General features: G+C 42.0%; 11 protein-coding genes across 13 annotated transcripts in view; 7 read left to right on the top strand and 4 right to left on the bottom strand.

The window, feature by feature from the left end:
- Nucleotides 1-10,571, top strand: part of mmp15a (matrix metallopeptidase 15a) — a 17,739-nt gene extending 7,168 nt beyond the window's left edge. The window contains exons 5-10 of the mRNA XM_080028111.1: nucleotides 1-104; nucleotides 2,957-3,387; nucleotides 4,349-4,487; nucleotides 6,244-6,394; nucleotides 6,518-6,633; nucleotides 7,695-10,571. The exon at nucleotides 1-104 is cut by the window's left edge and continues 58 nt beyond it. Coding sequence (XP_079884237.1) covers nucleotides 1-104; nucleotides 2,957-3,387; nucleotides 4,349-4,487; nucleotides 6,244-6,394; nucleotides 6,518-6,633; nucleotides 7,695-8,152 — 1,399 coding nt within the window. The 3' untranslated portion in view covers nucleotides 8,153-10,571. The remainder of the gene's footprint in view (nucleotides 105-2,956; nucleotides 3,388-4,348; nucleotides 4,488-6,243; nucleotides 6,395-6,517; nucleotides 6,634-7,694) is intronic.
- A 4,888-nt stretch (nucleotides 10,572-15,459) lies between these two features.
- On the top strand, nucleotides 15,460-38,124 carry LOC307250613 (cyclic nucleotide-gated channel beta-1; the record flags this gene model as incomplete). The annotated part of the gene is made up of 36 exons (XM_080027729.1): nucleotides 15,460-15,525; nucleotides 15,649-15,670; nucleotides 15,812-15,854; nucleotides 15,947-16,052; nucleotides 17,506-17,522; nucleotides 17,612-17,723; nucleotides 18,988-19,012; nucleotides 19,131-19,218; nucleotides 19,379-19,485; nucleotides 19,596-19,659; nucleotides 20,069-20,144; nucleotides 20,293-20,317; nucleotides 22,707-23,046; nucleotides 23,623-23,769; nucleotides 23,903-23,956; nucleotides 25,707-25,777; nucleotides 25,875-26,101; nucleotides 26,819-26,846; nucleotides 29,935-30,124; nucleotides 30,284-30,298; nucleotides 32,477-32,572; nucleotides 32,779-32,933; nucleotides 33,220-33,441; nucleotides 34,260-34,468; nucleotides 34,662-34,712; nucleotides 34,840-34,926; nucleotides 35,264-35,328; nucleotides 35,494-35,616; nucleotides 35,792-35,933; nucleotides 36,048-36,207; nucleotides 36,306-36,403; nucleotides 36,552-36,635; nucleotides 36,748-36,866; nucleotides 37,011-37,157; nucleotides 37,637-37,811; nucleotides 37,915-38,124. The coding sequence occupies 36 exons, from the start codon at nucleotides 15,460-15,462 to the stop codon at nucleotides 38,122-38,124; spliced, it is 3,966 nt and encodes a 1,321-aa protein (XP_079883855.1).
- A 2,611-nt stretch (nucleotides 38,125-40,735) lies between these two features.
- fbxl9 (F-box and leucine rich repeat protein) lies at nucleotides 40,736-51,501 on the top strand. The gene is made up of 11 exons (XM_080027404.1): nucleotides 40,736-41,035; nucleotides 41,634-41,735; nucleotides 41,856-41,990; nucleotides 43,322-43,501; nucleotides 44,783-45,088; nucleotides 45,430-45,646; nucleotides 45,841-45,998; nucleotides 46,099-46,314; nucleotides 47,095-47,307; nucleotides 47,868-48,085; nucleotides 48,524-51,501. The coding sequence occupies exons 1-11, from the start codon at nucleotides 40,982-40,984 to the stop codon at nucleotides 48,690-48,692; spliced, it is 1,968 nt and encodes a 655-aa protein (XP_079883530.1). The 5' UTR covers nucleotides 40,736-40,981; the 3' UTR covers nucleotides 48,693-51,501.
- Nucleotides 51,502-51,631: 130 nt separating this feature from the next.
- elmo3 (engulfment and cell motility 3) lies at nucleotides 51,632-81,164 on the bottom strand. Its single transcript, XM_080027403.1, has 21 exons — nucleotides 80,925-81,164; nucleotides 72,959-73,067; nucleotides 70,375-70,415; nucleotides 69,717-69,789; nucleotides 68,492-68,542; nucleotides 67,712-67,881; nucleotides 67,417-67,516; nucleotides 67,018-67,169; nucleotides 66,263-66,341; nucleotides 64,962-65,012; nucleotides 64,727-64,849; nucleotides 64,124-64,246; nucleotides 63,900-64,004; nucleotides 63,660-63,768; nucleotides 63,404-63,540; nucleotides 54,528-54,691; nucleotides 53,404-53,516; nucleotides 53,179-53,283; nucleotides 52,992-53,071; nucleotides 52,797-52,877; nucleotides 51,632-52,248 (listed from the first exon to the last, which is right to left on the bottom strand). The coding sequence occupies exons 2-21, from the start codon at nucleotides 73,034-73,036 to the stop codon at nucleotides 52,036-52,038; spliced, it is 2,148 nt and encodes a 715-aa protein (XP_079883529.1). The 5' UTR covers nucleotides 73,037-73,067; nucleotides 80,925-81,164; the 3' UTR covers nucleotides 51,632-52,035.
- Nucleotides 81,165-82,282: 1,118 nt separating this feature from the next.
- On the bottom strand, nucleotides 82,283-91,983 carry e2f4 (E2F transcription factor 4). 2 transcript variants are annotated; one of them, XM_080027547.1, is made up of 11 exons: nucleotides 91,590-91,983; nucleotides 89,843-89,952; nucleotides 88,932-89,092; nucleotides 87,281-87,325; nucleotides 87,110-87,174; nucleotides 86,810-86,998; nucleotides 86,238-86,319; nucleotides 86,005-86,145; nucleotides 85,065-85,112; nucleotides 84,348-84,392; nucleotides 82,283-84,192 (listed from the first exon to the last, which is right to left on the bottom strand). In XM_080027547.1, exons 1-11 carry the CDS (start codon nucleotides 91,752-91,754, stop codon nucleotides 84,077-84,079), a joined length of 1,167 nt encoding a protein of 388 aa, XP_079883673.1. In that variant the 5' UTR covers nucleotides 91,755-91,983; the 3' UTR covers nucleotides 82,283-84,076. The 2 variants fall into 2 exon arrangements, with proteins under 2 accessions (XP_079883673.1, XP_079883674.1); XM_080027548.1 differs by having other exon boundaries at nucleotides 86,244-86,319.
- A 1,552-nt stretch (nucleotides 91,984-93,535) lies between these two features.
- ferry3 (FERRY endosomal RAB5 effector complex subunit 3) lies at nucleotides 93,536-118,909 on the top strand. Its single transcript, XM_080027188.1, has 14 exons — nucleotides 93,536-93,577; nucleotides 99,341-99,532; nucleotides 100,119-100,264; nucleotides 102,960-103,141; nucleotides 105,205-105,304; nucleotides 105,462-105,586; nucleotides 106,889-106,995; nucleotides 108,022-108,219; nucleotides 108,950-109,078; nucleotides 109,853-109,921; nucleotides 110,380-110,582; nucleotides 115,504-115,561; nucleotides 116,039-116,106; nucleotides 117,517-118,909. The coding sequence occupies exons 2-14, from the start codon at nucleotides 99,349-99,351 to the stop codon at nucleotides 117,607-117,609; spliced, it is 1,662 nt and encodes a 553-aa protein (XP_079883314.1). The 5' UTR covers nucleotides 93,536-93,577; nucleotides 99,341-99,348; the 3' UTR covers nucleotides 117,610-118,909.
- A 2,761-nt stretch (nucleotides 118,910-121,670) lies between these two features.
- On the top strand, nucleotides 121,671-163,995 carry LOC307250376 (solute carrier family 45 member 3). 2 transcript variants are annotated; one of them, XM_080027441.1, is made up of 6 exons: nucleotides 121,671-121,788; nucleotides 150,682-151,035; nucleotides 156,259-156,449; nucleotides 158,074-158,737; nucleotides 160,882-161,147; nucleotides 161,388-163,995. In XM_080027441.1, exons 2-6 carry the CDS (start codon nucleotides 150,885-150,887, stop codon nucleotides 161,796-161,798), a joined length of 1,683 nt encoding a protein of 560 aa, XP_079883567.1. In that variant the 5' UTR covers nucleotides 121,671-121,788; nucleotides 150,682-150,884; the 3' UTR covers nucleotides 161,799-163,995. The 2 variants fall into 2 exon arrangements, with proteins under 2 accessions (XP_079883567.1, XP_079883568.1); XM_080027442.1 differs by lacking the exon at nucleotides 121,671-121,788 and adding an exon at nucleotides 142,109-142,239.
- A 1,553-nt stretch (nucleotides 163,996-165,548) lies between these two features.
- LOC307251031 (fibroblast growth factor 6-like) lies at nucleotides 165,549-169,948 on the top strand (the record flags this gene model as incomplete). Its single annotated transcript, XM_080028334.1, has 3 exons — nucleotides 165,549-165,909; nucleotides 166,592-166,695; nucleotides 169,772-169,948. 3 exons carry the CDS (start codon nucleotides 165,549-165,551, stop codon nucleotides 169,946-169,948), a joined length of 642 nt encoding a protein of 213 aa, XP_079884460.1.
- Nucleotides 169,949-175,749: 5,801 nt separating this feature from the next.
- LOC307250612 (fibroblast growth factor 23-like) lies at nucleotides 175,750-177,070 on the top strand (the record flags this gene model as incomplete). The annotated part of the gene is made up of 3 exons (XM_080027728.1): nucleotides 175,750-175,963; nucleotides 176,363-176,466; nucleotides 176,562-177,070. 3 exons carry the CDS (start codon nucleotides 175,750-175,752, stop codon nucleotides 176,976-176,978), a joined length of 735 nt encoding a protein of 244 aa, XP_079883854.1. The 3' UTR covers nucleotides 176,979-177,070.
- A 1,980-nt stretch (nucleotides 177,071-179,050) lies between these two features.
- On the bottom strand, nucleotides 179,051-183,793 carry tigara (TP53 induced glycolysis regulatory phosphatase a; the record flags this gene model as incomplete). Its single annotated transcript, XM_080027492.1, has 6 exons — nucleotides 179,051-179,566; nucleotides 181,779-181,889; nucleotides 181,996-182,073; nucleotides 182,234-182,355; nucleotides 182,468-182,505; nucleotides 183,723-183,793. The coding sequence occupies 6 exons, from the start codon at nucleotides 183,791-183,793 to the stop codon at nucleotides 179,177-179,179; spliced, it is 810 nt and encodes a 269-aa protein (XP_079883618.1). The 3' UTR covers nucleotides 179,051-179,176.
- A 1,304-nt stretch (nucleotides 183,794-185,097) lies between these two features.
- ccnd2a (cyclin D2, a) lies at nucleotides 185,098-209,352 on the bottom strand. Its single transcript, XM_080027779.1, has 5 exons — nucleotides 208,987-209,352; nucleotides 207,378-207,593; nucleotides 203,991-204,150; nucleotides 195,740-195,888; nucleotides 185,098-189,542 (listed from the first exon to the last, which is right to left on the bottom strand). The coding sequence occupies exons 1-5, from the start codon at nucleotides 209,179-209,181 to the stop codon at nucleotides 189,369-189,371; spliced, it is 894 nt and encodes a 297-aa protein (XP_079883905.1). The 5' UTR covers nucleotides 209,182-209,352; the 3' UTR covers nucleotides 185,098-189,368.
- Between the last annotated feature and the right edge of the window lie 79,006 nt (nucleotides 209,353-288,358).

Below are 288,358 nucleotides of genomic sequence, written 5' to 3'. Positions count from 1 at the left end.
CTCAGATAACCCCAGTGCCATAATGGCTCCATTCTACCAGTGGATTCACACACACAACTTCACCCTGCATGAGGACGACATCAAGGGAATACAGTACGTGTACGGTAAGCGAAGCACACACACACACTGCACCGACACACCTGTTCTTGTCTGTTTGGCTACGGCTAACGGTTTGGCTACGGCTAACGGTTAGGCTACGGCTAACTATCCCTAACCCTGAAGATGGTGTAGTGATGATGTCTGTATTTTCCACACAGATGATATGAAGCTCATGTCAATCACTCAGCTTTGTCTTCAATGATTAAGAATGTATCCCCAACCTAAGCCACAGTGTGATGTTGAAGTGTGCAGAATGTCTACTGTGTTTTGCGGTTATAACACACTCTCGTGTCACATCTGGAGCCTTGTCAAAGGAAGATGGAAAGCCTTGTGAAGGAGCTTTGTGCACTTTGGGCAACGCTCATTGCTGTTGTGAAACACGCGTCGCCATTGAGACCTAGCTCCAAACAGATTATCATGAATGCCGTTAGGATGTTCTCATGCTTTCCCCGTGTGAATGGATGGCATTGTTAATAGACAGATGACATCTGTGAGTGTGTGTGTGTGTGTGTGTGTGTGTGTGTGTGTGTGTGTGTGTGTGTGTGTGTGTGTGTGTGTGTGTGTGTGTGTGTGTGTGTGTGTGTGTGTGTGTGTGTGTGTGTGTGTGTTGGTTAAAGATAGAGCTCATGTGTATAGTAAAGTGAAATGTATATATATTTATATGGTAGTGTGCTTCTGCTGGGACCCTGTCATAAGAGCAGTAATTACAGGCTCAAACATTCATTCATCTTGGTGGTTATAAAACTGCAGACATAGATTCAAAGTGCAAAAGAAAGAAAGGCTGTCCCACACGGTTCCTATTTCTCATCCCTGGTGTCACAGATCAACAGATACAAAATCTGCTTCAGATTTGGAGAATGTCTTTGGTTTTAGTTTGCAGAGTAAACCCAATAGCTAAGCTATCTGTCCATACCCAAATGAGCCTGGCCAATTAATACACCTAATATCAGAACCAAGTTGAGTGTTGGCCAACTAGATGTGAAAAATCTTTAGGGGGTTCTATGCTGCAAATACTGTAATGTAAATGTGTTTAGTCTGAAATGATACTGTACTTTACTTTATTGAACAGATCTAATTATCTAATGATTGTGCAAAAAAAAAGATTGGAAAAGAAAGCAGAGTTTAAATAATTCTTACTGTGTATGTTATATTATATGCATCAAAAACTTAAAAACAATACATTTAAATAGGATACAAAGATTAAACCAAAATGATTTTATAAAGATAAAGATTGAACCAAAATGTATTAGTTTACTTTAAAGTCAAGTAAAGATCAATGTTTTTAGGCCTATATTAACGATGGACCAAATGACACTGTGTAATTATGTGACGTGTGAGCACTTATTGTCAACTCTGCAGTGCCCCATGCCCCCGTTCTTTCCCATTTCTCATATTCCTTCCTCAAACATTTTTTTTTTGCAGCCATGATAGCGGCCACCTGTTTGCAGCTAAAAAGCTCTAAAACCCCATCTGTTCAGCCCCCAAAAACAGACAGACAGACAAAGCTAGCTGGTGGAAATAGAGGAGCAGTTAGCAGCTTGAGAGACAGATATTTCCCTCGAGAGACAATGGAGACCAAAGCAGAGCTTTAAAGAGAGGGGTCATTGGACATGAACGATAAGACTGCTTTTTCAGCCACAAACTGCCTGCCAATGTACAGGGGCTTTATGTTTGCAAGGTGGTCCCCTTAATAAACACAGTCCTACTCTGGGCAGCTGGACTGCAGCTGTGATGGAAATAACAAACTAATGGGTCTTTCGTCAGTGTGTGAGCTTTTCAAGGCTGTAAAATACAGTATACTGTAAGAGTCCAGTATGTGTGACATAACGTCATGGTGCCTGTAATACTGGAAAGACGACTTGGTTACCATCAATGTTTATATCGCAGGTTCAAGTGCTGCAGATGCTGAATCTCAGAGTCACTGGCCAACATCAGCCTTCATATATTCCTAGCAATATTTTTGTCTCAGTGTGAATCAATCTTCCATCATCTGTCAGTACTTATTACTTAACTGGCTGTATATATCTGTGTGTTTTCTCCACCTAGCAACCAGCGGGGCTGATTTTTTTTTTCCTAAAGAGCAGCAGCGCAGCCAGAGTCAATCAGGAGAGCGTATAGCTGCTGCACAGAATGGAAAATTACATTACCTTTGTGTGAGGGAGAGATGGAGAGGATATTGTTAGGCCAAGGGAGGAGGGTATACAATAACTGATGTCTAATGCCACACACACAGGCTGGAGGAATACATTTAAAGGTAGAGTCAGCGATTCTGGAGAATGCTTGTTGTCAAAATCACTCTTTGTCCAATTCAGTGAATAATATATCTCCTCATGATCCGCTACCTGTCTGGACTGTGTGTGCGCTGAACAATCTTGAAAAAAGTGTTAGTACACAGACTAGGCTCTGTAAACGGTCATGTTGCTAGCTACGCTGGGCCCTCTTTGTTTACATACTCTTTGTTTAAATCCAGTTTAAAGAAGCCTGGGCTGTGCATTAACACTGGACTTTTTTTTCAGCACACACACAGTACAGACAAGAAGCGGATTGTGAGGAGATGTACACTGATTTTGGTGATTTTGTCAACAAGCAAAAATCACTATTTCCACCTTTAATTGCAGATGGAATTAGTTTTTTGGAACTTTAGATCTGACTGTTGGTGGCGTTTTCTTTCACAGCACTAATGAAATAATTTTTTTCTTAACCAACAGTGACGTTTTCTTTTCTTGGTTGTATTGTGTCAGGTTGTTTTGTCCTTTTTTATGTTGTGTTTGTGTTTGTACCACTGCTGTGCTGTTAATCAAATTTCCCCCTGCGGCAAAACAAAGTACTGAACCGGACTGATCATTTTTTCTCCCAGGACGTCCTCTGGCCTCTGACGCTCCACCCACCTCTCCCCCTGACCAGGAACCCAAAGACGAGCCCCCCTCCTCCCCTTCTTCTCCACCGGAACATGATCCCCCCTCTGCGTCTCCCACCGACCCTCAGCCCGGAGCCCCCGACCCCACAGACGACAGCGGCCCACAGGGCCCTCCAGCCAGGCCTGACCCCCGGCCCACCCTGGCCTCACCCCCGGTTCAACCCACCCTGGCCCCCACACAGCCGCAGCCTGATCCAGAGCCTGTCACACCACGCATCAGAGAGGAACCCCTTCCTCCTCCCCCTCCTCCTCCTCCCAGGCCCCCCACACCTCCACGAACCCCCAAGCTCCCAGGTGACCAGCCCCCTGATATCTGCGACGGAGACTTTGACACGGTGACCATGCTGAGGGGGGAGATGTTTGTATTCAAGGTGAGACACAGTGTGCAGCTCAGGAGCGGATTGGACCACTGTAACCTCTAAAGGCATTGGCAATGTTGTTTTTACAGCCCCCTGACCTTATTTTAATTTGCTCCGTTTTCTTACTGGTATATACTGTAGATAATATCATAGCAATCGCTGAATGCAATGCAGTTATAGTTATAGTTAACACAACCCCCCCACACTTTTGCTACAACAGAACCCCATCCCTCCAACAGTAACACGGCACTATTCAACAAACACTAGTTTTTCAGGAATCACAAGTGAAATGCGATTAAATAAAAGTATAAAAGAAATGACACCTACACAAATAGTCTCCAAATTAGTAATATGGAGTTAATTTGAACTTTTTAACAAAAATTATTATGTTTTCGACAGGACCTAAACATATTTGAGGGGTTAGCTGGTGCTTGCTTGCATTGGTCAATGGTCACATATGGGATCGACACTAGGTCTGAAATTCGCCAGCTTCACTTAAGATCGGTTAAGGTCCCTTCCGATTGTGGGTCAGAATCGCCCAAACAGCATGCTGTTTTCAACACTAAAATCTCTGCCGGATGTAGGAGACATCCGGGTATTTTTAAGCATACTTAATCTGACCACAAGAATTGGGACATCCTAAATCTTTTTTCTAACATACTAAATTGCAGAACGTATGGGTATTGGAACGTTGTCTCCAAAAACGTCCTCCCAATGCCTTCCAGATTGTGTGAGTTTAATAAGAAGTAAACTCTCCTAAGTGTCCCTTTGGAACATGGATTCTAAATAGATTTCTAAAAGAGTGTTAGGTGGTTGTGATGGACAAAAAGTGTATGATGCTGCTATAAAACTTCAGTGTTGCAGAAATCTGAAAAGAATTTGAGCGGGCCGGGGAATATTAAATTGAAAAGCTCTGTCTATGATTCCCTGACCTAATTTTGATGAAACGTCATTATTTTGTTGGCTTGTCTAGGGTCGCTGGTTCTGGCGCGTGCGGAGGAACCGGGTCTTGGATAACTATCCCATGCCGATATCTGTCTTCTGGATCGGCCTGCCCAGTGACATCGACGCAGCCTACGAGCGCCACGATGGCAAATTTGTCTTCTTCAAAGGTACGTGGAAGTAAATCAAAGCTGTCTTCGCTAACACAGAAAGAGCCCAGCACATCCTGAATAGACTCTGTTTTAGCGCCTCGCCTTGAGGGGCACAACAACTGGCCGCTCAGTTTCCAAAACAATTTTTGAACCAGCCTTTCCCCAGGCAAAGCTGAAGACAACGTGGAGCTGTTTAAGAGCTTGTTCTATGAATAAAGACAATATGGAGGCTGACCCGGGCTTTGATTTGAATTGGTCAGATTGAAAGCAAACCGTGCAAACTCAGCATGCTTTTTTTCCCCCCACACCGGGATTTATGAGGATATGGTAATAATTCAACACGGCTATAACTCTGTGTATCTGGCCGGCACACTCGCACACAAATATTTAAAACAGTTGAAGCCAAAAAAAGAAAGAAAGTAAAAGGTCCTCAAGCTAAACTTTTTACTGTTCGAACTTTCTAACAATATATGGCTACAGATATAGACTATACCGTTGTGATTGTCTGTGCATGTGTGTAAAGCTGCATCACAGATTGTGTGTGTGTGTCTGTGTGTGTGTCGTTGAGTTTATTGGGGGAGGCCTGCGTTGAGTTGGCGAGTGAAACCGGCCCAGTTATGACTGGGCTTCAGCTGAGCGCCAGAATGCCTCATGAGAGAGGTGGAGGATTGCATCAGCCTTCTCTGCAGTGCACTGGCTCCAGATGTCAACAGCTGCAGAGCTTTCATTTTTACTGTCAGGCTGTGTGGTGATTTGTCATGCATTTTCAGGATTTTCTGAGCTTTGGATCACATATTTACTTTGATTACCATCCACATAGGATTCCTAAATGTTGATGTCAATGGTTTTTCCTCTTAGGTCCCAACACAAGGCTGCACAAGTTGTGTGATAGTTCAGAATATGAATCCAAACCTGCAGAAATGTTGGCCATATAAATCCAAAATTCTTTAACTACTGCAGTATTAAACACTTATTTGCAGAAGTTCTTATGCACAAGATCAGCTAATACAGTTTGGCCCCTGGTAGCAACACAGCCGTGGCAGTGGAGGTGGAAAGTGGCTGAAGTGTGCCCAAAGGTTAGGGTTGGAGAAGAAATGGGCACCCACGTTAGGAAATATCGGAAAATAAGTGTCATGCCAGCCCTTCCTACCTCGCCTGTCCTTTCTATTTCTTTCTCCTGGAGCGAGTAATACCCGATGACATACTGTACGCCCATGTGTTCTGGCAATCACTTTTTTATTTGTCTCCGTTACCCTTTCCCTCGTTTTGTTTTTCTCTTCCAACTGTTTTTATTGGTGGGAAGCATGAATAAACATAGCGCTTGATTTACAGGTCACCGTCTTTCACATTTTTCCATCCTACGCACTCCTAAAAATAACAGAAAAACAAAAACAAAACAAAAAGCTGATTCTTTTTTAGCAAAGGGCCAACTACATGCTGATACAATCTTGTAGAAAAACACCAGCGATCAGTCAGGAGGAAGAACAGTTAAACTATGAAAATAAGAGAAAAAAGGGATGCCACTTCTTTAGAAATCGCTCGCTAGATCCTCTGAGTGCAAATGTTATCTTTTTCTAATTGCAAAAATGACATCAGTCAGGCTGAGAATGTGTGTGGGTGGGACAGGGGGGGTGATAGGCAATTTCCAAGATAAGAATATTCTTTTTCTTTTCCCCCTCTCTTTGCCGGGGTGTACCAGGCATTACCTGAAGGAAGTGTGGAGCGCAGGTGTTGCTATCTCTTTAGATGAACACATTTCCCTTTGTCTCTGCAGACGATAGATACTGGGTGTTCCGGGAGGCCGACGTGGTGCCCGGATACCCGCAGCCCTTGCACGACTACGGACAAGGAGTTCCTGCGCACAAGATTGACACGGCAATCTGGTGGGAGCCCAACGGATACACATACTTCTTCTCGGGAGACAGGTAGGGAAGATTGCAGACACGCACAGATATGCATGATGAGATTTGAACACATCTAAATAAATATATTTTTTTCTCTATATCTGCGCTGTATGTGAATGTCCTCGCCTTTGTGTGTGTGTTTAGATACTGGCGCTACAGTGAGGAGACGCGGACTACGGACCGCGACTTCCCCAAGCCAATCAGCCGATGGGGCAGGATCCCTGACTCACCCAAAGGAGCCTTCCTCAGTGACGACGGGGGTAAAACGCTGCCTTTAAACTAAGCTAAATAAAAGCCTACAGTGGGATGGCAAGTTCAGAGAAGCTTGTGTTTGCGTTAGAATCACAACAGACACCCAAAAGCTGCACATACAGTGTTGAAAGTGGCAGAACAGCATGAGTGAGGAGAGTAAGAATGGAAAGGTCAGGGGGGATGAAATGGGGTGTGTAAGAGAAGGAGGGGGGAGAAAAATAACATTTTGAGGCGTGAGCAAGCAGAGAGAAGGAGGGTGAGGGGATGAGAGAGAGAGAGAGAGAGAGAGAGAGAGAAGGGAGGAATGAGAGTTCTGGTTTGAGGGTTGGCCCGTCCTTCCTTTTGGAAATTAGATTTGCGGCAATAGCTGCTCTAAATGTATTCTGTAGCCGTTCGATCTCTTCCCCACCCACACCCTGCTAATGTCCCTGCGAGCTCGGTTTCCACTATATAGAACGTTAACACCCAGGAACCAAGAAGATTGTATGTGTATGCGGTTCATTTTCTTTCTTTTTTTGCGTTAAAGTCTTTGCACATGTCAGCAACACATTTAATCGATTGACTGCTTTCCTGTAGTTTGGAATGAAATCATTCTATGTATAGTCTGGTTTCATACTTATCAGCCCCAGCCCTGCAAAAGGCAATTTGTGCAAAAAGTTGAACTGTTGGGGGAGAGTGGCTAAGGCTAAACAGGTCCCTTAAGAAGCATTCCTCAGTTGTTTGCATAAGAATTGAACTTGGATTTACCTTTTTAAGACGATAGTGCAAGGGAGTTAGTATTTATAAATCAAAGTTGCACAATCATATGGACCAACTGCATGGGCCAATGAATGTCCTACTGACTGCTGTGCTGAGCTTGATGTTTCTTTTTGGGGAGGGAGATGCTATTGATGATTGATTGATGATGATGATGATGATGATGATGATAGAATTATTCAATACCAAGAATTACTTGTAGAGTAAATATGTTTTGTAAACATCTCCCCTTTTCTCTGAAACTGCACAGTGCACCTTTAAACTAAATCTCTCTTTATCTCTCTCTCTCTCTCTCTCTCTCTCTCTCATGCAGCTTACACCTATTTCTACAAAGGCAGCAACTACTGGAGGTTTAACAACCACAAGACGGAAGCGGACAAAGGCTACCCTCGCTCCATTCTGAAGGATTTCATGGGCTGCGCGCGAGCCCCCGAGCCAAAGCCCGACCCGGACACCCCCACAGAGAAGGGCCCCGTCGAGCCGTCAGACCGGGCCAGGGACGGGCACACGGAGCCGGACGCGGGAGCAGGAGAAGACGCAGAGCCAGAGGAGGACCAGACCTCCAAGGATGGGGAGGACAAAGAGGTGAACGTGGTGGTGACGGTGGCCGACAACGACTCCAAAGTCATGACGCTGATCATGGTGATCGTGCCCCTGGTTCTCATCCTGTGCATCCTGGTCCTCATCTACGCCATCCTCAGGACTCTGCAGAACAAAGAGCCGCCGAGGGCCCTGGTGCACTGCAAGCGCTCGCTGCAGGACTGGGTTTGAGGGCCTCAGAGTTAGAAGAGACAGAATGGGTGTTTCGTCATCAGTCCGATACAGTCGTCGGGCGTCCACATGTTCAATTTCTTTTTTAAAGTGGTGCCCGGCTTCGACTCAGTAGTAACATCTGAGAAAAAGCAAGAGGATGAGGCACTCAGTTTCTCTGCCCCCACCCCCCCCCCACCAAACCCCCCCCCCAGTTCGTCCTGAGAACTTTTTCTTTTTATTGTTGGTGTGAAATAATGCAAAAGTGGAATAAGTGGGTCCCTGTGGAGCTATACAGTGTGCGTTTCCCCCTCTGCTGGCCTTAATGTTTTTTTCCTCCTGTGCCTTCAAAATGTCTGAATTTCTTTTTCTTTTATTTCTTTACATTTATCCCATCACAACATAAAGGAAATAATGTGTCAGCCACTAAATGTGTACTGCAGGAGAAACACCACATACTATGAATGTCCATTTCTATTCATTCTAGTTGCACAGAGGAGGGATTTATTATGTAGTATAAATGCAGACAAAGTCGATAATGCACATACATTCTACAGTAGCAAACATACTGTACATGCACACACACACACACACACACACACACACACACACACACACACACACACACACACACACACACACACACACACACACACACTTACAAATAACATGCATTTATATGAGCAAGTCTTCCATTTGTTTGACTGTGGTGCCTCAACCAATCTTGACAACTTTTCTTTGTTTAAAACAGTTAGTTTGCACTTTTGATTCCGATGATTGGTGGGTTTTTTTAATGACGTTGCGTCACTGCCGATATGTTCGTGTACGCAAAAGCAGATCCCTACCATGCCCACTAATACACACAGACACTAGCATCCGACCAGCACAGGAATGTCATGACGGCCGTGTGATTGCCGTCTTCCACTGAGCCCATTATGTCACACACACACACACACACACACACACACACACACACACACACACACACACACACACACACACACACACACACACACACACACACACACACACACACACACACACACACACACACACACACCACACAAGACATGGAGACCACTTTCCCAAACAAAGGCACATAGAGTTTTTTGCACACAGACACACGGGCTCCAGCCTCCCCCTCCCACCACAGCCATGATAACTGTTCAGCCTGCACCACTAAAAAACACAATCCCAGCAGAGAGACGTATTTGATGTACGACCGGTGCCAAGGGTTGAGATGAAATACAGGAGTTGGCAGGGGAATTTATTCACGTTTAACGAGAAGAACTAAAGCTTTTGTCCTTTTTCTACAAATTCCATACGTCACAACTCGACACTCAAAGAGTAAAAACCCCCAGCAGCAGGATCTGTACCTCTCTCTGTATCTCTTCTTCCTTTTTCATTTGTTTTTTCATGCTAAGCTAAATAGAGTCAAAGCTAATGAAGTGTACAAGGGAGAAGAAGCCTGCAGGCTAGAGAGAGGACCGGCTCAGGGTCTGGTTTCCATTAAGCCCACATGCTGTGGGTTTAGTAGTGTCAGGCTCGAGGAGGGAGGGGGGAGTTGGGTAGAAATGCAGAAAAAAGAGGTATTAAAAATGCTAGTGGGGAGTTAGGAGAAAAGGGGGAATGAGAGAGAGAGAGAGAGAGAGAGAGAGAGAGAGCTTGGTGGTGGTGGGGAGGACGGTGGGCTCTGCTCTCAGCGTTTCCTCTCCAGTATTTCTCTGGAAAGGGAGGAGCGAGGTGGGGGGGGGGGGGGGGGGGTAGAAGGGAGGGGCAGCGCTGGCGTTGCACCTCTTGACCTAGATTGGGACCCAGAAGTCCACTCCTCCTTTTCAAGTCTTCCTGTTCTCTGCTCTGCTCGGTGGGATGAGCCAGAGTAGACTTCCTCTCTGACCCCCCCCATTCTCTTCCTGCTATCTTTCTCATCACTTTTTCTCTTTTCCCTTTTCCCACTCCTGCGCTCCCAGATGAATTCATTATCTTCTCCGCTCTTCTGGAAAGTTAGCTCGAGCGTTTACGAGACATCTGTCTCTGTCTCATTGTGTTACGTTGAGCCTCCACACAATCTATCCGTGTGTGTTTGAAGCCACTAGTTTAGTGCTGCAATCGTTAACCTTTACTTTAGGTTTGTAGCCTAAATTGTGCCTATAGTCTCACGCCTTTCATTGTGCCTTCTTTCTGTGACTATTTGGGGAGACTTTTTTTTTCTACCAATAGCATGAGGGAAAGTCTTTTAAAAATGTGTGTTTTTTTCCTTTTTTTACCCTACTTTTTTATTTGTAGTTTTGTACATTTTGTTTCTGTCCAGGTTTTTCTGTAACAACAGCAGTAGATTATTATTACGACCATGTTGATGCATGCAGGGCATGTTCTGTTAAGCCTGTGCACTCCTGTGTAGAGTACGTTAAAGATTTCACAATAAAAATCAACACAAGTATTTTTTTTTGTATTTCTTATTTTTGGCTTTGTGTTCTCGTAGCTATACTCCTGTTAACCTTCTGTGAACATCAAGCTCAAGGAGTGGATTGCTCTTGTGGCCACAAGAGGGAATCGTTGCCTAGAATGAGAAAAACTAAATCTTTATAACAGTTCACCATTTTCAGTATGATAAACACACAATGATGATACACTAAAGACAATTAGGAGGTAAAAATAAAAGGACATGTCTGTGTAAGTGTGCGTATACACAGATGGAGAAATGAAGTACACTTACAATCCCCTATGCAAAGATACAATTTGGAGGTTATTGTACTTGTTAGTGTTTCCGTTGAATGCCTCTCATTACCGTTAACATAATATATTAAAGAAATAAATATTGTTCCTACCTTTACACATTTACCACTGAAGTTACTTTCTGCCCTTGCAGATTGATCATTTATTAAAAAGATATCATTACACTTGATGCATGTCCATACAATACAAAATAGCAGTTGAAGTCATTCAAGCTAGACACCTCAACCAGACAACAACTGGTCGAAGCGTCACCCAGTAATACAAGTTATGAAATATTAAGTCTCAAAGTGACCAATTTTGGACAAAGACAGTTTTTACTTTAAGGCTTCTGTACTTCTTTTATGCAGGACTCGTAATGGAGTATTATTACACTATCCTATTACTGCTATGTAAATAAAGTCCCCTTTACACCAATAAACACAGTTAATGTAAAGTATGAAAGAATGTGTGTGTGTGTGTGTGTGTGTGTGTGTGTGTGTGTGTGTGTGTGTGTGTGTGTGTGTGTGTGTGTGTGTGTGTGTGTGTGTGTGTGTGTGTGTGTGTGTGTGTTTGAAAGCTAATGTCTGCACATGATGTCAATGCAGGAGTGAGAGTGAGTTAGTTACATCAGCTGACTGCATGTCTTCATGTCACAGGTAATCAGGATAAGCTCCCATCACAGGTCATCCGAGACGCATTTAAATCTGCACCCGATTTCTTTTTCATCAATTCTCTCGGGACATTGTTCTTTTCAATCTCTTTTACAACAATTGTATACCCTGAACACACTGAACCAAAACATGTATAGTGTCAGAAGCGATGTTTTCCCCATCATGAGAGACGGTTGTTCAGTTTGCATCCCCTGTTCTTCACTCTCCTTCTCTCCCCAGGGTCTTTGGCTGGACTGCCCCCGTCCCGTGTCTTATCCAGATGTTCAATTAGGATTGAGGCCACTATGTTGCTGCCGTATTCCGGCCCAGGGTCTGTGTCACTAACCTGTTTTTCCCAGCTTATCCCCTGCTGAGCTTATAATGGGATCTGCCCGCTGCCTCCTGAGCACCATAAATTGTTCTGAAGTTCCGCAGCAACAGGCCTCACTGCATGCGTTGACTGTTTTAATAACCTTCTGTGGCTTTCTGATTACCTGCCTGTCTGCACATACAATTTACTATGACTGATGACTCATACTGTACAGGTTGCTTGTTAGGATCCCCATTAACTTGTTCATTAAAGCAAACATCTTTTATATATGTACAGTATATGACACAACAAATATGCCATGTCTTGTTTACCGGTACCTCAGTTAACGGGGGCAGTCATGGGTCCTGGCTAATCACTTGTGGGCATCATGCCATGTTTCCTGTCCTCCTTCTCCTCATCCAATCCTTTTTTCCATATTTAACTCAATTTCTCCCCCTCCACCAGGTCTACTGTTTACTTGCTCTTTAAAAATAAATTCCTTACAAATTCACATTCCTACTAGCCTGGAAATCCAGACCCACATCTAGATCTAGTACATAGGGCTCTGGCCCGCCCATATCAGATAGAACGATTTGATTGGTAGGTACGAATTTTCGGACATAGTTAATGAGCTCCAATGGATCGTGTCCAGACCAACAGGCTGAGCAAATCTATATTTGCCAGCGGCAGGTCTGGATTTCCAGGCTATGTTCCTACAGCATTAAAGGAATAGTTCAGCATTTACAATCAACCTGGGTTTCAAGACAGGGCGACAGAAACTATTCATTTCACTTTTTGAAGGAGATGTGCAAAGGTCCCTCATTGCTAGTTAGCTTAGCTAAAATACTGGTAGTCAATGGGAAGTATTAGCCTGCCTCCGCTGACAGTCAGAAGATAAACTGTACAAAATCACTTAACGCTCCTGAGTGCTTGCTGGGGCTTTTTTATTTACCATGTTATGTTGCGATCTATATTTTTTGGACCTTATGTCATTTTTCAAATACATACTTGGGAGGAAGGAAACTGCTTGCATCTACTCATAATCAGAGAAGTTCTGTTTTGTTGACCTATTGCAAAAAAAAAATGCAAATGTAAATGAGCAAGTCCCAGCAAGCACACAGAACTGTTTAGTGACGTTGAAAAATATTTATTCTGACAGTCTAATACTTTGCATTGTCTACCAGTATTTGAGCTAAGCTAACAAGTGAATATCGTCCTTTGCACATCCTGCTGACTGTTATTGAGTTCAAAAGGTTGACTTCTTATAGCACATTGCGGGCTAGTCTGCAAGTGGTCCTGCGTCACCTGCTGGGGTTAAAACTGTAACGAGGCTGGGATAGGAGATAATAGGGAACAAATCTATGACAAGGTTGCCACCAGTAAACCAGGCATATTGTGCATGGGCTGTCGTACAGTAAAGGGACATGTTTTGAAAAAGAAAAAGCATCTCTTAATTCTCAGTAAAAAGGAAATTGAAAACAAATAGACATCCTTCCTTTTTGAGACGGTGCATAAACGATGTGGCCAAATCTCTACCTGTAGATAGCCTACATGTCTACCATCGCAAGGTATATACCGTCATCCCACCCAGCCCTAGTTACAGGTTTGATGACCTGACGTGTACGTATCTCAGCTGATAATCTCAGTAGCTCACACTCCAGGAGCTGTGTCTTGACCTTCAGGTCGGGCCTGGTAATCCAGTTAGCCCCAGGCTGCCGCTGTAGCCATCTCAGCAGACCTGTGCAGGCCGTGCCGCACTCTGGATCTCTACAACACCGGCATGCAGAACCACCTGTAGGCACGCAGGTAAGGAAAAGACCTCCTAGTTATTTGCTTGACAGAGGTAGGGACATGTGCAAGTTAACATATAGATCATTTGGGTGGTAAAATGAAAACCTGAGTGAGTGTTGTGATGACCCACATCTTGGTAAGGAGATAATAGGTAAGGTTGATGCAGTGTTCACTTGGGCAGATATGTTGATGTTGTTTTGGTTAGATGTTTCTTTATTGCTTCTGGGCTCAAATGCATTGATCCTGGCTAAATGATGAACACAGTCAGTGGACAAAGAAATCTATCCTCAAGATGTCTTCCTCTGATTTCTGCTCTTTTGATGGCTGATTGGGGACATGCGTCAGGAGCTGATCCAGGCCTTAAGCAGCGAGAAAGGCTGTAGATTAGTCGGGGAGGCAGAGCTGCCCCATTTAATCTGATGCTTCAAACTGGACATCAGGCCAGAGAAGAAGCCCCTCTGATCTCTATCGCTTTGGATGAATATGTCAGGAATCTTACGCTTGCATCGCAACTACAAACAGCTTTGTTAAAAATTCCATATATGTGGGTTCTTATGTGAACAGAATTCTTCTTGGACAACCAATCCCTCAAATATATGAGAACTCTGAGAACTGTGAAACCCCTTCATCTGCACTGTGTCGACAGTAGATAATGCGCTGACAGGCATGCACAATTCTACTTTAGATCCAGAGAAAGAATCTGTGGATTGTTGAAGTGAACTAAAAAAATTTAAATTTTGGTTTGTTTGGTTAATTCATTGCATATGGAATAGAGGGAATCACGGGCAGGCAAAAGCGTGGATTTTTGGTCACATCATTAATACAACTGATATCCTTTTTGCTCAGGATATGGACCTGACATGTTGCCCACAGGAAGTCTATGGGGAAGATGTGTTGAACGTATTTAGAAGTTTCTATGCCCAAATAGCATGGTTTCATATCATTCCAACAAGAAATGCAAATAAATACCGTACCTTTAAATTGTACCACTAACTATAGGCCTAGGAGACTTTGACATTTTGAAATCATTGTATCTGTCTCGACAGCTAATATAAGACAGCTGTCCTGGTTGCCCCCCACCAGTCCACAGTGGTCATTTAGGAGGACATCTTGCAGGTTCAGAAGTCCCCCCCCCTCCCCCGTCGTCCCTCCCGTTGTCAGAAGTGGATTATCTCTAAAGGCTGATAAACTGTCACAGGGGATAATGCCTGCATTTGAGGTTAAGCCAGTCAAGTGGGACTCCTGCTGGTCTCTAAATCTCTCTGTTAACCAGTGTCCTCGATCAGTTTACATGACCTCTACTTGCACATTTGTGATTGATTTCCCCCTATGTCTGACCAATTGAACAGTCACCTGTGTGTGGAGGCTGTTGGTAAAGCTGCTTCCAGCTCACTGCTGCTGCTTGTGTGAGGACTACCTCTGCCCCCAATGCCTTTTGACTCCTGTGTGGTGTTTCTGTGAAAGACACGATCCTGATGTTTGTTTATCTGGTCTTGAATTAATTGTTGGATTGAAAGAAAGCCAACTCTACATGACGCAGTGCCAACAAGTTTAGTTATCCTTAGTCATCTTCCGCTGACTAAGGATTTTTCTAGATCATATTCCAGACACAGCATGCCACAGCCACTGTAAACATTTAGAAGTGTGTACCGATCAGACCTCATCAGCTCCAGTTAAGGGCTCTCTGTCTGACAGATGAAATGGTTGCATCAGGAGAGAGTTATCGTGATTGTCATAAACATTATCAACAGCGTATGATGACGGGCTTTTGAAGGGCTGACTGTGTGTTTGTGTGTGTGTGTGTGTGTGTTTGTGTGTGTGTGTGTGTGTGTTTGTGTGTATGTGTGTGTGTGCTCAACAGGATGTTTAACTGGGTGGTGAAAGTGGTCCCCCAACTCCCTGAAGCTCCCGGGACGGAAGAAGCTGCTGTAAGACAACACACGCGCGCACGCACACACAACACACACACACACACACACACAAAACAGAAAATCATTTCTAGTAGAAGTATTTCTTCTCAATTCTTTCTCATTGTCTCTCTGACCTTACAGCCCTCCCTAAAAAGCAAAGAGGGTAAGGATGGTTTTATACTCTGGTTTTTTCTGCACGTTTGGACATTTATTTATGATCCATTACTGTGTCATGAGTTGTCTGCTCAGGAGTAAGAATGCACCTAAAATATGATTCATTTTTTGTTTTATACTTGCCCAACAGCGAAAGGTTCTTCTCTGAACAAAGATGAGGTTTCAGAGGACAGGTAAATCTGCTTGTCCACTAATTTTCTGTATGACTCAGACAGTGTGTGTGTGTGTGTGTGTCACACTGACAGCTTTCTTTCACTCTCTACAGCCTGGCCCAGAGTGGAGTAATAGGCTGGCTGTCTAATGGGTTTGCCAGCACCCTACCTCAACCTGCACACTCCCCTCTACTTAGCAGGGCCAACTCTGAAACCAGGGTGAGCCGATACTGCATATGTTTGAGCGAACTTGCTGTACACTTGGATCAACATCAAGTCTTTGTATATTATCCTATGAGAAATAAATCTATTTGTGCTAGTGAAGGATCCGAAAATAGAGAGTGGGGTGAGATGTGCCACTTTTTATTCAAAGTGACTTTGACAGTAAAGTCTCCAACTCAAATATGTACATATATTTCTGGGTGTTGTGCATCCCTGGCAATAAAAAAACTGTTGAAGAAATATAGCTTTCGGAAAAAAAGTTGTCTTGTGGCACAACTTGCCCCCGGTGTGGTTTAAGTTGTGCCGTTGGAGAGAATACCATGGGGTAAATTGTGCCATTGATATATATTTCATAAACTGTAATGCAAGACAAATCCATTAGACAATCACTTATTTAAGGTTTATTTAAAGTAAATAAAGTAAATATTTTACAAAGATTGAAGGACAATTTTCTTAAACAAGGCCTAGCAGAGCTAATGGTTTTACCTGCAAAGCTCACAAGGATAAAGTCACCATCATCATTTTTCTGGCCATCTGAACTCTCATCAGTGGTGTCGTTAAGTGGAATGGAGATGTCACTCTCTTCTGAGCTACTGTAGACAATCACTTTCTTTTGGTGACCAGCGTATACAGCCATGCCAATGGCACAACTCTCAGAAATTTACTTTGCACTAGCTGCTCCGCCCTTAGTACCAACTGCCACCTGGCATATGCGATTCCCCCTCCATTTATGCCTTTAAATCAAGGCTCAAAACCCATCTGTACACCCTGTTTTTTCCTCCCCATTAACTATCTTACCTCTGCACTACTATCTTTGTTTACATGTGGATGTCTGGGCTTTATGTCTTTTATTTAGTTTATTGTTATTTTACCTTAATTTTTTACCTACTGAATGCACTATGTTCCAGGTGCGCCGAAAACGATCTCGGCGCCTCTCCTATGTTCAGCACTTTGGACAGTGCAAACTGTTATAAATGTGCTTTTATAAATACATTTTACTTACTTACTTACTTATAACTCACCCCAGGCCCTCTGGCACAAATCACCCCAACCCCAGAATTTTGGATAATAAGCAGCAGTTTAGGGCTGACATCGTACTAACTAGACACAAAGTGTCACACTTATAATCAAACACAAACACAATAATCAAAAAACCTTGATCATGGAAATTTTACTTTGAAAGGGAAAAAACTGTTTTTTTGAGCTTAAATGTGCTTATATCTTATTCCATGTTTCTCCCTTCTTTACAGGTTGAGTTAAATGGATGGCTCTTCTTAAATATGTGGTCACATTTCCAATTTCTTCTATGGTTTTCTAGAAACAAGGGGTGGCACAACTTCCCCACCGGCACAACTCAGGCCACTCTCCCCAATATATATATTGTTATACTTGCCAAAACAGTTGACTTTTTTGACCTCTAAATGTTTTGCTTTCTTTCTTTGCCATCCAGGGAGAGGATGGAGAAAGGTACAGTACAATTAGAGAAGCGTCAATATTTGTATCTGAATACAATTTTCAAAGGTCAAGTCACTTCTGTTTTTTCTTCCTCTCCTCAGGTCTGGAGTGATAGGCTGGGTCAAGGATGGTCTCACCAAGGTGTTGCCTCAGCCCGATGAAAAGTACAGAGAGTCTGAACAACCCAAAACTAACCCAGACGAGCACACTGAGGTCAGAATCAAAACCTTAACCAAAACTCCTTAACCACATTTATTAAATTACACAAGTGCCTCAACCCAAACATATAAATAATCCTATTCTATCTAAACATTAAGGAATAACAACTCCAATATAACCGGATGCAGGGAGTTCAACAAGAGCAAGATGATTTTAAATATTTCAACTGTTTGACACCCGACTCAAGCAATTTAATCCTGTCCCACAGGCTTGTCATGTAGTACACCAAGCCACTCATCAGTGTAGGGATAAAGTTAACAGAGGAATCCAGCCAGGTTAAACCCCTCAGCTGACTACTATTTAAACAAGTGTCTTCACAGCCCTCTTAAATGGAGGCCTCGGGCTGCAGTGATAAACATCCAGACAACTGACTACTCACAACAATTTAGAGAAAAGACTTGTAGTATTCTGTGATTTCTGCAAGCAACACAGGATCTACTTATTTCATATCACTGTCAGCTAATATTTATATTAAGGATGATCCAGTTTATGAAGGATATATACATTATATATATTTTTTAAATTCATGATGGGGTTAGCTTAATTTATTGTATTAAATGTACTTTTGTGACTAAAGGCACCACTTGTAGCGCCCTGCTACCAAACTATTAGCACACACACCCTGTTCTGTCGGTATGGACATAAACAATGTGGGACGTGAGATTTATTTCCCTAATTAGCCCCATTTATGGCCCACCCTGAGCCCAGTAGTTGCTGGCATGGGGAGACACACATGTTGCTTTTACTGTGTAGAGTTGATGGACAAACCAATAAAAGACCATCATTAACCTATGTGGGGCTCACATTGACATAATAAATAAATCATAAGTAGAAGAGATCATGTATTCATTAATAGGAGTCAGCGATTCTAGAGAATGCTTGTTGTCAAAATCGCTTTTTGTCAAAATCAGTGCAATATCTTCTTATGATTGGCTACCTTTACGTACTCTGTGTATTCTGAATAAAAATACAATGTTGATAGGCAGCCTAGGCTCTGTAAACAGGCATGGTGCTAGCTACGGTGGTCCCCCTTTGTTAACATACCAGTTTAGAGAGCCTGCGCTGTGTACTAACATTTTTCTTTCAGTGCACACACATTACAGACAGGTAGTACGAGGAGATATTCACTGGTTTTGGCAAATACATTTTTACAACAAGCATTCTCCAACAAACATTCTGGAGCCAGCCCCTTCAAGAATAACCTGTAACCTTACTCTGTCCGCTTGACTTTAAATGCATTTCATCTCTTTTTTCCTAGATATATGAAGTGGAAACAATGGCAGGTATGTGTCTCGATCATTTGTATCCCTTTTTACTAGAAACGATGTTAGAATGTGTGATTAACTATGAGCAATGAATACCATCCAGACTGCTATTTGACTGGTCTGTGTGTCTGTCCAGACTATGATCCGCTCCCACACATCCCGGTGGTGGAGATTGAGTCAGAGGATGAGGAGTCAGTAGTAGAGTCCAACCAATTCTCTTCCAGGTGAGTCTAAACCACCCATTACTACATATTGACTGAGATTCACCTGACATTCACCAACGCACAGTGGCAGGATCAGATTGACTTTGCTGGACAAAGTAGTCCAAGTTGAAAGTACTATAAGCATGTGAACGGCTGACCTTTTGTTCTTTGTCAGCAACAGCATGATGAACTGGATAAAGCAGATGGTCCCTCAGCCTACTATACTGCCCCCTGGTGCCGTGCCCACAGAACCATCAAACAAATCGGCCCGCTCTTCAGTGGACAAAAGTAACTTAGACACAACATATATGAAGTGTATCTGGACTTTATTGAATCGAGACTGGTTTCTGCACACTATTTCTATAATGCTGAACTTCATGTCTTTCACTCCTCTCCAGTTTTGTCTCCACCACCTGAATCTCTCAGTGGAATCTCACTGGAGAGTAACAGCAAGACGTCGGGGTACGTTTCGATCCCTCTCTGTCCTAAGACAAGATGACATATAAAATAGTTCTTCATTAGGGGAAACTTACTGAAATTGTAATGTTGTGTGAATAAAGGCTTCTTTGCATAGAAAGTCAAGGACATCACTTTTCACACAGAGAACAGATATTTTGACCTTTTGAAGTAGGAAAAACCCAAGTGCTATTTATACTGGACAAAGCATCAGAACATACTGCGACATAATATTAATGCCACAACAGAGGTGTCATCTATCCAGACCATCTTACAGTCAGCACGTTGACTAATTTACCTTATGGTTAACCTTGAAATGACCTCATCATTTAATGGGGTGTTGCTCAACAGTAAAACCTATCACTTGTTGTTAGCAGCATGAGTGCACACAGTGAATGAGTTTGTCTGTTGACAGGATGGTCGGCTGGTTCGTGACTGGACTGGGCCTGAAGATGCCTCAGCCTGTGACTCAACCCAAAGATGATGCTACGGTATATAACTTTTGGGAATAAATAAATGCTCCTTTCTACTACTTCCTGGTTTTTACTTTACAATCTATCTTTTTTGTACTGTAACTGTAATTTTACTAGTACCACATTGATAGCGATTTTAAACTGTTGTTGTTTTTCTTTCTCTCAGGGTGCGGCTGAGATTCTACAGAAAGGTGAGTTTAGGTTTTCTTCTCACTTAATTATACTTTCCTGTAGTTGTAGAGAAATACAATCCTCTGCTCCTGCTCGCCACTTGCTTTACACCTTTCCTGAGTGCCACAATTCACAGTTCAATCAAGTGGATCTATATCACATAAGTCACAAGAGATTAATGCTTATACAGCTAACAGGAAACCTCTCTCGGATAACAAGGGGTGCGGTTTTTTATTCAAGCTATTATCTTACTGGTTAAATATGTTGTTTCCCCCCCCCTATGAGAAACTCCTGTGTATATCTTTGAGTATTTGGAAAGTACTGTTTGTGTGTGTTTTCTGTTGAGGCACCCTCTTGTTTTTCCCCCCATAGTTTTTTTAAGGTGGTGTTTTGGTGGGACGGTCGGAGCCTAACTCAGTTCCTCTTCTCCTTCTGTTTCAGGGGGGAAGGCGCTGCGAGCCCCTTAAACAGCAGGAGGAGACGACTGGGGGACGCTCTGATCCACACACACAGGCAGACAGACAGACAGGCAGACAGACAGACAGACAGACAGACAGACAGACAGACAGACAGACAGACAGACAGACAGACAGACAGACAGACAGACAGACAGACAGACAGACAGACAGACAGGCAGACAGGCAGACAGGCAGACAGACAGACAGACAGACAGACAGACAGACAGACAGACAGACAGACAGACAAATACCAATAGACATATTGTACTGTTGGCAAAGCTACAGGTGCTGTGGAGTGTGCAGCTCAGAACAGAAAACCAGGCAGCTGATATATTCAACTCACCTTACTGTACTAAATACAGTTTCAAATGAATGTATTACTTAAAAAGTGTTCACTGATATGTAACTAAACAGTGCACTATAAAATGCTAGATGATTAGATGTTTGCTTTGCGTACACGTGCACATTTTCTGTTTGACAACGAAAGATTTAGTTATTTCCATTTGTTTGACATTCCTGTAGGTCTCATACACAGCTTTAACTTAATTGTGCTTTTTTTAAATTTATGATGCCATTTTCACATTCAGAAAAGGAGCTTTAGGAGATAAAAAAAAAAGATTCCAATAACGGTCACTTCTTTCAACATAACTGTGTTTCTGATTAGAAGAAATTGCGCATAAGATGTCAGATCTTCTTTACCAATCCACCAAAATGGAAATAACAAATTAAATGGCAGCTATGTTGACTTATCATTGTGTTGCTTGTGGACAAAGTATATGCTACATCCGGGTTTATACTTGATATGTATTGGAAATTGCAATTTTCATTATTTTTTATGTGTAAGTTCTTCTGCTTAAGAATCTGTTCAGTATTATCATGTTTGGAGAAAGTCTAGTTGAGTTTGGGGTCTTGATCATGTTACAGTTGGGGTGAGATTTCAAACAGGTGAAAACGTGAGGGTATATGTATGGCCTATTTTTGATCCACTTGATCTTGAGCCTTGAACTGTGAACTGTGGCCTAGGGGGTGTGGTGTGCTGTTGTGTTCTTTCAGAGGGTTTGACTTCATTTGAAAGAGCGATACTTGCTCACATTTGGAAACCTGTTGGCTGGCATGCAGACAGGGGTGGGTAGAGCATTGCATATAAGTACATACTGTAATGTGACTGTAATAAAGATTCAGTGTGAAATGCTTTATGTGGTGGTCTCATCAATAACCTGCCTTATAGATATTTACAACAATTTAAAAGGGGAGTCAGCGATTCCGGATAATGCTTTTTGTCGAATCTGAGAACATCTCTGCACGATCTGCTTCCTGAACGTACTGTGTACTGTGTGCGCTGAAAAAATATCCCAGTGTGAATACACAGGCTAGGCTCTGTAAACGGGCACAGTCATGCCTGAAAACCTTGTATAATACTGGATTAATTCATTGGCATTAGATCAAATCCAGTATGCAATGTGTTACAGCTATAGTGCATAACTTCTGTTGCCCACATGAGGAATTGTGAGGTATTAGAACAACACTGTCGGTGCATCTACATGAGGTAAGCCTTTGGTGATTGCGCATGAATTTTATACGTTCTGCTGTACGTCCAGGTTTTTTCTTAGTAGAATCATCATCTGAAACATTTCTAGGGCTCTTCTTGGGATTTTTTCTGAGCCCCTTCGCCAATGTGAGGGGCTGACACCAGTTTGCAAATGCTGCCATACTGAGAAATACAGTGCAGAGAGAGTTTTATGGAGCTGATAGGCCTAATCAACTTTGTGTCAACTCGTTTGGCGACGACTTGAATGTAACCGACATATGAAAAAGTTACGCACCCTAGCTTTAATACCATAAGAACAACTTCCTATATCTTCCCAAAACCATCACCACCACCATGTCCAATGTCACCACGTCTATTGCTTCTTTCTTACACACAAATCACTCCTTGTCCCTCCCCTCGTAGCCTCCTCCAAACTCAAGCCTGAGATGATACTAGAAGATGTGGACTCGGACAACGAAGGCCAACACAAATGTGACGATCGAGCCAAAGCCGCGGCACCGTCCACATCGTTGACTCCAGCATCAACTATGGCAAACGGAGAGCAGGAAGTCACGCAGCAGACACAGACTAATTCACTGCAGACTCAGGAGCGCTGTGACGACAGCCTCAAACCGCTGTCGTCAGAGAGTGGGGATAAAATGTCTCTAGAGGATGCTGGGACCCAGACCGGCCGCTGGACGCCGCTCATGGCAGACATCAAGAAGGAGGCCGAAGACGTGGCTATGGCTACCATGGAGGAACGGTAAGAGAGGTGGAGAACAAGCAGGTGGAGGTGGTCAGAAATGCAACCCTTAGCCAATTTCAAGTCACTTCCAATGAATGTAAATACCCCCATATCTGATGAAATACTAATCGAAAATGAATTGCACATTAGGTTATTGAATGAATTGGAATAACTAAAGAGTAGTTCCAATATCAGAACTAAATCTACCTATATCAAAATCATCATACTTAAGAGCTCCGTCTCATAGTAACATCACTTATATTCATCCTGAATGACTGAAATAATATACCAAGGATCAAAGTCTTAAAAATCAAAGTCTTTTTGAAAACATCCACAATAACACTAGCTGTATTTAAGTCTCTGTAATGGATTGCCTTGCTTCATGCCCTTGTAGACTTACGTTTCTACACAGTGATGGAAACATACTCATAATAAAGCTAGGTTAACCTGGTCTGGTGTTGGGCCCGAGGGGTTTGCTCTTGTGACCTGAAGTCTCCACAATAAGGAGGAAGACTCCTGTCACAGCCACATTTTTCATTGGCAACATTAACTGCACGGCGCTTGATCATATCAGTGTGTCATGTCCCTCTTCAGACTGCTGCAGGAGCGTGGGGAGATGGTGCGTATGGCTGAGGAGGTGGCCAGGCATACAGCCGAGACGGCTATCAGGCAGATGGTAGAGGGACAGTCCATCAAACTCTCACTGGGGAGTGGAGACCTGCTGGATGAGCCTGAAGCCGAGTAAGACCCCGTGCCGTGCTCAATCATAGACAGAGAGAAAGTGTGTCAAGTGTGCATGTTAGGGTTTTTTAATATCTTTGCAATTGGAGCATCCTCATGAAGTGTTGTGACACTGTGTGTTCACTATGACCAGGGGGCCAGTGAAACAAGAAGAGGAGAGTGAAGTGGACATCGTTCAAGTCAGAGAGTAAGAATGCAAATATGGAAACTCCAACATGTTCAAGTTTCACATTTGTATTATAAAACTGCATTATTTTTTAAAACTATTGTTCCTTAGTCATCCCTTCCAGAAAAATCACATGAGTTTCCCAGGTTAACAAGTGGTTTCACATGTAGGCATAATCACTTATGGTAAATGCTTCACACAGTAGCCTACACTCTGAAAATGTTTCAAAACTACGTTTACCATGTGGAAGCAAGTGTGTTCCGCGTCTATCATATATGACCACATACATTTCACATAGGCCTAAGCCATGTTTTGCACGGCACAGTGTTTTTTTTATGTATGGCTAATGTAAGGCTTGTCCTAACATAAAGGCTGCTGCTAAGCCATGCATCATGGGGAGGGGTGGAACTGGTTTAAATCAGGCTACTGTAGAATTAGGTTTTCTATGTTAGGCATAGTAGGTAGCCTATGTAAAAAACTAAGTAGGCCTAGGCCCCCTAGGCCGAAATCTCAGACAAATTTAGTAGGCCTTGAGTAAAATTGTAGGCCTATGATACACTACAAACAATGACATGTATTGGAATAGAAGTAGCCTACTCACGTAAATAGAAAGTAACTTTACACCAGTGAAGATACCCCAAGGGCCCGTCGTGTGAACTCAGTCCCCTAATCTCATGCTGATCGGCGCTGTCAGGTCCCAAATCCCGTGGGTTCTCGTTATGTGATCCCTGCCGTGCGCGCTGCATCAGCATCAAACCGTTCCATAGCAACCACAGCTTCGCTTGGCAACCGCCGACCTCGTGTCCCGCCCCCCTCCCAGCCCTTTCAGCGGTTCCCCTGGTAACTATGCACCTGCTGCCGCTGCTTCTTACCGGAGACGCAGTGAAAATGATGGACCGCGGCGTCATGGAATATTTTCCATGTTGTTTTTTTAGAACATTCTAAAAAATTAAAACAACTTACAACTCCTGATTTGGTTACACGTCCAGTACGCGTGACTTGTCGTCTTTAGATGCTCGTGGACATTTTCTTGCCGGGACTATTAACGATTAACGCACGTGATCATTGACAGAGAAAGTGAGTAGGCTATGTTGTGATAACATCAAAGTTATGTTATGAATGAAATTATGTTTGACCTTATATGTTCCCTGAACTTATAGGCCTGTTATTACTGCCCTGATGCAAACATCATTATGAGCGTTATAGGCTAAGCTTAGCCTACTACAGACGGTTTTGCAACAGCCTATTACTGACAGATGAAACACACTACTACAAACGTTAACAACACATTTGTTAAGTAGGCTAGGTCTATTGATGAACGTCAAGACTTAACACTTGATTCACAAAAATTCATTTGTCAGTTACATGTGAGGAAAACCCACATTTAAATAAAATCTATAAAATAATGTAGCCTATGCACATGTTGGTAGCTACATCATTTTAAGGCATCATATGTTATTCAAATGTGTGCTGCATAGCCTACAACAGAGAGCCTACAGCCCAATTTAACATTCCCCCTATTGTAATGTGTATCTGACTGTTTACAATTACTGGTAAAAGTAAGCCACATCCAATGTTTATGTTTTGCCCTCAAACAAACTCAGACTTGAACATCTTTTTAACCTGCGGTAGGATACAAATACAGCCACACCACCACTTTCACAGGGTACAAATAGACACTGGTCAGTCGAGTCCAAGTTTTTCAGAAAATGTCTGCAGTGATAGCCTACATGAATTGTCTAACTGTTCTGTGTCCCGTCCTGTCCCTCAGAGAGGATCAGAGCGCTGCTGAGGAGGAAGAGGAGGAAGAAGAGACTGAGGAACCTACCATCAGTAAACCAGGTTAAACCCTTACATCTTAATCATCATAGTATATATCATCAACATCAGTCAGATGTAAGTTTATGACTGTTGGGTATTCTAAAAAAAACACATTTAGAGCCAAAGGAGGAAGCAGAGCCACAGCCGACATCGCCCTCTCCACCTCCAAGTCCTGAACCAGTCAAGACTCCTGAGCCTGAGCCTAAACCGGAACCAGAACCACAACCAAAAGCAAGCCCACAACCAGAGACTCAGACAGCCAAACAAGCCGAGCCTGTGACCCAGCAGCCGCAGAAAGCAGAGGGAGACGGTCAAAGCACCAACGCTGACAAAACTGCTGAAAAAGTAATGTCCCTGTACAGTGATGAATGCTTTTCATCATGACTCATGTGATTTTAGAACACATGTCTTGGTTTATTTACTTTCCTGCATTGCCTCACCCTAATAAGCAATATTATTGTCATATTTAAAATTGTATATTTAAGCTGAAAAAATATACTTGCTTTTATCTACGAGCCTGAGTGTGCATGATGACATTCACGCATATCGTGCTGCCGTTTGAGGCATTGGTTGTGCACATCCTCAATTATTAATACTACGGGCCCGCAAGTCCAGCAACTATGAGTTTACATGTGTTGGACGCACCATACATAGTCGAGCATGTGAACAAATACGTTAACGACGACCTACGCAAACGCGTGGTTCAACAGCGACTTTACTTTAGGCTTAAGAGGGATTTTTCTCCCTACTTGCACATTTAGTTTGTTTTTGTCAAGTTTGGTTGCCATGTCATGTCCTTTCTTGTCTTACTTAGGGAACAACCTTAAATCAAAACAGTATTTCCAACATTACAGATTAGTTGTAGCCAGAAATCAGCCATATTTCGCTCCTTTCTTTCTTTTAGCCCAACACATTTCTGTTATAAATATATAAATAAATATTTAGCTTCATGCTCATCAAAATGGTTAATGTTGCCTTGTGGGGACCAGCCATTTAAACAGACGTGTGGTTCTTTTTCACCAATCCCCGGCCTTTCTTTCACATGCTTTGTGATTTTTGCAGGAGGAGGAAGCTGCTGGAGACATTGGTGGTACGTTCTATTGTATTTTGCTATATTTCTTTTGCTTTTCTTCCTGATTACTTGTGACTGTGTTTGAGGTGTTGTATTACGGCTCTATTAAGCAGTTTCCCTCCTGTATGCCTGACTGGACGCTTGTATTGTGTTTAACTTATAAGCTGCTGTTGTTTTGAATGCTTGTCTACATCCAGACAACCACAACTATGTCTGTCAACCGCACACTGTCACTATACGTAAATGTCGGCCACATTAAATTTGACTACTGAAGTCGATCACTTTGCTTATATTCTACCTGACTGTAACATTTCCTATCCACTTGTCTCCTCTATAGTTCCAGCCAACTGCGATGCATTGAAGAGCTGCCTGATGCTCATTCCTCACTCCTCCGAGTGCTTAGGCAACCTCAACGCGTTCTTCAAAGAGAACGGCATCAGCGCTCCTAAAATACCTCCCATGCCTAAACTACCCACGCAGTTCTCTGACCTTACCACCTACTTACCCTCCCTACCTCCTGAACTGCTCCAAGAGTTCTCCAGTATCCGACTCACACAGGTCCCCCGGGACATCGCGCAGACTCTGACTGAGTTGTTGCCCAAAAGCTCTGAGGGTTCACTGGGCTCCACTATTTCCCAGAGCCTCTCCACTATCCCGGAGAAGCTCCAGCAGGTCCCCAGCCAAGCGCAGCAGTACTTCCTCAACATCCGCAACCGCCTCAACAGCCTCATGCCACAAGATGCCTAAGCAACAACCACTACAACAACAGCAAAAACAAAAACAACAACTACAGCAAAAACAGAAGCAAGACAAGAATCAGCAAGATGTTGAACTGAACCGACTGGTCCGACACTCCCCTCTCCCTCCCCCCCACCACCACCCTCCTCTCTGGTCCCGCTCCCCGTCTCCGTCCTCCGCCAACGGTAGCGGCCTGGAACTGCCCAATGTGCCCTCCTACCCACGCCTGCCCCCAATAGTCAGCCCCCCATCCAAGCAGCTCAACTCGCTCTCCCGCCAGCTGTCAGGCCTCTCCAACCCGGCGTTCTTCATTGAAGATGACTCAGACCTTTCAGCAATAAGACCCACAGGTGAATTCCTGGAAAAATTCCATTGTGAGATTTCTTGTCGATACCTGAACTCAGTCATACAGAGTTAACAGTTTTTCTCATAACACGCGTTAACACGCTCCTAAATGAAAAGAACAGCCACTTTAGATAATCATACATGAAGGATGTTTGCAAGCAGAATATGAACTGAGTTCAGATATCATGGCGAATGCACTGTTTGGAAATAACTGTTTTTGGTTTTGTGTTGTGTCAGTGGATTTTATATTTCTATGTGTTGTCTTGTTCTGTTTTTTTACCCTGGTGAGACCAGAGGGGTATACTACGAAACAAACTCAACAGAGCCCGGCTCTCTTTTTTTGATCCGGTTCAACATAACACAAACCCTCGCTCAGAACTAACCGGTATCACGAAGGAAGTTATCAAGCTCTTATGTTGAACGAGGGTTTCGGCTTCAGGCTCTGTGCGCGTCCCCATGCACACAGAGTCATTTGATTCTGCTTCCGCACAGACTGGACTGATCTTGTGCCGCTAACTTTACACAAATGGACTGATTGCGAGCAGCTGAGTAAAAAAAAAAAAAAGAAGTGCGTCGCTAACTTCACTCAAGAGGAAGAGTTTGTCAGTCTGAATGATCACAGAACAGCAGAAAACAGAGAGCCGAAAAAACTCTTACTGCAAATAAGGAGAGAGTGGAATGTTGTCAGAAAATTGGGCTACTGAATTGATTAATTTATTTTACAGATCGTTCTCGCAGTGCGTAACGTGACATTATAAAGCAATTAAAGTTTGAACTCGGATTTAAACAGTACACCATTTAGCCTACACTTAAGAATCTGATTTAAGTCTGACAATGTCCCCTAATGAATAGCCTATGTGGAAAATCACTTTAGTTTTGGGCCACTGTCCACATCAAAATTAATAAAATTTTGATTTTGATTTAGGCTAATAGCCCTTTATTTGCATCTTATAAATACCATTAAAATAAATAGCCTAGATACAAAACCTGTAGTCTGTATTTTCCGGACAAATATGAATCTACTGTGTAAAGCTTAACCTGCGAGTCTGCAGCGATGTCCGAACTGTGACAGCTGTCACGTCCAAACTGTAATCGCTACTGATGAAAAGAAAGAAGCCCACAGTGAAATAATGTTGCAACCTGTGATTTTATAGAACGCTTCATTAAGAGCCAGTGTGTGTAGATCGCCAGGTAAAATCATTTGAGGTGAGAGCATAGAGTGGCGCTGCATACAGTAGGTCTAGGCTATTTTACATTTTCTGCATCAATAACTATGCATGTGGCAAAAAGCCGCAGTGCGATGTTACAGTTAATGTAAGCCTTATGTCACGGCTTCGTTTCGTTCATTAACTTGCTGATCAATAAGTTTACTGATTTAACTAGTTTACTCAGTGAAAAGTATCGCTCAGACATTATAGTCAGGTCCGCGGGATTTCAAAATGTGTAGTTTCCTTAAAGGGCAGCGCTCTAAGAGCCGAATTTAAGCTCAAACTCTGAAACAAAAACTGGTCTGGGCAGGTTAGCCGTGCAGCCTCTGTTACCACGGTGATCTAGCCAGGTAGAAAGAGAGCCACCTTTCGTGATACTGAAAACTCTGGCTTTAGACCGCTTCAGACTCAACAGACCTCGCTCAGCCCTTAATCTCGCTTCGTAGTATACCCCTCAGCCTGATCTCACAAAGTCTTTAACAAACTATAAACAATGTACAAGTTGAGGCACCATACTTACTTTTAGCACTTAGTGTTAAATGAAGAAGACAGGAGTGTGCCATGACACCATGAGCCAGACTAGCCAGACTGAATTGTCCTGTCATTTATCAGGCCACTGTCACACATGGCCTAGTTCACAGGTGGATCCTATTGCATTAGCCTGATTCAGCTCCTGGTAAATCTGCTGCCTTCTGACATGGCCCTGCCTCTGTTTGGAGTTGTGACCTGCTTTGCTCTTTGCAGTGAGACATTCACGTGACCTGTGATTCTATTCATTGACCTACAAACATGTTTCTGCCTCTGCACCTCTCCAGAGAGCTCTAGCCTCAGCCTTCGCCCGGCCGTCAACGTAGAGGATGTGGACTCAGACCAGGAGAGAGGAGGGGCAGCAGGGGGAGGAGGGGAGGGGAAGGTTCAGAGCAATGTCCCCCAAATCCTTATCCCCCAGGACCCCAAGATCACAACCCTCACTGTCCCCGTGACCCCTTCAGGAGGACGACAAAGGTGGGAAACACCGGTTGACACATATGCCACACTCAAATTTCACCTTTTCTTTTCATTTAATGTTTTAATGAGATGTTTATGCTGGGGGAAAGGTAAACGCTGGGTGTTCATTATAATATCTGATATCTTTTGATCTCCTCTCGTGCTTTTCATATACAGTAAAGGAGACAAAGAGTAAGGGAGCTGCATGGATCATTTATATTGTAGTGCTATTCATTTCCTCTCAACAGTTATATACTCAACAAAGCATTTCACAAGAGAAAAAAGAAACGCAATCAGCTCACTAGGATATATGTTTTGGATTATATCAAGGACACAAGCTTGTTCGACAAGGGGAGTGTTTTCATCCAAAATGATATCATATTAAATATTGATTAAAGAATAATTTCACATATTGAATACTGTATAACCACATGGTCACTTGCTGCTGGCACACCACTTAAACCAATACAATCCCTTTTTAAAAAGGCCATAACAATCTTTGACAAAAAGCCATTTTCGTTTCACCATTGCATTGTTTTAGATAAACATCATTTATTACATTTTCATAACTTAGTTTATTCTAAAAATGCATGTTTTATATATAACATGTTGCACAGACTTGCTCCTCCACCTTTGAAAGACTTTATTAAGCTGAAGTCTGCGAGTGGGACTGGCACCAGGGCCACAGCCCGAGGAGACTGGGACGTCCCATACAGACGTAATACATTTGGACAAACTGTTCTGTCAGTCAAAGGAACTAAATATTGGAATACTCTCCCACTCACAATAAGAGACTCACAAAATGATTCAACCTTCAAAACACACCTCAAACAGTGGATAAAAGAAAACCAAGTCTGTGACCACCTTTAAACTCTTTTATTTTCTTGTCTTATTTGTGCCTTTGTATATGTATTCTTTTTTTAACCTGTATTTCTTTACATGCCAGGGACAACAGATGAAATCTAGCATTTTTGAGTACAAGAGTACAAAATATAGTTTGTAAACTGAATTTTGTTATTTCAACATTCATGGTTTTAATCAATCATCCAATTTATAATTTTGGAGTGAAGCTCTTCACAGTTGTCCTTCTGTGTCTGAAATGGATCTGCTGCCCTCTAGTGTCCGCTGTACAGTCACAGTCGGTAAAAGCATCATGGTGGTCATGTCTGTGTCTTGCGGAAAACCACATGTGCTGCTTATAGAATCTGAAATGTTCTTTAGTTTTGCGCTTATACAAAATGATAAGAGCTACCAAACAAGCTACCTCCTACAAGCACACCAGCACATTGTTGTTCTGCAGAACCCACACAGTTTGTAATGTGAATCTTTGTGGAGCGAAAGTTGATCTGAACGGTTGAGTGTTTCTTATTCTGTGTTAATACGTCATGTTGTGAGGTGAGATGGTTCTGTTCACTTTTCCTTGGCTTCCGCAGATTGATGTGCTTTTGGCTACTTTATGGATTTTGGCCATACAGTAGTAACTTAGCAAAATCCGACAACAGGTGCATTACTATCTTGCACATCAAAACTGTGTCACCTACCTGGAGAATATAGGTGATCATTTTCCTTTGTTTCTTGGAATAAAGGTGGAGTCAGTGACACTGGAAAACACTTGTTCCGAAATCAATTTGCGTCAAAATCTGTGAATATTTCCTCACAATCCGCTTCCTGTCCATACTGTTTGTGCGCTCAAATAAATATGGTGTTAATACGCAGCCTAGGCTCTGTAAACTGGTATGTAAACAAAGGGTATGTTAACAAAAGGTGGTCCACCATAGCTAGCAACATTCCCCTTTACAGAGCCTAGACTGTGTATTAACACTCTCTTTTCAGTGTGCACACAGTACGGACAAGTAGCGGATCATGAGGACATATTCACTGATTTTGACAAAAAAGTGATTGATTCCAACTTTGATATCATGCTTTTCCTGGCACACACACCACACACAAACCCTCTCTCTCTCTCTCTCTCTCTCTCTCTCTCTCTCTCTCTCTCTCTCTCTCTCTCTCCCGTCGCCCTCACTTCAAACCCTGCTCCTTATAGTAGTGGAAGGCATCTTAGGACTATCTGGACAAAGATGTAAGATATGCAAACCTTAATAAATACTGTACTGACTCATCCAGTACCCATCAATCCATCTCTTTATCCACTCATAGTGCTGCCCAGCCAACATTGTTTCCATCAGCCTTCGTTAGTCCACTTAAATTGACCAGTATATGCTCAATCACTCATCATATCATTATTTTTAGTGCTCATTCATTTGCATTCTTCATGATTTTGAGAAAAAGGGAAACAGTGATCTTACTTATGCAGCACTGTCTAAAAGTGAAACTAATGGTTCTGCTGTTTCTACTTAACATCAACAATAGGAGGCTGCACTCTCAGAGTGAAGATGATGATGATGAAGGAAGCACCCCTGTCAGAGCCTGGCCCAGCCAGTCCAGCCTGCACAGCACAGAGGACATGTGAGCACTGTACAGACACACACACACACACACACACACACACACACACACACACACACACACACACACACACACACACACACACACACACACACACAGATATAGATATTAGTACCTTATTTTTTAGACAGGTGCTGCCATATAGTTAGTTACAGTTATTAAAATTATAATAAAATTCAGCACCATGTATTGACTTTTTTTTCAAGGCTGAGAGAACGTCCAGCATCTTCAGCCAGTCAGACCAGTACGGTGGTGAACGAGCGTCTTCAGGAGCTGGTCCGGATGTTCAAAGATAGAACGGAGAAGGCTAAGGAGAAACTCATTGAACCCGACAGCTCAGATGAAGACAGCACCATCCCCTGTGAGTAAGAGTCTGGAATCTGTCACACACACACACACACACACACACACACACACACACACACACACACACACACACACACACACACACACACACACACACACACACACACACACACACGAACATATTTCTATGGTGTTGCAAAATGTTGTGTCCGCCCCATTCAACGCATTATGATGTAGTGTAGAAGGTTTCTTACTAGTTTACATGGGCCTGGGCCTGTGTGTCTTCAAACTCTCTCATATATCTCTCTCTCTTGTCTTCTTCTAACCCCTTGTCCTTTCAGCTCCTCCCCAGGCCTCGGTTCCTTATCCTCCCACAGGAGCCCAGCCAGTGGATGGGGCAGAGAAGGAGGCTCCAGCAGGTCCATCAGGAGGAGGAGGAGGAGGAGGAGTGGAGAGTGGGGCAGGGGAGGAACAGTCTAGTCGCTGCTGCAAGGTGAAAGCTCCTCGCTGGATACGAGCCTGTATGCACTACCGCTTCCCTGCCAGCATCGACCCTTTCACCAGTGAGAAACCCTGCCGAAAAAACCCTTACTCTACAGTAGATTCCTCTATACTTCAACTACTCAGAAACACTTTTATTGTGTTTAAATGGGAACAAAATTAGACAATTAATGATTGTGATTTTTGGGTAAAGATGAATCTACTGAACTATCCTGTAACAATACAGACACCTGTCTGCTTGTCATCTGTCATTTTCTCATCCCTGTGTTTCACATTCATAAGGAGTTTGTGATCCCATCTGTTTTCTACTGTTACCATTGTTTCTCCTTTAGCACAAAACCAATCCACATTTCCCTGCTCATTTATCATGCTCTTGTTTGATCAATCAATCTCTGGTTAACCTTGTGTACTGGGTGTTGGTGTTTGCGTAAAGGTGGAGTAGCGATTCTATTTGTTGGCAAAATCTGTAAATATCTCCTCACGATCCGCTATCCTGTCCGCACTGTGTGTATTCTGAAGAAAAGAAAATCCAGTGTTGATGCACAGCCTAGGCTCTGTAAACGGTCAAGTTGCTAGCTATGGTGGGCCAAACTTTGTTATATTCCTTTTGTTCACATGCCCATTTCGAGAGCCCAGGCTGTGTATTTACACCAATTTTTTTTTCAGTTCACACACAGTATGGAGAGGTAGCCGATCTTGAGGAGATATTCACTGATTTTGACAACAAGCGTTCTCCAGTATCACTGACACTACCTCTAATGGCTATATCTTGTTTTGCGTACTTTCTACGGCTCTGATAATTATCTTATTGTCTAATTTCATCACTCGCTCAATCTTTCTCTCTCCCTTCTCCGGCTCATCTCTTGTCCTCTCCACTCAGACCTGATGTACGTGCTGTGGATGTTACTGGTGTGTCTGGCGTGGAACTGGAACGTATGGTTCATCCCAGTGCGCTGGGCCTTCCCCTACCAGACTCCAGACAATATCTACTACTGGCTGCTGACCGACTACCTGTGTGACCTCATCTACATCCTGGACATCACCATCTTCCAGCCTCGCCTGCAGTTTGTCCATGGAGGAGACATAGTGGTGAGTGAGACACTGCAAGCCATTATTACAGTAATCTGAGCGCCTTCTTGTGGCGGGAAAAAATTCAGTTATTTCGAAAGGTAACGTAGGCTGCTGAAATCACAAGAATGACTGTTTTTATAGCCAAAAGTGTCATCAATTTAACCTGCCATGGTCACTCTTTATATCTGCAGTTGTTTGGTTTTTATTACAGAGTGACAAAAAAGAGATGAGAAAGAATTACATGAAAACCAAACGCTTCAAAGTAAGTGACCAGCAGAATTTAAAGTCAATGTTTGAGTATATTCTGTTTTTATGGGCTTCACATATTCAGTGTTGAATCAATCATCCAAGCAATTGATTTAATGAAATGGTACCTTCCTGTTTTTCAGTTTGACGTAGCCAGCCTTGTTCCCCTGGAGCTCTTCTATTTCAAAGTTGGCATTAACCCACTGCTTCGTCTACCCAGGCTGCTGAAGGTGAGGTTTGTTACCATATATCCAACAGTTTCCCCTTTACAAGTCATTACAACTTTTTACAGTATCATTGTTATGGTAATCAACACACTAAGAATCTGTCTGCATTTTTTTGCATCAATACAGTATGTGTCACAATTACTGAGCCAGTTGCAACAACGTTATAGGCCTACTGAAAACATTGAATACAGTATCAGTAATATGGCTCCAATACAAAGGAAACGTTTATCTCTTCTTGGGAGATTAGATGTCAATGTCAGATGTCATTTAAAAAATGAAAGTGTTTGATAGCCATTTTCTCTTGACATATTTGTATGTTCTCCATCGATCGCCTCCCTAGATAAACTCCTTCTTTGAGTTCAACGAGCGTCTAGAGGCCATCTTGACCAAAGCCTACATCTACAGGTCAGCTGCAAAACAATGGTGTCTTACTGTACTGCACCAAACTCTTCCTCTTCTCTCTCTATCCATCTTTTCACTTTATTTCACACTGTGAAACAGATCAACAAATAACTGAGTTCAAATGCTGTTTGGTTTGTGCCAAAACATGTTACTCTCTCCGTTTGTCAGGGTGATCCGCACCACCTCCTATCTGCTTTACTGTCTCCACTGCAATGCCTGTCTATACTACTGGGGCTCTGCCTACACTGGACTCGGATCAACCAAGTGGGTGTACAATGGCGTAGGCAACAGGTGAGTTGGATAAGTACACAAGCACACAAGCACACACACACACACACACACACACACACACACACACACACACACACACACACACACACACACACACACACACACACACACACACACACACACCATATCCCCGTTCTGTCTCTTTCTAATGCCTCCTGTTTTTGTCTTTGCTCAGTTACATTCGTTGTTACTACTTTGCGGTGAAGACCCTGATCACCATTGGTGGCCTGCCAGACCCCACCACCCTGTTTGAGATTGTCTTCCAACTTATCAATTACTTTGTTGGAGTCTTTGCCTTCTCTATCATGATTGGACAGGTATATCTATCAAAACTCAATTTGAGTCTCTTTGTGCAAAATTGGAGTTAGATTAACATTAATTATATTAACTTTTATTTTCTGATCTCCTAATTTTCTTCATGGGTCTCACAGATGCGTGACGTGGTTGGTGCAGCCACAGCAAGTCAGACCTACTACCGCACATGTGTGGACAACACTATTAAATACATGTCCTCCTATCGCATCCCCAAAGACGTCCAGAACCGCGTCAAAACCTGGTACAACTACACCTGGCAGTCACAAGGAATGCTGGGTAAGGAGATCGCTGTGTGTGCTCATGTGTTCATATGTGCAGCAGTATCTCACAGGTCTGACCTTTCAGTCATACTTTACTTATATTCTGTCTTACAGATGAGCAGGAGCTGCTGACTCAGTTGCCTGATAAAATGCGTCTGGATATTGCCATAGACGTCAACTACTCCATCGTCAGCAAAGTCCCTCTTTTTCAGGTAGGCAATCCAAAAATCACATGGAAAGAATAACATTGTACACTAGATAGAGACTATCATACAATGGTGGAAATGCAGTGTATACTCACTGAATATACATCCCGTCTGAATTCAACAGTCTTTCCTTTTTTGTCCCATATCTTAACAGGGTTGTGACCAACAGATGATCTTTGACATGCTGAAAAGCCTACGTTCAGTTGTCTACCTGCCCGGGGATTATGTCTGCAAAAAGGTACATACTTTATGCAAACCAGCCTGATTACTATTATTAATTTTTTGGCCATTTGTATTGCTCTCTGTCCCGCTCATCATTTGCCTCCATTTTCTTCTTCTGTGTCACTCAGGGCGAGGTGGGTCGGGAGATGTACATCATAAAGGCAGGAGAGGTGCAGGTGGTTGGAGGACCAGACGGGAGGACAGTGTTTGTCACTCTCCGAGCTGGATCCGTTTTCGGGGAGATCAGGTGTGAAATGAAAGAATGGTTAAACATTACTACACAGGAAAAATGATATTGCCTAAAAATGTCTTGCGGAATCTGTTTTCCATAAAGTAAATTGACAAATCGGAGGAAAATGTAGTATTCAACCGTAACTTCTGTGATTGGCAGTTTGCTCGCTGTTGGCGGGGGTAACAGGCGAACGGCAAATGTAATTGCCCATGGCTTTGCCAACCTCTTCATCCTGGACAAGAAAGACCTGAATGAGATCCTGGTTCACTACCCTGAGTCTAAGAAACTGCTCCGCAAGAAGGCCAGGTTAAACATTAATGGCACTACACATAAATGTTGTCATCTCAAAGGTCATCTATTATGCAAAATGCACTTTTCCATGTTTTTTAACAACCTTAATATGGGTCCCTTATGTGACTATAGACTCCATACGTATGACCTGTGATAAACACGCCCCCAGACTTTTAACTGGCTGTTAGAGTTCAACTTTAACACACAACTCAAGGCTTTTTGAAAGACGGGGCTTAAAGAGACAGGCTCTGAAAACAGAAGATGAAAAGAGGAGATTCAGAAATGGCAATATACTTTTTTTTTGGCACAACACTACACCATTAAAACCCCATTTTACCAAATCACAATATATGACCTTTAAAACCACAACAGCAATCACTCAAACCCATCATGTTACACTCTGCTTTGCACCTGTCCTGTATTTGTCTGCATGCATAAAATGATTACTTAAGTCTGTTGATAAGTCTGATAAAAGTTACTGTCTCCAACCACAGGAAGATGCTTACTAAGGGAAAGAAACCTGAGTCCAAAGAAGAGGCAAAGGATCCCCCTCCGGTCCCAACAGCCCCTGTCAAACAGGAGACCCCCAAACTGCTGAGAGCGGCCCTGGAGATGGCAGCCCTGGCTAAAGTCAAAGGGAAGACCAACAAGTCCAGCATCTCACTGCAGGTAAACAAACACAAAACACAACAAAATAAATCACAGAATAAACAAGTGCACGTGTGTCAAGAAAGAACATTTGTCCCTTTAAATATTATATATTCTCTTCCAGCCCTCCATGTCCTCCTCCCTGCCTCCTCCGTCTCCCACCTCCAGCTCGGGACACGACAGAGACGTGTACTCTCCCTCTCCCGTGACGCCTCCTCGCTCTGCGTCGCAGTGCCACAGCAACACAGACCAAATGCCTGTCGCCACGCACCGACCAGAGGAAGGTTTCAGTGAGGAGGAAGGGAACGAGGGCGGGAAGGAAAAGAAGTCCTGATTGCTCTTTAAAAGGACAAGGGAAGGAGGAAGACATGTTGAGAAAAGAAATGGAGGTTAGGGAGGGGGTGGGGGGGTCAAGAAATACTCTAACCTATAACTTTAAAGGTGCTCTATGCGGTTTCAAGGGAGGGTGGATTTGTTGACATTTGCAGAGCCTGCAGTTAGTTTACAAAACATATTTTCTCTAACTTTAATTCTTAGTATTGAAATATTCTCTCAAAATAAATGAAAAACTAAATTATTTTGAGGCAGAATATGAACTAGAATATGGTTGTAAACAAAACGTTGGGCCCTGTGCTGTAATGTGTATTCTCAGTTATGAGAATATACATTAGAAAATGCTCACTTCTCTGAAACACCAAAAGTTGCATAGTGCACCTTTAAAGGGGAGTGAGAGGAATACACAGGGCCATGTCTGCTGTTATACACAACGGTGAATGAAGAGAGAGGAGCTGTTATAAATGAACGTGTAACAGCCATGTCTTGACGGCAGCCGGATCTGCTAGAGTTGTGTGGGAGAGCTTCATCGCAAAAATATCAAGGTTAAATTGTGTTTCAACCGTAACACACTATTATGCAGTGTAGTTGTCATCTTCCAGAAAACAAAAACGGAATCATTTGTCACTTTTGTGTCAACTAGCTTCAACATCACATTAGCGGTCTTTTACATTAGAACTGTTCTGTCCCTGGTTTCCTCAAGCTGGACCAATGTAAAGTCCAACTCCAGACCCTCTGTCCCTCTATCAACCTTCCCTCACTTTGTTCAAGCTTACTAAATGTCCTTATAGTAGCAACAAGCCATTCCTCTCCTGTTTCCACCCTCAGAATTCTAGCTCATCAGCCACACTAAGTTAACACTAGTAAACTTAAACACTAGTAACTTATTCAAATACATTTGATTAGATTTACATTAGCGCATTCACTGTAGCTACCATGAGCCAAAACTCTCTTCTTTTCAAAACACATTTTAAAAAATCATGTTTTTGCTGTTGTTGTCTGTTAACTGTTTACAGATTATTTTGTAAACCCTAAAAGTGCACTTGGCTTTATACGTTTTTTGTCTTTTACCTTTGTGTTGTGATGGTGTGAGTAGCTTGCACTGTAGATGTTTTTTTAGAAGTTGTTTTAAAAAAAGAAACAGAACAGACTTAGTACAGCTGCCTGTCTCAAAGACTTACAATCTGTAAGTCCATCACAAGATGGATGAGTCACGGACAAGGCAATGTAAGGTCATCTCAGATTGTGTTGAATAGATTCTCGGTCTATTTTTAACCATCCTAACGTTAAGCATAGCAAGCTCAAACATCATTTATACTCTTATTACCTCAAAACTGTATTTTACATGCTACTACACACTGTATATGTAATCTCAAAGTGATCAATATCTCTCTAATCACTTACATAAAACTGTAGCCATCAGTACATGTAATAACATTGCTTTACATCTTTTACATTAATTAACATTTTATGGTAATATTTTGTACAATAATGTAAATATATTTGTTTTCTTGAAATGAAGATGAATCACATTGTTTTTTTGTTAATGTAAAATCCCTTCATGATATGTACATACAATATTTCTAAATGGTTCATTTTTTGTTGTAAATGTGTTTAGGACTCGATAATAATGAAAGAATGATTCTTTTTGTATACAGTAGATGGTTTTGATGATTGATTCAAGCCTCTGAAGGTGAGCCCATAAACCAGCTAACCATTACTGCCAGAACATTTGTAGAAAGGATTATCAATGTGGTGTTGTTGTTGTTCTTTTATGATTATTTGTGCGTGTGTGTGTGTGTGTGTGTGTGTGTGTGTGTGTGTGTGTGTGTGTGTGTGTGTGTGTGTGTGTGTGTGTGTGTGTGTGTGTAGGTGTGTGTGTGTGTGTGTGTGTGTGAGAAAGGGCAGAGACTCTAAATAAATGTATATAACAATGTTCGTAATCTGGATTTGGTCACACATTTAGCCATTTTTTAGCTTTGTTTGAATAAATGACTTGTAGAGTTTCAGCATATTTTGTCCTGAGTTTTGTATCTGGCCTACAGGGAGTGGTCATTTAGGTTCCAGAAGCCTCACAAACATCATGACAAAACCACAAACCAACAGAGGTGGGACTACACAGCGTTGTTAAACATGCTTCAAATCAGTTGTTCTGAATAATGGCGTGGTTAGTGGCTTAAACAGATAACCCACAATGCTGTTTTCTACATTGACCTGTATAAAGCCCTATATTATTATTTTTCAGTCAGTGTAGCTTGAACTGTAGGCCCATTGATTTGCAATAAACTAATTTAAATTATGCATAGGCAACTTGTAACTGTAAGCAAACAACTTGCTCATTCCTGTTACAAAGATTAAGGTAACTTTCCAGTTTTCCGCCGTTGTGGAAAATAAAATAAGGTTAAGCATAACAGATGTAGGCTAGGTCAACTCATACTAACTGACTTTTGTATTGAGTGTCAGAAAAGCGCTAAACAACAAGTGGGACGGGACCACATTTCCCACAATGCGCCGCCCGCTGACGTCATTGTTTTCTCTGCGGTCAGCTGATCCAACTGAAAGCAGGCTGTCAGTGCCGATGAAAACGTCCAGCCTGCGGTACGAACAACGTAAATGAGCTTAATGAGATGACAGCGGCGTCCATTGGGATGTAAACTCTGTCCGTTGAATTGATCCGTTAACGGAGAGGGTATGGCACGAGTCTGCGGCCTCTCATCGCTCACAAAGCTGCTGTCTTAAATGCTAATAGCTGCTTAACTTGTGTGCTGCTAGCTGGTGAGTGGGGCTATCGTCTGTTGAATTGACCCAACTGTCTGTGATGCTCCGGGGTCCTTCATAGTCACTAAGGGGAGAGTGAGATGGAGGAGTTCGATGGAGAGGACTATGCCGAAGCACCAGAGCTGCCTATAGAGGTGAGTTAGTGTGGGAGATTAGTCCAGAAACGCCCTGCTTAACATTTAATGCAATCACCAACACAATTGAGCTAGATCAACAGTGACAGTCCTCTCATGACATGCTGCTCCTGTCAAAAGACAATGTTTCATTCAGAAGAGTGTGCTGTCATTTGAGTTAATAAGATGCTGTCATTTAAAGGTAGGCCTATAGTCAGTCAGTGATTCTGGAGAATGCTTGTTGTCAAAATCAGTGAATATCTCCTCACGTTCCAATGTAGGCCTATGTGTCTCCACTGAAATTAAATCCAGTGTTAATATGCAGCCTATAAACGGCATGTTTCTAACTATGGTGGGCCCCTTCGTTTAGATACCATTCGTTTACATACCAGTCTACAGAGCCTAAGATTTTTTTTCAGTGTACACACAGTACAGACAGGTAGTAGATCACGAGGAGATATTCACTGATTTTGACGAAAAAAGGTGATTTCGACAACAAGCGTTCTACAGAATCGCTGACTCCACCTTTAACCCTGGGGTGGATATGCTGTTTCCCTTTCCAAGATCCATCCTCTTCAACATGACCTAACACTGTGTTTCTGTGATCTCCTGCTTGTAGATCATCGTTTACCTCCTGAGCTTTCTACACGCTTCAGACAGGAAGGAGGCCTCGCTGGTGTGTCGCAGCTGGTACCATGCCAGCCAGGACCTGCGCTTTCAGGTCATTTGCTCTGTGCAGAGTCTTGTGTTTTATTACGCTTAATAACGTGTCATAATAAACTATTTTTTTGTGGCAGGCAGGTTTTAAACTTGTGCTCTCTGTTCCTCTCTGTGTCTTCAGAAGAAAGTCACCTTTCGCTTCCCGGCTTCTGCCTCGTCCCTGGAGCTGATCCGGGGTCTGGGCCAGAGGTCTCACTGCAGACTGGTCATCAGCCAGCTGGATGGCTTCAGCATCTCCAGGTCACTGCTTCTGGAGGTGCAGTACGCCATGTGAACCATTTTAAAAACACCACCACCAACACCACCACTGTCCAGGGCATTTTAAGGGTCTCTGGGGGTCTATTATTCCAAGCCGGAGGTGAAAGCTAAGAAGATTAGTATTGGTGGTGATATTATCACCCTGATAATGTGGGGGGGGGGGGGGGGGGGGGTGAACAGCTTTAATCATGATACATACACCTTTTAAATGTTCTACCATAACAAACATTTATCTTAAGAATGAAACTGAGCTATTAGTCATTTTACTGAAGTATAGGGCATTAAAGGGATAGTTCAGTATTTTTGAAATGAGGTTGTATGAGGTACTGGTGCATAGTTAGTGGGTGACCTTATAGACATGGCGATCAGTGCAGTCATTTGAAGGAGTTAGGGGGAGACGTCGCTCTAGCAGAGGTCAGCATTGTACTGTTGCTGAACTATCCCTTTGAGGCAAAGCGGGACAAACCGGATGCAGAAGTGGACGGATGTAATATGTAATGAGAGAGGATGGCTTATCGTCAGTGCTTTTACATATGTTTTGCCTCTTTGCTTAAACAGTTGTCGTGTTGTGTTTTCACTTCCAGCTGTCACACGCTCCTGTGTGTGTGTGTGTGTGTGTGTGTGTGTGTGTGTGTGTGTGTGTGTGTGTTCAGAGAAAGTCCCCAACCCAAGGCTCTGAAAGTCTCTCCTCCATAAAAGACTTACATTGTGGTAGAGATTTCAGACCAGGCTTTTTTTTTTTTTTTTTTTTTAACGTTCACTGTTATCGTCTTATCGTCTGAGTGTTTGCACGGCATGACTCTTAGCGTTAGAAATGTAGCGTGATACTGAACAGGATGTTGGACAGTCATAATGGTCCAAAGTTCAGAGCAGCTCCAGGAGCGACTCGAGAGACCGTTTACATGACCCTTAGCACAAGAAGGTGTTCAAGGTTCTTTCTTATCCCAGACGGGGCATTTGATTGACAGCCTGTAGAAAAAAGAAACAGCAGACAAACAAATAAATAGGACAACAAATACCGAACCACAAAAACTTATCACATTTAAGGTTGTGTGTGTGTGTGTGTGTGTGTGTGTGTGTGTGTGTGGAAATTATCTTTTTTTTTTAACCAAGGGCTTTTGTTGCCACTGTGTAATATGTTTCAGAGGCCTTTTTGAGCATTTCTAGTACAATTTTATCAAATGTTGGGAAATGCCTAGTTTCCTCTTTCAAGACGCATGAACTCTATTTTACAGGTGTGTATAACTATGTCTTACTTGTTACGTGTTTGTGTGTGTGTTTGTGTGTGTGTGTTTGTGTTTGTACTCCCCTTTCTCTGTTCCCCCTCAGGTGGGCCTGTGTTTGGGCTCTAAGGTAGAGAGCTTGGCCCTGCCTGGCAGCAGTATAACAGAGGCCTCTCTGCTGGCTCTCCTCCCTCGCCTCACGTCCCTGCGCCGGCTGGACCTCAGTGGGCTGGACAGCCTCTTCATGTCCGGGGCCTTCCTCTCCAGGGAGGAGCACAGGCAGCAGGTAGGACGTGTTATGGGACAGTGGGAGGGCGGGCTGAGGTTTGCCAGTGTTTCAATGAGACCTGAGCTGCCCTGACCGTGCCGCCAACAGAAACTGGATTTTTACTTTGGGTTAAAAAGGTGCAGTGTGTAAAGGGAATTGGCCTTTTTCAGAACAGACCTGGTAGAAATGGAATATAATTAACATAAGCATGTTTTAATTAGTGCATAATTGCTTGAAATAAAAGTTTTTATTTACTTTTAGAATGAGCTTTTATAACTACTGTACATAGGCGTGGAGGCCTCCACCATGTTGCGCCGCCATGTTTCAACAGTAGCATAGAATGGACAAGCTTAACAACCTTGCGTGTTTTTATGTACTGTATAGGGGGTGTCCGAGAGATTAGGATATGTGACGCTCGGAGCGAGTGCTCCAACCGTCCAGGCTGTAGGCATCAGATTTGTGACATCTTATGTCTATCATTTTGGCATTGATAATACATGTAATCATGAGGGTGACTGACTGGTAGTCCTCCTTAGTTTTACAGCTGGTATACTGTAAATGTAGCCTGGCACCGCCCTCCTACCTACTTCCGCTCAATTTTCGTTTCACTTCAGTAGTCAGTCTGGGGCTGGGGTATATTCATGGGTTCCTTCTCCAGCCAGACTTTTGGCGGTCCAATCAGAACAGAGCGAGTGGCTGAGAACGATGACGTCGAAGTCGCGTTCCAGTTTCAGTTGAATGCTGCGTTCCTTTATACTCGGAACTCGGAGATTTCCGACTTGGTAGTTCCGAGTTCCGACCTGTCTGTGTTCCAGTGCATCTGCTCGGGAAAGTATGGACACATACAACCTTTCTCATCCAAATAACTAAACGTTAGGCTCTAGCAAGTTACCGTTGCCAGGTACCAGTAGATCCATAGACTACAATATGTAGTGAAGTCGGAAATTTCCGAGTTCCCAGTACAACTGGAACGCACCGTCAGAAGCCGGCTCATACGTCACGACCAAACGTTATGCCATAGGTTGGCAGATCCAGAGTGGCACTGGGCAGATCCAATAGTTTTAAACTTCAACAGACACCCGCCTCCAAGTGAGTGAGCATTTGCCAATTACAGCAGTTCCAGACCTTCTATACAAATGAAATGAAGTACGATGGTCTGGTTGGACCAGGCTACTGTAAATGTAATCTTTCATCTAAATTCCCCACGTAAAGTTGTATCGCCATGTGCCCAACTCTTTTGTTCATCCATGCATAGTCACGGTCTAACTTCCTGCCTCCCTCTCCATCATGTTGTTCCAGGTGCGCTTTGCTCTGTCCGGTCTAGAGGAGCTGGACCTCTCAGACCTGCGCTACCTCTCAGACCTGACCTTCAACCGTCTGACAGGCTGCACCCCGCGCCTCCAACGCCTCTCTCTGGCCGGCTGCCACATCGCCTTTGAGTTTGACCCGTACCTGGGGGTCCCTGTGGGGGCCGTGACCGACTCCTCTGCACTGCTGTCACTCAGGAACCTGAGGAAGCTGTTAACGGCGCAGAGATCAACCATCGTAGCTCTGGACATCAGCAGAACCTCCATCACCCCTGAGTCACTACGCACTATTGGACAGGTCGGGATTACCACTTTTCATACACAGTACGAAGAATTATGTCAATACTTTTGGCTTGTCCTTTAAAGGGTGGAGTCAGCGATTCTGGAGATATCACTCAAAATCAATGTATATCTTCTCACGATCCACTACCTGTACTTACTGTGTGTGCTCCGGAATTTTTACATGCCAGTATACAGAGCCTAAGCTGTGTATTAACAACCGATTTTGTTTCAGCATTCTCCAGAATTGCTGACTCCACCTTTTAACTTCTTTGAAGAAAAAGCGTTTCAATCGTCCTAATAGAAGGTACATATTGTAGCTTGTTTTTATTTTTATTCTTGATGTTCTCTGGATTCCAGGTTCAGGATTTGGCTTTGGAGGAGCTGCGGCTGCACGGCTGTAAGGAGCTGACAGACTACTCAGTGGAGGTTCTGGTGAAGCAGCAGCCCAGTCTCCAGAGGCTGGACATCAGTGCCTGCACTGAGCTGACCAACAGGTCAGTAGAGGCTGTAGCCCGGGGTCTCAAGTCATTGACACATCTCTACTTGTCCCGCGACTGGAGGATCACTGAAAAAGGTGCCCATAGTGTATTGCTGTTATTGTGTGTGTGTCATAAACTCCAAGATTAACAGGATTGAATGCTAGTAGCCATTAGCACGCCTTACAACCCCACAACACTTAAAAGTCCAATTCAAAGGCACCCTTAAGGGGGGTTAAGCAGTGGGGCTACAATGTTGTGTTTGCTAGTGATGGCTTCTTGTCTCCTGCAGGCCTGGCTGATCTTCTGTCCGTGTCGACCCTGAGGAGTCTGGATCTGTCAGAGTGTCTGCATGTGAGCGGGACAGAGATCGTAAAAGGCTTGGCCGGACCCAGTGCTGCCAGAGCACAGCTGGAGACACTCAGCCTCAAGAGCTGCACCTACATACGGGTCGGTAGTAGTTCAGAGTGTTTGCAAAGTGTGTGACTCTTGTGTCTGTGTGGAGAACGCCTGTAGGGAATAACTTGACGTCTTCCACCCCTCCCTTCAGGATCTTGCAGTGTTCTCTCTCACCCAGCTACTCGGGGACACTCTCCGTGAGCTAGACCTGACGTCGTGTGTCAACGTGACAGACCTGTCCGTGCGCGCTATCGCCACCTACCTGCAGGGCCTGGTGGTGCTGCGGCTGCCCTGGTGTAAGGAAGTCACAGACTGGGGGCTGCTGGGGATGGTGCACACCGCCGACTGTGAGCCCGACCCAGATACGGTGAGAACTCCACACACATGGGAAGAAGGAAAATCTAATCAAGTCAAATAGTACTGAAGGAGGTGAGGTGGTGCCCCTGCCATCAATGGGTTCTTCATTATATGTCCCCCTCATAATGTTTTTCACTTGTTTTGTCCTGTACCTCATCGCTTAATAAAAATAAAAATACTTCTAATACAGGAGAAAAAAAGCAATTTTCATACACAAAAAATGTAGTACAAAGTGCTTTACATAAGAACATAATAGCCATGATCCCACACCCTATCACAATTCAATGAACAGATAAGCACTTATTTATAACAAAGAATCAGCAAACAGGAACTTGAGGAAACGCTATCATGGAAAACTTTGAGAAAACAACAGAGACTGAATTCTCAGTGTTGATGTAAAATAAATGTTAAAAGTGGAAGATGAAAATAAATACTAGAGTAAATGAATAAATAATAATAAAACACATTAATACTTGGAGTAAGTAGATTCATTAATCAACAAATGAGATACAAAATAAAAATATAAACTACGAGTAAGGAGAAAAATAGATATGTTATTAAATAAAGTTAAATAAATTAAATTAAATTATAAACCTAGATATACTTAGAAGTAATAAGTGAATTAATCAATTAATTCAAGTTAAATAAATTAAATCAGATTCTATCAAAAGCTGAAGAAAAAATAAAATATAAATTACATTGGATGAAAAGAATTAAAGAAAGGGAATGGATTTCTTCATATCTACAGTCAATGTTACTAGAAGTTGTTGTACTGTATTCATCTCAACAGGGAGACAAGGGTCCGAGGTTCACCCGGACCTTTGGCAACATGGGTTTCTTTAAGCCTCCTCGTCAGCCGTTTGACGAGCGGCCCAAGCTGGTGACCCAGATGGACCTGGAGCAGTTCAAACAGCAGGCTGGAGCCTCTCTGTTAGCCCTGAGCAGACTGCAGGAGCTCGACCTCTCTGCCTGCCCCAAGCTCACTGACAGCAGCATCACACAGGTGGGAGCCTGAGTATTCGCAAAAAAAATTAAACTCAGGATTTCATACCGTTTCTCCTAGCGGGTGGGGGGAAAATAAACAATTCATGTAGCAATTCCTCTCTTAAATATTTCCAAAAATCTATTCAATCTTCTTATCTTTAATCTTAACATATATTTAACCAAGTGTGACTAGTAACTACATTTCTTGTTTTAAAGTTGCACATTCCAGAAAAGGCAGCTAGCCTAAACCTACCAATTTTATTTATGTAACAGAATTTTATTTTTTGTATGACTTTAATTAATTCTCTCACTGATTAAGCAAAACATCTGTATCAGTACAAGTTTACTAGCATGGATAAATGTTACCATTTGTCTTAGTGTGTTTAACATTATTGCAATCAGTTGACAAATCTTTTCAAATAATATTAATAAATATAAAAAACGATCGACTGGAGTTGATCCTGATATCCTCCAATGTTCTGAATTGAGAAATGGATTTTGAATGGGAAATCTAAATTGAATTGTGGGATTCCAAAATCCAAAATTCCACCCCCCTACTTTCTCTCCTCTCCTCCTTAGGTGATGCGTTTCCCGGACCTCCAGCGTCTGTCTCTCTCCATGCTCCCGGAGATCACTGATGCCAGCCTGGCTGCGGTGGCCTGGCACTGCCGCAGCCTCACCAGCCTGGCCCTCAGCCACTGCCCAGGCATTACTGACCGCGGTCTGGCCCAGGCTGCTCCATACCTCCACAGACTGCAGCACCTCTACCTCTCCTGTTGTAATAACATCACAGACAGGTGAGTGGTGGCACACGCACTCCCACCTCTATGTCTATCTGTAGCCCTGTTTGAGCCTGAAATGTAATACATTTGTTTGTTTTTATATTACTGGTCGATAATGTAACAAAATGGCCAAAGCATAATACATTTTTACCCATAATGTAACAACTTATTACATCATGGAGCGATCAAAATATCTTTCTCCTGATAGTGTTATAATTGTTTTACATTATAAAGTGAGTCAATAGTTTATGGATTAAAGGGCTAATTGATTCAATGTTGAGTGTAGTATCAATAAAACAATGTTGTTCAATAGTTTTAATCTAAAGGCATACCACACTCTACATTGCTTTTGTAGAGTAGTCGTTGTTGCATTGCGGGCTCTTACAAGCCACATTAAAATAATGGAGTATTAATTCATTCATCTTTTGACATTTGAATCCCTCCCCTCCCCAGATCCTTGTTCGTCCTGGTACAGCACTGTAAGCGTCTGCAGACTCTCGACATCTCAAGGTGCAAAAACATCTCCGTTACAACTGTGGATCACCTCCAATCACAGCTGCCCTTCTTGGAGAATGTCCACTACAAATTCATAGGCGGGACAGACCTCATCCTCACCCTCTGACATGAATGACTCGATGTCCCGGGTGACAACTGGACTGGACCTTTTTCATTCTGAAAACCTTCCGACCAAAGCCTGCTCCCTGAGTCGAGCTATTGAACATTTTAGCGGTTTGCAGAAGAACTAAAGGAATTTTTTTTTTTAAGTTGTTTGTTTACAGTGGGAGTTGATCGTCGCTTACTTTTATCCTGTAAGTGATTTTAAAAACAGGACCGGTACCATTGCTTTGAAACTGAATTGGAAATCTTTTTCCTGCATTTGATCGTTCTTGCATTCTCACCATCAGACAGGGCAGACCAATCTGTATCTGACCACCGTATTCAAAGATCATTACTGGTTTAAGCACAAGGGGGAAAAGGTTTGGGGTGTTACGTTTATGTGATGCATCATCACTGAGAGCGCTGATTTCATAGTGAGGCATCTCTTAAGGTGCCATGTTTTTATTTCATTACATTCTTTATTTGTATCAGGGACCGTGTACAAAATACATTAAACTCAAACAATGAGAAGATATGCTTAGTACCAGACCTTTAGCTTCCATGTAGTCCCCAGGGAGGTGAACAGAAACAACAATAAACAGACAAACCTGTCATCTCTACTACAAGTGGACCAACAATTTTTAGACACCACACAGACGTATGTACACACACACACACACTTGGTCCTCAAATCTTTTCTTCAACTTTAACTTTAATAGCAATATAAAAAGACAAATAAGGTTAAATATAATTTATTTAGCATGGTCTCCATAAGATGGAGATGGCCTTTTTCTGAAACATTGGAGCATGCCAGCAGCGTGCCTGCCTCCATTAGCTGCACTAATGGTTTTAGTAAGTAAGTAAGTAAAATGTATTTATAAAAGCACATTTATAACAGTTTTCACTGACCAAAGTGCTGTACATAGTGCATTCAGTAGGCCAACATGAAGGTAAAATTACAACAACAACAATAGAAAAAATAAAGATAAAAATACAAAATACATATAACCCGGACTTCCACACACAAACATATATAGTAGTGTAGAAGTCAGATAGCTAATGGGGAGGGAAAGCCAGGGTGTACAGATGGGTTTTGAGCCTTGATTTAAAGGCAGTAATGGAGGGGGCATCACGTATGTCAGGTGGCAGTTGGTTCCACAAGCGTGGGGCAGCTACTGCGAAGGCCCGGTCACCTTTTTGTTTTAGTCTGGATCGGGGGATGTGGAGAAGACCCTTATTGGAGGATCTTAGGGCCCTAGGGGCTGAGTGGGGGTGTACAAGATCCGCTATATAAGATGGGGCCTGACCATTGAGGGCTTTGAAAACCATGAGAACTGTCTTGAAAATGATCCTATGTTGTACAGGCAGCCAGTGAAGGGAAGCAAGAACGGGTGTGATGTGTTCCCACTTTTTTGATCCAGTCAACAGTCTTGCTGCTGCATTCTGGACTATTTGGAGGCGTGATATGAGGGACTGAGGGAGACCAAGGTAGAGGGAGTTACAGTAATCCAGCCGTGATGTAATGAAAGCATGGATAATTATTTCAAGGTTGTGATATGATAGGGAGTGCTTTATTTTAAAAATGGTTCTGAGCTGGTAGAAGCTGTTCTTCACTACGGATTTTAATTATATAAGAGTTCTTTCAAAAGTTATCAGCAGCAGTTATCAAATTCAGAGTCTCAATTTTAAGTTTAAAATTTAATTAAAGAAATTCCCCACAAAAAAACAGACAAATCATTTCACAATTTCTATACGTACCATAATAATATACACACTGGAGTGTCGGACTCATTTTAATTGTTTTGAAGGCCGACCTCTCTATTTGCTGCAACCACTGTAGCCTGATTAAATAAATAATATTCCTTTATACTATATTGTTGAATCATATTGTACTGTTGTAACACTGTGTGCTGCACTGACAAAATGAGCATTATAGAATGCAATGGTGAAAAGTCAAGTAAAGGCGTTCGTTTTATAAATAAACCAAAATGTGGCTACTATGCCATGGGCAAAAGAAACACACACATGCTTGTTTTTTCTCAGAATAAATCAAAACATTTATTCACCCAAAGCACATGATGCAAAGTGAACGTTGTCACAGAGGCGTATGTGTCAGAAGGGCACTGCAGAGGACAGTTGTGACTGTGCTGTAATGAAATAACCCAATGCCACAAAGAGGGCAGAGATCATTTAAACACACTGTGATAAAACTGTAGAACTGTCAGTTCTTGAGTAGCTGCTTCAAGTGCCACCACATGTGCCAAGTATTCCACTGTAGTAGAGTAAACCAGTACCATGCATACAATTGATAAGTTTGGAATTCATTCAGGATTTGATCCAAGGTCACTGATTGCATACTGTATTGTACAGGTGTGCAGTGCTTGCTGATTGCTGGATGGATAAAAAAAAACTTGTTACAAGTTTCTCATTATCAAACAGTTGATTATGTTAAAAACTAAAATTAAAACAAGTCAGCTTGGTACCTAATGAATCAGCAAACCCTATATATACAGTATATATTTAAACAAATAACTGTGTTGAGTTTTCAGAGCATCTCTGCTCATAACAAATCATATTGAGGAGAGTACCTGTAAGTATACTAAAGCAAAGTGTGTTGGACTGGGTTTAACATGTGCCACATGTTGTAGTTGATGCCTATTACAAAACAAATAAACTTTCAAAAGACATTAACATCCCCACACAATCACACATATAGTTTAAGATATATTTAGAAATATAATATGATTACAAAACAAACTTAGAGTACCGCGACATGAGTGGCTGCATTGTGTCAGAACAATCTCATTTCATCTAAGTGTCGTTTTGGGAGCTGAGGAGGAATATCATGTATGGAGAGAAAGCATCGGTCTCTCGGATGACGACCGATACCATTTGGTAGCAGTTCCACACACACACACACACACACACACACACACACACACACACACACACACACACACACACACACACACACACACACACACACACACACACACACACACACACACACACACACACACACACACACACACACACACACACACACACACACACACACACACACACGCTATTATTTAGTTTCAAGACAAAGTCACTTTGCACAGGTTCACTCCTATACATTGTTCACTTGGATGTAGAAGAGCAGAGGATGAATCTAATCAATGTCTCTAAGGTTATAAGTCTGTGTTATGGGAATAGATGCACAAGTCACATCTCACCACACGCTCGCACACATTTCAGACAAACACACACACACACACACACACACACACACACACACACACACACACACACACAAATACAGAAACACACACACACACAATTATATGTACACATTCACACGTCCTAGTTGCCCTCCAGCGGATGCTCTACTGCTCCGTCTGGCTGAAGTCGTAGCAGAAGTTGTAGTTGCTGGGTGGTTTGGGGATGAGCGGGGCGCTGTCGGGGATGGGCACGTTCTCTAGGTCCAGCAGGCGCAGCTTGATCTCCATGGAGAGGAGGATCTCCAGCTCGCTGCGCATGGACTCACTGCTCATGTCCCGGCCCAGCAGAACACTGAGCCCATCTGTCCACAGGCAGAACTGACACACAACAGGGAGCCAGTGAGTATCAACCCAGCTCATGTTCCATTCATTCATACAACCTTTAGTTATAATTCAGAGATCGTAGAGGGTGAGCCTCATTTCCAATGGCGTTGAGTCAACAATGCGGATTTAAAAGCAACAACAAAGATTACTATATTAACAAAGTGAAGTCCCACAACAACCTGATACAAAGAGCCAAAACCATTGAATGATAGATACATGTACAAATGCATTTTGTTAAATGACATTCACATTACTAAATGGCTGCAATTTAAATGGCGTGGGTGAAAAGCACAATATAGTTATTTGAAGCAGTTGCAGGTAGAGTTTGGCAGATTTAAGATAACGTGTACAAATGTGTTAAAGGACATTAAAAGGTATTGATTTTAATTCGTTGCTGTCGTTTGTTATGCTAAACCCCTTATAGTCCTACTCTACATTGGAATGTGCACTTGACAGAAGAGGACTGTCAGGAAAGAAGAGGATACTGTGATAGAGAGGAAACTGTTGTGGACATTTGGGGATGTAGGTGAATCCAGACTCACATCAGTTCTGGAGGGGGCGATGAAGTTCAGGCTGTCCTCTTCCACATCATATGTGATGCTAAAAGCCAGGTCCAGCACCTCCTGCAGCAGACACATGCACAACACAGGGTCAGATGGGACATTTGGTATTAGGTTTTGACGGGAGGTGAGCATTAGTAGAATGTAGAATAAGAAGATAAGTGAGTGCTTGCTGACCTTGTTCTGTTTGCCTTTGTGTTCCTTCATGTGGGGACAGTCTTTTCCCGTCAGCAGGCCTTTGATATCTGCTACTGGGACTGAGGGAGGGAGCAACACAGAGAACAGGAGTGATGAAAAGACAAAGATCCTTTATTAGATCCAGATTTCCTCATATTTGTGAATCCCCAGCCCGGCTTGAACTCACTCTTCTTTTGCAGCGTTTCAATGGCTGGATTGTCTATGTCTTCCTCCAAGTCGCCGTAGTGAAGCATTTTGTGATTGGGGGACAGGCGGCAGTACCACAGTTTATCTACAAAAGAACAGACAATCTCAGAGGTAAGCACAACAAGACAGGGTGTGTGAGGTGTGTGTGTGTGTGTGTGTGTGTGTGTGTGTGTGTGTGTGTGTGTGTGTGTGCGCGTTGTCTCACCCTGTCTGCGCCGGCTGCTGATCTTCCTGAACATTGTTCCTTGACACAGCCTGTTGAGTCTCTGCTGGCGGATCAACTCCAGCAGCTCTGGCTTCAGACGCTCTTTGAGCTCACTGAAGAGGAAAACATTTACATTTTTGTATTATTATATATATACTGTATATGTTCTCAACATGATGCTTTGTCACACAGTATCACATCCCCTATGTTGGAAAGGAAGTCTAGTAGTTTTGCGGACAACATGGCGGCAATCTCACAACTACACCCAAGTAAAGACAAACAAAAACAGAACACTAGACATAAAAAGGCTATATCAAATAATGTTGAGGTTGCTGGAACAATAATCCACATTCATACAATACTTATTCAATCATTGTTAATTTGATGGGAAATCAGAAGAGTATTCACAGCATAGACGGCATCTTCGCTGACAATAAACCGAACCTGCAGGGAGGACCCCTTAATGTGCCAGCAACACACTGTTAGTCTCAGTGTTTAATGACAAACTATAGCATAACAACCAACAGTTTGGCTACTGGTGGCTAGTTTCATAGAGGTGGAAACTATCTGGAGTCGTCAGCAGAGCAGCTGATACAGGTTATGTCATAGACACTTTTTTGCATAAATTTAAAAAAAAAGTTAAATAGTCGATGGCGCATGCATTTGTTAGGACGTGAGTGAATACCATACAGTCTATGGTGAATACGTCCACGCAAGACAGAGCGCCGATGCATTGCTTTGAGGTAATGTATTTATATGGGACTTTGTGAGATTAATAATGGTAATATGACGGTGGTGAAGCAGATTACGGTCTGCCTGCCGTAAATCGAATGGTCTAAATTCCCGGGAAAAGATTTCATCTGACCCATGCAAAGGCATTAATAACAATTACGTATATAAAAATAGCACTATTTTCGCTGATGGTCTCGTTAGCTGTTACAGGTCATTTATATAGGAAGACTTCGACAGTTTCATAAACATTCAAAAGTTTCTCGAAGGAGGTTTAAATTACAATCATCTCAACCTTTTAATCCCTATTTTCTCAAACAGCATGGAGCTTAAAAAGCGCTAGTTGTCAATCATCAAAGAAATGGCCCCTCCCCTGTGAACATCCTGCTACTCACAGAACGGGGGGAGCAAGGGTCTCCTCTTGGTGCAGCCTCTCTGTCTGCCTCAGTTTGAGGATCTCACTGTAGTTTAGAGCATTGACTTTGTTCTTGAAGAGCTCCAGGGAGGTGGGCTTACTGGACAAGGTCCTGGTGATCTGCTCCCTCACCACCTGCATCACCTTGGGATGGACAAAGACTTTAGATACAGTACAGTTTGACTCTGTGCTGCCTCTTGTGTTAGCTGGGAGGGATGAGCAAAGAGGACAGGTGTCAGGAAGCAATCTTTAGTTTAGTTTTGTTGGCTTGCATTCAAGTGTCCCACGCACGTCTCGTTTTTTTATGTGGTTGGCTCGCTTGTGTTCCACATCATACACTAGTTTCATTTATCGATGTAGCATGATCCGATATCATTTAAGTTGAGAATATAAATCCCCTAGCTTTTGCCTTTGGTTACTCACATTTTTTCCCGCCTACTTCTATTAACAGTTTAAAGATAATGTGATTCTGGAGAATGCTTTTTGTCAAAATCAATGAATGTCTCCTCACGATCCACTACCTGTCCCTTTGTCTGTCCGCGGGCCGTACAATGAGTCTAGTGTTAATACACAGCATAGGCTCTGTAAACAGGCATGTTGATAGCTACAGCGGACAGGGCCCCCCATGTTTACATACCCTTTGTTTAAATACCAGCTATGCTAAGCCGTGTATAAACACCTGCTTTACACTTTACACACAGGACTGTGGGGAGATATTCACTGATTTTGATTAAAACAGTGATTAGACAACCATTGTTCTCCAGAATCATCGACTCCACCTTTAAAGTGCCATTTAGTGTTGTTTTTGGCGGCCTGTTTTAAGTTTAGTTTTAGTCCAGTCTTTGTGTCAAACTGTCATTTTAGTTTTTATTAGTCTTAGTCACGTTTAAACTCTTTTTAGTCTAGTCAAGTTTCAGTTGACTAAAAGTCTTGAGCTTTTTAGTCTTCTCTTAGTCAGAATTTTCTGGGACTATTTTTGTCTAGTCTTAGTCAACAAAAACTGATGACATTTAAGTCTAGTCTTAGTCAATGACATTTGTATTTTAGTCTTTTTAGTAATGCAATTATATTTAACCCAGTTAATATAGTACAAGTACCTAGTATAGTACAGCCAAAATCAAAATGTTCTTTAAGTCCCCCATTTCACAAGTCAAACAAGGTTATCTTATCTTATTATATTATTTTTACCTTATAGACTCAAGAATACATGCAATTCCAGACACGGAAGACTAGTGTTGTTTTTGGCGGCCTGTTTTAATTTTAGTTTTAGTCTAGTCTTTTTGTCAAACTTTAATTTTAGTTTTTATTAGTCTTAGTCACGTTTAAACTCTTTAAGTCTAGTCAAGTTTCTGTCGACTAAATGTCTTGAGCATTTTTGTCTTCTCTTAGTCAATATTATCTGTGACTATTTTCGTCTAGTCTCGTCACTGTCACGTGAAAAAGGTTAGTTGACGACGATATTTAGTCATACATTTTGTTGACAAAAACAACACTAGTGCCATTACCCTCCTGGTTCACACGGCCCATTCACATTCACATATTAACATATACCCTCCTCCCTTTCCCTAACAGGGACCAGTCATTTATCAGGCTGCTCTTTATCAACCCTATTATCTGCAACATCCTCCCAACCATAAACATAATAAAGGATAGGCGCCGCGTTGGCCGCTACTGCCTATTGGCGCTGACGAGCCGTGGGGCCGCCATCTTGAAGAGTACAGGCATTTTGTGAGAAAATATGGGTGGACCTCTCAAATTGCAACAGAAACCATTTCAACTGTTTTTGACTCATGAATATGTAATTAATAACATACTAAAAGTCTTAAGGAATCCAAGTGGTGGAAAGTTATTTTCTAAGGGGTTTCTTAACCATACCTTTATGTCAATTTTCGGCTTCCTAAAGTACTGTTTTATGGTAGAGGGGATATGTGCAAAATTGTTAACCTTTTCAGAAAAGCTTGAAACTTGGTACACTTATACAGTTTGGGGCTCTGAACATGTTCAGATATTAAGCCATTGCAAAATTGAATCATGGTTGCCATGGAGACCATTTTACTTTCCGCCATAGCCTAATTATGCATTTTTCATCATAACTCCTGAACCAAACATAATACCACATAACTAGTGATGTCTAACCCTATGTTTTCATGGTCAGGGATTACTATGATACAACATCAGAAACAGTTAAGGTCAATAGTTAAGGGTGAATCCAATGTTCATTTTTTTTTATTTATACATACATTCTTTTCTGATATCCACACAAATCGTTCATTACTGTCCATATCAACCGACAACTTTGTTTAACAAGAGATATGGTACAATGCATGTGCAAATAAATGATTAACTATGAAGTCATGATATTAATTTGATTTAATTTTCTTGCCATAAATGTATTAAACGTTTTCAAGATAACAATGTCAAGTTATTTTTGGGTAATTTTTGCCTTTATTAGTTAGAGAGAGAGATCAGAACCACATGACCCGACAGCAGACCATATGGAAAACTGCCATCCTGTTTGTCTCACAAAGGCCAGCATGGTCTAGTATGATGCAATTTGCACAGCATGGCAATCACCCGGGGTAAACATCCTTTGTGTTTACCCCATTGGTTGATATGAGACGTAGTGACCCTACATGCATCTACTCCACATGTAAGTTCCTATGTGAACATGCCCAGCACCACAATTCCACCCCAATCATCAAATTTTATCAACCACTGGTGGAAGGCATTTTCTTATGAAAGCAGCTGAGCCAGAGGTTAGTGACTTGGGGGCTTCCACACTGATATTAGTTGTTGGGGTCCATTGGGCATGTTATGGTTGATGCTGGGAAGAGGAAGTGATAATGATTTTCTATGCAGCCGTTGTGCACATTATGACAGGGAAGATGTGTGGATGGGATTTGCATTGAAAGAGTCCTTAATTGCCTGATTCTGCCTGATGCACTTGTTGTAACTCCCCATTAGCTGCAAGGAGATCCAAAATACTATGATGAAGAGATGTCATCAGCAGATGATACCTGCTGGAGATCGTTTATAAAACTCTGGTGTCAATTAAGTTGCTGCAATCTATGCAAAGCTGATAGACGATGTCTGCAGAGAAGGCTTGCCATTCTGATATGATTCTCAGAATAAGATGACTTCTCAAATGCAAAACTGAATCCTTAAAATCCATTGGTAGACATATTTTGCAAGTTTCTGGGAATTGGGAACTTCACCTTGAAACAATATCAGAAATGCTTCCTTTCATGGCAGTATCAGGGCATAATCTCTACACAAAATCAGCTCACATCTACAGTATGTGCAGACAGGGCCGCCCATAAGGGGTAGAAAGTGTGAAAGCTTTCTAGGGCTCAGCCACTTGGGGGGCCCATGGTCTTTGGAAGCCAAGAACCTACCTAGATAACCTTTATTTTTAGATTTTTAGATATTTATGTCAATATCTATTCAAAGTTGGGTCTTTACACAGAGCTGCGGCTCCGCTTAAAGGCCAGGACACACCAGCCCGATAATCGCCGTCGTCAAAAAAAATGGAGTCGGCCGTTTCAGGAAGCGCCAGCTTCCCGTCGCTGCTAAAGAACACACCGAGACGACTGTTTATTTTCCGTACGCTCGCGGGACGTAATGTCTCCACAACAGCAGGCGGCGCTAATCTGTATTGTGGCCCGAAAAAATACGAAAGCCGGAAATGATTGGACATCTCTCTAGAGCATAAACATAGATAGAAATACGTATTTATATTTATGGACCATAAGAGCACAATTTTTAGCAGAGAGTGTCGAGCATGGTGTCGAGCAGTCAACAAGGGTTGATGCATGTGAGTACTCTTAAAACGAAACGAACAAACACATTAAAACGATGGCTAGCTGTTGTTAGCTGTTTGTGCTACCCGCCTCACTTCCGGGCTTCACTGATTCGCTAGCCCTCCACCAATCAAATTGCTCCAAATGAAAGACGGTCGGCCGCCGATTGAACATGTTCAATCGGCGGCCGACAGGCTCAAAACAAGCCCGACGACCTCTACGTCGGCCGACGTCACGGCACACACCAAACAGATTCGTCTTTTTTTTTGACGACGGCGATTATCGGGCTGGTGTGTCCTGGCCTTTAGGCCATTTAAAAAGCAGTAGAAAAGCTACTTGTGTCCGGGTGTGGTTGTGAAAAGTATTTGGACCCCATGAGAAAACAGGTTGGGTACCTTTTGTAGTTCTTCTACATTCTTATAAACAGGACAGGCTAGTTACTCTGTCATTGTCCTGAGTCTACAAACAGGTTTAAATGATCTCTTCCCATAAAAGTAAATTTTTGTGAAAAAGAATTTCCCTTTGGGGACTATAACTTCTAAAGGCTTTGACATAAGTCTTCAGGTTGACACGGCCAGCCAGGTCTGACCAGTTTTTCAGAAACCTGGCCAATTGACCAACCAGTCGAGTGATACCACAATGAAGCTGACGAGCAGCATCATCCTGTTTTAATCATTGTAACCACCAAAATCCTGCTTTCTGTATTGTTTCTAAAAATAAAAAATGAAAATAGACCTTAAAAAGTTCTTAATGCAAAGAAAGATACAAGGCACAAAGAAGTTGGAAATAACTGAAGGAACAGATTTGTGTTCAAAGATTAAGAACTTTTTTGTAATGATTTCAGTAATGTTTTCAGTAATTTTGCAGTGATGAGAGCAGAATGAACTAAGCCTAAATGTTGCAACCAATATTGACTGGAGGTCTTCAGGGGCCCAGCCCAGATACCAATCCTCAAGTATGAAGAACTCTTTGAATTAACTTGAAAAACGTCATGAGATCCAACGCTTAAAGGAAATTAGAAAGAAAAAAAACATGTCCACGTGCGTTGCTAGTGCCGATATCTAAAGCAACACAAACAGCTTTCATAGCCTCGCCACATTGCAAACTATTCAATATCTATTCAAAGTTAGGTGTTTACACAGAGCTGCGGCTCCGCTTAAGGCCATTTAAAAAGCAGTAGAAAAGCAGAAATGTTCAAAATGTTTCAGATTGAGCACAGCGGAGTGTAACTGTTTCAAACATAATCCATCCTATAAACCCTTTGTGTGCCAAATGGTGACAAGATTGGGTTTTGATATTAAACAGTTTTGTCTGGATTATATTTCCTGAGTCGTTCCTGCTCACGGAAAACACATCTAGGCCTACCTGCTACTTGTGTCTGGGTGTGGTTGTGAAAAGTATTTGGACCCCATGAAAAAACAGATTGGGTACCTTTTGTAGTTCTTCTACATTCTTATAAACAGGACAGGCTAGTTACTCTGTAATTTTCCTGAGTCTACAAACAGGTTTTCAGGGGCCCAGCCAATTGTGTGGGCAGGCCTGTGTGCAGAGGATGTGCAAGGTCCATTAGCACCATCCAGATATTAACCAGAGATCTGTAGGGGGATTCCATGTGGAGTGATCGCCTATGGGCTGGCATGTCCATGGATCTTGAGCAGGTTCTAATGACAGTATGAAAACCAGTGGTGGCATCACAAGATTGCAAGGTATGACATGGCTGCAACACCAGTTTGTGCTGAAGTTAACAACGCACACAGTTCCGAACTATCTCCAAGAAAGACACTTTTATTTAAAAGCAAAGTCTTCTTGGTTGTCCAATGTTCTATACTAGGGGGGGGAATACCAAGTTCAGTCTAGTCTCGAGTTGGTTCCTCAGACACAGACAGGAAATCAATGCGTGCCTTGCAGCGTGGTACATTTAAAAACACATTCAATACAAAACCAGAGCAATCAAAAGTATTAAATTAAGGGGAAATCAAACAACAGCAAACAATAATACTCAAATGCATAAAATAAAGTTAACCATCCTTACAATCGATTCGAGCAGCAAAACGCAGCAGTGCTCTGGCATCTTGTTTACTATCACCGAGTGGGGACATTTGTTTTCATCAGTTTTGACCGGTCCAAGATAGCGCCCGCATTTCTCGCGCTCAACGCCCAACGCGGCGTCTATCCTTTATTATGTCTATGCTCCCAACACCCCAATACCAACCATGCTGCATTACTGCAATCAGTGATGGCCCAACTAGGCTGCTCCTTTAATCTTAAAGCTCATTTGTAAACAAGTCCCTCCAGATTGAATGGCTGTAGGACTGACTCCTTTGTATTCTGCATGACTTGTTAGTGTGAAGCTCACACAGAGGGACAGGGGGTGACCCTGCTACCCTGAAACAAGAGCTCAGGGCAGTTGGTCAAACAGCACGCTCCCTTCACTATAAGTGCCTTGGTTGTAAATTGTGGAAAATCTATTGAAAAATCTATAGTGCTACGTATATAGAATGAGCCAACTCCATCACCATTTCCCCAGCTCTTGCTTCCCTCACACACACTCTGCTGACCTACATCATTCCTGTTCACACCCAATTTCAATGATTGTGAACAAACAGCCACTAATGTGTCATTTGACCCAATCAGTCCAGACCTTTCCTTCCACGTTTATGTGCCATTATACAAATGTTCCCTACAGCAAAGAATCTGCCAACAAGCAATTCACATACTTTAAATTCGAATGAAAAACGCAGGCTGATAACACTAGTTACCAACCGAAGGTGTTTTCCAATGTTACCGAACTGTTTAGGATCACAGAGGATAGGCCAGCCTTCCCGCTGGCAGCAGTGGCCGGGCAGACGGTTATAACCAGACAGTCATTGTAGATTGAGTGTGAAAATGCCGGAGCACAAAGCAAGCGACTACAGTTTCACACTGGGAGTTCCTTGCTCAAGCCCCCTGAGCCAGAATAACCTCACTGTCCCGCAACTCTCACATGACACAAGCCCTGGCACAGCAATGTCACACTATATTATATTATAATATAATATATATTATATATTATGTTATGTCATCTTAACTCTAATGCTAAACAATCCTTCCTGTTGTTAAGGTTGAACTTTTTAAAGGTATGGTTAAGAATTTCTCTTTCACTTCCAGACCAGGAAGCAATACAAAAACAACCTTACCTCCATCTTTTTTTCCCGTCAGTGCTGAATTTTTGACAAATAATTTCAATCCACACGACAATCAGAGAACAGTGACGAGGATGAGGAGCAGTGAAAGTGAGAGCGAGAGAGACACAGGGATCACCTGCATGACAGTAGAGGTGGAGGACTGTGGGTGTTTTGTAAACAGACACCCTGATACTCTCACTCTCACACACACCCACACCCCCCTCTGTCCAGCCCTTCTGTCATTTAGCTGAACTGGCCAATAGGAGTGATGACTGGCAGCTGTCTCTGTTCCCTGAAACCCTGCAGCATGTGCATGTATGCTTTAATGTGTGTGTGTGCTTGTTGAGGATGACTGTTATCATGGGGGATGCACAGAGATACACACATATACATTCACGTGACAAAACCTAAATGTGTGATATCACACATACCACATCTTCTTTTTCTTAAGAGCTCTCCACTGCGCTCCATGCGCTCCGAGCCTCTCATTCTCTCCCTCTTATATTGTTTCCAGAGGTTTTTACCATTCCCTCTGTTGTTGAGTAATTACTGCTCATGCCCTGGGTGCTTTGTTTTCCTCATTTCCTTCTCCCTCTGTTTCTGCCGCCCACCACGCTTCTCTTTGTCCACCTAATGCCCCTTTGTCCTTGGCCCAAAGCACACTGGTTAGGGGGCCGTGGACACAACAAAAGGCCGGTCTGCTAGCCTGCCGCTCGGGGACACAGGCCCTGTCCTGAAAAGGTTGAAAGGTCACTGAGTTTTATGACTATCCAGAGAGCACTTTGTTGATGGCGGACGGTTGTGTGTGATGTTAAATTGCCGCTCAGGACAAAAGCTCTACCGCTCTCCTATTCAGAGTGGCTGGATTCACAATATTTTTTCCCAGACAGGACCCCGCTGCTGCAGGCTTGGCTAAAGCCATTACCATGGTACTAATACTACATTGCCGTTGTAAGGTCACCGTGTGTTCCTAAATGAAGGGTCAACTCTTATCTGTGGGGGCAGGTTTTGGAGATGGTTTGCATAAGAATTAACCTATTACTGAGTCACAAAAGTACAAACAAATCCACCATAAGAACTATTTAACTAGGATCTCATTTGAGCCCAACTCTCTCATATCTGGAGGAGTTTGCCCTTTTCTTAGATCTTAATTAGTTTGAAGACCTTCAATTCAGGGTGGAATTGCAAGATGAGAGATTTTTTTCCACAGAACTGCTGAGGCTCCGGTAACGTTTATACAAGATGTATGATGTCTCTGTGAAAGATTAGAATACATTCATTTAATCTCAGAATGAGATAACCACTACTGTTCCTAACAGACAAACACAAGATAAGATATTCCTTCATTTGTCCCACAGAGGGGAAATGTATAACATCCAGACATCCTGCATATTATTTAATTACTTGTGTAAGTTTAGTTTTGGTTGGGCCTGTCTCTCTGTCCAATATATTGGCAGGATACCACAAATCAGTTTTCAATGGGAAGCCCAGCATTGCTATGTCACGTGATGTGTTTGCAACAGGCCTGTTTTTCGGGCCATGGAAGGGTTGGATCTGAAATACCATGTGTCATCTTTTTACACCCACAGCGACAGTCAATGTGCCATTATCAATGCTGGATCAGCGAGTCACCTGTTTGTCAGTGTGGACTGTGGAGCATAAAAACGATCCTTGGTTAAATGAGAACCTTTAACCTTATCACTGTGTGAAGACCTTGATTCATTTGTCATCCTGGCACAAGAAAAACTCAACTGGGTGATTGACCATGTCAAATTGTGCATCCATTGAAAGTGAAAAGAAAGGGGGAATAGTTTGAAGGTAGCCAGCCAATTAAAAATCCCCTTGAATGGGACACTAGTTCTTGCCAGCCATGCCATGTCATGCCATTGTACCTTGTCAAAGTCTTCCTGGGTGGCTCTCATCTCCTTCCAGGTCTTGTTTAGCAGCTGAATGCAGACACAGAAAAGCTCCTCCATCAGCCGATCCTGACTGAAGAAGATGGGATGGTAGTCGGATCCCGTCTCGGAGGCTGTTTATGGAAGAGAAAGAGGACAAACGCAAATCAATGCAAGATTATCATTGTTAGAGAGGGTTTGGATAGAATTCACCCCCAACGTTATGACATTAATAGGTTGGAGGACAACTTACGCGGCTCTCCGATACGAAGGATTTCACACAGGATGAGTGTGAGCTGGATGCTGCTCCTGGCAAATGGACACTCATGTTTGTCTTCCCTACTGCTGTTCTCCAGGACAAACTTGGGAGAGGGAAATCATTTAACATTGCACTGTTGTGTTAATATAATCAAATGTTTTGTTGTGCAATAAATATCATTTTAAATGGAGAACTATTCAAAGAATCAATTGACAGTAGATGAATCCTGCTCACCCTGCTGTAGGCGTCAGGATAGCGTGAGGCAAAATAAGACATGGTGTCCAAAGCTAGGAGACCAGGAGGCGTTCGCACCAAGTCCTGACCAGGGTTACTATTGTTCTGAAAGAGAATGACCAAAGACAACATTAAATCATAGTAATCTGAGGATGACAAGAGCTACAGCTAGGCATATTGATACTAATGAACAGGAGCTTAATGGAGCAACAGTAGTCACTCACAGAGAAGCCTAACTTCTTGAACTCTTTGGCGCAGAGTGAGCGTCGTCTCTCGTTGTTCAGACTGTTCTCGCTCTCTGTCTCAAAGGCCGCCTGCCGCAAACCGTGAAGGATGTCCCTCTGGTCCTGGAAGGACAGGGGAAAGAGACAGGTAAAAACAAATGGGGATGTTTATTACATAGAAGGATGTGAGGTGGACATCTTTCAAATGACATTTTAGATGAACAGAACATACTATACATTTAAATCAAGGTTATAATGAAACAAGCATTGGTATTTCAGTGCTTAAGTCACTGCCATGCACATATTCTTCATCTGGTGTATCGGGTCGTTTCTAGTAAGAAGATTATAGATGTATATTTAACTTAAAATAAAATAAAAAGCATTAGAGGATTGCCCGGGGGGAAAAAAATAAACAAGCTTTGGGCCAAGGAACCAGTTTTGGTGCAGATCAATATCTGTGTTCATGGGGAAACAATGTATTTATGTCATCAACTATTAGGAAATAAAATGATCTAATGTCTAAAAGTGTGTGGCCTTAAAAGCAAATCAGACAAATGTTGGGCAGCGGCAGCCGATGTTTTGATCGGTCATCTGGGGGCTCACCTGGTTGTAACCGTCCAGGGGCGTCCTCATGCGAGGCTCCAGGTGATTCAAGGTGACCGACTGCAGGACGTACAGGTAGTGGGCCATCTCGTCCTGGACCGCTCCAGAACTGTGGATGATGTTCTGCAAATTTTTAAAAAAAAAAACGCAAAATTTGTCTTGGTTCATTTCCATTTCTCTTCTGTCATCATATTATCACTGAGATGACGTAATCATAGATAAGGAGATCATTTACTTTATAGATGTACTGACGGAGATTCTTCTTATTCAGGAACGCAAACATATCCTGGAAGGAACAAGAGAACAACGTGAGGATGTAGTCAAAGGTGTGCTTACCAGGCTGCAATAACAGGTTTCTAACATGGGGTGGCGACACAGTGTCAGTAACCAATGAGTGGGCGGGGACTGGGTTAGCCAGTGGGACTTTGACCTCTATGACGTAATCCTCGCTTGTTGGTACATGCATCTCTAACCTAGCCTGGTTTTGTTCAGCACTGACTAGCTGATGGGAAAGGGTGGTTTTGTTGACCTACTGTAAGAGTGAGGAAGTGAGTGAGCGTGTGTGTGTGTGTGTGTGTGTGTGTGTGTGTGTGTGTGTGTGTGTGTGTATGTGTGTGTATGTAGTGTGAGTAACAAAGAGAGTCTGAGAGAAAGGAGATTGTGGGCTGAATGACAGAGCTGTTTCCATACAATGAGAGCGGAGCAGGAACAGAGCCCAGGGAGAGAAAGCCTGGACTGTCTGCACACTAGCTGAGATGAGCAGACAGAGTGAGATAGATGGGTCATGTCCAGCTGTCTTTAATAAGTGGTGCCGGCACCATTCTTACTCGTATGTACAATAACGGCCTGTTGGTGAAAAACTAGTAAACGACCAGCCCTCAACCCAATTCACATGCATGCCACTCTCAGCCAGGGATACATATAAGCCGTCAGATAAGTCTTTGAATGCTCATTGAAAATAAATGTTCATAAATATCATAAAACTTAATTTAAAAAACAGCTTTTATTTTTTTTTAATTTACTGTTTTTACTGTGTGGGCGTGGCCATAACAGTCACCATGGCAACAATCATTTGGCAACATCATTGTTTTAAAAAAATGTTCAGGCAGAGAAATGCTGTGATTGGTTCAAAATACTTAATGTGTCATAAGAACCAAAGCGTGGCCTGCCTTATCTAAACCGAATTTCTGTAAAGATGATCAAACTTAAATGACAGTATCTGTAACTTGGATTGATACATATGCCTTACTCTTTTCAGATGCTTACTATGCAACTAACTCACTAGTAACTAACTAATAGAAGGATTTTGTGAATTTGGGTTAACAGGGGCTTTAAGTTGACTGTAAATAGAAAAAGTTAAGAATGTGAAAGGGTAGACAGACTTACTGCTGCATGCACCATTGTCTGGAAGTAACAGACCTTCAGTAAGGCCCTGAAACATACTCAATTCTTACTTTGTCTGCATGTTTGGGTGTCTGAATAGCTGTGAGAAGAGGAAGCTGGTTAAAATGTGCATTAGAAAGTAAGAAGCCGCACCTGTCTGTCTGAGTCGCCGGCGGTTTGTAGCAGTGCCATCAGCAGGGCCATGGCTTTGGTCTGGATCTGTTGGTTGGTCCTGAAAGAGTTCACAGAGGAGAAAGGAGAAAGATAAATATCCCTCAACTACATGAAAAGGTGTGTTTAGAAAAGGAAAAAACAGGATGAGATCACATGACAGTTGTATTGCCAGACCCTATTGCCAGTGTTTCACATATTTAAAACGTCCTGTTACAGAGACAATGCTGCCACAGACCTGACTCTCTTTCAGACTTGGTTCAGTTCAAAGTTTTATTTGTCACATGATTGCAAAAATAACATTTTACATACAGTGAAATTAAAAAGGGTTATCACTCTGTTGTTCGTTGTGCAAATTACTGTAACCTGAATAAATAATAGGTAATAGTAATTTAAAAACATCCCTTATATGTTATGCTATAAAAACAGTCATTTCAAAAAATTAAAATGTTATATAAATATAAAAGTGCCTAGAAAGTGGTGCAGAAAGTGCAAGAGTGCCAGCAGTCTAACTGCTTAACTACTGGTTTTGCCTTTGTTTAATCATATCTGGTTAGCGGTATCAATTCTGACCATGATTATACTAATGTCTAATAATCAGTGTTATGACTTGGCAAAATCCACATTAGAAGACACAGCACATTGGGATATAATTAGTTTTCATATATCAAGCAGATTTGGCTGCACCAGTCAAGGGTTGTAGGAATGTATTCAATGGGCTTGTGCGCGTGACTTACACCTGGAGGTGAGCTATGAGCCTCTCCATGGTCACCTCCTGCTTGACCTGCTGGAAGAGGCTGTAGCTGCTCAGCACCATGCTCTCCAGGATATCCAGGGACACCTGCTGGATCGACGCATCAGTCGGCTTGGCGTTGACGAAGCTGGCGATCTGAGAGAGAGAGAGAGAGAGAAAAAGCGGAAATAGTAAGAGAGAGAGAGAGAGAGAGAGAGAGAGAGAGAGAGAGAGAGAGAGAGAGAGAGAGAGAGAGGGAGAGAGAGAGAGAGAGAGAGAGAGAGGGAGAGAGAGAGAGAGAGAGGGAGAGAGAGAGAGAGAGAGAGAGAGAGAGAGAGAGAGAGAGAGAGCAGTTACAGGCAACGAAAGGTAAGGAACAACAAGACGGGGAGAGAGAGAGCACCTTCTTGATGAAGACAGTGGAGAGGTTCTCCCAGGAAACTATCCCATGATCCATCAGTTCCATGAAGCCTGTCAGTGTGTGGGTCATGATCACATTACTCCTGAAAGACAGACACGGAAAGATATATTCAGCACAATCACACATTCATTACAATACTTTCACCGTGTGAAGCAGCGCTCAGCACAGCTACATGCTTTATAGTGTAATCTATGATCAGCTAAAAACGTCTCAAACTAAATAAATGAATGTGCTATGATTGCTATTTTGCAGTATGCATTGAGCAGAGAGTACTGACTCGTTACAGTCCTCCACGATCTTGACCAATAAGAGGTGTCCATCCCGGCTGATGAACTCCTGAGCAAAGGTCACGTCTGTGGAAACGCTTGCCAGTTCCTTCAGCGAATCACAGCGCACGCCCGAGTCAGCGCTATGGATGCCCTTGAACAAGTCTTCTGCACAGCGGCCCTGCATTTACCAGAACACACACACAATAGAAACACACACTTTTACAATACAAGTAAACATTCCAGTCTGACTGAAATCTTACTAAATCGAATTTTCTCAAACTCTAGCTAACACACCCAGATAATGCGATTGGGGAGCCGAACTACTCCTGCATGTATACAGTCAATCGGACCATAACTGGCCTAGGCGCTCTGTGCATACACCAGTGTCCCACCCGGGGCTTTGACCGGGAAGTTGAATAGCATTCAATGCTAATAGAACATAGCGTGCATGCATCTCATTTGAACAAAAAATTAAAGCGCACAGCACATACGAAACATACCGTGCTGTAAAGTTATCTCATGTCACGTTCAACATGGAACCAGTTTGCCACTCTCAAACTGTAGCAAACTTGATTGCTAAATGTTTTGTCTGTGACATAATAGGTCAACCGGGAAAAAGGTCCACTGCTAACAACCTGAAAGCAGCTGATTCATTCAATCTGCTGCATGGAGAGTGTAAAGCGAAAGAGCCATCATCCAGCCACACCTCCAGAAAGGCTGGAAGGAATGTGAGAAGTGGGATGTGAAAGCGTAGCCGGGCTGAGAGCCTGGGGTTGGTGCAGACTCACCGGTGCCTTGGTCAGACGCAGAATGCAGCCGTTCTTAATGTCCAGGCGATTCTGCAGCACACAAACAAACAGTCAACACACACATCATACATGCAGATGAAAAAGTATTTAAATACTGGTTAAAACTAAAACACGCGTCGCCGATGTATGTAGTGACACTATAGAGAGGTAGAGGAAGTAAGATGTACAAATCAGTTTAGCCCCACGCACGCACACACACACACACCGCAGAAACGGTTGTTGACAATTACTGATGCTCCACTTACTGTCAGTAAACGAAAAAGACAGCAGGGTTTGCTGACATAAATATTTAGTGGTTGACTCCACGCTAGAACATTTATAGGAAATTGCTGTGTTGGATCGCACGAGATCTGCATAAGACTTCTAGTAGATTTTAGGTAAAGCAATGTTCTCCCCCATACCTTGTTATGCTTTTAAATAACATAAAAACAGTTCAAACTAAGACAAAACATAAAAACAACAGAACAAACAAAGCAGACATAGTGAATACTATCTATGGTCTCAGATATGTTTAGAAGCATTCACAAAGCAAAGTAGACAGACGACAGTACCGGTAGGAAAATGCACTTTTGGTGAGGAATTGGAATCAGGAGAGAAATATTAAGACAACACTGCATATCCTCCTATCCTTTAACCTGACGGCAACCTCAGCGTCTCACACGTTGAAATAAAGGTCATTGAATGCAATCGAATAGGGTTTCTTTACATGGACCTCCACAGGGATGAGAAAAGGAAATAATCATATCATCACACTACATGCAATCAAGTCAAGTGTTTCTCAGACTCATCTTCAAAGTCACTTATTTATTACACTACATAAAGCATCATACAGCTGGCATTGCAATGGCTCTAGCCCTGTGCTAAGCCCAGAGAGAGAAGAGTCACCTGACAGCAAGAAGACGAGTGTAGCTTCAGCTGCTTTTCCTCTTAAACTCTCTCTATCCCTGTCCTTTGATTCTTCCATCTTTTTCACACTTTTAAAACTCCATTGACATTGTAACATGGGCTTCATCTGATGTCATTTCATGTACTTTAAGTCTCGAGGGAGATTTACATCATGCTCTGCCTAACTATAGAAACATCTGAAAAGCTCACTCAGGTCTGTTGCTCAATGTCTTCTAGATGTGCTCAGACATGTAGCAGACCAATTCTCTGGAGTACAAACATTTATATTCATATTGATTTGCACATAGATGTGACTCACCGATTCGGTGATGTAAGTTTGCACTCCGTCAGCATACTGCAGGGCGTAGTTGTCAGGACCTGGGAGATTCCAGCTACACACACACACACACACAGTCACACACACACACACACACACACACACACACACACACACTTGTGATGGAAGTTCTGTTTCAGGTGGAAGAATATTTCAGGAGACTTGGATGAATTATGAAGCAATATTTATTACAGACTTGGCCAAGGAGACCCGGACTGCAACTCTCGTGACTTGCACTTCAATTCTGACAAACTCATGCTTAGAGCTGTGTTTTAACCTTGCGCTATCTCTATCACCTCCCCGGCTCGGGCACCAAGCGTACCAATGTTTTGGTTCAGAGCTGAACACAGTGAACCATAACATTCTGGAGTCTAAGGAGATGAGACTTTATCTATACAACTGACCTAAGTGTCTCCTAACAGGCTCCAAGGCTGACCTAGAGTCTGTGAGACAGACACACAAGATAGGCATATATGACCTCTCAATCTTTCCCATTAATATTACAACTAAAGACCCAAAATTCCCTCACAACACTGATATTAAGTATCATAGTACTATACTGTATATGGTTGAATGGTAATAATGTCAACCACTACTACAGAGGCAGCTAAACCAATTTGATACATCATCATCAACTTACCCATCACAGACTTCCTTTATTACTGCAGACAGGGGCTTTTTCTGCACAGAGACACCACAACACAACATGTAGTCAGATACAAACAAATGCAAATATGTTTACAACACCATAAAAAAACACACACCTGCTGCATACATAGAGGAACTTAGCAGATTCTACTATCAAAGTGTTTCCTCTGTCAGGGAGTTGTACACATGCTTGAGTAATGCCATGCTGTTATGGCTTCACAGTACCACAGCTATTCTCGCTGGCTGCAACTATTGTTCACTTAGAAGAAGGAACTCCTAGAGCTCTCCAACACTTTCTGTGCAATGTTACCCTCAGTAGCCAGATCCCACTCTGGACGTAAATAAAAGCCAGACAACTTCCATGTCTGACTCTCAGCTATCCTGCTATTAGTGGTCAGCCCAGCGGTCAACCAATCAAAATGTCTTTGGGTTCTGTGGTAGACCCAGTGGCTGCTCTGTTATTAGTGGTAAGCGAGAAGGGAGACCAATCAGATGTGTTAAGTGGAGAAAACTGGGCCAGGATTGGTTGTGTGAGCTAAAATAAAAGTAGGGAATGGACATTCACATCCAAACACCATCATCCAACACTCCTGAATGCTACATCGTAGTTTTGCTTTGAGAAAAAAATCGTGAAACCTTGGTTAAGAGATGAGGGATATAAAAGCATTTGAAACATGGATCCTTTTTCATCCCCGAGTTGTAGTTGTGCTGCATGTTCCAACTGTCCAGACAGACTGTTTATCTGTTAAATCCATTCTCTCAGTTCAAAGCTTCTCTTGGGATGTACAGGATGTGCCCCGCTCTCTGAGATACAGTTTGAACTACAACTCATGCAAAGTGTCTAGAAGTATAAGTTCCCCAAATTTACTGGAATACATGTGGGAAACTTCCCCGCAATCAAATTTTGAAAAAGCTGACAACACAAAGTCAATGGGTCTGTATAAAACCCCAAGCAATCGATATTACATTGATAAAAATTGTACATCATGGAATGAATAATCGTAACCATATTAATACATTTTGTAAAATATATACTGTAAATTAATACCATTAGGCTACATAGCCAGGTAGGTGTAGGCATGTGCAGTCTTGCTAAAATAAAGTAAATAAAATATTAAATGTTAGTTTCAATTTCTGTTTTCTTTAAAGCTCCCATATTATACACTTTTCGGTTCTATTATACACCATATTATATGGTCTTAGTGGTCACTAATACGTTTTTCTTTAATTGTTTGCTGAAAAAAACTTTCAGATAATTTATTGTACTATGCTGAAGTTCAGCTAATCTCACAATGGCCTATTTTTTAAAAAGAGCTGCAGCTCCCCTCGTAAATATACAATCTTTGCGCTGCCCCCGCCCCCTGTCCGGAAGCGAAGCCAGATACGCCTCGCCCTCTGTCTGTCAGGGCCGTGGACCAATAAGAAATAGGGGTGTGGGCTGCACAGTGGAAGCTTCTGGCTTTCCAGTTTGTGAGGTCAGAAAAGGGGAAAATTCTGACTGGAGTATATTGGGTGGGGGAGGGGTGGTGGTTTCAGAAAGGGGGATTGTGAGAAAAGGAGAGTGTTATTTTTTTAAATATTTTGGCAGTCTCTAGACACACTTTGGACCCATGGATATGTTAGAACACATTTAAAAAGTGCATTTAGCATAATATGTGACCTTTAATATGGCGTTGTTGCTCTGGTTGACAGAAGCTCATTTTAAATATGCCGTGCTGCAGCAGCAGTGTCAAACCACACTGGTGGGGAAGTGGGGATAGTTAACGTTGGTAGCCACTCCACCCAAATGTTTTATAGCCACAATCCTCTTCTTCATCTTTCAGTTTACAGTGTAACAACAATTATCTGTACATTTGAGTTGACACAATAGTGTTGATCTTCTGCTAATCACAGAACAATAAAGACTTAAAAAAAAAACTAAAAAAAAACACTCACATAAACCTCTCAGGGGGAAGCAAAAATATATAAATAAATAAAACATAATTGCCAAAATATGTCTGTGACAGAATGCAGTGCAGCATGTGCATGACTCAAAGACCCAATATCTACAAGATCATGTTATTCAAGTTTATAGGTGATATGACAGTGGATAGGGCTCTCTTGTGTACTAATACACTGATGATCTCAGTTTAGTAAAACAAACTAAAATAGCTTTTTACGATACAGATACATGTTGTATTCTGTTGTTGGTCGGTAAAACATGTTTTATTGTTGTGGGCGACACTGCTGCTTCAGATGTTGGTCTGACCAGCCTGGTGAGCTGATGATCTACACCACTCTTTAGTTAGGGTTATGGTTTCTGTTGTGGTCTTTGGTTTGATCAAAATAAGCGAATGAAGCTGCTTGAGAGAAAGTGCGGCTTGAAAAAGGCTAGACTAAAGGCACGACATTCCCATAGTGGTTCAGTGTCAGAACAGACAGCTAGAGAAAAGTGTGAGAACAGAGTACATACAGAATTGTTTCCAAAAATATACCAATTACACTTTCACATGGCTTAATTCATTCACCTTTAGCCAGCTTTTTGAGTTTAAAAAAGGAGGATATTTATTTGGGACTGTGTAATGTGTGTGCAATACCTGGTCCAGTTGTATGAGCTGGGGATAGGCCCCAGGCATCTGGATGGCTATCTTCACTATGTCCTTCTGTTGAGGCATGTTGGCACTTCTTCACTCCACCACTTTGTAGCTGTTGATAATTAAAAGGATAAATGGGTCAAATTAAACTTGACAGTTTATATCCTTTAAAAGGTCACCTTTTATGCAAAATGCATTTTTTAATGGTTTTTCAACATTAATATGGGTCCCAATGTTTCTAGAGACTCCCAACCTTCTTTCCCTTTCCCCACCTCCAGCTTTCTCAAATATGACGACATAAGGGGAGTTCCCACGCCCCCTAATTGCCAACCTAATTTAGCACCACCACCACCACCAGAATTTAATTGACAGTTAGAATCAAACCAGCAGTTCAATTCAGAGCCAATCAGAGCAGTCTGGGCTTTTTAGAAGGCTCTGACAGAGGCTGAAAAGAGGAGATTCAGCAATGTGACAATGTAAAGGGTTTTTTTGGACACTTTACCATAAGAAAAAAGTTTCTAGTAGAAACCCAAAGGACAATTTTAAACCTGAAAATTAGCAAAACAAGTGACCTTTAATAAAAAAAAAAAAATGTTTTGTCGTACCAGTGGATGAGCAAAAAAAAAGAACAAAACTCAGTAAACAAGCCAAATAAACGGCCTGTTTCTACTTAGATTACTTCAGGTAGTTAGATTGACCTTGTATGGTACTTCAAATCCCAAGATTGAATTTCACATTAAATACCAGACTAAACTTAAATGGCTGGGCTAAAATGTGAGCTCTAACCAAGTAACAGAAAACAGAATATTGACCATTTAATAAATCTGAAAACATGTGGGAATAGTCCGGACAGACTAGGAAAAATTTAATATAAGCTTTGATGCTGTGTCAAGTCATAACTCAGTGATTTACGACCGGTTTCACAGACAAGGCTTAAGCCTAGTCCGAGACTAAAATGCCTGTTTGAGCTGGATTAATTCAAAGATACTTGCACAGACTCAGTTTAAAATAGTCCTAGATTAAAGATATTCTGGATTAAACAAAGCCAATTGCAAAATGGACGACTAGAGCTACTCTAGGTTTAAATTTGATCTTAAATTAATCCTCCAAAGTGGAATATCTAAATGAAGACCAACTCCCACTGCAGAGGCCAGCCAGAAGAGTACTTGTGGATAGGTCTTATCCAAAACATTTATTTGATGAACTTACATTTCGAGACCGCTTTCAATATGGAAAATGCACTGGAAATAACAACTTTGCTTGAGCCTATTAGATGGATATATTTAAATTGAAGATGTATTCAGCATAATAAAATGAGAGTCTAAAACAATTCTGTTTTCAAATGTGGTTGTTGTGATTTAAAATACTGACACACATGAATGACAAAATGACAAAACACAACATGAACACCTTTTATTTTCTACTTATATCTTCACTGTGATTAGTAATCACAATTGTCTCAGTACTGTATCTTGTTTGAATCATAGCTCTCTTCCAACTTCATGTCCAATTCCACCTGTAGAATTTTCATTTTCATGTCATACTTCCTTCAGATATTGCATTTTCTGTTCATGGAAAACTCGGGCTAACTTTCATGCAACGTAATTTTTTTGTCCTTTGTTGAAAAGTTGTGGCAAGCTCTTCTTTAAAGCGAGTCGGGTTTTTCCAGAGTCTATCAGTGCAGTTATCATTGTGAGGGAATTTTGGGTCTTTAGTTGTAATATTAATGGTAAAGATTAATAGTTCATATATGCCTATCTTGTGTGTCTGTCTCACAGACTCTAGGTCAGCCTTGGAGCCTGTTAGGAGACACTTAGGTCAGTTGTATAGATAAAGTCTCATCTTCTTCTACTCCAGAATGTTATGGTTCACTGTGTTCAGCTCTGAACCAAAACATTGGTACACTTGGTGCCCGAGCCGGGGAGGTGATAGAGATAGCGCAAGGTTAATACACAGCTCTAAGCATGAGTCTGGCAGAATTGAAGTGCAAGTCACGAGAGTTGCAGTCCGGTTCTCCTTGGCCAAGTCTGTAATAAATATTGCTTCATAATTCATCAAAGTCTCCTGAAATATTCTTCCACCTGAGTTGACCTCCAAACTTAAAGCAGCTCCGAGTAACATTTAAATATCTTTTAAACAGCCTCATGTTTCCTCTCATAATCATAAATTACCTTTAACAGCAAACGAGACCATCAGTACAAAGAAAGATGTTTTTATATAGTTTTTATTACTGCGTTTGGTCTGGTCGCACACCCAGTCCGATTTTCTGTTCACGCGTGCATGCTCTATCTATGGTCACATATCCGCATTGGTCGCAGATTTCAGTGTGGCACAGCAAAGCGATTTGAGAAGCCTATCCCTCCAGGTGAGGGAAGGGGAGCGGAAGCCTTGTTTGAGACAGTTATTTGTCGTCATAATGACTGATAACGGGGCTGAACCATCAAAGAAAAAAAAGAGAATTCAATGAAGAAAAGCTAAAAGGGAGAGTGATAGGCGGGCAGGAGGGCGTTGCCAAGCAACGTATACACAATTTCACGGGAGCGAACAAGACTGCAGTGTTTACTCCTAAATGAATGAGCAGTAGCCTACTAAAACAAAGTTTACTTTGCCTCACCATCATCAGATGACCATTATTCATCTGAAATAGTCATTATTTACAACAACATAAACACATTACCTCATCGTGATCCATTCTAACTGCCGTCTCTCGTTCATTCGCTTTGTGTGAGGACACGGAGTCTTTCAGCTCCGTGAGAGATGACACTGCATTGCAATCAGGTGTGTGTAGCACTGACTGGCATTAGTTGATGCTGTGTCACTAACCACTCTCACAGAGCCGAAAAGAGTCCGGTGCCCTCACACTTTCAACACGCGGACATGCACTATATTGCTTCCTGATCATTTGAATCTCGCATGCCCGGCACGAGCTAGAAAACAGCTTCACGACAGCTGGCGTCGTAAAAATACTACCGCTTTTGCCCAAAGGGGCCGCCAACGTGCAATGTTACTCGTAGTGGCTTTAACAGAACTTCCTTCACAATCATTAAATATAATGTCAAAATTATAAATGAGAAAGATGTGAAATACCGTTAATAATGAAGATAACCTGAAGTTGGTGTATTGTTCTCTTAGTAACATTTTCATTAGAATTGAATTTGTTGATTTTTTTAGCCTCTGCCATTGTTTTTTCTCACAAGCAATGATGTTTCAGCTCCACTCCGGGTTTTTATGATCACCGTTGGACCAGCAGCATGTGCTCATGGGCAGGTGTTTACAATCAGGCTTACTTACCTTACTCCAGGACTTCATAGTCTCAGACTAACTAAGCCAAATCTAAGCCATATCCATGAAAGTGACTTAAACGTCCCAGTTTAACTAGTCCACATTCAGGCCTACTCTTGGCTTAATCTAGGCCCTGTGTGAAACCGGCCCATAGTTACAAAGCAAAAGCAGTCAGTAAGGGTGAACAGACAACTTGTCTGATGAATGACTCACGGTGGTCAACTATCATTTTCGATATGAACCTTTAGAACACGGTGTTCCTCTTTCACTGTATATTTATGGTGCACTGAGTAAAGCTGAGTGGGCTGAACACTGTCTGTACATGCACCATAGGATTGTTCACTTCTTCCCTTCCAGACTCACACACACATCATCATACACTCCTCGACCTTCAGAGCCAGAGGATACAGAAGAAGCTGTTGTGTTGCTTCCCACCCTCCCCCCCCTCCCCCGACTCTTTCCTTGTCCTTCTCCGTTCCTCCATTGCTCTCAGCACATGGAAATGATACAGTCGGAACTTAATTCCACTGTACATTTATGAGCTCACAGTGAAACAGGGCTGAGCTTGTGTGTGCTTGTGTTCGGCTTGATTAATAGCCCCCACCCTCTTGCTCAGTCTCTTGGATAGTTGACATACCTTCACTCCAGTCTGTAAGAGAAAAAGCTCTCACAGTTTATTGCAGGTTTCAAAGCAAAGCTCCTGTCAAAACAACCACACGCTTCACTGGCCCCCGAGGCGGTATCTTCCCTTTCCTGGCAGAACGGGGGATGATCATCTTTTTTTTCTTCTCGACTGTAGGCTGCCGATTTGTACGACAATAATGCAAACACAATACAAATCGGGTTTGTCTTGGGATAATTCACACGGACTAAAAAGGCCAGGCAAATCCCCCAGTCATTACATTGGTGCTGGCGTCGTAGGTTGACTTCCTTCCAAACGAATAACAGCAAGAGTTTGCAACCGTAATCTAAAATACAAGAGATTTGGGAGAATGTAGTGTTTTCTTTCTTTCCAAAGCAGCTTATGAGTCAGCAGATTGAAGGGCAAACTCAGGGCCTGTCATGTCTTTGCTTCATAACAAAGACCGCCTGTGGGTTTTTGAGCTGCTTGTCTGTCGGAGCAAAAAACTCGAGTCCACGTGTTTTTCAGATTTGGTTGCACAATGTAAACTGTAGATTATCTGGGAATCTACAACAGCTGCATCTCTGGATGGTGTATTTAGATGCCAACTGGGTATGACAGGATCCGGCTGGATGAGAGGCTAAACAGTATCAGTCCGGCTCTAACAGTTATTAAGACTCATAGTCGAGAGGCCGGTAATTCAAACAATTGAAGATAATTCTATTGGTCGGTCCATAATTTATGTCCCGACTGATACATCTCAAAACATATGCATAGAGAAAAACAGTGTACTGACATTTAACTTTTTAAAGATAATGAATTCTTATGGTTTTTTCTGTAGCGCCACGATGAGGACATTTTCATTTGTCCAATACTAAATGTATTATGCCAACACACTAAACTGAGATGGAGATATGGTAAAAAATGAGCCCAAACATACGTAACTGTCCATGTCAGCATACTAACGTTAGCATTTAGTTTTCCTAAACGTTACCTTCTATTGTTTTATTTAGTCGTAAATATGTAATGTAGAGAAATCATTTTTTTAGTGTTTTTTATCTAAATGAGGATATTTTGCATATTTTTGTGCAAAACTATTGGTGCACGAACACACAAGAAGCTATCATTATTAAAGCTATAGTGCGTAACTTCTGTAGCCCCCATGAGGAATTCTGAGTAATTACAAGAACCCTGTCGGCGTAACTACATGAGGTAAGCCTTCCTGAATTGTGCACAGCTTGTATACCATCTGCTGTACGTTCAGGTTATTCTTAGCAGTAGAGTCAACTATTGGAACATTTCTAGGGCACTTAATGGGATTTTTCTGAGCTCCGGCACCAGTTTCAGTGGGTGACACCAGTTTGTAAATGCTGCCATACTGAGAAATACAGAGATACTTTTGTGGAGCTGATAGGGCTTAATTACCTGTGTGTCAACTCGTTTGACGATGGCTTGAATGTAACGGACATTCATTAAAAAGTTACACAATATATATAGCTTTAATGTGGCCACACAGGTAGAAGCATTCACATTTTCAAATGTACATGGCACTTCTGTCATGTCTACTTATTAGAGAAAACTGTCTTCAAGCAACAGCAACTTTTTGTAATTATTGCCATCAATATTAATTAGTATTTTATAGATTTTCTTCTGTTGTACCGATTGGAAGATACTCATAATCATTCGTTTCATTTACAAGTGAAAAAATATAAATATTTTTGGGTTTCCAGCAGACTAAACTATGAGTCTATCTAGATCAGACATCATCCCTACAGTGTTTTAGGTCAGAAAACAGAAAGGAGTTGATAAACAAATCTAACAAATGAAGTTACACCTGTTAAAAGAGAGATGTCAGTGAATGTCAATTGTGCAAAAGCTATGTTTACAAAGTTAGATCACTACGTCTACGGCCTAGATTAAGTCCAGAAGACTTCCAGCACTCTGTATTAACCCTTGCCAGCATTGACAGAGCGCCATTAGTTAACAACATTCATCATGACCCGTCCATACATGCTTTGGGCCTCATGCAACACTGGATAGAGCTCAGGATTCACCAACATTCTCCATTTACAACAAGACGAAGCATGTTTCCTCCACCAGAGCACATTCAAACAGCCTTAGTTAGTATTGTAACCTGTGTTCTGACTCATCACACATACAGTATCTACATACTATAAATACCTAAACTATTACTGGCTGGCCTGACAACTGTCTAAAGTAGTATAAATGATAGGACAAGTAAGAATGTTATTCAAAATCTCCTTCTGAGATCATTTAACTGGTTATGTGTTCCCTTGTCCCAAGGTTAACAAGCTGGATGATGCTTACAGAAAAAGAGGCCACAACAACTGTGTATTGGACCAGATCAACCATATGTTCTATTGTTAAATACTGTCAAACTAGCCCTTAATTTGTTGGAAACCTGTGACAATCAGTCTGGAAAAAACGAGGCTGATCAGTTCAAGAGTTGAAACGTTTTTGTGTTTTACTTCCTTAACTCAGCAGAAGAGAGAGAGGGGAGTTTCTCGTCTCGGGCTCCATAGAGGTTAACCACAAAAGCCAGTGTGTCTGTCTGTCAGTGTGTGTGCCTGTCTGTGCCTGTCTGTGATGGCCCCCAGACAAAATAAGTAAGTAAGTTGAACCTGCAGTGCACCTTCTGTACCTGTGTGTGGGCTTTTAGACAAAAGTGAATTAAAGGTGCAATATGCTCAACCCAAGGGTGATGATAATAACTCATTATCAAAATGATTTATACCGTGTAATTAAGGTGTTGTTAATGTGTAAATGTGACAATTGGGTTGTAGAGCTGAAACAGAATTAGTTCATCAACTAATCTAAATACACTTGGGAATGTGACAAAAATGTACTTGTTCCAATTAATCAAAAGTGAATCATTTTGTTTTTTGGTTCTGGAGTTGGATAAAGGAAAGTTCTAGTTTAACTTTATATGTATGATTAAATTATTGAAAAGGGAAATACTTTTTTTTTCTTTCTCCAGGGCACATAGCAGAATATTGTTATAAATAATTGAATAAATACGCCATTACATTACAGTACTGGGAAGTTAATACAGTTGACTACAGTGTCATAGCTGTCACGCTGTACTGTAAACAAAACAAATCGTTTCCCCTCCATGTCTTTTTTAACAGTTATTTGTAAATCACACACTGGTGTTGTTGGCAGATTTTCAAAAATAAATGTTCTTTTTAATTAAAAAATTGTAAAGGTTTCAAATGTCCATCTTGTCAAGCAGTTGTCATCGCCTGTTTTCTTCTAGAACTTGTCAAGCTTAAAACCAATAGCACACCCAGACCTCTTGTTAACCCACTGGTGTCTCAGACCCCCTGGACTGACAAACCTCCCATCCTCTGTGTGTGTGTGTGTGTGTGTGTGTGTGTGTGTGTGTGTGTGTGTGTGTGTGTGTGTGTGTGTGTGTGTGTGTGTGTGTGTGTGTGTGTGTGTGTGTGTGTGTGTGTGTGTGTGTGTGTGTGTGTGTGTGTGTGTGTGTGTGTGTGTGTGTGTGTGTGCGCGTGTGTGCGTGTGTGAAGGGGGAAGCTCTCAGCTGCCTGAAATTCCTAACCTGACACACACACACACACACACACACACACACACACACACACACACACAATGATAGAGGAATAATACAAGAGAAAGACTTGAGTATAACCACATACCAAACTCAACATACAGTAGGCTACATGGTTTGACACTGGTATAACCTACCTAGCCTATGTATTACAATAGAAGAGTAGCTTCGGTTTTAATTCGGTTGTGGTTGACCCGAATAAATATAAGTGCAGCTGAACAGTGTAAGCTAGTTTAGTAAAGGCATGTGGTGCAATAGCCTATTTAACCCCCAAAACTAAAATGTCCAAGCTAACTCTATAGTGAGTGAGAAGCAAACTCATGAATGCAAAGTAAAGGTGAAAACAGCAGGTTAACTGTTAGTAGGCCTATTCATTCAAAACTCATGAGCCTATTGTCAAAGCGCTGTGAAAAGATGACAGTGAAAGAAGTGTGAGAGTCAGCTGTAGAGCTTTTTTCCTGATTTCGTCCTCCTACCTGATTTTGAAAAGACTTGTCGAGGGGCTACTGTCCTGCAGGAACCGCCGCAGTCGGAGCGAGACACATTTGAAAATGTCTTTTTTTTCCCCCTCAGAGGGAACTAACTCACTCCACCAAAAGGGACTTGTCTTAGAGAAACATTTGGTCTACCGGGAAAAGCAGGATGGAAACTCCTCGCAATACGTTTTCAGGACTTATTAGTTGGCGTAAAAGTTCCGGGTTGGTTTGAGTCCTTGGGACCAGGCGAGGGTTTGAGTCAAGCAGCCAGATTCACACAGCTGGGATCCGGTATAGATTTTCAAAGTAAAGCATTTCCTGTCCAGAACGCTTAAACGCAACCAGTAGTTTGAAAATAATATCTAACGGAACCATTCCATCAGGAAAAAGTTTTCACTCTTAATTATGTTGTGGCAATTAATTCCATTGATGTGCATTAATGTACGGTTTTACTTTAAACCCTTTCAGTTTGTTTATTTTTATTTGGCTAATAATAGGCCTATTTATATGAATTTATGAAAATCCCTTTTATGTTTCATTAAAGAGAAACAGAGCTTTTATTTTGGTAAAAATAATAATAATATACATTCAGGAAAAGGTGTTACTTATGCTGACGTAGATTTTCTTTTACATTTCCAAGAAGTGGATTTAGGAGTAGAAGAACTAATTGAAAGTTCCGGGTCGAAAGCGGGTGGTTACAGCTGCCCCCTGCTGTCTCAGAGTTGTCCAACTGTTCACACACGACCTTTCACAATTCAATACACAGTATCACTACCTGATGTAACCAGCTATGAGGCTGAGTGCCAGTTGTTGACTACATTAATGTAGTTTTATTTATAATAAATATTTATTCTAAAGATATTTCTGCACTTACATCCTCACTTCTGTATAGAGCTCTACAGCTATATTTTCAGTTGAGGCTTTGTCTTTGATAGAGGAAAGCCGACAGGAAATGAGCGGAGGATGAGAGAGTGAATTCAACTAAAGTCCACAGTTTGAATCAAACTAGAGAAGATGCAATTGCATGGCTATATCAAATGGCATGTTGACCAACAGAGTTTAAGGGATAACAAGCCCTAATACTATAATCTTGTAGAAGCTTACATTAGCCCAATTAAGTATCCATGGAGACCAAATAAATGTAATTAAAACCTGTTAAAAATGCTTACCCATTATAACTCTAACAACGTGGTTCCATTCATCTTTGTAGAACATCACGACTCAAGGCACTGATATGAATCAACATCATATGCTTCATTTCACAATGCCCTCAGCTGAACCTAGCATGACAGAAAACCCTCTCCAACACACACACAAACAATGTGACACATTACTTCAATTGGAAACCAAACACTAGAGAAAGAATACCAAAGTGTTTTATTCTTGGTCATTTGATGCAAGTACAGCTTAGCAATACTGTGCCTGTTAAAAGCAGTCTGTAGAAATCAAGTCTCACACCCCAACACACACAGACGTAACTCATTCAACCCTTTCCAAACACAGTGGCTGGCTATGGATCAAGAAGTGGATGAGTGGCAACCGAATCAGTCCACAGTGATGTGAAATGCAACCATGAGACCGGATGTGTTGATAAAGCGGAACGTTTTGTGAGTAAATTCCATAAACTATGACATGTTGCCCCAAATTAGTAGCAGTAACAATATATCTATTGGGTATAAAAAATAAATGCTATTCTATACAAGCGGCAGAGAGGGATATACACAGTACATATTGTACATTCATACATACATGTCTTCCAGGGCAAAAGAGGACATTACACAAATAGTACTGTAGAAATATGAATGATGTCGACATTGTACTTGGGACTAGTATCAAACCACCCTGAACTGCTACTCAGCTGTCCCCTGCACAGAGTTGAACATTAATTATTTTTATTTATTTAGAGTGATAGGCAGCATTTAATTTACCAGAAACAGCAAGGACATTTAAAAAACAAACATCATGGGGACTATATTCACTGCATCAGTAAAAATACAATACAAGAGTACAATGAATGGTATTCATATACCAATGAAAGACAATAGCCAATTTGGAGAGAAAAGAGAAGGGGAAAAAAAAGCCAATGCACACCGCTTGAGTTACATATAAATCAGAGCCAATAAAAATTTGCAATGTCCAAGAGTCCAGAGGCAAAATGAAAATGAAAGCCAGCTTATGTGTTACAGTTACAAACCTTTCAGTGTAGAAGAGCCGATACTGAACCAGTTAAAGAACAACGTAGGCATAATGTGGAGCTCAGACGAGATACTTTGTATAAATTCAGCATCTTGTTGACCTTAAGAAAAAAAAGTTAAATTGTAGAATTCTACATTTTTCTTCTAGCCCCTGTATTGTTTTGGTAGTTGGCTCTTTATGACAACATTTATTGGTTTGGGTTACTCTACATTCATTTCCTCTTTGTCTAACTGGTACACAAAAAGCATTTCCCTCCCTGAAAAGTTTGATTAAGACAAATTACCATTGAAAAAAAAAGAAAAGAAAAAAAGACAAAGGTTTGATTGAGTCTGGTAGCTTGTTAATTTGCAAACTCTTGCTCTGCCTGTGTTACACATGTAGTTTATTATTAAACAACAGTTTTGTGGGCTGATAATACAAAATATATATTCTCTATGTACATGAGGACAGTGCATATTTAACCAGCTGTGTGGACTCAGTCAAGCCATGCGTGAGCAGCTTCCGGGTGATGAAACTGTGTTAGTCTGCCATGACTCTTTACCTGATAGGAAACAGTTCTCTTTTTGTTGTTGTCTTCTTGGAGATGTCTGACTCAAGTTAAGAGAGCGTTCAGTACAAAACTCAAGCACACACACATGCACACCAGCACACTCAAGTATGCCCACACATATTCCCTCACAAGCATTCGGGAAAGCTCATACACAAACATAGCACTTAATTGTACACGACAATCCAAAAATAGAATCATTTGTCTGTACTTCTTCTGGATGCTGTACATGGAGCCACAGTCTGATCTCAGCTAGTGCGGAGGTGTCTTTGAACGCTCATCAGATCATATTGGCTCTTCTGCACATCTTCTCACCTTCACCGGCAGTGCGGGGCGAAAAACATGGGAGAAAATGAAGGTAGATAAACATGTTTTGGAAACTGCTTCCCACCCAGACAACACTAAGGGGTCAGAGGTTGAGAATGGGGACGTCGAAGAGGTCACACAGGCCTTCTGTCTCATCCAGGTTGTATATGTAGTCGTGGTCGCTGGGCGGAGGGGACAGGCGCAGGAGAGGCGAGAACACTGGAGGTGGAAACAGACATGCGGGATGCATAAAAGGGGGCCCATCAATCAAGGTGTTACAAACATTACACACACAATCCTTCAGAAACTTCTTCAAACTCTTTTTCCATATTTGTCATTCACGTCTCCGTCCATGCGTCTGTAAATGAGCTTACCTTCTGATGACATCAAGTCCTCTAACAGGTCTGCACTCATGATCTCTGTCAGGGAGAGAGAGAAGAAAGGAAGTTAGTAGAGATGGACCCAGTCATTGGTCGGCCAATTACATACCTGTGCTTAAGGCCTTTTCAACATATAATCAAATAATGTCTGCAGACATGGCAGGCAGCCTCTGTAGCCGCTATGGAGCAATGTAAGCACCTTTTAAATTAAAGTAACCCAAATATTTGCCTTGTGTTTTTTTGCTATTTAATAAATACATAAGAAGGCTGGACAGAAATCAAGTAGTCACTGCAATATTTTACAGAGCCAACACCAGGAAGAGCCAAAGTGCAATAGACAATGCAACATTTTCCATTTTCTAATATTTTTCTGTGTCTTAATTTATGAAATGATAATTGTTGTTAAATTGTTTTTCCATTATTAAATTGCTGTATTTTATCAAATGCCAAAAAAAGAAAAAAAAGAAAGTGATATCGGCATTGTACACTCCTGAACAAACCCTTAAATTCAGGAGTGTATATCAGCCTTTGGCAGACCTGCTCTCTAAATATTTACATCGACCATTGAAAAACCAATATCGGTCGACTAGAAGTGAGGGACATTTTTTCGAACCGTCAGCCTTCAAGACAGACCAGAAAGTGGTATGAAGATGACTACGGCATCGTCAATGGAGAAATATCAGATTTGTTGAAAACTCAAGAGAACTTTACCTTTTGTTGGATCAAACATGTCAGAGAGTTCTTTGGGAAAGTCCAGCACTACAGGGGAGACCATAATATATATTTCAGCTCAACAGACACTACAATACACATTTCTGATATGAATACAGAATATTTCCTTAGAGCACATCTCGTCGAGTCTTAATCCAGCATGGAATGTAGCCATGTAAATAAAAACCTGTTTGCAATGTTAACATAATCTCTGGAAAATTAGACATCCGACCTGCTACTGTCAGTGCGGTAACATGGGACAACTAGATTGGATTAAGACATATACCGAATTTGCCACTAGAGCGGACCGCGTCACTTGTCTGAGTATACGTGGCCTTTCAAATATTCGATAAATTGCCGGAGCATGGCTGACTCCGCTACGCTAGGTGGCGCTGTAGCCCTTTCAACAAGTGGTTATAGAGCCACGTCCTGTTCCTTTCCAGCAAACACACTACTATTTATTATGTCGTCTCCTTCCACTTCCTTGTGAAATCCCTGACGGGGAACTCTCGAGCAAGCGCAGAACGCAAACTCCAATATGCGATCCTGTATACATGCAGGTAGAATGCAGACTATGAACAAGTTATCTAGGTGTTCTTATCCGAATTCGCTTGTGCGTTAATGTGCCGATTTGTGTGCGAAGTAGATCGGATAAAGGTGTTTACATGCATTTTACAAGACCTGTTGAGGTCTTATTCGTTTATTTACCCGATTATGAGTCTGCATGTAACCGCACTGACTGTGGGTTGAATGTGATCCCAATAACATACAAGTTAACAAACCACCAAAATGTGCCCTAATGACAATATATCAAAAGACACTATGAACGCAAAAGGAAAATATTAGTAAGCATTATCCCCGTCTCAAAAATGTTATCTTGCAAAAGCAGTTTTTCTGAAAGGGAGGGCTTCACAAGAGTTCAGCAGCAGGCAACACTCACAGTCAGAAGACTTAATTGGATCAAATAGACCAGAGGCAGAAGAAGACACAGATCCATCCAACGAGGCAGATGACTGCAGTTGCTGAGTAACTGCAGCAGGTGTGTCTATTGTTGGTGTGAGTGGTGTGGTGTGAGTCACTCCTGCCATAAAACAAGTGCAAGATAAATTCATGTTGGTTCTTGGCATTACATTACTGTGCATCCTAAATGGCTCAGTGTAAAATAAAACTCACCCCTACCTGTCTGGTTGGCTGCTGAAGCCGGCGCTGTGATAAAACCAGGTTTTGTAGAAGTTGCTGGAGCTGCTTTGGGTACCTGGAGGGCCAAAAGAAAAAGCATTGCATGATTTAAAAATAATAAAAAAATAAACATTGTGCAATGGAAAAAAAAGGAAAATAAATTCCAGTGTTTTGAAGTGTTATTCCGTGGTGATTAATGGGGTATTTAAAAAAAAAATCAAAACCAGTGAACATCTGCTCCCGATCTGCTACCCGTCTATTCTCCGTGCAGTGAAAAAATAAATCCAGTGTTAATACACAGCCTATGATCTTTAAACGGGCTAGTTAGGGTGGACCTCCTTTGTTTACATGCCAGTTTACAGAGATTAGGCTGTGTATTGTTTTCCCAGCGCACACACACAGTACCGACACGTAGCGGATCATGAGGAGATATTCACTGATTTTGACATAAAGATATTTAGACAATAAGAATTCTCCATTATCACTGACTCCACCTTTAACAGATCAATACATAAATAGAACTAGTTGCATGGAGAAAAAGCTGATATGTGTGTGTGTGTGTGTACCTGGGAGGCAGCAGTGGGTGGCTGAGAGGTAGGCGTTGGTGCTGGGAGGCTTTGAAGGATGTCGTCTGGAGGAGGGACGGGCAAGACAACAGGGTAGGCACTGGACGGGTCCTTATTGACCAGCAACACCTCGATGGGACCGGAAGAACTCTTCAGACGAATCTGGTATTTCCTCTGTCCGTTGTGGACCTGGATAAGAACACATACGCCCAGTTTGACACACCAGACAAAACCGTAAGAGGTGTCCAATACACACAAACCCCCCCCCCCCCCCCACACACACACACACACACAACTCACAGCTTCCGGTATAGGGACCTCTAGTTGGGTGCCGATGGGAGCACGGATTGCTAGGAGTGTGTCCCCTGATGGAAGAAGACAAGACGGGTGATGATGAGTGATGCAAACAGTGTCTGATGCTGTTAATGCGTCACAGAATAAGAATGTCTACAAAGAGAAAGAAACAATTACCTTTGAAAGCTCCACAGAGGTCATCATGTTTTATATAGGCCATAGTATTGATGTGTTAAGGGTTCACCTCCAGAAACAAGAATGCCAGAACAATTAACACACACTAAAAAAAAAGCTGTTGAGTTGTTAGCAAAAAGCTATTTCATCATCAGGATGGTTGGTTAACCAAGGATATGATTGTTTACTGAATACTAAAAAGGTGCACTATGCAGTTTCAGGTGTGCCTGTTTATTGAGTTATATATACACACACACCTTAGAAAATCTTCACTTCTCTGACACACTCAAAGTTACATAGTGCACCTTTAATATTCATTAATGGGTTATAACTACTGACATACTGAAAGTAAATGGCACCTTTCATTAGACCCTTCCTGCCTGTAAAATGCCCTCATGCCCATGCTTACATCATCAGGTTTTTCTCAGAAAAAGAATACACCCCAGAAGACATTTTAGATATTTTTTCAGGCTGGGTAATGCTCTGTGTGGGAGATAGATCTATGGGGCACTTCACCGTGAGCGGGGACGGACCGTGTCAATATGAGCTGGCAGAGGGAAGTATGCCCACTGCCCAGGATTATCCCCAATAAGAGGCCAGATGGTGGCGAGATTGGATATGCTTCAGTGTTCTATCGTTGTGTCTACAGTTGCGCTGTGCCACGGAGGGCACACACATCGAAATACTGACCAGGACTGGGTTTCACAAAGCATTTAACAATGATTAATATATCCCAATAATTCATCACAGCATGTTTCCAAAAAAAAAACCCTTGGTACCCTTGCTCTTTAGGAGAACTTCCTTCCTATGATAAAAGTGGAAGTATTTCCTAAACTGGAAAGGCCAAGGCTGTAGTCTTTGGTTTTCTGTACAGCTCTATAATTATCAAAACTATAATGTGGAATATACTGAAAGAATGCATCAGGTTTTTTGATTTTCCCTTAATGTCCCAGTGTTTCCCCTAGGTTTACTGCTTTGGGGGATGGGCTCAGCTTTCTTTCCCCTTCTTTTTTGTACAACAGCAATGCTGTACAACCGTTTTGTTTAAGAACTTAAAATTACTTTACAAAGATCTGTCTTTGATTTTTTTTCTTCAAAACAAAGTCATCATGTCCATTCAAAATGTATTTAATCAAATAGCACCTGATATATATGAAAAGAGATCGTAGATAGATGTCTTCTGTTGTTAATTCGCACAAAATTCTGCAATAACAATGTTTATTTTTTTTATTTCAAGGATGGCCCGACTCCCCAAGACAATGATGGAGGAACACTGTGGCCTTACACGTGATTAGACTCCGCTGCTCTGTCGTTGCACGGTGCAGACACTTTCAGTTGAATTGTTTTCTATACGAGTGTAACTAGTATTTTACACATTTGTATTTAATAAACTTGGTCCCTACCGCTGGTGGGCAATTATGTAAAAAGTGCGTGCCCAAAACAAGGGTAACACCGATTGTGTGATGACCCTACTACTGACCATGTCTGAGAAAATGACCCTGATGTCATCACTATTGATTTGAAAATGCAACAGAATAAAAACAGGGCTGAAGAAAAGCTGTTCCATCAAATCAGCAGTGAGGATGGGACAAAAAGCTATAGGAATCAATATAGGAGTAAACCTTCACAGACACAGTGTGCAGTAAAGGATATGGGCTGTTGTTTGAATCGTCTGTGACGTTCTTGATGCTCTGTTGGACCCAGACTCTCTGCTGGTCCAGCTCGTGTTCCCTGACAGCCAGGTCATCTAGCTCGGCCTTCAGATCAATCAGTTTATCTGCGATCTCTCTGGTGTTACAGCCTGGACCTACACCCCTGAAACACACAAAGACATGCTCAAGTACAGACAGCATGCAACGTCAGCGTGTACTTAGGTGTCAGGTGTCCTGGTGTGTTGACAGGAAAGGTTTATTTTTTATGACAGATCTAATGATTAACACCCATTTTAAAATACAATAATTTGAAGTAAAGCTTAAAATGATAATGATGGCTGAATTCTATTGAGCTGCTTCTGTTTCATGGTCATGTTGGCTCACTGTCACAAACCTACTAGGACACTTGAGTAGAACAGAGCCACTCTTACGTTATTAGTAACACATCTGTACTTATATGAAGTGTAAATGTCCATGTGAGAAATATGGCTGCTCAACAGTCATGGAGTCATGATCATGTTTTGTTATTCAGATGAACAAACAACAATAATAATAATTGTGTGCTCAGATGAATCAGTGTCCCCGTCATGTCTCTGTAGCTAGAATACATGTTATATGACAAAGGGGAGGTTGAGGGGATTGATGCCGTGTCAGCTTGACATATGTATAGTACTATGGTTTCAGATTGTTCAGGCATTTCAGCAATGTCAGGACAAGTGACAATATATACATTGAATCAGCTCATGACAAGTGTAAGGGGATTTGAATTTTATTTATTCAAATATATATTCGCTTCTCTCAGAGTCAAGATGGCAAAATGCATAGGATCTCATTAAACAGCGAGTTTTATTATTATTATTAAGGGAGGGAGTCTTTCCATGTTTGGGGAATAACAAAATAACAATGAACTTACTTCCATTGGATACTGTTCTTGGACTTCTTCTCTATCAGTCCAATTCCCTCCAATACATTTGTGATATCGTAGATACGTCTCTTCTGCCGCACTGCCAGGGTGTCTGCCGCCTGGACGACAGGACAAGAGCAAGAAGCAATATATCAAGAGATGACTGGCATCTCTTTTAGTCGGATGGCCATGGCTTAACACACAGACCAAGAGAGGCTTGCGAACAAAAAACACAAGGTTTCACCACCCATCATAGGGTTTGACACTGTTAAACTTCTGTCCCAGCCCAATCTCATGGTGCTTTACAATCTAGGGATTACCATCTGGCTCATGCTGATAAATTGTCAACAGCCACTGTGGGTGCAATGGACTCGCAGGCCTGTTGAATGACAGCTCAGAAGGCAGCTTTTTATTGAAAAGTTGAATGTCAGGACTCAAGAGCTGCATTTGACTCTTTCTAGTAGTGCTAGACTGATGGATTGCAGTTGTAGTTTTCACATCAATCCAAAAACATTTGAGCCAACATCTGATCCTTAGATAACAAGCCACAAAGTTATTATGCTTCTGTCTGGGACATAATGTTTCCTTGAGGAAAAAAGTGATTCATTTCTCCAACTTGTAAAGTTGCATTTACTCAAACATGCAGTATGTTTATGTGAGGATGAAAGAGAATTAATGTATGTCTGACTTCCGGGGACTTTCATTTAATTATCTGTCGAAAGCAAAGCAAAAGTACCAACATCAGTGTCAGTGGCTATGGAGTTACTTACTCTGTTTATCATTGAGGTCACTGTGAAAAAGAAACTGTTTTATTATACAAGGAATAGCTTGGCTGGTCAAGCTACCGTCTGCTTCACTGGCTTTCTTTGAGAAAAACACATGGATAGCATCGTTTATTAAACGTTTGAGCTAATATTCCAATTTCACAAGTGTATTGACTTGTTTAGATAAGGATGGGCTTTCAGGACACCACATTTAGGTATGAGAGTTCCAGGCACTGGCTGAAAAGTGTGCAAAGATCATGTGTTGTCCACACCACCACCTTTGTTAAATAAAAGTAAACATCAACTAGTCGTTTAGGAAACTTCATTGAATCAATTGCTGTTTACACAGTTTATGTTTTCTAACTAACAGGGAGCTCCAGAAGCAGGATCATAGTAGGGGAAATGTTACTATATGTGAACCGGTCATTAAGATGATGAGGACTGTGGTGGAGAACACAGTTTACGTTAGTTATGGTGCATGTATTTGAAATGCTATGGAACTGTGAAATGCTAGGGCACTGTGTAGTTCAGATGTTTTTCTTTTTATAAGCGATTGGGAAACCTACTGTGTGTCAATGCACTTCGTCCGGTAACAAAGACAGAAAAAAACTGTTCATGTGTGAAGATGCAGCCGCGTTAGCTCAGAAGGGAACGACAAAAGCTGACCCACTTTTTAATGACTTTGAATCTGCAGGGGGCAGAGTCTGGGAAGTTGACCAGTGTTCTCAAAGAACACTTTCAAGCCTCACTTTACTCCCGTTTGAGAAGCGCCAAAATAACATGACATGGCGTGTGTGCTAATGTTTGGAACATGGGTGTATAAATGCTATATTTAAAGCCCTGCGGCATCACCCATTCAAATTAGCCTGTCACACGGCTAGGCTAAGCTAACAGGCAGGCTAGCGAAAATGCATGTAACCTTACGACAGCAGGCAGGCTCAAAAAATGACATGTGCTAGCTAACAACAAAAGACTCTGGGCTGCATGCTCACCGCTTTCAGATCCAGCACCCCGTCTTGTGCCTCCTGTAGTAAAGTCACAAACTTGGTGGTGAGCAGTCCCAGACTCTTCTCGTGCCTGCTGGGAGTCTGTGGCTGCAGCGAGTCGCCTACAGCTCCCAGTTCGCCCCTGTTACTGGCCGACTCCAGCTCCATCATCGCTCGGGACCAGCTCCGTACTTCCCCCTGCCTCCCCGACCAAACCTATCCAGCGAGCCCAGGAAAAGCACGCCCCACCGCCGCAGCCCCAAACACAGAAGGCCGGGGAAGTGTGTGGCAGCTAACAGGTGTTAAACGAGCTAGTCGACCTGTTTTGCTCGGTTTTGCTCCTAATAATTTCTCAAAATCGAACTGCACAAGCTGAATACGACAATTCAATGAGCGAGCTTTCGTTGGTGGTGGAGAGAGCCGTTGGCCACGCGAGGTATGACGGGACGGTTCAATCGTCACAGGGAGCGTCTGCAAATACTCCGCTCGATTCAAACGCGTGATACACAACAATGGCGTGTTTATGGAAACTTGGGAAGTCAATAAATATGTCATGATCCACCGACTAAGTACATCGTTCTGAGGGCTCAACAAACTGCAGCAATACGGCGTTCGTATTATTTTGGGGTTGTACAAAGAAGGGTAATCCGGATGGATGTAGAAGTGATACTTTGTGACGTTCCCTTACCTACTCAAACTTGAAGAAAACGTTTTTTGAGCGTGCACGCACGCCACACAAACGCGCATGCATCTTTCTGTATGTCCATGGCATGCACACACGGCAAATAACATACTCCAGTCCAGACACATCCAATAGAAAGCCAATTGAAAACCCCTGTCTTTGAGTATGAGGACCTGACACTAGACTGTTTATTCTTAATAGCCCACTACTCACATATTTTCAAATCTGACCGGCCTCATAACTTAGTCATTGTAGGCCTATATATGGCCCATAGTAGACCAATACATTTCTTTTCAATGGTTTGTTTTTCCTGTGTAGTAACTGTTTCTTATTCAATGTTTGTCTTAGTATATAGCCTAGATTAGACACCATGTCAAGTTAGGCAAACACACAGTACACTAAAGTAACACTAAAATATTCGATCAACGTAAACTAAGTAGATACAAACATTAGAAGTTTGAATATAAACATAACCTAAAAGATGAGAAGAAATACACCAAGGGTTAGAATAACCTAAAGGAGCCATATGCAATTTCACGAAAATGTAACCCTCAAAGATTCAGTTCAATTGATATGTCAAACTTAGAACCAGTGAACTATGATACCGCCCCCCCCCCCTCTCTATTTATTTTGAGTGGGCTCCATGATAGAAGTGGAGGATCTAAATGAGCTGATCAAGAATCTCCTTGAGATTATATGCACAAAAGCAATCTCCAAACACTTCTACAGAGATGGTGACGTAAAGCTAACATCATCATTGCAATGCCACAAGATAGGCCTATAACATTGATTTGATATTCCTATTGCTCAGGATTCAATAGTAGCCTATAATTAATTATTGTTAAACAGTATTTGTCATTGTTAGTAGGTTTTTGTTTAAAAAAAATCATGTTTGACAACAACACTTTGTTCATTAGTGTTTCCTAACCTAATGTTTTGCTTCTAGATAGTACGTCAGTCTAATTCATAAACCACGATTCCTCTTTGGCCAGCAGAGGGAGGCAGTGCACAAGGGAAGAACGCTATCGCAAATTTATATTAATTAGGGCCAATACATTCGTGGCTCTGTAAATCTGTTTTCGACGTGAAAGACAAAGCCCAAAAAAATAATATGATAATTCCAAAGTATAATTATTAAACTTGTAGACACATGACATGGTAGTTCTGGTGCTTAATTGAAAACCAGACAGTTCACAACCGAGCTTTATGTGTCGAAAGTGCTGTTCCTGTCACGCTGCTTTACCGCGAGGAAGTCAGCTGACTGAACCAACCAGCAGCAGGAAACAACCCAAACACATCCACTCACACACAGGTAAACTTGCCTCTTATAACATTTATATGTCCACCAAATAAAGCGAGACGTGTGCACGGCATTGTGCCTCTCTTGTATACATAAATACAATTATTTTCTTTTAACCTAAACGTATAGGTTAGGCTATACTACTGCTATTTCACGCTGAGCTAATACTTAATGTACAATTACGAATCATAGCTCACATTTGACGGTGATATCAATCAGATTGTATGCTATAAATGTTTATTTGAACAATTTCCAAACACTTGTCTTATGATTAACCATTAACATGGTAAGAATGAAGACGTGTTGTTGTCATTGTTTTGCTTGTGAGATAGGCCTAGCTGTTTTCTCGTCAGTGTCGGTGTCAGTTGGTAATTTGACAGCCTATTTTCCCACTTCTTAACTTACAAACCGTGAACCATTAGATTTATTTTTTTTAAATGCGCATTTTTTTTTAACCTGTCATTAGTTAATGGCATGTTTAACCTCGAGGAACTTGTATTTTTGGAGCTCACGCATGTTTATTATCATATTTATGGATGGATTATTGAGACATAAACTGTGTGAGAGTTCCACCCTGTTACGGACAAATACATAAGCATTGCAAGTGTTAATAATGTAAATATTCAAAATAATTTAGCTATCCTTACACCTTATCTGTCCCTTATTTCATACCATATGTATTTTTAATTTGAATTATAATGATAAAGGAATTATTGAGAACATTTATTTTTTTGTTTCAGAAGTTTAAATGTTTGCACCCGATTTATCCAAAATGGTAAATAATGGCATAACATTTGCACAAAAAAACTCATGTATGCTGATTGTCTCTTTAAAGCGTGCCAATTAACATAAGAATATGCAAAGTATTTAACATAGTTTTTCTATTATTTGAAAAGAAAAGGTGAGTAACAGGGTGGAAACAAGCTCAACAGGGTGGAAAGGACCGGGGTGGAATTATGTGTGAAATTCAAGAAAGTATCACTTTTTAAAGATAACTTTATTTATTTAATTTGCATCCACATACAATACAAATAGTGCATCAGTATAGTAGATTTTATAATAATAAAAATAAGACAGTTTAACATTTATTTTATAACTGTAGAGTTGGCTAAGAACTTACAGAGACATTACTTTTGGTTAAGAACATACTGAAGAACATAACTGGGTCAATAGATGAAATGGTATCTTTCCTGTCCCTGCCATATGTAAGAACATAACAACTGCCTCTGTGTTTATCACAACAAGAACATTCTGAAAAACATAACTGTCTGTCTGTCTGTCTGTCTGTCTGTCTGTCACAACACTGGCTCCATCCTCTCTCCTCTGTCTGTCTATACTGCCCACATCGATTTCTCCACATATCTCCATGTTTCTGCGTCCAATTGCACAGACCTTTTGTTCAGTGCCTGAGGCTCATCAATCAGGCACAGTACCTGACTGTCAAGATACCAGCTCAGGTCTCTCCGAGGCCAGAAGAATTTGTTTGTTCCATTTCTGTGCATGCAGTTGACTTGAATATTGTTCTCTTCAACTGCCATGATGACGCCAGGGTATGGGTCATCATCATACTGGACCACACACCACCTCCCAACTAGGTCACTTGTAATGACCTCTGGACGCCACCTCTGGGGCACAGGGACTTCAGGAAGCACATTGTGAAGTGTTGCTTCTTTCAGATCAAAGCATGGGCAAGCCAGCACCCCATTCTCCCTTTAACTTTGCCTGGTGAGGTGCTGAGGATGTGGTGAATCTTCATTGTCCCTTTTACTGCGGTCAAAGGAGGCAGCAGCGGCATTTCCTCCACACTGCTTTCAGAGACAAAGAATAGCTGAATGGTGGAGTCTTGCATGTTCAGCTTGTTGAACAGCACTTCAGCATTAGGGATGTCTTCTCCCAGGCGCACAAGTTTGTCGGCTGAACGTTTCAGGGATCCACCAATGCCATCTGGGGCCCCCTTGCCATGACTGGCTTCGAAAAAGTTCCAATTGATGGAGTCAAACCCCCTTTTAAATGGCTCAGTGCAAAGATAGAAAAAGTTTTGCTTTTGTTTGTACTGAGTTGCTGGCCCGTCGCTGAAAAAGTGCAGCCGTCGCACTTGGGGGAACTTTTCCTTCACCATCTCCAGCACAGGGTCCAGATGGGCCCAGATGGCTGGTGGGTCATGTCTCCGAGAAGGGGAGATAGTGCAAAAGCTCTGAGGGGACTGCTGTGACGTATAAAGGACACCGGTGTGGAGGGTAGCTTGTTGATGGGATCCCCCAAAGTGGACTGCCTGAACCTCATTAGTGTATTTGCACCCATAGTTCTCACTGAAGTCCACATGAATTAAACATTCATTTTCTGCGAGGTTTTCCCTCAGCTCTCTGTATGCCTTGTACTGCCACCGGATGTTAAAAATATGTACTCAAAATGTGGCCATCCGGTTTTGAAACTGGTCCACCGCTTCATCTTCAGGCAGCATTAACTCTTTTTTTATGGTCACAACAGACGGTTTTTCATCTTTGCTGACCTCAGTTGACCACTGAATGAGAGACACTGGATTTCTTGTTGCGGGCCTAACCAATGGAACGGCAGTAAGTTGGCACTCTCCACAAACACCATAGGCACAATCCTTCACATTTGAATCACAGACAATTGTATCCACCATTTTTTCTAAATCTTTAGAGGACAGAAGTCCACAGCTGAATAGGCTGTTGGACATAAACTGAAGGTTCTCGTGTGTCTTGCACTGACAAGTTTCCCTGTCCGCATCAGTGGGTGCTACAACCCAAAATGGCCTCTGACTGCAGAAAAAAAAAGAGTATGGCACCTGGTGTGTACTTTCAGAGATGAATTTCCTGAATATGTTTTGGATGGTGTCTGTCAGCAACCTCTTCTGCATCTTCTTTTTCTGAAGAGTGATTGTCTGCTTTTTGCCAGTTGTCATTCTGCTGACATCATCTCGCAAGTAAAACGGTAGGCCTACTACTGCCTGTCTTTTATCCTGTCTCTGACGTGTTCCTCTCTGGTAGCTGCAGAGGTTTCCATGTAATTGTGCCCGTTTCTTTGAGAAGCCCAGGGTTTTCTGACTTAATCTCTGAAGCCTGTATTTTTTGATTACACTCCCCATGGTGGCTCTAGCAAGCACCTGTTTATCCTTTTGTTTTTTTTGTGTTGAGGTACTTTTTTCGTAGTTCATCAACCACACAGACATGCAACAACAGTTGTCTGCGTGAGCTGGGAAGCCGAGGATGCTGTAGCAATTGATTAAGTTGTTTGCGAGGGGATGGGCTTTGTTTGTTTTTTTGGCGTTGCCACTTTTTTTTTTGCCTGAACACATAATAAAGACAGTTAACACACACACATTAGTGGTAGGCAGGGCCGGCTTTATGCACGGGCTTACCTGGGCTGAAGCCCCAGGGCCTACGAAGATTAGGGGCCTCTCAAAAAAAAAGAAAAAACATTTTTTAATTTTTTAATTTTTTTACTGTCTCAATATAGGTACCTGATCTAAGAAGGCCCCGAATATTGTCATTTAAAACAATACATTATTGACTGGCTCATGATAGGCCCCTAATCTTCGTAGGGGGGGCGGGCGTACGGAGAACAGGGGCCTATCATGAACCAGTAAAGAAAAAGGAAAAAAAAATCACATTATTTTTTGGCCTATGAAGATCAAGGAGCCTATCATTCACCAGTACATTTTTGTTATTTTTGTTTAAATAACATTGTTCGGGGCAACGCAGATCAAGGGCCTATATTGAGTTGAGCCATTAAAAGCAAAACTAATAATTCAAAGAGAGAAGTAGCTTTGGGATAAGGGATTATTTAAAAAAAAATGGAATGCTGAATGACTGGATTTTTTAAACCTTTATATTTTGGTTTTCTGGTTTTTGGTATTTCTGTGTCTCCAAATTATTCCAGAAAATAGCTCACATAGGACACAGTTGATTTAGCCTTAGTTTTCTTCTCAAAGTGCACCAGATTGATGCATTTTACTTTAAAAAGGTTCAAATTTTTCTTCTGGGGGGGCATGCCCCCGGACCCCCCTAAAAGGTCCTGGGACCCCACCGCTGTCTCCTCAATAACTTGTGTGTTTGGTTATTAAAAGTCATTAGACCAGGAGGGGGTTATTTACATGTTACCTTAAGTGATTTTGTATTTCATCAATAGAGATATTGTGGTGTAGACAAATATGGCGTTAACGCATCTGTATTGTAAGACCGCCGCCCGGGGGGGCCTACGAAACCTAGTGGCCTTTACCTGCCACTAGGCCCTAGTGGCAGGTAAAGGCAGCCCTGGTGGTAGGGAAAGGTAGTGTAGAGTGAAGGGGGAGATAGAGGGGTAAAAATTAATTATGTCCTGTTGCAAGTCTGTATTGTGTTGTTGTGCAAGAGTTTTTACATTTCTAACGTGGAGGGACATGCCACTGGTTGCGCCCCTAAAGGTGTTACAGGTGGAGATGGTGTTAAAGGGAGAGGGCCTGCAGCTACCTCTCTGGTAGCTGCAGAGGTTTCCATGCAATTGTGCCCGTTTCTTTGAGAAGCCCAGGGTTTTCTGACTTAATCTCTGAAGCCTGTATTTTTTGATTACACTCCCCATGGTGGCTCTAGCAAGCACCTGTTTATCCTTTTGTTTTTTTGTGTTGAGGTAATTTTTTCGTAGTTCATCAACCACACAGACATGCAACAACAGTTGTCTGGGATGGGCTTTGTTTTTTTTTTTGGCGTTGCCACTTTTTCTTGTACTTCTCCTTTTTCCTTTTTTCCTCAGACAAGGCAGCTTGGAGTTTTGGGATTTCTCTTTCTAATATCTTCTTCTTCTTAACGTGGATGCTCTGGCCTTTTTTTTTTGCCTGAACCCATAATAAAGACAGTTAACACACACACAATAGTGGTAGGGAAAGGTAGTGTAGAGTGAAGGGGGAGATAGAGGGGTAAAATATAATTATGTCCTGTTACAAGTCTGTATTGTGTTGTTGTGCAAGAGTTTTTACATTTCTAACGTGGAGGGACATGCCACTGGTTGCACCCCTAAAGGTGTTACAGGTGGAGATGGTGTTAAAGGGAGAGGGCCTACAGCTGCTTCTGGCCTGCGTTTTGCCTCCCTCTTCCTTTCTCTCCATTTCTTCCTCTGAGCTCGATGCTCACGCTCACTGAGGTCCTTAGCTTTCTTCTTTTAACAGGGTGGAAATTTAAGAGTAGGACATTTAAATTAAAACCATAAAACATGCATGAAAAGTAAGGGAGGTTGTTTCTTACCTCAGTTTTTCGCCTCAGATGTTCCCGCCAAATCAGATTTCAATTCCTGAATGTTGCATCATGGGAATCGTAGTTTTATTTTGTAAATAACGCAACCCTGGGGACACACACTAAATCCAATAAAATAACTAAATAACATGGATATATCGACTTATATATAATTACAATAAGAGAGATTCCATCTTGAACTACACAATAATAAAGATACATTTGTATTTATTTATCATTTTTATGAAAATATATCTCATTGAAACTGAAAAATGTGCCTTGGGGACATGGTAAAAATGCATGTATGTCCATAAAAAGGTTAATAAAAATATATATATAAATGATTTTTCATACACTATTCTGTTTTAATACTACATAGAAGACCTCAGCCTATAATAAAAAAGCTTTCCATTTTAAAATTGGGTTTTATTTAAGTCAGAAAAAAGGAGCTCTGTACCATGGACAGAAAAGTCACCAATAGCCAGGAATGACCCTTTACATGATATTTACGGTTATTAACGTTAAACTGCTGCTTGCTACTTTTCAGCTGCAACCATGAAGAAGAACAAAGGCAAAGCGAGCAGCACTGCTGCTGAGAAGGAGTTTGTGTTTGAGTTCAAGGCAGGAAAGGATAACTGTGTCCTGAAGGTGCCTCTGCAGTTTCCTGTTCAAGAGAACCTCAGTGACCTGCATGGACGCCTGATGCTGCTGCATAAAATACCCTGCTACATTGAGAATGGTGAGATTGCTGCTCTTGGTAAAATAAAATCCATTTAAGGACAAGTTACAGGAGTTCTGCACTTGTTGTGTCGCACTGCTTGCAAGGTGGAGCAGATCTTTGTCAAAGTAAATTCCTATGTTTCTTATACACCTGCCCCACTTTCATGATGTAGGTATTTGCAGTCCTTTTCTACAAGCATCACCCCAATCCCAACATCAGCCACATACTATATCAAGACACTGTTGATAACAACAGCCTCTTGAACTCAATACTCCATATGTTTTTTGAAGGAAAGCCAACGGATCAATGTCTGCATTTTAGTTACAATGTTACACAATGTACTCCAATGTAATTGAAATGAACATAAATGCCCTTCTGCATATTTAAAGTCGTAAATACACAGTTTAAACCAAATCTACACAGCGCAGACAAGAAACATCAGGTTCTGTTTATTTGAGATGAATCTATTGTAATAATATCGTTGTAACTTAAACCGATGGAATGGATCATCCCATTGATTTTGCAGTGCTACTTGGCTTGTGCAGCAATTGAAAAGTCTTTTAAATGACAGGTTTCTTCTGTGTGTGTGCATCTCTTGCCATAGAGCTAAAGACCTCACTGTCCGACTTCATGGAGAAGGAGACCATCCTGGATTATGACAGAGAGGCAGAGCTGGCTCTGCAGAGACTCTCCATGGGAGATGTTGATGTAAACCAGCTCACCAACGCATGGACCAGGTCTTATGTAGAGGTGATAACACATTTCAGAATGTTATTGTGCCTAAAAAAAACTCTTCTTTTTTAGCGTCTAATTTTTTGGATTCATCCTTTACATTATTTTTATTGGCATTGCTCTTTGTAAGCAGTCACTTTGAAATGTTTTGCTGTTTGGATTAAAGTAGGCCTATATATACACTCACCGGCCACTTTATTAGGTACGTTTTTATGGCTTATAAAAACAAAAAGCTAATAAGCCAATCACATGGCAGCAATTTCATGCATTTAGGCATTTAGACGTGGTCAAGACAACGTGCTGAAGTCAAACCGAGCCTCAGAATGGGGAAGAAAGGGGGTTTAGGTCACTTTGAACGTGGCATGGTTGATGGTGCACGGCAGGATGGATCCATACTTTCATGTTGTTAACGCCAAACTCTGAACCTGCCATCTGAATGTCGCAACTGAAATCGAGACTCATCAGACCAGGCATGATTTTTCAATCTTCTATTGTCCAATATTGGTGATCCTGTGAGAATTGTAGCCTCATTTTCCTGTTGTTAGCTGACAGGAGTGGCACCTGGTGGGGTCTTCAGTTGCTGTAGCCCATCTGCTTCAGGGTTAGTCGTGTTTTGCGTTCAGAGATGGTATTCTACCCTGGTTGTAACGAGTGGTTGTTTGAGTTAAAACCCCTTTCTTCCCCATTCTGTTGCTCGGTTTCAACCTCAATAAGTTGTCCCGTCCAGGTCTACATGCCTAAATGCATTGAGTTGCTGACATCTGTTTGGGTGATTAGTTATATGTGTGAACAAGAAAATGAACCGCTGTACCTAATAAAGTGGCCGGTGAGTGTATATGTATATACTGTATATTTATGGATATACAGTTTATATGGGATGGGAATTATTGCCATAGAGGGCACTGTTGTTATTTAAATATATCAACCCAGTCTCAGTCTCACAGCATGTAAATGTAAATGTTTAAAAAAAATGTTTACGTTCATTGAAGGTGAAAAACCCTCACAGTGAAACGTCTAGGCTTATAACATTGGTTCACAGGGCAAACATTTGAATTGTGAAAAGTAATGTAACACTTCTCACAATTTCTGGTCAGTTTATGTGAAACTACTATATTTTGCGCTGTGGACCAACAAAGTTATTACATAGTTCACTGTGAGTCTGGGTTTATGTTTATATAAATAGCAACAGCGTCCTCCACGGTCACACATTCTGATGGGTAACAACATTTTGGTATAACACCGGAAAAGAACCCGCCGACGTCTGCCGTCATGACACTTTCATACCACTGCTAGTGTTCGTCGCTGGTTTATTCAAAATATGCTGATTAACATGAAAACTTTGAGAATATTACAGTTGCTGCCACACATGTCAACACCTTATTTGGATTATTGTCTCAACCATAATATGGACATTAATCAGAATATGCTGTGCATATCAACACATTGAGTTAAAATGCTGTTTTGCTATTAAAATTGTCTTGCTCATCATGATTTGATTCTAAAAGTTGCTAAATAAAGACACATAATTGAAAGGATGTGGACACTCAGCACAGTTTTATTCTGGGCAGTTGTTTATTCCGATTCCAGACTGCTCAACACAACCTGATCACATATCCACTATTCCAAGTCTTTTGTAGTAGCACAGCAGTGACCTGAAATCGCCCCGTTTATCTCCGGGGGGACGACGACGACGACTCATGGATCATTAAAGTAATTAGAACTGAAGTAGCACATACAGTGCTTCTGATAATTGGTTATTCATGAGTTCTTGAGGGAAGAAAATCCCATTACATAAACATGCGTGCTGTGTTTGATGTGTCTTCATAACGTTGGTTACACTTTGATGCGTCTCCTCCTACAGGCCCAATATGTGGCGGCGCCTGCACTTATGAAAAGAGTCATCACTTAAGTTATGATGGATTTCTTTGTCACGCAGTTTAGTGACACACAGATGTGATCTTTATGGTTCTCTAATTACAGTTTAGGACTTGTCACGACACATTTCTTTGAGAGCCAACACCTCTTATTGCATGTTGATGTCAATAGGATCCTTGGGTTTTAGTAGTCTAAACTCGGCTGTCACTTTCCCAGGCATTTATAAAAAGACAAGGGCTGCCTCAGCTCCGGTTGTGAAGGACTGGCTACCTGCCCGTTTAGCAGTTTACTGCACTCGCCCATAAATACACATGGAAGCTTTCCAGTGTGCGTCGTCTTTGATGCCTGTAGATTCCTGTGCCTGTATAAATAGAGGAGTTTCAGATTCTGAATACGGTTCTGTTGCTTTTCTAATTATGGGTGGGGGTTCATCAACTGCCCTGGTTTTATTGAGCAGAGCAAGACATCCAGAATGTGTTGATAATGCATTCTGCCTTGTGCCTTTTGTTTTCCTCTGATCTTTTGTGCTTTCTCGCAGCGGACCCCGGTTCGACTCCGGCCCGGGCCGTTTACTGCATGTCTTCCCCTCTCTCTCCCTGTTTCAAACTCTGTGCTTAAAAAACAACAACTATCAAATAAAGGTGGAAACACCATTACAAATTAAAAAAAATTATAATTTGCTTTCACTCTTTCTACTGAAAGTCAGCTTCTCGTTGGTCAATCTTACTCACAGCAGGTGCTATAGTGAACATCACCCTCAAGTGCTTAGTTTCAAACAGTCAATTACCCCCGCTTTTTGAAACTATTCTTTTCTCTATTTCTTCCGTCCCTGTCTCAGACTACCCTGGAGCATGCTCGGCCCGAAGAGCCCAGCTGGGATGAGGACTTTGCCGATGTTTACCATGAGCTGATCCACTCCCCTGCCTCCGACACCCTTCTCAACCTGGAGCACAACTACTTTGTTAGCATCTCAGAGCTCATCAGTGAGAGAGACATGGAGATCAAGAAGCTGCTGGAGAGGTTGGTATTAGCAGGATTGTTGCCCGGGACAGAGATCCTTGGATTTCCTGCACATACTGTATCTTCCCCCCATCTTTCTGTCTCGTTTCCACTGAGTAGAGCGGGTCGGGTCGGAGCGGCTCAGAGCGGGACATCTCGCTTTTAAGAATCTTGGTGGTGTTTCTGGTAGGGCGGGGTTTAGGCTGGACTGTGATAGCTGGCGCCAGAATATGGGTCAAACTATCGGGCTGTGGAACAACTGTGGAAATGATTCTTTCGACTAATCAACGGACGGCAGTGTGCAGCTCCACCTTTTCGGCACCCTTTCAGGCGGCTGGTACCCTAACAGAGGAGTACCGAAAATTGGAGCAGCTAAGAGCAGTTAGGGCGCACTCACACTAGTGCCGTTTGCCTGTTCCGTGCTCAGCACGATTCAGCACGATTCCCCCCCCTCCCCACTCCCCCCGCAGGCCCGTGCTCACACTGCTCGTGGCCTGGGCACACTTGCACCTTGCCTACGTCACCGTGCGCGTTTAGGATTTGGAGCTTAGTCTACTTGTAGGCTATACGACTGTTTGTGAATATTTTCATCCGGCCAAATTTGCATCAAATATTCCACTTCCACATTAGAGCAACGAGAATCCTTAAGCTATTGTTTTTTTTTAAATGTAGCCTTGACGTAATAGGTCGCGGTGGACAGTCTCATATTTGTGCAGCACGCTGTTTATTATTAATATAACGGCCCGTCATCAGACCATATGTATCCGGATGGTTTTGTACACATCGATCGCTCCATCAAATCCAAGTCAGAACTTTTTGTATGGGCAGAGATCGTTTTTTTAAGTGTCTTTATAAAGTTTCTTGTTAAACCTTAGTGTAGGCTATACTGTTTCCTTATCACCGGGCCGCGGTGTGTTGTTTTGGGTGCGTCTCCACCGCCATGCGTAAATGCAGTTATGACAGCTGACTGGAGGAAAAAGAAAAAAAATCATCTGACGAACGTGAGTAAACACGAAAACCTTTTTGCTGTGCTTTCTGAGCCGACCTAATTAGCTCTCTCCCTCTTTTATTAGCCCACACCTAGGCTTACACACACGTTAATTCTCACACATTATAGCTACAAGTCCAAGTGTTGGGCAATTCTGGTGCCGACTAGTAAGGCAGCGGACGTTAACGGACAATGCATCCTTAATAAATTCACGTCAGGAACGCCGCCTGTGCGCTTGCTTGTGCGCGTGTCATCTCATTAGCATCTGTACTTTGGCCACGGCACACCTCTCCCAGGTGGCCGTGGCCAAGGGGCTGTTCCGTGCTGGAATACGGTTGGCGTGGTCACACTAGGTCAAACGTTCTAGACTTTAGTATGTTAATAAGCTTTGGCACGGGGCCGCGGCCCTAGTGTGAGTGGCCCCTTAGGCTCGCTTATATCCGTACCCTACCCAACTTTTGGCAAATGGAAAGCCGACCCAACCCGCTCTACTCGGTGGAAACGAGGCATAAATCCCCTCTTTTTGGGTGCTTCACTTCCTAACAAGTTTCCGATCATGTTGTCCAAAGATAACAAACAATACAGCGCTGCACTATTGTTCACTTTCATTTGTTTTATCCGTAAAATAGAAAAAAAGTAGGACATAAGCTCAGTGCACCTTTGTTGTGTTTCTTTATAAATCCCTGCACCAACACGTTGCGTATACGTTTGCATATGATATGCGTGCATATGCAACCATGTTTTGCCAAATGATTTTTTGCGGAAATATAGGGAATACACATCGGAATACGAATCTGTTTACTATCAGTAGACAGGTTTAATGGCAGTTCAGCTTCACACTACTAATGATGAGTATTCACTAGTTTTCAGTTTACACTAAAGCTAACAATCCTTTTGCCTTTATTATCCTAGTTACAATAAATCACCAGGCCTAACGTTTTCTAAATTTGTTTTGCAAGAAACACATTTCAGCCTCCTATCATGAATATAGGTGACTGAAATAACTCATGCCTCTGTTATTCATGAATTGTGTAGGCTAACATGATGTTGTACTTCCCCCTCGGCCGAAACAGATCAATGTTTTTCTGTCTGGTAGGCAAGCAGCTGAAATGGACAAAGTGATGCACGAGCTGGGCAACACGTTGAGCGACCACGATGTGAATGCAGTTGCCTCTCAACACTTTGATGCACAGCAGGTAAAAAAAAACGTATTTCACCAGAGACATTTCAGGCAATTCAGTCTGTGAATTGTTCCCGTTCACCTGTTCCTAATGGCACTGGACTGCCCATTCCAAAAAAAAATGTCTGTCATAGTACAGTTCCTCCTTTTCTGACTTATTTTCCTTTGAGCAGGTGTTGGAGAACAAGTGGGCCAGTGAGCTGAAGCATGTTTCTGGCATTCAAAAGCAGGAGTATCAGGAGTGGGTCATCAAACTGCACCAGGACCTGCAGAAATCTCACAACAGCAGCAAGATTAAGTGAGTCTGTCAATACGTGGCTGTGTATACGCTAGGACAAAAAGTCCGCTCACACGTGATTGTTTATATATTGAAGCGTACTCTTTGTCATCTGACACCATGTAGGCTTACATTACACCCGGGTGCACCTGCGTTAAATGAAAAATCTCTGGCACTTCATGATATTTATAAATGTATGGTGCAGAGGCTTTGTCTTTTTGCAGGGTATGGGATTTAAATTCAGCTCATTTGAACAGTGATTAAAGAGGGAAGTAGGGTTAATATTAAACCTTGAAATGTACATTTATATAGTAGAGTAATAAACAGCTACATTTAAATGGTGTATTACATTTTAATCATTTAAATGATATTGAACTGATCAAATAAAATATATGAAATATCACAGATGTGAATGTATATCAAAGGGTAAAAGTCCCACTGAATCTTTACTGGAGGTAAAAACAGAACCTTAACGAACAGGATCTCAACCGCTGCACAGCAGTTCTAATCCAAAATGCGACAGGTGTGCTGGTAAGTGGTTACAAGGGGTGAAAAATTCATCTCAGTGAGACTGGTGCTTAGCTCTGCAGTCTCAGTTATTACTGGCATTATGGGATAAGAAGTGGGAAAAAAAATTCTATAAGTGGTTAAGAGTAATGTGGCCCTGCAGAGTGCAGGTTTAAATTCACATTGTCCACTTTTCTGCATATATTGGATATTCCATCAGAACCTAGATACCACCTGGACCTGTATGCTGAGAGCTTTGCAGATAAATGTGGTGACCCCTCATCCACTTTTCTTAATGCTGCTGACTATCATTATCTTGCTTGCTATGTGTGGGTGGAACTTAATACCTCATCAGCACCTATGCAGTTTCATAGCTGTAGCACCTGAAGGAAAATAATATTAATTTCATTTGCTATATTGTGTAAATGAAGTGTTAAAAATAAAGAATGCTTACAACTGAGATTAATATAATTTAATTGTGCTTTACATTATTGCCTGCTTCACACACACACACACACACGTCACACACACACACACACACACACACACACACACACACACACACACACACACACACACACACACACACACACACACACAAAATGGCTACTGAATGACTGGTTTTTCCCATTTCAAAATTCTCATTTGTGCCACATTCAATTTTAGTCCTATTTTGAAATATTGTATATATTATATCGTTTGGAACATTTCAGGTTTTGTCAGTTATTTCCTGAAACATATGAAAACATCATCAGTTGTGCTATGTATCTGATTGATATCTTTACCGGTTGATTTGTGTGTGTGATTGGTTTCCAGTGAGGAGATTAAGGTGCAGCCCAGCCAGCTGTCGGAGCTTGAAGATTCTGGGGCCAGGATGTTTGAGGAGCAGCCTCAGCTGGAGGAGAGCTTCACCATACACTTAGGTGCTTGATGTCTTGTATGTTTTCCAAGTATTTGTGTATTTGTTGCCTGTCAAAATACGTTTCAGTGACTATATTCATAACACTCTTCCGTTGCATTCTAATTTTGGTGGTATTTTTGTTTTGTTAAACAGAACCATTTATTAAAGGTGGAGTCAGCGATCCAACGCTTGTTGGCAAAATCACTTTTTGGCAAAATCAGTGAACATCTCCTCACGATCTGCTACTGTGTTTCTGTACTGAAAAAAATCTGGTTTTAATACACTGCCTAGGCTTTGTAAACTGGCATGTAAACAAAGGGTATGTTAACACAGGGGGCCCACCGTAGCTAGGAACATGCATGTTTACAGAGCCCCGGATGTGTATTTAAAAAAAAAAATTCAGTGCACATACGGTAGCGGATTGCGGGGAGATATTCACAGATTTTGACAAAGTGGTTTTTACAACAAGTGTTCTTCAAAATCACTTACTCCACTTTTAATGGAAGTATTTTTGTGTATGTATTATTATATAGAGAGCATATTTTTAAAGGTTCAGTAAGCGAAATGGTTCTTTTAGCTAACTTCCTGTCAGTGACTGCAGTTAGCGGTCCCGTCCCATGTCCCTACGTCACCACGTTAATGCACTGCGGTCTTCAAGCAGCGAGTCATCTAGCATCATCTCAGATCCATAAGTGCGATAAAACATGATTAAAAACCATCAAAACAGACATTGGGAAGGATTTTTACCTGCTCTGCCATTGTAGGCGCATAAACATTCACCCCTCTGTCGCTCTCTGCACGTGCACTGGCAGAGAGATGTGCCCGTTTGTAGCGTTCTCTCTTCTGATTGGATATCAGGTTGTGGGATACCAGAAAAGTTTATCTTCTGATAACATGCATGGCGGGTGACTGAGAGACCTGTGTTATGAAGCGTGCACACTATATAAGTGATCACTATATGAATATAGAGCGATTTAACGCGTATATTAACGTAAATATATCGATCACTGTCTTCACCTTTCATATTTATATATTTTCTTTGGATCAGGAGCCCAACTGAAGACAATGCATAATTTGCGGCTGGTGCGGGCAGACGTGCTGGACTTCTGTAAACACCGGCGGCACGGCAGCAGTGGAGCAAAGCTAAGTCGGCTACAGACGGCCCTGTCTCTCTACTCCTCCTCACTCTGTGGGCTGGTGTTGCTGGTTGACAACAGGGTCAACTCCTACAGTGGCATCAAGAGAGGTCAGGACACATTCTGGTGACCATCATCATGTTGTAACTTGGACAACCTGCAGTGTTGTATTGTAGAAACATTATGATTAGTATTTGACAGCTAACATTTATCACAGTCAGCATTAATGCTAAACTTTCAACAGTACACTAGATACACTAGCAGTGCTTTGTTATATGTTTTATATTTTTTTATTTTGGTCCTTCTCATGATTCACTCTGGTTATCTCTCACCTTTACTGTAAAAACCACACCTCTCTCTCTCACTCTCTCTCCATTCAATTCAATTCAAAAAGCTTTAGTGGCATGACTATTGTGGAACACAATATTGCCAAAGCATTATATTACTATATGTATATAGTAATACAAATAATAACAAATGAGAACAATCAGAACAATTCCCACCCGTCCCTCATATCTTAGGATTTTAAACAATGTGTACATAATAAAAAATAATACAAGCAATATCGTACATAAAAAAGTAAACTTGAATTATTACTATTCTGAAGTATTGGTAACACATTTATAAAACAATTAAATAATGGTAAACCATCTCTCTCTCTCTCCCTCAATACATCTAAAAACAAAAACCTCTGACACCTTTTAAATGATTTGTTAAAAGTCTAGTAGGGGTAGTTCAGTATGGAGACTTCATTCCAGAGATAAGCCATGGCTTAGATATTAACTCAAGCTTTTCATGTGTGTCATTTAATACCTGGCCTGTTCTGTGTTGAATCGGCAGAGTTTGCAACCGTGGCCAAGGAGTGCACCGACTTCCACTTCCTCCGTATGGAGGAGCAGCTGGAGGAGGTGCAGCAGGTGGAGCTGTATGCCAGGGCCCAGCGGAGCAGCAAGCACAAAGGACAACCTGGTTAGACATTGGCTAACCGCTCATTGGGTCTCCCTGCCAACACAGCTGTAACGTAGGCAGATCGTTCAGAGAGGATTAGAAAGGAGGGACCAGACTTGTAAGACTGAGGCTTCCACAAATATGCAGATACATGGAAGTATACACTGGAAGTATATTAGCTGCTGGTGGCCTGGACACAGACAATACTCAAGGAAATGGATTATTCTAGACAGCTGCAATGGCTTTTTTTTTTTGGCCAGTAGATACGCATTATATAATGCTTAACTAACATTGTTATTCATGGCTTGTTGTCGGTTCTAAGTTCCTCTACCTCTCAACAAACAGAATGAGGTTGATCTTGAATTTCTTCAGATTTTACTGTGTAGACTGTGTCAGAGCATCTATTGGAAACAGTAAACCTGTTATATAACTATATATATATGACTGTACCAGTGTTGCGGTACGAAAGCATCCCATTGCAATCATTCACAGAGCTGGAGAATGTCAGTGACATGCCAGCAGCATGAGAGGGGGATTAAGTAGTCAGGAAGTTGAAGACAATGTATATCACGGCCACAGCGTTGACGGGGAAACTGTGTCCAGATCTTTATCACATATCTCGTAGGTTGAGTGGTTTGTAGAGTAGAGCTGTATATAGAAACATTCCTTCTAGCTTTACAAGTCTTTCAAGGGAAGTCCAGCTGCCTTTGCCATCAAGTGTCCCAAAGAGAGATTTTGATCAATCTTGTGTGCATTCAGATTTTTGTTGTATTTTTCAATTCTATATCCTTACAGAGATCCCAAGGAATGGCGGTGATGATAAGGGCAAAAATGTTGAGAGAAATCCATCTAACATCCTACCAGGTAATGGTTATCAGTCTATCCGTTATGTTTGGACTGCTTCTCAGATTACAGGTGGAGTCTGCGATTCTGGAGAATTCTTGTTATCAATTTTTTTTGGGTCAAAATCAGTGAATATCTCCTCATGATCCACTGCCTGTCTGTACTGTGCGTGCTCTGAAATAAAATCCAGTGTTAAAACACTCAGCCTAGGCTCTGTAAACGGGCATGTTGCCAGCTAAGGTTGTTTACATACCCTTTTTTTTTACACACCTGTTTGTAGAGCCTAGGCTGTGTATAAACACTGGATTACAGCACAGTACGTACAGGTAGCGGATTGTGAAGAGAAATTCACAGATTTTGACAAACAAGCATTGTCAAGAATTGCTCTTTAACAGTGCAAAAAGTCACTGATTTATTGAGCCCACACTATTCAGCATTCTGTGACCTGTACTTTACCTGCTTGGTTCCTCCTCCTCAAGGTGAGTTTTACATCTCGCGGCACTCCAACCTGTCTGAGGTACATGTAGTCTTCCACCTGTGTGTGGACGACAACGTGCGTTCAGGGAACATCACAGCCCGGGACCCGGCCATCATGGGCCTGAGGAACATCCTGAAGGTGTGCTGCACCCATGACGTCACCACCGTCACCGTGCCTCTGCTGCTGGTCCACGACATGTCAGAGGTAGTAGCTGAGAGCTCTGTAAATGCCTGTACATGTGGATGATGTTTTTTGCAGTTCACGCACGCACACACACACACACACACACACACACACACACACACACACACACACACACACACACACACACACACACACACACACACACACACACAAACACACACACTTTAAAGGGATTATAATAATGTACTAACGTGATACCTCAAGGGAATACTTAATCCCAAATAGAAAATTCCGTTCTCCTCTTACTGCGGTGTTTGTACAAACATTTGAGTTAACAAGACGCATTTGTAAAACTCCCAAGCACTGTATATCAGATTTCTCTGGCACACAGTCAAGGAGTAATCACAGTACATAAGAGGGTAAATATTTGAGTTGGACAGTGCAGGTGTTTCGCTACCAAACACTAGACTTGAACGGGTAAGGAAAGGCTTGAATTGGAACGATGATAACTGTTACCTCAAATGATGTATAATTATGGATTATTGGTTTGAATAATTTAAACAGCCACAAACAGTTCAAGTAGTTAGCTAAAGCTTAAAGGTGCTGTAAGCGGAATGGTTCTTTTAGCTAACTTCCTGTCAGTGACTGCAGTTAGCAGTCCCCTCGCTCGTCCCTATGTCACCACATTAATGCACTGCGGTCATCAAGCAGCAAGTTATCTAGCATCATCTCAGATCCATAAGTGTGATTAAAACATGATAAAAACCATCAAAACAGACATTGGGAAGGATTTTTACCTGCTCGGCCATTGTAGGCGCATAAACATTCACCCATGTGTTGCTCTGGCGTGCACCGGCAGTGAGACCATGAGTGAGACGGGTGCGGACGGGTGTGGGTTTGTAGCGTTCTCTCTTGTGATTGGATAACATTTTGGGATACTACATAAAGTTTAATTGCTTATTACATGCAGAGCAGCTGACTAAGAGATTGGCTTTATGAAACGCGCACATCGTGTAAGTGATTACTGTATGAATAAAGAGCGATTCAACACTTAATATAAATAAACCGCTTACTTCACCTTTAATGTAAGATAAATGTTTGAAATAGTGAGTTAAAGGTAAGTTAGCTAAAAGTAAGATGAATGGTTAAAAGTCAGCTGAAGGTAAGAAATTGTTGAAATGGTCAGCTAAAATACAGTCATATGAAAAAGTTTGGGAACCCCTCTCAGCCGGCATTATAATTTACTCTGCTTTCACAAAAAAAATATAAAAGTGGTATGTCTTTAATTTACCAGGAACAGTTAAGTACTGGGATGTTTTCCAAACAAAGATTTTTTGAAAAGCAGTATTTGGTTGTATGAAATAAAATAAAATGTGAAAAACTGGCTGTGCAAAAATATGGGTACCCTTGTGGTTTTGTTGATTTTAATGCCTGTAACAGCATGTAAAACTGATGATTTTAAACACAAAGTTGGTTGGATTATGTTGTTAAGCCTTGAACCTCATATAATTGTCTGTTTAATCATGAGAAAATGTATTTTAGGTGCCTAAATGCAAGTTGCACTTCTCTTTGACTCTCTGCTGAAGTGAGACAGAATGGGATCATCAAAACAGCTCCCAAAAGATCTGAAAAACAAAGATTGTTCATTGTCATGGTTTAGGGGAAGGCTACAAGAAGCTTTCCCAAAGGTTTCAATTGTCAATTTCGACTGTAGGGAACGTTGTCAGGAAATGGAAGGACACAGGCATAGTGGCAGTTAAACCCAGGCATGGCAGACCAAGAAAAAAACAGGAGCGGCATAGGTGGAGGATTGTGAGAATGGTTGCACACAACCCACAGATCACCTCCAAAGGCCTGCAAGAACATCTGGCTGCAGATGGTGCATCTGTACATCGTTCAACAATTCAGCGCAATTTGCACCAAAACATCTGCTTTTTATAAAGACCAAATAACTTAATTTTTGTCTCATCAGTCCAAAGCATTTTCTTCCAATATGAAGCTGGCTTGTCTAAATGAGCTTTTGCATACTCCATGCAACTGTATCTGTGGCGTGGGCGCAGAAAGGCCTTCCTTCTCATCACCCGGCCATACAGATGTTTTGGTGCAAATTGCACTGAATTGTAGAACCATGTACAGATACACAATCTACAGCCAGATGTTCTTGCAGGTCTTTGGAGGTGATCTTTGGGTTGTGTGCAACCATTCTCACAATCCGCCGCATATGGCGCTCTTGTACTTTTCTTGGTCTGCTAGACCTGGGTTTAACTGCAACTGTGCCTGGGTCCTTCCATTCCCTGACAACGTTCCTTACAGTAGAAATTGACAATTGAAACCTTTGGGAAAGCTTCTTGTAGCCTTCCCCTAAACCATGACAATGAATAATCTTTGTTTTAAGATCTTTTGGGAGCTGTTTTGATGATCCCATTCTGTCTCACTTCAGCAGAGAGTCAAAGAGAAGTGCAACTTGCATTTAGGCACCTAAAATACATTTTCTCATGATTAAACAGGCAATTCTATGAGGTTCAAGGCTTAACAACATAATCCAACCAACTTTGTGTTTAAAATCATCAGTTTTACATGCTGTTACAGGCATTAAAATCAACAAAACCACAAGGGTTCCCATATTTTTGCACAGCCAGTTTTTCACATTTTATTTTATTTCATACAACCAAATACTGCTTTTCAAAAAATCTTTGTTTGGAAAACATCCCAGTACTTAGCTGTTCCTGGTAAATTAAAGACATACCACTTTTATATTTTTTTTGTGAAAGCAGAGTCAATTATAATGCCGGCTGAGAGGGGTTCCCAAACTTTTTCATATGACTGTAAGTATGCTCAATGTAAGATAAATTGTTGAAATAGTTAGCTAAGTGTTAGTTAGCTTAAAAAAATAAGCAAAATGGATTAAATGCTTCCTGAAATACTAGCTAAAATGAATGGGTAACTGTTGGAACAGCTAAAGGTTCTGAATAAAATGCTGAAACATCCAATTTGTGAAAGTGGTGGTGGTAGTAGTACGAAAAACTTGACCACACAAGTTTTAACTGTATCAAAAAAGAGTATACAACCCACCGTTAGCTTACTCTCTTTAGAGTTCTGCCTCTCTCCTTGATTATGCACTAAATCCTCAGCTGTGTTCGGGCTAGGAGGCGCTCGCTGTGAATTAAGCCTACAACTTAACATTTCCCAGGTTTAAAACCAGGCAGACAAAGTAAAGAGTCGTGAACGTTGCTATTTACTTAGCTACATCAGCACTCTGCAGTCACTCAGTAGGAGAGAGCAACATGGAAAGCTTTCAGGGACTGATGGACTGAGCCCGAATCAGGTAGAGAAGGCAAATATCCGCTCACAATGAGCGGGATTTTTTCTTTTATATCTTGAAATTGGAAAATCTTTTTTTATTTGGTCTACTGAAAACTGTACTGGAATGAGGATTTTCTTTTGACCCAAAGCTCCTTAGAAGCCCCTTCTTAAAAGCCCCCTTCTTAGTTAAAATGAAAACATAATAAACCGAAAATCCCGTAAAATTATGGTAAATTAATTCTCAACAGGCCTCTGTCTGGGAGTGCACTCATGCCACAACATGCCCGGGCCTAATCAAGAGTCTTTGTTTACATAACCAAAGACTTCTAACTTTTGAAGCTCCAGGAACTAGGGGAACTTCAAATTAATAGCTTCTGGTTCCACATCAACTCTTTCCATCTGTCATCTTCTTTTCAATCTTGTTTGCCATTTTGCAGAGATGCTTGCCTGTATGTACACGCCTATTCTCAACGTTAAAAACATCTGACATAGTGTGTCAAATGAACTGCGGGCTAAGATTGAACACTGACGAGCCTGTTTTTCTTATTTTGACACGTTTCCTCTTTTAATTTCCTCTAAGCATGTAGAGTTTGAGGGAAAAGGAACAGACACAGTTCTTATACCACTAAGATACATGTTTAAAAGCTTGCTTTCAACCACTTTGGAGAGCCTGATTACAGACAATGACTCTTATGCAATATGTTCAATTTTCTAGTTGTAATAAATGCTTTTCTTTGCCACCGCCGCCTTTTAGTGCCCTGTGAAAAGCACTTGCCAACCGTTGTACCCATTTCGGTTTGTTTACTAGCAATGGGTGTTACACATTTACAAGTGGGTGAAAGGCTGTGGGTGTATGAGGGAGGGAGGGATTAGGGGGAACAATATCTGACACTCCTCGTTTGAGCAAAAGTTGACAAAGAAGATCATTGAGTCAGGTAACTGACCTAGAGCCTGGGGACAAACACATTGAAAACTGAAGAAGAGTGAGAGGTGACATGCTGTACGTGGTGAGCGTTTGCTAGTTGCACTTGAATTTGTAAGAAATGCCCGTTTGTCAGTCAAAGATTTGTGTGTAAATGTAGTCACTTGACAGGACACTCAGCAGCACTTGACCTAGTTAATATGAAAGGCATACAGTAATACAGTATCTCATTTCCATGCCAGCCTACTAATGTATGTATGTTATGTATCACAATTCCAACTGCAACCTATCACGCAGAAGACACAGCTCAAAATGGGGAGGGGGGGGGGGGGGTCGCAAATGAACAAATCTGGAACATGAGATGTATGTGTAATACCATTATACACAGCATAGGAAAAGGTTGAGCCCATAAAAACACATTTATTAAGATATATAAATGAGTGAACAAATAAGTGAATAGGAAAGGAAGGTGAAATGATATATCTAATATATATCTATATATGATGTGATAATAACGATGCCATATTCCTTGTTTCATTTAAAGCGAAGCGTGTTTTATCAAATCTGCCATCCCTGTCCTTTTTAATACAAATGTTTTTTCCCTAAATCTAAGTGCATCCTTACATCTCTTCCAATTGAGAATATGTGTGGTGGCCATCTCCCCTTCCTAGTTAAGCAGAATCAATCTTTGTGTCAACAAACTAACAAGTATTATCATGTTACACTCTGAACCAAAACAATATCATCTCTTTGCAGGAGATGACCATACCCTGGTGTCTTAAGAGAGCTGAGCTGGTTTTCAAATGTGTCAAAGGTGAGATGGGAAATTTGAAATATTCAATGCTGGGGGGTTATTTTATCCAGCTATTTTGCCACCACACATGGACACTAGTTAAACATTGCACTTTGCTTTGAGCCCATGTTGCTGTTTATTGGTGTATTCTCTATATTACCCAAATATAAACAACATGACTGGATGAGGTGCAGTATTCCCAGCTCAAGTTTGTTGGCAGAGATCTGTCAAAAGAGTCAAAGTATACAGCTTTTAAATCATGTATTTTGAAACATCAGATCTTGTTTTCAATTCCTTAAGGTCAAAGAGCAAGGAATTCCTCTTATACCAACAGTGTATGGCAGTATTAGAAATCTTCCATAATACCAATCTGATCAAAATATTGAACATTTTGTAACCAAGAGGCCCTACCCTTACATCCCCTTGCTGGGTACAACAGCAGAATATGATATGTGTTTGTTTGATGTAGAATGACTTCCTCACTGTTTCTATGTGCAGGCTTCATGATGGAGATGGCCTCATGGGATGGAGGTATATCACGCACAGTCCAGTTTCTAGTGCCAAAGGTAGGAGCCAAATGTACCACATTGTTGTTTTCCCCAATGTTTAGCTAAAGCCAACACAGATCATCTTTTGAGTAATGGCTTGCCAGCAAAGCTCTGTGCTGATTAAGCAAAAAGTGTATACAGCACTTGAGGCCTCACATGGCAGCATCAGAAAAGGCACACCTGGCCTTGCAGCACACACCTTTGAAGGGAGGAGGAAAGCATGGGATAAATCATAGATTACAGAGCTTTAGCTAACTTTTGACCAGCGTAAAAACGTTCTTTGCTATTTAGGTCAAAAGTCATGTCTTTATAAGTAACAGTTACAAGTCCCCCAATTTTCCCACGTTGCTTAAAGTGGCTATATGGACCTTTCAGTTTGTGTTATTTCTAGCGGCCCCTTTGGACAAAAGCGTGATGTTTTTATGACGCCAGCTGTTGTTCCTGCCTGAGCGGGCTGGCTTGACCGCAGTAGCACACAAAGGACAAAGGCATTAAGAAAAACTTTATAAAACTAGCATTCTTTGCATTGATGCTCTCCTTTGCTGTTACATGTCATTTATGATCTTCAGCTGAAAAAGTAGACCGTTTCAAAAATATTTAAAAGTTCCTGGTTGTCACTTAAACAATTAAAAGAGGCGAAACAATTTCATGTTTCATGTCATTGTGACCTCAGTGCAGGATGGTGGGGCATAGCTGGATCTTGTATACCATTAACAGTTATGGCTTGTCAGGAAGGCAGCAGGGCCTATATAGCATGATCTCCTGTTGACAGAACATAGATGACGTACCATCAAAGGACCGCTACTGCATTGGCCTCCCGTCAGCAGCATGCTCAGACTCACACACCCATTTAATGATGCAGTTCTGAGACGCCATTGTTTTCCACACCGCTAAAGGGACGCGGCGGCTAAATATATATGCTCGCTTTGTTTGAATGGAGGTGCGGGTGTCACTGTGTGTCTTGGCTTTAAGATTAATACTTAACATTCTCATTTGACAGTCGGCGATGCTTAGAACGAAGCGGTATGGTCCCTCAGTTATAGTCGCAGCTGCCGGGGCTTGCGTCACTTAAGCATCTTCACTACAATTTCCACAAATAAGACAGTTTTAGCTGGGTTTTTTTGTATTTACAAAATGGGTTCATTTAGTTCCCTTCCATTGTCCCAGTGTGTGAACTGAGCATGTTTTTAGTTATATTTCAATCTGTGCAACAGAAATCCCAGTCCTTTGGTGCTCACTAATCACCTGTGTGTGTGTGTGTGTGTGTGTGTGTGTGTGTGTGTGTGTGTGTGTGTGTGTGTGTGTGTGTGTGTGTGTGTGTGTGTGTGTGTGTGTGTGTGTGTGTGTGTGTGTGTGTGTGTGTGTGTGTGTGTGTGTGTGTGTGTGTGTGTGTGTGTGTGTGTGTGTGTCTCTCTTTTGTATTGACAGAGTATCTCAGAGGAGATGTTCTACCAGTTGAGCAACATGCTGCCCCAGATCTTCCGCGTCTCCTCCACGCTAACACTCACATCAAAGCACTGATGGATACAGATGAGCCACGTTGCATCCTCACGTTTCTTTTAATAGCTGTGACAAATTCTATTTCTTCTTTTTTTTTTTCCAGGAACTGTGGAATAGTTTGGTAGTGGTGTGACAAAGAGGCACAGCAGCCTCATTAAGAATACATTGTGGCATTAAAGCACTTGGACTAGATGTGCAAAAAGGATTCTAAAATGAGAAAAGGCATTTGAATGCATTTGGTGAGCCTAGTTATTAAAGTTCCACGAGCTGTAAATACTTGTAACTGAAAAAAGGACCGGATTCAGCGGCTCACCAAAGCAGTTGCTGCAATGATCATTTCAAGCCCCCAGGGTGCGGTTCTGGTGATAGAGTTTTATGACATAAAGACATCAGCCATCCGGGCTAGTATGCAACTACTCCGGTTTTTCAAGCTTTGCGATCTGCAAAGGTTAATCTGGTGTCGCGTTGGAGGAGTTGTTTTCACCCCGCTGGTACGGAGTGAAAATGCGTTCGAAGTAAATGTGAAAACACAGTATTGTTTACTCTAGTGATGAAGCTTCATGGACAAATGGAGGCCCTGCGTGACCGTTCCAAACCTTATTAACATTTCTCTCAATAGCAGAGTTAGCAACAATGCCTAATGTGACTTCTGTAGTGTTCCCCTCGCAATGTTACCACACAGATGGATAAAATAACAGTGTGTTGATTGTAAGATAAACATCAAAGATCTCGGCTTCAGACCTCAGTCCCTGTCAACGTCACATTTCATCTGTTGCATGTTCACAAATTACTCCCGATGTGTAATCATGATGACACAGTTCAGCCATCATGTGAGATGTAGCAGTCCGAGGCAATGAATGGGCCATTGGCTTCATATTGAGGGTGTGATTCGCCCAGAGAGAAGTGACTTAAAGTTGGCTCTTCTCTTCCTAACAATGAATGGCGCTGCTGCTGAGATGAGCTATGTGCAGGTGCTTTTGTGCTGCATTGCAGTGAGTTGTATTGAGGATCGCCCCTCGTGTGGGGCACGCGTGTCGTCCCTCCCTCCATCTACCTCTTTAACAGCAGATGGCACTGTTCTTAAAGACAAGGGGCACTTCACAGACACTCTCACTCACTTCTCTTATTAGAGGAGATAAAGTTTAAATCCGTCTGCCACCCGTTGAGATTCTTCTGAATGAATTTGCATCATGAGAAAAGGGGTGAGCATCTCTGCCTCAGTTGTCTTGTGTCTTCAGTGGTAAATGTTTGTGAAATGTCGTGAACCTACTCAGATGTGTATTCCCTATGTTTACATTTTTATGTTTTAATAAATACATTTAAAAAGTAACACACCACACTGACTGGATGGGAATTCTTCATAAAGGCGTTCCAAAGCTCATGACAGACTTTTAACATTTTTGATGGTTGTGTTTTCTCTCTCCCCCTCTGCCTACAGTTTGACGAACTTCTTCTGGAATTCGGTTCAGCTTTTTATTTAGCGTTGATGGGTTATCCACAGGCACATAATCTCTCTGAAGTTAATAATCCATGTCAGTCATTGCAATTACATTCCTGCACATCAAATGGCGGCCTGCAAGCTATTTCAGACGGACTGGAATCAATTCAGCTTCTCAGGAGGTTTGACACAGCCACGTTCACTGGTGGCATTAGGATGATTCACAGAGATGGGCGCGGAGCAATCAAAGCAAGTTGCCTTCTCGTCTTTCAAGATAAACAAGATGGCCAGTGGGCCCTGGGGAGAGTTATATATTTCCTAATAGCTTCACGTTTGAACCTGCAACTGCTTACATCACACTGCCATGCCGAGAACCCACCAAACTGTAAAAATATGTATCGCTGAATGTTTGTCATTCTTGGGATTGGTCTCAGTGGCTTGTAGTGTTGGGTTTCCTTGGGCAGACTGATACAGAATGGCAGGCCACCTCACCCTCCTGTCAGATCTGTACACATGCTTGAAAATGATCACCAAAACATTCTCAAACTGGATATAAAAAAAGTATTCAGTCATATAGACGTGTTTCCTTGAAGAATGACAGCAAGTAACGTGTGGAGAACAAGTACAAGAAGACACCTGTTAGAAGTATTTTTGACAGTATTGAGACTTAAGGCCCTCCTCAGTCATACCAGCGAGGACTCAAGTACTCGTTGGACAAGTCCAGTCACTCACAGAGGCACGGAAACATGGCCAGGGAACAGTAATCTGCAGCATGTGATAGTCCATTAATTAAACTGCTGTTTAGGGAACCTTGGTTCAAGTCATGTCAACAGTAAACTCCTCAGTACTGAATCAGAATTAAAGGTGGAATCAGCAATTCTGGGGAATGCTTGTCAAATTTTCTTTAGTCAAAATCAGTGGATATCTCCTCACGTTCCGCTAACTGTCCGTACAGTGTGTGTGATCTGAAACAAAAATCTGTGTAAATACACAGCCTTGGCACTGTAAATGGGCATGTTGCTAGCTATGTGGTGGGCCCCCATTTGTTTCCACACCCGTTTATAGGAGATATTGACTGATTTTGATGAAAAAGTGTTTATGTAAACACGTGTTCTCCAAAATCGCTGACTCCACCTTTAAAAGAAACATTTGTTGATATTCCTCTGATTGAACTGTAAGGGTAAACAAAAGAGATTGGTAGATTTAGGCTATATTTATATTTACATAATTACCGTGGAATGTTTCATTACATCCTCAGGAGAAATGCTATTCTTCCTCCCACATGAAAACAGACGGTCGTGAGCGGAAATGTTATTCTCCCCTTGTTAAGAAGTCAAGTTTTCTATGCCAAGTTTCACCCTTCCAGAACGGAATTATTCAGTAATAATTGATTTCCTCATCTATTTAACTTGTCTGGGAATTACAAGTCTGAGGAATGGCAAGCCGGCACTGGCTGGACAACAGTGTGGTTACGCAATAATTAAATTAGGTTGAGGAACTAGATAGATTTAAGGGGAATGGAAAACATTGTGATGAAGAATAACTTGGCTGGAAGATAGGGAAACAAACTTGCAGTCATAATCCTAACGCTTAAGAAAAACATTATGAATTCACAACACGATGCTTTGAAAAGCAAAGCATCCTGAACCAAAAACGAATCTCCAAAGGTTTTGGTCTCCAGTCCTTACTAAGCTATTACACACACATTTAATAACTGATGTCCCAATGGATAGTAGAGAGAGAAACAGTAAGGAAAAAGCAGTAAAAATTTAACTAAGAAATGTTAATTTAAAAAGTATAGTCAACAAATAACAAAGAAGGCGTGAAAAACTGTATGCACACGAGCCAATATGCTGGCACACAAATTTCCTATGTGCACAGATGATGTTAAAATAGCCCATTTCTAGGCTACCCGCTTGTGGTGCAACTATAGTAAGGTAAAAATGAATGCTTCATAATCATAATAATGCTTCATAATCTTTCTCGAACTTCAAAGTGCAAGTGACTTTTCCCACCTTACATGCTGTGTTGAGACTTTCTATTTACAAATGTAGGCTATATGTATCGATATATTGATTTTAAAAAAAATGTATAATGACCCTACACAATATGAAACCAGGTAGCCTACTCTGATAAATGTTTTAAACTTTTGAATATGTTTTAATCACTTTGAATGTATGCACTACAATGAAACTAACCTCTTTGTCTTGTTGTTTGGTTTTTAAATATGTGATACTGGTAAGACCTTTGTGTCTGAAAAAAAGTTGAAATGATTATATTTCTATTTATTGTTTTTTTAGTTGCTTACAGCAGTTTTCTTTTCACGTCACCGGTACCCGGAACTTAAAAGAATAAAAGCCCGTGTGTCACTTGCATAGACATTATTATGTCTATGGTCACTTGACCCCTATGAATAATTTGGAACCTTATATCGGTTACGTTTAGTATGCATGCTTCAATAATGAATTATTTTTGTAACATATAAGTCATAATATAGTTATAAATAAATAAACAGCTTCCGTTTCGAGATCTATCGGACCCTTCATTGTGAAAGTTTGAGCGGAAATGGCGGAGCTGTGATTGCGGCTAGCTTGACAGCAGTTGTCACAGCTGGGTGTCTGGCTCTCCACCACAAGTTGAGCAACAGCGGTACCTCGGCAGCGAGCAAGTTGCTGCACGGATTTCCCCGAGCTGCACTCAACTTCAGGTGAAGTTCGCACCTAAAGAGAGTCGTTCAACGGAATAATATTTTGATTTGACAGGTAAGCTCTTGTTAATTAGCCTCGCTTATCTGAAATCTAACGTGTGGCTTTCTAACTTAACGGTGGCCGTGTGGGTTAAAACTTATTCATTGTGCGTGCCTGCTTTACAACGGTGGACGACCACGTCGAAAACAACGGGATTTCAATTTTGATCCAAACGCTGTTCTGCGTATGCTATTGGTTTGGTGCAAGTATTGCTACGACGTGAGAAACATAGATTTAGCTAAGCTGGGGGGGATAACATGGAATAGTGTGTGGTTGTGTTGGCTGAGCCTGCGCCCGGAAAGGTGTATCGTCAGCTAGGGTCCAGCAGCATGGTCCTTTCTGGAAGTTTTTCCACTCTGCGTCGCTGGCTGTAGCTCTGCCGGGCCAGTCTCTGCACACACTGACTCGGTGCCAAGTGCCATGGTGGCATTGATTTAACTGGTTTGACGACCGACCGATAACCTGTTAGGTCCGCGCGAGAGCCTTCGTCTCGCCGCAAGCGTTTGGCGAGCCCCGCTGTTTTGACACATGGATTTATTGGGTTTCGGGACACCCTGTGTGGAAAGTTGCTCTCAAACTCTTCCAAACTGGCTCGTGGCAATGAGACTGCGACGTCGCTTTGATTCATTTTCTGGTATTTTCCTTGTATATAGGCCTACAGTCTACGGTCGTTTTCAATGGATGCCAACTGAGCTCATATGAGCTGATGACAGCTGTGGATGCAATTCCTGGCACACAAGCAGCATCATGTATTTTTATTGTACTCAGTTTAGGAAAGCTTAATGATGTTTTTGTTTTGGGCCTAAACATGTCTACATTTGGCTGGTGGTGTAAGCCTACCTCTCCTACTAGATCACATGTAATACAAATAGTCACCCAATTGTTTTGTTACTGCCTATGAATGATTCAACATATTATTGTTGTTATGCCTCGTTTTCGCTGTGTAATGCAGGAATGTGAACTAGGGCCTACATTCTCTACTAAGTAAACTCACTTCTCTAGCCAGCTGCAGATAAGAGCTAAACGATTCCATGCTTCTTTCTTTATTTGTGTGTGAATCTGGTTCTTTGGCTTGAACTAGAACCTTCAGGATTGAAAAACCACATTAAGGAGAAAGAGGATCAAAAGGTTAAACGGCTCTAACCCATGACCGAGGGACTTTTATTGTCACCGTGACCATGACTCTACCGCCGCACAAAGACCTCTCTCCCTTCTCCATGGACCACTCAAGTGTGTTATTCATTCTGTCCTGGTACAAATGGACTGTTTTCCTTAGCCCTGCTGGCCCAGACCTCTTCTCTTCTCTCAGCTACTCTTGAAAGTATGTACTTCACTTGTTACAACCCTGAAACTCACTTGAAATGAGCACTATGTAACTTTGGGTGTGTCAGAGAAGTGACATTTTTTTAAGGTATATTCTCAAACTTTCATCACAGGAAAATGAGATCCCTGGGACAGGGACACTGTATGAAGTTAGAAAGTGTGCTCCCATATTATACACTTCTCGGTTCTATTATACAACATATTATATGGTCTTAGTGGTCCCTAATACGTTTTTCTTTAATTGTTTGCTGAAAAAAACTTTCAGATAATTTATTGTACTATGCAGATGTTCAGCTAATCTCACAATGGCCTATTTTTTAAAAAGAGCTGCAGCTCCCCTCGTAAATATACAATCTTTGAGCTGCCCCCGCCCCCTGTCCGGAAGCGAAGCCAGATACGCCTCGCCCTCTGTCTGTCAGGGCCGTGGACCAATAAGAAATAGGGGTGTGGGCTGCACAGTGGAAGCTTCTGGCTTTCCAGTTTGTGAGGTCAGAAAAGGGGAAAATTCTGACTAGAGTATATTGGAGGGGAGGGGTGGGGGTTTCAGAAAGGGGGAGAGTGAGAACAGGAGATATTGTTATTTTTTAAAATATTTTGGCAGTCTCTAGGCACACCGTGGACCCATGGATATGTTAGAACACATTTAAAAAGTGCATTTAGCATAATATGTGACCTTTTAAAGTTTCACTTTTGTAATAGTTTACAACAGCAGTACTAGGGGTGGGAATCTCTTGGCACCTCACGATTCGATTCCGATTCAGAGGTCAACGATTCGATTCAAAATCGATTCTCAATGCAATTTTTTTTTACGTACCCGTGTGTGATTTTCAAAAATATATTTATATACACATCTGAGTTTGCTACTCAGAGTTTGCTAATCACTTCCTACTTTTGTGATGATAATTAAAGACAATCAACAGATGGATTGCCTTCTCTAATATTGTATTAAGAGAAAAGCTTTTCTGTCACAAATATGACTTTCTATGAACAGTGCAATAATCAATGCAGCTTTCAACACAATATGGAAGTATGTAAAAACTAAACCGATTCAGTTTAATTTTCGTTGTACTCTTGTGAATCATGTTTCTATAGGATTTCTCTTCTATTATTTTCTGTCATTTCAACACATTGTGCAACAAGTATTGCTTGGAATTCAGCTCTCATACAAAAACGTAAACAGAAACCAAGCCGGTGCAGGTTATATGGGTTTGCTGCTCTCAGCCCTTTTGTCGCCACTTTTAACAACTTGCACTTGTGTGGTGTGCATGCGCAGGAAATACTAGTATTTACAAATGGAATAAAAAATGCATCGGAGAATCTATAATTTTTCCCACCCCTAAGCAGTACCCACAATTTTGTTTACAAACATGTTCTAGTCTTTTAATTCCAGGTGCCTCAAAATAATTTAGTTTTGATTTATGATGATCAAAACTTAGCATTACACTTAGGTTTTGAGAAAATATGTTTTTAAACTAGCTGCAGGCTCTGCAATTGTAAACAAATCCCCCTCCCCTGGTACTGCATAGTGCAGTCTTAATGACATAAAAAAATCCAATTGTGTCCCCACTGGCTCGGGTGTGTAAAACTCTTGTTTTGCCATGTGGGATCCCTGGGGTGTACTACTGCAATAACAACATTACCCGAAAAAGTATGACAATCAGTGGCCTGCAGTCATTAGGTTGGCTGTTCTTTGCGGAGCTGGCCTGCTCCACAGTGATAGAAACGCTTCTTTTTCACCCAGGGACACCGTGGCTAGACCAGCTGGCTAGTTGCTCTAACTGCTTTTCTGACAAGTCTTATATACCGCCAAGCCAAGCGTAGGATAATCACCCACTGTCGAGAACACCAAGCTACTTAGGCAGACTGAAGGCTTTGCAGTTTTAATCACTCGTAGTCGTATGGCTGTTTATCCCCAGCTCCGAGTGCTCCCTGTGCTTCCCATGTTTACCTGTGATTCTCCTCCCCGAATTCCACATTTTGGACAGGTTGTGAATTATGTAGGTGTAGGGCGGCACGATTCTCTCTTAGGAATCACAATTTTTCTCAAGAATTGATATCACTTCTCTCATCCAATAGGAATACTGGCAAGTTACAACATCTAAACTATTGAGTAGTTTATGTGACTGATACATTGATAGTTTGTTTTGTGTCACATTGTGTAGCGGCTGGATTTGTCCCCAAGCAAAGAAGTGAACATTCAGCGTGACTTTAATGCGTCATCAATTAGAAATGAGATCGTATAGATCAAGATAAAACATTTTTTTACGATTAATGGTGCAGCCCTCATGTGGTGTGTGATTCCCCCCCCCCCCCCCCCCCAGCTATTTCTTTCTAATGGTGAAGTGACTGTGGGGTTGTGTCGTGTATGTGTGTCTCTTAAGCTCTATGTTCTCTTCAAAGCATTGTGTGCTGCTGTCGCTCTGGTATCAGGTGTAGCCATGAACAATCACAGGTATGCAATCGGCACAGCGGTTGTCCCTCACTCCAGTGGGAGAGCGCTGCATAATGGCTCTCATGACAGTCCCGTTTCTTTACATTGCTTCTAGGTTTGAAGTTGTGGTGGGACACTAAGCTGTTTTTTTTCTTTTGTTGTGTAAACTCCCCCCAGAAGATTTATCCTTGTTGTCACTTTGCCTCAATGTGATGCATTATAAAAAAAAGTAATATTTACTTATCTTTCCTCTTTTTTTCTGTCTGCTCTGGAAATTTAGATGAAACCTTGCCTCAACCTAAGTTGGAGCAATTGCCTTGGGGCTTTTATGTCATTTGAGCAGTTGGCTTCACATTGACTGAATGCCCTGTTTTCTTTTTTGTCTCTGTGCGTACTCCAATTTAGCAGGACTTGGTGTTTTAGACCTGCGTGGCCGTGTGTATTTTGTTGTTATCTTTGGGCAAACATGCAAACAAACCACTTGGGCCTTGTACATGTATTGCTGAAGTGAATGTGTCCCTCAAGCGCTAATCATTGTAAAAAAAATAGAGCCCATTTGTTGAAACATGAGGGTGGGTGGGGGGTTGTTAATGTTAATGGTGAAAGAAAGTTAATGCGGAAAAGGTGTTCAGGTTTTTTCTTCTTTCTTTTCTGTATGTTTTTCCCTGGAGGACGGCAATCAAAAACAGCAACAGCACACCTGCTCCAAGACTGGAAAAATTTTGCAAGTGCTGGAAAGGAACACTGTGTTGGACCACCATAAGTCACTAAAGAGGGGCTGTATATTGAAACCTGCCTGGTTTGTGTTTCTCTCCCATTGACGGGAAGCGGAGGAGAAGCAGCAATGTTTTTCCCAGCTCTCTCTGCAGGGCTGCAGGGTCAAAGTCCAAACAGTTTGCCTCTAACAGGGTGTCCACAACCAGCTGGGCTGGAGAGAAAGACCGCTCACAGGCTCTCCTAATGGGCCAGGCTTAAAAGAAAAGATGACGGCCACCCTACCACCATGGAATGTCACCTCTGCGACATTGTTATCATTCAGCTTTCTCTTTTGTTTTTGACATTATGGCTGCTTTCTCACACTTGTTGATGGGAATTTTTTTTACCAGCCAGCTGCCCTTCCTGTTATGCAAAGAAGGATTTTTGATAGGAGACGGATATGATTGAAACTTCACCAACATCATTTGTTCCACCTAGAGTTCCTTAAGCGTTTGTGGAAAAATTACATTTTTAAATATGGAACTAAATTCCTTTGACAGTGTGATGTGCACGACTGAGCCTGTGTCAGGATCAGAATCCTCTTGGGAGATTGGAGAGCCCCTGGGATCATGGCTGAATATAATTGGTGCAAGAGGGCGAAGTCACATCCAATTCAGGCATCTTGGTTGGTTGTGTGTATGCTCACTTAATGTCTGGTCTGATTAAAGCCAGCAGTATTCCATATCTTGGGTTCAGTTTGGCATTAAATGGCTCGTGCTGAAGTGTGTGGGTGCGTTGGCACTGGCTCAGTTCTCTAGTGGCGTGCTTGGCCAACTGCTTTTCTCTTTAATCCTAATTTGTAGGGATGCACCGATCCACTATTTTTAGTTCCGATCCAATTCCGATATCTGGGTTTTGGATCATAATTATTATAAATTTTTTGTTGGTGGTAATGTTTTGTGTAAGGCTAGGAATGCTTAAGCAATTCTAATTTAAAAGAGCAAGATATATACACAAATGCATATAGGTTTATCTTAAAGGCAGACTATGCAATATTTTAATGAAAATATCAATTATAGAGTCACACAAAAATAATCCTTCTCAATGATCACTTCTGCCCCACTAGAATATGTGGTGGTGTGTTTGTCTGCACAGTCTTTCTCTCTCTGGCTGTATTTTACATAGTATTTGCACTCTCTCCACTTCCTTGACTTGGGTTAGCTTTGGTTAGCTCACTGGCTAACAAACTGATATGTACTGTATGTCTAACGAGAAAGTGGTGTCCTCTCTCCCTCCACGGCACGTCGGCGCATGCATCCTTTTTTTTTTTTTTTTTTTAATATCGGAGCTGACAGTCCGATATCAGATACGCAGATTTCGCCATATCGGACCCGATACTGGATCGGATCGGCTCCATCCCTACTAATTTGCTGCCCTGTACTTTTGTCATTCAATCTTAAATGCGCTGTAACACAATGGGCAGGGTTCAACACAACTTTTTTTGATCCGAGTTTTACTGGCCCCTTGTATATTTTCACTGGCCCTACACACACTTTTTTTTTCTTCATAATTTAGTGTCAATAATTATAATACCTGTATTAGAAAAATAACCAAATCAAAAGGGAATATCTACACTGTAACAGTATAGATATTCCCTTTAGATTTGGTTATTTTTCTTTTAGTTAATTATATGAAATGTTGAGATTGCTCATACACATAATATAAAACCAGGCAAACATTGAATTTGAAGTCTACGACTGAAAGTATGTGGAAGGGGTGGGCCAGTATTTTAAAGTCCAGTAGTTTGATTATTGTTTTTATTCTTGAATTTGGGCAGTTTAATGAATAGTTCACCTGCAGAAGTCATGATCAAACATAGGGAAAAATAAGAGATGAAGGTCTGATCAGTCTTTGTGGTGTGGTAGGCTGTTTTTATTACTTTTTTTTATATGCATTAGGGATGTGAATGTGTCGACCGAATGACCGGTTTTCCACTTGCGCTCAAGTTGACTTTAAAAATAGAATAGAAATCCGAAAATCAGGGGCCGTTTTTTTAATGGGAGATTTCACCATGTATGCGAGTTCACGTCTGCTCGTGAGCGCGCTGCAGAAGCGTCACTTCAGCATGAAGTGTCAGCTTCACATAAGAGTCCGGTGTGGGACCATTTTTTCAAACTATTGATACAAAACAATGCAGTGCAAAATATGCAGCATAAGTTAAACGCTCGTCTAAGACTATGACGTTAAATCACCTTAGAAACACACAATGCCTTCGTCCGAGCATAGCAGCGTTTCATCGTGAGATCTCGCCAGTGAGTGAGTGAGTGAGCGAGTGAGCCGCTGCGCAGAAGAACTGTGGTTTGTGGCTAAAATAATAACCGGGGATATTCCCCCCGTTAGCGATTTCAATGGGAAAGACTTCCGCGATCTAATTGTATGTCTCGAGCCTGAAAACACAAAGCCATGTCGGCAGACAAACTGCGCGACTAAGGAACTGTCCGTGATCCGAGTCCCTCCGTTAGTTTCTGTCTACAACCGACACAATCACCGGAGACGCATTCACAGCGGTTAAAAAAAAGCCTCTCATTTGTATTACCATTACGGCTTTAATGCAAATACTGCAACATTACGGCGGCAGCTAAATGAAAAGCACAGTTTTCACTTAATTTTCTGCACCTCAACCTCTGCTGTGGGAAGAAAGAAAGGGGGCAAAGCAAGTCGATTGATTTGTCGACTCGCAGGCGGACGGTAGGCAGCTCTGCCAACGGAGCGAGAGTGCGCCCGCTTGTTGCTCCGCCTGTCAAAACGCCCACGCATCGTTTGTCCACTGGCCTTTCATTAAAACATATATTTTATATTAGATTTATTATATTGAGTCTTAAATAAACACTGCTTTCATTACGACTCAACGCTCATTTCAATGAACCATGATGTAGTCTACAAAAAGATAGCCTACTGAACTGTGATTGGCCGTAACTGGCCAAGCAACTTGCCCTGCATATGATTTTATTGGCCCCCGGCCAGCGGGCCATTGGTTATGTCGAACCCTGCAATGGGTGAAGTATGCCAGTGGCACAGCAGTTCCTAAAAACAGAAACTTTTAGTAAAAGACATCCGTGGTTTTCATTCTGTACGGCTGGCACAAGTAACTGTCTGTCTGTCTGATGTTGATCTTTCTCCTGCTGTTGTAAAACACAAGAATGATGGTAGGTTACTGTGTGTTTGTCCACTCAGACCATTCCATTATAACCAGAGCTACTACAACACCAATCACTGCAACTATATCATCATGGAAAAATTACATTTTTGTTCAAATCTTTGATGGTATTTGATATCTGAAGCGATTTTTGTCTCGAAATTTGAACGCTTTGAAAGTTTTCAAAGTCCCGTGTTTATTCGCCCCAAAGAGCCCCAGACTGACCTCAGAACTCGGGGAAACCGCAGCTCTCTCTCTCTCTCTCTCTCTCTCTCTCTCTCTCTCACTCACTCACTTTACTCCACTCTAGTTTCCTTTCCCTCCTCTGCACATTCATGAGTTGGTCTATCTCAATACATAAGAGTAGCCTGGCTCCGCCCGCCCGCCTACTTCCGGACAAATTTTATTTTCCCTTCAGTAGTCAGTCTGGGTGTACAGCCCATTTCCCAGTTTTGCCGGAGATTCGACAGCCGGTCCAATCAGCGAACAGAGCGAGTGGCTGAGAACGATGACGTCGAAGTCGCGCTCCAGTTTCAGTTGCCAGAAGCCGGCTCATGACACACGTGACGACCAAACGTTATGCGATTGGTTGGCTAATCCAGAGTGGCACTGGGCAGATCCAATAGTTTTAAACTTTAACAGACACCCGCCTCCACGAGTGAGCGTTTGCCAATTACAGCACTGCCAGACCTTCTGTACAAATTAAATGAAGTACGATGGTCTGGTAGCACCAGGCTAACATAAGAGTGAGGCCCTCCTGAAGCTTTTTGCTTATTTTAACCCTCACATCAACAATTTGTTTGGGCTACCTCCCTCGAAATCAAGCTAGCAACATAGAGCCTAGGCTGTGTTTTAACACCAGATTTTTTTCCTATATATAGGAAAAAAATCTGGATATATATATATATATATATATATATATATATATATATATATATATATATATATATATATATATATATATATATATATCCATATATATCCATATATATATATATATAATCTGTATATATACACACACAGACAGACAGACAGACAGACAGACAGACAGACAGACAGACAGACAGACAGACAGAGTGTACGTACAGGTAGCCGATTGTGAGGAGATTTTGACAGTAATTGATAACAAGCATTCTTCAGAATCGTTGACTCCACCTTTTAAGTGATGGTACTTTAGCTAGAAAATGGGAGACATTTGGCGGTGTGGAGTTAGAAAGAAGTGAGATTACCAGCCCTCTGTAGCACTGTCCTCATCTCTGGTGGCCTGAGGCCACAAAACAACAGACTCAGCAGTCTGGCTCTATTTGCATTGTTTCACTCTCACACTCCCTCTGCCAGCCTAATTCAATTTACTGACTTTACTTAGTTCTGCCTACATGGTCCAAGTGTGGCATTGGAGGAACAACAGCCTCGGGTCCAGCTCTTTGGAAGAGGCTGAGAACAGATGGCAATCAAGCCTAGTGCTTTACCATGAACGTGTGGCACAGCTTTGAGAGTTTGACATACATGCTAAACCACAGTGGAAGTCCAGATGAGACCAGTCCTAGGCCTGGAGCAGGGAGAACATAGACATTTTCCCATGGTGATAAGGACTTGGCCAGATGTTTGCAATGTATATTCACACTGTGTGTGAAGTGGCAGATCTAGAACCAGCAAATCTGGTAAGGCGTTTACTCCGCCAAATTATATATGACCCTTCCACCTCCTGATCATTTCTTACTGAAACACCAAGCAAAGGGGACAGTGAATGGTTCCCAACTTGATTTTTCCCTCTTTTGAAGTTTGGCTGTGTGAATGGGAGAACAGCATAAGACACCACAGTGTTCTCTTTCATGTAGCAAGCTGAAAGGGATGCTATTGAGTGTTCGAGGGAGTCCTTTGATATGTGAGATGCGCTGTGCCTTGTGAAAAGGATCAAGCTTATGATTTGAGTCTGTGTGTGTGTGTGTATGTGTATATGTGTGCTTTGATGCCTGCTCCTGCCATTTCAGTGTTTTGTCAGAAATGTTTGGTACAGCAGGCTTAGGGGATCAGCCATGATGGGTGTCCCTACAGATCTCATATGTGTGAAAAAGGTACCTACACACACACACACACACACACACACGTTTTGGATAGCGTGATTGAAATACAGGGCAGGCCGGTTTGTCTTGATTATGTGTTTTTGTTAGCAGGCTTTTTGTATTGTGGAGCCGATGATTGACATTTCTTATTTTCCCCCGACGCTCCAGAGTAGCCTTCCGCCTTTTTAGTTGGCGTTTATGGGTTGGGCAAATAAAGAGAGTAATGTTGTTAAACCCTTCCTATTGTTAAATTGTGTTTTCATGCCGCTGTTTTCAAACGTTTGAAGAAAAAGCTTCATTTAACAAGATTACAAATGCACTACAGAGCACTTCATGACAAAAATGATTTAAATGTGTGTGCGGCTGTGCACGCACACACAAGATTAAGCATATGTGGAGCATCATGGTGTGTGTGTGGTGGTGGTGGGGGTTTATGCCTTCCTGTGTATGCTACTAGTTGGAGAAGGAGGGAGAGCCTTTGCCCTTCTCCTCTATCTTTACCATCTGGTTTGAATAGCATTTGACTGAGGCGTTAATCATTGTGCCTTGGGGCCACTGCTCTGCTCTGGCAACAGCTGGAAAAGAGAGATGGACCTGTTGATGTGTGTGTGTCTGTCCGTCCTCTATATATACTGCTGTATTAACTGTACCCATGTAGCTGCTAGGTTCATGACCTTGGTCTTTCTATGTTTTTTTAACAGCTGGAAGGGCCTCCTAGCAAACACTTTCTTTGTCCTCAATGTCTCTCAGCCCTCAACTTTCTATGCTTCTATTTCTTCCAAGTATTCAAGCTTGCCGACTTACCTTTTATTTGAAGGATTCATCCCAACACTGTGAAGGCCAATGCATGCTTGCCTCATCTGCATGGCATATTTGATCTGCTTGAACCCTAACCTGATGTTCCATGCATGCTTGTTTCGTATACTGAATGCATGTTTGTAAGTGTACTGCATGCCCTGTCCCCGGTGCACACATCTTCTCTTTCTCTTTTTTTTGTATTCATTATAAATATGTCTTGTTGTAACCACTGGTGTCTTTTTTCTTTGGCCCAGACTTAACCTAGTGGTGTATATGAGACCATGATGTTGTGTCACTATTGTTCCTGAATATATAATAGCCAATAGGTCAAAACAAGGTAATGTCTTTCACTATCAAAATTGTAATTTTCACAATGCAAAGGATGTCACACACTAAGGCAAGTAAAGTCTGTCATGGCACACTGAATAGAACATTAAACTGTTTTTTTTATATTTTCTACGTTGCTTATCCTAAAGACAGGATCTAGACGGCTTGATAAATACTGTTTCCTGGACAGCGCCTCACAATTTTTTTTTAAAGATATTTTTTGGGCATTTTTATGCTTTATTGATAGTGCAGAGAGACAGAGGTGAACCCGGGTCTGCTGCTGGGCCCGGCCCAGGGGGGGACGCCCTACCAACTGAGCTAAGGGCGCCCCTGCTACAGCTCATTCTTGACACACTATCCCAATACTTTAGTTCACAGCCATAATATGTTGAGTTAAAAGCCAGAGCAACATGTCATCTTACAGGGCAAACATATCTTTAGATATTTTGGTTCCAGAAAGATTGTCCCTCTGAAAACATCACAAATGTATATTGTTCTCAGGTTGCCAGCACATAACTTACCAGTATGCCAGTTGAAAGTCAAAACAACAGTATCACATTTACCTTGACTTTCATAAATGGCCAGTGTCCCTGGACAAAATAAAAACCACAAGAAAACACACAATACTGGTAAGTGTTGGAGATGTAGCAGCCCCAACCTAACTGCTCAAATAACTAACATGTTCTCCTGCAACCTTTCTTTTCCTGTTAGCTGCTGTGAAGAACTTCAGATTGAAAGTTCCTCCAAAAGACAAATAATGTGTTTCTGACAGTATCTTAAGTAATAGTTCCTCAATGGACGTTTTGAAGGCAAATCTTTCCTAGATGTTTTACAATAGCCCATACTGTGGGGACACTGTGCCTGTAAGGACACTACTTTTTCTCAGTAGTTCAACACGTCCTACAGAAAGACTCCCTCTCAGGAAAGATCCTTCCAGCTCTCATTGTCCTGATACAGCGGGTGAAATAAGTAGTAGTAGTAGTAGTACTTTATTGGCAGACTCATGGTCCATATACAACACACATAATAAATATAGACATAAACACAAGAATATATTTAAAAAAAGGGACATCACAACAGAGATTTGTACCAGAGCTTCCATAAGGAAGACTGGTATCGCACACAACTACATGCAGGATTCACCAGCATCTGCACAAGACTGTTCTTGCAATCATTTAGGCGGAGAATAAATCTGTACCTTATGTGTCTCAAGAGAGCTTCAAAGGTGTACACATTAATACTGCAGAACAATTGACTGGCACTAGTAGATCTGGGCTTTTTCAACAGGATCCTCATGGCATCGTTATAGGCCACTCGAAGTTTCTGTAAGTATTGAACACGTCACCATTTTCCTCAGTACATATATTTCCCAAGGTTCTATTGACTTGAAATGTTCACCTGAGGGGTATACTACGAAGCAAACTCAACAGAGCCCGGCTCTCTTTTTTTGATCTGGTTCAACATAACACATACCCTCGCTCAGAGCTAACCGGTATCACGAAGGCAGTTATCAACCTCTTATGTTGAACGAGGGTTTCAGCTTCAGGCTCTGTGCGCGTCCCCATGAGAGGGGGCGTTTGACCGTCATTTGACTCTGCTTCCGCACAGACTGGACTGATCTTGTGCCGCTAACTTTACACAAACGGACTGATTGTGAGCAGCTGAGTAAAACAAAAGTGTGTCGCCAACTTCATTCAAGAGGAAGAGTTTGTCAGTCTGAATTATTACAGCAGAAAACAGAGAGCCGAAAAAAACTCTTACTGCAAATAGGCTAAGGAGAGTGGAATGCTGCCAGCATGGAAATTATCTATTTATCTTGCCGATCGTTCTCGCAGTGCGTAACGTGACATTATAAAACAATGAAACGTTGAACTCGGATTTAAACACTATACCATTTAGCCTAATAGGCTATATATAGGCTACTTTGCTATATTTATAGCACTACGCCTATAGTCCCATACTTAAGAATGTAATTTAAGTCTGACACTGTCCCCAAATGAATAGCCTATGGAAAATCATTTAATTTTGGGCCACATCATAATGAATACAATTTTGATTTAGACTATTAGCCTTTTATTTGAATCTTACAAATACCAATAGGCATACATTAAAAAACCTGTAGTCTGGAGGACAAATATGAACTGTGAGAAGCTTAACCTGCGAGTCTGCAACGATGTCCGAACTGTAACAGCTGTCACCTGTCACGTCCCAACTGTAATCGCTACTTATGAAAAGAAAGAAGCCTACAGTGAAATAATGTTGCAAACTGTGATTTTATAGAACGCTTTATTAAGAGCCAGTGTGTGTAGATCGCCAGGTAAAATCATTTGAGGTGAGAGCATAGAGTGGCGCTGCATACAGTAGGCTATAGGTGTGGGCTATTTTACATTTTCAATAACTGTATGCATGTGGCAAAAAGCCCCAGCGCGATGTTACAGTTCACTCTGCTGTAAGCCTAATGTCACGGCTTCGTTTCGTTCATTAACTTGCTGATCAATAAATTTAGATGTAACAGTTTCCTCAGTAAGAATGTAGCGCTCAGACAATATTGTCAGGTCCGCGCTCTAAGAGCCGAATTTAAGCTCAAACTCTGGAACAAAAACTGCTCTGAGCAGGTTAGCCGTGCAGCCTCTGTTACCACGGTGATCTAGCCAGGTAGAAAGAGAGCCACCTTTCGTGATACTGAAAATTCTGGCTTTAGACCGCTTTAGACTCAACAGAGCTCGCTCAGCCCTTAATCTCGCTTCGTAGTATACCCCTCAGGTGTTGGTAACAACCCAAACAATCCATACATACAAATAAACCACAACAAATACGTTCACAAATTAAGTTATATGTAATAATGTGAAACAAATGACACAGGGAAAAAGTATTGAACACATTAAGAAAGGGAGGTGCAAAAAGGCATGGAAAGCCAAGACAACAATTGAAGTGTATCAGTAATTAAAAAGCAATCCAGCCCCTTGTCAGTGCAAATAATATCAGCTGGTTCAGTCCCAACTGATGGCCTACAAAAAGGTATCATTTCCAAGGTGTCACACAAGACACATCTCATGATGGTTCAAAGCAAAGAGCTGTCTCAAGACCTTTGCAACCTAATTGTTGTAAGACATAACGATGGCATTGGTTACAGGCGCATTTCTAAGCATCTGAATGTTCCAGTGATGACTGCTGGGGCCATAATACGGAAGTGGAAAGACTATCATTTCACCATAAATGTGCCTCGATCAGGTGCTTCTCACAAGATTTCTGACAGAGGAGTGAGACAAATGATCAGAAAAGTTGTCCAAGAGCCAAGGACCACTTGTGGAGAGCTTCAAAAAGACCTGGAATTAGCAGGTACTGTTGTCTCAAAGAAAACAGTAAGTAATGCACTCCACCGCCATGGCCTGTATGCACGCTCACCACGCAAGACTCCATTGCTGAAAAAAAAGCATGTTGAAGCTTGTTTAAAGTTTGCTGCACAACATTTTGAAAAGCCAGTGAAATACTGGGAGAATATAGTGTGGTCAGATGAGAGCAACATTTAAGAGTTTAGATGCCATAATATACACCATGTTTGGAGGAGAAATACATAGCACTACACATCACTCTAAAAACACTATACCAACAGTGAAGTTTTGAGGTTCGGAACATAATGTTGTGGGGCTGCGTTTCAGCAAATGGTACAGGCAATCTTATCGAGACATTCTTGACCAAAATCTGATGCCATCTACCAGGGTGATGAAGATGAAACGAGGGTGGACATTTCACCAAGACAATGATCCCAAACACACAGCCAAGGAAACTCTCAAAAAAAGAAAATAAAGCTGCTAGAATGGCCCAGCCAATCACCTGACTTAAATCCCACTAAAATCTATGGAAAGAACTGAAGATCAAGATTCATAAAAGAGGCCCACGGAACCTTCTAGATTTGAAGACTGTTTGTGTGGAAGAATGGGCCAAAATCACACCAGAGCAATGCATTCGACTAGTTTCTCCATACCGGAGGCGTCTTGAATCTGTCCTTACCAAAAAAGGCTTTTGTACAAAGTATAAAATAAATATCTGAGTGTTTTCAATACTTTTTCCCTGGTGAAAATATCATGTCAATAGCACCTTGGGAAATATATGTACGGAGGAAAATGGTGACGTGTTCAATACTTATTTCATCCGCTGTATTAGTCCAGCTAATGTATATTTTATGAACGTCATTTCTAGGAAAAGAAAGGATGCATGCATACTTTTTCCACTTGGTGTGTTTTATTTGCTCCAAATCTGGTGTTTCTATGTCTCGGTTCGGTGGCAGACTTATTACATTAAAAGCAGCTAAAGAGGAAAACTAAATGTGTTCCCAGAAGAGGCCTTTCAGACAGTCTATATAAGGTTTCCTTTATTGACGTTGCCGTTGGTCAAGACATTTTAATAAATGTATACATTAGAGGTGGAACTGAATGTGGCAGTAATTATTTGAAAGAGCAGATGTGTTGCGGACTGGGGTAAATCTGAGTTTTTTTCTTCCTTAAATCCAAAGCATGTGATTATACTTGATGGTGGTGCACTCCGAGCACAGCGGAAACTACATTCATTGGGGAAAACCCTGCATTTTCGCCGAATGCAGGGTTTCATTTCCTAATTTGGTATGTCTGGGGTGAAAACCATATTTAAGTTAACTTGCTGCTTTGAGTTCATCTCCTCTTCTCACAATGCAGTATTGTACTACAAGGTAGGATTGATCCTAGAGGGGGATGTAACTTCATAGGTGCCTTTGCTGCAGTTTTATGGATTGATTCATAATTGAATTTTCATTATTTATGACACCATGGCAGCTGTGGGAGTTCTGTGGCTGTGTGCAACAGATGGCCCTGAGTAAGTCTGATAGGATTCTTGAGCCATAGGGGACTGTATAGAGGCGTCTTGGACTATCTATGTTATTTCATAGTATAGATGGCTCCTGGAGAATGTTAACTGTCTGAGATTGTCATTGGAGTACATGTGCTAATCCTGGAGGCGTTACATGCTATTAGGGATGTATAGAAGCACTGTGTTTAAGCCTCAGCATCACGTATTTACTTAAAGGTTAATTTGCTGTGGAGGCACACAATGAGTGATTGATCCTTCCCATCCCAACCTCTGTGCTATGTATAATGTGGGTGACATAAGGCTTTATGGGTCCCTGCTGATATGCCAAGAGAGTAGTGGCTCTTGAGTGCTATTTCTTAGACACTGTTTTGGTCCTCTTGGTTTTATCAAATCAGAGAGCAGTGTGTTAGCTTATCATGGCCATGTTGGGTTTGGCCAGCACAGGAGAAGCCGGTTTTTGTGGAAAAGGCCTACCATGCAATTAAAACCTTTAGCCAAGGCTGTAGTCAAGCACACACCCCATGTAAACAATAGAAGCGCCATTGCCGCATAACAAAAAGAGTAAAGATGTAGAGTAATGTCATTTTATGTTTTAACAAACAGAGCTGTTTGTAGGAGGGCTGTCATTTGGTTGGGAAAGAAAGGGTCTGGTATGTTTGGAACTAGGGTTGTAAAGGGGTGGAAAGTTTCCGGTAAATTTCCGGCAACTTTGCGGAAACTTTCCGGAAACTTTCCACGGGAACTTTCGCTCGGGAATTTTGGGAATATTCAAAATTAGGAATTATAGGAATTAACTAAATGGCGGTCATTTAAAAAAAAAAATTCATATCCAAAAATTAATCTAAACATATAAACATTATGTTTTGGCATAGGCAGACATCCATGCAAAATAATATAATAAAAAAAACATCACATTTGAACAGATTTATTTGTAAGTAGAACTTTATCAAGTTTTGATTATTTTGTGAACAATCAATAATTTCACTGAAAGGAAAAGGATGAAGGTTGAGTAAAATATAACTCATCTGTCTGACCCCACCCATTCAATAAATGAAGTAAAGTGCCTCCCCCCCATGTGATGGAGGAATGCACAGTGCATGTAGGGGGCGTGGCCTCAGTACCCCTGCAGTAAGCAGTGTGCTATGTGCAGCTTGCCAAGTGTACTTGCATGAAATCTGGTTGTTTTAGTCAAGATTATACTAAAATATATTTTCCCAACTATATTTAAAATCACTGTTTAAGTCCCTGTAAACCTGGTCTAGTAAAAAGCAATATATGATATCAAGTTGGGTGTCTCAATAAGCTTTAAAAAAAATCTGATTTGAAGTTAAATGTTCATAAATATTATAAAACATAGTTGAAAAAACTGATTTTTACAGAACATTTGCCAGGACTGAAATAACAGTTGGAAGGATTTAGTGCATTTGGGTTGCTTTAAATTTAGTAAATTCCCAATTATTCCCGTTAATTCCCAAAATTCCCGTTAATTCCCATAAATTCCCATGGGAAGTTTCCAAATTTGAAAATTCCTGCAACCCTATTTGGAACTTGAGTTTTTTTTTTAGCAAATGTGTTGGGGGGGGGGGGGGGGGGGGGGGGGGTTGTCTACAGCCTCTGTTTTGTTTTACTATACCTCACCATTCTTGCTTCCATACAGTTCTGCTGGACTGACACAATGAAACTGGCTCAACAGATCATGTCTCATCTTAAATGCAAAGAAAACTGTGTGTTTATACCTGTCTAAGCAACAGTCTACTATGCGTTCTCATTCTGGGGTGTTCCTGGGCACAGAAGAGTTGGAAGTTGTCAATGAGTTTAAATACTTAAGCGTGATTATAGACTCCAGACTTACTTTCAAAAAACATGTTAAAATGATATCCCAAAAAATTAAATTCAATCTTTGTAATTTCAAGCAAATCAGAGGATGTCTGTCAGATGCAGCTGCTATGATGTTTCTGCATTCCATGATACTTTCTCACCAGAACTACTGCATCACCAGCTGGTCCATGTCGGGTTCTACTATCTTAAAACCAGTTCAGCTTCTGTACAAAAAGGCACTTAAAACTCTAGATAAAAAACCTTTCTCTTACCATCATTGTAACATCTTAGAGAAATATAATTTACTGAGTTTCGATAATTTCTGTAAATTCTCCTGTGTATGCTTAATTTACAAAGTACTACATGGCCTGGCGCCACCACCACTGCTAGAGTTTATTAGGTACAAACAGACTCGGATCACCAGAGCTGTTGCAAACAGGGACTGTGAGATTCCTTTCAGGAAAACTGCTTTTAGCCATAACACCCTTTCCGTTACCGGTACTGCATTATGGAACACACTACCTCCAACTATAAGGGCATGTCCCACACTGGCCTCTTTTAAGCGCAAAATTAAGACATGGCTTACTGATAACCAAACATGTAACCACATATAACACTGCACTGTATCGGCCCACTTTCTATTGAATTGTATTTCCTTTTTAACCAATACTTATGTTTGTCTTTGCTTTTTATAGAACCTTTTCATGTTATGTATTTATTGTATATCTTTTGTATTGCTTTTACTGTAACATCCACCTGCCTATGGACAACAGATGGAAATTAGCCCCTGGGCTACAATCTGGCACATTTACATGTTGGAATGACTATGTTTATCAATGTGCATTGTCCTGAAATAATTAAATAAATAAATAAATAAAACATTTAAGGTGTTTTCAATCCCTAGTTAATCATTAGGTCATTAGGAGGGTGTGCATTCTAGACATGTTTGTATTTGGGTTGCACAACAATGAGAAAATGCTTCTTTTATCTAACGAAGGGCGTTGTTGGGTTTTCCTTTTGCTTATTGTGTTCCAAGTTAATCAGAACAAAAGATTTATTTAGGGATAGGGCATATTTGGGAGGGACACAGAGGTGCAAGCTTATGCGAGTCAGGCCCGGCCTTTCTCCAGAATGGGTTTTCATAATTATTCTTAATTCCTGTTGCAGAGGGGAAGTGCTGCCAGCAGCCATTCTCCGCACTCTGTCTTCATATTGATCTGCCCCCAGAAATGGAGATTCCTTAAAGCCAGCCGTAGTCTAATGACATTACTCAACACCCACCCACCACTAACAGCCCTTCCACATTTTAGATCTCCCACTGCTCCACTTTTAGTTTTTTCTTCCTCTCACTGTTATCTAATTAAATGCCTTTCAATAGAGGGTTGGTCTTGGCCTCCAGGCGCGGGGTACAGACATGGCAGCCAGCCGGGGCCGGAGTGATTTTCTCTGTGTGTGTGTGTGTGTGTGTGTGTGTGTGTGTGTGTGTGTGTGTGTGTGTGTGTGTGTGTGTGTGTGTGTGTGTGTGTGTGTGTGTGTGTGTGTGTGTGTGTGTGTGTGTGTGTGTGTGTGTGTGTGTGTGTGTGTGTGTGTGTGTGTGTGTGTGTGTGTGTGTGTGTGTGTGTGTGTGTGTGTGTGTGTGTGTGTGTGTGTGTGTGTGTGTGTGTAAGGATTTGTGGGTGCATGTCTGCGCGTGTGTAGATGTAGGCGTCTACTCAAATAGGCTTATTGCTGGTGAACCTGGAAAAGGGTTAAGGCAGTCCACGAACAAGAAGCGGTCATGCAGGAGTGTGAGCTTAACTAAGACTGGCCTGGAAGAATGGAGGTAATGAGAGAGGGTGGGAGAGCCTGATTGGCACAGGGTTACCAGCAGCCGGGTTCTTTAAGCATTTAAAGCATTGGATTAAATATTCTCAAAATAAGGCCTTAAAAGTGGTACATTTGACATAGTATTGCACTTCCTTTACAAAGATCTTACATTTGTTGATTGCCCTTTTGTAGGATAAATTAAATACTTGGAGAGAGGTAGTTATGTGACAAGTACACACATTATTGATTATTTGATTGTTATTGAGAGTATGTACACACAATACACTAAGCTATTGATACGGTAAAATATCAATGTGAGTTTATTAATGTGAGTTTATAATAGATGTTCTTTATTAAAAGCACCCTTTAAAATGTGTCAGAATTTCCATTATATCCATGCTACCTTTGCCAGTATGGCCTTGACTTTGGCATTACATTTAATTTTAAGTGGCATGGAAAAACATATTTAAAAAGTCTTCCATTTAAATTGGATATCCCTGAGGGGTACCCTGTAGGCAGCTGAACGTGATACTGGGTCAGAGGGGTATAACAGAACTCTGAGGGAGTGGTTATATAGATAATGAGAGAGAAGGGATGAGGGGAGTGGCCTCAGTTTGGTGTTTTTAGATGATATCTATTCCATTCTTTGTTTCCTTACTGCCTATTGTGCTTTTTTTACACATTTACACACACACATTTACACGCACACACACACAGGTGAGAGTGCGTCTCTGTACCACTTTGTCGCTTGGGTCGCTTTTCTGACCAAATCTTGGGAGTATAGGGCAGAAACGCATCACTATTTGAGACCGACGCAGACAGACAGGAGAGCGACAGGACTCAAGTGCTTTGGGATTTTCCCAATTCCCACCTTCCAGGCCTCGGCACAGATGAGGGAGGGAGGGAGGGAGAATAATGGGAGGGACGCAAAGGAGGTGGGTTGAACCAAAGAGGAGGGAACAGGAGACACAAAAAGCAGCAGGATTAAAAAAAAAGTCAGTCTGGAGCACAGAGTTGAAGCAGGTGGTTAACGGAGTCAGATAATATGCTCTGCAAGTGAGTTGATTGGATAAGAGCGTGAGCAGCGTTTAAGATAGATTTTATGCTTAATTTTCAGCAGTGCAAGTCTGTAGATGGACCTTTTTTGAGCTTTGCTTCTTTGGCTGGTGAGTATTTTGCCAAATAACATAACTCATCATATTGTTTTGCAACTATCAGACTTACCACATTGTGTGAATGTCCAGAGGTGCAACAAGTTAATGTACTGGATTCAATCAACATCATTAAATGCATGTCTTTGTAATAGCGAAAGGGCACACTTTTAATCATGCATTTGGAATATTTAAAAGCTTTAGTTCAGCCATGCACGCTGATCTGAATGGGATGAGCTCATTGTAGCGTATGAAATGAAATTGTGCTACTGTATTGTGTGCGCTAATAGCAGTGAAAGGTCTTTTTAAAAATTATGTCGTACTACAAGTCTTATTTGAGCTGTGTTTTTGACTAAGAAGCTCTGATGTGCTTTACAAGAATGTTCTATTATTAAATAGTACATCTGGGTGAGGGATGTAAACCAAGCCACATTTCGATTGATGCCTAAACAGGCTGATTTAAAAGAGTGATGATTCCATGAATCCTTCTAATAGGTTTTTTATAATCATTTGGCCTAAAATACATATTCATGTTTGAAGTTAGGTCAAGCAATTCGTAAACATCTACTGACAGTAACTGAGCATTGCTTTCTGATGTGCGACTGTGGCTCAGGTGGTTAAGCGGGTTGGCCAACGATCCAAGGGTTGGCAGTTCGATCCCCGCCCGGCCACCTGTGTCATGGTTGTTGTGTCCTTGGGCAAGACACCTCACCCACCTTGCCTTGTGTGAATGTGTATGATTGCTGTATGTTTGAGGTGGTGGTTGGAGGGGCCGATGGCGCGGAATGGCAGCCTCACTTCCGTCAGTCTGCCCCAGGGCAGCTGTGGCTACTATCGTAGTTTACCACCGGTATGACTGTGTGTGAACGAATTGAACCTGGAACCCTGTAAGCGCTTTGAGTCAACAACAGCGAAATAAAGCGCTATATAAATCCAATCAATTATTATTAATTATTAGCCATAGTGCCATTAGGTAGTTTGCAAAAAAAACACACATTGTCAGTGCAAAGACACAATAATATAAATCACATCTGTGTAATTGAGAAATGAATGTCATCATTTTTATTTCCTGCGTCCTGCATTTTATGCTTGCATGTTACAAAAGGGTGCTGATCAGGCAATATTTTACAGCAATTACGTGGTGGTTGATTAACCCTAATTAAAAAGTTGACTGCTCTATTAGTTAAATGTAAATACACCTGATCACGGTTGAATGAAAACACATTAGCATTTGCATTGCCTCCTATTAGTCCTTTCACCGTGACACAAAAGGTTTTCAGTGACTGGAAAGCCACAGTGCGTTGGGAGACATGTTATCGGCCACATTGACTCACAAGAGGCTACGTGGCCCTACTCTGCTTCACTCTATTGTTGCACTATTTGCATGGGCCGGTATGATAACGGTCACCTCCCTGAACTGTATCTGGCCTCATTCTCTTGTATGGACAGTGGTGCATGCTTCCTGCATGCACATGCACGCACACACACTAATCCTACACCAGGCAACCCTAACTAGCCTGCATTCCTCGCAGCTCATCTGATAAGTTTGTGTGTTTGTATCCTCTCAGATAATCACTGACACTTTTCTTTTCTTCCACTTACTTTTCCAATGTATGCTGTCGGTTTTTGTGTTTTATAAGAGCATTGGAGTAATTCTGTATCGGTTATGAATGAATAACTTAATGGAATGTATTGTTTATACATTTGCAACCAGGACGAGGATGTTCATTCTCTTACTAAAATAATTCTCAAAGACACTGGTATCACTGGTCTCACATGAGCCATGAACTATTAGTGTCTTGTCTTCTTTTGGGGATTTTCAAACCTAAGGGACTTTTTCTTAGTCATTGTCCTAATTATGTTCAGAGATGGAAAGAGCACTTCACATTTTGCCAAGATTGCCATTAGACCCTCCAGAAATAAGACACGGTCGTCTTGCCTGCCCAATCTTAAGATGTATTTCCGTCCGTCGTATCTTCTCTGAGAAGCACTACTTCACAATAACTGGTGACAGGTTGACTTTAAGTTCCACTAGGCAGCACAGCACATGAGAAGAATATTGGCAGCAGACAGCTTTGAAATGTTAGGTTGGTCACATGTTTTGTGGTGAAAGGCAGGGTCAGGGGGTCACAGTGACGGATGTGGGCTTAAGATTACAGGCTGGGGGGTAGGGTCAGCAAAGTCAGAGCTGCCTTTTAAGTGAGCAGAGACAGAACACAAATCAAACTCATTTTTTTTTTATTGAAGTAAGTTAAACAAGGTCCAGGTTATTTTCCAGTTGTCGTGACAGAAGGAAACTGTTTGTATGGGGGAGAAGGGTGCCAGAGGTCTCACAAAACGAGTTAGAACACCTGGTAGAGATGAACATAGAGAGAGAGAGAGAGAGAGGTGGAGGAAAGAGTGGCCTTGAAGAATGCTCAAATGTCTATAAATTAGAAAAGGGTAATGAAGAAACATTGGTGCTCGCTTGTTCTGAAAATTGCAGGTTAAATGTCCTTTTATTAATTGTCTCTATCCGAATCTTCCCCATAAGCATACAGCAGCAAAAAGAAAAAAAGAAGAGCACAAGGGCACATTCCCACATGTGGCTCCCTTGCTAACTAGCATATACTGTAGCTAACATACTGTTAGGGAAATTTGGACATGCAACACAGTCAAGTTAGCAAATTCACGCTAACGAAGCATGGGTGTGGAGTAGGGCTGTGCTAACGATCGATAAAACCGATATATTGTGATATTTATTTTTTTGATATCTGAATCAATTCCCAAAAAAACTAAATTCAAGTTTTTTTTTTTTTAACGTAAATTAGAAATTCCACAATATTTTATTTCCATTGGGTATCAATGTATTTAATTATTTCTTAAAGATTATTTTTGGGCATTTTCAAGCTTTATTAGACAGTGCAGAGTTGAAATGGGGAGAGAGAGAGAGAGAGAGGGGGGGGGATGACCTGCAGTAAAGGTCCACGGGTCGGATTTGAACCCGCGACCACTGCAACGAAGGCTGGAGCCAATATGGTACGCGCTCTATCCACTACGCCACCGGAGCGCCCCCCATCTTGTTTTAATTATTGCCGTAACCACCAAGGTCCTGCTTTCTGCATTGTTTCTAAAAATAAAAATAGATGCAAAGAAAGATACAAGGCACAAAGAAGTTGGAAATAACTGAAGGAACAAGATTTGTGTTCAAAGATTAAGAACTTTTTTGTAATGATTTCAGTAATGTTTTCAGTACTTTTGCAATGAAAGCAGAATGAACTAAGCCTAAATGTTGCAACCAAACATAGGCCAACTTTATAGTTTTGAAGGGTAGGTTGGTTTGGTTATTCATGTAGAGAGAACCGCCTTTTTTTCATTTGTTTGAAGAATCTTTTGTTGATGTTAATTTGTGTTATTTATTTCAACAATACCACCAAAAGATTTCCAATGATTTATTGTCATGTGCAGAAACACAAAAAAGTGTTTGCTTTAGTGAATACTAAAGAAGAGCAATGTCTCTGTGTGAACTGATTATTTTGTAGAGATCTGCTGATCTGTAAAAAAATCGTGTGATTGTAAGATAATCAAAATAAATTAGTCTGCTGGTGGGCTAAGTCAGAAATGTGCTACTATTTTAAAATAATAATAAGCCCTTGCTCCCCCAACTGTCCCTGCAAGTCCCTTGTTGATAAGATAGTTATTCTCTTTACAAATACATGTATGTGTTTATTGAGGGATGAGCGCACTCACACACATTGATAGGAGTAATGGGTAAGGGGGGCCCATTGACTGGAGGTTTTCAGGGGCCCAGCCAATTGTGTGGGCAGGCCTGACTGCAACCCCCACTCCTACAGTAGATGTAGCAATGCGGCTAGTGGCCTCTATTCGCCGGGCACCATTCCTAGTGTTGTGGAAAAGTGAAAGCTGGTAGGAATCGCTTTACATTGTTAATGTGTACTTTAAAGCTCCCATATTATACACTTTTCGGTTCTATTATACACCATATTATATGGTCTTAGTGGTCCCTAATACGTTTTTCTTTAATTGTTTGCTGAAAAAAACTTTCAGATAATTTATTGTACTATGCTGATGTTCAGCTAATCTCACAATGGCCTATTTTTAAAAAAAGAGTTGCAGGTCCCCTCGTAAATATACAATCTTTGAGCTCCCCCCGCCCCCTGTCCGGAAGCGAAGCCAGATACGCCTCGCCCTCTGTCTGTCAGGGCCGTGGACCAATAAGAAATAGGGGTGTGGGCTGCACAGTGGAAGCTTCTGGCTTTACGGTTTGTGAGGTCAGAAAAGGGGATAATTCTGACTGGAGTGTTTTTGGGGGGAGGGGTGGGGGTTTCAGAAAAGGGGAGAGTGAGAAAAGGAGAGATTGTTATTTTTTTTGATATTTTGGCAGTCTCTAGGCACACCGTGGACGCATAGATATGTTGGAACACATTTAAAAAGTGCATTTAGCATAATATGGAACCTTTTAAAACGGTTGTGGAATGCAAAATAATAGAATTTTAAACATGAGCAAAAGAATGTGATATATTTTGATTTGAATTGCAAAATTAATTGCGATTAAAAAAAATAAAAAATAGTTTGACAGCCCTAATTGTGGTATATCGAATCGTTAGGTCCTTGCCAATAACCCATCCCTAGTGTGGAGAGTGACTGGAAGAGGTAACATTGGGTACGAACCCTGGCATTATCCCTGAGGGCATGTTAAGAACTGTGTCCAGGAGGAAGCTGTCTGGGGCTCTCTGAGCCTGGCTATTCCCATGACCCTCCACCGCACTGTCAAGAAATGCCGAAGTGGTGATATTATGGCAGCATTTTAAGCAGGACAGTGTTCATTGTAAGTTGCCCCAGCTTAACTTGTTTGTGTTATTCAGTGAGCAGAGGAAGAGGGCCACAGAGAAAAGGGTTTGCAGGAAGTGAGCCAGGGAAGCGGTCAGCAGAAACGCTGGTCCTGCTGTCCCTCCACGCAGGCATTAAATGTGCAGGAACTGGAGGGGAGGAAGGCCACAGTGCTGCAGCCATTCAGCCAGTGCCAAACACACCACCAGACCCTCCTGCTGAGGTTTGTGCAGCCATGGCCTCCACTGTGCTTCACCACTCTGATGTCATCACAGAGCCATTCCTTCCCCTCTCCTCTTCCAAACCCCTGCTGTCTGCTGGGAGACCCCCCATCCAACAACCCCTCACACACATTTTCTATAATCCTAGCATCTATACGAACACCACGTTAATAAAAGACTTGGAAATGGACTTGATACCTCACTATATCACATTACTCTCCCTGGCACAATGTACACAAAGCCTGTTTTGTATTGTAAGAATACCGCTCAGAGTCATTAAGAGCGTTTTTGGGGAGGCCTGTGGCTGAATGGAGCTTGGTAATGGAGCAATGGGAGAGCTGACAAAAGCCCCCCCCCCCCCCACCCCCCGCCCCCTTCTCTCACCAGCCTGGCTCAGACTGTAGTGTTTAAACACGTAAGGCGACAAGGAGGGCTGTTTGTCTAACAGTGTGTGCGTGTGTTTGTGTCTCAGAGGCTATGGGAACACGATGAAGGGCATGACTGGAATACATTGTAGAGTCAGAGAAGATGTCATTAAGCAAGTGGTGGAATGACTGTGTGTGTGTGTGTGTGTGTGTGTGTGTGTGTGTGTGTGTGTGTGGTTTTCTTTCTCTTTCGTCCCTTGAAACGCAACACAAGAGCTGTGTTCTGCTGTGTGCCAATACCACAAACATTGCACTGGCTTATCAAGAGTACCATATTCAAACAAAGTTATTTTATTTTTACGGTTGACTCTGGGATCGATAAATGTACTGATAAATCCCAACACAGTCCTCCTCTTTCGCCCCTGTTCTGAACTCTTCCTTGCCAGTGCAGGCTCGGGGCAAGACCAAAGCAACCATTCAATCTCACAAAATCCCTGGAATCTGACTTGCATTTCGGGCCAGGTATTTCCAGACAAGCCGCGGCTGCTTGGGTGGACAAATCAGATTTCCATATTCTTGCCACCAGGGGCCCTTCTGTTTTTTAGTGAGAACGTCTGACAGGGAGTCAGCTGGGGCGTCAATGGAAAGCATTCACACTGAGATTCAGAACCATAAAGGCATAACAAGTCGTGGGCAGACATGTCAAAAGGGTCCTCTCAAGAATGCAGGTCGGAGTGGAAGCTGACCTCGGGGGTTGAGGAAGTATAAGAAATAAATGCAGCCAGGAGAGGGAGGGGGGAAGATTGTAAATACACACACGCAGACATACACACACACACACACAGATTATGTTGGTAGGGGGTTGTAGTGGCCAGACAGGCCGTAGGGGCAAAGGCTGGTCCCCTGATGGGTGTCTTTTCAGCGTGCCCAGGCTGGGTGGGGAATGAAATCTGACGGGTGTGAAATGGTCCTCTTTCTCAGTGACCCAGGGCCCCTATGCTAGATTCAGGCCGCCGCTAACACAGTTGCTTTGTCCTTCAGATTCTCAAAGGGCCTGTATAATCAAAGGACTCATAATGCCAGAGTTGGGGATGTATTGAATGCTGTAGGAACACTTGATGGCCTCATTGATGACCTTCAGCGAAGATTTTTTGATTACTACGATGTGAATGGCACAAGAGGTTTTAGAAGGGCCTATTGTAAGTCTGGGATGCCTGAAGCGGTGTTCAACTGTGGCGTTTAAAGACATGAAACTCCTGAGTTGATAACAGAAATGGTTCTTGTAATGCACCAAGCAACACTAGTTCATTCAAGGAATACTTCACCCATACGGAACCGGTGTTCTATCATTATAAGATCACTATTATAATATAATGATTGAGGTTTTTCTTCCCTCAGTCTTCCCTTGGCCCAGCTGTCCTGTTAATCCTAACTGACATCACAGTAAGAAAAATGTAGAGTTAGACAGTGAGACCATAAAACACTATTTCTGCCTTTTCTCAGGCTAGGATGAACCAATTTCAATTTTTTTTTGCACATTTATACTAAATAGGATCTCAGAGTTCAATACACCTTCTTATTCCCACCGGTGAAGTAGGTATTTAAGAAAATTGTTCTTCTGTATGTCACAATTTTTTCAACCGCACAAAGTGAATTTCCTTGGAATGCTGCACGAATCTGATTAGATCAAAGGTTATGTTATCAACCAAGTCTTGTTAGAGATGATGACATTCAATGTATTTGCTGGGAGATAACAGATGGGCAGCATCGGCAGAGAGAAATATCACACCGAATGCAAAAATAGCACCTTGCCGTTTCTGTTTTTGCGACTGTTCTTGCTATTTCCCTTTTGCTGTAAAAGAACCAGACTTCATTCTCGTATGATAACGGTGATCTTTGTCTTTATTCACAGTTTTTTTTTCACTCTGGGAAACCGAGACATCTGTACACAGGTCTATGCACACATATTGTAGGCAGTGAGTGATCTCTTAACCAAAGGCATGCTGCTTCATCAATCTGTTCCTCCTCAGCTTCAATCTCTTTGAGTTTGTATTTAGAATTGAAGTCACACCTCATTCCTTTCTTCAGATGAATATCAGTCATTTTAAAACTACAATCACCACGGGTTACAGGACAGGTATAGGTGGACCCGGTCAGCTATTGTCACTAGTGTAATGATCCTTCAAGGTGTGGTTGACTTCCCTGTCAGTGTAATATGTTATACAAGAGACAGTCGTTGGGGTTGACCTTGTACATTTGTTAGTCTTGTCTTTATACACAAAGCATCATTTTGACAACACAGTTGATGACTTTGTTGTCGCTTTTCCTTCATCTGGAACAACTCCTCCTTCTGTCTATGGTGAAAAACACTGTGGGACTTCTCAGTGTCTTTCTAGTGGCACGTCTGTCTCATGCACACTCAGCTGAACAATGGTAGTAATCTGCTGAAACCTTCTGGAAGGTGGACTCTCCCATATGTGAATGAACTATGGTTAGATTTTAATAATACAGATTATGACAGGGTCAGCCAAGGAAAGGCTCAATTTTTGATCTCTCCACTAATACTACAGTCATTACGGAGAAGGGAAAGAGAGATTGGGAAATCATAACTTGGACATGCAGACCCTCTACCATGCTTGTTTTTAGACTTAAAGTCCAGCAAGGCGGCAGCAGGGGGATAAAGCAAGAATTCTCTCAGCAAATGGTTGGGTGTGTTTGCCACGTCGCTGCAGCTGACTCATCTGCTCTGTCTGCTTGGTGTTGCTCCTGTGGTGAAGCTGTTGTAGTGGAGCAGCTCAGGGAATACATTCATATCACAGGCTTCTGACTGGCCATTTCCTCGTTATGCTGCAATCTGTGTTGATTAGCCTCTGTTGTGACAAAGCTGTCACTCCCCCCCCCCCCCCCCTCCTGTGCTACCTGAGTCTGAAATAGCAGCACATTACGCATTATAAACTGTATGACATGCTGTGCAGAGATTGAGAATGTGTGAAAGCTTTATTTTTATTTTTATGTCTCACGGCTCTCCTTTTGCTCTTTAGATCCAGAATGCTGAGGAGAGGATGAATTGTCATCGGAGACATCCACGTGTCTTTGCTGCTGTCCCTTCCCGACGGCCCTCTGGTCCCAGCGAGGTACCATCTGCCTCACCACGCTCGCCCCCTCACCCAGGGCCCTCCCCCTGCCCCTGCCCCCAGTAGTGGCTGTCCCAGAGGGGAGGAAAGGCGAGCCAGCCCCTGTAACTATGCTGGATGGATGGAGGTCTCAGTTGCGTCTCGTCCTGCTCAACTCCCTGACCTGTGGCCTGGAGATCTGTGTGGCAGCTGGGATCACATACGTGCCCCCACTACTGCTGGAGGCCGGAGTGGAGCAGCGCTACATGACCATGGTTCTAGGTAAGGGCAGGGTTCATACAGAGTCCCAAAAGTTTTGAGATTGCTTCATTTTAAATCTTGTGTTTATAAGGTTTACTGAAAATTTGCTGGATTATCTCCACATTGACCGGACTGACTCATATTATTCTTAATTATGATCAAATCAATTATTATTTTTATTTAATTTTTTCAAAAAAGGATGGATTTTTCTTGAATTTGACTCAGTGACTGATAATCAGCCACAGAAATGAGATGCCTGTCAATATACAATACATTATATTCAAAGCTTTGGGGTCTTGATCAAAGTTATTTTTATCTTTAAAGTGCTGGAAAAGTGCTTGAATTTGACTCTCAAAAAGCTGTATTAACCCTGTAACGGCTTGGTAATGCCTGGAAAGGGGCGGGGGCTCTGGTCTCTAGGCCTCCCTACTTCACTATAGTGTCTTGTTTTGCTTTAGTCTGATTCTTTTTTACATATTCATAGTCTCATTAGTCCCTCTCTGTTCCTTTCTGGTGAAGTATTCATTTATCATGAAAGGCACTTACTCATACTCTCAAAAGATGGACAACCTCGTGGATCCGCCTTCTTGTGGCTTGCTTATTGACCACATGAGTGATTGTTTCATGGCCACTGTTTCAATTAAATTTTTATAGCTCTCGAGTGCCATTTATTCACTTAGACATTACTTTGTATACCGTCAAGGGGCTACAATTGTATTGTTATTCATTTGTTTCCCTTGGTTAGATTAAAGCCATAATACAATTGGGAAAACTATCTGATTAGTTGCAATTGACGTCATGAGAAATATTGAGATGGTTCAGCCATGAGACAGACTGAACCATCCAAGGACTGTATGCTTAGCTGTTGAAAAATGAGTTTGATTGATGGATAAAGTTGTGAGCTTGTCCGGTGGGGGAGGGGGGAGGGGCTGTTGTATGGAGACTATGCCCCCAGGCTCTTATCTTCTTTCCCATTCAGGTCATAATTAAGGCTATTACACTAATCCGTGGCCAAATCACCATTGTCTTTGGATGGTGTTAATTTAAAGGCATCGGGAGGGCAAACTACTGGAGGAAGAGCCACATACTCTGTAGACAGATTTACGGACTTCATTGAATTCCCTTCACATTCCACAATGTAAACAAGGATCAACTGTAAATTCACCAAATTCATTCGAAGGGATTTTCTATGTCAAGCTCTTTTTTACATGTTATGTTAGGATCATAACATCATTGTCACAGTCTGAGTAGATCAAGGATTTTTTTCATTTATTTTAAGGGCAACAAATGTATATATAATATAATCAGTCTAAGTTACTTTGCAATGCTTATAGTTATGTTTTTTTATCCCAAAAAAATACATACACACTTTGGCCTTCTTGGTTATTTGTATTGTCCTACACATTACAGCTACACAGTGCACAATGCTTAACAGCTGATTAGCTCTACTTTGTATCACAACTTTCCTATGTTTGTTGTGGTATTTGATGTGGTGTCTTTATACTTGTGTCAGTCTTGAAGTAGAATTGGCAGAAAGGTTTGGGACAGTATTAGGACAGCCAAATACTGAAATTCAAAACCAGTGTTTACAATAGCTAGGCCTACACTATAAAGATGCATTGTAACCCTGTAAACAACCCCACTCTATAGGGAGCTGAACAATTCAGCTGGGGTGTGTAAACATTGATTCAACTGTGAAACAGAAGTTTGAAAATGTTTTCATCATGCCAGCAGCATGTGTTTTTTAAATCCAACTTTGCTCATCTTCCATTTTGTCCTTTGGGAAGCGGTAAAAACAGTTTTTTTGTTTCAGCATCTCACAGTTACTTAACTACAACTAAGTTTCCAGCTGCTGTAGTGTCAACATGCTGCTGGACGAAAGAAACCTGATTATCAACAGAAGTGACAACATATACAGGCTTTGGTGCAATTGACGCAACATCGATACCACACATACCCTTAAAATACAATCCAGCTTTGCAATAAACACTGCATTTGTGAAGTTCACAATATAACATGTTGTAGAGAAGGTGCAAGAGTGTCATTGATTTAACTATATTGTCATTTTTGAGCCCGACGTTTGTGGTAGTTTTTCAGACCTTTTCTTGAAGCTCTATCCAACACTTCATAAAATAAATTAGCAAACTGTAGAGGGGGAATCAATGTAAACAAAACATCGTAAACCTCCAATCATTAGGTGTTTTATCTCTCACTAAACATAGAGATACTGTACTTCCCTGATAAAAAAAATCTGTGCACCATCACACCCAAGAATTCTGAGAAAAGCCATGTATAGTAGCTAATTCTGCCGTGCGCTACATTGCATTGTGCGACAGCAGATATACACACCAGAGACAGAAGCTGAAGGCTGCATCATTAATTCTGGCTAACATATAATCCAGTGTTGCCTCTGGTTGTGTATTTATGGCTACAGTTGCCTTGAACCTTTCAATCTAAGAACAGTCTGTAAGAAAATTAACTTGGACTATTTGAATTCTTTCTAATTCAAACATTTAGTTTTTTTTAAAAGTCGGCCGTCTAGGTGCCCACAAGTTAGTGGAATGACTGTACATACCCGCAATTAGCATCATCCATATGGTATACATTTGCACACTGTAACTGAGTTTACTTGTAAGGGATGTGCATAGTTGCATTATCTTGCCATCTCAAATGGCATTCACATGGTCTTCACTAAAGCCAACTGTCTCTTTGAGATATTGTCTTGTGACTGTACAGATGATACAATTTCAGCAAACCAAGAGGTTCTGTGTTGATGAGTGGAGAGACTGTTCACGTATCCAGATGGAACAAGTACACTTTCCGTTTCTGTAACAGCTGCCGGTGATATGATGAAAAATTATTTCATTGTGGGGTTCCTCCCAACCAGCCTGCACTGTAAGCCAATCTGGAAATGGCACTCAACCTAATTCCCATTCCCCTGTATTAAAATGGAGTGCCTGAGTGTTATTTGAATGAAGATGGATATTGTGTCTTGAGAGGGGTGAAGCTCATTTCCGTACGCAGTAGTGTCGGGTTCTGCCATGGCTGCAATCTACGTTATCTAATAGCCTTTTCTTTTGGCTACTTCATCCTCCAGTTGTTACTTGCTTTCTCTAGTTTCATCTCTGTTAGTGGAGAAGATGTCTCTTGCTCTTGTTATTTTAAACATATTTAGGTGTCTATTTAAGTAACACAGCACATTGTAGAATGTGACGGGTCTGATGAGGTATTTCATGGTTAGACACCACACAGATAAACGTGTGCTTCTGTAAACAGATCTGTAATGCAGCTTGCGTTGTATTGTGTGTATGTGTTTGATTTATACTATATAGCAGCAGTGAGTAGTGAGCAGCTACTGAGCGGGGAGGGTGTGTGAGAGACACTTAGTCTTACAGCTGTAGATGGCAAGGATTGTTATGATGGGCCTCCACAGCTGCAGCCAGTAGAAATGTGGTGGAGGGGTCGAGGGGATGACTGCGTGGCTACAGTCCACATATCCATATCTCTCAAATTGCCTGCCTGTCTCTTTGTCTGTGTCCGTCTGCTTCTGGAAGGGTTTTATATGGTTCTTTACAGACACCAGAAACACATATGTCTCTCTTTTTCTGAGTTTCAGTTTCTTAACCAAGATCCATTTGTAATCTTTGGACAAGTTCCAGTTATGCTTTTTTGCTTTGGAGGTTTTGACCCCCTAGTGGCGCTGAGAGCAATGTCTCGATGCAGAGGTCCCCATAGTTTGTACTTTGTTTTACGAGCATTTTTACGAGGACTGACATGAATTCTCAATATGGTCTTACACAAAGTGCCTTTTTAAAAAACCCTAGACCACTATGGTAGTTTTCATTTGTATCACCAGAACTAATGTCGGGTATATTTTAACCGATATAATATACCCAATAAAAAAATTGTTCTCATCAAAATATATTAAAGTCAACAATACATGGAACATTGAAGTAGTCGTCTTTTACTTATTTCCCCCTAAACAACGTCTCATAAAACGAAAAAAAGGTATGATGAGGGGACTCTATAAGAATGTGTGTAAAGCGAATACAATTGCCTGATTTAATACACAAAGACTAACGTCGGGTGGAATCCACCTGAAAAAGAATTATAGATATTTTACTCTCAATCACTAATGTGGGGGGCAGGGATGGGGGCAGGGAAACACGCCTACCTTCGATGACATCAGTGAGCAAACTGAAGCTACCCAAGGACCCTGTGGTATTTTTCACCTTTATTGATAGTTGAGTGCAGAGTTGAAAAGGCGAGAGAGGGAAGACGAGCAGTCTTGCAACCATGGGTCCGCTGCAACAGGTCCTTATCCTTAATGGTACTCCAGGGTGCCCCCACATGAAGTGCTTTTTGATGAAAAATGCTGGATGTAAACAGAAAAAGAACTGGGCTTGTCAATCCTATAATTAAAACTCCACAGGTTAACTTTTTGATGTCAAACTGTAGCCCCAAGACGGGGCTGTATGCAAACATCCCATGTACCAGCGTGTGTTGTTATTAGCCAGACCCGACCACATGTGGAGAATGAGCTGAGGTGGTGGTGGGTTACCTTCAGGCAACAGGCCATCTGTAGGAGCCATCAGCAGCAGACGGAGATGATGGCAGAGGGGGGCAAGTAGTTCACCCCTGGTAGGGCAGCAGCAAGGAGAGTCTGCAGGCTGAAACCCAGTGTGTCAGTCAGTCAGTCAGTCATACAGTAGCTGTTGTAAGACACCAAAGCTGAAAAGAGATTTTACAGGCACGTGTTATCAGTATGGGATAAGAAATCTACTTGACAAATATAATTGGAAATACATTTTTTTATTTAAAGGCGGTGTCAGCTTTTCTGGAGAATGCTTGTTGACACAATCACTTTTCAAAATCAGCAAATTTCTCCTCACGATCCGATACCTGTCCCTACTGTGTGTGTGCTGAGAGGAAACCCAATGTTAATACACAGTCTAGGCTCTGTAAAATGTATGTAAACAAAGGGGGCCCAACGTAGCTAACATGCCCGTTTACAGAGCCTGGGCTGTGAATTGACACTGGATTTTTTTTCAGTGCACACACAGTACAGACAGCTAGTGGATCATGAGGAGATATTCACTGATTTTGACAAATGTATTTTGTCAACAAGCATGTTCCAGAATCACTGACTCCACCTTTAAGGATTTCACGTTATGCACAAATAAAATATGTACTTAACTAATGTTGTCTCTGACTTCTTCTGCGCGTGCCTGGTTCTGTCCACAGGTATTGGTCCAGTGTTTGGCCTCCTGTTCATCCCTCTGATTGGCTCAGCCAGTGACCACTGCAACAGCAGTTATGGCAGACGACGGCCGTTCATCTGGCTGCTGTCTATGGGAGTCCTTCTAGCACTTATCATCATTCCCAACGCCGACGTTCTGTCAGCGCGCTTCGCCTGGGGTGGGCGCAGTTTCCAGGTAAGATAACTGTTTATTGTTTGTCATTCACATCTTGATGAATTTTACCTACAAGGCACCAAAGCCAAGAAATTAAATTGTGGTTCATACCTGTTCAAGTTTAAAGTTGTAATCGACATTTGAGTTACGGTGTTGTTTTTTAGTGTCCGTAAATGTAATTGCAGGCGCTTATGGACCAGGGTTTCCTTCAAAACTAAACATTATATACTGCATGAAGTCAATATATTGGCAGTTCTTACCTGCGTAACGCTTTCTCTCTGTGTTCTGATCCAACATTGTGACCCAGAAGTTATGAGAAGTACAGACAGAGAGTATGTATCGGTAGCGTAGCCAAGGTGACACTCGCCCAGGCATGCCTGCTGCATTCAATTGTACGTGGAAAATCGGGAACTTCAGACACAGCAGCACACACAGTGTGCAGAATGACCTTTTCATCAGTTTTTAAAATGTGGGACCTAGGACCATGTCTTATTGAAACCATACACTGTATATAAAAGATAAAAACTAAATTTTAAAACTGATTATAACACATTATAAGTGGGGGTCTGGGAGTCTCCCCCCCCCAGAAAATTTTGAGCATTAAACACTTAATTTCCTGCATTCTGGTGAATTTTTATGAAGCAATGTGTGCCTTTTCTGCATTCATTTTTATGTAAAGTAAAAGAGAACATTCACGGTTTCGCTGACTCAAATGTTATTGAATAGCATTCAATTCATGTGTAGTGCTTTCAAATATCTCCTGTAGCCTATTGTTAAAACATTTGGTTAAACTGTAATAAAGGTAATTATTCTATATCATGTCTACTATTGAGTATGGTATTTTACTAGCAGCATTAGGCTTTATTCAAAGAAAAAAAAATTAGGGAGCAGTTCAACACCAATGCAAACTACTAGGCTAAAATAAAACATCTGGGTTACTTGGTCCCTCCTCTTAGGCTACCTTGATTTGTGTTATGAAAAGTGCTATAAATGTGCAATACATAGGCTACAGTTCATTACACAGAAGAATAAAAGCATTTTAATTGGCGGATGAGCCATTTTCTACTTTGCAAACCTAATTTTCAAACTAAATTACCAAAAAACAATATACAAAACGATCCAAAGAGCTTCTGAATTTACTTGAGTGAAATTGAAGGGTTAATATGTTTGATGCACGCGCGCTCACCGGCCGGCGGGGACACAATTCTTATCAGCGGTAACTTGGCAGGCTATCAACACACACCTCAGAAGAGAAGGTATAGGTAGGGGGCTCGCCTCCCGCTTCGAATGCACAGTGCACATCAGAGCATAACGTTAATGCGCGTTCAGAAAGAGGAAGTCACGGCACTCATGTCTGTTAGCTTTTCAAAATAAGAATTTGAAAATAAAAATCCCGCAAAACAAATGTTATTTTGGGGATTAATTTCTCCGCGTGAGAAATTTGAGGTGTGGCGTGTGAGAGTGTGAACGGGTTGATTTGCGTGTGTCTCACGGCCAAAGAGTGAGACTTGGCAGCTATGGTAATTATACAGAGTCTGTATAATTATAATTATAGTGGTGGCAATTATACAGAGTCTGTATAATTACCACCACTATAATCTTACAACGCAACTGTTTCTTAATGTGATTGTTTCCTTGCTTACAGGTGGGCTTCCTTATCTTAGGGGTAGTGCTCCTTGACTTTTGTGGACAAGTGTGCTACACGCCTCTGGAGGCCCTTTTGTCGGACCTGTATCGTGAAGAGGAGGAGTGCGGACAAGCCTTTGCCATGTTCTCCTTCATGGTGAGCCTGGGAGGCTGTGTGGGTTATCTGCTGCCTGCACTGGACTGGAGTAACGGCATGCTCTCAGTTTACCTGGGAGGCCAGGCAGAGTGCCTCTTCTCCCTCCTCATCTTCATCTTCATCTCCAGCGTGCTCATCACCATGAAAGTGTCTAAGGAACCCTCGTGTGCCAGCAGTAGCTCTGTGGGTTCTGGAGCGTTACTAGAGTCCCCGGGTGTTGCGCTGGAGGCCGGTCGGTGCGGCGTGCCACGCTCCTGCTGCTACCTGATCAAGTTCAAGCTGCGGCTGCTGAAGTCTGGCCCGCTGCTGTGCCTGCTGAGAACGTGCTGGGCCATGACCCCGGCCATCTACAGGAGCTACTGCCACGTACCGCGGGTCATGAGGCAGCTGTGTCTGGCTCAGCTCTGCAGCTGGATGGCTCTCATGTCTTTTATGCTCTTCTACACAGACTTTGTGGGGGAAGGCCTGTACGAGGGCGTGCCCAGCGCGTTACCCGGAAGTGTGTCCAGGCAGAGATACGATGAAGGTCAGATTTCTTCTTTATTACAGTGTATTGAAGATTTGATGTGTTACGTGATTTTTTTTTTGTTGCCTTCAAACAATATCTTTCTAAATATCCATCTATAGCTCATTGTGATAAAAATACACTAGATATCATAAAACAGGGCCTTCATAAGTCCCTCATTGAAGTTCCAACAGCATTTAACAATATGACGTCACATCACCAAGAACAATCTCCCCAACTAGGGATGCACGTAGCAACTCATTTTCCCAACATTTAAACTGACATTTTATTTTCAACCCCATCCATATCCATAACTTAAAGCATGTTATTAGACTATTAGTCATTATGACTTTACCTCGGCGTTCAACATAAACTGGCTTTGGTTCCATCCCGGCCGTGCGGTCGGCTCTGTCACAGCTGGGCAGGATGCACTAACATTCCTCAGGCACAGGTGGAGGACAGAGACGAGGCCTGTGTTCCTGCATGCCCACATGCCTTCCTACTGCCCTCACTTTGTCTCTCGTCATTGTAGTGGACATATATAGCATATATAACATAGACCATTCGTACAAGAGATGGTGAAGATTTATTTGAAGTAGTTTAGTAGTAGTTTAGTTGCCACTGAACAAGTTACAAATCTGTTGTACGCGTAAGCCAAGCTCAAGCCAACTCAAGGGATTACAAGTATTACTTTCCACCACTGCACTCAAAATGTAAACAATGGCACAAAAGCTTAAGCTTCTGTTCCTGCTCTGTAAATCCTAGAGTTGTTAGTACTCTTGCCAAACAGTTGTATGCCTAATATGTCCTTATGGCCAGTCTGCTGTACGCCTATATGACTCTTTTGTCCACTATGCATTTTTTCAGCTTCCTATCTCACTTTTCAATTAATCAGCAAACAAAGAACTTGTTCATTCAAGTCAGGTAGCGGCCAAAGCACACAATTCTGAAGTCTGTCTGAGTGGCTTTTGTTTAATCTGAAACACAGCGTGTGTTATTAAACTACATCATTCAGCCTGCATCAAGGTTATCTCCAGTAGTCGATACCTGTGAAGTACAGATTTTTCCCCATACTGCAGCAGCTCTCCTTTGCACAGATTCTGTAGCATTCTGGCATGGTCCACTATCTCTGAGGGCTTGGATTTTCATCCTCATCATATTCTGTGGTGCTTGTAAAGTAGAGTAACATGGGCCGCTCACTTCTTTCACAGTAGTGATTCTTCGCTCTGCTGCTGAACTTCTGACCCACGCCGTTCCCTGAGAACAAGCGGAGAGATCTGGCTGAAATAAATAAGAGTCCAGACATGCAGTCAGTCAGTCAGTCAGTCAGTCAGTCAGTCAGTCAGTCAGTCAGTCAGTCAGTCAGTCAGTCAGTCAGTCAGTCAGTCAGTCAGTCAGTCTAGCTTCCTCACATTAGTACTAAAACTGAAAAACGGTGGATGAGCATGGGACATTATTAGAAACACAAACATTTTCCCACAGACAACAAAATCCCATAGTTTACGGTCCTTAAATTTAAAAGAAAGACGTTTTGTCACTGTCAAAAGCTGCTATGCATTCAATGATTCTGTTTTAAATTTTTTAAGTTAAAAGGCAATGTGATGAATGCAGATGCTCTTAAGTTGGAACTGTAAAAAATGATTACGTTTATTTCTTCATAAATAGCACCCTTTCATATGAATTTTGTCTGTTTCAAATACCTAATATGGTAGTTATTTTAAGTGTCAAAAACATGTCAAAACTAGCCTTTTGCTTTTTATGAGTAAGGATTGTTTTTTTTTTATCAGAGCACACGATACATCACAAGATTTCAATTTGTCCTCAATTGTTCATTAAGGCCGCAACTGACTGAATGTAGCCACATCTTGACGGCAAACAGCAGGGAACATGAATGAATCTAATTTTGGCCATGGAGTTTTCATCTCTGCTTCTGTTCTTCTAACCTAAAATTCAGCCTTAGTCATTTGACGAGTCCTCTTCCAAATGCTTGTTGTCTTGCTGACCTAGGGCCTTGAGGAACAGTGCCTCAGTAAACCAGGAACCAGACTGTGTGCTGTTAAAAGGCAGTCATCATTACAGCTGGGTCTCCTACAGAGGATGTCTGAAAGAAGATATAAGCACCATGGACTCCACTGGTTGTATTTCAAGTAACATTTGTCTTTCAGGTATCCGTATGGGCAGTCTGGGTCTGTTCCTGCAGTGTGCTACCTCAACCTTCTTCTCCCTGGTCATGAGGCGTTTAGTTCGGCGTTTTGGCTCCCGGCTGGTCTACCTGAGCAGTATGGTGAGCTTCACCTTCTCCGCTTCCGTCATCTGCCTGTCCAAAAGTGTGGTCTTGGTCACGGCAATGGCTGCACTCACTGGCTTTGCGTACGCCACACTGCAGACCCTGCCCTACACGCTCACCTGCCACTACCACAAGGAGAAAGAGGTCAGCAAAGAACTAATAACCATAAGCCTTGTTTCCACTGAGCGGTTTGGTGCGGCTCTGCACGCTTTGATTGGTGTTTCCACTGTGAAGTTGGGAAGGGTCGGCAGTGGAAACACAAGCCAGATCCAGCGTTATAGTGCTGACCCCAACTCAGTGGAAACAAGGCATAATACACAAAGATGCGGTGTTGACATAATCAGAATGATTGACTCAGTCGACTCTTTTCTGCTCTCATTTCAGATCTATATGCCAAAAAGGAAAACCAAAATAATGCATAAAAACGGTGTTACAATCAAGCGGGACTCTGTGTATTTGACTGCTGCGGAGGAAAAAGAGGCGGATCTGAACCACAAAACTGGGACTCCATACGAACATGCCATCTTCAGCCAGAACGGCTCATCTCCCGACTCTGGTAGCACCGAACAGGACGAGGCTGAGTCAGGGTTTGAGAAACGTGGTGTGGGTTTGGACTTTGCCCTCTTGGACAGCACCTTCCTCCTCTCTCAGGTTATCCCCACCTTCTTCATGGGCATGTTCGTTCACTTCGCACAGTCCGTCACTGCCTATATCGCCAGCTCTGCCATCTTTGGTGCTGTCGCCATATACTTGGCCACTCGAATCGTCTTTGACCACAAGGACCTCAAATGCTGAGACCGGGGAGCTAGAGATGTGGGTGAGGTGAAATGACAGATAATCAATGAGACTTTCAGGTTCCATGGGTGGAACTCAACAATGCACTACTGTTTCCGGGATGCCTTGCTCCAGTGCCGTGTTTTTTACTTTTACGTTGGGGAAGTGTTTGTCTGTGTGTGACAGGTTATGAGAGAAAGTGTCACAAGAGGTGTTATTGTACACATTATATGATGTTTCTTTCTTTAAGAGTATTGGTACATTAACACCTGAAGAGTCAACACCAGCTGTGTGCACAGGTGTCAGGTGTGATGCTCGCTGTACTGAATTCAATTGAATTCTAAAGAAAACCTCTCTGAAGACTTTTTGCCGTGACATATTTTCTTTCCCATCATCTTTTTCCTCAGGTACCGCACACTGATTTACTGTAGAACTTGTCAACCTCAGATACAAAGATATTAACACATTTTGTTCATGGTCTTCTCCTGAGCTTTACACAGCTTTTAAAAGTGCATTCTGTTTTATCCTTGAAATAACATGTCAAACGCAGCATTGGCTTGTACAGACTCATCTGACGCATCACAAAGCCAGTCTGAAAACTGGTCAATATCTTATTATGATAGGCCTGTCTTTCTTCACAACGACAGAATGGATAGATAAATGCATTCTTGTCTCTACCAGAAGAAATAAGTGGGACCATTGGATCAGTCCTTCTAGGATGAAAAACACATTAAAAGGGGGTACTCCAGATTTAGTATTGCTAAAAGGCCTCATCTTATGTGTTTCCAAGCGTCTAGTGTCAACTATGAATTACTGAACAGTTCTACTGTAAATATTTTTATACAAGTTTATGTATATCCCTATGGGAATTGAGTTATGCAACCTGTCGGGAGGTGAGGTTATCACCTGTGGTTTGAGAATGAAGCTGTTTACTGGAACTGGAAATATTGCATCACGCGTCCTCTTTCTAGATAACCAAGAGTAATCTAGTGGACTGCTCGGCTTGCCCAACTATGCTTCTGATGAGGACAGTCATCTCAGGTTAGTCCCTTGTTTTAGTGCCCCATCCTGTCCTCATGCCACAGATAAAACACTTTCTCTACTGCCCAAAATATTCATGTTTAACTGCATTTTCAAATGACAATCTAGGACATCCAGATGGGCTTTATGTAATGCTGCGTGTAAACGTGTGTGGTGGATGACTCATGGAAGCCCACTTCATAGCACCCATTCCTGAACGACCTCAAAAAGTCGTTCAGAGTAGGGAAATATTTGGTTAATGAAAATGATGTAGTAGGCACTACATATTGTCGGGCGATAGCGTGTGTGTGTGTGTGTTTGTGTGTGTGTGCCTGTGCGCAAAATGCACAGGGAGAGAAAAAAACGTCTAGCAGAAGCCGAAGTGTGAGAAAAGGTTGTTTGAAGTGCCTGCACATTTTGTCAAACTTTTCTTTTTGTACATATGTATTTATTTATTATGCTTTTATTACAAAATAGCACCTATTAAACTATTGGCTTATTTGGCATCTTTCATAGGTGCAAGGGTGAAGGCTTCTGTGAAAAGAAAGATAAGTTATTTGTATAGATGTGGTATAGAAGCATCGTCAAAGCTATAATTTATTTTAACATTACTTACTTTACCCTTAAGCTTTGATAACATCACAGAGTCAAATGGCGTCGATGTCTGCTGTCAGTACGCAAACAAATTAGCTGCAGATGAGAATCCAAATACCTTTCTGTGGTCATTATCCATATAGCCTTTAACAGCTGAATTTTTTTTCCCTGTCAAACAAGGGACGAGGGGCTTTGGTTCATGTTGCATATTATGAACCCCATCATTTTGCCAGTACTGCTTTATCTGGGTCTTTTGTAACCACTTTGTTTCTTCTCACCAGAGATTTGTTTTCTCAATTATATCTTCAACTGAATGGGAGGAGTTGTTTTCACTCCCTATTGCTCTCACCAAATCTCCTGTTTTCATTTAAGACAAAGTGCCAATGGGACTACTATGGTTGGACTGGAAGTTGAATTCTGATGTGATCTGGGTTTTTTCTTAATCAGTTTTTATGAAGAGATAACAATGTCTAATTTTATCATTTGTGTCATCCTCGTGAATGCACACTGCCATAACAAGTTGTATGTCATTTTCATGATACATCCATCAAATTGTGTATGAATATGCAGTTACCAAATAGATTTTATACACAATAAAAGTACTGCTTTGTTAAAAAGAGGTTGTCCTGGAGTCATTTTATGAAATACATTATTCTCAATATTATAAACAAACATGATTTGTTATGGTTCCACATATTTTAAACTTCACATATTACATATTATGGGATAGAGCAGCCATTTAGTTTATAGGTTTTACTATTGGAATTAATTTGATGTTAGGGCATTTTTATCATTGCTTTAGCCAGTGCTTGGTAGTATACCATTTCAGTACATTTCTGCAGTTAGGTGAAGAGACGCTGTATACTAAAGCCTGTGGAGGATTGGAGGAGAGGTTGAAATTAACATGGAAATGGTGCCATCCTTTGGAAATCTTTGGGAACTGACGTACTGTAGCAGAGGCCGCTGGTGCGCAACTGCACTGGCTTTCACTGACGCATGGACAAGCTGCTGTTGGCATTATCTGTTACATGGAAAAGACGATAGGCTTTCATGTTGCTGGGAATGGCATGCTGACAATGTGTGCCATTTCATGACGGGCCTCTTCTCTTTGCTCCTCATACCTCTCTCACGAATGCATCATGGGAAACGCACGGGTTATGGTGTGCTTATAAAAATCTGATACTTAAGGTTTAAAATACCATTATTGGCCTCCGTTACCCAACCGTGCTGATTTAGAGTCAGAGGAGGTAGTCGAGTCGGTGTCTTGCTCAAGGACACGTCAGCAGGGCGGATGCTGGCCCACACTGAGGTCTTGAACCCTGATCTTAGCGGTCTGCACCCCGCTGTCCCTCTGCTCCAGGCTGTGATTTAAGACCCAGAAAAACGTAGATTTGCTGGGGGCAAAGTTCTTTGAACGGCGCAACAGAAGACTTGGGACCACAAGAGTCCTGTCATTGCTCTCCGGTGACAAGTGGGCCTGTTTTTACACCTTCCTTCTAAATAAGGAAGCGGCCTGACAGACATATGACCACCGACCCAATTTGGGAGCAGCCCGAGTGCCCCATCGCGTCCCACGGCCCTCTGAACACCACCAATAAGCTTCTTTGCCCTTCCAGTGCAGCAGTGTGACAGTATAGGCTATTCCCCTCAACTCTCCTCAGACTTGGGGTCTTTTTCCCCTACCGTCAGCACTATCTTCTCTACCCTTGTATTGTCCAATCGGTGAAGTCAGCATGATGTCATCCAGGGATGCGATAGCCCTGGCAAGGTTGAAACCGGGTTTTCGGTGAGAGGATTTGTTCCGAATTCTTACCAGGAGGGAGACTGAGTGGACGAAGAGAGAGAGAGAGAAAGAGAGAGAGAGAGGCAGTGCGTTGTGTGTGTGAGGGAGAGAGAGAGGCGCGGAGGAGCTGCAAAACATGGTAATCACCACCACCAACATCACCACCATCACCCACACCATCACCTCCAGCTCTGCCGCGCGCTCTCCCGTCTCCTCTCCTCCTCTGCGCCGGGGCTTGTGTTTCATGCCCAAAGCCCTGACCTGCGCTCCCGAAATAGGCCTAACCCTCAGCCAGCATGCCGAAGGAAGCAAAACAAGAAGAGCGGTATTTTTAGGGTCATTAATTTGGACCACGTGGCCCGAAGGTAAACCGGATGGCTGTTGCGCAAAGGCTCCTCGTCAGTATGTCCTGCGAGGCCGGTGGCACGCCGCACTGGACGCTGACCGCGGTAGTTCTCCTGCTGGGCTTTCTGCTGGGGATCGTGTCGGCGTACCCGATACCAAGCGGCGGCGGCAGCAGGACGAACGCAACTTTGCTGGAGAAGCGATGGGAGACCCTGTTCTCCCGCTCGGTGCTGGGGATCTCCGGGGAGAAACCGGAGCAGAACTGGGAGAGTGACTATCTGCTGGGCATCAAGAGAGTGCGGAGGCTCTACTGCAACGTGGGCATCGGGTTTCACCTTCAGGTCCTCCCCGACGGCAGGATAAACGGTGCACATAATGAGAACCAGTACAGTGAGTTATTATACCTCCACCAATGTAATGCAATAGACATAAAAGAGAGAGAGAGAGGCAGAGGAGTCAATAAGCATGGATCTGTGATGAGGGGGCTAGTCTACAGTATTTCCCCTCTATTCATTTGCATGATCATATGTCATCCGACCCTTGAGGGAGAATTGAATTTCTTCCAAGGCAAAGACAGATCTATTAAAAAATAAATAAGTATCCATCATTGCTGAGCACCCCCTTCCTCCCCCCACTCCCCCGCCGAGCTCAAACATGACATGAATGTATGGACGCTTTTAGACACAACTTATTTTTACGCAGCTCAGTGTGAGGGCGGCCCACAGACCAATGGCCGTGCACGTCAATGCAATTACTGCAATAAACCAGAATGCGCTTTATTGACACGCTCCTGGATGCAAGCGTTAGATGGGGTGAAAGATGCAGAACAAAGGCTCGGCATGCTGCGCAGCAATCTGCAAGGTTACACCCATAGACGCAGAGAGAGAGAGAGAGAGAGAGAGAGAGAGAGAGAGAGAGAGAGAGAGAGAGAGAGAGAGAGAGAGAGCAAGAGAGCACAATGCCACAGTCACAATGATATAACGCTCAATCAGCCAGGATCGAATGGTATTTCATTACTATTATTATCATATTATTATTACTCTAATGTGAATATTCTTTGTCTTCATGTCAGGTCTAATAGAGATCTCCACGGTGGAGAGAGGAGTGGTGAGCCTGTATGGGGTGAAGAGTGAGTTGTTTGTCGCAATGAACAGCCGTGGGAGGTTATACGGAACGGTAGGTATGCACAGTATTTCATAATATTGTCCAGCAGTGTTAGTTAACGGGGTCCCGGTCATAGGACGCACTTGCAGCTTGATCATAGTCACATTGTGGGATGGGACAGCCTGCTCCATCTGCCTGCACGGGGGCCGCTCGTTATGTGTTGTGAAATCAATATTTTTTAATTTCATCAAGAATTTAAAAAATCTCTATTAAAAGCAAGAGTGCCGGGTTGCCTTTTGGTAAATAATGATGAGGTTAACAGATGCAGGATTGAGCCCACGCGCCTGTAATGTGGACGTGTGTGTGAGGAGCAGGGAAAACCCCCTGACGCAACCTGTCAGCTGAGCTGGAAATCGATTTGAACGGCAAAGCGCTATTGCATGGGAGTGCAGATCTTGGGAGGCAAAGGCTTAACTAACCCACTATTGCAATCACCAACAGCACTTTCTCCTATCTCTAATATTGCAAAACTATGTTAATTTATAGTTTATATTCAGAAGATATTTAATTTACACAATTATGTGTTTAAACATTAGACTTAAAAAAACCCTGTCTCAGAAGGGGCGTTTCCTGAACAGGTTGTTGCTATTCTCACCAAATGGCAAACTGCAGTTAGGCTTCATTTCTAAGAAGCAGTGAATACAAAAGAACATCCTCCAGCATGTATATTTGGCTCTCCAAATGTATGGCACCTTTTGAGTTTTTTCATTTATGTTGATGCATTGCATCCTCAACGCCTGTATTTGTTAAAGGCCCAGCTTTTTCTCTGCCAGCTTTTCAAGAATGGCTGAAGCACACAGTGTGTGGAATACTTTGACAATGGTTTGATCAAGAAACATAAAGACATCAAATACATGCTAGCAAAAAGAGATCTGAGTTTGAAATGAATGAAATGCACTCGGCAGCAAGAGTAAAAGATTAAACATATCTACATGGTGTGTATACACATAGCATCTGTACAATAAATACATGAAAGATATAGCCTATACAGTAAGGAGAGAAATTAAGTTTTTTCATTTATAGTCAACCTTAAGGTGGAGTCAGCGATTCTGGAGTGATGCTGGACCTTTTTTCAGCCTGCACACAGTAAGGACAGGTAGCAGATCGTGAGGAGATAATGTACTCCAGAAGAAACGTTCTCCAGAAGTGCTTACTCACCTTTAACGCCTGTGGGATAATGCCGGTCTCAAAAAGCTACACGACCCAATCAGAAGAGGTTTAAAGATGAGTTAGCGCTTCTGGAGAACGTTTCTTCTGGAGTACATTATCTCCTCACGATCTGCTACCTGTCCTTACTGTGTGCAGGCTGAAAAAAGGTCCAGCATCACTCCAGAATCGCTGACTCCACCTTAAGGTTGACTATAAATGAAAAAACGTTATTGCTCTCCTTACTGTATAGGCTATATCTTTCATGTATTTATTGTACAGATGCTATGTGTATACACACCATACATGTAGATATGTTTAATCTTTTACTCTTGCTGCCGAGTGCATTTCATTCATTTCAAACTCAGATCTCTTTTTGCTAGCATGTATTTGATGTCTTTATGTTTCAGTTGTAATTCCGTTCATAAGACAATTACATTAAACCTGACCTCAAACCTGGCATCCTCATCAGACACATGACATGTTCTTGAAAAATACAGGATATAACCTTTAGAGGCTGACACAGATTCTAGAGCAGTGGCAGCTTTGAATATATAAACGTCAGCAGTGGTGGGGGAGAACACATTGTTTGTAGTAGAGGCCTGCTGACACATGGCTGCTGGTTTGCTCGTGCTGGCCAACAAGTTTGACAGATAGAATGTGAGTCCGTTATCTGGTAATGAGTGATGAAGCGTTAGTTTGCGAGCAGGCTGAGGATCTGATAAGAGATTGAATTAGGCCACATGGCTTCTGATGGGCAGTCATGCACTGTCAGCTCAGCGTAGCAGAGCAGTCCCATTGTTCTACAGAGTGACGGGTCAAACATTTAGAGATTATTTCACATAGAGGAACTTTATGTGGAAAATAGTTATCAGGGTTACCCTCTTACCTAGAATCTCCCTGATTTTGTTTGATTTGTAATGTATGCAAAGTTAACTGATGGTTTCATTTCTTTATTATATTGTTTAAATATGTCCTTGAGAAAAAGTTAGTGTTTTCTTGCTGAGAGTTAAACAATAAACTAAGCTTAGCTTGAAAAATGGAAAAAGTTCTCCCGTGAGTTTAGAATTTGTTTCTCTCCCGGCCTTTCTCCAAACTTCGTGGGGAGGTGCCTGGTCAAAAAATGACCGGGCCAATTGGACTTGCGTTTTGACCTAACGTTCTTCCCTTATACCGGAATGCAGCTTCTGATTGGGTCGTGTAGCGGTCAATCTAGCTTTTTGAGACCGGCATTATCCCACAGGCTTCACATTTTGTCGATCTTTGTTGACATCAACGACTACAAGAACCAATCAGCGGCTGCCTTCCACTAATCGACGGAGATTGGAGAAAGGCCTGCATGACGCAGGAGAGAAACAATTGTGAAGCACGCGCAAAATCAAGCTGGTCTCGCCAGGCAAATCTTCAAGCACCTTTAAAGGTCACAGACGATGTTGTGCTTTTGAACCGAAAAACAAAGTGAAAAATTGTGGTCCCTTATTGCAAGATTAAACCAGCTAGATATGATGTGTCAATTAATGAGCTTTTTATGTTTATCTCATCATACAACTCTCAGCAAGAAAGTGAATGAACAAATCCCCCAAAATGTCAAATTATTCCTTCAAGTTCAGTATTTCAGTTATTTTCTGTGAATAGGCCATCACTATAGGATTTAATTGTGTGTAATATATGAAACCAATATCTATATGTAAATGCACAAAATCAGAACATTTTAAAGAGCTATTGGTGCAAGTAAGGTGCACAATGAAAACTCTACATTGTCAATATGTGAATGTTCATTATTTATTCCTATTGCTGTGTCTAAATGTATCCATATATTTTTGAGCATTGCTCAGATCCTTTTCAAAGACCTTTTAAATATTTGTAGCCGTTGTAGCTTCTATCTGCCGTGTCTTGAACAGATAATTAAAGTGCACACTGCATGTGTCTTTGTCCTCCCCAGACAGTCTTCCATGACGAGTGCAAGTTCAAGGAGAGCATGCTCGCAAACAACTACAACGCCTACGAGTCTCTGGTCTACAGGGGCTCCTACATAGCACTCAGCAAGCATGGCCGCGTGAAAAGGGGCAACAAGGCCACCACTGCCATGACTGTAACGCACTTCCTACCCCGAATATGACGAGCGAAAACTGGCAATAACAAACTTCTTTGCACATGTGGATTAATTCCCAGGTAACATAGATACCGTATACGTACGTACAAACACAAAAGACAAAATGGACTGTAAAAGAAAGAAATACCACTATATCTGATAGTATTTATTCAAACTTTATATGTATATTTGGGTAGATTACTTTGTATTAGAGATGATGGAAATGCCATTATTTGCTGCTTTTATGTTTGTCATCATTTCGTGATATGAAGGGGATGGAGAGGTATCACTTATCCCCTCGGTTTCTATGGGTGCTTGCTGGGATTGGTTGAGTCAGGAAATTAAATGGATACGTTATTACCTCAAAGCACCATATCCCGAGAAGAAGAGGAGGAAGAAGAAAAAGAGGAATGTGTGCATGACATTTTTTTTTAAAGAGAAGAATGTCTGTTTACTTCAAATGTTTTTTTTGCTGTCATCTGTCGAGGACGTGGACTCTTCTAATCCTGTACGTTCGAATGCCTCTGTCACTGTCAGGGCAACTAGAGCACTTGCAAATAAGGCGATGGTTTGTCTTGCTTCGTCATGAGGTGGCGGTGCCTTGAATTCCTACTTGGGGGCCCCCCTTACCCTTGCATGCGAGAAATGCGGTGCAGAAATAGGAATGAAACACAAGTCATCACTCCCTCAGACACCGCGGGGAGGGGGGAGGGGGGGCACAGGTTCTTCCACTTTACTTTCTTTCCATTATTAGATCAATTAAGTAATTGAGACTGTATGCTGCACAGGGCCCAGTGGAGCCTCTTGTTAAAATGGAAAGTTAGATTTAGAGTAAGGACTCATCCCCCCATCATCAAGGGAGCTTTGACAATCCCAGGTTTTACTTTCAGTTTTTTTGTAGCCGGATCATCAGGCTAGATTGAGTGCGTTGAGTGTGCACTTTATGTGTGGCCATGCATTTAATTTAAGTATGTATGTGGAATTGCTCTTTTTGGGGGCTGTTTATTTTGAAATAGTTTATTTTCTCCTCTCATTGCGGGAGGTGTCAAGGAAGATGTCTTTGCAAACAGAGTATCATCGATCTGACATTATGAAGCAAATGTGTCCTCAATTTCTGTCTGCTGTTTGTTAAAGTTCCCACAAGTTCAAATTTAGTTAGTACGAGCTGTTGCGTTTGGCCTGTAGATTTGAATTTTTATTGTTGAAGTCTCACACTCATTTATTTTTTAAGCATATGTAACGATGGGAGCCGTTTTACTTTCACACTGGTTTGATGATATTTGGACAACGGAGTAGTTGATTCACTGTAAACATGATGGTCCACTGCATTGATTTTAGAACTGGAGCTACTTCTTAGTTCACAATTCTGGGATTCGTGAACAACACTTCTGGTAACTTAGTCTTTCCGTCATTTAGATAATGTGGATGGCGCTTATGATCCCAGATTTAAAGCTATTTATGCATTATTCAGCTTGGCCACTGTGTCACAGTACGGCTTCTTGTGAAAAAGTAGTGAACCAAAGGGTTGTATAAGCTCTGTCTATCCAGGCTTTCTGTATGCAGCATACCATACTTGAATTCAACAACTGCTCATGCTCCTGTTTCAGATACTTTAGTTTTACATTGTGGAGATGAGGGCGAGTGGGGGGAGGCAAAGAGCAAGCAAAGTTGAAGATAGCAATGAAGTAGAGAGGACTTGTATGGGACTCTGCATGTTGCACTGATTGTTTGTTTAACTTGGTGAGGGTGTGGACAATGCGGTAAAATACCTGAGTAGTGGGCCCCTGGGACAGTCAGTGCAGCGCCCTGGCATTCTTGTCCCATTCATGTGAGCCATTTTTGTACCAAGGTCGAAGATGTGAGCTTTGTGTTACTGATGTAGGCATGCTTTTCCTGCTCCATCTCAACGACTTTAACCATGTTGTTTTACGCAGCTCTACACCTGTCGGGCTATTTCTTGATCAAGGCTAAAATGGTTGTCCTGTCATGTGCAACGATGATATGAATGATTCTGCACATTTCTCGTACGTCTTTCGCAGAATCTGTTAAATGTTGAAGAGGAGGTAAGACTAAGTTCGATTCCTAATGATTTCAAGGTCATATATTATATTTTGGTACTTGACCTGCAATATTCTGTAAGCAGCCAACCACCAGTCAGGGCAGTCTGGTGAAACGTGAGTTAAAGGAAGAAGCAAAGCTCTTATAGATATATGTTATCATGTTTTACCTCATGCCCTTTCTAACATTACTTTAACGCACTGACAGAGAGTCTGTGAACGACGGTTTTTGTTCTCTTTAAGCTTGAGCCTATGTCGAGTAGCTGAGAGACGAATGTGCAGTGTCTGGTGAGAATGAGTGTGCATGTAAGCGTGTGTGTGTGTGTGTGAGTGTGTGTGTGTGTGTGTGTGTGTGTGTGTGTGTGTGTGTCCAACTGAGCGCACTCCTCTCATGTTCTGTTTCTGTCAAAGTGACAGTATAGATGGTATCAGATCGATTTACCTAGAGTCAGGAATAACAGGGCATTGTGCACTGTGCAAGCTGATGGAGTGTAGTCTCCTCACAGTGGAGGTTAAATATGACAGAGGATTGTTGAAGGCGACACAGAGGCCACTGAGGGAGACACCAACTGGTTTGAACTTGTAGTTATGTAGCAAAAGGACACTTAAGAAGAATCAAATGCTTCCAGGATGAAAGGGACACTTGAGTTAAACAGGTTGTCTGGTGGACTGAATACTGTGACCCAAGAGCGCAACTTGACACTCCTAGGATGTCATGTTTAATGTATTTTGAATATTGACACCATTGATAATTGTGTAATATTCACAATGACTGATCAGCCTTCATCACATAACTATGGTCAGAAAATGATCACCTGTAGCTTTTTCGGGATTGATTAAGCAAAAGTGAGGAGTTGTATGAAGAGGTATTTTAGCTAATTTGCCAAAAGAATACAGAAGGTGCAAATGTCCTTTTTTCTTTAGGGAGTGCAATTAACTGAGCAGATGAACATGTGGTTTTCCCTTTGCTACACTTGTATCAAAACAATGTGACTTACATGATCAAAAGTACTTTTCATTGATGCCAACATTGTGTTAGTTACTGTGTTTTATTTTCTTATTTATTCTGAGGACACTTTCAGCACAACAAGCAATGATTTGAAGGGCAGAATGCGAATCGTTAAGTTACGATGGCTCCTGAAGCAGCATTGTAAGGGACACCTATTAATTTGATCATATTTACACCAAATACAACTTGGCTTGGTGTCTGATTTTCAAAGCTTGAGGATTGTAAGTTTAAAGAAAAGTTACATGTCCTACAACTTTTGCATGACATTGTATTTGGAGACAAAAATGTTGTATGATTTAGCAGTAACTGAGAGAAGGAAACCTATTATCTTTCAACATTAACGCTTACTTCCTAAATTCCTTTATTATGCATATATATATATTTGAATGGACTAGGTACCCCCCTCCCTTACATTAAGGATCCATTGTCTGGATTTTGCCATTGTGCTTATCAGGCCTGCTCAGCTATGTTGGTTCACAGGGAACTGAAGGTCTGTGTAAGGATCTAGGATCAGACTTGTGTGTATGTGTGTGTTGTGTGTCCCTGTGTGCCAGCAGCCTTTGTGTTTCTCTCTCAGTTTTTTCTATTCCTGCACTGAGGGGAGAGTGCGTCCTCTGAGTCCCCCTCCTCTTTTTTAACATATACCTCACCTTCTGCCTTAGTTCCGATTATTGAAATGATTGTAAATTAGTTTGAAACAACAGACTTCTCCAATCATTTGTTTCTGAAAAATATGATGACGAGTAAGTAAAATACTATATTACAAATGGTTTTCCTTTTATTTTTGTACGTATGTGCTGTGCACAGCAGTCAACTGTATTCCTGAGATGATAATAAAATACGTTTTGTAAAAGCTGTTGTGTTTTAATGTTTGTTGCGTCATGCTTCTTGACTCCTGAAGGACATTATCATAGCAAACTATGGGAGACAGTGAAAATGTTAGTCATGGTCAATTAACCAAGAGTCAGTGTGCGGTGCCCTCTTCTGGTAGTTTGACAACAGATGTGAATGTAAATTTAGGAAGAGAAATTTGCAAATTGCAGTAACATTTTCTCTCTCATATCTTAACACACCATAATAACAATATAGAACTCAGAAATACAAGAACTATGGTTAGGGTAAGTAAGTAAGGTTTCTGTACATAACTGTAAAATATAGATAAAATAGAGACTGTCTTTTAAATGTACATGTTTAAAGTCTTGACGTCAGTGCATATCAGGTTGCCTTAATGTACAAACATATCAAATCTGTTCCTGATAATAAATGAATGGTGAATTAGATGACCTAGTTTTAAATTGAACAGCTTCTACAAGAACCTCCTGTGATAACAAAATAACTGCTTTTACAACACACCAAAGTGATCCAAAATAACTCAGGCCATAGTCTCTATTTAACCTTGTATTAGTCCTGAATCACATACTTTCTCCAGGGCTGTTTCCAAAGACTTATTTGGAAATAACAGCTTTGAAAATAAAGTGATGCCCGATATTGCCCAATAATTTGTTTGTTTTCCTTGCAGGCATTCAACTTTTGGTAGTTGTTCTAAATATTAATTACAGCTTCGACTTTCAAAGCAACCATCAAGTTACCTGCAATACTTTCTATTAACATTTTAAATATTATATAACGATGCTATGTTTGAAGGGTGAAAACTTCCATCTCTAAAATGTCACCTTTTCTTTAAAAATGCTTAAGATTATCAATATGTATGAAGGAACAGTGAATTTGCTCATTTATATGAAATCAACAGAGGTTGGGAATGAACCATAATGTAATAATAATAATAATAATAAAAAAAAACATGTAATAACTGGTGGAAAATGTCACCAAATGCAGAGCCCATTTTACTTTTATCCATAATGTGACAATTCATTTATTACAGTTTATTCTGCATTTTGTTACATTATCGTCCAGTTATAACATTATGGGGTTTATTACATTTATTTGAATACAATATGGTCGTTGTTACATTATAGGATCTTACAAGGCTACAAAGCGGTCTAACAACAGTTGATAAGCCAGAAGAGTCACACTGTGACACAACAGAATACAATCCTCATTAAGCATTTATACCTAAACTGTATGGTATTATTTATAAGGGTTGAGAATTAGATAGTTGTTCTTCATTAAGCAGGTTTAATTGGATTTGTAAAGCTTTAATAAGTGTTTGCCAGAAGCCCTCTTGTAATGTTACTCTAACCAGAGGAAATACATTTGAATCAAACTTTAACGAATAAAGTCAAATAACAATAATACAAATATTCTTACCTCACTTCTTTTTCATTGGCACCAATGAGTAATGTCACTCCACTCTCTCCATCATCTTTTCATATCTTCGGCTGCCTTTCCATCCTCACTCCTCTCTTCCAGCCTCTGGAGTTACAGGGTTAATCTTTGTGTTAGATTTTCTTTAGGTGTGAACAAAGAGCACATATATGAGTAAATGATGTTTCCCATTTAATCCAGAAACATTTGTCATTTTGAACCCAAGTATTTCCTGTTGTAGCAATGCTCTATGCTCTTTCCTAAATAAAATGGCCAGTTTGACCAGTTAGAGCCTGCAGGAATTCCACTTTGGCAACCCCTAACCACGGATCAACAGTCAGGTTCTTAGTCATTGTGGTAAATGAGTTAGCCGCTTTATCGACCCCCTGTTTAAATAGACCTGTTGGACTTTCTCCTCCTCCAGTAGCTGCCCACAGACCAAACTGAACATTTGTGCCGTTAGCATAAAGACTGAGAGCCCGAGAACCCCATTGATCATGCAACCGGCTTTCTTCCCACTCATCCTGATTGCTGTACATGTGTCTGTACCGGTGGATTGTGCACCGATGGTCCAGGACCCAGAGCAACTGTTAGGACATCAGGAGGGCAACTTCAACACAGGGGCACATACAGATACATCCGCTGGCACGGGACGTTTTTACTTGGAGCTGAGTGGATCAATGAGAAAAGGCATTCAGAGACACTTTCTGGGTAAGTCTGCCTTAAGGCATAGAAGCATAACTTTGATTCATTACAAATTATTGGATTAATTTCAGAGAAATAATGGCCTTTTGAATAACAAATGCAACTTTTTCTTTGTCCGGCTTTGTTAATTTAATTTCTAAAAGGGCAAGTAGCATACTTACATATATTTCATAAAATAAATGGACAATGTATTTGCACACAGAAGTTCGTAAATACATATGGCTTTAAATATTTCTCAATAAGTATATGTTGTAATTTAGGTGTCCGGTTTTGCTTTTCATTTGTAGAAACTAACAAGATTTCTGAAAGCCAGTCTTTGTTATTCAAATCACACAGTACATGATTTTGTCTTTTCAATATGAGATTTATTTTGATGATGGCATGTTTAAACCTGTTCTCTTACAGTTGTTTTGCCAACGAGAACAGACACAGGCAACTATGTGTCAATACTTGATTTGAGGAGAAGGCGGTTCATCTGCATGGACTCACAGGGAGAGCTGTACAACTCTGTGAGTATCTTTGACAGACGAGCACAATTTGAGTTAAGTCAGGAAAGGAGTGCACACAAATATATTGTATGCGTTTGCTTTTCTCTGCCAAACAGAGGCAAAAGGACAGAGAAGATTGTCTCTTCCAGCGCATTTGGTTAGATGTGGTGAACCGCCGCGACGTGTTTTACTCTACAAGCGGGGGCCGGCTGCTCAAACTGGAGGGAGCTGAGCTAAGAGTACTTCACCAGGAGACACCTGAACCCTCGTCAGGCCTGCGGAAGAGGTTACTGGGTCCGTTAATGAGACAGAGGAGGAGTGAAGCAGTCAACCCCTCTGATCCATTAAGATCAGAGTCACATCCCACCACAGATCACAAGGATGCAGACCACCTGCAGCCCGACCAGGACCAGGCCGGCGCTGTGTCCAAAGAGACTATCACCTCCTGTGATGACCCTCTGAGGGTCTTACAGCCCAACGGGCCCGTCAGTCCTGTCAAGACTAATATTGCTGACCGGAAAGAACAAGAGTAAGAAACTGGACATTGGTTTAATATGTGACGTCTTTATGTTTGTTCTAAAAACGTGACTGCATAGTGGGAGTAGATACTTCTTAAAACACATTTTCCTGGGTTTGTGGACTGCATATCAGTGAGAGCCACAGAATGACTTACAAAGGGCTGGTAGAGTCCAGACACTAGAGGGTGGTTTGTTATTTTTAGATGGCAAGTTTAAATCATTATATATTTGACAACTTCTGAGATAAGACACTTGTATTTTATAAAACGATGAGATCAGTTTTTATGGAACTGATACGCTTGATAACATCACAAACTGTGTTACATCACAGCTGCTTGTACACATCTCCTGTTTGAATAGCATCGAAGGATGAGTTTGGCAACATTTGACATAATCATGCGGCTAGTTTGGTCCGGTGTCCTGTTGTCCTTTAACCTCTACTGTCAGTTAAATTTTAAACCCAGAGCCAGATGTGGCAATGTATGTTTTGCATAATTATGCAAAAATGTGTAATCTGTAAGTAATTACAAATGTGTATCTGGGCATGCTGTTTTTAGTGAAAATGTATCTGCTTTTTTTTTTTTAGGGATCAAATTATATCAGGTGCTGGACACCCAATAGTCACAGCAATGAAATGGTATTTATTTATTGAAATGTCTTAAATGACTTCTTTGCTAACCTACTGTTTTATTATTTATATATTTCACGTTGTGTTATTTCTGATGTGGAAAAATAAATGGTAATAATTCGGTGCACTTTGTGTTGTATCTTGGGGTCCAGCAAGTTATTTCACAGTAAATATATGAAACCTGTTTAGGGAAATTAGCAATGAATGAAGGAATGACCTGAGAGAGACAAACAGGTACGGCAGCCATTAACAGAAGACCGTTCAGTTCCATGCCGGACTTGCTTCCATGTTCACTTTTTCATTGGGTTGCATTATAACAATTGTGTGAGATAACAATTACCAATGTATCATTGAGTATATGCCATTAACTGAACTTTTAAATTGTTCCCGAAATGCAACAAACAAACTATTGCAAAAAATAAATTGCTGCTTACCAACCAATCCTTTTCCAAGGAAAAGCTACACAATTGGTTATGTAACTGGCTAATATAAGAGCTGGACAAATAATTCCCAAATTAAGGGATGCATTTCAAATTCATGTAGAGTATACCACCAATTAATGTAAATGAAAAAGCATACTTGGTGAAATGAAAACGTTGTAGGCTTGATATGAAAATATATGAGTAAAATCAAAGATATCACACAAAGACAAATAAATACGATTCTGCATAGACTGAATGCATTCTTTAGGGAGTTTTATCATAAAACCTTCTGTTGCTGTTGGCAAGTTTCCAAAGATAACACTACCATACAAGAACAGGTGAAAGCAACATTTTCTGATTCCAATACTAAACTGCTTAAGTCGAACAGCTTTCATACATTGAAGAGTGTTTTACAGAATCCCAGTAAAGGCAGCCATTGAATCTATTAAAATGAGACTGACACTGAGAACTTAATCAAAAGTAGATACACAGGGCATACCTCCTACAGTACAACACGTAGCATGTATGCTGTTTCTTGGCACACATTTGTCGTTGCTGACCGAATTGTTAATTCACAACAATGAAAAAGTCACTGATTTCCAATGAGTCAACAGTGTGGCAGTTCTGCTCTGGACTTCTACGTAGGATCTATGAACTCCCAGAGAGTAAAAATAGAAACACAGAGTCATTAGAGCACAACGCTGCCCACATTTACATTAATGAACAGCCAGACAGTATCAAAGGGATGATGACATTGGCCTTTAGCCACACAAAGTGTCTTTCTGAGTTTAAATACAGGTTAGCCACTCATGGACATACATATATTTTGTTCTTGGCCATGGTAAAAAATAACAAAGATGCATTTTATGCAATATCCATGTCTTGGTAATTTAAACAGGATTTCTTTATTAAATTACATTTTGACACATTTTTCCTTTAAGATACTGCCACAATTGAATGATATAATATTTAACATTGAACAATTCCATTGTTAAAACATGCTTGCAATAAACAGAAGAAAAAAAACTTTTGTCCAGCATTCATCGATTTTCAAATTTTAAATATCAGTTTTGGCAGGTAGTGTGCACCAAATTAAAAATAAATCCACAATCTATAAAGAAAATGATTTCAAGTGTTAACACTCAGTGTTGTTCATCCAGGTCCTACTGTTTTACATGGTCCCCTCTGTGCATGAACACACAGTGGATCCCCGATAATTTGAAACTGCCCTCCTCTTTTCTCATGGTAAGTATAAACCGACACACACCTGTGTTAGGACTTAAAGAAAACATATGTGCTTTGTCACAACCCAGAGGCAAGGTGCAAAGTAATTCCTCCACAAAGTAGCGCACTGCCACGCACATGTAGGCCCCATGGGTGACAACCAAAGCATGGACGGGGACGCCCCTGACCCCATCGTCTGCCTTCCCCTCCACAGGAGATGTTTCTGCTGGAGTGGACAAGGAGGTCTCATCCAACCCTCCGTCATGCCAATGTCTGGCCCCAATTTGCTGAAGCATTTTCTCCAAAAACTCCTTGACCCGATTCTTCACCTGAACAGAGCAAAACTTCTGTAAATAAATCTTTCACATTTTCTTTCTATGACATATTTTAAGGAAATGTGGAAACATGCAACTGTAAAGGGTACAAGTTAAAGGTTGTTATATTTGAAAACAACAAAGTCACAACCCTTTCCCATCAAAACACACAAATGCTAACTCCAGTTTCATCCTGACACAACAACTTGTAACCCGTTAAGGAAAGCTGGGAGGGAGGACTGTAGCCGCCACTGATTGGGGCGCTCGCTGCTTACGTCAAATCTTTTTTTGTATATCTGCATCATCATCATGATGTGCTGGTCACGCACTGGGTTGGACCAGAGTTAACGTCCAAGCCAAGATCTAATACATGAAGCCTGACGGAGTGCCTTTGAAATAGGACATCCATCCTTCCAACCCCCCCCGCCCACACACTGTCCTCCCACAGCTTCTAACATACATAAGACAAAGCTAAGTGGTGACTTTTTAATCAGGGGCAGTGACGAACGCTCGGCAATGAAAGGTTATGTACTTTGATCCTCCTCATACACAACAAGTCCTCTGGCAGATCAGATACAAAAGAAATACAATTATGTAGATGCAAAGAAGCCCTGCCATTACATGTTACATCTATGCAGGTAGCACTCGACTGAGGAGATGAGTGTTAGCTGCCACCTAGTGGTAGTGTGTTTGTATTGTTTGATGGTATTCAGGTCGGATCCATATCTAGACTAAAATATGGATAAAGATTATCATTTGATTATAGTAAGGAAAACAGATGAGCATGACACTTTTTCAAAGCACCTTAAGGCCAAGAAGATCCTTCCTATTGTAAGTCTATAGGTTAAAATAATTTTAGTGTTAAGGTTAGGTAGTCCCACAGAAGAAATTATGTATACATGATAAAAGGTTTTCATACAGCCTGTGGTATTTGGCCATGCAGAATATTTTCCTTTTATGTGACTTAGAAACTCCTGCTACCACCCAGACACAATGGAGATGAATGAAAGTAACAAACAAGCAACATGCTGTCCAAGAGACAATGGCCCTCATTTACTAATAAGTACATAGAAATGTTCTTACTTGCTGCAAAAAAATTATTGAGTAGGCCTTCGCAATTTCAAGTAATTTTTTTCATAATCCTAAAATTATATTTTTCAATTGCTTTCTTTATTCTTATAATGAACAAATACAATGAAATCAGTACACTCACATTTTTGGGAGAAAAAAAAATAGCAACGCAAACAATTAAAACACTAAACTAAAATGTTATATTTTAATGTGGAAATTATAATAATGCTGCAATGCAATCTTGGACTGGGAACTCAGCTTTTATTTTAATATTTTAATTATGCCAAATAGTACTACAATCATTTATGAAGATGAAATCGCATCAATTTAATAGTAATCGTCTTTTTTAAATTAGTGTTGTTTTAATATGCTATTCATTTAGTTAAAAAGTGTGTATTTATATTTTCTAAGACTGTCAAACATGTGTTTGTGTGGGTATGCATGGTCTGAGGAGGTTTTAATTTGTTCTCAGAATACAAAGAAATTCAGGTACGAAAATAATGATAAATCACCAATTTGTGCATGAAACGTTCATAAGCACGGTTTAAGCACACAATCTTTGCATACAAAATGAGGGCCAACGTCCTTGTAAAAGGCTTTTGAATATTATTATCGTATATTATTTGTAAATTAATAAAAAGCCACATCATTTTATATTCAATTTCTGATTTAAATTACATTAGATGCTGTAAGACAATAAAATCGGACGACTATGAACTAAAAGACAGTGAACAATTTGCTGAAAGGGACAAAGATCATCGTTGCTGATATGTACACTGAATGACTGGTATGGAGCGATAGGCTTTATTTTCAAAAAGTCAGCTTAGTAATAGAGTTAACTTGGCTGATTATTCAGCCTATTAATATGCCAACATCACAGCAGTATGTTAAGTTAAGTAAATACATACAAAGTTACTAGTTCTAGCACAGTATTTTTGGTGCCCTGTGCAGTAGATGACATGTGCTATCTTAGGCCAATCAATTTATATTGATATCTAAACTAGCTATGAGCCAACAGGAAAGAGGAAGCGAAAGAGAGAAACTTACTAATATACAGTAAATGGTAACAGACTCATACCATCAAAAATGTACAAATAACAAAGAAACAGATACAGTATATATAATACTAACTGGATCGTTACTGCCCCAGCCTCACCTGCTCTCCAGTCTCCCCCTTAGGAGGGGTGAAGTCAAAAAGCGACTGACCGGCTGCCTTGGCCATCTCCCTGTAGTCCTCCATCCGTCCCCCCTCTGCTATCCCAAAGCTCTGAAAAATAACAAGTAATTTAGTTGAACACCCAGGCATGTTATTGTGACAAAATAGCCTTTTTATCAGATCGTAAAATCAGTCACAGAAAATAAATGTTACTCACTTTCTCTTTAAGCAAAGGGTCACACGCCATTTGTAGGCCGGGACAAGTGCTGCTGTTCTTCATTATTGATTCAGCAGTCTGTCAGAAACAATTCACAATCATCTCATAACGTATGATTTGAACACCAGAGAAGGTGAGGTAATCATACAGTATAATAAATATATCCTGCAGTGTTTTGATTAATTTTATTTTGAGATTCATGCTCTCGGTGTTAATTTCAATTGCAATTCCATTGCACCTGCCGGGCCCGAAGCATATCACTGACAAACAGGTCGCTGAACTTGACATCTTTCAGGTAACGGCCTGCAGCCTCAGCCTGCTGCAGCCCCACCTCAGACAACGGTGCATCTATGGCCTGGCCTGTGTGGAGGAAGAGGGAAGGATGAAAATAAGATATTAGAAAGCATGAAGGGGGAGTGTGTAACTGATCTTATTTTTTTTACAAGTAGAGATATCTACCATCATACTGTACCTTGAAGCAGGCCTTCTTTATTGTACTGGGTTTCCCCACTGTAGGAAATAAATGACTTATTTATGTCACAGATATAATATCGTTTCACAGAGTAGCTAAAAAGAACTACTGTTTAGCTACTGTTCAATAATCATTGATTTCATGTCATGCCTATTGTCACACATAGGCAAGTGTTATGATTTTTCATAATTAATATATCACTTATTTGACATGATGCTTAGATTAACTAACTGGTTGGTCTATAACACATCAGAAAACGGTTCAAATTCCTTTCACAATCATAAAGAACCTTCATAGTTAGGCATTCATGTATTTTTCTGACCCACAATCCAATATATGCAGTTTATTTATATATATAAAAAGAAAAAAAAGCAGTGGACAAATTAATTAATCAAATATTAACTTTATTGCTAAAAATTTTTACCTGCAATGTGTAATGGATTCTGGATTGTTTGGCAACATTTCTCTAAAGGTATGAACCTCATTGGATGGAAATGTCTGATGTGCTATAGGCCTACTATAAATAGTTCCACCTTGATTATGCCTATAGTTTATTTATTTCGAATGTTTATTATTTTAACATTCAAACTGTGATCATGTCAAACCAAATATGTTACTTTCCAGGCTGAGCTGAGGGGCATCAGTTCACTCGTTCATTAATTGCGACCTCTGGTTTAAATGCGACCTCTGGTGGTTATGAGGAGCTACTGCAGTATGAACAGGACTACACACTGTAGGCTTTGAATGGGACACAGAAGTGGACAGCTGAATGTGATTAATCTTTGCTACTAGTTAACTGTCCTTGTTCACAGCTAAAACTATGGCTCTCCATTGACTGCCCCGTGTAGGCTAACACACAAAAAAACTCAGTAGGTTATTGTAGCCTACACCGTCCCCGAGTGTAAACTTTATAATTAGCACCTGTCTAGCTAAAGCTAAATACATGTACAGTACAGACTTATGCCATTTTAACTAACTAGTTTTAAAGCAGCCTTCTTATAGTAGGCTATAAGCTAAACGACGGCACATGTTTGCAAAAACTTCAACACAATTAGGCGAGCTTATAGCATGGACATATTATAAGGGCTATAGCCTAAAACAATAATACACACATAGCCCAGGCTACGAAACGGTTATAGCTTTTATTAGGCTTTTTTTAATCAAAACTAGCTAACAGTGAGGTCAACGCGCGTGCAACTTTGGCTGTGAAAAGTAGCCTCTATAGGTTATTATCCCGACAATGTAGTCTACTTACTGTCGAACAAGAGTTAGCCCAAATCGTAGCGCTTTCATGGCCGGTGGGTTAATGACGGAGTAATATCGCATTACCGTTGCTGCTCCGAGGAATACTAAAAGTAGCTTAACTTACAGTAGGGGCTTGCACCTCCACAGTAAAGGAAGTCGACGCACAGAAATGTTGATTACTCCTGTCTACATTGTGGGGAGAAACCAAAACACACTAGGCCTACAAAATTATTGTCTACAAGTGGCCAAATGTACAGGTAGGCTAGGCCAAATATAAATGATTAGCCTACTGCAATAAACCAGAAACGTTTAGAAATGTAGAAATTATTAGCCTACTGCAATAAACCAGAAACGTTTAGAAATGTAGGCTAATTACCGACCACACAGCCACCTAATGGACCCATTATAAGAGGAGCCACCTGCTAATAAGAATTAAGGTTAGGCCTACTGGGCTACATACCCTGCTCTGATTGGCTGATTTTTGTTGTTGTTGCTTATGAAAGACTATTAACCTTTCTTTATATGCCCATGCATTTAACCCACGCTATTAACATGTATGCCCAGTGCTGGACAGATGTTTACAGTGACTTAAATCTTTACATTTTAATTTAGTTTTATCTTGCCAATCAGAAGGTTATTCCTTCACATCTGGCTAGTGGCTACAACACATGTTTTGTTATTTTCCAATTGCCTACATTGCTACAAGACATATATTATTTATTTAACAGAAATTCAATTAAATAATTGCTTTAGGCTAAACCTCTTGACACACATGCATCAGCCTCTTAAGTCAGAGTAGGCTATTAGCGTCTCCTAAAATATATTGTGTATAGCCTAATTAAACTGATAGGCCCAGGTGATCATTCGACAATGTCACAAATCTTCTGCTCATAGTCGTTAATTTAGTTTTTTGCTCTGATTTTTGCAGTCTGCTGTACATTTTGTTGTGCACATTTCCATCTCTCAGTAGGCATAGGGACTTTAAGATGCGATGTCAGTGGTGGAGAGTCCTATTCTCTGACCAGTATGTTTCTTTAACTATTGATGGCAGATAAAGCCTATTGGACCGAGCTGACATATTAAAATATCCTATTTCTCTTCCAGGTGCCAGGTATCCATATTTTGGCTAGAGGAAAATGTATTGTCCAATGTTCGTCATCACTGCTTTGTGTTGCTTTCCTCAACTTCTCTCTGCAATATCATGGCTGACACACACACACACACACACACACACACACACACACACACACACACACACACACACACACACACACACACACACACACACACACACACACACACACACACACACACACACACACACACCTATTGATCATGAAACTATTACACACAGTAGAGCTTTAAAGGAACACAGGCGTGGGAAATAGTGAGCTGATGTGGTGTCACACCCTTTAAAGCAGAAGTTTATTGAACAGAGGTTGTGCAACAGACATTTGAGGTACATGATATGAGTTATAGTGGAGGGGGGGGGGGGGGGGGTCAACTCAAAGGGAAATCTGCACCATTGAAACTTCCAGATATCAGAATATTTATGGGTGGACATGACAGGTGTAGCTTAACCCATTATGATGTGGCAGTTACAATGGTGCGCGCAGACACAATATTTCAGACCAAGACGTATCTTTCTCACATACAGAATCAATTTTTTTTTTACTGACATTCAGAATGATTGGGTATAAAGCAAGTACTGTACTTTGGCCATCATAGGAATGCGTTTTCTCCTCTCTAGCACACAACAGGTCAGATGTAGCACCAACATGAACAGAAATGAACATGCTTGAACTATCTATGGAATAACCCCCCGCCCCCTCCAAAATGTTGCAATGTTGTTGAGCCCCCCAACCCCCTCTCCAAAATAAGTTAAGTCCAAGTGGAAGCCTTGCATATTTCCTGTTCTCCATCTCACTGAGCAAGTTGTTTCCCACTAAAACAGTGGGAATCCTCCACTTAAAAATTCTAATTTATAATTGCTTCCCCCCCCCTTACCCAACCATATTCTTTCTCCTCCGTTCCAGGCTCCCTAACTGCAGAGGTATAGGTGATGGATTTGTTTGTATTTTATTATGTCCAGTAATCCTGAGGTATAGGAAATACCACTGATGCAGAATGTGACTGAAGGAGAGCAAAATAGATAAAAAAGGGGGAAAGGAGACATTCTATCTAAGCAAACTTTCAAACTGTACAAAGAACATTTCCAGTCGAATACTCATTCCATGTTCTTCTATCACCATCTACTTCGTTTTTATGAATGTATCTCTTAAGCAGTAAAATAATTATATTATAATACAAATGTTTATAAAATAGCAGCACACTCAAGTGACACATCACAACTAGGTAATGTTATTTTTTTGTATAAATGAAACAAATTCATAGCTTTTAGCAGCGCAAATAGACAACAATAACTCAATAAAAATATTGACACTTTTTTTTCTTGATGTCTTCACACCTCCTCCTCCTCCTCTGTCCTCTCTTCACTTTGGAATACAGTATCTCTAAATCTTAGAAAAACCCTTTTGCGGGTCTGGTCACCCCATAAAATATAGCAAACACAAATTGAAAAGGTGGTCTCAATATATAACACATGCAACAATACATTGCAGGACAGAAAAATCACAACCATTAAGTTTGGGAGAGAGCTTACATCAGGCAAACAGAGGCAAAATGAAGGGGCCGTATCAAATATTCAGACGGGGATGTTTTGGCAAATGTGTCATTAAATTGCCCAGGTTTGCGGGGAAAACACCACTGAAACATTAGATCCCGGCATTTTTCTTCAGTCTGACAAACATACACTCAGCAAAGTCACATACTGTCATTAAAAAAAAAGAAAGAAAGAAAAAAAAAAAACTCAAGCATTAAGTCGAGGACACCTTGCTGTGGCAAAGCCATGTGTCCCATTAAAACAAAACACAACAAAAACAAATCATCGGTCTCTTGTTTTTGTGCTGATGTCCGTCTGGCTGATGAGCCCCCCTTGCCAATGATTTGAAGCAGCAAAGCTCACAGGGGACAGATGTGTTCACTGACAGACAATCAGGCCTGAACGCCACAAGCCAGCACCATAGAAAAACTGACCAACCACTTCGACGCACATCAGTTAAGGTGGTTTACGAACAAAGGCTCTGGTCGGTCTTAAAAAAAATGCAAACCTCATTGCCCTCTGAAGAACATGTGCAAATATTGGATTTGACCACCTCCCTTTCTCGTAGCTCGTCGCCGCCCTGTCTTACTATATGTGGCTGTGATGCAGATAAATATGAAAGAAAAAGAAATTCAAGTAAAAACAAATATTTAATTTCTTGACAATATAAAAGAAAACAAAAACAGAACCCATGGATCAGTGAACTCTGTGTGTAGGCATTTTCCAATTCATATGGTCGTTTTCTGTTTAAATTCTCGGACACGGTCAGACTCCCCTTTAACTCACACGTTGTTTGAATAGGAATGTTTTTTGTTTGTTTTGTTTTTGTTTTTTTAATCGGAATGTCCTCTCGTCAAAAGCTGTGGAAAGCCTTTTGTAATTTGACTCTTGCTTGACAAGGGTATGTCTGATGATTGGGAAACCAGCCCTACAAAGTAAACCAAAGAAAAAGCTAACAAGGAAAAAAAAAAAGAAAACCATTCACCTCCAATCACCACGCAACACATTTTCATTTTACTTATCTCCTGGGGAGCATGTTCTCAAAGTGCTTTGCCATTGAAATCATATGGGGAGCTAAAAACAGCCCCCTATGTGGGACTCCAGATGCATTGGCAGTATATCATCATCCTGTACTCGTTTAACCCCGGCTTTAAGAAAGTTCATCCTCGCATGATCTGGCAGCGTATACAGTCTTGGTTCCTCATTTCATATCTATGTAAATGGAAACTCAGAATGCTTTTGTTCACTCAGTTGTGTCATTGTAGATGTCCATTAAGAGTACTTACTGTTGATTCCATCCAAATATGCAGATATAAAAAGGTTTTGTTAACGCGAGGCCCCCTCCCCTTTACACAGCAGCATGCTCCTGCATCACTAAACATCCTCTCTGTCCTAGCATCCTGTGCTGAGCACCCATGTGCCTTCCACAGCTCTACAGTGACTTCTTAGTTGTCCCTGTCTTTCGAAGTCTTTCCACGGCACGCCCCTTCCCCTCCCTGCGTATGAATACAGAGGAGTCTTACGTCCTCCAGACTTTATACAGAATAGCCTTACTTTCTTCAAGACATTGTCCTTTCCTGTTTTTTACACATGAGAGAGACAATTACTACTCTGTCTAGACTCAAAGCAGCCTTTCACAACCAAGGAAACACCATATCGTAACAACGTGAAAAAAAGGACAAGGTATCTGTAATATTTCATTAGCAGAATGGCAGTAATAAACAAACACCTCTCCTGACCTCTGCGTCCGAGGTGAATTGCTCAGAGAAAGATAAGGGGCTCTAAGTTAAAGTCCCTTCGCCCATATATCCTCCTTCGCTAAATCTTTTTTTCCGGTCTCACTCATCGCCCCATGCACATGAGTTAATTGTTGGCCAACAATGAACCATGATACAATGTTAATGCAGGAAGGCAGTGATATAGCATGGATGCCCTGTTATACTGATGGACAAAATATGCGTAGCCTCGGCTTGTTCCAAAGTCTTTTTTTTAACATAGAGCCGTAAGTCCACGACTTGACTTAGCTCAAGTGCCTCACGCCATAGAATGCACGCTGCTAATATTGATAGAGGATCACAAATAGCATTCACATACCACACACACACACACACACACACACACACACACACACACACACACACACACACACACACACACGTACACAGGTATGCATGCAAACTGGCATACTCGCATACAAACTGACGCACACAAGCAGCCTGAAAAAAGGAGCTTATTGATTTCTACTACTGAGTTCCAAAAATATGTCCAAAAATAATATTAATAATTATAATTACTAATACTAATAATAATTGTTATCATACCGTCTCATCCCTGGAATTGGGACCCAGCAACTTTTAGCATAATGTTCTCCTGGCTTTCTCTGTCTGGCTTTCTCCTCGACACTAGATGTGGACCATATGGCGGTTGAGGAGCTCAAACGTGTGTCCCCTCTTACACCGGCCACGAATGTAATAGTGATAATACTCACATAAAACTAAAGAGAAAGAGAAAAACAAAACAAAACTGAGGCCTTGCTGTGATCCCAAGTATGTCATTTCTGAAGGGTTTCCACAACTCCTACCATAAACAGCCTCATTATCAAGCTATGGTTAAATATAACTTAAAAAGATCACACTTATACAATCAAAGGCAGAATGCAAGTATGATTGGCTTCCCTTCTGTATATCCGAGGCACCACAGAGCTTCATCATTGTATTAAATTGGATGCTTTTAGACTAGAACATCGTAGAAAATCTATTTCGTGGGCAGGTGTGTTTGAACGGAAAATCTAAAAAAAAAAAAAAAAAACTAGCAAGCATTGTTCTTTTTCTTTTAAAGGGCTTGTGTTTTTTTAACCTTTTTTTTTTGTTCTTTTGTTCTTTTTTTTCTGCTTTTAAGAAAATTGAGTCTTTTTTCATGATGCTTTTTTCGTTTTTTTTTTTTTTCCCGTTTTTTTGTTGTTGTAAATCATGTGCAATGATGCCCTCTGGTGGTTCACAAGTTGACATCGCGGACGTCTGTCGGGGTGGAGGACTGGTCCAGCTCGTCCAGGCCTTTGCCGCTGGGGCCTCTCTGTGTCTGTTGCTGCTGCTGTTGCTGCTGCCGGCCCTCGCGCAGGCTGCTCACCAACACGCGCTCAATCTGCTCCTGGCACTCTTTCAGAACATCCTGCGATTTAACAAGAGAGGGAAGAACAACGTGTTTAAAGATAGAAGTTTTAATCTGCTTATATGGGGGCAGGAAGTATCTTAGCTAGAATGCTAAGGATGGAGGATAAATTGCCCTTTTTCCCCCAATTGCTTAACACTTTCATACATAATTTTCTTTTTCTGATTTAAAGGTGGAGTCAGTGATTCTGGAGAATCCTTGTGGTCAAAATCAGTTTTATTCAAAATCAGTGAATATCTCCTCACAATTCGCATGCAACCTGTCCTTACTGTGTGTGCGTGCTGAAAAATAAATTTGGTTTTAATACACAGCCTAGGCTCTGTAAAGTGGTATGCAAACAAAGGGTATGTAAACAAAGGGGCCAACCATGTAGCTATAAACATGCCCCCTACTAAGAAAAGATAAAGCACTACGGTTTCTCAGTGTAGACATTGGTTTCGGCAACTATCCTCTCCAAGTAACAAGAGAAATCTGATTTTTTTTTAAGTCAATGCATGCATGAGAAACAAGGGGCCCTTGGTGTGGCAGCAGAGGGGCCCCTGGCCAGCATAGGGTTTTTTTTAAATGACCAGCGACTTTCTGGCAGCTCCGGCTACTGCCAAGGCTGAGCAAAGATACGGACCAGTCCCAAGCATTACATCAGCCCACCACGGCTGTGCAGGGAACACCACCCCTTTGGTGCTCATGTGCAAATAAACACATATGCAAACACACACACACACACACACACACTCACACACACACACACACACACACACACACACACACACACACACACACACACACACACACACACACACACACACACACACACACACACACACACTCACACACTCACACACTCACACACACACACACACACACACACACACACACACACACACACACACACACACACACACACACACACACACACTTCCCCTATCCCCATCCCCATCCCCATCCAACCGCCCACCCACCCACCTATCCCATGCCAAACCCAAACAGAAGTAGCCTTGACAACGGCGGCTGAAAACACAGGTAGTACTAAAGCTATGTTAATTACATCCACCTCCTGTGGGAACACAAAGGTGGTGCTTTTTTAACGAGAGCCAGTCTGTGTGCCTGCCTGCCTGCAGGGGATCCATCTGAGACCTGGCCGGCTCGCCTTTCACCATCAAAGGCCGCCGCTGCAACCTGAGAATCCACCTGGGAGAGGAGCCTCTCAACAGCACTGAGCCCTCATATCCTTCCCTGACGGAGGGTTGACAGAGGGGACAGCGTAGCAAGGGGGAGATGTAGGGGTAGGTAGAGGAAGAGGGCTGCTAAATGGGTTGTTAGCATAAGCGCCGGAGAAAAGGTCAAACTGTTTTTGGGTGAGGAACGCTAAAGATATTGAGTGTTAAGAGCAGATTGTTGCAACAGAACAAACTAATGTAAAAGTTCTGCATGAAAGAGCTGATAAGAGTGTTAACACTGCTCTCTGGTGGTGGTAATAGAATAACACAGCCAAAGCCATGTTGCTCGCGTTGAGCTCCACACACACACACACACACACACACACACCCACACCCACACACACACACACACACACACACACAACCCCCTGCGTTAAAGCACCAGGCGTCTGTGGGAAACATGACTGAGAGCGCCCCATGGCCGGAGGGATGGGTGAAAGTGTACTTCTTGTGGAGCATGGGGGGGTGGGGGCATTCTTTAGAAATTTACAGCTAATTTAAACCTGATGGGCCACAGTTTGAGCCTGTTGCAGCTCCCGGTGCCGTTGTTTGGCCTTGATGAAAGGAGACCTGAGAGCTTGCGCGCATCAGAATCACTCTTCAGGAGCTGTGAGCACGGGTGAGTTACGAAAGGTCACAGTGTCAAGGGTCAGACAGTGTGACACTTTACAGGGTGAGACATGTTACCATGTTGTCAAAGGGAAACTACACTTTTCTGACTTCTAACCCAACTTTCAAGACCGGCAATTCCATGAAAATTCTCTACATGTGGACACAGTTATGGAGGATTTCTTTACAAGTAGTATCTGGTGAAGAAGTTGCATTACAAGAGCAGTGACAAAATAACTCCTAGAGGGCTTTCTGCTGATATCTGGAGTCTGCACGAAGTAATTCCTGCCTTGACATCTCTTTTATTTTGACTTCTCCGGGATCTACCGATGATTAGCAGGAGAGAGTTTCTTGGGTCGCGATGCATGAGGAATGGTTTGATGTTGAAGAGGTTGGACTGATCTGGGCTGGGTGCCTCTGGGAGAACGTTTTCCCCCAGCAATGGCTCTGACGTGGAGGAAACCCGACCGGCGTCTGTCCCTTAATCTCCTCCAGAGGTTCTGGCCGCTGTAACGCGGGCGTGTGTGCGCTCTCAAACACACACAAAATCTTCCCACCGACATGTGCCCCATTGGTCATAAAAATCTCAATTCCTGTGAGAAAATTAAGTTAAGCGTAGAACATGCGAAGGAACTGCCTGTGTCTTACCGCAAGAATGCATGCCCTTCACTTCTTAAAAGACATACTCCCCCTCTCTTAAGAGCAGCAAATCGGATCCCATGGGCTTTATTCGAGAAATTTTAATGACTTCAATGTGTGACTACTGGAAACACCAGGTTCTGCTTTCAGAGAAGGTACTTGGTTACTGCAGGGGCCAAAAGCACTGAATTAAAGTTGGCCATGGGAGGTATAGTGCTACACTGAAGCATCTTATTTTGCAGCCCTCAACCAGGAAAACACATAACCACCACGGATCCTCCCATGTCGTTATATGGCCCTCCCTCTGCCCAACCTCAAACACACATCATACTGCAACAAGCTGTCTCTCTGACAAATCAAGGCATGCACATTATCCCCCAGGCACTCTTTGTGACACTGGCGGTATGGGGGGAAGTTGTGCAGACAGACAAAACCAAAAGGAAGAAATGTGTGAAGCCGTGGAATGCGTTTTAACTGCCGACTGTACCACACAAGACAGTGTTAGCTACTCTGGGAGGACGCTGTGGTCAGACAGCTGAAACAAACACACAAGCAGTAACACACATACTGACGACACACACTACTGATCCCAGGGAATCTTAAGGCAAAATATCCAGAAGGCTGACACGGGAAATAAAGAGTCACCACATGACTTGAATTTCCACAAGTTACAATAGAAAATGTGACCTTTCTCTCTCTATGGCCTGCATGCCGAAACACCACAAAGTGGTGACGCCACAGGCTGGGTTAATAATAGAGATAATCTTTCCTAATAAATGCATCTTTGTTGCAAGCCTTTTTGGCTACAACACATGACTGTCCAGCCCCACAATCTTCCCCCCAATCTCAGAAAATAGTTAGGCTACATTGGAAATCACAGTGATATATAGAAGAAAAAAAATAGAAAAATGTGTTTCCGGTGTCTTAGTGTGACCCTGACAGAACAAAAAGATGAATGTGAGAAAAATTTGTGTCAATGATAAAACCTAGGAAGTGGTGGTCTTGGCGGCTTGCACGCCTCTAGCCTCGATTTCCTGTTTTAATCATTCAAGAATAAAGGCAAGCTGTACACACTTGGCCTTCATGTACTAACTATTTGTCTCCATGTTGTGTTGCAGCGTATATCAAAGCTCTTTTGCAGTCGATACAGATTACCCCAGTCTCCCGCTTGAAACTCACACATTTCATATTTTCTCACTCATTAGGACCCTGCTCTCAGGCACACAGCCCAGTGGGCTGTCCCTAACAGGGAGCCCCCTCTTGGCCACACCGGGCGCATGTGAGGCTGCACACACATTCTTCCAGCGGCCCAACATGGTGACTTGGCCCTATCACATTTCCACTGGAAAACCTCAGCTTCTGGATACCACAGATGCCAGCAGGGTGCCAGGGGGGTGGCGTTGTCCATGATGCTGTTGGCAGCAGCAGCTGCAGAGGTTGGCCAAACTTGCTTTGCCTTCATATTTTGCCTGGCTCTTTGGGCCGGCTGGCTACGAGACGCCACTTTACCATCACGACCCTCTCTACGCTGACAGCCAAAACCAAATACAGTATGTTATGTGTACACATTTAGACTCAGGTTCACACCACCTGATGACTGCAGCCCAACCTGAGGTTGAGTTGACCCTGGGTGTTGAATTGACGTATAATGTGGTTAAGATTTTGGGAAGAGAAGGTACGGTAGCTGTTCAAATGACATGGCCAATGACCACCATTTCCTCTTTTCTCTGTGTTAAAAGCTTCAACGCTCAAACAGTGACAAATGTCTGAAGCCACTTAAAAATGCTGACAACTACTTCTGCATATCTGTCATGCTGTGTTTTTTTCTATCACGAGTGGTGCACAAGTCTGATGCAAGCTCTTAAGTACCTTTATAAAGCAAAAGATATTCTATGTGTTTAGCTTCGACTGGTCTCTTGGCACGTTGTGCTAAAGCCGCTAATATATGTTGAATTAGGAAGGATGCCCTCTGCTTTGCCTCCAGTGTGTACTGCGAGCCGCGGCTTGTCTGAATGCAGGAATGTGAGGACTCGATGGTAGAGAGACACAGAGCGACTTAATTCCCTCAAGTCTAAAAGACCTCGCAGCCTAAACACACTGAGGCCCTGTGCTGCTGAGGTCAGCTATTTGTTTTTCCTCAGCTGCTGAGCGAGACTTCACACAGCTCGCACCAGAGGGAGCCCTGCTCTCCAGCAGTGATGCATTATGGACCATAGGAGGAGACGAGAGAGGGCCGATTGTTGGGAGGGAGGCATGACACCCCCACCACCCCCAGTGTCCTTTTCACACTTTAACAGCTTTCTTCCACCTCCTCCTCCTCCTCCTCCTCCTCCTCCTCCTCCTACTTTGCCTCCTTTTGGGGGTTTGAATTGAACATACCAGGGCTGAGGGTTTGGGATCCGTGTCACGCCCTTTGATCTGCTCCCTGCACAGCGAGCACACAAGAACTCCAAATGTTCACGTTTAAAGGAAGTCTGCTATTACTAACCAAAAAGCCCTTTTCATCATGTTTAGTATTAACAGTACTCTTGCCAAGGCAGTGGCCTCGGAACTGAAAGCACTGCACTGTTGCCGCATTCCTTCTGAATAGTTAGGAATGGGTCAAATACAGAAATCTAATTTCCCTAGCACTAATACAAACTCAAAGCTTATAATTTATAATCTCACAGCCTCACTCTCCTTGCCCTCTGCAGCTTTGCCCACCTACTCACCCCTTACAGTGAGCTATAGCAAGCTCCCATCTGCGTGATGAAAGCCAGGCATCTCAGAGTCAGTAAGAGGCCCTGCCTGTGTTTGGACTCAACTCACCCACCACCGCAACATTCGCTGTACCCAGACAGCCACACAACGGCCTGGCCAGCATTCCTGTCAGCGACAGAGCATACTGTATATATGCTCTCATCCAGGCTAGATTTAGAGGATCCTTTATATGAGGGGGTCTGACCCCACTGATGGAGGGGAAAGGGAAACCTGCCAAATGCTACCTCTAAGTCCAGTCAAATGTATGACACACTGAATATAAACGGCGTGCATTTCAGGATTTCATTTGATGAAGACATTTTTGGTTGTAGTTTGACGCTCATTTACAATTTTCTTTTTCTTGTGACAATTATTGGCAGTAAAATCCCCCCCCCCCCAAAAAAAAATTGGTTTTGTGGCAAAACCGAATCCCAGAGAAGAAGCCAAATCTGACATTTCAACATTTCAGCTCCTGTCTGTTGCAAACACACAGCCTCAAAAAACACGTGACGTTTCTTAACTTTTGACATAAATAACAGAGATATTTTCGCTCTGAGAAGTAGCAAGTCTGGTAGAGAAGAACTCTATTTGCTTGTTAAGAGTAACAGACTGTAAAGCGTAGTGTTTCAGCTGTAATAAGATGAATACATTGTGGCATTTCACTGGAAATGTTAACTCTGTTTTAAGAGATTAAAAGCTTCAAACAGCAGCGACGGCTGATTCAGCTTTGAATCAAAGAGTTATACTGAAACAATTGTACCTAGATGAATACCAGTGAGCAGTCAAGTGAGGTCAGCAGAGACATACACATTTACTCCTCCTCATTCAGATATTACTCAGAAACAACACCCCCCAACATTTTCCAGACCCATGTATTAATATATTAGCTAACAAGACCACACTGTAATTCGGTGTCTTAATTCGGTGTTTTAGTAAAATTGTGTGTGTCTGTGTATTCTGGATGTGACAAATAGGCAAACAAAACCAACTCACCACTTCTGTGTTTGTGATTTTGGCCAACAAGTCTGTCAGACTGTCTCCCCACTGTGACTGCTCAGCTGAGTCCAGCTGTAGGCCGCAGATCGCTGCGCCCACACTTCCTGTGGCAATCATGGAGGGAGGGTACATGGCGAATCCAAAATCTGTTACAAGAAGAAATACCAAATTGAGTTAAATGTGTCTGCAGTTTGTAGATGACATGTATATATAGGCACACAATGTCATGTTGTAATGTAAAGTGAGGAGATCAAATCTTTAGTTCAGGCGGAAAAATGGCAAAAAAAAGTTCATTTAGACCGGATTCTTTATTCACCTGGTAGGAGTTTCTACACTGAAAGGGCACAGATACGTCCCTCCCACCAGGGACAATGTCATTTGGTAATCTAGCAGTCACCTAATAAATAATCCTTCTATTGCAGCGGGTCTGAACGCAGCGCTCACTAATGACCAGGGGCCTGGATAATGAGGGTTCACTTGGCTTGTAAAGGAGCTGAAAAGCAACCACCCTCACCCGCTCCCCGCCCAAGTCCCCCTTTCCCCCAGCCCGGCCCCTTTTCTTCCATCTCCTGAGTAAATCGTGTGCTCGCTGAAAAAAGCCCCATAGCGCTTGGAAAGGGAGGAATAAAGAGGCTCAGTGCCTCTGCCAATGCTCACTGCTGTAGGTCCTTTTTCCACGTGTGGTCACAGGCGTGCGTCTCAAAGACCAATAACCTTGTTAGCTCCCCTCACTGTCATTCATAATGCAAATGAGACAGCTTGTGAACGGGCCAGAAGCCCGAAAAGGCAAGGCAACTGGCATACAGGGAGGGAGAGAGAGAGAGCAAGCGAGACAGACAGACAGGAGGAGAGAGTTTTTCTCTTCACACACAGAGACGCACACGCACACACGCACACACACACACACACACACACACACACACACACACACACACACACACACACACACACACACACACACACACACACACACACACACACACACACACACACACACACACACACACACACACACACACACACTTGCTTGCTCCTTTCTCTATTCTCTCTTTATGTCTTGCTCAACTTCTACCTCTCTTTTTGGACAACACATGGCCCGCTTAGATGGGGGGCCAGTGAATGGCACACATGCCCCACTCTTTGTTGCTACAACAGGCAGCGGTTTGCGTTGGCGGCCCTCCTATCTTTTAGCATATTAATAGAGTGGCGGGCCAGAGAGAGGGGAAGGCAGAAGAGTGTGACTCTATTGTCCGGAGTCATCACCTCATTTCACCCAATTGAGAGACACAGCATCCAAGCCCCGCTCTCTGCTGATAGCAATTCAGCTAGACAGGCTGGACAAAGAGCATGGCTGGACAGGGGGGGGACAGGGGTCGGCAGTGGGGGGAGGGAGGAAGATGAAGAAGGAGGGATGGACGGCATGGCGACAAGGCAACCAGGAGAAAAGGAGGGGAAGGTGCTGGGCTTGGCGGGAGAGGAGAGGGGGGTAGACAACTCCCATTGCACATCACTCTCAAGTCTCTGTCCAGACTCTTGTGAGGTTTTGGAAGAAGAAAAGAGTCCCCCTGCCTCCGGCGACCCTCACCTCCTGCCTCCCCATCCACCCCCACAAGTATGCCTCTGTTCCTGGGCCACCTATGGGCTAGAGGAGTGGGCAGTGGGGGCACAGAGACAGCCTGCACATTAACATATTGCCATATTCAATTGAAAAACAAACTGCGTGCGATGGCTCTGAAGGAGATTTTTCTTCTTCTTCCATTTCTCTCTTCTTCTTTTTTTTAAATAAAATCTGGAATCAAAGAGGTGGGCCCTTTGATAGCTGGAAAGGCAGCCCCTCACTGCCTTTTTAACATGCACAGCCAGGCGCTTTCTCATCTTGTGGGCTCAGTGTTGACAAATAAATGAACTTATTATACACCCCTGTGTTAGCCGCTGGGCCTCTGCCAAGGGGCGATTTATTAAAGGCTACCTCGAGCCAAGAGGAAAGAGCACACAAAGCCCCCTCGGCATTACATCACTGCTGCGAGAGCACAACTTTCTATAGAGGGCTAAAAGGACAAAGGCATACACGGATTTACTGTACGTGTGTAGTGAGCGCGGACTGACAGGCGAAGGAGGCAGACACCAAGACACAGGCAAGGAACAATGAGCTGATGCCTGCATGCTTTAGGACGCGAGCATGGGCACACACACCACACACACACACGCACGCACGCACGCACGCACACACGCACGCACACACACACACACACACACACACACACACACACACACACACACACACACACGCACACACGCACACACAGACAGACGTAGGTTTGTGGGGGAGCTGAGTGGCGGGCAGTGGGCAGCAAGCTGATTTTTCGCACTCAAGACAAGACAGGTCTGTAGCAGAACAAGGACTCGCGCGCGTGCAGCCGATGCGGGGCTGACACTCCGGCCTGGTGGCTGCTGCATGTGGGGGGAAGAATGGCCGTATTTTAGGAGGCCCTCATTGATATTCATGTTGAGGATAAACAGTGTATGTAGCTGAGTGGGGACGCCTGCGATGGAAAGCTCCCTATGAGCAGCAGCGGCTGGCTGGCCCCGGCCTGCACGCCTCTCACCCCCTTCAATGGCCCTTTCTCCTCACTTTGCCCCCTCATCTCCATTCCTCCGTCTTCCTAGCCCCCTGAAAGCCCATCCTCAGGCCTCTCTGGTCACACACAGTCTGCTGCCCTACATGGCCCAGCTCCTCCTGGGTGGCTGCTGCTATGCACAGTATGCACATTAAACTTGTAAATTAATTAAAAAGTATGGAAAGTTGAACAACGGCCAAAAGAAGAAAGAAAAAAAAGCAGAAGCAAACCAAAACTACTCTCCCTTTCACCCTCTCTCCTCTCTTTCCAGTGCTATAAATCAGGGTCTTGTATTCCATACGTGTAGCGCTTAGTGACCTTGTTTATTAAAGGAGTTGCATTACGAGGACCCAGGGTCTGTTGACTGATTAAGGCCAAAAACAAACATCATTTTGGGATTGGCATGACAGTACGTTTCACCGCTAATGCAACACCGGCCTGGTAGTCAAAACAGGGTCTGTAGAGAGCTACTCAGACGGTACACGCACAGGCACGCACACGCGCGCACACACACACACGCACGCACGCACGCACACACACACACACAACAACAACAACTCCCCCAACTGGGCTTGAGGAGTTCTTCCACCATGTAACAAGGGGAGAAATCTCTGGTTAAGAAATGATTACCTGCTGCTGCCATATGTCATGTTCCATTACCTCTTGTTCCAGACTGTAAGTTTAGAGTTAAACAGAAAACAAAACGCGCGAGAGAGTCTGAGTCACTGATTTCAAGTCATTTGCCAGAAAACAGAATTCCTCTTTAATTGTAGCATCCTGTGACAGCATGCTTCAGCCTTGTACCATCATCTAGCTGTGTCCTCGAGGCGACAGTAAGGTCAGGGGTTGAGGGGCGGGCAGATTTCAATCAGTTTAAAGGTGGGATGCAGGACAGGAGTTCACTTTTCTGCCCATTAAAGCACAAATTGGTAGCTGTACTGCCTGGTTGAAATATTCAAAAACCCTCTGTGTAACTATCTCTATCTCTATGTCTATCTCTGTAGCTGATGTCGTTTGGACAGAATAAGCTTATCAGAAGTAATTAAAGGTGGAGTCAGCGATTGTGTAGAATGCTTGTTGTTAATACACAGCCTAGGCTCTTTAAACCTGAATGTAAACAAAGGGTATAAAAACACAGGGGACCAACTGTTGCTAGCAACATGCCCAGATTACAGAGCCTAGGCTGATTTTTTTTTCAGCATACACACAGTACGTACAGGTAGCGGATCGCAACAAGATCCGCATTCTCCAAGCATTCTCCATAATTGCTGACTTCACCTTTAAACACTTGAGTTGGAAACAAAAAGTAAGAGGACAGTCAGGGGTAAGGACCCAAAAATGTCCCAGGTCAAACACTAACATTTACACCACTTTAAATCACAAATATTAGCCTTTGTGGTTACCGTGACCTCCGAATATGTAAACTTCAAAACATTTGGATGGCTAAATATTTTCTTTGGGGGTGGGGGGGGGTGGATAATTGCAGCATTCTAAGCAAAGAAATATCATTCTTTGTGTTTCCCTGTGTGACTCAGCTGGCCACAATATTTATAGTGTGGTGTTGATTACACCAACGAGGTGAAAGGGGGTGAGCTCAGGACGTGCCACTCCATGATTCACTCGAGTGTCACATTTTTGGGTGCATACTGTCAGGAAGCTTCTCCTGCCCGACCGGACATGACTCCACACATCAGTGGAGCGTGTGGAGAGTGGGTCATTTGTCGGAGGAGGAGGAGGAGGAGGAGGAGGTGGCTAATTTGTTGGGGTTCTGACTCATCAAACATGAATGGGGGTTTGTATGTAAACAAACACCAGTAAAGACCAATTCACTGACCACATCTGAGATGAATCACTCATCTCTAGAATGCAGAGCAGGCCCGGGCCTGGAGGGGACTCTCCACGCAACAGCCGCTTGGAGAGGAAGCTACAAGGAGCATTCCTGCCTACGGACCCGTGAGTGTTATCGGCAAAGATGAAAAAGGAGTCATTACTTGTGAGTCATTATTTGAATACTTGACTGCATTGAGGCACACAGCATGGAGACCTGTGTACGATACAGACAAATCAGGATCTAAGTTGGACAGGCTTTGATTAATGTAAGAAATATAAACGAAATTACTATAGAGGAAATGCATAGCAAGTATACAAAGTGGATTATTCTGTGTTCTTTTGTAGTGTGCACAGTATATGATCCAACTGTCTGAGTAAAACACAAAAGTACAGGGTTTATATGCAGCACTTTTACTACAACTGGATAGTTAACAAGTGATCTCGAGCTACAGGGAGGTAAGTGAACCCACGCAACAAAGCTTGACTTTCTCTTTCATGTTCTTTGTCTAGTGAATCATTAGTTTGTCTCACGGCCACTAACCAGTTAATCATCAAATCACTTCGAGACACTTCCACACACCAGAAAAAAGTAATCCAAAACTCTTCAATAAAAAACAAGAAGCGACTATCTTAAACCCCTTATTATTCACCTCCCTTACTTGTAGCAAAATCGTCATTGTCTCCTCCAGCACAATTGACTGTCTCTTGTGACGGCACTGCTGGTCCTGATCCAGAATTTTCTTTTGATCGACTTCTACGACTATTGTCAGTATTTCATCCATACCATTACAGAGAGGGGCTATTGGAGTCGGTATAAAAAAACAAAAAAATTAACTATAATCCCTTGCCAATATGGCAAGAAGACGGAGCTCAATAACCGTATAAGCAGAAGAGGTTTGGGGGGTTGCATCTGTCTGCCCCATGCACCCCGTCCTTTCTCCCCACTTTGCCTCAATTGAATAAGAATGGAAGAGGAAGCGAGGAGTGCTTGGTGTCTGTGTGGAGGAATGGAGGTTGATAATCTCCCTTAATGAGCTTGTTTCTGGGCTATTATCCGGCGGCCTGCCTCGGGGAAACGCTGGTGTGTGCTATCAAGTGGCCCTGCGGCGCTGACCCTCCGCAATGGCTCTGCATATGAAATGTAAGGGCCGGGCCTTTTGTCTCCTTTCTCCCAGCCCCTAGCCGAGCTCCCGAAAGGCCATTTGCATAGCCCTGAATGGACCGGCCAATGTTATTAATTAATACAGAGCCAGCCTGCGCCACCTGACAAAATCCCACCGAGTGAGTGGCTCCGAACGGAACTGTTTCATCAAAAGAGAAGGAGCCATTAGGAATGAGAGGCCTTATTCTCCACTTTCTACTCTTCTATTCCTTGTTCCCCTTGAAAACATTGAGTTTTTATGCGTGTTTTCCTTTTCAGCATTAGGCGCAGGCAGTGGTGGGAGTAGGAGTGGGTTGTGGGTTTGAATGAGACTGTATGACAGAGAGAAGGGCCACAGGTGACCCGTTGTCAACCGCCTTGCAAAATGTAAATCCTCCTGAGAGATCTCCTCCTTCTTTACCTTCTCGACACCGCTCGGAGGACGTCTCGAGGAGGGATTCTCACCCGATAACAACCCCCCCACCCCCCCCCCCCAAAAAAATACAAGATTTACGGCTGGGAACGTTCCACCAATTGGGGTTTCGAATTCCCAGAGATCTTTCAGATGCAACCAAACTGTTGACTCACTCACTCACATCTCGCGCGCGCTCTCCCATTCTCCCCTGTCTTGGCCCTGTCTAGCTCTCTCTGTTTGCCTGGATACAAGTCTGAGGAAAGCGTATACACAGATAAACGGACGGTTGCTAATCCGGCGCTATCTCCAAAAAGTCTCTCTCTCCTAAAACACAATGTCAGGAGGAGGACGACGACTCCAGGAGGCTCGTAAATGTATTTCCACTGCCTCATTGAAGCAATTAAGGACAAAGTGCACGCCGAGCCTTTCACAATGCTGCTTTGGGAATTAGGTCTGATCACTGACATGCTGTCATTCCACACATGAATCCGTTGGCACAAAATACAGGGTTAAGATACGTGAGGGCCGGGGGAGCGGGAGATAGTAAAGAGAGAGAGAGAGAGACAACGAATGAAAGAGAGAAAACAGCCATTTCTTCACCGGAACATTGCGGGAAGGAATGGGAACTTTTGTTGCTCGCAAACATTCTTCTCACTCACCCGCTGATCATGTCCATTGCACAATCAGCACAGGGGATTCCATCACTTAAGTTGTAAATACCTGTCACCTCCCTTGTATCTATTCATCTAACCGAACACACACACACACACACACACACACACACACACACACACACACACACACACACACACACACACACACACACACACACACAGACACACACACACACACACACACACACACACACACACACACACACACACACACACACACACACACACACACACACACACACACACACCTCTGAGTGACGTCAGCATGCAAAGGAGTTGTTTCCCATGAGGGGGTGTAGTTAGCATTCCTGCTTGAGGCCTGCAGAAAAGGAAGCTACTGGTGGTGGGGGTTACCCTACCCAGAAATGAGAGAAAGAAAGGGGTGTCGAGCAGCCTTACTGCGGCTTAATTGCGCAATTTTCCTGCAATTTAATGTTAAGATGTTAAAGATAAATCCTTAAGGATGTTAAGGACTAATAAAAAAAGGCCAGTTTCCTTTGATGTTCCAATGACTTGTTTTGCTGATTTGGATTTGGACGTCGATTTGTACCGACATAGAGCTGACGCAAAACAGGAGAAACCTGCCATGTGGAGCTTCACGACATGGGAAAGCTATCATGTCCTCCAGCTGTAGGGCGGGGAGGCGTGAGAAGTATAATAAAAGGGGGGAGAGAAAGAGGGAAGGAAGGCGGCAGGGGAAAGAGATATGAAAACATGACATGGCTAAGAATTGGCAGTGCACAAACAATACAGTCCTCTGGCTCCCCTCGCTCCCTCCTGCATCTTCTCCTCCACCGTCTCCGAACCTGTCCGTCTCTCCACATCGTGTTAAAGCCCCCCCGGACCCTCCCACGACTCTCTGGATGTTTGATCTTGAGGGAAGCATTCACCTCAAGAGCAGGGAGACAATGGGCTCGCCTGCCTACAACCCCCTGTCCATTCCTCTTCTCGACCCCGTGCGACATGGGAATGCCCCCCAACCCAAACTAAATGGGCTTTGAAGTGTCACTGGATGCTCAGGAAGCCACCGATACGGCTCCAGAACATGACCACATACCAGCCAGGGGAGAAGAAGAAGACAAATGATGCACGTCAAGGCCCTATGAGAGTTGGAACGCTGAAATGTCTGCCCCATGACACATGCTTTTCTTTGGGAAAAAAGAATATTTTCCCATCGTAGGTAATGTATCACACTTGTGTTATGGCGGGCCGCGACTGCACACCTCTGAGTAGAGTTGTTTTGCCTCTTGTCATAGAGAGACTCTGGGCTTTGATACGGCGCTGAAGGAATGTGCATAAAAAAAGATTTTGCAACCCGAGAGAGTATGTTGATGCAAGCCATTATCACTTGGTTTGACTTGGCAGCCTGTCCACGAGCAGTGTCACTTGCAACACCAAAAAGAAAGAAAAAAAAGAGAGAAGAAAGAAGAAAAAAGATATGATATTGAGATGATATCGCACTCCACATGGTCATCCTTTTGGGTCAGGTTTATCCAGTAAAACATCTGCTTGTAACACAGGACATTAAGACGCGTCTGGTCAGGCAATAAGCGCCCCTGTTGTGTCTTACCTGTGGCACAGAGGGCGATGAAGGTCTGGACATGTTTGCGTATCAGTGCCAGCTTGTCCTCGGGCAGAGGCAGCCTCCTCACGATGTGCTCGATGAAGTCGTTGGGCGTTACTGCTGCCAGGTTCCACTTCAACTTCCCCAACACCACCAGTTCCCATTCCTGGAGACAGGTAGACAGACAGAAAGAATTGCAGAGAGCAGAGAGAGAGAGAGAGAGAGAGAGACAGCCCAAAAGTGAGTGAAATACAAGTGACACAAGGTTTACCAATCACAGCTTTAACACGCTACACTGCAGCTTCACTCGACTGTGCCTCTGTATAGGCTCCCTCTCCCCCCCCCCCCCCCCCGGCCCCCTACATTAGAATATGTGGAGGTTTAGCATTATTGTTATTACTTTAGGCCCTGCTTGGCTGGGCCTGTGGCAGAGAAACACCAGCAGCGCCACCAACCCAGGTGACCTCACAACACTGTCTCCCTCCCCGTCTGTCTGTCTGGCATCTGGGGACTTTCCTAAAGAGGCCCACCAGAGGCTCTGCTGTGTGTGTGTGTGTGTGTGTGTGTGTGTGTGTGTGTGTGTGTGTGTGTGTGCGTGCGTGCGTGCGATTGTTGTAGAGTGAAAATGGATAGGAAGGCTCCGCTTGTTGAGCAGGACCAGCAATGAGCGTTACGTTTTACGTTAAAACAGTTTAACGTTTTGAAGAGTCTTATCTCATCATTTAAACTGGTTGCAACAGGTAACGGGAGCATTGCATCTTCATTGCAACTGCTGGTTTTTTTTGTTGCCAATTCTGTCAAAGTCATCTGACACTTGTCAATAAATCACCATTAAAATGGTGTTTTTCTTCACATGTTACGTGTCAAACATTGTTCAGGGCCTTATTTTGGAATAACGTTCATGCACATGTATCTGGCTCACAGGAAACTTGAACCTTGTGCGGTTTGACGTGAGCGGCTTTGAATCAATGAACCGCTCTGAACTTCACAAATCATTTAATATGGATCTCTTGGCAAAATGTGATGACGCATGCTGGCTTAGATGAGTGTCTGTTTGTGTGCGTGTGTGTGTGTGAAGGGGAGGAGGAGGAGGGAGGGAGGGAGGGGGGGGGGGGGGCTAGGTGTGGTGTGCTCTTCTCTTAAGAGTGCATTGTTGCTTTCACTTCCTAGAGGAGGAGGTGATTAACAGAAGAGTTGGTGACTAATTTGGGAAAATATTTAGTGGTTTGGTTCCGGACATGAAGCCTTGTGACCGGGACCACGGATGCTCTTCATTTTCCCTTTTCAGAGAGAAAGAGAGAGAGACCACATGGACATAGTCATGAGACAATTCAACATGGCTGCCACTAGCCCTGTTACCAGCCTGCAACTTTCTAATCAAAGTGACCTTTTTGATGCCTTGTTGTAATGTTTATGTAATGACCTCCAAGATGCCAGGAACACTGACAGAGGGGAGGACATGCTTTCATTTTTATTTCTGTAAAAAAAAGGATTTTGTTTTCTCTAATAATGTGTGAGAAAATCTGAAAATAAAGCACCTCTGATTTATAAGGTGACATAAAGGCATCTTGCTTGGAGATGTGTAACCATCAGCATATGAGAGATTCAATGGTTTGATCTCATTCTAAATCAAAATGAAAAGCAGCACTCAAGTGTCGATTGTGTCTGCTCTGCTGTTTGCATTGCAACATGGCTGTCTCTCGCAAAAGGCCTTTCCATCAGTGCCGGCATGCGAGATTCAAGCCTATAGAGCGAGGGCCGTGATAAAACCTTGCAACATAGGCGCTATGCTATGCTGACAGAGTGGCAGGCAGGCAGGCAGGCAGGCAGGCAGGCAGGCACCACTTCCTTCTGCTACTGCCTTCCTCTGGTCACACCTTCTTTGTAACATTGCGGTTCTCTTTACAAGAAATTGTTACCAAAGACGAGGACAAAAAAAAAAAATATATCACATGCCCCGAGCAGCTGATCTCTGTTTCCTGTATCTGCATGTCAGCCAAAATACTGCCTTATACAGAGACACTGAGAAGAGGCCCCGGCAAACCAGTTCAAGAACTGAATGCTTTGTTTTCAAAGCGAGCACAAAGGTAGGACGGACTCCAAAAAAATAAAAATGATCCATGTAAAAAGCAGTATGGCACACTGATTTGTATATGAGACCACCCCCAGGCCAACAATGCACAATGTTCGGCATATCGCGCATATTCTGCCCACTTGTCAAACCTTTAGATGTATAACACTGACCATTCAAGTCCAATGAAATAAATTCTGGCACAAAATTGACAGGTAGGAAATACAGTCCAGAAAATGGGCCAGAGATCAGTGAGTCTAACAGCACCACCAGCAAGTCAGGAACTTGAAAATGTGCTGCAGCAATCAGCTGAGCGAGAGAAGCCGCCATTGCAGGCAGCAATACAACCATCAGCCTCTCTGAATCATAATATGTGGCCTCTTTCACAACATGGGTGGGATTGGCTGTTGTTTACTGAGGAATGTTTATGTAGCACCACAGAGCAGTGGGGAAACACTTTTCTGATGTGAAACGGAGTTAATTAATTGGTTTGCACTGGTGAAGGCAGCTGCTATTATCAGGCCAAGGAGGCCTCATCAAATACAGGACACAGAGTTGTTGTTTTTTTTCTTAAACTCCAAGCACTTATATATTGTATCCTGAATCATCAGTTTGGAGCACAATTTGGTCTGCAAGCTACATTTGTGCATTGAAAAAATAAAAAATGTGTGAGCGTCTCAAATAGGGCAGCATGACATAATATCAGAAATGTGTGCATCGCATGGGTTATTTTAGGATGAAAGCTCGACTGTAAAAGGCAAACTTGAATTTCTCTGCGTCTCTCTCTCCCTCTCTCTCTCTCTAGCTGACAGGAACAGAGTCAGAACTTTGGCTGGAGTTCAAGCTGACCCCGTTGCTCTGCATGTGCAAATATCTGCCACCAGATGGCGATGGAGACCACTGCACATGCAGGACAGGCAGGCTGGATGGATACTGTAAAAGCCCACAGGGTCTTGTACAGTAAAGAGAGAGCCCTTGTGGAGCAACAGTTCATGTGAAGCTTTCGCTTTTCCGTGCACCTTTGATGAGATGACGGCACAGTCCAAAGTGAAGACTGGACAATGGATTCAGGGAAAAGACCCCTGTGTCTATACTGTGTGATGCTTTGAGCTGACTGAATAAAATGCAACATATTTTCAGTAAATAAATACCTTTAAACACCTCAAATAAAACCCTGCTTTTCAAAATCAAACATGATGAAGGATAAAAAAAAATGCCCAATAATATCATGAATTTTTGGCTTTAAGCAGCTGATGATGATGACAGCATGAATCCTTCAAAGGTGAACTTTGTGAAATGTAGTTGAAGCAACTGTTGCTTACCAGCAGCTCTTGCGGTCTGATGGAGTTATCTGTGTAGATGCAAAGCTTCTCTGCGGTTAATGGACGAGTCTCTTTCAATTTGGATGCAAGAAACATGCACACTGCTCCCAGCAGCTGCAGGTTACACTTTTTGGTGGGCACCACGGCTAAAAATCTGTCTAAGTAGTTCATGGCCAAGGGAAAAACTTCTTCCTCGCACTTCTGCTCCTCACAAACCTGAATCAAGAGAGAGCAGACAATGCAGCAATGTTCAGCATTTGGAATGAGTAACCCAGCCTGCGGTAAACCTGCCCTTATTTCCCAGCGCTTGAAATGCATATTAAACTTTAAAGAGATAACGAAACAAAAGACTAATAAGACAAAAAAGCACATATAAATTCAATGACACACATAGTTGGGGGCCGGCCAAGAATTTGCGCCCAGCCCTAATCGGTTGCGACATCATATATTAATTCGAAATAGATTATTTCACTGACAATGAAATAAGTCTCCGAGACATATTGTCTATAGAGTCGCATTCCAACAGGTCATTCACTAAGAAATGAATTCAAGTCACAATCAGCCGAGCCAGAAAACACCCCGACAGAGCAGCACACGGAAACACAATTTTTTCATTCGTCATATTTTCATAAAATATTTAAAAATATAAATAAATTGTCTAGACCGTTTTTCTTCGTATCATAATGTCGAGGGGGCTCTTCTACATCATATCCGACAATTCATATCCAAATGCATGCGCGATAAATATGAATAAAATGTCAAAATAAAAGGCGAGTAGCAGTAGGTTGGTCCGACGTGCGTCACCGCCGACTCGATATATTTATTTCAAAAATTAATTAAAAATATCCAGGGCGTCGGACCCGGACAATATTTACATGAAAATAAAGCTCAAAGGCCACGGATTGTTTACAGGTGGACGTCGGCCAGGAATAATTGACGAAGTGTCAAAAATCGAACATAATTCCTTAGTGAGGCATACGACAGGGGGAAAACCAAAAGGACAGATAAGGCCCTCGCCCCTTACGACATTTAAAATTGATATCTAAAATCTTTGCAACGCTTTTTGTGGCCATTTCTATATTCAGCGGACACCCAAGAACCTCATTTTCCATTGCCGATGGTATTTAACCGCTGTTATTGCGTTTATGACACTGTAAAGTCCTCTTTAAAGCACAAGCGCTCCTGTAAAAAACCAACATGGCGATAGAACAGCGCAGGAAAGCATTGCATTGGGGAGTGCATACGTGTGCATGGAAATATTCAGGCTATCTAAAATAATAACATTAAAGAATCAACGGGCAGCTTGCACAGGCGACAAGTGAGACATATCAAAGAAACTCTCCACTGGTGTCACAGATTAAACAGCTCCAAGTTTCACAAACATGGGTTTCGCGATCGGACTCGAAAATTGTAAGAAATGACAGAAAACGACACGTCGGGTTAATGTGAGCATTAAGCAGTCGGAAATGAGAGCAACGGGGTCTTATCTACCGTCTGAAGATTGCAAACAATGCTCACTAAAGCAGCAATCAAACAAAACAGGAGGCTTTACAGGCAAGCACGGAAATAATAAAAGACTTGTGTGAGCACTCGGTGTTTCGGTATATACCTCCAACATCCAAGTCGCGACCATTCTCCTCATAAACGGCTGAATATCTTTCTGGACGCCTTTGAAATAGGAATACTGGGGTAGAAACCTCTCTTCTATGGTCAGCAAGCTCTGCAGGACTCTGTCATCGCACAAGAGGTTCGGATCGGGACGAGCTCGTATGATGGTATCCATTTCGAGGCAGAGCAGCTCCATGGTGCTTTCGCTTTAGTCACAAAAAAAAAGAAAAAATAAGTAGGATTTATCTCTCGAAAGCGTACAAGCGGTGTTAAATGCAAAAAGATGTCAGGTAAAGTCGTTCAGAGGCATAAAAAGCGAGACTGCAGGGGCTCCGTAAGAGTAGTCCTGCCTCTCCTTGTTGAGAACTTTTTCCTCTCTCCCCACAGTGCGCCTCTACTTCATCCGCCTGGCGCATTTCAAAGCCTGCCCTGCTGCATACGCACTGACGCAATTCACTTCATTACCTCTAGACCAGACGCAACATGCTGCCTGCACTCATGTCTCTCTTTCTCCTTTAGCCTGGCAATGCAAGACAACGTTCAGATAACTTGTGTCATTTCAAAATGTAAACGTCTGACACTTTGACCAAACGTAAACGCACAAAATAAAGTTAAAAGTGCAGCATAACACACATCTGAATTCGAGTTTGACCAGTTTTTTTTACGCATTTGCCGACTGGATTTAAACCAATTATATAGAAAGTTTTGTTTTAAAGTAAATAGAAGTATGTAGGCAAACAGATTCAAGTTGAACGAGAACATGGCCATTTCATGTACAAATAAATGATTAATGTGTTTAAATGTAAGTGCGTCTTTATTTTGGTGCTTGATAGTTATTACACACTGGGGAACATTAGGCTATTGTTACGGAACTACTATAAATGAATGAATGAATGAATGAATGTCTTATTCACTGTTGCATTGTTATTACGCACATCTTAAGCATTAAAAAAGCCTTTAAGAAAACCAACTTTACTTGCTGAGGTGCTGCAAGTGCCCCCTTGTGAAAGTAATTTGAATGTTAGTTTGGATTAGAAAGAGAGAAACAAAAGACTCAAAAATGCGCCCTAATTGGTATTGCTTTCTTCTTTAACCAACTTTTCTGCCAGCTTTTTCAAACGGACCCAATGATCCCCGCAGCTCAGAGCATGACGCATGGAGATAGTGTATGTAGCCTATGTGTGACCATAAACACTGCATGTTAACTTTAACAGAGGCGGCTGCTGTGAGTGCGCACGAACGCGCGCGCAGGACAAAACCACCCACCCACCCACTGTGACACACACCCATCCACTGTGACACACACACACACACACACACACACACACACACACACACACACACACACACACACACACACACACACACACACACACACACACACACACACACACACACACACACACACACACACACACACACACACACACACACGGTGTTGCGAACTTTTTTTCTTCATTGCAGCCACAAACAGCTTGTGGTTATGAGATAACTTTCTAGGAAATTCGAAGCAGCGTTGAATTTTTTTTCTTTGCATAATCTTCTGTTAGAGATAACACACGATGAGTCACTGGCTGTGCTAAAACCAAATGATATCAACCAACAATTCTTGCAATAAATCATGATTTATTTATTTATTTTTTTCATCGGGCTTCTGTAATAATTTACATGGAAAAACAAGCAGGTGGAAACGAAGCTGAGAGTGTAAGTCATTGAGCAGATAATTAAAAAAATGACTGCCAAATGATTTAGCCTCACATACAGTCACAAAGAGAATCTGCATGGGTAAATATGTTAATCCCCCTCCTATTCTTAGTCAACTTCAAAGACGGAGCCCTGAATGAAACGAGACTTCAGTGCGTCAGGGGGAAGAGTGGGGACTGTAAAGTCCTCACAGCTTTAGAGCTGTTCATTTCCACCCGAAGCTTGCTGGCTGTATAGCAATGCTTGTGAGAAAAGTAGGGGAAATGTCTCTTTAAAGTTTTTTTTTGCTCCAGTCTAAGTTGTTTCCTCCTCCATGTGCTCTATTTGCATAGCCAATAGTTCTTCAGCGCTCGACCGAGGCTGTGCGATTGTTACTGGGCAGACTTCTTCTATACCTCTCTCTCTCTCTCTCTCTCTCTCTCTCTCTCTCTCTCTCTCTCTCTCTCTCTCTCTCTCTCCCTCTCTCTCTCCTGCTGTGGTCACTTATCTGTCTCACCCCTCAGAGGATGTCGCTGCATCTTGAACAGCCTATCTAACGCGCACACCAGTGTCTTGAAGGGTTGCAACCCAGTCTCCGGAGATTGGGTTGCTTGAAGGGCATCACGTTGGACTGAAGTTGATTCAAAAGTTTGACAGAGGGGAGAAACTTTGGCGATTGGATTAATAGTCTAGCCAATACATGTCCGCTCCCAGAGCATATGGTTAATGACATTTGTATTGACAATATGAAACTATGAGATCACCGCTCTAATATCAACAACATGACTATACAATAGGCTATAACTCGGCTAATGGAAGTTCAAGTTTAGCAAGGTACAAATGATCGAAATTAAGTCATCTTTAATAGAATATAGCCTACATTCCGTTGAAGGAGAAAAACAACTGCAAACTGTGGATTAGGTTCAATACATTACGTTTTTCAGTTTATTAAAGCACAAAAAAAACATGTAGCCCTCTCAGGACGAGAGTACACTTTAATGGATCGTGTTTCTACTTAGATGCATAGAAGATACGAAGAAAAACAATTATTATAATTTTTTTTTTTTAGAATTGATCGAAATGAGGCTATAGGTTAAATGTTCTGATTAAATTGACGCCAAACCGAATCAAAAGTGAGCAAACAGGGCTTCTGCACTGGAGAGGCAGGTGCTCCAAATCCTCCTCCACATGCTCCATCAGCTGTCTCCAGCCAGCGTCTCCAGCATTTCAAGGCTGAAGTCGGCAATGGCCACTTTTGCATTCTTACAGGCAGGTTGGTCATTTAAAGTGAAAACAATAAATCAAAAATAAAATCGCTAAGGTCTTTTCAACATCACCAGCAGCCCTGAACAAATCATATCCACACATGGATATATCCTACCGGATACTGGACCTCAAGATATTGCTTAAAAAAGTTTAAAAAAAAATCAATTAAATGACAGCTTGTTAGAAGAGTAAATTCACTCTTTTAAACTTTTATTTTCCCAACAAGTAACATCTTAAAATATGGCTGATAATAGCCTAAAACCAATAAAACTCCCATGAAACATATTTGACAAGGCTCACTCCTCTTTATCAATAAATAAGGCATTATAAGGCACTTGTCAAAAGTTTATTTTTATTTTTTTATACTTCTCCTGCAGCAGAACAGTGACGCCAGCGGCTCCTCTGAGAGACATCACAAGCAGCAGCAGCAGCAGCAGCAGCGGCGGCGGCGCAGTTTGTCCCCGGAAGCATTCAATTACCATGGCAGGATAAAATCGGAACACACCCCACATAGGTCAGACACGTTGACAAATGTTTGCTATGTGTGTGTGTGGGGGGGAAGAGTCAATGAAGTGACAGGAGTTTGAACACGTTTTTGGCTGAAATTCCTGCGCTGCACACTGCAAGAAATATCTGTCGGGTCAAATGATTTAATACAGGAATTTTATTTTCTTCAATAAAAAGTTTTTTATTTTTATCAGTCAGAGAGAATTGGGGAAGTCCACTTGTTTGTGGCTAATTTTCTGGAAACCCGTGAAAGGGATCTGCCCTTATTATGCTTTGTTTGTGTTAGTGACAGATGATTCTAGAAAATTCCAGAAATGAGCGCATTAAAAACAAATCACAATTATTAACCCCCACGTGGATTTTCCCCGCCTCTTTAGTAAATGTTTATATTCAAATAATAATAGCATTTAAAGACATGAATGAACGTGTATGAGTGGTCACTTTTTGCAGCGAGGATCGACCAGTGACTCATCATCACAGCACCTTTCACAGTTTTTAATCACCTTTAAAGCGACAAGCACGCACCACTCAACACCCCGGGGTGTCCGCCCGAGGACGGGGATGGCTTTACCTCCTCTTCCAATGCATTTACCGACACTGGATTCGTGACGCGCACAACAAATAAATGAGACAAGAGAAGTGTCGGAGGGGAATTTGACAGGCTCCCCCATTGAAGCACAAACAGTTGTGAAATGACAGAAGCTCAGGTCTGAAGCAAACCACACAGGCAGGGGGACTAATAGCCTCTTAAGTGAAGAATGGAACGTCTATTTTCTATGAACTTATCAGGCACGTTACAGGCTTTAACCAACCATGTAGGCTAAGGAATGTGGAACAGAGGGGAAATTCATTTTACATTATTTTTTTTATACCAACAGTGCATTTCCATGGAATTATTATTTTTTTAACATTCATTTATGTTAAAATCTAATCTATAGAATAAAAGAACAATGATACGCTTGTTTTCCTATCAGGCTACATGCCTCACCAACCTAAAAGTGAAACTAAAACGAAAAAGAATAGAGTAGGAAGAGATTTAAACAAAGCTTGTGACTGACTGTGGCTAAACTAGTTTAAGTAGATAAGATCTGTGCAGGTAGGTGTAAAGGAAATAGCTCAAACACAATCTAACAGCAACACACCTGAGGAACCAAACCTCTTCATCAAATAGAACAGAAAATCATTAATACAATACAAATATATATTTTTTTAAAGATATGGCAGAATGCAATTCTTCCTATACTGCTTATTTTAAGCATTCACAGGAACAAAACTATGAAATGAATTTGATCTAACAAAGAAACTTGGTTGGATTTATGTGCAATTCCACCTGTTTCTATACAGTTTGAATTGTGTATTAATTGTTGTTTTAACTCATTTGTATACATTATACTTATTTTTCACAATGATGCATGGTCAGAGTAAATTAAAGAAGATTAATGAACAAGGTATTAACATTCCAACTATAACAGATAATTGATGAATAGCTGAAGAACCGTCTTGGCGACTCAAATTAATTGAGATTTAATTATTTGTGAGAAAACGACAAAAATGAAATTGAACATTTCATTCTTAAAATTCAAATGTGCTGATTTCTTAATTTTCTGGGGAACAAAAGTGTCTGATTTCACTTTTGTTTAGGTTCTATGTGAACATATCAAATGTATTATTATTGAATTAAAAAATAGAAGTGGGCTGGGGAGTAATGTTCATGGTGGTGAAAATAAGCGGTAAGACAAAGTAATTTAGTGTATTCATTGTTGAAACAGTTATTTCAAAAATATATCTGTGTACAGGTATGTGCAATCATAATAGATGTGTGCACACTGTGGCAAAAGGAAGCAGTTTACTAGGGAAACAGCAAATCCCAACAATTGAGCAGCAGGTGAGAAGTCTCCAACAGTCCTGACATGGACATCCAGCAGCCATTTTTTTTGGGGGGGGCGGGGGCGGGGGGGGGCATTCATCTGCTAACTAAAGCTTTCAGGTCATGTAAACAAAGAGCAGGACACAGAGGAGAATGTAGACATCAGACTACAGCAGCTACATGCTCCCATCAGCTCTATAACAAATGCTATGATATTTAAAAAAATCAAAATAGCCCCGTGCAAATGACCACAGGTGAATTCCGAATTGATCATTCACACATCACTCACACATCACTCACACATACTTATCATTTGTTTACCGTGCCCACATTTCCCTATTTCTGCAAGTATTTTTTTACTGTGGTTGAGTAGCTGCAGATGTGCGTGTGTTGAGCAACAACAACAATACAGAGATAAACCTACTCATCCACGATCAAAAAAACACCAGACGTCATGCAAAAATGTACTGGAAAAAAAGCTTTCCCCAACCGAATAGTTAGAAAATAACATTGTTTTTTTGGTTAAATGTAGATACATTGGAGAAACGTGTTGCGCATGATGCTTCTGAGAATGCCTCACTGCCTTCTGCTACATCTCACTCATCCATGAGATACAAAGTGTTTGAGTCGTTAAACACAACCCCCCCCTCCCCTATACTTCTCTTTGACTAAATGTGTAAGTGGTTCTTTCTGCTGTAAACAAAATCCAAACAAACATCCATCCCGGATTCATCTCAACACAATTACAACTAGAATAGAACGACATTTTTTTTTTTACAATGGACTTCTACCTGTAATGCTGTTTTAGATGCGACACCAAGACGTTATAAAGTGCGTTTCCACTGTAATCAGGATCTAAACCACCAGGCATTCTGGATTCTTGTAAACACAATACGAAGTAGAACCAACCAACCAAAATCTGTTTATCTACAATGGAATTCTGCCTGTAATGCTGTTTCACATGTGATCGATCAAACACAAATGTTTTTCATCATTACATCAAAAATGAAAACCAAGTCCATTCGTCCCAAATCAACAGATGAACACTTTTACAGAAACGGAAGTCCAACAGTTGCCGTCTGACTTCTAAAAGACATTTCCCTGTCATGATCAAGTGGTGGTGTGCATGACATTAGAAGTTTCCAGCTGATACTGACATCATAGAGATACTGTATCTGCCTAAAGCGATCAGATGATTTGATACATTTCACTCTCTCCAAAATCAACATTAAAAAAAAAATCTCCCTTACTCTTGGGAGCCTTCCCCCTGCTGATACGATACTGTGTAGGATGTGAGTGTTTCCAGCAGCGGCGTGGAAGCTTGTCCCTGACATCTCCACCTGTGGGATTTCTCTGATTCGCCTCCATGACTGATGTAACAACAATGCAGCTTTGGCATTGAGCTCTCGCCCTGCAGACTTCCCTCAGACTCCCCTTTAGAAATTCTTCTACGCAAACATGTCCTCCCGAAATTCTTTGAGACAAGCCCTTATCTCATTAATTGGAAAAGAAACAACGGGGTGCAAAAAAAAAGAAAAGAGGAAGAAAATCGTAAAGAACAAAGTCTTAATTGACATGATTCTGACTGCTTGTTGAAAACAAGACCTCCAGCTCAGATAGAGATGCCTCTATGAGCCTCTGCTCAAAATGCATCATCTGCACCTTTAAAGGTGGAGTCAGCAATTCTAGAGCACGCTTGTTGTCAAAATCACTTTTTGTCATAATCAGTGAATATCTCCTCATGATCCGTTACCTGCTTGTGTGTTTGGCTGAAAAAAAAAATCCAGTGCCAATACGCAGCCTAGACTCTGTAAACGGGCATGTTGCTAGCTACGGTGGGCCCCCTTTGTTTACATACCCTTAGTGTACACACCAGTTTACAGAGCCTGGGCTGTGTACTGACACTATAATTGTTTTCATTGCACACACGGTAAATACAGGTAGTGGATAATGAGAATAAATTCACTTATTTTGACAAAAGGTGATTTTGACAACAAGCGTTCTTCAGAATCGCTGACTCCACCTTTAAACTGCCTTCAGTGGCAGTGCGGATTACAAACTATATAATGGTTATGTGTGTGATATATCTCTATTAATCCAAGACCAGGCAGTGTAATGCCTGGTTCATGCCACACACACACACACACACACACACACAGGCGCACACACACACACACACACACACACACACACACACACACACACACACACACACACACACACACACACACACACACACACACACACACACACACACACACACACACACACACACCATCAGAGGTGGTCGAAAGCACTGGCTTTGCACTTTCATTTAAGATCCATGAGAGGAAAAGGATACTAAAAAAATAGTCAAAACATTTACACTCTGCACTTTTTGAGACAGAGAAAGAAACAAACTTTAGACATTATTAAACACAAAGAGCAGTAGCATATTTGGTGCATAGGTCTTTCTTATAGCCTTTTAGTTTGTTTAAATGTTTTAAAGTTTGTATGGAATAACTTGTCTAGAAATCTTTTGTAACAATAGCGCAGTTTGCTGATTTGATTCTATAACCTCAGTGTCATTGGACAGTTCCCTGTGCTAATAAAAAGTTTTCTCTTTAAATGTGTGTCTGTCTTTGTGTTCATGCTGAAAAGCTTATTTCAACAGTTTGTTTTAATGGACAGCAGTATTGTCTTTGCACAAAGAAGTTCTCAATAGAACAGTCACGTCGTCATGTTGTATGTGACCACACTCAGTAACCCGTCAGTATTCTTGTAAAATACCTAACAATTAAATGATCATTTGAACTACATTCCCATTTTCATTGTTTTTTCTCATGTGCTGGATAGACAAAATAATTATTCTTGTTCTATCTTGCCTCCTTATCAAACGAAAAACTCAATAAGTCACCCGGCATGAGCGATGGAGTGTGCCGCCATGTTTGTGTGTATTCTTCAGATAGACATTCTTCTTCATTTTGCTACACATAATAATTTTTCTGTTCTGCCCCCTGGAGTTAGGTAGATTACTGCCTAAGACGCCATGCCCACCACAAAAGCTTCTGTGGTCGATGAGTAGCGTCTTGCAGAAAATTACTCGGACAACAGTTGTTGAGGGGAATGTCTTCTGTCCCTCCCCCCCCCATCCTTACACAATTTCCCGAACAGATCATTTGAACAAGTGATACACTCCTCAAACATGTGGTTGCTTTCAACTTTTCCTCCTCATCCCAAGCGGTGAGACAAAGTAACGGGTTGAAGTTAAAATAAATAACCACAATTGCCTATGTTGGTCTCTCTACTGTGTAGCACTCCTCTTTGGTTTTTCCAGCATGGCTGCAGGTGCAACCATCTATGGGAAAACAGACTTGAATCATTTGTTGCACTTGGTTGTCACAACAAACTTCCAGCCACAGCAGCATTTTTTCCCCTCACACGCTCGACAAAGACAGTGTCCCATCTATTCACACACAATAAGACCCCTTGGGAGAGCCCCAAGATGAAAAGCGCAAGCGTCATTAATAACTAAAAGCAGCCTTGTTGTACTACATCTCAATCCATCACGGGCGTAAGGGACAGCTCGCTGAGAGAGCGATGATCCTCTCCGTGTTGTTGGAAGGTGCGTCACTTGAACAATGAAGTCTGGTAGCTCTGGCCCAACCTTCACTTAACACAAGAAGCAAGCTGTCGTCTGGCATTCATTTACCTTTTACTTCCACCCCATTCCTCCATCCCCGCCTTCAAACCCTCCCCTCTTTCACATGCTTGACCCTCTGTCTTTTGAACTCCACCATCAACCTTATTCATGCGGTCATCAAATCTGGGGCAACATTATCCCAATATGAGAGGTGGGTTTTGGAGCACAGTCTGCTAAGTAATGTCAATATTTCCTTGCCCTACAACAGAGGATAAGCTGCTTTCTTTTTCTGTTTCTCACACTTTTTTTTCTCTCTCTCTCCACAAAACAGCAACAGTGAAGGCTGCTTTGCGTTGCCGAGTGGCTCAGCTGCTGCTGCTGTCTCTTCCCCTCCAGCTCCTCCAGGATTTTCCCATGTTCATATCACTAGCCCTTGACTTTGTCACTCATGCAACAGCTGCTGGCTGATACCACGCCACAGTTCCAGCCTATTGCTCTCCCCGCTTTCACTGCGCACAGGCAAGAACAAAGGCATTGTTAATCCGACCGAGTCCTTGGTGCAGAATGCAAGGACTTCTAGGGAGAGCTTGTGTACGTCAAGACAATAACTGCATTTTTGCACAGAAAAAAAACTCTCCAGATTATTTGAAAATTGTGTCTGTTGGTGCTTTGGGAGGATCAACATCCTGAGGACTTCCACCTGGAATCACAACAAGCGCAGACTACAACACACAGAGCTTGAGGTCAAACAGATCTCACCACCATCGGGGCCTATCAAAAAAGCTTTACTGGCATTGTTTTTTTTGGCACCAATCAGAAAATCAACTAAACTCATCACACATATGATGTTAAAAGCTGTAATTACAGATAGGCAAAGGAAAACAGGATGTCATGAGAAACATATTTGCACAGAGAACAGCTGCAGGATAAATAACCCCCTCAAATGAATCTTGTTTAATCTATGATTGACATACAAATAAACTAAATAAATAATAAAATCTGCCTATTTACATTTACAAACGTAGAAAAAAAGTGACAGTTAAAAATGAACCCGAACACAGTGAACACCTGAGCATATACCAGCCCTCACATGCATGCACTAGAAGTGGAGCTGCTGTTGCCCTCGTTTCCCTATCTGTCCTGCAGATGGTAACAGATGGTGCATAGGATGCTAAAGCATACAGTGAGGAGATGCAAATGAGATTACTTCCACAATTATAGAGGGCTTCCCCTCCTGTTGTAAGTTACAGCATCAGGTGCACCTATCTGCTGTCACTAATAATAAACACTGGGTGCTCCACTTTGGTGATACAACGCTTTATAAAGATATCCCACACATGTCAAGAGAAGATGAAGAAACACCTGATCGGAAATGCAAAAACAATGGCACATTTTAATGATAGACAAGCAAAGAAAACACATGCAAAACCACCCACCCACACATACACACTATCTGATCTTCTAAGTAATCAGCAATAGAGACAAATGTGCAGCTTCATTACAGCACCACACATGAATGTGCACACCATCCTCCTCCCCACCACCACTCTGGATCGGTCCGCAATAATCCGATCCTTTTGGGAAACTGAGGTGTTGGACTGTAATTTATAGGCCGTATCTTTCAAGTCTCTCCCTCGGCTCCGCTGGTGGCGTCAACCCGTCAGCCGCTGTGTGTGTTTAACGGCTACATGTGTCGCTCCCTATCTCGCTCGCAGAGTGGCACAAAGGTAAAAGGAAGCTTAACAGCCTGGGAAAAAGTTGAACAGTGTGAAATTACCTTGATCCAAAGATTCCTACCACATACCAGCCCAATGAACCCATAACAGAGCAGGCACTCAGTCAGAGAGAGAGCCCTGCCTGCAGGGAACAGCTGAGACATTACAGAGAGAGACAGAGGGAGAGGGGGAGAGAGGGAGAGAGAGAGGGGGGGGGGTGTAGGGAGGTGAAAGAAAGAAAGATAAATGGGAGCAGGAAAGAGGCCCACCTCCTGTAATCTCCAGTCTCTACAGTAAGTGGTAGGGGTATCTATATCTAATGTACATCCAATGATAGCACTGGACAACTGGTAGGTGGGGTACCAATGACTTGGTTAAGTCACATTTGGCATTCACTCACTTTTTGGGGAGTTTTAGGAGGAGCAGCTGTAGGGCTGCATGATACCGGCACAATGTTATGAAATGAAAAAAATCAGATGATATTTAAAACTTATTTAGGTATATACTGGATCTTCTTTGTTTCCTCTCTACATGGTAGATTAATATTGAAGACATCCAGACTATGAAGGAACACCTATAGAATTATGTTGCTGGTGACAATGTTAGCGATTTTTTCAAAATTCAAGGCACACTTAACCAGCATTATGCAGCAACATGCCATCCCATCTGTTAGTTTAGCATAGTGGGACCATCATTTGATTTTCAACAGGACAATGACCCCAAAGATACCTCCAGGCTACGTAAGAGCTATTTCACCAAGAAAGAGTGATGGAGGCTTCGTCAGATGACCTGGCCTTCACAATCACCTGCTAAACCCATAGAGATGGTTTGGGATGAGGTGTACCGCAAAGTGAAGGAAAAGCAGCCAACAAGTGCTCAGCACGTCTGGGAACTCCTACAAGACAGTTGAAAAACCATTTCAGGTGAGACTGGGTTGGACTACCTCATGAAGCTGATTGAGAGAATACCAAGAGTGTGCATAGCTGTTATCACAGCAAAAGGTGGACACTTTGAAGAATCTAAAATAAAAAAACATATTCTGGTTTATTAAACACTTGTTTGATTTTTAGATTACTAAATATGTGGTCCTTCATAGTCTATCCAACCACTTTCTTAAAATAATAAGAATAAAACTTAAAGCTCAAATGGCAACTAAAGTCCTTATGGATTCATGCAATCTGCAATAACCTTTAATCCAAACTAATTTACAAAATGTATTAACTAACTAACTAACTAACTAACTAACTAACTAACTAACTAACTGACTGACTGACTGTCTGACTGACTGACTGACTGACTGACTGACTGACTGACTGACTGACTCACTGACTGACTGACTGACTGACTAACTAAAAAATTCGACACAAAAACGTTCTGAACAAAAAAAATCAAGGCATGACTGTGATGTGAAAGCCTTTAAATAGTTGATTTGGATGGATTAAGATGCTTGTTGACCGACTTGCCTTGGTAAGAGAGCCATGCTTTCATGGCCTGGTAAAGGCATGTTAGCCAAAATGCTATGGCAAATCATTTTCAGTAAATACAGGTTTCAATTCCCAAACCTGAGCCTTGTTGTACAGAGAATCACTCTTACTTTCAACTTTATTTCCTGCTAACCGTAAATATTGCTCACTTTAATCTCCTTCACCAAAGAGAAACTTTTTGATTCTATAAAAAGTCTAAATGCTGCAGCAGAAATAAATATATATATTTTTTTTATTCTTTTTAATCTCAGTTACAGCAAACCCTTCTAATGTGAACCAGAGTAATGCACTTAAAAAAGCCACAGTAGAACATCCCCTGTATCAGATGTGCGCTTTAATAATCTAGAACATAATTCACGGTTATCTGCAACCCACTTGACTAACAAAAATTCAAAACACTTATTCTTATTTAAAGCAACACAACCGTCACACATTAACTCCTCATTGGATTTGTTAAGCAAACAATTATGATATAGAAACAATAGAAGTGAATGGCTTTAAAGACATCCCCAATGTGTCAGACACTCTTAAGACCAAAGAGCTTTTTACGCATTATCAGTGTGGCTTCAGGCTGTCTAACAGTCATATAAATACAGGAGCGGTATCAATACAGATAAACATTTAAACACCTCAATTCAACATTGAGCTGAATACAGCCAGTAAAGAAAAAGAGTAGGAGCTCACGTGACATAACCGGTCAATTTATCACATTCCATTAGAGCAAGGGAAGCATCAACTGATACAGCAAACAGATGAAAAGTAGCCTTTTGGCTAATTTGACCATGTGTTTAATTAATTATTATTATGTGTGTTTTATTCAAATTAATTAAAACAAACACAGCTGAAATTAGCTGTAATATACATTTAACATGTTTGCATTCCACATACTTGTTTTGAGAATAGATTATGGCACACTTTAAAAGTCAGACTCATACATAGCAGGGCACACAGAAACAGGGAATTTTACAATACAGAAAGGTAAGGAAATAAATGAAAATGTATTAAAAATGCTAAATGCTAAGGTAATTTCATTTTTGATGATATTTAGTTTTACTCATTTCTATTCTTTTTCAATTACATTCACAGTTCAGTTTATTTATTGACAGATTGCTCTTGATATTATTACGAATTGAGACAGATGTTTAATTATTTTTGGATATATTCATTTGTTTAAAATTATCAATGTTTTTATCCTCCGCTCCAAACCAGGAACCAATGGTTGCACGCTAAACACCAACCCATAGTTTGGGTTTGTTTGGGAGACAAAAGCCATCACAGGTGTGGATATATTCATGTAAATTAGTTGCAGACGGAGGTAGGTGTGATTGTTGCCTCACATATTACTTTGGCAAACACCTCTAATTGCCCCCCTGCATTTCAGTCACTGTCTTTATATATTGACATTAGATACCATCACATGCATGTTCATTTCTTAAGGAAATTGCCACTTCACACAAATGTGACAAAATGCATTTAATGAGTATAACTGTGAATCAGACTCAAATGCATATCTTTACTGCAGCTTGGGGTTATAAAGGTAAAATATTTTTCGTTGGATTAAATGAAGGGGGAATAAAGAGAAGAAGGACAATCATTTATTTTGCTTATGCTCTTTAGTCATATACTGTATACACTTTTTAATTTTTAATTTATAGTATAAAATCAATTTGAAATAATTCTGATCTATCCAATAAGAAATTGGGGTGCTTTTCTTCTGCAGTCTACTCCTGAGGGAATTACTATGCTTCATGAACTAGATAGGTGATTTACTATAACTTGACACAGTAGCTTTGCCTAATGGAAACACTGAGGACAGCTGAAAGAGGCCAACCAGTGTCAGAGTAATTTAGAAACAAACAGTTCCTGTGTTTTCTTGGTCGCACCTGTTTGTTTGCGTGCCAGCTTGTGAGGTGTTTATTCTTATCTAAATATCTACAGAAACACTGCAGACTCACTCTGTCTGGGTTTGGAAGTGTGACAATTGTTCTCACCCAATTGGAGAAACTGCTGCCAATGTCTGCTGAAGGCACTGCTGATTCTGACAGCACCGGATATGAGCAAAGGTGCACTTTGTGCCACATGTAGAGCTGTAGAACCTGTGTGCTGATGAGGAGTGTACCATCAGGTCAATGAGGTGAAACTCTTAGTATACTGCAGATCTGTGAGGCATAGTTATATTGCCTTATGACTGCTGTTATATATATATATATATATATTATATTATATATTTATATACATAAACATGTCACACACACACAGACACACACACACACACACACACACACACACACACACACACACACACACACACACACACACACACACACACACAGACAGACAGACAGACAGACAGACAGACAGACAGACAGACAGACAGACAGACAGACAGACAGACAGACAGACAGACAGACAGACAGACAGACAGACAGACAGACAGACAGACAGACAGACAGACAGACAGACAGACAGACAGACAGACAGACAGACAGACAGACAGACAGACAGACACACACACACACACACACACACACACACACACACACACACACACACACACACACACACACACACACACACACACACACACACACACACACACACACACACACACTCACAGCCCTCATTATGCATAATAATTTGCTACTTAGGAAAGATGTTTGCTTGGCAAACTCCAAACTGACTGTCAAGCTAAATTGAATTCTGCGTCCGACAACCCTGCGTCAATTGGGTAAAGTCTTAGTCAGTTAGTTGGTCTAGTTAGTTAGTCTGGATATCCCCAACCCTCGTTCTCCTCCCTTCAACTAAGAGGAACACAGGCATACTTTCACCAGTTATCAGACCTTATTGATTTGATAGGCCAACACTGGCTACTTCATGTTTAGCATGTGTTATTAATTTCCCATACTTTCTCTGTGGAGTTAAAGGTATGCTGCAGATGTTTCAATGTAAACAAACACTGCTTTGTTTACATTCAATTCTTCCAACCAAAATGTGTTGTGTGTATCCATAATATACACGTTGAATACATTTCCAGCCTCATAAGATATTTGCAAAGCCTCTTGTTCTATGTTTTGAAATCTACTGTTCTGTTCTGTTCACATTCCATGAAGTTTTTCCCATCCTCTTTTATTGCCACAATGTTCTCTTTTATGGGGCAATTCTGCCATTTCCATTTACACCTACTGTCGTTGACAGAAATTTGTATCCTGTGGTAATGGCATGCTGGTAGAGCAGGAGATACAAAAGATGCATATTGCTCAAATTAAAATAATTGTTCCATGGCACCTCTAGGAGTCAAAGTTCTGCTGTATATAGGCTACATTGCAGGGAAACACTTGTTAAAGTACTTTCATGATCATTAATGTCAACCATTCATCGATCTGGTTAAAGGACATTCAATCGACCTGACCTGTTAACATATCTTTGTTAGTTGTATTGCTAACTCCGTCACCACTACACTACCCACCAACTCTAGTATCCAGATCAGTTTCATTGAGGGATCTCTAAAATGACATGGTTCTTTCAAAGGTTGTTTTATTAAATTGCATAGTTGCAAAGCAATTAAGACAAAGGATTATAAATTTTTTCCCCTTTTTTTCCCCCTGAACATACCCCACCCACATCCCACCCCCACACCCAACCACAAACAATCCTGCACTTAAGAAATTAGCACACCAAATAATACATAATGTTGAAAATGACAGATACGAAATACACACTTTAAGAAATACAAATAAATAATCAATATGAAACAAAAAAACATAAAGAAATAAAATTGAATTAAATAAAAGAGGGGAGGGGGTAGCTACTCTTCTATAATTATATTTGGCTTCTCAAAATAGTCTAGGAAGGGGCGCCACATCTTGTCAAATTTACCCTCAGATCCCTGGGCAGTGCAACATATTCTCTCTAGATTCATACATGACATGATGTCTCTGATCCAATGTGAGTGGGAAGGAGGAGCAGGATCTTTCCACTTGAGTAAAATAACTCTACAGGCAAGTGATGAGGTAAAGGCCAGTACCTTCAGCTTCACTTTAGGCAAGCCCGGATTTGGAGCAATGACAAAAATTGCAGTGAAAGGGTTCGGCTCAATTTGATGCTGAAGTACTACAGAAATAGTTTGAAAAACTGATGTCCAGAACTCAGTCAAGGTGGGACACAACCAGTACATGTGAAAGAGTGATGCCGGTGCGCTCTTACAGCTATCGCAGGTCGGGTCTACATCAGGGAACATACGAGCTAATTTAGTTTTAGATATGTGGATACGATGTGCTACTTTAAATTGCACAAGAGCATGTCGGGCGCACATGGAGGTAGAGTGTATCCGATCACCTCATTACTTGCTCGTAGGGCTATCCTACTCAAGTGGAAAGATCCTGCTCCTCCTTCCCACTCACACTGGATTAGAGACATTATGTCATGTATGAATTTAGAGAAAATACGTTATACTACCCAGGGATCCAAGAATAAATTTGACAGAATTTGGCGCCCCTTCCTAAATTATTTTAAAAAACCAACAACAACTATAGAAGAGTAGCTACCTCCCCCCCTCTTTTATTTGATTACATTTTATTTCTTTATGTGTTTTTTTAATTTTTTAATTTTTTCATATTGATTATTTCTGTTTCTTGTAGTGTATATTTCGTGTTGTTGGGTGTGAGGGTGGGATTGTGCTACAATTTCTTTACTAACATTTAATAAAAAAACCTTTGAAAGAAAAAACAAATAATTCCATTCTACTCTATCAAATGCTTTTTCAGCATCCATAGAAGCGAGGCATTCTGATTCAATATTTCTGGGGGAATATAAAATGTTCATTAACCGGCAGATATTATAAAATGATTGGCGTCCCTTTATAAACCCAGTTTGGTCGGGGGATATGATAGAGGGAAGAGCATCCTCCAATCTGTGGGCGAGAATTTTAGCAAGTATCTTCACATCCGTATTTAATAGTGAAATTGGTCGGTATGATGCACAATCTAGAGGATCTTTATCCTTTTTTAACAACAGGGAAATACAGGCCTGATAGAACGAAGGCGGGAGTTTACCTGAGTCAAATGAGTCTGAGAATACTGAGCATAAAAAAGGCGATAATTCGGATGAAAATTTCTTAAAAAAGTCAGATGGAAGTCCGTCTGGACCAGGAGATTTGCCTGATTGCATAGATGTTATTGCTGCAATAATTTCCTTCTGAGTAATAGGTGCCTCAAGGCTATGTCTCAGGTCTTGAGAAAGGGAAGGCATGTTTAGGTTACTGAAAAAGGTTTCCATCACCGTTACGTCTACTGTACAATCAGAACTATACAAATTTGAATAGAATGTTTTGAACTTTTCGTTTATCAATTTCTGATCTGATGTTGTACACCCACTGTCTGTCCGTATTCCAGGGATGAGTTGCTTCGCTCTAAATCCGCGCAGTTGATTGGCCAGGAGTTTACCAATCTTGTCACCATGCTCGTAAAAAGTACTTCTGCTCCTAAGCAACTGGTCAGCAACTTGACGAGAGGAAAGAAGGTTGAATTCAGTCTGAAGTTTTAAACGTTCTTTGTAAAGTTCAGATGAAGGTGAATTAGCATATTGTCTGTCTATGTTCAGAATCTGAGCAGCAATTTCAGTTTGTTTTATACACTTATTTTTCTATGCTGCAAATGATATAATTTCACCTCTCAAATAGGCTTTCAGGGCTTCCCAAATTGTTGCATTGGACACATCTGGTGTTTTATACTCAAAAAAGTTTTAATTTGTGTAGTGATGTGTGAAAGAAAACTCTCATCTGTTAGCAACAATGGATCCAGTCTCCACTGCCTTCTTGTATACTCAACGTCAGAGAAAGCCAGTTGAAGGAGCAGAGGAGCGTGATCTGAAATCACAATACTTTCATAACTGCATGACATTAGGTCTGACATCAATGAATTGTCAACAAAAAAATAATCAATTCGGGTGTAAGTGTGGTGGACATGTGAAAAGAATGAATATTCTCTTCCTGTGGGGTATAAAAACCTGTATGGATCAGAGAGGCTATAATCAGCAAGGAATGATTTGATATAACCTACAGATCTGCTAAGAGTGGCAAGTCTGGGGGAAGAGCGGTCTAAGACTGGATCTAGATAACAATTAAAATCCCCACCAAGAATAAGAGAATGGGAATTGAGGGAAATGGGAAAAAAATCTCTTAAAGAATTCTACATCATCCACGTTAGGCGCGTAGACGTTGGCCAAGATGACTGACTTATTGTAAAGTTTGCCTGAAACAATAATAAAACGTCCATTTTTATCTGATATAATGTTTGAGGACTCAAAAGGAATATTACTATCAATAAGGATAGCTGTGCCCCTAGCCTTACCCCTGAAATTAGAATGAAAAAATTGTCCACGCCAGCATTTAATTAATCGCCCATGGTCAGAGTCATGTAAGTGGGTTTTTTGAAGGAAAACTATTCCAGCCCTGAGTCGTTTTAGGTGGGTTAAGACCTTACCCCTTTTCACTTGGTGATTTAGCCCCTTGACATTCCAACTAATTAAATTAAGATTGCCCTTCATCTAGCTCAGTTATAGTGAGAATAAAAAGAGTTGCTCCGATAAGAAAAATAGTAGCAAAGCACAGAGGAAAAGAAAAACACACACACACAAAAAAAGGAAAACATAAATAACTGAAAACACAGCAGGTGATGGCTTATCAGCTAAACCCCCAGTTAACACCAACCCATCCCACCCAGAACCCACCCCATATATTGCTCTAAACAGCAAACCCCAAAAGACCCTTACTAGTCTCACAACAAACATTCCAAGCTTTAGCTTCCTGACCTGTGCTAGCTCCCACATAAGTCTTGTACAATTCACCCCATAACAGCCTAGTAACACTATGAACAATCCAGCAAACTGTCAAAATGACAACACACTAAACAAAAATACCATGCTCACCTAGCAGATTCAAAATACAAAAAAAGAAAAAGGCGTGAGTTAGACAAGCTGTCCAAATGGCAAAAAAAACAAAAAACAGACACGCTTATCCAGCCGTTTTAAAATAGAGATACAAATAAAAAAGCGAGTGAATTAGACAATACGTCAAAATGACAAGCAACACAAATGTCACGTTCACCCAGCTGATTTACTCATTTTAAAATGTGTTTTAATGTCCACATTTGTATACTCACAGCAGGCAATCGTATTTACTACGGACTCACACCCAATGTAGAGATGTAGTTAGATGCTTCAGAGACGGACCGCAACCACCTTCTCTCGCCACTTTGGAGAGTAATGCGAAGCTTTGCAGGGAAGAGGAGAGAGGGTCGGAGACCGCGCTGATAAAGCTCAGACATGACCCCCTTGTATTCAGCCCGCTGCTTCACGACCTCCGCGCTGTAATCCTCGTAGAACCGGAGCTTGTGGCCGTGGTATTCCAGCTCGCCTTGTTTACGTGCCTCTCTCATGATCAAGTCTTTAGTCTGGTATCGGTGGAAGCGGATGATGACGGGCCGCGGTCTCTCACACGGGCTCGGTTTGGGTGCCAGAGTGCGGTGAGCTCTGTCCAGCTCCGGGGAAGAAGGGAGAGCTTGATTACCAAAAACCTTGACGAGAAGCTCGGAGAAAAAGGCGGTGGGGCGAGCGCCCTCAAGTGACTCTGGTAAGCCCACAATACGTACATTCTGTACTTCTCCCTTCCAAATCCGATAGTTTAGATTTTAGCAACTTGTTGTCTTCCTGCAGTGAGGAGCACGTAGCCTCAAGTTGCTCCATGCGTCCGCAAACAGTTTCTGCATTCTCCTCGAGATCGGTTATACGTTTCCCCTGGCCTGAGACCACGGCCTGGATGTTGTCTAGCTTAGTGTCCATGCTGGCGAACGATGACTTAAACTCAGTGGCTATGACTGCTCTATGCTGCTCAAGCAGGTCCGGAATGGAAGCCATTGAGCTAGCATTACCATCAATGCTAACCATGCTGTCCGAGGACATATCTGACTCTGCCGAATCTCTTTTTGCGTTTTTTCTTTCCTCTTGGCATTTTTCCGAATCAGTGTTAGTGTTACTGGCAATACAAGCACAAAAAAAATCGATGAAAATAGGGTTTAATCAGTTAGGTCTGAAATAGTTAGTGGGAGCTAGAAAGCGATCGCACCTACTCCATGCTCTGTAACCCGGAAGTCCCTAAAATGACATGGTTAGATGGTTTTGAATCTTGAAACGATCTTGAAAATTACATTTCGAGGTCCATGAAATATTATGATAAACCTCTGTGCCCCCTGAGCAGAATTTATTCTCCGGAGTTCTTTAAATGTCAAACACACCCACCAAATATTGTTCAAAAGCTAAAGAGAAAGAGATGCCAAGATAGTGAATCCATGAAGATCAAAAGATAATTTGACCAGATCTGTCTGTTTAGCGAATTCCCAAACACAAACCACGTTTACGCTCAGGAGTCAAAGCGGCTGTTGTAATTAACTCTAAACAGTCAAGAGCAAAGAAGGAAGTATAGTGCCACCTCGCAATGGACTCCACATACTCCAGGTTGGAAGGGGCTGAGGGGTGTGGCCAACAAAACGTCAAACTACGACAAAGGAGATCGCTGTACAATTCCAGTGTCAAAGACCTAACAAAACTTTGACCATAGTACTGTGGCTTTCTAATAAGGGGTTCATTTTAGATAAGGCTTATCATTGTTGTTCCGGAGAGCAATTACAACATATTAATCTGCTGAGTTTAGAGGAATTGTTGGTTCAAAATAGGGTCGAAGGACCTGAAAACTAAGATAACCAAAAACCCTTGCAGAAGCACAAAGGGGAGCAAATGTTGCATTTTCAGTTCTACTTCACCGTTCACACTCTCCCTCTCAAGTCAAGAAAAAAAAATTCTCCTAAAAAGATTTTGAAACCATATGAGATCAGAGCTGAAAAGGGGTCCACAAATTCATACAAGTACCAGACTGCTGAGACCCAAAGCAATACAACAGGACCACACTCTCCCCATTAAACTTAGACTGGACAGTGGACAACTCAGAACACAGGTCGTGGCACGCTCACTGGTCACATGGACCGGTGAAGACCTCTATTTCCAGGAGCCAAGCTATGTAATGGGATTCCTCAGTATTTGACTGATACTGACTTTTCTACTTGAGGAAACTAGAAGGAACCGTGAGGATTACATATAAACTCTCGGTCATTCCCCCCATCGGCATGATGGGCAGCGGACTCATTCATGTTCCATTACCTCTGGAATGTCTACTGTGGAATAAGGGAGCAGCCGCACATCACAGGCTGGTATTCACCTTTCAATCACCCCCTCCCCCCCCCATCCCCTCACCCCTGTAATCATGTTAGCTCATACATAATCACATTTCAATTACTGACAGGAGTGTGACCCTTGCCTCCCAACATGCCTAATCTAATACATCTGTTTCCCTAAAAGACAGAGGGATGCCTTGTTTTGGTAGATGGAGGAGGAAAAAAAGGGGCATGGATCAACATGCTGTGTCATGCCGAAGCTATAAAAAGGGATGCCGCAGTTTTTTTTCTGAATCAGCCTGGGAAGTCGTCAGCTATTTTTAGCAGGAAGTATACTGTATGTGGAAGAATGGAAGGGATGTTACCACTTGGTTGGATTCGGACTGGTGAGGAGGAGAGGAGATTAAAAAAGTTCAGGACTGAAAGGACAATAAAAAAAAGAGGATACATTCAGCAAGAATGCAGAGCTAACAATCCAACAGACCTAGTGTGTGTGTGTGTGTGTGTGTGTGTCTCTATCAGCATCTCAGTCTGCATGTGTGTGTGTCAGGGGCCCTCTGAACTCTGGGCCCTTTCTGCAATCCCCACTGTTCAGGAGAGTGGAGAGAAAACACCAAAGATACCCCTCAGCCATAAATCTACCTCTTCCCCGCTCTCTGTCTGTCCCACTGGGTAAGGTAATTCTTTCCTCCCAAGACTTTTTCATCTCTTCTCAGTCTTTCTCTTTCCCCTTCACTTCTTCTTTTTCTTCCTTCTCTTTCTGTCTGCCTGCCTGGTCTTTCACTCTGTAATTCCCACTCTGTCACTCTGTGTCTGTGTGCTTAGCGGCCTTGTGTCATTATTATGGGCCAATTTGTGTCAATGCTAACATCCCATTCATCATGGGGGGAATGGTTTCCGCCAGGGCTTTGGGGGGGGGGAAGGCTCACATACCTCACCTCTCACATTTTCACCATGGTGGCATCCGCTCCACTATGGGGTCAGAGGTCAGAGTTCCAGACCTCCTCAATGATCACTGGCTTCTCTGAGTTCTCTGCTCTCCCACCCCCACCTCCACCAACGCTCTCACATATCCAGGTCTCCTCAACTTCACCGGTCCCTTTCTCGTCCAAAATAGACTCCAAAGTCCAAATCCAGCTTCAGCAGTTGTCTCAGTAAATTGTCTCATTATCCAGATGTTTTTTCTGCAGAAAGGTCTGCACCATGCTCCATACGTTATGCTTTTTCCCCCACCCCCTACCCCCACCCCACATCCCACATCCCTTCAATGGCTGATAGCCCCTACACTCACTAAAACTCCTGCATGCGGGTCGATGGTTTATTTCTTATGAATGAAGGGCCCAAACGAAAGTGCATTCCTGTCTCGGCTCTGTGAGGAAGCAGCTGGGTGTTTGGTGAGTTCATGTCAGACATCCGTGTTTTACATCCATGTTCTACACACAGGAGACTAGGAATAAGCATACGGTTGAAAGCAAAGAGAAGTCGAAGACGAAGAAAAACACGAACATGGAAAAAACATAGACAAGAAGGAATGGGCCCCCCCAAAGGGTGATGTGCAGACAATTGCTGTGGAAATGCTGCCACGCCACCTGAAGTAACTCTTCCTGTGGACTCTAGGCCTGGACAAAGGAGGAATTGAAGCTGATGTCAAGGTCAAGGGTCACAGCGCCAAGCTAATATCTGCTTTGATGGTTCAGACTTCTCTATCCCAAAACCTTTTCCCACGCCTGTGTCCAAGTCATCTAATTTCTCTGATTTCTTGTTTAGAGCCTGGCAAATGAAATGAGATTCATGCAGTTAGTTGACCCCCTTGATTACACGATGCAGAGAGCAAAGATTTCAGAAAAAGTTTGTGAGTTAGGACCTTTCCTGCTATAGCCTGGAAATAAGCAGCTGAGCTGAAAGGATCCTTGTTGTTATGAAGTTTTCCTTGCTTGTTTGGAGATGGTATTTGCTGTAAATCTGTGCAGTGAGAGCTTGGCTCCGGTGTGTCGCAGGATGCCAGACATGGGGAAGGAAGGCATGTGGGGCACACAAGTCAGTCTCCATTTCTCTCTCTGCCAGCTCCTAATTATGCTCAATTACACCTTTAACACAAGTGGTCCGCTGTGGACATTTCTCAGGGTGTGAGGTCAAGCATTTCCTGTGTCTGTGAATGACCCAACGTCGGGGGAATTGTCTTGCATGGGCCTCTCCCCCTCCATCATTCACTCTCTCCATCTCTTTGACCCTCCTCCACTAAGCCCCCGATCCCAGACCTCCACCAACCAGTCAGATAGTTGGAGCTTAACCTCTGTGACTTGCCAGGGTTCTCTTCTCTCAAACACAAACAAACAGGAAAAAGCATGCACAAGCTGACTCCCTCTAGTACACACATGCATGGACATAAATGCAAGCTTGTGCATGAATGCATGACATGCATGTTGTGCATGCAAAACTAACCTTCATATACAAATCTGGTTCATTTGCATACTGAAAACTCAAGATAAACTTGAAGAAGACCAAACTCAACAAGACTGAAACCCCAAATCCATTTGATTTCTTTAAAGTAATCACATTTGAATTATTGAGTCCAGTATTCGGTTCGACGCTCATCCCTCTCCAGCTAGAGGCAGGGTTAGTGATAGGTTTTTCTATTTTCCAACGGTCCACTTCCTTTTTTATCCTTGCATTGTCAACAAAACACCTTCAGGTGTGTTAATTAAAAATCAAATCTAATCTTATCAAATGTTATTGACAGAGCCTGTTTGTTTAAATGTGTGTCAACATGTGTGAGTCATGGCTTCGGAAGAAACCAAACCCACCTCACAATGGTAGTGTACCAACAGGTTGGGTTCCCACACCCAGCAGGAAAATAAATACTCCATAATCACCGCCTATCAAAACAGGCAACGTACGCAGGGTGAAGGAAAATGGCGCATTCCATGGGAAATCCATAGCGAGCAAGTACATGCTCGCTCCTCCGCACTGACATTTCAGAGGCACAAGGGAGAGATTAGAGGCACATATGGGAGGGCCACAAAACCAGGATGAAAGATTGTTGAGGGAGATGGGGGTTAGGCCCCCTATTTTTATAAGATGAATCGGTGGTTAAGAGTGACACCACGATGGCTGAACTGACTTAAAGGTAAAATCTGCAAGTCGTCAAGTAAGCAGTCTCAGCCTGGGTGGATGATTTATTTTACTTAAAAATGTTGCATTCTGCACAAGTTACTGGCAGACCAAGCTTGTGGAGGAGGTGACAGTTTTCTAACATATATCGGATCACATGTTTGGGCCCATTTGCCAATGTGTCCCTGCAGGAGAAAAAGACACCCACATGCATATTTCAACAACGTGTGTGAGTAAGATTTTTTTATTTTTTGTTTAATGAAAAACCTCACTGTACTGATGTACAGTATGTTTTGAACATCTTTTAAACTAGCACCAGCCCACACAATTGTGCAAGCCACCATGCAGTGTGGATACCGTTCCTGCAATGACCCAGCATTTCACTCTGCCAAGAATGGAAACAAATATGAGAAGAAAAAAATAAGTCCTCAAAGAAAAATGAAAGGATTATTTTTTTCTTAAATGCTGAGCAGAGAAGTTTGGTTATTATTGGAGGTGGGGAAAAATGAAAGAGGTCATTCATGACAATGAGCCAAGATATGAGGAAACCACACTTGTGTCTGAAACAGGCAGTGGGGAAGGCTGAGCCAAGTCTTAGTCTCAGCTGTTGTTCCAAGCCACACATTTATCACACAGGCACTTCCCCACCAAGAACAGACGCTCATAGGCGGCCACAGAGGGGTGCAGACTTGCTCAAGTGACTGGATGACCCCTGAATACCAGAGAGTGGCAGGTCTGTGGGATGAAAGGAGACCTTGTCTTAGCTCCTGTCTGTCGATGGGACTTTAAGTGCTGTCCCACGTTGAGGTAGAGTGAGCACTTTGAGAGAGACAAACTACCTGGCAAATATTTGTGCGCTGGATCCACATTGTGGGCCATATGAAGAAGAGGAAAGCTGAACTGGGTGGAATATGGCCTAAAGCTATTAAACACACTGCCTTCTCCTCCTTCACATTCTTCACCTTGGAAAAAATGAACAGGATGGAGAAGGTGGAAGGTGTGGGTGAAAGAGAGAGAGAGAGAGAGAGGGAGAGAGGGAGAGAGAGAGAGAGAGAGAGAGAGAGAGAGAGAGAGGGAACAGTGTCCAACCTCAACTATACTAAAGAGCATTGTATGTAGCACTTCAGTGGGCTAACGATTATAGGAAAGCTTTTCCAGGTTTTGGCCATCTGTCACTTTTATGAACAGTGCGGTAGGAAATTGGGTCTTTGGGTAGTTTGGCCTGGGAATAATGAGCCACTGAAAATGATTGTTATAGATGACCTCTCGACACTGTTCTCATATGGAGCCAATCGAGACACAGCTCCAGAGGCCTCCTTAACAATCAGGGATAAATCAATTGGATGTTATGGGTCAGGGGTACGAGTGCTGGAGGAGGTAGCCCTGGGAACAAGGTAACAACGTTCTTCCTGCGTGGAGGAGTATTTCTGAAAGAAGAAAGGTCTTGTTCCAATCAAAGTATCATCAGCAATATTTTAATGCGATACCTGAACTCTTAAAAAGGCGCTGCATGAAATGACTGGGAGGTACTTGGGGGTATTACTCCTCCAATTAACTTTAAGAGATGGGAGAGTAGTTGCTTTAATGTTGGGCAAAGTAAAGAAAAATGCTAAACAAGGGATATGGGAAAAAGGAAGAAGAAGGAATGCTAGAGGGGAAGATACAGGGTGTGAGGGGGATGTGTAGGGAAATGGAGAGAGGTGTGTATTCCAAAAAGCCTATCAGTTGTAACGCCAAGCCCTCTTCGGATGCCCCTCAGACAAAACACCCGATAAGGTCGATTGTGAGAGACATTCCTAAGCTGAATGGGTGTGTGTCGATGAGGGCACGTTGTGTGGTCAACTGTGCTTACACAACTGATACCAACAATCCAAGTCCCCAGAGAGTTAGCGGCAAAACAACTTCACACAGGTAAGGTGATAACAAAGCTAATCATCGACATAGCAACGTTCAGTCTACCGGTATAATTACCAACTAAAACACATTGATAAAGGTGGTCAATGTATATTCTTAATTGTAAACATAATAATAAAAAGCGATACAGTATGATTTGAATTATTTTAAGAATATTCCAATGAAGGTTCATTAGATACATTATTTATTCATTTTATTCTAGGGGATAGCTTTTATTTTTATTGGATAACAATTTGTGGTACTTTATTTTTAAATATAATTCCGTTTTGTATATCTTTTTTTTCATGCTTTCAGTGACGGGGCATGTAGCCTTGCTGCATGGTTGTCTTATTTACATCATGTGTGTTATTGGTTTGCCAATTTTTTAAATTTGCATTCCCTCAGGGAAAACTTTGACAGGATTGATTTACTAAACACAACAGGTAAGACTTCCAAATACTGGAACAAGTTGCTTTTGAAACATATCCTGTTACAATTGCTTTAGCCCTAAAGTGATTATGATAAAATTATTATCATTATTATCACCCAGAGGGGCGCTGGAAGGAGGAAGACAATTACAGACATCCGTTTGCTACTTCAGCTTCAAACAGCAGACATGAGGTTGGTCCAGTTTCGCTGGTCATTTGTACACGTCAATACCTGAACTTCCTGACTGTTATGCCCTTGGGCTTTTTGAATGCAAGTTGGAAATGCCAGTATATCCCCAGGTCATGCAAATTCAGAGGTGAAAAAATGTGGTACATGTATTTGCGAGCTTTTCACGGTATCTCTTATTGCCTCACCTGCCACCAGGATCTATCTTATCTGGCATCTCATCATGTTGGAATCTCCCTTTGATCCTGTAGGCCTCCATGACTCCCTACAGCCTCCATGACTGTAGCTTACCTCTTTTTCTACTCAAATGAAATTACAGTAGAAGACAAGGTTTTTGACTCCCTTAAATTACATCATACTTCACGGGATTAGTGTCACTGTTGTTAAAAAGGATGCAATTGAGAAAAGCAAGTTAGATAGATACATACAGTAAATACCTAGAAAAATAGATGATGAAACTACTTCTTTTTCAGCATTACTTTTCCCTTTTTTTATCCTGCTGTTCTGGACAGCAGCCTTGAGGAAGCTTTCTTTCTGTCCCCACAGGACACATTTTCCAAGCAGCACACCCTACACTCATAGCTCATATCAGAGGGACGTGAAAAGGAAGGAGCTTGGTTAGACATATGAGTATGTGCTTGAAAGAAAAGAAAAAGAGACTATATGTGTGTGTGTGTGTGTGTGTGTGTGTGTGTGTGTGTTTTTGGTGACTATGAATCCTTAAAGTACACTGAGGAGGACTCATCCACGGCGTCTTTAACGCCCTCTGCCCAATGCATGCTGGGATTGGTCCCAGTCTGCTTAAACTGTAAGAAGTATTACGCATATAACGAAAATTTACTTTAAATGAACAGGAAAAAAAAAAAAAATTAAGAAAAGTTTTGAACACAAATTCTCCTTCGGCTAGTTCAGTCCAACAGGCTTTGCTAGCATGAAATATATCAAGATGTTCTCTGAAGTTCAGGTTATGAGGTGCCATGATCGCCTGCTGCATAAAGACAGCCTCCCTGGCGACTATAGTGGTAAGGAAAACAGTGTGTGAAGTGAGGGCTGCAAGACCTTCTGGAAGGTGATGGACATCAATGGCCAGGATGACGACAGGGGTAAATATATAGAGGAGACTATGAAAAAAACCCATACACCCACACACATACTGTACAGAAAATGCACTCACACACTCACACACACACACACACACACACACACTGGACATACAATAAAAAAAAAAACAAGATCGACAAGCTGTTGGCAAGAGTTCTCTACTTCTGCACAGTTCCACAATGAAAGACACAGATTTGAGGCCCCTGTCTAACTGTGCCTGTCAACAGCCTATTGTATTTGGTTTTCAGTGAGATCCCATATGTTCAGTTCTTGTTACCACTGTCATTCTGATGGAGCCTTTAATAACCCAGCCTAATGAGAAGCATCATGACAATAGAGAGAAGGCTTTCGGTGCATGTACATCTGTGGAATATAAAGAGTGTGCTTATGAAGAGGAAAACAGGACCAACATGTTGCACTGGAAACAACAGTCCTACATAGAGTGGCTTAACAACAATAACAGATGCACAATCTGTTAGTTAAAGTTAATGGGAGATTATAGTTTTTTTATGTGCATGTAGTCACACACTTGTATGCTAAGTGCCGGAAACCAACAGAAACATGGATAGTACTTAGCATGTTCCCTGTTAGGAAGCAGTGGGCCAACTTTTCTGCAGTTGTGAATGCACTACCAACAGCAAGTCATTTCTACATACTTTGCTCTCCGACCCAGCAGTTGGCATAGACAAAGTGAAAACCCAGCAAGCACATAGGAGCGAGATGTAGGCAACACAAGCAGGAGAAGAAGTCTCCTTTACAGTCGCTGCGTGTAGCCATTGTCCATCACATCTGTTGTTGTATTCGGCTTGCTTCCTTGTTCTACTTGCCGTTTAAAAATACCTTGGCTATCTGCTTGTCGGTGTGTTTGAAGCAGGCGAAAGAGGAAGCGATCGGCTCGGGTTATCCTGTAAGGAGCCAATCATTAACTAGGAGCTGTGTGCAGTTGGCACGGTTGCAGATTATAATGTTTCAAATTATGAGACATGCGTGCTAGGTTTTCCGGTCAAATAAATGAAACATGTCTACAGTCTCAGCTGCACTCTGTACTGTCTCGGGTGCCTTCTGCTCAAAGCTAATCCATCACCATATAACACAAAGAAAAAGATAAAGATAAAACATATCTGTTTAAACTGATGCATCTCAGACAAAACTCAGACAACTCTGATTGGACTCATTTTAAAATGTCAGCTAATACCCAAGTTACATTTTACATATTACTGTGTGGATTGCATAAGTTGGCCTTGCCACAAGGTACAGCTTCATCACTTTCCTTGTGAAATAACTGCCGGCAATCATGTATTGACATCATTACACACAAGCACACACATAAACAAAGTAAACTAAAAGAATAATTATGTATGTTTATCAAAATGATCAACTACCTGGATATGGTATCCATGATGGGTTTGCAGTGTTGTTTGTCTGTCAATATGTCAAAATGAAAATTATTATGTAAATGATTTACATATTTTTGTGTTCTCTAAAGGTTTCATGTATTTATGTATTTACTGTATGTATGCATGTATAGAGATAGATAGATAGATACTGTAAATAGATACAGAGATAAATGGACAGACAGACAGACAGACAGACAGACAGACAGACAGACAGACAGACAGACGCAGAAGATAGGAAGTAACAGAGAGAGCAAGAGAAAGTAAGAGGAGAAGGGGGGAAAGGGGGGGCGCTCTGCACAAAGGAGAAGCCTGGATTAAGTCATGAGTGGCAAGCGACATAGGTTGGATTTTTAACAAGTGAGATCACATCCTCTTCCCTAAACAGAGGAGGATCTCATCCTCTGGTGGACAGGACGGACGAACTGAGCTGAGCTCCGCCACTGTCTGTCTGTGTGTGTGTGTGTGTGTGTGTGTGTGTGTGTGTGTGTGTGTGTGTGTGTGCGTGCATGCGTGTGTGTGTGTGTGTGTGTGTAACAAACGGGACATCCATTACCGAGCTGAGACAGTGGCATGCAGCCCTGGCCCCGCACGCAGGAGGTTGCACACATGTCAGCAAGCTGCACATTGAGGGACACACAACTGTGTGTGTGTGTGTGTGTGTGTGTGTGTGTGTGTGTGTGTGTGTATTTAGGTGATCCCCTCGGAAAGTAGTTTGCATTTGAGTAGTTTGTGTGTGGATCTTTTTAAGTATGCTTTGGCATTTATGCAAGCATGTATTATGTTAGGATATTGTGTAAATGAGCAAACTGTTTTATGTGGGTTGGGAATCTCCTTGGATGAGATAACACAGTTCACTGAAGGGTCTAGAAATCCTTGCTTCTTAATCAAATCACTACATCCGCAGAGCAATACTTCTCTTTGATAAAGTGACCAATGTCAGTGATTGACATATGTTAAGGATCCTATCTTATAATTATAATTGTTTACATTGGTAAATTATAAAGAGAGATTTAATAATAGAAAATAAAACAAAAATACTAGATGACAATGTTTTTCTTGACATATTGGCTGGATTCCAATACACATACTATCGACTATTTAGTATGGTAGAAAAAAGATTTAGGATGTCCAGATTCTTGTGGCCAGATTTAGTATGGTTAGAAATACCCAGATGTCTACAACTTCCGTCCGAGATTTTTAGTGTTGAAAACAGCATCCCATTTGGGCGATTACGACCCACAATCCAGTGCGCACCGGAATTTACGTCACACCGACGCAGCCTCCATATGAAAACAAACGGGGATGCGACAGATATAAAAGCAAGAGGCAAGATCAAGGCGCAATGTTAAGATGAAATAAATAAGTAAAAGTATATCCCAAGTGTATGCCTACTGCATCGTAACTAGATTATTTGTATGGTCAGATGTAGTATGTAGAATAGAAAAAAGAAAAAGTATGCGATTTGGAATACAGGGAGAGTCTTGCTACAATATCTGCACATGGAAACTAAGGCTTGGTTAAGATTAAAGTAAGACTATGATAACAGCTGAGCTCATACAAAAGTGAATGTTAATTGCTGGTCTGTGATTGGACACAAGCTCTCCTGTCGTCTCTACTGCATACATATTAAACTTGCTACACGCCTATCACCGCCTGGACCTCCACATCTACACAGGAGGTGCTTCATACACGCTTCTATTCCAATAAAATTTGTTGGGCTCTGTCAAAACATGGGTGACCGGCTAGAGTCAATACTGTGCCTGGACTCTGCCTGTGTAGACATTATGTTACTTTTTGTTTAGCCTCTCAACATAAAAGGCAGGACTGGCAGTGGACGTCGGCAATGGGACATAAATCACTCTTCTCAGCATGGAAGAATATGGACGTCATGCTGGAACATTCAAACTACTCATGCGGCATAATGCAAGTCCTTGTCCCCGCGGAGACACCTGTCTCTTTTCCACTGTTACTGAAGAAGCTATACTGCTGCAAAGGACCCCCTCACTGTGTCCTCCAGCAGACCTGTTCACCCCCATAACTCACACTGGACCAAGGGCCGATGAATGATGCCGGCGGTCTGTGGCGCTGTGGGAAACCCCAGACTTGAACCGCCACCTCACAAAAAAATTGGACCCATTCACAGATCAATCATTCGTGGACAAACCCTGAATATTTTTTGCTACAGCGAGGGTGTCCAGAGGAAGCTATAGCTCCAAAAAGGTTCATAGTCAGCAGTGGTGGTTCCGATTCTACAGGAGATGTGGGAATATGGAAACAGAAGACATTTGAAAATATCGCCACACAACATAGCTAAAAAGTCCTTCCAGAAAGAATATAGATCTCAGAGTCTATAAATCTTGTTTCTTCGGGGGAATTCTGAAGGATACAAGACTTATTTTTTAAAGATTTATGTGACGATTGCGGTGTTACTAAAAAAAAAAAGACAAATGTGAAGGCACCGGAACACACAAGGAATGCAGCTCTAATCTTAACCCTATCACACGTCTTGGGTACCAAGACACTTTTACAACTGTGAATCATAATTCTTATTGCATAATGAAAGAAGGGGAACACAAACAACACAGGCCCCCACACTCCTACCGTCCCTGCTTTTCTCCCACCTTGAATTCTGATGTAAAGAGATACAACGCATGAAGGCAATCCAGGTTCTCTTCCTCCCACACTCCATCCTTCCTTTGACCCCCCTTCTCCACTTCCCATCCCCGACCAGACATGACCCTGTGTGTGTGTAGACTGCAGGCTGGAGTAGTAAAAGCTTTGGCCTTTGGTGAGCTGAGTGGAGATGGTGCACAGATGGAGATGTTCTCCCCTTATAGCATCAAAGAAATGATAAAAGATGGAGGAAGAAAGAGAGAGAAGAGTTAAAGGTGCAGTCAGCGATTCTGGAGTCAACACTTGTTGTCAAAATCACTTTTTTTCTAAACCAGTGAATACCTCCTCACTATCCCCTACCTGTCCTAACTGTGTGTGTGTGTGTGCTATAGACTCTGGCATGTTGCCAGACATGGTGGAGCCCCTTTACATACATGTTTACATGCCGTTTGTTTACATACCAGTTTACAGAACCTAGGCTGTGCATAAACAACAGATTATTTTTCACACACACACACACACACACACACGCACACACACACACACACACAGTAGCGGATAGTGAGGAGATATTCACTGATTTTGACAACCAATATTCTACAGAATCACTGACCGCACCTTTAAAGAAAGGGGCGTAGGGGTGACGGGGGTTAGAGGGACGGGTTCCAAAAAGAGAAATAAGCATTTGCTGTTTGCAATTTCCCTCCCCTGTGGATGTACTTCCTTGTTGTTTATAGCCGAGTAGCCTGTTATTCATCCCACCACCTCTCCCTCTCCCTCTCTCTCTCTCTCTCTCTCCACCCATCTCCCCCCCCCCCCACACACACACACACACACCCCTCTCCAGACTGGGCTTTCACTTTGGGGGGCCCTCAGCTTCCCTCTCGGCTGACCAGGGAGCTTTCAAGGTACCCTGATGGATGCTAATGCTGGACTCTTTCAGATCGTTTTACAGCCGCAGCCTTTGATCTGCCAGCAGGCCTTCTCTCCACAGGCTGCCTGTCCTGAGAAAATGTAAATCCCCGCCTTACAGACACCTGTAAAAAAAGGAAAATACAACAGAAGAGGGGAAAAAGAAGAAGAAGTTACTCTAAAGAAAAGGCGGGGAAAAAGAAAAGATACAGTATTGTGAAAAAGGAGAGCATAGTTTAGATTGCGCCGACAAAAGAAGGAGTTGGAAATTGTGCGGAGGAGAGCGAGTGGCAAAAAAAAAAACTGAAGAGAAAGGACTGGAGGAGGAACTGAGACATGGCAAAACCAACAAAGAAGGAAAAAGAGGAATGGCTACCACAAAAAGCCAAAGACAGAAGGGACACGGACGCGGGCAATAGAAAAGAAAAGGCTGCAACGTAGTTCATCTAAAGACCCCAGCATGGAGGGACAGGAGGAGAATGGCCGGGGAGTGAGAAAGGAAAGGTGGAAATTGTGGAAGCGAAAGTTAGTAAAGGCAAGAGACAGATGGACAATTTGACTTGGGAAAGAAAGAGAGAGAAAGACCGAAAGCCCAGCCCAGACAGACATACTGTACGAGGCCTGCTGCGTGACTTGCGGATGTGATTTGGTGGAAAACTTAAAGGTGCAGTCAGCCATTCTGGAGAATGCTTGTTGTGTGTATATCTCCTCGCGAATCCGCTACCTGTGCAGAACACAAATCCAGTGTTAAACCACAGCCTAGGCTCTGTGAACGGGCATCTTGCTAGCTACGGTGCGCCCCTTTGTTTTCAAACCCTTTGTTTATATACAGAGCCTAGGCTGTGTATTAACTTTGTGTATTTCTTTTGCAGCGCACACACAGTAAGGACAGGTAGTGGATCGTGAGGCGATATAGACTGATTTTGACAAAAAGTGATTTTGACAACGAGCGTTCTGTAGAATCACTGACTCTACCTTTAAGGAATAAATAAGTTAAAAAAAAAAAGTTTGCCGAAGGGGACTCCACAGTCAGCGGTGACAGCATTGAGAAGATATAGGCCTCCCTCCCTCTCTCTCCCTCCCTCTCTCTCCCTTCCTCCCTCTCTCTCTCCCTCCCTCCCTCCCTCTCTCTCCCTCCCTCACCAGCGGCGGCAGCAGCAGCAGCAGCAGTGCTCTGAATAGCTGCTGCTAGACAGCTGGGTGCAGCTGATCGGAGGACAGACTCTGTGGAAGAGCGCTTGTCTTTTCCTGCAGCCAGCTGCTGTGTCCAGAGGCCAGCAGTGACAGCACAAGGCTCAGAATTGATTACCAGAGCTGGCAGTTCAATGGGGTGGATGGAGTGCAGTGGGGTTGACTTCTCTGAAGTATAGTGTGTACTGTACATACAGCAGCAGCAGCAGCAGCAGCAGCAGAGCACAGCTGGCACTCACTGTATCCTCTTCTGAGAAACAAAAAAAAAAGAGAGAAGGGGAGAAGAGAGGTTGCCATTATTGTGATCCTCCCTTCTTCTTCTGTCTTTCTTTCCTCTGCCTCTTTCGGCAACTTTCTACAATTTCCTTTCTCCTTTCCCCCCCCCCCCCGAGGGAGAGGTGGAGGAAATGGCTGTCTTGCAAGGGAAGATGAACTGCATTGAGAAGAAGTGCTCTGAAACTATACACAGCATGAATGTGTCTTGCTGTGGGGGATAGCTTGCAGGTACAGAGCTGAATACACTGAGGCAGGCATGAGGTTGCTTTGTACAGCCGGGGCTCTTCCTGTGTGAGACACAGGCCCCGCTTCTGCAAACTCTGCGCTACGTATTTGACACTGTTGTATCAAAATAACTAGTGTGAGGTGAATCCGGCTCTCGTCTTAATTTACTTCAATGCTCTCTTAAGGAGGAAAAGGAAGAGTGGAAAAATGATCAGTGCTTCACAATATTTTGAAAATGTATCGTTATCGCGAATGTTGATATCGCAGTGTACGTATAGCAAAGACTGCTTTACTTGTGATGCATGAAAGCCTTTTCCATGTGCCATGCATTCACGCCCTGCATGCTAATAGCCAAACTTAACAACCGGGTCAGACTTAACTGATGTGTTACGCCTGGCCTATAGGGTTAACAATATAGGCTAGTTGCTGTCTGGGGTCTGAGTTGGCAGTGATTATAGTGCGTGACCTTTTGATATAAATGCATGTCGGTTACATTCAAGGCACTGCCAAATGAGTTGACACGAAGTTGATTAAGCCTATCAGCTCCACAAATCTCCTTTACAAACTGGTGTGAAAAAAAGCACCCAGGAATTGATACAGTTGTTGATTCTACTGCTGAGAAAAAACCTGAACGGACAGCACAAGGACTAAAATCCAGGCGCGTTCACCGACGGCTTACCTGATATAAATGCGCTGACAGTGTTGTTGTAATAACTCAGAATTCCTCACGGGGGCAACAGAAGTTACACACCATAGCTTTAAGTATTTGTAATTATTGCAAGTGATATATGTCATGACAATATTCAACAATGTTTTTCCATATTGCATGTTTTCCTGATATTGTGCAGCCCTAAAAAAATATCATGTGTATTTGTCTGGAAGTAAAGCTTTCCGGTGGGGCACATCAAAGCTTCCTGCAGAGCTGAGGTCGAATGCACCTCCACTGTCCTATAGCTCTTCATTCTTCTTTGATCACTTACTTTTGCTTTTGTTTCCTTACAGTCCTTGATGCTCTCATACACACACACACACACACACACACACACACACACACACACACACACACACACACACACACACACACACACACACACACGCACACACACGCACGCACACGCACGCACGCACACGCACACGCACACGCACACGCATACCATACACACACACAGCTCTCCGTCCCACAGCACCTTCCTGTTGTCCTATCAAAACAGGAATGATGTCACCGCCTCTTCGTAGCTCCGGATGAGAGAGCCGAACCCCAACATCCACAGTAGCGGCAGCATCCTCTGCTGTCTGCATGTCTGTTCCTTGTCAGTCCCTCTGTCTGTCTGTCTGTCTGTCTGTCTGTCTGTCTGTCTGTCTGTCTGTCTGTCTGTCTGTCTGTCTGTCTGTCTGTCTGTCTGTGTGCCTGTTTGTGTGTGTGTGTGTGTGTGTGTGTGTGTGTGTCTATGTGTCTGTCTTTTCGGGGCACGTCCGGCCATCCTGACTCCCCTGTGACTCCCCCAGGCCTGTGTGTCAGGAGGAAGGAAGGAAGGAAGAAGGGCCCTGCGGTCAACACAGGAGGGAGGGTTTGGAGAAAGGGAGGGAGGAAGTGTGAAAGGGTGTCGTAGCTGGAGCTGATCCACTCCATTGGAGCCTCTCACTATAGAAGGGCTGTTTGGACAGGGACAAGGCCAAGCGCAAGTGTGTGTGCCTATGTGCGTGTGTGTGTGTGTGTGTGTGTGTGTGTGTGTGTACGTCAGTGGCTGTGCACCAAGATCATGAGGGAGAGAGTTACGTTCTTCTGTTGTTCTCCATTAAGAATATTCAGAATGTAATCCTATAGCTGGTACGGGGACTAGTTGGGGACATTATGTGTGTGTGTGTGTGTGTGTGTGTGTGTGTGTGTGTGTGTGTGTGTGTGTGTGTGTGCGCGTGCGTGCGTGCGGTGTATGTGACTCAGTGCTTCTGTGAGTTCACTGTTCATCAGAGAGTGACAGCTTACCTCAGTGGAAATTCAACTGAGTCATCATGTACGCTGACTGCGCTGAACATGGATGGGTTTAGCACCTCTTTCTGCACTAGACACGTATGAGCGTGTGCACATGACATTCATCGACACACTCATCTTTTTTTGCATGTGGGAAAAGTGTAGCTCGTAGGCGCAGTGTGAGAACGGCTTACGGCATCACCTTGCACATTTTTGTCAGCAGTGTCATTCTCAAAGCCGCACATGACAACCACTGCCGTTGGCCTTTGCAATAGATGCACAGTCACTGCAAAAAGGAAAATCAAAGTGTAAAAAGTGGTGGAGGGTGGGGGGACAGTGAATTGTTAGAGGAGCGTGGCCAGCAATGGATCTCTTTTTTTTTTTGCTTTTGGCCTTGTCGCTGGAGAGCAGGGGGGAATTAAGTGCATTGGAGAATGAGTTGGAAAAAGACATTTCCTGGTGTGAGCATGAGGGGCGGCAGGGAGGAAGACTGCCAGGCACAGAGGCAGTGAGACACAGGCACTGTCCACAACTTAGGAACTTGAGGAACCACGTCTGCTAACACAAACTGGTGTTACTGGTTTGATCCCTGATAGGAAAGGGCTGCTATGAGCTGGATGTGGACCTAGTAATCTAGGAATGGCTGCTAGCCGTGCCTAAAGAACGCTGCTGAAAAGTCTTGGGTCTGAACTGATCTGTGGTTTAGCTTGTTATATGACCTAGCTACGAAAGTACAGGTTGTTGGTGGGAGTGCACGGTATTTACCTGGCTATTACGATGTAAAAACAAAAGGATTTAGGTAATCTGCCTTTTAAAGGGTGAATCCAGGTAAAATCCAGGTAACGGAAGCCTGGCGCCTGCTGCTGATCGCTAAAGGCTGTGTAAATACAGCAACAAATGATAAAACAACAATACACTTAACTTTACAGCTAAAATGAAAATGTATAGAGAGAGAGAGAGAGAGAGAAAAACAGAGACTTCGACGAGACGACATTCTTTCCCTGTGTTTGAAAAAAAAGAAAGGCTGCCACAGTATTGTCTGCCAGTTACAGTTAAAAGTTAATCCATGAATCAACACATCACTTCCTGCATTGTGTCATTATTGTTTTGTTTGATTTGTAATTTCTCTCCCTTTTTATTCCTGTGTATTCAGCTGATAAGACTTACAGCCGGGGCTTGAAAAAGGCACACCCTTTGCCTGCTCTTGTTCGAGCTACTAAAAATAAGCGGTGAAGTAATGCGAAAAACACTGCTCTATTTACATTCTGGTAAGTTACTGCCTCTACACCGCCTGGCTGCCTGCAGTGTTGAATCTGGGCTAAATGACTGAGGGGGGAAAATTTCACTGTTTTTTTTTTTTTTTCTTCTTTTCTTTTTTTTTCTGCCGAGAGAAATGGTGAGAAAGTGGCGACGGAGAGACAGGGAGGGAGAACTGCACAAGACCATAACGTTCGATAGAGAGAAAAGAGATGAGTCAAGAGAATCCATTGAGACAACATTGGATACGAAAGAGGAAACAAACCAAATGAATGATGGCATTAAAAAAAAAAGTCAGAAAGGGTAAGAATATGATTATTGCTGTTATTAGAAAAAGGTAAGGAAGACATGTCGGAAGATGCCAGAGTTAGATGAGCAAGAGGAGACGTGCGTCTGTCATCAGCAGCCAGACATGCGAGCGTGTTTGTCTGTGTGTGTGTGTGTGTGTGTGTGTGTGTGTGCGTCTGATCTGTCACATCTCATTCCTCCCTAATAGCCGAGGGGAGGTGGGCGACAGAGATAGCGAGCCACTGCAGGGCGGGTGGCTGATACAAATCTCTCTCCGGGCTGAATTTATGAATGATTGGGATCAGAGGGGCACGTGGACGGATGTGTGCGCTCAGACCCCTGCCTGCCATCATGCATCCTCTCCTCTGACGACAACACTGCTGTCCTCAAACAGAGCGGAGACAGGCAGAGAGAGTGAGAGAGAGAGAGAGAGAGAGAGTGTGAGAGAGATGGAGATAGAGAGAGAAAGAGAGGGGGGACCGAATGCCAAGAGGATCCACAATCACCCACACTGTGTCATTGTGATGTGGATTTGTGACGGAGGAGGAAGTGCGTTTGTTGTATTTGAGTTTTAAGAGGTCCAGTAGATCAGAAGAACCCAGTGTTGTCTGACGCTAGCACCATGGCAGAACAACACAAGGGGTTGGGTTGTGATCATAGATGCATCTTGTTAAAGGTGGAGCCAGCGATTCTGGGAAAAGCTTTTTGTCAAAATCACTTTTGGTCAAAATCAGAGAATATCGGCCTCGTGATCCGCAACTTGTATGTACTGCAGTGTGCGCTGTAAAAAAGATTGAGTGTTATCACTAAACCTAGGCTCTGTAAACTGGTAAACAAAATGTATGTAAAAAAAGGGGGCCCAACGTAGCTAAAAAAAAGGTTTGTTTACAGAGCCTATGATGTGTATTAACACTGTTTTTTTTCCAGCACATACACAGTAGGGACAGGAAGCGGATCATGAATAGATATTCACTGATTTTGACTTAAAAGCAATTTTAACAATAAGCATTCTCCTTTAAATAGCAAGTACCCATGTTATGGTTTGTACTTCATTCAGCTCACACTGTTCTGTTTTCAAAAGTTATAATTTTTCCTTCGTCTATTTTGAAATGTGTTTTATTAAAAAAAAAAGGTTTTATAAAAAGAAGATTAAAAATGCCTTTGTAGCAAAAACAAACACAGATATTCTGGCATATTGACAGAACAACGATCCGCCATTGTAACAGATATGTGTATGTACACTGGACCGAGCAAATCCGGCATATTGGCATATCAGTGTTCTCATTTACACACTGTTCCACATCCTGGAATGAACGAGGGGGTCGGACCCAACAGCGCAGCATCACCGTGCGTCAAATGTGTGACACATAACATAGCACCTTGCCGCTCAGTGGCTTTTTAAAAAAAAACTTTACTTTTTTTTCTTCATCTCCAAAATGTTTGCTTCTTGCTGTCTCTTTAGCATGTCTTGAAAACGTCACCCTCTGTTTCGCCACTACAGGTTGGCCATTACACACATAGCTATCCAGGAATGTTGCGGTAATCTTACTACCTCAAAGAGAGAAAAATTGCCGGATCGATCTGTTACCATGTTGGTCCCATTGAAGCTGCAGGGCTAGGCAAAAGAAAGATGGAATATTCCCGACTTTCACGGCCAGCGCAGAAGGGGCTTTTTGCATGTGATATGAAAATCCATGGATCTGTTTTAAACAATCTGCTTCTTCCAAAATTCTTGTTTTTTTTTACAGAAACAAAATGTCAAAAGATTGAATTGTTCTGCCATGTTCTGACTGCAAAGGAACCAATCTGGTTTCTCACAGAAAGACAATGTGTACCCACTGAGCTGTCACGAAGCATGTATGGCATGAATATCTCCAACAATCTCCCTTTAAGCTGGAAACAATTTAGAAGGTCTTGGGTGAGGAAAATGACCACATAACAAAGCCTTGATGAAGCCATTTAGGGACTGATGGAGGGCAAACTGGTGCGACATGGATAACTAGATTTGGTTCTGTGAACATAAAGTGGGCAATCTTGATTTAATTCCACCGATTCCACTTCATTAAGGACTTCTCTGAGATTTGAAATGAATTCAATCAGATAGCGGGGATGGTAGCCACGACGGGGCTGAGTTACACCAGACAAGCTGATGATGATGAAACATAGCACAGACTTAAAAGGTGGAGTCAGTGATACTGGAGAATGCTTTTTGACAAAATCACTTTAGGTCAAAATCTGTGACATCTCCTCACGATCCACTAAATGTCCGCACAGTGTGTTCCGATGAAAGTAAATATGGTGTTAATACACAGCCTAGGCTCTGTAAACTGGTATGTAAACAAAGAATATGTTAACAAAGGGTGGCCACTACAGCTAGCAACATGCCCGTTTACAGAGCTTAGGCAGTGTATTAATACTGGAATCTTGTTTCAGCTCACACACAGTCTGTACAGGTATCGTGAGGAGATATTCACTGATTCTGACAAAAAAGTAATGTTGTCAACAAGCATTCTCCAGAATCCTTGACTGCACCTTTAAATCACATATGTTTGTCTAGCGCGCTCACCCTCCCCTCACCTCCCCAAACCTCTGATGAGTAAAAAAGAAGTAACAGGCGCTTGTTTGCATCTTATCTGCAGGAAATAGCATTAGCCAAAATTGTACTCTTGGGCTGGGGCATGAAAGGGATAGCATGGCTGCGGCCATCATTAAGGCCTGTCCCCTGACGTGCGGCCTGCCTCTGATCCAGAGCCAAGGCAGTGCAGGAAGGCAGAAGGTGGGCAGGGGAGGGTCTGCAGCCCCTGGGTGGGCTCCACCACTTGGGCCTGGCTAATGGGCCGGCAGCCATCAGCCTGGTATGTCGGTATGCTGGCTGCCACTGCTCGTGCCGACGTCGGGGGATTTTAAATCGCCGGGAGCAGACGATCGTGAAACAAGAGTGGCCACTCTGACCCCATGCTCGCTCGCTGCCACTATCACTGGCCATCCAAACTTCTCATCTTCCCCATCTTCCCAGTGAAGTGAAGCCAACGGCGCAGAAACTACAGTGAGTTAATTCTGCTTGGCCTGCCCTAATCTCGGGTGCTTATTGTGTTTCCATGTTTCCTCCTCAGAAAGGGAGCAAAACAGTCTTTTTCTCAGCTCGCCTCACTCACATCCCACAATGCCCCTGCACTGCTACCAATGAGAACTCTGCCTTTTTTCCCAGCAGTTTCCACAACGACAGCTATTTTTCCCATGCTCTCCTTTCAGAGAACCTATTTGGGGCACTGAGGCTATCAAACCAGCTGAGAATGAGAAATGAACTCTTTGAGAAGTCAAGTAACAAAACAAAGAAATTCAATTCAATGGACACAAATCATTTCTCAATTTTAATCACTCTATTGTTTCTGACTGCACCGAAGTCTTTGCATCATTCTTTAAAAAACTCTGTTAAAAAATGACTTTCTCCCAGCACAACTCTGTTTTTTCTGTTACTAAGTGTTACAGGATGTTTCCTGTTCTTTCAGAAACAATGAGCTAATCGAAGAGCTGAGCGCCTGTATTTACAGCTCCTTTTGTGACCAATGTGTCGGGGTGAAAGGCTCCTCTGGCCCAGAGGCAAACATACAACCTGCCATTCAGGATAACGGCCGTGTATTTTACGACACAGGGCTCCAATAGTAACATAGCTCTGGGGCAGCGGGCAGCGTCACAGTCCAAACAGAGGGCTGAAGAGAAAACTGTCAAAGACTCAGTGTCAAGTGTCTACTGATGGGACACTCAAGTGTCCCCCATTGTACTATAAAAACGCTGTGATGTACAGTGAAGCACAAGGGGCCGAACAAAAACAGGAAGGTGAGGAAATGTATATTCTATAAGAGCTCTTTGATACTATAACAAGCGCTTCTCACAAAGAGACCAAAGGCTGTGACAGCACAAGGCAGCCTAGACGACTTATCAGAGGACTACTATTTATACCAGAGGGACGTTGTCCCCTGTGGGGGGAAAGATGGAGGAAGTCATCGATTCTTCCCACCATAATCTCTGGGAAGGAGCGACCTTGCCTTTTCCCTTTTGGGTGACGAGGGTTATTATTCTAAAATGTTGATAGGGCCCACACAAGGGCTATTTCTGTGTCTCAGTGAATAAGAGAGTCAGAATCCCAGGACTGATAGCTGGGGGTCATTTTAATCTTCTTAAGCGCTGCCGATCTCTCTGAACTCAATTTGTAGATACTGGCCTTACTAGAAAAGTAAAATTTTATTTGAATGCCGTCAATCTATTACCCACCAACCTTAACCAAACCATTTTTGTACCATTAAAGGTGAAGTGAGCGGTTTATTTGTGTTAATATATGTGTTATATCACTCCATATTCCTACAGCAATCACTTCAACAGAGTGTGGGCGTCATATGACAGGTCTCCAAGTCATTCTAATTTGCAGTAATAGCCCAATTAAAATGTTACAGTATCCCGATTTTTTATCCAATCAGGCGAGAGAACGTTACAAACCGTCACTCGTCTCACTCATATATACTATATACACTCCATGGTCTCACTGCCGGTGCACGCCAGAGCAACAGATGGGTGAATGTGTATGCGCCTACAATGGCGGAGCAGGTAAAAATCCTTCCCAATGTCTGTTATGATGGTTTTTATCATGTTTTATCTGGTTTTATCACACTTATGGATCTGAGATGATGCTAGATAACTTGCTGCTTGAAGACCGCAATGCATTAATGTGGTGACGTAGGGACGAGCGAGGGGACTGCTAACTGCAGTAACTGACAGGAAGTTAGCTAAAAGAACTATTCCGCTTACAGCTCCTTTAACCTAGTATTCGTGTCTAAACCTATGTCTATGGTGGCAGATCATAACATGCTCACACTGTGACATAAACTTGTGCAGTGAGAAGAACTGTGTTGTTTGCTCATATGTGTTCTCTTTGAAGGAAAATAATCGTGTCTTTGAGTTTGCAGGACCATGGTTTCAACCGTCCATGTACTCAGACACACCATCTACCAGGGACCTACAGCATGTACAGCAACTCAGGGATCATTCTGTTTCTTGTCAAGAGAGGAGGACACAGAGACAGAGAACAGACAGGCCAATATAAGGCCAGACAGAAAATGATTTGGATGCCAGAGCAGCTGTCAGAGTGGGTCCTGATGGCACAGACAGTAGAGTTTGAGGACAAACTGCACAGTGGTTGTGACAGGATGAGGATGAGAGGAAGACAGGCAGCATCTGTGTGTGTAAAGTGTGTGGGTAGATGTGTGTGTGTGTGTGTGTGTGTGTGTGTGTGTGTGGGTGTGTGTGGGGGTGTGTGTGTGTGTGTGTGTGTGTGTGTGTGTGTGTGTGTGTGTGTGTGTGTGTGTGTGTGTGTGTGTGTGTGTGTGTGTGTGTGTGTGTGTGTGTGTGTGTGTGGGTGGGTGGGTGTGTGTGTGTGTGTGTGTGTATGCACAAGTATCAATGCATGTGTGCTTTGCTTTGTGTAGTAACACTCTTCCTCTGGCAGGCCCAACTACTAAGCCTGCCTGTGTGTGTGTGTGTGTGTGTGTGTGTGTGTGTGTGTGTAGATCTGGAGCAGTTAGAACAGCAGTAAAGCAGATGTTTCCTCTGTTTGGCTCTAGAACATGAACATGAGGAAAAACAAGGGCCTAACCCAGAAGACAGGATCTCATTTCTCATACCTACTAACTGAGTCCAAACGGCAATCAATAAAAAAGGAAGCTCGTACGGAAGAAGTCGCCCAAGGTGTAATTCCATAGATGGATATTGAATATTTGTACAATAGTCATCTGAGCTGAACTGGTGTGATTCAATAATGATGTAGACCTTATTGTACATCAAATAAGTCAACAAAGTGTTTGTGGATGGATATGGGTGTGACAAGGTACACAAAAGTCACGGTTCGGTACGTACCTCATTTTTGAAGTCACTGTTTGCTTCTCAGTAAAAAGGAAACGGAAAAAAGGAAAGGAAAAACGTCTTGTTTGTAATAAGGAACGTGCATGTATTAGTTATACAATAACAGTTAAACGTGTGTTAGCCGTCAGCTACTCAGCAAGTGTTTCAAATGAATGAAACATACAAATAAAATGTATAAAAATTAGGGCTGTCAAGCGATTAAAAAAATTAATCTAATTAATTACAGGCTCTGTGATTAATTAATCTAAATTAATCGCATACTTTTATGATGCTTTTATACCTGTTTATAAACAGCTGTATAGCCTGCTATAACAGTTTGTTTCTCCCTCTCTCTCTCTCTCTCTCTCTCTCTCTCTCTCGCTCTCTATCTCTCTCTCTCTCTCGTAACTTCTGTCTCCACAACAGACAGCGCTGCACTGCCACAGATGCTTATGCCGATTCATTCACCATCGTCGTACTCATAGGCAAAAATATTGAGAGACACACACACGCACACGTTTACGCGGACGACGAGACAGCTAGCAAACAAAATTGAGACACGGGGAGAAAGATTGAGAGATACTGTTTTGAACCTAGCCTACATTGTTGCACCCACTAAATCAATAATGCACAGACACTGGCTGCGGAGAATAAAGTAAGATGTCTTCCTACCTTCATTCTTATTAAACCGTCTATAGAGCCCTCGGCCCCCTGCTTCTCTCTTTACTTTTCTCCCTTTCACCCGCGCGGGCTGTGTCTGCTTCAGGTGCAGCTCGGTGCAGCTACGCACCACTTTTGCACCGGGTCAAAGGGCATTATAGAAGTGCGATTAATCTGCGTTAATTTTTTAAATCGCATTAATTTTTCTGTGATTAATTAATCGAAATTAACGCGTTAATTTGACAGCCCTAATAAAAATATTTGAAAAAGAATATAAAAAGAATACTGCAGCAAGTTCTCTGGTAAATAGAGCTCTTCTCAAACCAAAGTGCAAGTGCTGCATTACCTTCAATTCCAGCTAATAGGTATTTTGTTGTATAAAAAAGGAAATACTGCTGCAATCAACCAAGTTCTCCAATAAATAAAGCTCTGCAGCGCAATCCAAACAAGTCTGTACATTCAGCACATCTATTAAATCTATTCAAGCCATCATTACAGGTTGAGGTTCACCTCTGGAGCAACCCGTAAGTGCCTGTACCGTGGCGGCATTGGTACGGATATGTGTATTATTATACCACAAGATTGAATGACTTGACATTGGTGGAGGGGTGGGGGGGGGGTCCACTGGGCTCCACCTCAGGCCTGATAGTTGCAGTTCTGGTCAGCTATGAGGAGCAGAGCAGCTGCACAGCGCTAATCCTAACAGGCAAACGTTGTGAACACAAGTGTTATCCTGCCCAACAGCCAACCACATGTCAAAAGTGTGGAGTCACCCTGTGAGCGGCCACTTGACCCAGGAATGCTCCATCGCGCCAGGCTACCCTGCATTTCTTTGCACGCAGACCGTGGCCAATTAGCGTTGGGAAAGTGTATACGGTGAGGTACAGTGTGAAAGGAGTGATGACATTCCAGTCTTTTCCAATTAAGGCTCATGAAAGGTGAGCCTGTCCTTTTAATTATCACCTTTTTTTTAAATCAAAAGATACACGGACCCTGTAGTTACTGCTATTAAATGATCAATGACATTTTTGAGTTGTGAATGCAAAATGTTGAATTAAAATGATAAAAGCCTGACCGTGAATTCCTCACATAACAGTTTTTAACAGATCCACTTTGAATGCATAAAATCACTTGATCACTTATCAGACTATTTTGTCATTTCCCATCCACTTATACCACTGTATTTATCAATCCACATAATAGTAATTGTATCAACTGGATTTTGATAACTAAGTTTTTTTCACCGCTCTTATAGAAATACTAGTTTGACTCACAACGTCAAACAATACATTGTACGCAAACCATTTCATGATTATAACGCCTTCAAGGGATTTAATAACAATGGATTCAATTTGCTGGACACAAGCCGTGCCAACATTTCAAATACTCACTGTATTTCCCTGAAAATTACATAAGAAAATACTTGGGTTGTGTTATGGCAGAGCAACAGAAATTAACATGTCTCTCTTTCTGACTAATGGTCCTTTTCCTCTTGAGTATTGTTGTGCTCACACACACACACCGCAGTTGTCAAGTGACGTTGGTGTGTTTGTATTTGTATTTGTCACTATCTCTGTCTTCCTAATTGCCTCTCACGCTCTCTGACTATCACTGTGTCTCTTGCTGATGTTGTGCGGGACAGCGGCGCTCGTGACTTAGTGAAGGCATCTCCACCTGCTGTTTCCATGAGAGATGATAATGGTATGTTGCTGTTAACAATGCTTATTATCTTTAGGGGCGGTCAAACGTAGTTACAAATACCATTGGGCTGCAGTATTTCAAGGGAGATTCTTTTTTAATGAAGTTATCTTATTTTTGTTGATGTATGCATTTTTATAATTCTTTAATGCTTCTGTAATACTTCTCAACTATATCAAATAAGGTATACCTGTTTGCATTGACTTTCTTAGGGAAGAACAGAGTAAACATATTATTAAAAAGTCTGGCCGAATACATTATGTACATTCACAAAAACTTCACCTGTGATAAGCATGCGTTTTGACACCATGCTGAGAACACTCTATTGTCACTTTTTCACAGCAGGAGATCTGATTTGATACACAAATTAAAAAGAAAATCAGTCATTGTGTGCAAGTGACAGAAGCAAAGAAACCACCTAAAGTGAACATTTACAGGAATCCAATGCTTGTGGGGTTTCAATAGCAGAGAAAGACACAGTGGTGGTATCATATCATTGTGATAGTGAAAATGACAGTAACAAGGTCAATAAATAGATTCCTCTGCTGACCTTTACCTAACTGAAAGCGTACTTCTGTTTCCCATTGACAGGGATTTATACACCTGCAAGCCTGAGAATAGATGTATGTCAATGGAACACAACACCAGGCCTGAACTGGGTAAACCAGATCATAGTGACATTAAAAAGAAAGTAACTATTCAAACATGCGATGGGGAAACAAATGTCAACAGCGGCACAACTGTAAACAGACCTAATCCCCGCTACATTACGTTGCATTTCTAATCTAACATCACACAGGGTGTAACAAGTTAATAAGCAAATATTTCCACCACTCCCTCATTATATATTTTTTTTTCTTTTGAAATACCATGAGAGAAGACTATACGCAGGCAGAAGAAAGATTTTCAGGCTCCTGTGCGAGAAGGACAAGCCAGCGAGACTGGTTTCAATCATAACAAAAGTACAAGCCCAGCAGTGCTGTGATCTGCTGTTGACAGAGATGGTGGCATCAGAGGTTTAGCAGTGGTATTCTTCACTAAGACAATCTATATCTGGTCTTCTGGAGAAATGTCCACACCCACAACCAGCCTCATTCCTCGTTCCACAACACCTTATTTCCTCTCTAATGTGTACAGAGCTGTGTAACGTTTCAGGATATGCAATATACATTTACTCAAGATGCACACATCCGAGCCAGAGGCCATATCTGTGACATATCTTGTTTTCTTCCCATTCACAGCCTGTTTTTCTTTTTAGGCAGGTTCAGGTTCAGGTTACTTTATTTGTTCCCGTAGGTAAACTTGTTTCGCAGTTTAAGCTTCCGTTAGACAGTTCAAGACATCACATACACACAAACACAAATGGGACAGTTACATAGGTAAAACAATGAAAGTGCTCCAGCGCTAATACAAATTTGGACACTTAAAACTGACCAACATAATTCAGATATTGTAAAAACCCGATAAAATGATCTCAAAATCAACAAATAAATAAATAATACATAGAAAATAAATTTTGTGCAAATCTAGCAGTTTCTAAGATAGTTTTAGAAAGAAAGGCACACAGACTAGGTGTACATGTGAATCAGCAGCTTGTGACAGCTAGGTGTAAACATGTAGCGATTCAGCTTACCTGATGTGACCTTCTGAGATGAGTCCTCCTGAGCATATACCACTGATAGGATCCCAGCCCTAGAAGACACAATATACAGTAAATTAATTCAAGTGTGATGACAGTCAGGCAATTATATCTTTACAGATCACACACTGAAGCTTTGCCGGTGGCATGCTGTGGCATATATATTTTTGATTAAAAGAATTGTTGAAAAACGTTGAAAAACTGTTTTACACAGTGATGATACATTGTAAATTCCTACTACTGACAGACTGACTAAGTCAGCTCTGACACATTACGATTATTGTAAAAATAAATCCTTAATGTGTCACACTTTCCAGTGCCCTGTCAAATAGTGTATCTGTACAGTTTAAGTGGATGTGACATATTGGAGTCAGCAATTCTGGAGAACGATGTTGTCAAAATGATTTTTTGTAAAAATCTGTGAATATCTCCTCACAATCCCCTACCTGTCCATACCTTGTGTGTGCTGAAACAAAATTGGGTGTTAATACAAAGCCTAGGCTCTGTAATCTGGTACGTAAACAAAGGATATATAAGCAAAGGGGGCCCATGGTAGATAGAAACATGCACATTACGGACAGCTAGCGGATCATGAGGAGATAATCACTTATTTTGACAAAAAATCTCCAGAATGACTGACTCCACCTTTAAGTGGATGTGACATTTTTTTTTATTCTACCACTGCAAAAAGTGTGCCCCATCACGTGAAACAAAATCTAAAGAATATTGGTTTCACGTAACATGAGAGCAGAAGCTGGGCCAATACATTACTCTGCACATTTTTCTCTCCACTCATATCATACGGCCCTATCACTCATCACCAGGATTTAGATGCGAAGAGCAGATTATTTGACAAAGGAGCCAATTGATTTTACGCTAAATCTCCTTCCTATCGAGTGTAATCTCCTGCTTTCCCCACAGAGATCACCTTATGTGAGCGATGCAGCCAAGCCTAAGGGCCTTTCACCACGGCGGGTCAGAGAGAGCTAGCTTCACTTCCGAAAAGGCCAACGCCCCCCACCACCTCTCGCCCTAGTTCCTGTGTTGCTTCATTTAACAGTAAGACAAGGTTCAATTCACCTGTGGGGAACACAAGTGATGGAGCAGGGGAGGCAGGGGTTGAAGTGTACCATGAAAGCCAGTCAAATGTGAAGTTGTCAAAACACTTTTTTTTTCCAAACAGAGTGCATAGGGTGGGAACACAAAGCAGCTGAAAAGCATTGAGGTTTCGACTTAGATCCCTCGATCTTCAGAAGTCAGGAAATGGGATCAGATGAATGACGAGCAACACATCCAGGACTTAAAGGTCACATATTATGCTAAATGCACTTTTTAAATGTGTTCTAACATATCCATGGGTCCACGGTGTGCCTAGAGACTGCCAAAATATTTAAAAAAATAACACTCTCCTTTTCTCACTCTCCCCCTTTCTGAAACCACCACCCCTCCCCCACCCAATATACTCCAGTCAGAATGCTCCCCTTTTCTGACCTCACAAACTGGAAAGCCAGAAGCTTCCACTGTGCAGCCCACACCCCTATTTCTTATTGGTCCACAGCCCTGACAGACAGAGGGCGAGTCGTATCTGGCTTCGCTTCCGGACAGGGGGCGGGGGGAGCTCAAAGATTGTCTATTTACGAGGGGAGCTGCAGCTCTTTTTTAAAAAATAGGCCATTGTGAGATTAGCTGAACATCAGCATAGTACAATAAATTATCTGAAAGTTTTTTTCAGCAAACAATTAAAGAAAAACGTATTACGGACCACTAAGATCATATAATATGGTGTATAATAGAACCGAAAAGTGTATAATATGGGAGCTTTAAGATTTTGCATTGTCTCGCAAGGCTTTTTAAACGTCTTCCATTATCCAGCGCCGTCTTTGAAACCTGAGCTCCTGGCAGAGCACATCAGTTACCTGCTTCCTGAGAAACACATTCTTTTTTTTTTTTTTAATTTACGTGATGCAGGACAAGACAGGTGAAAGACATAACTTTAGGTGAGGTACATGACAATTTAAGTGTTCACATTTAAGACAGAACGGACGAGACAAAAACAAGCAGGAGGTCATTGCATATTTTTACATTGTTGTTGACAGGCTGTGTGTGTGTGTGTGTGTGTGTGTGTGTGTGTGTGTGTGTGTGCGTGTGTGCGTGTGTGTGTGTGTGTATATATATACATACATATAAACAACAAAAAAAAATTAAAAATTAAAAATAAATGATAAATCAGTACTAAGAAATGAATAATCATCATAAGAATGTAATGATAAGAATGGCATTTTCGGTTGTTTAAATAATATTAATTTCCGCTATGGTATTTTAGACTTTTGATCCACAGTTTTGAATGTAGTCATAAGGTAATTAGATAATTGAGAAACACATTCAACACAACTAGGCTACACCAGTAAACTAAAAAGATGAAGTCAGCGATCCTGGAGAATTCTTGTTTTCAAAATCACTTTTGGTCAAAATCAGTAAATTTCTCCTCACGATACTGTGTGTGTGTGTGTGTGTGTGTGTGTGTGTGTGTGTGTGCACTGGGGGGAAACAATCCAGTGTTAATAAACATCTAGGCTCTGTAAACAGGCGGCAGCTTGCTAGCTACGGCGAGTCAGACCGAGCCCCTTTGTTTACTTACCAGTTAACAGAGCTTAGGCTGTATTTTAAGACCTTTTTTTTAGCACACAAACAGTATGGACAGGTAGCGGATCGCGTTCTCCGGAATCACTGACTCACCTTTAATTCAGCGGAACTCGACTTTATGATAAGCTTTGTGCTGTAACTCTATCCCAATCAGTGTGATCGCATCAGGTAAAATGTATTACGGTTGATGAATGACACATCACGTAGGTCTCATAGAGGAGCTGTGACTTCCCCCTTCCTCTCTGAAACCCTGTCATCATGTGTGTGTACTACCCTCTCTCTCTCTGTCTCTCTCTCGTTAGGCCCATGCTTGAGCGTGCTGACAGCGTACCACCAGCTTTAAGGTCTGCGTCGTGTCCTGAGATGACAGCAGCTGCTGGGACAGGCCACACGGAGAGCAGCCCAATGCTCCAGTGGAAGGGCAAAATCTCCCACCATGAACAATGCCACACTCCTTACTGCTTCAAACAGAAGATAAACAGCTGCATTTTATCTGGGCATTAGAAAGTTTTCTCTGTTGTGTGTGTGTGTGTGTGCGCACGTCTGTTTGTGTGTGTTTGCTTGCGTCACACGACGTTAACAGCTCATCCAGGTGGGTAACAAACAAAAGAGACAAGGGTGCAGGTAGAATCCATTCTGGCTTCCTGTAATCTCTCCATTCTGACGCAAACTTTGATTTGTGAGTCAGTCCAAAGCCTGGGTAAACAGCCCGTCCCAACGCCACCCAGGTAAAAGACTGCGAGCAACCCTCAGTCAACCCATTGGTCTCCTCGGGCGTTTGTTCAAGGAGTTTCACCTATCTTTTCAACCCGGGGTTAAGTGGAAAAAATCCACCTGATTGGCAGACTTCAGTGTCCTCCCCTGTACCCTTTGTGAGGGCGGTTTATTTGTAAAGAAATTCCCCGCTCCCTCGCTAGCATGACCAGGCAGATGTTCCTTCCTAGACACCAAGACACACACAGACTTTTAAATGCATGAAAACCCACAATCACACAATTCTGACAGCGACCTTTCAGATATTCAAAGCTAGAGGCAATAAGAAAAGAGAGAAAGGAGACTGAGGGGAAGAGCTGCAGGCACTTCGTAGGACAAAGCCATGGATTTCTCTCCTGTTTTTGCAGGTAGGAACAATTTTTTCCGAGAGACAAAAAAGAGACTGTATATTTTCTTTTTTCTTATTTACTTTTTACTACATGAAAGCGATTGTTCAGATACATTCTGTGTAAGGGGGGGTTGAAGGGAACAATCAAGGTATTGCTACGACATCCCATACTTTGACACAACCTAACCCCACCCCAGTGAACTTTGTGTGTTGACAAAGTGCATACTTCAAATACACAACAGCAATATACAGAGTGTCAGTGGTGTGTAAGGTTTTGTAGATATTCAGCTGGGATGTGCCCTCATGAACCCATGCAGTATCTTCAATGTCAACTTTAAAGGCATCATAGGAGATTATCTGCAATATGCACTTTTTAATATGTTGTGAAAAGTGCTTTTTACACCCCAACAGCAATAAATGACTTATGGGCAATGAAAAAGAAACGAAAAACCCCCAAATTCTGTACCTTCTATAAACCTGTTAAAATGCTGACCAATCGGAGACGATGGACCCGTATCTAAAGAACCAATCACAATCCTGCGCGTTCTCTCCCCTCTGTGTGCGAGCCTGAGCGCGTTCACGGAGGGCAGAGAAAGCGTTCGTGCCATATCGTAGTAGGCTACCTGGCAGTGGACTAGACCTAGTGGAAGTAGCATAACAAGCTTACACAATGGAACCTACACAGAAGTTACCAGAGGTGTGGACTCGAGTCACATGACTTGGACTCGAGTCAGACTCGAGTCATGAATTTGATGACTTGAGACTCGACTTGACAAAATGTAAAGAGACTTGCAACTTGACTTGGACTTTAACATCAATGACTCGTGACTTGAGCCTTTTGACTTGACAAGACTTGCTACTTTCCCCAAAACCCAAAGATTAAATAGTAGGCTATATTTTTAAGTAGGCTACTGCTCTGTATCTTTCATCATGTAGCCTAGTGTAGCGGAGGAAACTGGTGGATGTCGCCTACCGGTACCGCGCTGATCTGCTTATCACTGGTTTCACTTCAGAGGTGTCGGCCAGAACACCACTTAAGGCCAAAAACGTCAGACTATAAGCATGAGAAGAGGAGTATGGTTTTTCCGCTCTTTATTTTCCTTCTTTCACAGGCACAGCAGCATAGATCGCAGGAAAAGAGACACAGGCTTACATTCCGCTCGTGAGGAGACGTTAGAACAGCTGTTGCCACCTGCGAATCGCGGCCATCAATAACATCCATAAACTGTAACTTATAACAGCGATCGGGACTGCATGTACTTACTCACACACGGGTGATTCACATAAACACGTTTCAACTGTGTCGACTACTGCGGCAACATGCGCGCTCACACACCTGACCGAGAGAGAAGAGAAAAGGAACTTACTAGACAGACCCTCCGGCCGACTGACGTCACGGCCACTAACTGACAGCTATACTGTCATCCACACTGAACAAAACTCATCTCAACACTCTATAAGAAATAACAACACTGTAACCTATAAACTTTGGGGCCTTTTCTGCATGTAGCCTATGTGTGAGTGTTTGTGTGTGTGAGTTAAATGTTAACAATCACTGGTAAACAGTGCAATTGGGAAGTGCAGCCAGCAGCGCTCGTGCACGGCTGTGTGTCGAGGGGTGGGGGAGGGAGTCCCGAGGGGAGAGGGAGGAGTTAAACGGAACTCCGAGGACAAGCTAATTTCAAATCATGCTAGCTCTCTCAGATCGTACAGTATAGCTTTAAGTAGCTAAGAGAAACTTTCAGTTCTTGTTGATTCTAGCAGCACGTTTGGTAGTTATAGTGGTTTAAACATTTTTTAAGGAAGAGAGTATAAGAGTGACAGCAGGATGCATCGCAATGTGGTAATGTATTTATATGTGACTCTGTAAGATTAAACAATGGTAATATGACAATGGCGAAGCAGATTAAACTTTGATTTACCAACAGTCGGGAAACACACAGGATGCTCTGGTCTGCCTGACTTAAATCGTTTTGTCCAAGTTCCAGGGAGATCAGATCCATGATGCAAAGTCGTTAATAAGAACTTCAAATTGAGCTTGTTTCATAAAAAGTTTCTGGTCGGAGGTTTTAAAAAAAGACTAAAAAGAAGCATTTTTTGATAAAGCCAGTCAGAGCACAGGTGAGTTAACAGTGTAAGGAAGGACACAATAATGGGATGCAATACTGATTCAGTATGAGAGACTGGACTGTTGAGAGGAGTGGCTGGAATATATTTGCTAGTATTTCTTCGCAAAATTCTCACTCCCAGACAATTTTACTTAATTAGCCAGGGTGCTGAACCTGTCAGAATGGATATTGTTCATGTGAGAATAAACAAAAACCCAGAGCAATAGTCCACATTGATTCGATAAAGAGTTGTTGGCTATAAAATGCACATGTTTTGTGTTCATAGGGACTTAGTTTTAAACTACAGATAAGACTTCACTCCACAAAATAACAAAAAACAACCTCACACTATACTGACTAGAGTGATAATGGTAGACTCACTGGGATATGGTTGTATCCATGGTCACTGCATACTAACAAGAATGGCAGTTGAGACCGGCTTATTCAGAGAGAGCCGCTACTCTCTCAGGAAGACGGAAAGATGAAGGACATGCAGTGACAGAGTTAGAATTGTATCTGATAAACCACAAAAACCTGGAGGACATTATATAACACCTGAACTCCTCATCCTGCTGCCTTGACATTCTTCCCACAGGCTTCTTTAAAACTGTATTTAGCTGTATGGCCTCAGATGTTCTACAAATTGTCAACATGTCCCTTCGGACAGGTGTATTCCCACAGGCCCTGAAAACAGCAGTCATCAAGCCACTCCTAAAAAAGAACAATCTAGATACATCACTCATGAACAATTATAGGCCCATATCTAACCTACCATTCTTAAGCAAAATCATTGAAAAAGCTGTTTATCAACAGCTAAATAACTACTTAGCAATGAACAACTGCTTTGATGTTTTCCAGTCAGGATTTCGACAACACCACAGCACTGAGACTGCTCTGGTTAAGGTCCTCAATGACATCCATTTAAACACAGACAGTGGCACAAGTTCTGTCTTAGTTTTACTGGATCTCAGTGCCGCTTTTGACACAGTTGACCACAACATATTACTAGATCGACTAGCAAACTGGGTTGGACTTTCTGGAACTGTACTAAAGTGGTTTGAATCCTACTTAAAGGACAGAGACTACTATGTGTCAATAGGCAATTTCACATCTGAGCGGACAAATATTGAATGCGGGGTCCCCCAAGGTTCCATTCTTGGGCCTCTACTGATTAACATCTACATGCTCCCACTAGCTCAGATTATGAATAAGCATAATTATGCAGACGACACACACATTTACATAACCATATCACCAGGAGACTACAGTCCGATACAAGCACTGAGTAAGTGCATTGAACAAATCAATGATTGGATGTGCCAAAATGTCCTTCAATTAAACAACGACACTTGGTGCCAAAGATGAACAATTAAAAGTCAGCGCACAGCTTACATCCGTTATGTTAGAAACCACACACCAAGCCAGAAATCTTGGTGTTGTCGTAGAATCCGACTTCAATTTCAAGAAACACATTTTAGAAAAACTTGTCCATGCATTTATCTTTAGTAGACTTGACTACTGTAACAGTGTCTTTGCAGGCCTTCCAAAAGAATCTATCAGACAGCTTCAGCTAATTCAGAACGCTGCTGCTCGAGTCCTCACTAGGACCAAAAGGTGGATCACATTACCCCAGTTCTGAGGTTTTTACATTGGCTTCCTGTCACTCAAAGAATTGATTTCAAAATACTGATGTTGGTTTATAAAGCCCTAAATGGTTTAGGGCCATAATACATTACTGATCTGCTGATACGTTATGAACCGTCCAGAGCCCTTAGGCCGTCTGGGACAGGTCTCCTTACAGTCCCCAGAGTTAGGACTAAACAAGGAGAAGCAGCTTTTAGTTTTTATGCACCAAATATCTGAAACAAACTCCCAGAAAACTTGAGGTCTGCTGCAACTCTCAGTTCTTTTAAATCGAGTCTGAAGACCTTTCTGTTTCCATTTTAACCTGCAATTTTTATCTTATTTACTTCTTTTCATTCACTTTTAAATGTTTTCTAATGTGTTTTATGTATTCTAATATTGCCCCTGTAAAGCACTTTGAGTGGCCTTGTGTCTGAATTGTGCTATATAAATAAACTTGCCTTGCCTTGCCTTGCCTTAAGGAACATGGAGTTCACAGAGACAACAGTAATAAATCAGATCTGCTGTGACCCAACACGATGTCCTGCAGCCTCAGTAGGTCCCCACCCCAATCCCTCACATACCTCCACTTAAGACATGGAACCTGTGCTGACAGCTCAACATGCTAACCATTGTGACCCATCCAGCCCTTCCCCCTTCCAGTGGGAAACCACTGGAAAGAGACACGGGATACGGCCAGAGAGGGTTAAAAGGTCGACTCAGACCATGCATTTCACGGCTGCAGTAGGGAACCGCATGTTTTTGCTATAGACAAAGAATTTGAAATTGTAATTCCCTTCCCAAGTATTAAAAAACAGTATGTGTCTATGGTTGAGTCTCTCCCAGAGGCTGAGAACAGCAACGAAATAATCCTTCACTGTCGTTCTTTAACTTATCGTCTTGGATTTGTATTGGATTGCGTCTTATCTTCTGACAATCTGCTTCGGGTGTTGGTTTTTACCTTTGACAGATACCACAAAAGACAATTTATGTTTAAAAAAAAAAACTTCCCCTGTCCGCCTCCAAGTTTTGGCAACAGGCACAACGGGAATAAACAAAAGAGTGGAGGATGCCAAGCCAAAGACGGTTACCCACAGAACATGCAAGTCTAGTTCCTCCATTTATTGTAATATGACAAAACATTTTTTTATTAACAGGGAGCAGTAATTAAATATATGTGGAGCTCAAATGACAGTTACTGCATTATATAGTATAAAGGTCACCTATTGTGCAAAATCAATGATTCATGTTTTGTTATTGGGTGAAGTGTTAGTGTGGCTATAGAGACTCCCAAAGTATGAGGAAAAAACAACCCTGTCTCTTTTTATCTACCTCCACCTTTCTGTAAACCTGTGTTGTAGGCTCTTAACTGCATCACTTCCGCAGAAACCGCAGAGACCACTAACTCAGAAGGGGTTTAAGACCAAGGTGATGAATGAGTCAGAGAGGCAGTCTTAAAGCCTCACTGCTCCTTGGTTTTAAATAGCACTCACTGCAATGGCCAACAAGCATTAAAGAGATAACCAAGCATAATGCAAAAATACAGGTAAATGACAACAGCTATGTAAGATCTTCTCTAGTGATTTTTAAATGAATGATGAAAGGTTTGAACCAACAAGTTAAGTACAGCCATATGTATATTTATTGTATCTATGGTAAAAATGAATAACATAAACAAAACCCCTGTATACCATATTCTAAATGTGGCTGCTGAAGACCATGGGCTCCACTCTGGAAGTGTTTCCTGTGGACATTAAAACCGTGACTGAGCTGGAGCACAGCCGGATGCTGTGTACATTCAGCGTTACACTGCCACTGCACATCAGTGATTCTTGAGAACCGGGACATAAGGCCGTCTTCCATATGTAACTGCTGTTATCTCCAAAAATAAAAAATATTAAAAATTGTAGATGTTATTAGGGATTAAGAATAAAATGTCACAACTATCCCCTTAAATTTAATTTAATAATTTGTATGTCAAATATATAGGGGAGAGTGGTCTAAGTTGTGCATTTTGGAAGTTGTGCCACCCCTTGTTTCTAGAAAACCACACTATAAGCACATTTAAGCTCAAAAAACTGTGTTTTGCCTTTCAAAGTAAAATTTCCATGATCAAGGTTTTTTGATTATTGTGTCTGAACAATTATAGACAAGTTTGAAAACATTTGACACATGTTTTAGTGCTTTGGTATGCTACATTTTGAGTCTATACAGTTAGCACAATGTCAGCCCTAAATTGCTGCATCATGCTTATTATCCAAATTTCTGGGATTGGGGTGATTTGTGCCAAAGGGCCTGGGTGAGTTATAAGTAAGTAAGTAAGTAAGTAAAATGTATTTATAAAAGCACATTTATGACAGTTTGCACTGTCCAAAGTGCTGTACATATTTGCATTCAGTAGGTAAACAATGAAGGTAAAATAACAATAACCAAAATAAAAGACGTAAAGCCCATACATCCACATAAACACAGATAGTAGTGCAGAGGTAAGATAGTTAATGGGGAGGAAACACCAGGGTGTACATATGGGTTTTGAGCCTTGATTTAAAGGCATAAATGTAGGGGAATCACATTTTGTCAGGTGGCAGTTGGTTCCACAAGCACGGAGCAACTAGTGCAAAGTACATTTCTGAGAGTTGTGCCAGTGGCATGGCTGTATACGCTGGTCACCAAAAGAAAGTGATTGTCTACAGTAGCTCAGAAGAGAGTGACATCTCAATTCCACTTAACGACACCACTGATGAGAGTTCAGATGGCCAGAAAGATGATGATGGTGACTTTGTCATTGTGAGCTTTGCAGGTAAAACCATTAGATCTGCTAGGCCTTGTTTAAGAAAATTGTCCTTCAATCTTTGTCAACTATTTACTTTATTTACTTTAAATACACCTTAAATAAGTGATTGTCTAATGGATTTTTCTTGCATTACAGTTTATGAGATATATAGCAATGGCACAATTCACCCCATGGTATTCTCTCCAACCGCACAACTTACACCACACCGGGGGCAAGTTGTACATCAAGACAACTTTTTTTCCGAAAGCTATATTTCTTCAACAGTTTATTCCAGATCCAAAATTTTTATTGCCAGGGATGCACACCACCCTGAAATATATGTACATATTTGAGTTGGAGACTTTACTGTCAAGGCCTTACTTTAAAGTCACTTTGAGTGAAAAGTTGCACAACTTAGGCCACTCTCCCCTATGACACTTCTCATGACGTCCAAAACAGTGTGTCCACAGAGAGGGTTTCAATATTTCATATGCAATAAAACCTTTAATATTTTAATAATTAAAAAGTGCTTTTTTCATCAAAAACACAAAATAATCTCTCATATCAATAAAAACTGTTTTTCTTCAACACATTCATATTTTATATGGTTTCAAAGTGGGGGGACACTTTTTGTCACCACCGTCAGACAATCCATTAAAATGTAATAAAATCAGACAAAATAAGGGGCATCTGTCACCTCTTGTCACATTCTACCTCTGCAGAGTACATTAGAGTCAGACAGGCTATGATTAGTGTTGTAGTTTTAGAATATTTTACATTACAAATCTTGAAAGTCCTGCGTCACAACCATGATACGTCAACACCGACTTACAATTTCTGAAGAAGTTATTTGAATTTTTTTTATCATTTTATTTTCCTGAAGTAGTTCATACTAGCACCTAGCCTGGAAATCCAGACCCTGATATCTTGAACGATAGAGGGTCTGGCCACGATCAATAGTAATTTCCAACTCAAGGGGCGGCTCCTACTCGTGCATTTCAAATGCCACTGCACGCAGTTGGATAGCACTACAACCAATCAGAGCGATGCACAAGGTGAGGTAAGCCCCGTTCGTTTAGCGAACAGTTGTTAAACTGTTTGCCTTGGTCGGTCGGCAAAACAGAACATTCCACTTACTTGCTAATGAAATATTTGAGTGCCATCTTCCAAATCGTAAAGGGTCGAGGCCAAAGCAGTCGTCTCAAACTCGCACAACATATCCGCAGCCATCTTTGATGTTTACTATCACGGCTTCGACGTCGCATGCACGTCACTGTCGTCATCCGGTTACGTCCTCCCCAGAGTACCATACAAAGGGCTCTGGCCCGCCCATATTAGATAGAACCAATTGAAACGTGAGCCCAGATTTCTGGTCTTTTTGGAAAAAGCTTCAACGGAGAGTTTTCAGACCAACAGGCGCAGCAAATTTTATTTGCTAGCGCCTAGTGGCAGGTCTGGGAATGCCAGGCTAACTAGCACCTATCATCAACAGAAAAACCAAACTGCTACTAGAAAAACTCTATTTGTTCTGTTTAAGAAACGTTAAATATGTCAACACCGTCAGATATCAAAAACATGTATATTCATGCACATTTTGAAAATATTTTTTCAGTTTTGGTGAATATTTGTGATCAATATACATCTCATGGGTCTAGCATAAAATGAGGGAACATTTATTTGTTTTTTTTGGTGTCTGACGGTGTTGACACAAAATAAGGAATGACAAGCTAAAAAGACCATTTTGATAAGGAATGGCAAGCTAAAAAGCCCATTTTGATAAAAAGGACAAAAGCTGGGAGGTTGTGTCAAACCTTAGCTCAGTAGCTTAGTACGGAGCCCCTAAAGGGACATGGAGGAAAAAAAATTTTTTGGTAAAAAAAAAAAAAAAAAAAAAATCAAACTCGAGATCTCGAGTTCAAACTCGAGATCTCGAGTTCGAAGTCGAGATCTCGAGTTTAAAGTCGAGATCTCGAGTTTAAAGTCGAGATCTCGAGTTTAAAGTCGAGATCTCGACTTTGCCTTCAAACCTCTCTCACCGTCACCAATGGTCCATGCATCAAAGGCATATCAATTAATTTATGGGAAACCACACAATAGTGTCATGGAGGAGTACTTGGAGCATTCTTTTCTCACACTAACACCAAAATACAACCTATTAGGCCTAAATCTAACGTTTATTATGCACATTGGAGAGAAAAGTGACAATGCTTCACTTCATTTTGGCGCACCATGGACAGAGAGTGGAGGTCTAATTGTCAACACACACACACACACACACACACACACACACACACACACACACACACACACACACACACACACACACACACACACACACACACACACACACACACACACACACACACACACACACACACACACACACACACACACACACACACACACACACACACACACACATACACAAAAAAATTACCATGGAATGAGCACCTTAAGGTTAGAAGAACTTACATTCTCAGCATTTATGAACACGCACGGGAACAGCGCTTTTTCTCTCTCCAAGTGAAGAAAAATAGAAAGTTCGCATAATCCAATTGAATTTCATATTTTGCCTGCACTATTGTGAGTGCTTCAAGATCCGATCATATGGAGTCACTGGAGAACGCGGACATAGTCTAATCCGGTGCAAATTACTCTCTGCGACTCATAATAGCCTTCATCAGACCAGCCAATACAGCCAAACAGAGTTCTCCTCAAGTGTAGGCGGCATTGTGTCTTGGAAACGTTCACGTTTTGATATAGTCAAATGTATACCGTCTACATATTGTGTGTGTGTGTGTGTGTGTGTGTGTGTGTGTGTGTGTGTGTGTGTGTGTGTGTGTGTGTGTGTGTGTGTGTGTGTGTGTGTTGACAATTAGACCTCCGCTCTCGGTCCATGGTGCGCCAAAATGAAGTGAATCATTGTCACTTTTCTCTCCAATGTGCATAATAAACGTTAGATTTAGGCCAAATAGGTTGTAGTTTGGTGTTAGTGTGAGAAAAGAATGCTCCAAGTACTCCTCCATGACACTATTGTGTGGTTTCCCATAAATTAATTGATATGCCTTTGATGCATGGACCATTGGTGACGGTGAGAGAGGTTTGAAGGCAAAGTCGAGATCTCGACTTTGAACTCGAGATCTTGACTTTAAACTCGAGATCTTGACTTCAAACTCGAGATCTCGAGTTTGATTTTTTTTTTTTTTTTACCAAAAAATGTTTTTTCCTCCATGTCCCTTTAGGGGCTCCGTAGCTTAGTATATGTTGGATACATACACGCATTTTAATTTGCCGAAACATAGGGTTTGTATTTTTTCAACATTGCACCCTGTTTTGGTCCCACTTCTCAAGAATCACTGATATATTGTTAACTAAGAACCACGGCTTGTTTAAACTGCCTCCGTTAAAGCCTATTTTTCTCTAAATTAAAACATTGAAAAAAGAATTAAAGCAGTAGTGGCATATATTGATTGTTAGGCACAATAACTGCTAGAATCTAAGGAAATGTAAGTAAACATGTCGTTAATGACATTTGAGGACATTCTCTTTGACCCGAGGATTGTTTTTAATTCTCAAAATATCATTTATGTCAAAAAGAATGCCTCATATCCCCCTCTCTCTTTGCCTCTCTCTCTCTCTCTCTCTCTCTCTCTCTCTCTCTCACACACACTAAATAACCAGAAGCTGAGGTTGGGGGCCACATTCTTGCCCTCTCCACGCTCAGCTGCCAACACAGCACGTGGCTTTGTGCTGGCTTCGCCGATGGCTCTGTGGTGAGAAATTAAGCAGAGTGATACGTTGTGTGCAAAAACTGCCACCACAGCTCCTTTAAGTTGTTCTTAATGGGTCACACACACACACACACACACACACACACACACACACACACACACACACACACACACACACACACACACACACACACACACAATACACTTTGTGTTAGCGAGCAGTGAACCTCGCTGGTGTCACCGGGGTTTAGGTGAAGGAGAGGCAGACAGGGAGAGGGGGAGAGAGACCCATGGGTTGAGGTCTTGACGTGCAGGCCTAGTGACGCCCATACTCAGCTCCTTCATGTGTCCCCATCCTCTGGCTGTCTCCAACCTGCAGTGTGAAGACTTACACTAAGACTTGTTCAGAGGAAATGACAAAGAAAGTGATGGAGGAAGACTATGATAGGTCAAAATCTCCAAAGTTAAAGGTGGAGTCAGTGATTCTGGAGAAGGCTTGTTGTGTGAATATCTACTCTAATGTTCCCAACCGGTCCACACTGTGTGCACACTAAAATCTGGTTTTAATGCCTAGGCTCTGTAAACTGGTATTTTGCTGGCTGCGTTTTTTTTCTTCTACAAAACATTTGTTTGCATACCAGTTTAGCATAGGCTGCATATTACAGTTTTTTTTCCGATCGCTAACCCACAGTGGGCACAACTGTAGCTCAATGTATAAAACTCTAACTGCAGTCTGCACTACCAACAGTCACTGGAGCTGAACAGTTCACATCACCTGCAAAATAGGTTCAGTGCAGCAAACACTATGAACCAGCTTCATTGAGATAACACACACTGTCACTCAGAACACACTCAGAGTAGAAACACTAGCATCAACACAAATGACAAACTTTTAATCACTAAAGTTTAAATAATTACTTCACACAAATTAATATTTTCTTTGAGGAAAGAGTGACATTCTTTCACATGAAAATGTTTATTTTGGAACATACCATTTTTTTCAGGTAAACAAAAATAAATGGGAATCAGAGGTTTGCTCCAATAGATACATATTTTAATTTTTAAATCTTTTTGATACTATTTCCAAATGTAGTATTTATATGTATACATATTCTTTAATTGTAATACAGTAATCAATTCCTGTAATTTTGTCATTTACTGTAAGTATTCAACTCTCACCTGTTTGTTTGCCGGAAAATTTGTATTACAGATGCAACTTTAGATCTTTGCAGATTGGGTTGCACCCTCAACCCTGCCTCTCTCAATGAGAGAACATGATTCACAACAGGGTTTATCAGTGTATTTAGGTATTTCATCAGAAATTACAGCTCTATATCATCTGGGTCTGCATCCACACATCCACTCTCTCACTGCCACTCTTCTCCCTCAGTCAACCTGTCTTCATTGGTCCATTTCCAGAAAAATATATTTTTGAGCTTTCCCTATACTGTATATATGTTCACTAACAAGTCTAAAACAATACACTGTTTCAGTTGGAATTGCAATCTGAAGTGTTTGGAATGCACCCGGATGAAATCCATTCTGTTTTGAATGTGCGGTTTACAGTTGTGGCAGCAGTGTGTTAGCATTTGAACAACGTGCTGGAAATCAACAGTGTTTTGCAGGTTGTGGTTAAGCCATGAGCTAAGTGTGTAGAGTTTTGAAAATTGTGTTTAAGCAATGAAAAACGAGCTACAGTTTGGACTTAACTGCTGCTGTGCATAGTGTTGTTAGACTTTTGCACATGTCGCTCCAGTTGTGCCCACTGTGGGTTAGCAATCTAAAAAAAACTGTAACACTGGATTTCTTTTCAGCACACACACAGTTAGGACAAGTGGCGGATTGTGAGGAGATATTCACTTGTTTGGACAAAAGGTGATTTTGACAAGAAGCATTCTCCAGAATCGCTGACTGCACCTTTATATGAAAGAGGAATTGTAGGCTCTGCTTGTAATATTGCAAAGGGAGTACACATGTAGAGACATACAAACATAATGCAGATGTATATACTCACGCAAACACACATACATGGCTCTTGCTCACACACATGCATCGCCACATGCAGACAAACTTACAAGTATAGACATACATACATGCATATTGGCACACATACACTCACCGGCCACTTTATTAGGTACACCTGTTTAATGGCTTATAAAAACAAAAAGCTAATAAGCCAATCACATGGCAGCAATTTAGTGCATTTAGGCATTTAGACGTGGTCAAGACAATGTACTGAAGTCAAACCGAGCATCAGAATGGGGAAGAAAGGAGGTTTAGGTGACTTTGAACATGGCATGGTTGATGGTGCACGGCAGGATGGATCCATACTTTCATGTTGTTTACGCCAAATTCTGAACCTGCCATCTGAATGTCACAACTGAAATCGAGACTCATCAGACCAGGCATGATTTTTCAATCTTCTATTGTCCAATATTGGTGATCCTGTGAGAATTGTAGCCTCATTTTCCTGTTTTTAGCTGACAGGAGTGGCACCCGGTGGGGTCTTCTGTTGCTGTAGCCCATCTGCTTCAAGGTTGGTCGTGTTATGCGTTCAGAGATGGTATTCTGCATACCCTGGTTGTAACGAGTGGTTATTTGAGTTACTGTTGCCTTTCTATCATCTCGAACCAGTCTGCCCATCCTCCACTGACCTCTGACTTCAACAAGGCATTTTACGTCCACACAAATGCCGCTCACTAAATATTTTTTCTTTTTCGGACCATTCTCTGTAAACCCTAGAGATGGTTTGGAGTGAAAATCCCAGTTGATCAGCAGATTTTGAAATAGTCAGACCAGCCCTTCTGGCACCCTCAACATTGCCATGTTCAAAGTCACTTAAAACCCCTTTCTTCCCCATTCTGTTGCTCTGTTTTAATTTCAATAAGTTGTCCTGTCAAGGTCTACATGCCTAAATGCATGGAGTTGCTGACATGTGATTGGCTGATTAGTTATATGTGTTAACAAGAAAATGAACCGCTGTACCTAATAAAGTGGCCGGTGAGTGTATATACGCATGTATAATCCACACACGGACTCACGCACACACATGGATATGTCCAACAGTGGTGAACAGCTGCATGGGTCGGTCTGGAGCGAGCCCAGCCACCTCTATGCCACAAAGGGCTGCTTGTGCCCCGGGCTCGCTAGGAACATAAAACACAAGAGATAAGACCAGACACTGTTTGCCAGGAGCAGTGGACCTCCCCAAACAGGAACTGCAAGTGCAAGTGTTTCAAACGACACACACACACACACACACACACACACACACACACACACACACACACACACACACACACACACACACACACACACACACACACACACACACACACACACACACACACACACACACACACACACACACACACACACACACACTACTAGGGTGTAGGAAGGAAGGCACATGCATGTAAATCAAATTGTAATGTGTATGGGAGATCACTGTTAAATGACATGCAAAGAGGTCAATTAGTTGAATTTGTAAATTATTTCTCACCTCAGCTGAACACATGCCATCTGACCACTAAAGAGCATAACAGAAAGTCAATCTATTTTAACAATAGTTTTCCCTCTGCCACAGATAAAACTTTTGATGGCCGTCTCTACTTGTGCTCAATTCAATTTAATTAACTTGAACTTTGTTCCCTAATTCTTTGTAACTAATTACACATCAAGTACTAAAATATATTGCTTAATGAAGATTCAAAGGGAGACTATGTCACTTGTGACACAACCATTTGCACATCAAATGTTGAATTTATAAGCAATACAATGGATCGCTTCCATACCCTCAGGGGTTTTTGTCCCCTACTTGGTAACCGAACTTGGTTTTGTATGACCATTAGCGGCCAATCTTAGCCAACGTAAGCAAGCTTTAGAGAATATTTTTTGTATACCTGCCATCACAAATAGCATATTTTTTGACTGCTCTTGACTTGTGCTACTCTGTGCCAATATGTTTGAGCGCACATTTGAGTATGTAACTGCTCAAAATGTATGTAACTAACTGCACTTATTGCTGCTGTTAAGTAAAAGTCACACAAGTTCACTTTAAAGGTTCCATAAAATGTGGTGATAATCGTGCATTTTAATAGGGTCCCACACAGGTTGTTTTAAGTAGCTATTAGCTACTTAAGCGGAAGAGAACTCTTCTTTCTCAGTGCTCTTAGATGTTCTGTGGAAAGGGTCAGATCTATTGTGCTCTTCACAGCGGCTATTGAGAGGCCAAAGAAACTCGCTTCAACAATGAAGCTGCCCTCTATTCTATGTGGCTCTATTTCTGCTGAGTCATGATTTGTCCAGTCACCACTTGCAGGCCCACACAGACACAGGGCCACACACACCATGACACAGTAGAGTCTGTGTAGCTTGGATCAAGGTCCACTCGCAAAGGGGGGAGGGGAGGGGGGGGGAATCCTAAACGTGACTGACGTCTTTGTCCTTATCGCTGCCCTTCTTCTTCTTCCTCTCTCTGTCCATCTGTCTATCCATCAGTGTCCCTGTCTCTCTCTCTCTCTGTCACTTCCCCATCTATGTCCATCTGTTGTTAACACCACTCCCATTTATTGCTCACATATCGGTCTGTCTCACTGCTCTCCCTCCTCTGCTGGCTTTAGGCAAAGCAAGCTTGTTTCATGTGAAATCGCACCAAAACAAGCATCAAATCATAACCTCGAGGGGGTTTCCCGCTAAGTGCAAGAACAAACTTGACGACCTTTTGGTGCTTTAAATATTTGTGTCCGTTGCATCAACAGGGTGTGCATCTTTGTAAAGCCAGATGTGTGAGGAATATATATTAATGGGGAGATATGGAGGGGCCAGGCGCATGGACGTAGCTGCATCACCCAGCAGTTTATTTTAATAATTTCCACTTCATTCATCAGCTGTCCATACATGCAGCTGTAGCTCATCCATAACTTCCACCGGTCACCACACACACACACGTGCACACGCTCCATGGACGATATGAATAAAATCTGCACAATGCAAAAGAGAAAAGTCAAATGTGAATGTCAAAAAATAACAGCACACTGTTGTGCAAAATGTTAGCATGTACGGTTTAGCATGATGCTAGGGGATTTTATAGAACTCCAGTATGTATATAGAAGGTGGAAGCTACAACATCTGTGGATGCAAATAAGAGCGAGACGGTACTTTGGTGAAAACACCTGGGACTTGGTCCCTTTGGGAACACGTCAGGGTTTAATCCACAGACTTAGCCTATCATAAAGAAGCTCACTGATATAAAAGGCAGGCAGATTTGGATGGGCACACATGTATGCACATACAGTCATGCTCACATATAACTTTAGACTGTTTTTTATAATACAATCCGACACATGTATCTCACAATGTTTTGTTATCTAACGGGTAATTCATCTTAATTTAATTAAAAAGATTTGAAAAGTTATGAGTCATGACAAAAGTTTGTTTTATAACCAAGCGTGGATTCTGAATGTTTCAGCCAGCGACATGCACAATATTTAAAAGATTCAACCATCCATGTTGGTTTATTTTTACACCAAGGAAAAATATATTGCATTAAGACTGAGTGTCACAATGATGAATGGACCAGGGGTTTGCTCATATTTTAGCTCTACTTTCAAATTCCACTCCTTCATGATCGTGAAGGGAAATTTGGAAGAAGCTAACGTCAAAAGTGGAAGTTCGTAGAGACACAGCAAAAGGCCACATTACGCTGATTACCCAGACCTCTCCCCGAATATCAAGCTAGCAAAATACACAAACAAAATCTTGATGCATTTATTAATGTTTTCGAAAGAAGTCTGTTTTTGTATTCATCGAACTAAACTAAACTGCATGGCTTCCAGTACATTTCTCACTGCAAAAAGTGGACACAAAAAAGTAATTCAGTCTGCATAACTTCATAGTCACAGCTCTTGATTAGTTGGAAAAAAGACAGTATGAACATGAGGTGGACCAAAAACCGAATGGGGACAATGTGGTTGAGACAGAGTGACTCAAACTACAGGTGTGAAAGTGATCTAAGATAACAAATATAAAACAGAATTCTCTGTGTCACACATAATTTAATTATTTTCTTGTTAACACTTTACAAAAAGGGTACATTAACTAACTGGTAGTTAATGCTTACTTCATGATATTAATGGTAAGCTAATGTATTGTTAATTCTTATTAAGCATACACTCACTGTTAATGTTAAGTTATTAATGGTGAGTTAATGGTTGGATAAGCATGAAGTTAACTAATGCTTAGTTAAGCATTAACTAGGCATATATGTTAATACATGCTTAGTTGACTCTAATAAACCATTAACTAAGAAGATATTAACAGTTAATGCTTAGTTAATACTTATTAAGCATTAATTAACAATTAATTGATATACCATTATTGTAAAGTGTTACCATTTTATCATCCTCAAGGTATGCTTAGCACACTGTATTTTGTCATCTTCTAACATACAAGCACTGAACTTTTTATCATCAGACAGTACCTCGCCATAATTGCATTTATGTTAACGTTTACTTGTGTTCGAAAGGATCTTACTTTTACCCTCGTTGGTCTTAGTCACTATTGTGACCTGTGCTGTGTGCATACACTGCGAAAGCCATTGTTCAGCACAAGGTCACAGAAACAGACCAATATAACATCTTTATTTATTGTTATTTTATTTGCCAGACATTTGCATAATGTAGCTTTAACGATCCATCGAGAACACTATGGTTGTCGAGAAGTATATGTACTGTATATGAAGAAAAAAAAAGTGTGTTATTCCAGCAGCGACCCACCTACTCTCTGGCACAAATCAGCAGCATTCTTCAAGTGTTTCACTGATTATGGCTAATTCCTATGTCACCTCCCCATGCCTAAAAAGAATTCCACCACAGTTTTCTATTTTGGAGTGAGGTATTTGTGTGTTTCCCCCCCCCCCCCCCCCTCATTTAGCCATTTCGAAAAAGGTCCTGTGATTGAGCTCCTTGTGGAGAACTCTCTCTCTCTCTCTCCGACTAAACTTTAACTGTTGTCGGGGCAAAATAAGCCCACATGACAGGAGGGCGACTGATTCCCATGTGATTGGTTGATAATTGCCATGTTTGGAATGATGGAAAGAATCTTTGAAATCTGTGTCACCACTGTTCATGGGCAATTTACAGTACATGAAAGGGGAAAGGCGGCATCACTGATTAACAGAAGCCAATATGTTAGAAGACTAACTCTACTGTTGGTGAACCCTGATCCAGAAACAATACATCTACTACCTCCACGCAGGTCACACACTTTTTTTTCTTCTTCAAATGCACACACCTTGATGGTAGATTTTGCTTTCACAAGAAAAAATTATAAATGTGAAAGTAAAGTAAAAGTATGCACAAAGTAACACCCTTAAGACTGATAAGATCAAAATAATTGTATTTTTTCCATTTCATTGCTTCCAACTTAGTCACAGTTTGACTTGTGTTAACTGCTATTGCTGTGACTCATAATCAACAGGGTGGGCCAGCAGAGATACCGAAAATATGCTGTGCAGCCAACCGCCTGTTAAAATGTGTCAAACGGAGGTAACCTGACATAATGGTACATCGATAGCCTCTGATCGGCAGCAAACAGGATGTTTCTTTGGGTTTGCCAGAGGAGGATATGAAACAAAAAGGTGAAGTGTGAGGCGTGGCGAGGGTATGGAACAGCTGAGAGTTTTTCGCTTTGACTCAGTGTATTCTGTACACTTCTTTTCAACTGTACAACATTCTCCAAAAATATCTCAATAAGTCATGAATCTCAAACATTTTCTCTTTCAAATATGTACGGGGAACTTTCTGTAGCATGTTTACACCAGCGGCCAAGCAAAGTGCCGGCGTCCATGGAGTGGTTCAGGAAACGAGTAAATATGTAAGTGAAGAGAGAACGAAGATGCGTCGTGATGAGGTAATGTGACTTTGTCAGATTAATAATGGTAATATGATAAAGTAAAGTTCGGGAAACACAGTATGTCCCTGTCTGCTCAAACCATTTGTCTAAGTTCCAGGGAAAAATTGGACCCGTGCAAAGGCATTAATAACAACTCTATAAAACTAGCATTCCTTTGCTTATGGTCTTGTTTACCATTACAGGTCTTTTTTAACATCAGAGGAAATACATAAGAGACTGTTTCATTATTTAAAAGCTCCGGTTGGTTAAAAAAAATGATCTAGGTTATCTTTTAAAGATCTGTCGACCTATCTTGATATATCTCAAATTCGGAGCGAAAAGCATTTTAAAATTGAAACTCTGTCTCTCCTCTAACTTGCCCTGCAAATAACCTCAGTTGCCAGCTCACTACAGTCTTGCAATAAACCCTAAGGTTATAAGGTTCAGTTATTGTTGACACTGTTTCAGTTTCAGAGGGGTGTTGAGTGATTGATTTTTAGGCGGATATAGCTGGTTGTGCTGTTAAACTGTAAACTTTGTCCACGCCATTAATATCACTTTCACTTTTTGTCAAAATCAATGAATACCTTCTCACGATACAGTACCTGTCCATACCATGTGTGTCATGCAAAAATCTTGTGTAAGTATCTCATCCTAGGCTCTGTAAACTGGTATTACTGTTTACATACCAGTTGACAAAAGCCTATGCTGTGTATTAACACTGGATTTGATTTTCAGCGCTCACACAGTACGGACTAGTTGCCGATCGTGAGGAGATATTCCCCGATTTCTGACAAAACATTTTTTGACAACAAGCATTCTCCAGAATCACCGACACCACCTTTAATAAACTTAAATAAAAAAACAAACATCTGACTGAGCTTAAGTGTGTAAATAAATACACAGTTTGTCATACAGGCTCCAACTACTGCTTCCCCTCTGTTCCTTCCAGCAGCTGCAGTCAGCCGGTCTGACTAGCGCCCTCTATGAGAGTCAGGCCCTCAATGTTTCTGCAGAACAGAAACCAAGTGTAATAGTGGGGACAAGTATGGCACGGACAGCAGCAGCACTCATGCTAGAGACAGCGGTGCAGCCCCCAGGAAACAGCTGCTCTGCTATCAGTCACACTTACACCACCGACTCGGGATGGAGTGACTTAGGTTTCTGGAATCATTCTTTATATGGCTCAAGAATGTCTTGTGCATTGTTAAATAATAAGGATGAGTAAATGATGTTTTATGATATGTAAGCATGTGCAAAATGTGAACTCAGTGAACAGCGAGCCAAGTTCATGCCTGCATTTAATCTGTATTAAAGCTTATGTAACTCTCATTGTTTTGTGAGATCTTTCTGTTTTTGTACACGTGTGTGTGTGTGTGTGTGTGTGTGTGTGTGTGTGTGTGTGTGTGTGCCAGCTGCAAACACGTTAACCACAGATCAACCTGACAACAGAACAACAGCACAAAGCGGAGTCAGGATGTGTTCAGACCAGCGGTCGATAAGGTTCGCACCAAGTCAAGGTGTTTAAGTGAAAATGACCAAATTCAAAACAGGAAAGTATACAATGAAATTTTGAAATCATGCGGACACAGAGAATTTAAATATGAAAATAAATATCTAAAGCGTAATAAAGTGGACATGGATCAAACGTTGAATTCCAGCATAAGAATCAAAATCAATCTTGTGTTTCCCACACACAACTTTACGACTCTAAGGACTAGAGCAAGTCATTGGAACTTTAGCTTTGGTTTCTTTCTTTCTGTTCTCTGACTTTTAAATTACTGCACATACTTTCATGTCCTGGTTACTGTCAGGTCGCACCTTGTGTTTTCACTTTCCAGGCATTTAAGAGCAAAAGCCCATTCTCTTAAACCAATATGGCGAAAAGAAAAAAGCAACTCATCTTCTGTTTACATAGCTTGAATGCAAACCTCAATTCTGCAAACTCGCCAGAAACCCACAAGAGTGTGAAAGGCTCTCGTTACCTATGGGGTAAAGCATAACAAAGTAGGTGGGGGAAATTTACTACATGATTTATTCTGTATCAAATTACTCAAGATGAAACCCGACTTCATTCATCTGAAATTGTTTATGCATGATGGACCAGGACATGTGTCAAGGGAAAATATGAGGGTTATGGGTTCTTGTGGACCAATAGCTTACGAGAAAGAAACTAAACCGAAAAGAGTCAACAATTCAACCATTTTGAAAATGTATCTTTAGGGTGTGGTTGCTGGGAGTAGTGTCAAACAAACAGTATGACATATAAAGGATGTGTTAAAATCAACATATGTAACGGCCAACAAGCAACACATGTTTAGAAAGACACAGGGCGTGCGTCTTCTCCAATTTCAGCCAGGTATGCGTGGACTAAAAAAAATCCTAATTAGCTCTTCTATAGAACGAGACAGGAGCTGTACAATTAGGCCCAGGGTTGACACGGCGGCCTAATCTTATCGGCTGGGGTGGAGAGTGGAGATGGCTGGTGTTATTTCCGTTGGCACCCTTTCACATCAATGTTTGCAGTGGCATATGACCACTCCAAATCAAGCATGGCAGGGAAAGGTGGGCTCTTATCAGTGTGAATAAAGTGCTTTGAACAAGAAACGTGACGCCTTCAAAATAGAAAGTAGCAGAGTAAAAAAAATAAAAATAAGTTTGGTCCTGTGAGATATCTGCTAACAAGCATCGGGATAGGCGAGGGTTTATCTAATTCCAGAATGCTTCTTTAATTTGAGATGACATTACCTGTGAGTTACACATGTTTATATCAAGAATCTTTGAATGGCTCCAGGTCTCGTCCACGCCAGCCTGTAAAGGAGCTGCGAGTGTGTTACTTTTAAAGAGCAAAACAGCTCGTCACCAGTGTTTTATGGATCCCACGCCTGGTGTGTCTTTACTGGAGAGCTTTTGGGAATGTGGGGTCCTGGCAGGTGAGAAGGGTGAAGCACAGCGGGGGTTTCAGATTGGATGTCTCTAATGTCTGTCTGTCTGACATTCCTGCTTCCCCAAGCCCCGGTGTTCCCATCCATCTTCCATCCATCACACACACACACACACACACACACACACACACACACACACACACACACACACACACACACACACACACACACACACACACACACACACACACACACACACACACACACACACACACACACACACACACACACACACACACACACACACACACCACACACACACACACACACACATTCTTCCATCTACCTACAACAAGCACAATGCCACATTTCTTTCCCCTATCGTTTTCTTTTTTATCTATACACACACAGACGCCTACACACAGACACACACGCGTGCACACACACACACACACACACACACACACAGTCGTCCCCTCTCTTTTCCCAGTCGGGACGGTATGGTATTGAAAAATAATACTAATGGGCCAAGTGCAGTGCCTCAACAGTATCACTGGCCAGGCCGGATATTGAATCGCTGGGTACTTATACAAGATAGGTGGGCATGGGATGTTTCCTGTTACTCCACACACACACACACACACACACACACACACACACACACACACACACACACACACACACACACACACACACACACACACACACACACACACACACACACACACACACACACACACACACACACACACACACACACACACACACACACACACACACACACACATCTTATGCATTAGAACCTGAATATACTTGCAAGGAGTCACACTCTCTTGAGACTGCAAAAGTTGTTACCTCCACTGTTAGGTTGACATTGTTACGTGTATTAATTATAAATCGTATATTTAGCTGTTTCTAGGGCTGCAGTGAGATCAACATTTTGTCATCTTAATCGCCCCACTTCAAAAACTGCAGCTTTTGTTTTTTGATCTTTAAATCTTGTTTTCATCTTGTCACTACTTTCTGTGAAAACTTTTGTTGATTTGTCGTACACAGCATTGGAATGAATGTGTATTGTGCCACATCACCCCTCTGTTCATTTGATGTGACGATACCAGATAAAGGTCATGAGTCACCGTAATAAACATACACCTGAGGAAGGCTGAGTTGTCGACCAAGACGTTGTGTGTGCTTTTGCATATTAAAGTATTATTCTGTGAGCATTTAGCTGTTCACTTTCTTTCTTTGTAACAACATCATACTCATACAAAATGTGTACCACTCCATATCTGAGTTTATTGTAAAAGATTGTAGAATGCACTTAGATCATGGTTTCACAAAGTTGCCCCCCCCCCCTTCTGCGGTCCCTTTCATAAGCCTCTGTTCACCCGACTATGGCCTCATGAAGGCCCACACCTATAACTTCTGGGCTTCCTGGCTACTGATTGCACTGTCTGACTCACAAAAGGCAACATACAAGCTGCTGGTGTCTGTACCAGGTACCATCTGGGTCTGGTTACCCGGCAGTGGAGGCAGTAGAGGAGGAGGGGGCAGAGGATGATGGCAGGGCAAAATGTGTTTCCCCTCTAAAATGAGCTAAAGGGGGGGGGGCCTCAGGAACCTACTTAACATGTATGTACAAAACTGAATACAATGTGGAACACGCTCGCGACGACACATGAGCAATTCTGGAAGATCTTTATGTAAACATTTTTTACCCATTAAAACGAGGCTTTATTGTGATACCTTGTCAGAGGTTGCATATGTTACTATGTGGAGGCCACTTCAACCAAATGCTTTTTAGAGGGCTGATAATGTTAAAATGTGTGTGTGTGTGTGTGTGTGTGTGTTTGTGTGTGTGTGAGAGAAAGAGAGAGAACAAGTGAACTAAACTGACATAGAAACAGCGGTGGTGGTTTCCTATATGCCTGCACACTGTCCACTGTCCTGTCTGTTTGTCCGCTGCACCATCTTTATCTCCCTAGTCATGCTGCTGGTTGACATTACTGTATGAAGGAGGTCCTGGACAGAACCGATAACACGTTCCTCCTCAGTGAGGTCATTTCCTCTGCCCAGAATGCATCTGGGGCAGCTGGTGAACTAGTTTGTGGGTTAGCAGCGGGGTCAACCTGCAATCCCTCACTGCTGGAAAGGTACAGTGCTTCATGTCAACTCATACTGATCAGACGTCTGTAATAGCAAGTGGCCCATAAAAAAAAAGAAAACTACATTATTTCAACTTCAAAAGTCAGAAATCTCATTCCAAAAGGAGGTAATATTAGGGTCTATAGCACTAATTACTAAACAACATATCATTTTACAGTAGAAATTGTAACAATGGCACCAAAACATTAAATTAAATAACACTTATATAAATAACCTCAGGAGATGAATGAGTGAAAGTTTAAAATGTTGAGATTAAATGTTAATTGCAGCATTAATTGATAAAAACAACTGATAACTGATCACTCAGAGATTTACATTAATAGTACAGTGCGTGTTCTATGTTATACAGCACACTAGGCTTTATGGTGTGTACATTTATACCAAGCACACCAGTAATGTGGAACACGCACCCTTCTTGTCTTAAACTACTTTAATAAAGCTATGTCCTGACTCTATTTATGCAGTGCCTTTTGTAATTAAAGTTCCCATTCAATCAAAAAACAAGGTGATCTTATTATAACTTTACTTGGTCGTTTCATGTGCCGATTTTCAAATCAAGATATTGTGGTACTGTGGTCCAATACAAGTATGATGTGGAAACCTGAGGTGTCTAGCTCATAAACTGAGAAGGGACTGGTATTCATACAATGTGGTTGTCTAAATCAGGGAGGGATTTAATTAACATTTTTTATCAACACATTGGACTATTTTGTGGAACAAAAACTTACAAGGCACAATCTATTGTTCTAAGCAGAGTATTTTGATATATCTTGAAACATCGTCTAGAGGATATCTCTGTTTTTCATTGTTGTGAAGCAACATAGACTACTTTATACCCCTTTGCCCTGCTGCTGACTCACAGTTGGCCTCAGCCAGGGACTACAAACACAGAAGCACAACCACAGCTCCGCAAAAACACCTAAAAGTTAGGAGTGCCGCAACTACTGAGCTAAGGAGAGAGAGAGAGAGAGAGAGAGAGAGAGAGAGAGAGAGAGAGAGAGAGAGAGAGAGAGAGAGAGAGAGAGAGAGAGAGAGAAAGAAAGGATGAGAAGGTGTACAGTATTAAGTACATGGAGTGAATCTGTCACAGTCGGTTGGATAATTATCTACTGTATATCACAGTTAGCCAGATCAATAGGAAACCCATTTCAATGCCAAATAATTAATGAAAGAACCCAGTACAGCACGGGGTGCAGGTGAGGAACTATATGCATTGACTGCACAGACCGTAGGGCTGAACAGAGGGACTGGGGGGAGGGGGAGGGGGTTGTCTTTGAACAAGAGGCCAAACATGGCCAGATCGCTTCTCGGCAGAAAAGTTTCGTAGAGGAACTGCTGCTGCTGTTGGCTCTGAAAAGGAGAAGCCCGGTCAGGGTGGCCGAGGATGAGTCCTCTTTTGTGCCATCTCTGTCACCTAATCAAGTTTCTTTGGCAAGTCCTAAATAAAGTCATATAGTGGTACTAATGTTTCAATGTACTGCCATGTGTCATGCCCCCCACCCTTCTGTATCTGGATTGATTGGCAGGTTAAAGGGGGGCTGTGTTTGTTCTGCAGCAGGGCATGCATGAAGAAGATGAGCAAAGAGACAACAGAGAATGACAGCCTATGAGGGAGACATGGAGGGGAGAGACAAGTAGAATGGAGAAAGGTGTAGAGAAATAGATAAAGACGTGTTCCGTCCATTTCACCCATCATGGAGCGGAAAATCATCATCATCATCAAAAGCTTTTAAAAAGGTGGAGTCAGCGATTCTGGAGGACGCTTGTTGTCAAAATTACTACTGCTACCCGACTGTAATGTGTGTGGCTGAACAAAAAATATAGATTGTTAATACACAGCCTAGGCTCCATAAACTGGTATGTCAACAAAGTGTACGTTAACAAAGGAGGCCCATAGCTCGCAACATGCCCAATTACAGTCTAGGCTGAGTATTAACAATAGATTATTTTTGAGGAGATATTGACTGATATTGACAAAGGATCGCAGGGAAGCTGAAGTCTGTGGCGAAAGAAAGGATGAAGAATAGAGAGAAGGAGAAAAAGTAGAAGAACAAGAAGACGCAAAAGGAGGAGGAACGGAGAAGTAGAGGAAAGGAAAGGAAAGGAAGAAAATGACGAAGTAAGGGGGTGAGAAAGCGGCCCGTCTGAACGGGACTGCTGGGCTCAGCAGGTTAGTGATTACTGATTAGCCAGCTCGGTCCTGTAGGGAGGCCTGTCTGTCCTTGGCTTGGGAAAACAACATAAAAGGGAGCCGGCTGTTTTGTGACGGGACTTGAAAGCTTGCTAGCTATCGGGAGACATTAGCCTTATCAATGGCCGGTCACTAGAGCCGGGCTATATGAAGCAACAAGGGCACTGCCTTTCCACAATGAGATAACCAACGCATACCTCGGTCCACATTTGCATGCACCGGAGGCGACAGGCAGGCAGAGACGTACAATATGACAGAAATAAAGAGGGGCATGTCAAAAGCATCAGAAAATCTAGTGAGCCCCAACTGAGGTACTAATGCCAACCAGTGTTGGGCAAGTTACTTCAAAAGCGTAATGCATTATTTATTACTTGTTACTGTCATTTCAAAGGAGTTAGATTACATTACAATATTACTGTCTTTGAATTGTAAGGCATTACACTACTTTTACATTACTTTTGCATTACTTTCAACAAAATAACAGGAAATATGGATTTGGTGTTCTCAATAGATCTTCTTGTGTTCAATGCAGCTCATTACACAGCAGGAGGTGACATGGTATGGCATAATGACTGAGCTAGACTTAAAGGTCACATATAATGCTAAATGCACTTTTTAAATGTATCCATGGGTCCACGGTGTGCCTAGAGACTGCCAAAATATAAAAGAAAATAACAATCTCTCCTTTTCTCACTCTTCCCCTTTCTGAAACCCCCACCCCTCCCCCCCCAATATACTCCAGTCAGAATTCTTGACGACTATAACGTCACAGTCTGCACAGCCACATCCCCATATTTTCTTTATATGTCCATGCTTCCCCCCCACATTAGTAACCAGAAACTTCCACCGTGCAGTAGTCTATGATAACTCCCCCCCCCCATTTCTTATTGGTCCACGGCCCCGAGATCCTCTGGAAAATTTTCCGAGCGACAGCCATGTTGTTTTCCCCGCTAAGCGACAAGATGCCCGTAGTGCAGCAAACCATGCAGAGTGTTGCATAAACCAACACAGAAGCATTCTGATCATAATCCACTCATTTATCTTAATCACAGCAGTCTTAATAATGCCGCGTTTATAACGAGACAAAGCTTAGGGAACTGCTTGTGTAGTAATTCCATCGGTGAAACTAGAAGGAATCTCCTCAATGGTTGTTTGCCTGTTATTTACCAAGTGTAGCATGTAGCTTCGGGAGTAGCACCCAACGTTTGCTTCTATTACACTAACTTAGCTTTCCCATTGCAGTTTAATAATGCCTTGTTTTTAACACCACAAAGGGTGGGAAGTTATTCCTGTAGAAATCAAACTGTGAGGCTACTGTTTTCACTGGTTTTAAATCATCTGAGTGTTATTTTTAGCCGTTAGCGCACATGTAGCTTCCAACGTTTGCTTCTATTACACTAACTTAGCTTTCCCATTGCAGTTTAATAATGCCTCGTTTTTAACACCACAAAGGGTGGGAAGTTATTCCTGTAGAAATCAAACTTTGAAGCTACTGTTTTCACTGGTTTTAATCATGTCAGGTCATGTCAAACTGTTCAAAGTATGGCTTCGCTCCGGGTAAACACTGTGTTCGCAGTCACGCAGTGTCTCTCTAGTATCACAAGAGCACGGCAGAGACGGTGGGAGGGCCCAGCAGAGAGGTGGGAGGGGCCAGCCAGATCGCAGGCTGCAGACACCAATATAGGTCATCCGGAGACCAGAGGAACATCAGGGTATAGAGGCTTGCTAAAATAAATGATCTGAACGGGTTTTTCAGCAAACATTTAAAAAAATAAGTATTAGGGACTACACTAGCAAAGTGCATAATATGTGAGCTTTAAGGCTAACAAAAGTATAATGGTCACAGTTATGGCTCATGCTGCAATACATTTTATAATAGAAATACTGTATCTTTAGGTATATATTAATATCAATAGAGCTAGAGCCTACTACTGTAGATTGTAAAACAAATTTGAGCCTCAAAGACTCGTTTCTTGCGTTCTGGCGACTTAAAAGCACAAACAAGTTGTTCACATCATCATCAACTTTTGCCTTTTTTAGTTGTTCCAAAGAATCTGCCGTATCATCTTGCCATCTAATCTAAATAATAATCGTCTCTCTTGCGTGACATTTTATAATAACAATAGTAGCCTAAATATATATCTCCTTTGCTGTGC

This window comes from Ammodytes marinus (assembly GCF_949987685.1).
Source record: "Ammodytes marinus genome assembly, chromosome: 5".
Taxonomy (NCBI): Eukaryota; Metazoa; Chordata; class Actinopteri; order Uranoscopiformes; family Ammodytidae; genus Ammodytes; species Ammodytes marinus.
The sequence above is the reverse complement of the archived record's forward strand: the minus strand, read 5'-3'. Positions and strand labels throughout refer to the sequence as shown.

Bases quoted from the DNA above. Each gene is read 5' to 3' on its own strand.
- fbxl9 (XM_080027404.1), top strand. From the start codon at position 40,982: ATGGAGGAGTTCGATGGAGAGGACTATGCCGAAGCACCAGAGCTGCCT. The intron at 41,991-43,321 runs GTGCAGTACGCC...GTTCCCCCTCAG, and splicing joins CCAGGTCACTGCTTCTGGAG to GTGGGCCTGTGTTTGGGCTC. The intron at 45,999-46,098 runs GTCGGTAGTAGT...CCCTCCCTTCAG, and splicing joins AGAGCTGCACCTACATACGG to GATCTTGCAGTGTTCTCTCT.
- elmo3 (XM_080027403.1), bottom strand. From the start codon at position 73,036: ATGCCTCAACAGAAGGACATAGTGAAGATAGCCATCCAGATGCCTGGG. The intron at 52,878-52,991 runs GTCAGCAAGCAC...TGTCTGCTGCAG, and splicing joins ACAAAGGCAAACAGAACAAG to GAGGTGCTGGACCTGGCTTT. The intron at 52,249-52,796 runs GTGAGTCTGGAT...GTTGTGTGTCAG, and splicing joins TCGCCCCCTCCAGAACTGAT to TTCTGCCTGTGGACAGATGG.
- e2f4 (XM_080027547.1), bottom strand. From the start codon at position 91,754: ATGATGGAGCTGGAGTCGGCCAGTAACAGGGGCGAACTGGGAGCTGTA. The intron at 89,093-89,842 runs GTAAGTTCATTG...TGTGTGTTTCAG, and splicing joins AAGAACAGTATCCAATGGAA to GGGTGTAGGTCCAGGCTGTA. The intron at 84,393-85,064 runs GTAAAGTTCTCT...TCTCCCTGACAG, and splicing joins CATGTTTGATCCAACAAAAG to AGATCATGAGTGCAGACCTG.
- ferry3 (XM_080027188.1), top strand. From the start codon at position 99,349: ATGAAGAAGAACAAAGGCAAAGCGAGCAGCACTGCTGCTGAGAAGGAG. The intron at 103,142-105,204 runs GTTGGTATTAGC...TCTGTCTGGTAG, and splicing joins ATCAAGAAGCTGCTGGAGAG to GCAAGCAGCTGAAATGGACA. The intron at 106,996-108,021 runs GTGCTTGATGTC...TCTTTGGATCAG, and splicing joins GAGCTTCACCATACACTTAG to GAGCCCAACTGAAGACAATG.
- LOC307250376 (XM_080027441.1), top strand. From the start codon at position 150,885: ATGCTGGATGGATGGAGGTCTCAGTTGCGTCTCGTCCTGCTCAACTCC. The intron at 158,738-160,881 runs GTCAGATTTCTT...TTTGTCTTTCAG, and splicing joins CAGGCAGAGATACGATGAAG to GTATCCGTATGGGCAGTCTG. The intron at 161,148-161,387 runs GTCAGCAAAGAA...CTCTCATTTCAG, and splicing joins ACTACCACAAGGAGAAAGAG to ATCTATATGCCAAAAAGGAA.
- ccnd2a (XM_080027779.1), bottom strand. From the start codon at position 209,181: ATGGAGCTGCTCTGCCTCGAAATGGATACCATCATACGAGCTCGTCCC. The intron at 207,594-208,986 runs GTATATACCGAA...CTCTTGATTCAG, and splicing joins TCGCGACTTGGATGTTGGAG to GTTTGTGAGGAGCAGAAGTG. The intron at 195,889-203,990 runs GTAAGACACAAC...TTCTTGTAACAG, and splicing joins CATCGCCCTCTGTGCCACAG to ATTTTGGATTCGCCATGTAC.